We start from the raw sequence: 288,358 nt of genomic DNA, 5'->3' as shown, positions 1-288,358 counted from the left end.
TAAGTTATAGAACTTTGGTAAAAGAAATAATGAGAAGGCAATAATGACTCTATTTACTATGGAGTTCCTCCACAATATACTACTATGATTTTTCTCATTTTAATAAAACAAGAAACAAAAAGCCCACATTGCCTATAGAAGTTTCAAGAAATATAATGTATGAGCTCAAAATATATTATAAATCAAAGACCAATTTTACTAAGCAGTACAAGTTGGCTTAAAAAAAAAAAAAAGGTTTGAATTATTGAACTTGTGTCCCTAAGAGGGGTAAAGTAATTCAGAATATAATTAGACCCTTACTCCTCTGACTGATTGCAATGAATGATGAATCATCCTCTTCTAGTAGGAAAAACTTGAGGGATGTTAGCCTTACTCTGCTGAGTATCTTTTCCTTAAACGACTCATGTTAAAAGAGGTCTTTTTAACTAAGAAAGTGAGCTAGGAAAAATAAGGAGTCTAGAAATTTATTCCCACTCATGTCACTACATTTAGTAAGGTTTTGTTTAAAATGTCTTTGCAGTTTTGCAAAATTTTTCTTTATTTTAATGTAGAGTCCAACAAAATGTTTCATTAAGTTTAATTCATTTCAGTAATATCATGAATAGGATGTTGATCAAATTTTTAATTGTTTCTTCTTGGTATATAAAAATGATATTGATTTTATAAGAGGCCATGCATGAATTTACTTCTTAGGTCCAATAGATTTTCTCAGGTAGGTAACATTCTCATCAAAACAATAATGATTCATGCCAAAATCTAGACACTTTGTATCTTGTTAGCTATCTCTTCCAGGGCCAAAAGGAAAAAACAGAAACAAACAACAAAAAAAAAGTTAGTGACAGTACTTACCAACTTTTTCTACAGCACAGCACTTGCCCAGGTTGTATCAGTATAGTTTTAGTTACATGGGAAGTCAATAAAATATTATTATTATGTGGGGAAATATTCCAGAATTAAATAATTCTGGAAAAAATGTTAAGTTACATTAGGTGAGCCTCACTAGTGAAAAAAATCTTAGGACTTTTAAAGCGATGATTACTGTGGATTTCCTAAAGTCTGATATTATGGGCGGTGTATCTCCAAATTATTTGACCAATGTAAATTACTAATCATTTTAAATTCAATTTATATTGTGAGCACATTATAAACAGATACAAAGTAATGATGTTTTAAGATAATTAACTCTTCCAAAATCAAGATTTTCTCCACAGATTTGAGAAATTATTTGTAATGTAACATTTACATTTCATGTTTAATTTATTACACTTGTATTATAAAATTTTTGTGCTTGTCTTTTTCAAAGGCATTCTTTATTTATGTTTATTATGGATTTTCTGGTTTGAGTTTCTTTTAGTTAGCTTTTACATATTAATACTTTACCAGAATGCTTTAACACTCCTTCATACTTCAGCAACTCCTTTGATTTAAACTTCAGTCAAATCAAACCACCTAACTTATTTGCTATCTTACTACTAATACAATTTCATGATTGTTATTAAACATTTGCCTTTTAATGTAATTACATGTTTAATCACATTGTTTTTCAAGCATTTCCTGTAAACATGTTTTTATTTAAATATTTGACTTAAATTGCAACTACTTAATAAGTAAAATTTGTCTCATTCATATTTATTATTGTATTATTCTATTTCAGTTAATTTCTTCTAAATGGACTTTTTTCTACTTGTATATTCTCCAGTGTATTAGATTAAATATATCTTATTTTAACTTTGTTTATGAGTACTTGTAAGGTTAAACAACATTTGTAAAACATATTACTCTATTATTAGAATAAAGTGTAAATTGATATCTTTTGGAACCTGCTTTTCTGATGATAAATTTCACATATTCAGCTTTAAAATTGTTGCCTTTGTATTTAATTTTATTACCAAATGCGTGCCTCTTTTGAAATTTCAACTAGTATCTGTTCATACTATAAAATGTAATTATTATCTCATCATCTAAATATTTCTGGCTTTAAAATAAATGACTATAGCATATTATTCAATTACAGAAAAAAGTGTTGAAAGAAAATATTAGAAAATAATGAAATGTATATACCATCTTGGTTACATAATCAAATATTAAATTACTAATGTTCTAGTTTTAGAATTATTTTAGATATATTATTAATCTCAAATTTCATTGGAATTTGCATTCTTTCTATTTTTCACTCCTGCTTTCTCTTTCTTATATTCCTTTTTTCTTTCTTTTTCTCTTTTCTTCTCCTCTTCTTTCTCTTCCTAAATCTTTTACTTATCCACCTTAGCCTCACCTTATTCCCCCATATTCTCACACACAATCTGAGACCACCCACACAGATAGGCTGTTTTAAGACTTCTTAAATAAACATATACCCAGAGGCAGCTATACATTTCTATGTTAACCCTCTGACTAGTAACTTAAAAGCTTGATGCTCATCTACATAATGCAGAACAGCTGTATAAGTGGTGGGAGAGGAATGGAAAGGTTGTTGCCTCGTTCACCTTTCATCTCATGAGATACCACTGTATCTCAGAGGCTTCAAAGCAGCATGGCAGTAGTCATCAGGCTTCAGTGGTATACCTGACTTTGCCCAGAAAGCTCCACTAAAATAGGAACAAGAATTCCTCATCCTAACTGTTGAAGTTCCAACACCTATCCCAACTCTAGCACTAAGTTATAATATATTGGGATGCCTGGGTGGCTCAGTCAGTTGAGCATCTGACTCTTGATTTCAGCTCAGGTCATGATCCTGGGGTTATGGGATTAAGCCCTGCATTGGACTCTGCACTGGGTGTGGAGCTTGCTTAAGATTTTCTCTGTCCCCCCCCCTCTCTCTCTGCCACCCCCCTCAAAAAGATAATAAAATGTGTATAGTCTAAATTAGAATAACAGCCAATACCAGCACCAACATTCAACATTACTTAATGGAATATTTGTTTTTCTTAAATAAAATCAAGGTAGATATGAAACATACTGTTATGCTTTAGGCTATTTTATGTGTACCATGTAACGATTCAACTCTTCCTCCACTTTTTCTCTTCAAATTCTATGACATTATTCCCACAGAACATCATGGCCTTCATTTGATGAGGATGCATTTTTTTTTTATTCTTCTCTTATTAGCCAGTGACAACTGAACTAGTACTGTTCTGTCTTTTTGTGTCAAGTCAAATCAATGTTTCAATCTAAGGAATAACTTTAGAAACTAAATTCTTATTCAATGAAACTATCTTTCATGAACTAGGGGATTTCTGAGAAAGCCAGCAAAGTAGGAAGATCCTAAACTCACCTCCTACCATAGATACAAGTAGATAACACTGGCATCAGTATAAATACACCAGAAAATGAACCAAGGACTGGCATAATAGACTCTCCACAGCTAAATGTAGCGATGAGGCCACATGAGAGAGTGTAAAATGGTGGAGACACATCAGGAAGCCAAATGGATCCAAGGGACTGTCCACAGGAAGGACGGACAGGCTCAGAAATGGGAGAGAAACAGATACCTGGCCAGGCACTCCAGGCACAGAGTAGAGGAATTCCCATAACATTTAGCTGTGAAAACCACAGAGACCCAACAATCAGTGGGGCTTAACACCTAGAACTTTAAAAATCAGCAGACTCAACTGTGGGAGAACTAGAGGGCCACAGGAAACTGAATCCCCACTCTTAAGGAGACAGTACAACAAAGAACCCCACAGAGATGTAGCATAGAAGCAGCAGTTTGAAAACCCCCTCAGATACACAGTAAGGAGATTTATTTATTTCAGAGCATGTGCTGTAGGGTCAGATACCTTTAGGAAGACTTCTCCAAACCAAGAGAGCTGACAGGACACATTTCCCTCCCTAGCCCCCAGACTAGTTACAAAGATACTTACAAGAACCAGTTCAGCACAATACTCTCCACCTAGCTTGCTAAGAGTGTGCCCCACCCCCACCCCACGCACATCTCTGAATCCCCCTCCTCCAACTTAGATAGCCTCTGCAAGAGTTTTCCAGATGACTTTAGGTCCCATCCAAGAGGAGACAAGCACAGATCTTGCTGGCATTGCAAGCCTTGCCCCCACATTCTTTTGCAGACCTGCCTCTCCAATAGGACCTTGGCAGGAACCCATCCAAAACACTGCTACAAGCCTGGCAGTGTACCTACAGCCCTGAAAGGGGCCAGCATCACCCAAAGTGACTCTTGCATCAGGGAGAGGGGAAGATAACCACACACACCAGTTCAATTGTGACCCCAGCAGGGAGCTGGGGCAAACATCTGGTTTAACTGTAGGCCCCTCCCACCAGTGAAAGCTTCTCAGGGGGACAACACAGGGAAAGTGCCCTGCATTTCTGGCAAATGCCTAGTCTGACTCAACCCAACCCAAGGTGGCCCAGACTGGCCCACTAACACCATGGTGACCAAACTCTGCCCACCACAAGCAAGGAGAGCCAATGCAGACAACTGGACAGAAGGCAAAAGGGGCTGAGCCAAGAAAACCCCTGAAATGCCAGATTCTGTGAAGAGGGAGCACTCAGGGTACCACAGGACCTCTTCCTCATAAAGCCATTACTTTTAAGAACAGGAGATGCAACCGACTTTCCTAACAAAGAGAAACAGACACAGAAAATTAGATAAAATGAGGAGACAGAGAAATCTGTCACAAATGAAAGAATAGGAGAAAATCACAGCAAGAGAGTAAATGAAATAAAGATAAGTAATATGAGTGATAGAGAATTTAAATTAATGGTGATAAAGATACTCACTGGACTTGAGGAAAGAGTAGAGCACCTCAGTGAGAAGCTCAACAAAGAGAAAGAAAACACACACTAGAGTTGAAAAATTCAACAAGTGAAATTAAAAATACACTAAAGGGAATAAATAGTAGACTAGAGGAAGCAGAACAATGGATCAGTGACCTGGAGGACAGGGTAATGGAAAGCAATCAAGCTGAGCAGGTGACAGAAAAATAATAATAATAAATGAAAATAGACTTAGGGGACTCAAGTGACACCATCAAACATAATAACATTTGTATTACAGGGATCCCAGAAGAAAAAGAAAGAAAAAAAGGGGGCAGAAAATTTATTTCAAAAAATAAAAGCTGAAAACTTTCTGAATCCGGGAAAGGAAAGAGAAATCCAAATCCAGGAGGCACAGAGAACCCCCAACAAAATCAACCTAAAGAGGTCCACATAAAGACACACAGTAATTAAAATGGAAGGAAGTAGAAACAAAGAATTTTAAAGACAACAAGAGAAAATAAAACAGTTATGTACAAGAGAAACCCCATAAGGCTATCAACTGATTTTTTAGCAAACACACTGCCGGCCAGAAAGGAGTATCATGATATATTCAAAGTGCAGAAAGAAAAAAAAAAAAAAAAAAACAGCAACCAAGAATACTCTATCCAACAAGGCTATCAATCAGAATAGAAGGAGAAACAAAGAGTTTCCCAGACAAACAAAACTTAGAGGAATTCATCATCACCAAACCAGCCCTGTAAGAAATGTTAAAGGGGACTCCTTGAGTGGAAAGGAAAGATCATAAGTAGGAGTAAGAAAAGCAGGAAGAACAAAAGCAGTAGAATTAAGTATATCTATAAAAATCAGTCATGGATTCACAAAATAAAAGGATGTATATACCCAAAACATGAGGGGAAAGGAGTAAAGAATGGATTCAGATTTAAGTGATCATCAACTTAATACACACTGCTATATGCATATGATGTTATATGTAAACCTAATGGTAATCACATATCAAAAACCAATAATGGATATGTAAAAAATAAAGAGAGATGAATCCAAGTGTATCACTAAAGAAAGCCAGCAAATCATAAATAGAACAATCCAACAAGAAGATATAACAATTATAAATATTTATGCACCCAACATGAAACACCCAAATACATAAAGCAGCTATTAGCATACATAAAATAAATAACAACAGTAATACAGTAAGAGTAGGTGACTTCAACACCCCAGTTATATAAATAGAAAAATCAGAAGGACACAGTGGCTTTGAATGACATACTGAGCCAAATGGATCTAACATATTCAGAGCATTCCATCTTAAAACAGCAGAATACACATTATTTTCAAGTGCACATGGAACTGTCTGCAGAATATATCACATGTTAGGCCACAAAACAAGTCACCACAAATTCAAAAAGATTGAAGTGATACCATGTATCTTTTCTGACCACAATGCTATGAAACTAGAAAGTAACCACCCACACGCACACGTACATGCACACACACATGCACACACAGTCTGGAAAGAGCACATATACGTGGAAGTTAAAGAACATGCTACCAAACAATGAAATCATAAACCAAGGAATCAAAGAGGAAATAAAAAAATCCATGGAGACAAATGAAAATAAAAACCCAATGATCCCTTGGGGTGCCTGGGTGGCGCAGTCGCTTAAGCGTCCGACTTCAGCCAGGTCACGATCTCGCGGTCCGTGAGTTCAAGCCCCGCGTCAGGCTCTGGGCGGATGGCTCGGAGCCTGGAGCCTGTTTCCGATTCTGTGTCTCCCTCTCTCTCTGCCCCTCCCCCGTTCATGCTTTGTCTCTCTCTGTCCCAAAAATAAATAAAAACGTTGAAAAAAAATTAAAAAAAAAAAAAAAACCCAATGATCCCAAATCTTTGGCAAAAGCTGTTCTAAGAGGGAAGTTTATAGCAATATAGGTCTGCCTCAAGAAGCAAGAAAAATCTCATATAAACAACCTACCCTTACACCTAAAGGAGGTATAAAAAGAAGAACAAATAAAACCCACAATCAGTAGAAGGAAGGAAATAATAAAGATTCACCAGAAATAAACAAATTGGAACTAAAAAACAATAGGACAGAACCATGAATTCAGGATCCAATTCTTTGAAAAAAGCAACAAAATTGATGAAACTTTAGAGAGAGAGGATTCAAATAAAATCAGAAATGACAGAGGAGAAATAACAACCAGCACCACAGAAATACAAAGGATGATAAGAGAATATTATGAAAAATGATATGCCAATAAATTGGATAACCTAGATGAAATAGGTACAGTCCGAGAAATATATAACCTCTCAAAAGTGAATCAGGAAGAAATAGAAATTTGAACAGACTGAGTACTAGCAATAAAACTTAATCAGTAATAAAAAAATTCCCAACAAAAGAAGTCTAGGACCAGAGAGCCTCCAAGGTGAAACTTCCCAAATATTTAAAGAATTAACACTTATTCTTCTCAAACTATTTGAAAAAAAAGAGGAATGACTGCTTCCAAATACATTCTATGAGGCCAGCATGAAACTAATATCAAAACCAGATAAAGACACTATAAAATATGAACACATGTGCAAAAGTCCTCAACAAAATATCAGCAAACCAAGCCCAACAATATGCTAAAAAAATTATTCACCACAGTTAAGTGGGATTTACTCCTGGGATGCAAACGTGGTTCAATATTCACAATCAATCAATATGATACATCACTTTAACAAAAGAAAGGATAAGGATCTTATGATAATTCTACAGGTACAGAAAAAACATTTGACAAAGTACAATATCCATTCATGATAAAAACCTTCACAAAGTAAATTTAGAAGGAGCATACCTCATTATAATAAAGGCCATATATGAAAAACCCATAGCTAACATCAAACTCGATAATGAAAAACTGAGATTTTCCCTAAGATCAAGAACAAGACAAAGATATCCACTCTCACCATTTTTATTCAACACAGTACTGGAAGTCCTAGATGCAGCAAACAGACAACAAAAAGGAATAAAAGGAACCCAAATTGGAAAGGAAGAAGTAAAACTTTCACTATTTGTTGATTGACATGACACTATATAAAAAAAATCCTAAAGACTCCCCCAAAATTACTAGAACTGATCAATGAATTCAGTAAGGCTGCAGGATACAAAATGGATATACAGAAATCTGATACATTGCTATACACTAATAACGAAGTAGCAGAAAGAGAAATTAAGAAAACAATCCCATTTAAAATTGCATCAAAAATAATAAAATACCCAGGAGTAAACTTAACCAAGAGGTAAAAGACCTGACCTATGAAAACTATACAACATTGATGAAAGAAATGGATGAGTGAAAGAGATGAAGGGGATTAAGAGTACACATGATTAGGGGCGCCTGGGTGGCGCAGTCGGTTAAGCGTCTGACTTCAGCCAGGTCACGATCTCGCGGTCCGTGAGTTCGAGCCCCGCGTCAGGCTCTGGGCTGATGGCTCAGAGCCTGGAGCCTGTTTCCGATTCTGTGTCTCCCTCTCTCTCTGCCCCTCCCCCGTTCATGCTCTGTCTCTCTCTGTCCCAAAAATAAATAAATGTTGAAAAAAAAAATTTAAAAAAAAAAAAAAGAGTACACATGATTAGCACTGAATAATGTATAGAATTGTTGAATCATGATATTGTACACCGGAAACTAATAATACCATACGTTAACTGTATTAGAATTTTTTAAAAGTTACTATTTCAAAAAAGAAAATATCCTTTAATTGCAAATTTAATTGGCAAAAATGAGAAATTATGAGTTTATACCAGATTAAAAAAATTCAGCAACAATTTACATATTATTGTTCTCATTTTGACAGTAAGATATCCTATATTAATGGCAGCCATACTTATTTTACCAGCACAGTAATATTAAATAATGTCACATTAGGTGATCACTTGACATCTACGAAATCATAAATATGTATGCAACGGTAGAAATTGAAATAATAATCCAGAATGTGATTACATGAAGTATTAGATTTTTATCAAAATAAAACACACAAAATTTCTACAGAGAATTCATGGTCTATTAAATTTCATCCTCTGAGACCACCATTTGAGAAACAGTACAATATACTATAGCAATGGTTAAAGGTGTGAGAGACATAATTTTGCTGTGAGAATGAACTAGAGATAGGTAGGCTCTAGCTAAGATGTCAATGAACCAGGCATCTGCTAGAAGTCTCATTTTGCTAAAAATTTTATCTCTAAGCTAGTTGATGAAGGAATGAGGGACTATTTCTCTGGACTTAACTTTAACCAAGAAAAAAAAAAAAAAAGAACTGGTTCATGAAATTCAAGTGACAGGAACATTGGGAGAAAGTCAACTTGTCATCTTAGTGCTTGAAATAGCCAGGAAAGGAAACACTCAGTGCAGTCTGACAGGTACCTTGGACTTTAGAAAGCAGATTTAAAAAATTTCAGAGAGGAGATCTGAGTGATTCCATGACTTCAGTCTTTTAAAAGGATTGGAGATTTGAAAAATAAATTTTGATAAGAAAATTATAAACATCTACAACAAGATAGAAATAAAAGAGGACAGTATACAAAGGAAACTAACATAGCTACATACATTTTCCTGCATGCACTCTAGGAAGGAGAAAGGGAAAGGATTATAATTGTAAACATCTTTATATGAATATGAGATGCTAAATCATTCACATAAAGGTGTCTCTGTATCTATTTTACTGAGAAGGAAACCGAGAATCAAGGAGATTAAGTAGAGTCCAGAAATATATAGTACAGGATTATCAAGATAACTAAATATAATAAAAAGTTCTGTCAGCCATGTGCAAAACATTTTTAGGAAAAATAAAAATAGTTAATTCCAGTACTTGATGATAATTATTTCATATTAACCAAAAACCAAGTAGTTAACATTCACATTCTATATGGAAATGTGTCTTTATACTAGTAAGGATAAAATAAATACATACAAAAAGCACTACATGGGTTTACCTATAATAAGAAGCAAATTTAAGTGTCTATTGATAAATTATATTCTGCATAAGCAAAAACATCTGTCAATGTTTCCCCTACATTTGTCCCGTTCTCATCAGTGGGCAGATAGAACATACATACATACATATACATACACACACACACACACACACACACCAGCCAATCCACTGACAACTAGTAACTAAGTAGATTCTCTCTTTAAGACTATAAACTAAGTGAGGCACCTGGGTGGCTCAGTCAGTTAAGTGCCCAACTTTGGCTCAAGTCATGATCTCACAGTTCTTGAGTTTGAGCCATGCAGCCCAACTTAGCTTCTCTGTCCGCTCTCTCTCTGTCTCTCCCTGTCTTGTTCTCCTTCTTCTTCCTCCCTCTCTCTCTCTCTCTCAGAAATGAATAAACATTAAGAAAAAAAAAGGAATCTAAACTAAGAGACTCAGAAATAGTAACTAGTCAGATAAAGGTAAGTAGTAGAAATGAAGAGTCATTTTAAGTCCAGCCAGGATCAACACCATGGCAAGTCTGAACCATTTGCATACTTATAATGGAGATAAGCCAAAGCCATAAGTAGCCAAAGTGTACAAGTATTCTGAAAGCAGCAAGACCGTAAGACATGCATATTATAAGAGATCTGATATCCCAGGAAAGACAAGGAGTAGTCTCAGATACTGGCTTTCCAATTCTAGGCCGTATGTGTCCAGGCTGCCCTTGGTTCTGATTCTTGAATACCTAAATTACATACCATGTGTAATTTGGATACCTACTAGGTTATCTGTGTATCACCTCTAGTTCTAGAAATTCTATCCTACTTCCTGTTATTCACATACTAATAATGTAGTCACGTTCATACAATATACTTCCAACTCCTGACAACACTGATTAATCCAGACATGGAAACCTTAACCAAGAGAAATAAAAACACCTCCTACATGAAATATGGAATAAGAGATTCCAATCTAAAATAGGCTACTTATTGAAACATAGAGGGTATAAATTTGAGAGTCGTTGATAGTAGCCATTATCTACTTCTGAACTAGAAAAAAGAAAGAAGAAAGAAAGAAAGAAAGAAAGAAAGAAAGAAAGAAAGAAAGAAGAAAAGAAATGAAAAAAAAAAGGTGACATGAACAGAAAAACAGAAATAACAGATAGAGAGAACTTACTGGGTTCCCTTCAAGTAGACTAATAAGTGATCATTTATGAAATACAATCACATCCCTGCCCTTGGGTACCTCAAGACAGTCCCCATTCCCCATATAATTATAACCCAATGGATGATTATGGAGACTGGGAAAAATGCTGAAAAAAAATGATATAGAAGATGATACATAAAGATGCTAAAAATGATATATTTTACTGAATTCTATGTAAAATCAAAATATACGTACAAAAATTACACATCTTAAAGCATTTCATCAATTACCAGCAAAATTCCAAGACATATAATTAGACAGATGGCTCATGAACACCTAGAAAAGGAAGTGGTAATCACCAAGAGCCACTTTAAATTCACTAAGAATAAATTATACCAAATTAATTAAATTATATAGACATAGTGAATCTGCATTTCAATGAGGCATTTAATGCAGTGTTCTGTTGATGTCTTTTTGGACAAGATATATGTGAAGAGAATGTTTGTCAATTATGTGGATATGTGTTAGTTGAACAATTATTCTCAAACCATGACAATTACATGGCTCATTTTTGAACCTGTTGTGAGCCTTATTCACAATTTTGAGTCAAAAAAATGGATACAGACATAGAAAAGATATGTACTGATTTGGAGAAATAATCAAATATTGAATTATATAATCATGATTGAAACATCAGTATTTTTTTTCATTATATGAGTTGAAACAATGCATCAAATTTAGTAAGAAGGAATTCTAAAACATAAATAAATCTAAAACTTCTGGTTAAAAAGTCGACCTTGAAAACACATGATAGCAAAGATTATAAATAGGAAAGAAATATCCATGTCCTTTGAGGAACAGGACTATACCTTACAGGTCTATATTCACAGCTTCCAACACAATTCCTAGAACAAAACAGATGCTAGAGTTAGATAATATTTTTAATCAATGAGAGATTTAACATGAGCCAACAAATGTCATGCACACTTGTATTACATTTACACAAAGATGGAATTTAGCAAGGAAGTCCATAATATCCACGTTCCTTACACCGATAAGAACATATTTGGAGCACTGTGTCTGCTTGGGAGCCATATATATTAAGTGGGACACTGATAAACTGTGGTGGTTCCAGAAGACAATAAACAAAATGGTGAAAAGACAGTATTCTTGTGTTGGTCAGAATTCCCCAGAAAAACAAAACCACTGGGACGTATATATCTATATCTATATATAGATATCTATGTATCTAGAGAAAGAGAGATTTTAAGAAATTGGCTCATGCAATCATGCAATTGTGCAAACTCAAAATGTGCAGAGTGTGCTGGTAAGCTAGAGATCCAAGGAAGAGTTTATGTTAAAGTTTAAGTCTGAAGACAGTCTGCTGGTAGATTTCTCTCTTCCTAGGTGAGGTCAGTCTTTTTCTTAAGGTCTTCAAATGAATGGATAAACCCCCACCCACATATGGACGGTAATCTGCTTTATTCAAAGTTTACTGACTGAAATGTTAATGTCACCTAAAAATACCCTTCAGCAAACCAAATAGTTGAGTGCCATGCCCTAGCCAGTTGACACACAAAATTAATCATCTTAATCCCACTGTCATGGGATAAATAATTAAGGGAAATAGGGATAATTAACTTGGAAGAGAGAAAAGTTGGGGAGATAGATACATAGAACTTGTTTTAAAACATTTGAAATTTGGGGCGCCTGGGTGGCTCAGTCGGTTAAGCGGCCGACTTCGGCTCAGGTCATGATCTCGCGCTCCGTGAGTTCAAGCCCCGCGTCGGGCTCTGTGCTGACAGCTCAGAGCCTGGAGCCTGTTTCAGATTCTGTGTCTCCCTCTCTCTGACCCTCCCCTGTTCATGCTCTGTCTCTGTCTCAAAAATAAATAAAACGTTAAAAAAAAAAATTTAAAAAAAAAATTTGAAATTTAAAAAAGAGGGGATTAGACCCAACCATTATAATTCTAAAATGTTATTTGTTTTTATTTGTTTTTGAGAGAGAAAGAGAGAGAGAGAGAGAGAGAGAGCGAGCAAGCAACCTGGGGAAGGGCAGAAAGAGACAGCTGTCAGCACAGAGCCTGATGTGGGGCTTGAACCCACGAACTGTGATATCATGACCTGAGCCAAAATCCAGAATCCGACACTCAACCAATAGACCCCCTAGGTCCCCCAAAAGTGTTATCTTAAGATGAAGGATAAAAACCACAAACAAATCTAGAGAAGAACATTTTTAACAGCTAACTATCTAGCTTAAATGAGAAGAATACACATAAAGAAAAAAATATGTGGCAAGGTCTCAATCCTCAAAGAAATTTATAGTTTAATTATGAAGACAAAAATGTAGATATGAAATAAAACTAATCCATTCAATGAACAAATATTTATTAGTTACTTATCATGCGCCAAGTACTTTTGTATACATTAGCAATACAGTAACAAACAAGAAAATTTGCCTGCCCTCATGAAGCTCATATTCCCATGGAAAGATACACAAAATAATTAAAATATGTAACTGTAGGATATAGCATGTAAAAAGTGGTAACTTCTAGGGAGACTGAGGAGTCTGGCCCCTGCTTAAAAACCTAGGTGCGATTCTTCAGGCCTGATCACAGGCAATTATAAACGCTTTATTTGGCAGGGCTGTCAAAAGCTGTCCTCCCCACATCAGACCCAGGGTACAGCCAGTGCACTGCAGTCTGAAGGGAGTTGCAAAGTCTCAGGCCCTCTTGGCCAGCCATGCTCTTATGCATATCCACATACTTGGCCCAAGCACCTTCATTTCAAGACTTCTTTATTAGGGGATCTTCAACTGAGGCTTTCTCCAGGCTCCTCTACCTACAACTCCTTATGGGAATTAGCTATGAAAACTCAAAGACACTCTTCTCCACTCTGAATCAGTATTCAGTACTTTTCCACTCGTAATCTCTTTCTCCCTCCCATCATCTCTCAGGTCTACAAAACTGCAGGAACCTTTTGTTCAGTTATCCCTCAACTGTGAAACAACCCCCACAACTGTGTTAATCTACCTGCCCCTTGACCAGTGCGTTTTTCCATGGGAAAATGGAAGAGAAGGGAATCCATGTTTTCACCAGTTTGGCTTCTTGCTTATACTATAGCAGTTAGTGATTAAAAGTGTAGTTGTTCCTTTCATGTTGGCTTACTGTCATAATTGGCTACCCTGACCCCTGACAATTTAGCTTTCCCCGTATCAATGAGCTCCAGAGAGAAACTATCTTAGTCCCAACTGCTGTAACAGAATACTGTCGAACTGATGGCTTAAACAACAAATATTTATTTCTCATAGTTCTGGAGGCTGAAAGTCTGAGATTAGGGTGCCAGCATAGCTAGGTTCTTGGCAAAGGCCCTCTGATTTACATATGGCCATATTCTCAATGTATCTTCACAAGGCAGAAAGAGGGAGATGATCTCTCCTGTGTCTCTTCTTATAAGGGCACTAATCTCATTCATGAGAGCTCCACCATCATGATCTAACTACCTCCCAAAGGTTCCACCTCCTAATACCATCACACTGGGGGTTACGATTTCAGCATATGAATTCTGGATGGACACAATATGTAGTCCCTAAGAGAGACAAAATTAAAAAAAGGAAGATAAGCAAGGACAGCGGAGGGGATACCATAACGTAGTCAGAGACCTAAGAAGGTAATACTTGAGTAAACACCTGAAGGAGGTAAAGGAGAGAGCTTGGAGGACACCTAGGAAAGAGCATTGTAGGCAAGGTAAATAGCAAAGACAAAGACTCTGAGGAGGATACAGGCCCTGCTAGACACAGACCAGATGGTGAACATCCAACTGTAATGCACTACAAAAGGTCTTGCTTCCACAGTTCTTTCAGTCTAGTTAGGAGGGAGAGAGGGGAGAGAGAGGGGGGGAGGAGGAGGGGAGGGGGAGAGAAAGAAAGAAAAAAAGAAAGAAAAGCAAAGGAAAAGAGCAAAGAAAAGAAAGAGGGAGGGAGGGAGGAAGGGAGAGAGAGAGGGGGTGGAAAGGAAGAAAGAAAGAAAGAAAGAAAGAAAGAAAGAAAGAAAGATGACTGTGAGAAGTGCTGTGGCAGAAGAAATGCCAGTAGACCTGGAGACATAAAGCAAGGCAGCCCAACAATCATCAAGTGGTCATGATAGCCCAGAAATCAGAAAGACTAGCCAGAACACAAGAATAAGAAACAAGAAGGGTCAGAAAGGGTTCCATGATATTTAAGGGAAAAAAAAAAGTTAGTGATCAGGTAGAGAAGTCATGCTGCACAACTCTACGGGGCTGCACTCACAGAACAGTCTTGGCACCATGCAGTGCACAGATGTGAGATCTTATACGATGGCCCTGAAATCATGCTGGTTTGGGGGAACCAAAACATTCAATACAACTAGAGAGTAGAGTAACTTAGGGAATAAAACAGCAAAATCAAGAGGTAAGCAGAGATCTACACAAGTTTGTTAAGGTCACAAAAATACTTTAAATAAGATATTGATACAATAAAAACGCTGTTATCATGCAATAAGTGATTGCAGGGTAGCAAGGAAACCAGTTATGAGACTATTGTCAGAGATAAATTTTCCTGGCTTGGACTGGGGTCTTAATAATAGGGCTGAAAAATGAGGATAGAAGCAAAAAGGGCTGGGTGCTGATGGAATGTGAATGAGAGTAGGAAAAGTTAAGGATCATCCTCCAGTTTTATGTGGACTCCTGCAACAATAGTGAGAGCACTTGTGACATACAGAACAAAAGAGAACAACTATATACTCTAGACAAGATGATCTTAATTTGGACTTTATGCCCATGAATTGCCTGCAGGGGATCCAAGTAGAAAAATAAATAGGATGAAATATTAGTACATAATCCACAAAAGAAGGTTTCTTTGGTCAGATATACCTAAAAAATACTACATATTCTATCCTGCTTTTAAAAATCTATTCACTTATTTATTCATTCAACCTATATTTTGTAGTCCCTACTTTGTGCCACAAACTATGTTTCACTTTGGAATACAGAACTGAGTAAGATGAACATGGTTTCTGACTTTAAGAAACTTAGAGTCTATGGGTGATAGAAGAATCAAATAGTTAAGTTATAATTGGGATAACTCTAAAAATGAATAGTATGAAGTTCCAGCAATGTGTACAACAGGGTGCCAAATCTAGCTTGAGGAGCCCCCACGTTACTCATATCAATGTGTTTAAATCCCACCATTGTGAAACCCATCAAAATTACTTAAATAGGGATTACCCAGAGTTGTTACATTTTCTTTAAGCATATAAGTTGTTTTACTTCCCCGGCAAAATATCTATTCCATGTAAAGAGCAAACCTTGGAATGTCATTTGAAAAATTCTCAAGAAGAGAACAAGGGAAAATTTAACCGTCAAGTCTTCACTGCCAGCATGTAGTTTTCCTTTTCTTTGAAGAAAGACCAAGACCAAAGGTGTGGAGGCAGGACACACAAGGCAGTTTGGGGCACACAAAGCAAAACAGCCTTATTAGATAAATAGCAGGTAGTAAATAAATAATTAGATAAATATTTATTAGATAAATTGCTAAAGCAATTTTGACTAGTTGGGCACCAAAACAGAAACTGTAAAAGTTACTTGCACTGCATCACTTGACCACCCAAATAGCTTCCACTTCCTACTTCACACTAAAAGTGATGACATTCATTTCTCTCTTTTCCTCCCATTCCAGGGACACGGCAAGGCTGTCATAGCTGTGTTTAATGAATGAAAGAATGAATGAACTCTGATCTCTTTGGTATGTGTAATGAATAAAATATTATTGATATTAATAATGAAATACAGTTATTCAACTTTTAACTGGCACAGATTGAAATTTCATTTCTGATGTCTGGAACTGTGCTTTGAGCCATCAAAGAACTTTAAATCAGTAGAATGTTCAGGCTGAATATATTTATATATTTTTTCCTTTTTGGTAGAAGTGTGAGTCAAGGATATTGGAGCTAGAAATACGCCCTGGGAGGACCAGGATTTAGTGTGCCCTCTGAAATCCTCCCTCTCCCCCTGACGCTTTTGTCCTCCCAAATACACTCTACTAAATTCACAACGTTTTTAGAAGACAATTTACATGAGAAAAATTTTAAATACTGACCATTTGTGGATTCACTAGAATAAATCACTGTAATTAGATTAATGGTGTAGGAAGATGTTGAAAATATGTTAACCAAAAATGCAAATTCAGTGTAAGCTCCCATTTTTGTTTAAAAAAATGTGTGCAGATATATAAAGTTTTACTTTTCAATTGCACTACTAGGTATTTACCCAAAGAATACAAAAATACTAATCCAAAGAGATACATGTCCCCTGATATTTACAGCAGCATTATCCAAAGAGCCAAAATATGGCAACAGCCCAAGTGCCCATTGACTGATGAATGGATAAAGAAGAAATGGTATATATAAAATGAAATATTACTCAGCCATTAAAAGAATGAAATAGTGCCATTTGCAACGAAATGGATGGAACTGGAGAGTATACTGCTAAGCGAAATAAGTCAGAGAAAGACAAATGCCATGATTTCATTCATATGTGGAATTTAAGAAACAAAACAAATGAGCAAAGGGGGAAAAAAAGAGAGGCAAATCAAGAAAAGACTATATAAGTATAGTGAACAAGCTGAGGGTTACCAGAGGGGAGATGGGTGGGAGATGAGTTAAACAGGTAATGGGGATTAAGGAGGGCACTTGTGATGAGCACCGAGTGTTGTATGAAGTGTTGAATCACTATGAAACTAATATGACACTGTATTAACCGAAATTTAAATAAAAACTTTAAAAAAAATAAAGCTTTACTGTCTGATGACTAAAAAACAGATTTGTTCAGTTTTTTATTCATCTATATATTCAGATTTTTCTATGTCATGTCTTAAGAAAATACGTGAAGAACTAAATTAAAAGTTCCAAAGGCTTTTTGGATAAACATATTCTGAGGTGATACATATGAGGTTTTATTAGTAACGGCTCTGTTGGATTTACAGGTAGGTTTGAATCTTATTCACTTTTAGCTTTATGTTTGCAAAAGCTTTTCTCACATTTGGTAAATATTCTGTTCAATAATCTTTCTATTGTTGCCTTTCCAAATACCCTACACTCACTTTCACCACTTGCTAGCAAAGTATTAGCAGCAATGGCAACCACTCACCAAGTTTCAGAGATCTGGTAGTTAAGTTCATCAAGAAATAGCAGCTGCAGGCTCTAATTTTTTTTTTTTTTTTAGTGTTTATTTTTTGACAGAGAGAGAGCTTGTAAGCAAGTGCCAGTGGGAAAAGGGCAGCTAGAGAGGCAGATAGAGAATCCGAAACAGACTCTGTGCCGACAGCAGAGAGTTGGATGTGGGGCTCAAATCCACAAACTGTGAGATTGTGCCCGGAGCCAAAGTCAGAGTTTAACCAACTGAACCACCCAGGCGCCCCATGTACATTCTGAAAGAAATGATCTTGATGAAGTATCTAGGTTAAGAGCCCTGAGCAGTGAAGGCCAGTTTACCTGTGAATATCAAGCACTTTAGACAGCTCTTGAAAAGACAGCTGATGAACAGATCCTTTTTAATGACTGATGCTTTTTTTTTTTTTTTGCCAAACTACACTTTGTTCAATGTAAAACAATTCCTGCATGAAAAAGTGAGACACTGAAGTGCCAAACTGACTTTCATGAGTCTATGAATCTCGTAACTTCATAGTAACCCCCCAGAAATTTTTCATGAATACTCTCTGTGTACAAAAGAAAGAGTTTGTGTATTACATATGTGGTATGGGATGAAATGAAGGAAACAAGTGGGAATAAAATTATTTCTGCTCTAGAAATATTTACAAAATAGAAAGGGAGACAAAAACTATAGAAAGAGAGACAGACAACCAATCATGCAAAGTGGAATAAACTAATGTAACCCTTTGAGGAGTAACTAGTTTTCAGTGACAGGAAAGAAAGTAGGGAAAAGGTATTCCAAGTTCATAAGGACAAAGAGCATGAGGGCACAAAAGTACATGGTATACTTAGAAAATGGCTAAAAGCTAGCTTAATGGAAGAATGCATTGGAAGCTGGTCTATACAAGCAGATTTAAATCAGTTCTGGCAACCTATGAATGCCACAGTAGGAAATGTGACTATATTTTATAGGCCACAGGTGGTTATCTAAGTTCTTTATCAAGCACAAAAGGTGGAGTAGTATATTGAAGGCTAAAGACAGATACCAATTAGAAAGTTACTGGAATACTCCAGGTGTGAGATGACATCACTACCTGCAGTAGAAACAATTGAAAATAATACACTCATGAAGCACCATTCAGAACAGAACCTATTAATTTGCCAGTAGTGTGGATGAAGGCGATGAACGTGTCAAACATAAGTGAGGTTCCTTGTATCTGTGACTGGGAAGATGAAGTACCAGCCCTACTAGATAAAGTTTAATTTGGCTTTGAGACATCACGCAAATTCTTGGAAATAAGAGTTAGAATTTCAGGAAAGACATGTAAAGTTGATAGTTATTGCCCAGAAAGCAAGAAAAGGTGTTAATATATGTTGAACAATAAAAAGACCTAGACCAGAAATATAGGGAAAGATTACATACCTTTTTGAAGGTTAAGCAAAGGAAGCAGAAACAGTGATATAGACTAATAAGGAGAAAGATAATAGGTTGAAAATTACAAATCTTTAAAATTAAGAAGAAGAAAACAATCTTTCTTTGATCAGAATATAAGAAATGTGATAAAAATTAGTAAGGAACAATGTCAGGAAATCAATGGAGCAAAAAGTTTAAAGAATGAAGAGTGTCCAACAGTGGCTGAATACAGCAGAAAACTTGGGAAAGCTGAGGCCCATGTAGAATGACTAAAAATGGCAAACAGTACATTACTGATGATCTCTGAAACAGCAGTTTCAGTAAAATGTGGGAAGACATCATAAAGAAACATTTTAATGGATGGTTAAGAAATGAAGACAGCAATTTAAAACAGTCTTTCAAAAACTTTAATAAAGAAGAGATATGAGGTGTCAATTTGGCAGAGAAGGCCTGGGAATGAGTTTTTGTTATTTTGTTTACATTTGAAATACGGGAGACTTTGATATACTTGTTGCCCGAAGAAAATCTAGTGTAGAAAAAGAAATTAGTTATAAATTGGGTGATAAATTGTGGATAGCAATTATGGAACAGAGGATAGTAATGAACCCAATCAATAACAAGAATGAATTCAATCAAGGACAAAGGAACTAACCCTGGAAACGAGGAACACTTTTTCTGTAAAGCAAGGAGAAGTAATATGGAAGTCCAGGAACAAATCAGTTTATTGGAAAGGAAGGATGTCGAGCAGTATGGTGGCTTGTTTCTTTACTACTAAAGCATAGAGCAACCCTCTGGCTTAAGATAACATACAGATTTAATAATTTTATATCATATCAGTGTTTCACACAACGATTTTGAAACTTCAGAAAACTTTGGGTGGAATGTCATCTGACATAACTGGGCAGGGAGGGGTGGAACTCACAGACCCAGAAGATACGTGGACTCCATGAAAACCAATTAATTCCACTGCAATTAGGTTTCCTTAGGAATAACTTTTAATTAAGAGAATAAACTGATTCTATTTAGTCCCTGAAAAATCCAGTGGCTCCACATGACTCAGCAAAGTACACATCATACCACTACTTTTATGTAGGCCTACATTCACAAATACCAGCTGCCATAGAAAAAGATGGTGTCAGAGAGATGGGCAGGTAGGGAAAATGCCACAGTCCTTCTCATAATAGAGCACAGCTGGCTAGACTGGGGTCATAATCCAAGTGGATTCAAAATCCAACTCTACCACCTTGGGTATGACCAGAAGCACAAGCATGTCACTTAACCTCCCGGGCCTCTTTGTCGTCAATGGCACTGACCTGAGAGATTTGCTGTGAAGACAGAATAGCTGGTGCACAATAAGAACCCATAAAAATTAGTCACCAATTTATTCTTCCTCCAGCTCTTCTCCTCTCTCTCCTCCTCCTTCTACTTTCTTCTACTTCACTATAAATTTTAGTTAACTCCTTCAACATTTATTTAAAACTAACAGTATGCCAGATATTCTACTATGCCCTGGATTTACACTGATAAAATATATGTGATTCCTGAGCTCTTTAAGCCTGCAAACTAGTACATAAGGCAAATTTTGAGCAAATAAAAATATAAACAAAACTATATTTTATATTTTTAAATAACTATATTTATATATAAATAAAATCCATATATGATTACAAATGGTGATAATTTCATTGAAATGAAATAGCAGGAAGAAAACAGAATGATTCAAATAATCATTCTAATGTGGAGGTAGGAGAGGGACTCTGAAAAACTAACAGTTAAATGGAGATACAAAAATTCCAAAATTTTGAAAGCTTAAATATTACTTAATTTTCCAAAAGTTATCATCCAAAATTTATTTATTCCCAGTCAGTTCAACCAGTTAACATTTTAAGTGCTTTACCACACATTATATACTTAGAATTTCTGTAATGGAAAAAAAAAAAAAAAGAAAAATCTTGGCTTGAAGTCTAAGATTGTTTCTATAAAAAACAAATTAAATCAACTAAAATGTCAACATTTAAAGAAGTCAACAAAATATTTTAAAAGACTTTTATGTTTTTATTTATTATTATTTATTTTTTTTAGAGAGAGGGACAGAGAAAGTGAGCTGAGGACAGAGGCACAGGGAGGGAGAGAGGGAGAGGGAGAGGGAGAGGGAGAGGGAGAGGGAGAGGGGGAGGGAGGGAGGGAGAGGGAGAGGGAGAGGGAGAGGGAGAGGGAGGGAGGGAGAGAGAGAGAGAGAGAGAGAGAGAGAGAGAGAGAGAGAGAATATTAAGCAGGCTCCACGATCAGCACAAAGCCAGACATAGTGCGGGACTCAATCTCATGACCATAAGATCATGACCCTGAGATCATGACCTGAGCCAAAATCAATAGTTGGTGGCTCAACCAACGGAGCCATGCGGGTGCCACTTCAAAAGACCTTTAAATAAGTGTTACATGTTTTCACTAATTTTCATCAAACTAGTTTATGTAGAAGATAAAATCTAAAGCTAAATTAGCCAAATTTATAACCATTAAGGAAACAACACTTTATATTGAAAGGACAACTAATTCTGGTTGATTTGTATAATCTCTGTCATGTAGCTATTGCTATAACGTTGTCTGAAGTGTCAGGAAAAGGATTTTAGCTCTTCCTGCTGATATAATATGGGAAGGTTAAATATAATTGGGCTATATAAGACTGATAAAAACATCTACACTAAAACATTCAAAGAGAGGAGCTGGAAAAACTATGGTGAGATTATACAAATTTCAGAATTTGAGGTGAAGTAGAAACACTAAAAGAAAGCAAGTTCGGCTAAACTAGTGATCAAAATCAATAAAATAAAAAGAGAGATGTAAATATGATAGTTAGGTCAAGAGGGTTGATTTTCTTTTACTTTATCAGATTGCCAAAATCCAGGAGATGGGATAGCCATGGTTCAGCTTCACAGCTTAGAAAAGGAAAAGAAGGGAAACTTTAGGTCCTGACTCTAGGTCCTGCCATAGGACTTAAAATATACAAGTGAACACCAAATTCACTGGACTCACCTAAGGGCCCTGACATTCATGATTGATGAATCATGATACGATTATGTCAGTATTATTATCATGCGTAGATTAAGCAAGAAATATATTGATTGCAATATAAAAATATTCAATATACTTTGTTCCCTACTATAAAAATAAAAATAAATGCAATTTAAGTATACTTGAAGAAATAAATCAAATATATTCAAAGACAGGCACCAGTTTCTGTAATGAAGGTAGTTATTAGCTTCAAAGTAAAAGTGACTAGCTCAAACAATAAATGTATGAAGTAGATGCACTGCAGATTTGCTTCTTTTCATTAGCTTGTAACATTAGCCTGAATTCTATACTCATATGTGGTGTGTATTTTCTATATTACAACAATTATCAGTTGATGATTGCCACATAAAAGAAGTATTTTTGGTGTTTTTACCTCTACTTATCACACTTCTTTGTACTTACTGAATTTAAAATCATGACATCATTTCTTTGGGAAACCTTTAATTGTAATTCATAACTTTGAATAAGTTCTATGTACCCTATGAAAATTTCAGTATGAGAAATTAAGTTGGTGAGAGTTTACTTTGGATGTTATCATTTTTAATAATTTACAGGTAACACTTATTGATTTTGCTAAACAGTATGAGACAAAAAGCCTAAAATATTTAAAAAGCTTTAACTCTTTTCTTTTGGCCCTTATACAAACCGTATAAAATCAGGGGGCAGGAGGGGAAGGATTCTCAGGGAAGCAAAACTAAATTCAAGATTTAAACATTTCTATGTTGAAATTTAGTCCAGGGTGATATACATATACTGACTTCTCATTGAGATGAATATCAATAAATTGACTGACCTGAGAGATAAATATTGATTTTAGCAAACCCAAGGTCTGCATTTATGTCAGACAATTCTTCTTCATATTTCCTAGGATACAAAGTCAATAGATGAATTGTTATATTTATATTCTGAATAATTTTCCAAGTCTGCAGGAAAGTTAGGTTTTTCACTCTGTTATGGAGAAGTACTGACCAATTTACATCTATATTTTGTGAAATTCTTACTAGAAATATCCAAATGGAGTATCACTCATATATGTTGCTCTAATATTTCACTCACTTTAATAACACTATCATTCCAATTCAGTGCTATTGTTCCATTTAATAGATTTCTTTTTATATGTCACCATCATAGTCAGACTACTTTGACATGAAGCCAGCACATATGATCATTGAAGTTAGCCCAGAAAAAACTTAAATTTAGCTATCGGGTGAAATATTTTGTCCTGATTTTTTGGCAGTAATTAAAATAAGCATACAGATGTTTTTGTGAGTTGCTTATAAATTAAGTGAAAAAATGTTCCGGTATCCTATACAAGAGGATAACATTTCTTTCTGATAGGGGATATTGTATTGTCCTTGCTATGACTTCACTTTCATGGCTTTGGTCTAATCTAAAAGGACTTACAGCAGTACTAGGTATATACTCAAGGTTTAAAAAGGCATCAAGGCATCTGCTTTAAAACAAATTTGGAGTCCTAGTGATGATAGCCTGAATTTCTGAACCAGGAATTCATTACCACCAATTATAGAGTTAGTACAGATAATTAACCTAACACATATTTTGAACAGTACCTCAAAATATTAGAATCCTTTTGTTTCCACACTGAGTCTTGATTCGAAGGAAGTTAGTTAACAGGTATAATTCTTTCTAAGCCTCTTGGAAGAATATGGTGATATAACTGCAGATACACAAAGCTATTATAAATAAAATACAGTAAAACCTTGAACTGCAAGTAACTCATTCTGCAAGTATTCTGCACAAGCAAACATTTCTAATAAATTTTAACTTGATAAATGAGCAATGTCTTGCAAATACGACTAGTATATGATGCCAAACGCATCACATGATCACAACCAAGCCAATGGTTTTTCCCTCTCCCTCTCCCCCTCCCTCTCTCTGCAGGATTGTGGGTGACTGTCAACACATTTTTGCAAAATCTTCGAAAGGATGCAAAAGCAAGTGTCATTGGATAGGTTCCTTGTTGAAGTTAGATGAAAAAGACCAAGATTCCATTGAGCAGAAGATAGCAATGATTCCACTAGTAATAGTGAAAGTTGTCCTACACAATAACGCTCCTCTCTGTCTCCCTCACAACAGTCACGAAGGTTTTCACAGGTAAGTGCAGGTTAATTTTTTTATTTTTCTTTATATTTTGTATTTTCTTTATTATTTTGTATTATATTACAATATTGTAATCATTTTTATATGAATATTTTTGGGTTGTAGAATGAATCATCTGAGTTTCCATTATTTCTTATGGAGAAATTTGCTTTGATATACAAGTGCTTTGGATTACAAGCATGTTTCCAGAATGAATTATGCTCACAAACCAAAGATTTAATGTATATCTTTCTTGAGTATTTTTACCAGATGGTCTATATTAGTTTTCCAGGGCTGCCCTAACAAATATCACAGGCTTAAACAACAGAAATCTATTTCCTCACGATTCTGGAGGTAGAAGTCTGAGATCAAGGTATCAGCAGGATTGGTTTCTTCTAAGGTGCCTCTCTCCTTGACTTGAGAGGACCAAGATCTTTTTCCAATATCTTCCCATGCTCTTCCCTCTGTGTATCTGTCAGTATCCGAATCTCTTCTTCTTATAAGTATTATGTCATATTGGATTAGGGCCCATCTCAATGACTTCATTTAACCTTAATTACCTCTTTAAAGACTCTATCTCCAAAATACAGTCACATTCTGAAGTACTGAAGATTAGCACCTCAACATATGAATTTTGAAGAGACATAATTCAGCCTGTAAGAGGAGTTAAGGGAAATAATTGTATTTTTTAATTAACAGGGAAATATTATGGATATAATACAAAGTTTGCATAATTAGGATATACACAAGTGATTCTGGAAAACATTTGTTTGTATTGCACTTCCTTAGGCCATTTTTCTGAAACTTGGGGGTATAGTGTTCTGTGCTCTGAGGATGTTTCGATGGAAATATTAAGCAGCACTGGTAAGATAAAATAATGAGGTTTAAAATAAAACACACCTTATTCAAACACTGAGTTCACTACTTGCACATATTATATTATGGCAAATTATCTGTGATAACTAAGCCTCATTTTTTCATTCTTATAAATAAGAATATCTAGTTCACAGAAACAGTATGATTAAAGGAGACAATATATAAGAAGTAATGAATACAGCTGAGTACTCATATAAACATTGGATTTCCCTTCAAGAGTACTTCTTTGTCTTGGTTCAAAAATAAAATCTTAAAATATGACCTTGACCTAAAAGATATTGAAAGTTGTATTTGATAAGATAGTAAAAATTGTAGGCATACAGTAACAATATTTAAAGATGCTTTCTTCAAGCCTACTTTACTATAAAAATGTTAAATATTATACAAAGATGTCCAAATATGAAAATGAACACTGAGACTGATGTATGATAACCTCTGTATCATTTTAGAGAACTTCAGATATTCCTTAATTTTTCCTTTAAGTTTTTAAATTCCAGTTAGTTTACATACAGTGTAATATTAGTTTCATGCGTACAATATAATGATTCAACATTTCCATAAATCACCTGGTGCTCATCACAGCAAGTGCACACCTTTAATCCGTCCCCCACCACAACTGCCTCCCCTCTGGTAACCATCAGTTTGTTCTCTATACGTAACAGTGTCTCTTGCTTTGCCTCCTTCTGTTGTATTTTTTTCCCCTTTGCTTGTTTGTTTTGTATCTTAAATTCCACGTGTGAGTGAAATCATGTGGTATTGGTCTTTGTCTGACTTATTTCACTTAACATATACTCTCTAGCTCTATCCACGTAGTTGCAAATGGCACTATTTTATTCTTTTTTATAGCTGAGTAATATCCCATTGTATACATATACCACTCCTTCTGTATCCAGTCGTCTATTCTGGGACACTTGAGATGCTTCCATAGTTTGACTATTGTAAATAATGCAGCAATAAACATAGGGATGCATGTATCCCTTTGAACCAGTGTTTTTCATATTTTGGGGGGGCAGGGGTACTATCCAGTAGTGTGATTCCTGAATCATAGGGTAGTTTTATTTTCAATGTTCTGAGAAACCTCCATGCTATTTTCCACAGTGACTGCACCAATTTGCATTCCCAGCAACAATGCAACAGGGTTCCCCTTTCTTCACATCCTTGCCAACACTTGTTGTTTCTTGTGTTGTTGATTTTAGCCATTCTGATAGGCGTGAAGTGATAGTTCATTGTAGCGTTGATTTGCATTTCCCTGAGGATGAGTGATGTTGAGCATCTTTTCATGTGTCTGTTGGCCATCTGGATGTCTTCTTTAGAGAGATGTCTATTCATGTCTTCTGCCCACTTTTAATTGGATTGTTTGTTTTTTGGGTGTTGAGTTGTATCAGTTCTTTATATGTTTTGGATACTAACCCTTTATCGGATATGTCATTTGCAAATATCTTCTCCCATTCAGTAAGATGTCTTTTAGTTTTGGGGACTATTTCCTTTGCTGGGCAGAAGCTTTTTACTTTCTTTTGATGTAGTCCCAAGTTTATTTTTGCTTTTGTTTCTCTTGCCTCAGGAGACATATCTAGAAAAATGTTGCTATGGCTGATGTCAGAGAGATTGCTTTCTGTGCTCTCTTCAAGAATTTTTATGGACTCACATTTAGGTCTTTAACCCATTTGGAGTTTATTTTTGTGTATGGTGGAAGAAAGTGGTCCAGTTTCATTCTTTGGCATGTTGCTGTCTAGTTTTCCCAGCACCATTTGTTGAAGAGACTGTCTTTTTCCCATTAGATATTCTTTCCTTCTTTTTTGAAGATTAACTGACCATACAGTTGTGGGTTCAGATCTTCTTTACTTTTAATGTTTATTCACATATATACAGATATGTATATACATATATACATTTGATTGATATATGTATACACACACATATACAAATATACATTTAATATCTATATCAAGATGCAAGTTTAGAAGTCCTATAATAAATTATTATATATTTTATTATATGCAGCTATTTCCTAATAATAAATAGAAGCTTTAGAAGGGCTGACATTAATTAATCAATGAGTTAGTATTTGGAAAGCCCTTAGAAGAGTTACTGGCATCTAGTAATCAATGAATGTTTGTTATTAGCAGTACTATTATGTATCAGTCACCATGCTAAGCAATTTACTATTACCAATTTACTAATAGCACAAAATGCATTATTTCATTTTATTCTGTCAATATCCCTATGAGATAAGTGCTACTATTATCTGCGTTTTATAGGTGAGGATGTTGCAGCTCAGATAGGCAAACTCACTAGTAAATGAAAGAGCTATATTCAAAACAAGATATTTTCAACTTTAGAGTCCAAACTCTTAACAGCCATACTATAATTCCTCTCCCACATTTTATCATAGGTGGGGACAGTGTCAGTAAACATTCCCTTATTTGGTTTCAAGCCATTTCAACTTTTTTTCAGTTTATTTATTTATTGTGAGAGAGATAGTGCACATGAAAGGGGGAGGAACAGAGAGAGAGGCAGAGAGAATTCCAATCAGGCTCTGACACTTAACCAACTGAGCCACCAAGGCACCCCAAATAGTATCTTTTTTTAATTTTAGAGAGAGACAGAGTGAGCTAGGAAAAGGGGGAAAGGGTAAGAAATACAACCTCAAGCAGGCTCTGTACTCAGTGCAAAGCCGGACATGGGGCTCCATCCCATGACCCTGGGATCATGACCTAAACCAAAACAGACACTCAACCAACTGAGCCACCCAGGCACCCCACACCATTTCAACTTTCATTCATGCTTCCTCCCTCCTATTTCACTTACTCAGTGGTCATTTTTATTCCAAAAGGTCCAAGGTTTCCAGAATATATTAAATAGGGCCAGCATAAACCAAGGAGATCCTGTACCTGTTTCTCCTTTCCTTTCTTTCTCTTTTGTTTTAAATTTAAAAAGAATTCTGTATTTCTGGAAGGGATATCACTATATTTGCAAGTGGAACCAACAAATCTAAATGCCTTCACTTATCAAAATGGTATGACTCTGATTAAAAAGAAAGGACAAGGATCAAACAATGAAAAAGAGGGCTATGACAGAACTGCACCACTGAAGACACAATACAGATAAGTAATGACTTGTACTATTTTTCTAGTTCCCAATCCAATATGCTTTCTACAGTAATAAGATGCTTCATATATCTGAATAACTAATTGTATAGATCAAGTATGTTTTTTGATAAGCCCCATGTTTCTGAAAAATTATTTGCAAAATGTGCAATTATTGTTTGTAAACCAATATGCTGTCTGGAGTTCTGAATTCTGACTACCACTTTTCAGTCTTTGTTCCTCTCTCTTTTTTTCCTGGTTATTTATACTGCCTGCTTTATTTCATATGCACGAATCTTTTTGAATCTCAAATTTAAAGAGCACAAAATTATTCCCTGAAACTTAATGTTGAGAAGACATTAATGAAAAATAGGATGTACATTTAATATAAATTATCACTCCTCACCCTAAATCCTCCCTGGTAAATTCCCATGAGGAAGCTGTCATGCGACATTTAGACATATTTTTGTTTAATCTACTCACCTAACCTTTAGAGAACTTAATTAAGTACTTCTAAAAATAATAGCATATACTTCATAGAAATTGAATTTTCCATTAAAAGTTACCAAAACAAATGGATAAGAGCTTGCATAGTTGTAAAGAAAGACAAAGTGAAGATGTCAGCTAAAGGGAGATAAAAGATGGAAAGAAAATTACTGTGTCATCAAAAAGATAATGAAGCTTAAAAGAAATAAAGAGACATTTTGTAGGACATAAAAAACAGTTTGTCTAGAGCCAATAAAAAAAGAAACTTTGGTGAAGGAAATGTCACTAATTAGATATTGTTAAAGCTGAAATGAACATTTTATATTATGCTTTTATAGACTAACAAATTTTAAAAAAGTTACTTAAACGAGCAGTATCTGGTTTTTCCACAGATCAGGGTACAGATTGTATGACATTATCTCTACAGGAATACAACCTAATCATGTGGCGCTATGACACCATGAGGCAATGTGAAAATGCATTTTGGAAAACACCTTGAACTTGTGTGCTACATACAGAAGGAAGCAAGCATTTTGGAATCCCTGAAAAGGATGAAAAGGCAGCAGCTAGCATATATATCTTTGAAAGTATTTTATAAAGAAACAAACAAACCAAAAAGCAATTCTATCCCAACCATTATAGCCTAAGATTAGTCTCATTATTAGCAGAAGTTAAAAATTATAATTGTCACTTAGAAATAAACCTACAATTTTATGGTCAATTAATCTTCGACAAAGAAAGAATGAATATACTTTGGTAAAAGCCTCTTCAACAAATGGTGCTGGGAAAACTAGACAGCAACATGCCAAAGAATGAAACTGGACCACTTTCTTCCACCATACACAAAAATAAACTCCAAATGGGTTAAAGACCTAAATGTGAGTCCATAAAAATTCTTGAAGAGAGCACAGAAAGCAATCTCTCTGACATCAGCCATAGCAACATTTTTCTAGATATGTCTCCTGAGGCAAGAGAAACAAAAGCAAAAATAAACTTGGGACTACATCAAAAGAAAGTAAAAAGCTTCTGCCCAGCAAAGGAAATAGTCCCCAAAACTAAAAGACATCTTACTGAATGGGAGAAGATATTTGCAAATGACATATCCGATAAAGGGTTAGTATCCAAAACATATAAAGAACTGATACAACTCAACACCCAAAAAACAAACAATCCAATTAAAAGTGGGCAGAAGACATGAATAGACATCTCTCTAAAGAAGACATCCAGATGGCCAACAGACACATGAAAAGATGCTCAACATCACTCATCCTCAGGGAAATGCAAATCAACGCTACAATGAACTATCACTTCACGCCTATCAGAATGGCTAAAATCAACAACACAAGAAACAACAAGTGTTGGCAAGGATGTGAAGAAAGGGGAACCCTGTTGCATTGTTGCTGGGAATGCAAATTGGTGCAGTCACTGTGGAAAATAGCATGGAGGTTTCTCAGAACATTGAAAATAAAACTACCCTATGATTCAGGAATCACACTACTGGATAGTACCCCTGCCCCCCCAAAATATGAAAAACACTGGTTCAAAGGGATACATGCATCCCTATGTTTATTGCTGCATTATTTACAATAGTCAAACTATGGAAGCATCTCAAGTGTCCCAGAATAGACGACTGGATACAGAAGGAGTGGTATATGTATACAATGGGATATTACTCAGCTATAAAAAAGAACGAAATAGTGCCATTTGCAACGACATGCATAGAACTAAAGATTATTAGGCTAAGTGAAATAAGTCAAAGAAAGACAAATACCATATGATTTCCTTCATATGTGGAATTAAAAAAAAAGACAAACATAACAAATGACCAAAGGAAAAAAGAGACAAACCAAGAAACACACTATAGAGAACAAACTGACGGTTACCAGAAGAAGGTGAGTGGAGGGATAAGGGAAACAGGGGATGGAGATTAAAGAGTGTATTTAACATGATGAAAAATAAAATGATAAAAAAATAATTGTCATAACTATATCACTTTGTATTTTCACAATATAATCTTATATTCTTAAGACAGTGTAATGGTGAGATGTCATTTCTCGTAATAAGACTGACAAAGGTGAAAATATTACCAATACCTAATGCAGGCAAGGATGTGGGGAAACAGAGCTGCTGGTAATCCAAAACATGATATCTTTGTGGAGAAAAAAATGACAGTAGGAGTGAAATGTTAAATATATATATCCTTTGATCCAACAACCATATTCCTAGGAGTTCATTCTAAAAAGAGAATATAATAAGGCGTAAAAATATATTCATAGTAGTGCTGTTTGCAATAGCAAAAACAAAACAAAACAAAATAAAAAAAACAAAAATGAACCTAAAATGTCTCATTAGTGAAACAGAGTTCATGAAATGGGATGTCAGTATCCTTTAATAATGGAGATGCCTTACTCATTGACATGTCTCTAGGAGATATTTTTAAGAAAAAAAATGTATATATTTATCACACGATGGTATTCACATATGTATTTGCAAGTGTGTGTGAATTTTTTTCTTTCTTCTTTTATTATACCTTTTTATACTACTTGAATTTTATACCAATGAGCATATATTTACCTTTCTAAACAGATCATGTAGAAATAAAGAGAAATGAGATATTGTATTGTATACGTGGAATCAAGAAGCAGAGACAGAAAGACCTGCTCCAAGTCTCACAGTTAACAACGGAACTAGTATTAAAGCTCAGGTTACTATGCTACCTCAACCTGTATCCAAGGAATGATAGAAAGGTTTGGGTTTGTTCCCCATTAACGTGGATAATATACAAGATTACACTGAACAATAGCACTCTTGCATTTGAAAACAGCTAAGGAAAAAAGAGGCAAAAAGAGGGTAAAATAAGCATAACATAAATCCTAGAGATTGTCATTTATCCAACTTTGCATTTTTTTAAGATGATGAGTACAGAAGAGATCACTCTTTGTGCCTATTTTGCTAGCAAAACCTTATATTGCTGACAGCCAGCAAAGGAACCTGAAATAATGTAATATATAATTTTTCAATAAAAAGAACAACATAAAACACAAGAAGTTATTTATTTCTGGAAGAGATCTTAGTTTTGTCATGTCTTAACTTCTCAATTTAAAGATTAAGAAACTGAGGCTGAAGCCTGATTTGTTCAAGCTCCCAATAAAATAGAGTACCTTGTAAAATTAGAATGATAATTGAAATGGCATTCAAAGGAGTATAGAACACGTTACACTTACCAATTGTGCATCTCATTCAAAGACAAACATTTATTAAGCACCTGAAGCTGGAATTTCAGCCTGCTAATGTTTACTGGTGTTACTTTTTCTTTTGTTAGACAGTCCCTTTTTAATCTTTATACCTTCTCTGACTCCATATCAGCATCCCAAAACACAAATGATCTCTCTGCCTGCAGGAAAACCACTCTAAATTCCAAATGCAGATACTTAATTTAAAAAAAAAAAGTATATTAATGTCATATTCCCTCCAAGACTTTACCTGTGAGAATTTAGATGATTATAGCAGACAAACAAAATAATATGACAATACACACATTAACAAAGTTGAAACTTATAAGTAAATAAAACAAAATTGAATTAAACAATATTAAAGTACTAGTAATACTACCAGATATTTAGGCATAATTGGGGCAAGAGGGTGCTAAAAGTAAATTTCAATTTTGCTTTGCTGATGGCTCAGCTACCCTAATCTTGCCCAGATGTCACAGGATTTAACTCTGTGATCTAAATGGGCTCAATGAGAGGGACACCTGGGTGGCTCAGTCGGTTAACCTTCTTGGTTTCAGCTCAGTTTCTGGGTTTCAGCTCAGGTCATGACAGTTCGTGAGTTTGAGCCCTGCACCGGCTCTGTACTGACGTGCAGAGCCTGCTTGAGATGCTCTCTCTCCCTCTCTCTTTCCCTCTCTCTCTGCCCTTCCCCACTCATGCTCGCTCTCTCTCTCTCAAAATAAATATATAAACTTAAAAAAATAATAATAAATGGGCTCAACAACAGTTGGCTGCCAATACAAGAGTTTTCTCTGACAGGGTTATACCTCACTTAGACATACAGCCCAGGGAATCAGAAAGTCAAGCCAATGTTTACCTAATTAGTCACAGGATGACCTATAGGGGGAGTTGAGAAATAAAATAAATCATTCATGGCTCATCCAGTAGAGTAGAGGAGACTTAAAAGTACTTCACAGCCTACCCAGATCCATACACCAAGGAACACCTGTGACTTGATCTCCTGATTTCTCTAGAAGGGAGCACTAGGTATTCCTTAAAGTGGCTAAACATCTTGGATCATGTCCTAGCTCAGGCTGCTATAAACAAAATGTCATAGACTGAGTGGCTTAAACAACACATACTTATTTCTCACATTTCTGGAAGCTGTTAAGTCCAAGATCAAGGTGCAAGCAGATGCATTTTCTGGTGAGAGACATGTTCCTGGTTTGCAAACAGTTGTCTTTTCACTGTGTCCTCACATGGCAGAGACACAGCTCTTGTCTCTTCCTCTTCTTCTAAAGACACTAATCCCATCATGAGAGCCCTACACTCATGACTTCATCAGGATCTAATAACCTCCCAAAGACACCCCTCTCTAAATATCATCATACTGAGGACTGGGCTTCAACATGTAAATTTGGGGGCCAAGGGAAGGGCATAAACATTTAGTTTGTAATAGATCACAAGTGCACTCTAAATTGAATATTGCATACTGATCAGAATGGTCTCCTGGTCTACAAAACACTTTTGGCTTGGGGAGAGTTTGGAAAGGAAAGCAGAAGTGTTACCCCCTCAGGCCTGGGAGAACTAACAAAGCCTGTTAGAACTAACAAGGCTATCAGTGCTCACTTCCAAAGCTAATGTTACCTATGGATGACATAATCACAGTATAATTCAAGGTACAACAAGAAAGCTTTCCAACTATGTTTTCCCCACACTAATTCATGAGTAATCATTAGGTTAAAAGTAAACATTCCAGGAAAGGATAACGGGTGGTGTGTGGGTGATTATCAAACATTTCAACTTAGGTTAATTATGTTTACTCAGATTTCTTCTTGATAGTTAAACTTCATAGAAAGATTTTTGACGAAAAGGACAGAAGAAAGGAAAGGTAGTTTTGGATCGGCAGCACAGAGGAAGGAAAGCATACAGACAGGGCAATGGGCAGCTGATAACATTAAGAAAGCACGTATGTGAGGAGAGAATTGCAGGTGACCAAAAGGAAACAGAAAAGGAAGAAATAAATATATAAGGAAGAATGTGAACTTTCAGATTCTACTCATAATTAGCCTAGCCCTCTCTTTACATTAAGTGAAGCACAACACTCACTCAACACTTGTGAAGAACCCAGCACCCAGAAACCTTGAGATCCACTATGGTGAAACAAAACCAGGAGTAGAAAAACAAGGGGGAACTGAATTGGAAATCAGAAGACCTCAAGTTAATCTGGTGATTCTGGGAGGTCACATGCCTTCTCTAGGGTCTTGTTTTCAAGATGCACTCTCTCAGGAAGGGTTTCTGAATCTGGGAACTATTTACATTTTTAACCCCATAATTGTCTGTTATGGGGGGCTGTCCTGTGCATTGTAGGATATTTAGAAGCATCCCTGGACTTTCCCCACTAGATACAGTAGTATTCCTCAAGTTAGAACAACCAAAGCTGTTTCCAAATGATGCCAAATGTCCTGTAAAAAACAAAACCTCTCCCAGTTGAAAACCACTGCCCTGATACTCATAATTTTCTCATTCTATAATTGTATGTGTTTAATATGCCAAAGTAATATATAGTAAAGCAGTAAAGAGCATAGCGTCTAGAGTCAGAGTACCTGGGGTGAAATCTCTCTTTACCACTTGCAAACCACTTTTGGCAACTTATTTAACTCATTTGTAAAATGAGAATGGTAATAGCTACCTCATAGTGTTCATTAGGGGATCAATGTGTATAAAGTACCAAGAACAGCATCCTTCTCATTGCATGCAATTTTATAAGTGCAGCTATTTTAATTATCATAGCCCTAATTCTTCACCTGGAACGCTGGGCTGGTTCTTTGATGATACATAGAGGACTCTTTTGACTTGCTTCCCCAGATAAACGCCACATATCAAATCTGAGCACAAACATGTAATATGCGATGCTATCCTTTGGAGGAAATGATGGATATACTGAAAGCACCATGAGAAGAGGAACAGATTTGTGCATTCAGCTCTGTATCTGTAAGCCCCCAGCATAAGATCTGGTATATAACTGGCACTCAAGAAACAGGCACTAATAGGTAGAGCAACTGATAGAAGAATGATACAGAATACTGATAATTTCAAGTGTATTGCTTGAGATTCCAAAAAGCCAGAAGTGGGTAAAGACTTATTTATATCTGATAGTACCCTTTATGCCAAAAGATAAAGATAAAACATGTCAAAATATCATATCCATGTGCTTGAGAATTTTACAGAATAGCATTACTCATAACAGTAGTTATGAAAACAAGTAACTCTTTAACTGTATTTCTTGCAACACCAAGGAATCAATAAAAAGAATAAAAAATTAGTTTGTCTACATCTGCAGCTTGTGTCCCACTCTCCACTAAAGACACTGGATGCTTAAATTCCAGCGAAGCTGTTCAAATACACCCTCCCAAACCTGCCCTCTTCCTCTCTTGCTCTCTGTCCTTGCCAAACAGCTCTACAAAGGAAAATGGAAAAACTGAGAGAAGAAACTTGTGAAATATAATTCTCCCAGCAATAAGGATTTTTATTGTCAATCTAAAAACAGCTGACATTGCCTGAAAGTAGAACCATAAAAATAAAATACAGCACACATTCTCCATTTGCCTACACTTGAAGGAAATGAGAAGTTCTCACAATTGTTGTGGCAGCTAATGTTACCACATTTGGTAGTTTGCAACAAAGGAAAAAAGGGGTGGGAGGGAGAACTCCTGAGCCTTAGGATACCTCCTTGCTTTTCAAACTGAAACAGCTTAATTTAAGAAGCTATATATTGAAAATATAGCTTCATGATGGAAATGTAGTTCAGCTTCTTCATAGTTCTTGACGATCATTACCTGCTAGAGGACCAGAGAAGAAACTCTTGCACTAAGACTGAAGTCATTTCCTTTTCTACCTTCAAAATTAAAACTCTTCAGAGCCAAACTTTTTGACTCCCTCTCCGTTTTTTGCAAATATCCCAACCCTTCACCACTCTTACTACTGGAGAAATCCTTCTCAGGGTCTGTGATTCATTAAGTCTTCTCTTTCCTACCCAAACCTATATCCTCTCCTTCTCAATGGACTCTCTGGATTTTGTCCAGTGTTGTGGCTGTTTATAGCAGTAATCTTGCCACTAGTTATTCCACTAGTAGAGGAATCAAGCCTGTTTTTAAAAGGTAAAATTAACTTAAATGTGTGAAAATACAGTCAGATACACTGAATATAAATCCAAAACTGCTCAAATTTTTCTAATCATAGAAAACTTTTTTCCCGATTGTCCCTCCAGCTTCTCTCTGGCTATTGCTCTATTTATGCATCTCTTCAGAGTTAAAATCTTAAAACAGTAGTATGTGCTCTTTGTCAAGCCTCAACTCCAACATGGTTCTACCCATTCTAACATAGCCTCCGATCTCATTCACTAAAGCCAATTCTTGGGAAGGTCAATAACAAATCCCGTATTTCCAAAATATATATTCCTCATGTGACAAATCCGAAACAATTAACTGATGAGTATTATTAGGCTTTCCTCTCCAACCAAAGGTTTCTGGTTTTGCCTTCTGTTTCTCCTACCTTCCCTCCAAAGAAGGTTCTTTCTGGTCGATGGGTTTCTTTGTGATCTTACAATGGAGGATCAGGAATAAAGAGGTAGGAGTAAAGGAGAAGAGCTAAAGATAGTGGAGGAAATTTGGGACAACATTTTTTTAAAGGGTGCCACAAGAGCAGTTATACTTACAGAAACAGAAAGTGAGAAAGTTAAGAATTAGATTATAAATTTCCTTCATAACATTATACAAAAAAAGAAAACTATGTTGTTTTGAAATTACTTTCCATACTGTTCATGTTCTTTGTATTATGGTATTTCTCAGAAAATGGACAATTGTTACACTTACCTTACCTGACTTCTTGTCATTTCACATGGCTAATTAAACTTCTTGAAGGTATCTATCTTCTTCACTCCTACCACTTTTCTTTGACCTCATTTTATATCTCTAGAATCCTTATCAATATTATGCATGAACTTCTCTTCTTTCCTATCCAAAGAAGTCCCTGACTGGAGACTGACTTCAATTCTTTCCCCTTTCCACCAAAGCCATCCCTACCTTGCAATGAGAATATACTTGCTATGGGCTAAACTATGTCCTCACAAAAGTCATATGTTAAGGTCCTAACCCTCAGTACCTGGGGATGTAAATCTATTTGGAGATAAGGCCTTTAAAGAAATGATTAAGTTAAAATGATGTCATGGGGGGGGGGGGAGGCAAGGGGGACGGTCATAATCCAATCTTACTGGTGTCGTAAGAAATTTAGACACAGAGAAAGACACCGGTAGAAGGACCATGTTAGGACACAGCAAGAAGCAAACACAGAAGAAAGACCATGTTAGGATACAACAACAAGGGGGCCATCTGCAAGCTAAACAGATTGGTCTTAGAATGAAACCAACCCTGCCTACGCCTTGATCTTAAGCTTCTAGACCCCAAACTGTGAGAAAATAAATTTCTGCTATTTAAGCCACTCAGTTTACGGTATTTTGTTATAGCAATCCTAATGATATAATAAACATTTGTTTTGGTATTAGACCAAATAAAGATTAAGTTCCTACTGAAGTCTGATTCTGAATCTGTATTCCGAAACAGAATCACACAATATTAAAGCTGAAAACTTCTTAGAAATCATTCAGTTGAGTAGTTTTTCATTTTGGGGGTGTAGCAGTTTTTTTTTTGTTTTCTAAGGGTCACTAGTTTTCTTTGTAAAATTTATGCAGCCAGTGTCCCTTCCATGGCATAGTGAACATGAGAACATATATATAACTTTTGCATAAATTTTATTTTATTTCATTAGGAACTGATTTTATTCACATAGGCAGATTTTTTTTAATTATGAATAAATAATTTTCTTTCCTTCTAATTTTCCAGGAAAAAATCAAAAGTCTTTCTAAAGTAAAACACAAATGAATTGCATTATGGAAATAAAAAGAGCACTAATCTAATCTGGCTCAACAGCACATTTCAGTAAGAAACCTGAGTTAAAAGATTTAGTTTACTTTAACAAAGCAGTATCTTGGACATTAAACAAATTTATAACTTTTCTGTAGTTTGTGAGCAGGAGGTAGTGAAAAAACCTAGCTTGCTATATAAGATGGCACTGCCATTTTATACAGAATTAGAATAACCATTACTCTCTGCCAGTCAAGGATAGGATTATGTGAAGAAACAAAACATTCTCCAAGACCCTTTGAAGAAATTCTAGTCACATCATTTCCTCCAGTCAATAAGGTCACCTTTGGCAAGTACTGCATCACTGATCCTGTCTATTTCAGCAAGAAAATAAAATAAATCCATATTTTGATGTTAAGGTCATCGAAGCAGGGGTAACTTTCAAAGAAGTTTTTCAGTACTTTGATATATTCAAAGATTTCTGCCAATGGACAAAATGATAAGACTGTCAGTCTCAACTCCAGGCTCTAGAAGCACTTTGCCTGGAAGTGGAAAGTTTGTATATTTGCCAACTCCTGTCCACCTCTCACAGAATGAAAACTCTGCCAAAAGAGCTTCTTTCTTTTCATTATCATTCACAGGCAATGGAAGCACCTTAAATCAGAAGATTTGCCTTTCTATTGGTCCAAATTATCAGCCAGTGAGCCAATCCACAAATACATTTCTCTCTGTCAAGCTTTTCTGTGATTAGGGCTTTCTTATTCTCTCAAATAAATACAACTTTTGTTTAAATTTTAGTCAAGTGGCACCTCGGTGGCTCAATCCAGTCAGTCAAGCATCTAACTCTTGATGTCTGCTCAGGTTATGATCTCATGGTTGGTGTGGTTGAACCCCATGTGGGGCTCTGTGCTGACAGTGCAGAGCCTGCTTGGGATGGATTCTCTTTCTCCCTCTCTCTGTCCCTTTCCGCATGTGAGCACCTGGGCAATCACGTGCTCCCTCTCTCTCAAAATAAATAAATAAATGTCAAAAAAAGATAATAAAGTTCAAACACTTAAAATGGTGGCAAACTTCTTGGTACTCAAAAACTTTACATTATGCTTGAATTTGTGACAGGATTTCTTGAAAAGACAATGATGTAAAAATCTGACTTTGATATAAATAAATAAGTAAATAAATAATCAATCTGGCTTTGAAGAACCTGGTGTTATTGTTCATAACAGTAAACAGGATTCTTTTCAAGAGTGCTGGCTGGATCTTTTACACCAGTAAATCTTCATGTGAAAAGCAATGAAATGTCAAAATGATGTGCCTTCTCCAAAGGAGGAAATTTAGATGGTAGCCAAGGTTGTTGATGCTTCATTTGGGATACAATAAGCTAAGTTGTTGTTTTCTGCCCCTAGCCAAAGTCTTTCTCATTGAAGAAAACTCTCACCATTTTGAAAGTATCTATGCCATTGGCATTTCTAAAGTGACTCAAAAATTAGAACACTCTTTTTGATAGTTTTAGTATAGACATAAATCAAGAACACCAAGGTTTGGTAGCACAGAATAATAATAGTAGTGTCATCTAGTTTTATACAGAAAGGAAAATGACACAGTTGTGAATTCCTCCTACTTCATGGTATTAGAAGAAATGTCAGCAAGTTTGATGTGTGTGATGTCCTTTGTTAAGGATACTCTTTCAATTTTCTCCTGTGGTTTCAATCAGAAATGAACTCAACAATTTCCAGAGAAGACCATGCCAAGTGTCTCCAATTTTATGTGGCTTCTTGTTCTTAGCAATGTCATAAGTGAAATCTTATCCAAAGAAAACTATGTAAAGCCACAAACCTCACCTCAGTGTCAAAGAATCATCAGGAAAGAATCATCAGGAAAGAGACAGCATTGTGCTCATTAACAATCTCTTCTCAACAACCAAGCAGTATTGGCCATTTTTCTCTCTCTGGCTCCAATTCCTGCAGTGATCAGTATAACAGTGTTGATTATGTCTATCCAATTCATTATGCTATTGCCCACACTATATATGATGTCTGCCATTATGTGTCAAGGTGTCTCTTAATCTCAAGAAAATGGTATCTGCACCAGTTGGATTTTTCTCATTGCAGAAGCCTTTGGCATGGCCTGCAAGCCCCAAAAGCAATCCAGAGCAGGCTTGGGCTTTCTGCTCAGGGGAATAAATCCTTACAGCCTTGCTCTAAATTACACATATGCTCTCAATATGCTCTCAATACTGGCCAGAAACTTATTGTACTCATTATTTATTTTACTCTCATAACTCCTATTGAGGTATAATCCTACATAGAAACACAGGAACCCTATGTTCTTCTGGCTGTGATGTCAGAGCATTATTTTTCACTAAACATGACAAATAAGAGTTCTTCTATCTTGTTCTATATTTTTTTATGTTTATTTATCTATTTTGAGAGACAGAGAGAGAGAGAATGAATGAATCCCAAGCAGGCACTGCATTGTAAGGGCAGAGCCGGACACAGGGCTTGATTCCACAACCGCGGGAGCTGATATCAAGAGACAGACACTCAACCCGCTGAGGCACACAGGTGCCCCTTGCTCTATACGTTAAACTGTGCTTTAGGTTGTGCACTGGTAAATAAAACTTTGAAAACAATGTGTAACAGCAATTTTTTTTTAGCTAGCTGAACTGTAAATGAGTAGCTAGTTGAATAGCTAGAAGATAGAAGCTACACTAATAGCTAGAATCTACTACTATAAAAACCATCTATGCTCTTAGTTACTGGTATCCATTTATGTGCATTAACAAGCACAGAATATTTTTATTTTGTAGCTAGAAAAGGATGGAGAAACTTTCACTGGAATCAGGGCATTAGAACAGTGGAGGACAGAGAGGAGATGACTGGCCTACTCTCTGGGATTCTTTCAGAACTTCTACGGACAGAGAAAATGAGGCAGAATCTGACAATATCTCAGGTTCTGGCTGGGCACAAGTAGTGCTGCTTTGGACCCGGGTGTCAGGGTGGGGCACAGAGTAGGCAAAGAAACCAGTCCCCGTAAGTATTAGTCAGGGTTCTCCAGAAATACAGAAACAATAGGGAATATTAAGAAAAAAATTTATATATACACATACACTTGTGTTTACATATAAATATATATTAAATTATATATAAAATGAAATAAAATCTTACATGCACACATTTATACACATACATGTGTGTAAATATATTTTTTATTCTATATAATTATATATTGAATTATATATAGAGAATATATAATAATGAAATGTATTATAAGGAATTGATTCACAGGATTATAAAAGGCTGAGAAGTCCCATTCTGCCATCTGGCTGGAGAGCCAGGAAGGCTGGTTGTGTAGTTCAAAGGCCTCAGAGCCAGAGAGCCAGTGGTGTAGATTCCAGTCTGAGTCTGAAGACCTGAGAACCAGAAGCACCAAGAACAGGAGAAAATCCATGTCTCAGCTCAAGTAGTTAGGCATTCAAGTAGTAAACTCAACCTTTCTCTGCCTTTTTATTCTATCCAGGCCTTCAATGAATTTCATGATGTCCACTCACATTAGGGAGGGCAATCTGCTTTATTCTAAGTCCACCAGTTCAAATGCTAATCTCTTCTAGAAACACCCTCACAGATATACGCAGAAATAATGCTTAAGCAGGTATCTGAGCATCTCCTGGTCCAGTCAGGTTGACACATAAAATTAACCATCACACCATACTTCACAGGGAACTGTGAATTAGGTGTTGAGAATTAAAAGTTTGGAGTCAACTAAAACAGTAACTTTGACCTTTATACCTGTGCCCTGATGCTCTAATGGTGGGAATTGATGGCAGTGAAACCTCTATAAGTAGCTTTGTAGAAAGCAGAAAAGTGAGAACTGAGGTAGAAGAAACAGAGAATAAGGCCACTGTGTCATGATAAATTCATCTTATAGCTAATTTAGGGCCCATGAGATACTGCTCCTAAAGGAGTCTCAGAAATAAATGGAAGACATTTTGAGGACGCTCTTTGCAGGCAGTCAATACAACGGGGTTGCATCCCATTACACTTTGGGTATAAAAAGAAAGCTCTGTCTTTCCTCATAGTCACAAACTACTTGGCCTAGAATATTTGGATTATGTATATAGTACAATATGAGCTGCATAAAGAATCAGAGAGTCCTGGGCATAAACATAATTGAGGTGATTTAGAGAACAAGAAGGATAGGACAGCCATATTCTGTACTCAAAAACAATTTAAATTTGAACTTTTTTTCGATGAAGGCAAGAATGTTAACATAAACATATCATGAATCAGTGATAATGAGTAACACAATTCATTGCCCCTGAAGATGAAATAAAGAAAAATAATCAAAAGAGGACTTGAACGCTAGCTACTAGAGTAACTGGGGTGTCATCGTTTCCTTACATATTATAGAGTTATTCCTTCAAACAAACGTAAGCACTGCCTTCACGATAGGCATGACTTGCAAACAGGTATACCAAATAAAATTTATAATTATTTTAAGAACTCATGGTACAAACTTTGGACTTAAACTGAAAACAGTATACATTTTCCAAAGTATTGAAACTAAAATTTTCAGTACTATTTATTGTTTGATCCTGTTTTCTTCTATCTTTTTCTACATAACATCCTCAAAATGTGTTCTGTTTGCCCAGAAATTTTTCAGTTGCTTTGCCCCTTAAACATTATTAGTGGCAGTCTGCACATTATTTTTTGAACACTGTACTAGGTTTCAGCACATAAAGAGAGAAGTCAACAAGGGAAGACTTGAGGTTCCTCAATACACAACTTCTATCTGCTAGGTTCCAGTAAAGGCAAATTATTCCTCAATAATTCTAATCAAATTACACTGTTCTCCTACATCCTACAAAGTCTTTGCCCATACACATACACACCACCACAGCTGTCATCATTGCCTCCACATTGTCAAGTGGCACAAAATTTTCTGTAAAGGAGAAAGCTGCACAAATGCTCAGAAAAGGCACTATAGGGCTCCATGTAACTCACAGGTCACTTCAGGAGAATATTCTGGATAAGCCCCAGTAACCTAAAATGGCCCTTGGAGCAACAGCAAGTAGTTTTCAAGAGCCTGTACTTCCTGCCAGTGACTTGAGTCAACTTTTGGAACACCTCCCAAGGGCTGAGAAACCTCTAAGAAAAACCTTCACGGCATTTGCCAGCTTTGTTTATAGTGCATCGATAAGCGCCTGGGTATCAATCTGCTGTGCACTTGAATACATGTGCATTTCCCATATTGCTGGATATTAAATGTGCCTTCCTTTGGTTACAAGTTTATTGGCCTCCAAGTTACAGCCCTGAATAAATTATTAGATTTAGTAACCTATTATTTAGAACCAATATTTATATCTGTATGTCTTTGTCAAGGTTCTCATACCTGTACAACACTGATATATTTCTAAGACCTAAATATTAAAATTCATGCTCATCTATAACAAGTGTACACAGCTACTTTATAATATTATAGCATGGGGCAGGAAGAAAACTTGAGAGTTGGAATAACTTGTCCTTGTGCTGCATCAGATCTAGTATTATCAAAAAAGGTGTGGTTTCATATTGTTTTAATAAGTTTTTTGTTATTGAAATTTGAAAAAAAATTAAATGTATAGAAAAGTTGTAAGAATCACCATATATCCTTCATCTAGCAGCCCCATTCAATTTTCATCAACTGTCCCAATAATACCCTCTATGAAATTTCCAGTACGGGATCACACACTGCACCTGGCCATCATGTCTCTTAAATCTCCTTCAGTTCAGGATGGCTGATGTGGCCCCCTTCCCAATCACTCACTTTCTTCATGAGGGTTCCAACCCCTGTGTCAGGCCCTTCAGTCACCTTCTTCCTCTGGACTAGTATTTCATACCTGGCCACTTCTTTGTTCAAGCCTTGACCACTCCTCCCACAACTACAAACATTTGCATTACACGACCTTCCTTTAAAGGGTGTTGACTCCGGATCTGGCTGGCAGTTAAACTAGTGGCAGGACTTCTTGATCATAAAGAGTTTGTTTATCACTTTGTTAAAAAGGGTCTATTTTGGCTTCCTTCTTAGTTCTGGAATGTTGTCCTTGCTGTATTTTCTAATGGTTATTCCTAAAACTTGGCCTTTCGGGAGTACCAGCTAAATGGCTGAGATTTTTACCAACATCCATCTGCACTCTGCCTGGCCATGAACACAACCATCCCCAGCACTGCATGACCTCTGGTACCACCCTTCAGCTATCAGCCCTGCAGAAGGTGTTCTTGCCTAGGCAGCACAGTCTTGTCCTGCACAGGGGCAGCAATGTCCTCTTAGAGACCCCCAGGTAGACTTCTGGAGCTCCCCTCCATAAAGCTCTTCCTCGCCTAACAAATTCCAGCTACTTGAGCAGTCTCAACTCTGATCTCTACCTGTTCAGCTCAGTGACACTGTGGCTCTGCTCAGGATCCCTGTCTCTGCTCTTTAATAATGAAAGTACCTCAGACAGAAAGACACAGTAAACCTGGAGTGTACCTCATAGGTTTCCCTGTTTTCAAAGATTGGTACTGCCTGTAGTCCAATCCCAGAAAACGGACCATCAGGGATCGTGTCCAGTGTTGTAGCTGTTTATAGCAGTAATCTTGCCACTAGTTATTCCACTAGAAGAGGAATCAAGCCTGTTTTTAAAGGTAAAATTAATTTAATGTGTGAAAATACAGTTGGATACACTGAATACAAATTAAATTGAAGTGTACAAATTTAGAATTTTTAAAGGTCTTAGAAAATAAAATGGATGAGAAAATGCTTTTTAAAATATTAAGTGAGTTTGAATGACTTTACATTATAGCAATACTTTATTTAGCATACCTATATAGTTATGATTCTTCATAGCACTGATCACCAAGGATGGCAGAATTTACTCTTATGCAAATACTGCTTAGCCTCTTTACTTCACTTTATTTACACAGCACTCTCTTTTTTAAAAAATTTTATTTTATTATTATTTTTTAAAGAGAGAGAGAGAGCATGAAAGCAGGGGAGAGGGGCAGAGGAAGAGAGAGAGAAAAAGAGAGAGAATCCTAAGCAGGCTCCACACTCAGCATTGAGCCCGATGCAGGGCTCGATCTCAAGAACCATGAGATCATGACCTGAGCCAAAATCAAGTCACATGGATGCTCAATGGACTGAGCCACCTAGGCTCCCCTATTCTCATAGCACTTTCTAATCTCTTTGTTTACTCCACAAAGGTCTCTTTTAATGTTATTACATCCTATTATCTGAAGACACACTGACTATTTAGAAAAGAATAAGCATTCATAGGTTACAGCATGGGTTGTATTGAAATGCCAGTTTGACCATAAGTCTATCAGGTGAGTTCTCCAATTGAGGTACGTAATATACCAGCCCTAGAAAAATCCACCAATAGAACAACTCTAAAAAATATAGAGACATAAGATCATCAACCAATGCATCCCTAATTATGCCTTGAGTGATTTGAATAAATGATGTTGTGGATGCAATTCCATAGGGACAATGCCAAGTTGACAGTGACAGCATGGATTCATTTAGTGCCACCATTTCCTGGAATGCATTCACACTTCTTTTCTTTTTTTTTCTTTCTTTCTTTTTTTTTTTTTTTTTTTTTTTTTTTTGAGAGAAAGAGAGAAAGAGAGAGAGAGAGAGACTATGAGCTGGGGAGGAGCAGAGAGGGAGACACGATCCCAAGATGGCTCCGTGCTCTTAGGGCAGAGCCTTGATGCAGGGCTGAAATCCAAAAGTGAGATCATGACCTGAGCTGAAATCAAGAGTCAGATGCTTACCCAACTGAGCCACCCAGGATACCTGCATTCATACTTCTAAGTTTGTTATAACTGGACTATTATTAATGTGTATGTTACTGTAAAAAATATCATCATTAAAGTCTGTTAGATTTTTCAAGTGTACCTAACAAAGGTAGTACAACTCATGGAAATGAATCACAATATTAAATTGTTATATAACCTATATTCATGTATGTAGCTGGTTTTATTTTTTTAATTATTTTTTAATGTTTATTTTTGAGAGAGACAGCGCAAACAGGGGAGGCACAGAGAGAGGGAGACAGAGAATCTGAAGCAGGCTCCAGGCTCCAAGCTGTCAGCACAGAGCCCAATGTGGGACTCGATCCCTCCAACCATGAGATCATGACCTGAGCTAAAGTCAGATGCTTAACCAACTGAGCCACCCCGGGGCCCCTATACCTGGTTTTTAAACATCAATTTAATCATATGCCAAGGTTGAAATGGATGCACTTGAGGCCTACCACTAGAAGAGAATGCCAAGGACTGGATGGGTGAGGACTGAGAGATTACCCCAATTTGGCGAGTGGTAAGACATGTTATGTCTTCTTCCATATGTACCCCCTATGATTTTTTCCCAGTGCAAGAAGAAATCTACATCTACAGCTCTGATTTTTCACATGCTATGACAACAGAAAGCATTATAGCAGAAATCTCACTTTTCTCATGTAGCCATAAAGGATTCCCAAGTAATTATAAGTTTTGGTAAGATGCAAGGGACCCAAGCCATTGTTTTTTTTGTTTTGTTTTGTTTTGTTTTCCAAGAGAGACAGATATCAGTGAAAACTGAACAATTTTCACTGAGACCTAGTTTGGCACACAGTCTGTCACTCAGCAGAATAGAAGGTAAGCAACATGGAAAGCAGTCTCCTCAGAGACAATGGAGAACATCTCTAGGAATTCCAGTCAGCAGCAGTCAATGAAAATCTGACTAGGGTAAGGTACCAAAATATGGAATGATTTTTCTCACGTAACTAAGGTACATAAAAGGGTAATCCAGGATTGATTTAGCTGCTCAAAAAAGTGTTTGGTAATAATGATGTTTGTAAAAGAATTCCTATACCATGAGAAAAGTTGTTTTGTTTTTTTTTAAGTTAAGGGATGTGTTTGCAATTCTGTAATGAATTTAGAGTAGTATTTAAAAATAGGGGCACCTGGGTAGCTCAGTCAGTTAAGCATCTAACTCTTGAATTCGGCTCAGGTCATGATCTCACTGTTGTGAGATGGAGCCCCAAGTAGGGCTCTGCACTGAACTTGCTTGAGGTTCTTTCTCTCTCTTCCTCTGCCCTTCGTCCCCACTTGAGCTCTCTCTAAAACAAACGAAAACAAAAGCAAAACAAAACAAAAAACATGTAATAAAGGTGTTTATAAGAGTTGTACACGAAGAATACTTTGAGAAGTGTATTATTTCAGGGATGGATGTGATAGGTCTTCTGTAATGTATTTAGAGAAGTGCTTAAAAACACATAATAAAAATGTTCTAAAAAGTGGTAACAGCTTACTGCAAAGAGAAAAGTGCTTTTTTTAAGTGAAGGGGTGTGTGTGCTGTTCTGCAATGCATTTTGAGAGGTGTTTAAAAACACACTGCAAATTTTTCCTTAAGTGTTCATGGTCCTAGGGTCTCTTCTCAAATCAAAGGGTGGCTACTCTACCTCCAAGTATATGTGTGTTCTAGGCAGGAACAAAGCAGAAGAATAAGGGCAAAAGACAAAATAGTGTACTTCAGTACAAAAGAAGAATACTGATTATTAATGATTTAATGACATTAAAAGAATACTATAGGTTTTTAAAATTATAGCTTTTGTAGATTAGCTATAAAGTCATCTAAGCAAGATAGCCTTAAGAGAGTGGTTCAAAATTTATATATACCCATACTGAACAAAATAAAACCTTAGACATGTGAGCTAAAGTAACAATGGAAAGAATACTTTGTCTTCATAGTTCAATGTCACTATCACAGGAATTAAAGATTAATGAGACTGCTCTGAAGAAAGCATGCCCAAGACTCTAACTAGGCAAGAAGCAACCAACCTTGGCTGGATCCTCTGAGGAAGCTCTTCCGTGCTGCAGAAAATTATTTTTGGAAAGGGTTACTACAGGTGAAATAGATGAAGAATGCTGTTTCCTGAGTTTATGGAAGCCTATAACTATCAATTTAAATTGATCAATATTTGTAGACCCTATACTGTATGTCACAGACACCGGATTATTTGGTTAATCCTTTCTCTTACTCCACTGAGTGAAAAACAACTAATTCTCTTTGGTCTTTTTTCTGGGGAAACTTAAATTTTAAGTAAATAGGCAGTACATCTTAAGTAGTTAAAATGAAAAAATAACAGTTTGTAACCTGATAGCACGTTACGGCAAAAGTCTATTCTCAAAGAGAATCTAGCACATAAATCTAAGGGATGCTTAAGAATTCTTAAGAAAAACATCTAGAAATTACATAAAAAAAATATTTTTGGCCAATTAAAATAATGTTAAATCTGGACAGTCAGCACTACTTACTTGTCTAAACCACATTCTGAGAATAAATAAACAAACAAAAGCACATTCTGAGAAATTTAGATGGGACAGGTGACTAAAATTTAATATAATCTATGCTGCCTTATTTTTTTATTTAATTTTCAAGGGAGTCTGTGGTGAGGAGTATGGACCCTTGATTTATTTATTAACAAGTAATAAACGTTATAACACATTTATGGATGGAGGAAAAAAAAAGGTGAGAACTGTCTACAGAAAGATAAAACCAATGAGAATCAACTTGATTCTGATCTTTATATAAAAATCTCATTTTGATAGTTAAGTCCTTGAGGAGAGCTCATGGTTGTGAAGCACCAGATATCTCTGAAAGCCAGAATGAAGGGTGAGGCTGAAAACAAAAGGTCTGTTGGATAATCTGCTTATAAGTTCAAACTAGCTCCCCTCCTTCTTTCTGCAATTGCTTCTCCTTTACCTAGGAGGAATAATATATCGAGTTAACCTCTAAAGAATCTGAACAACACAGCTACAGACCTAGGGACATGACGCAAAATTACAGGCCAACATATGGACATACTCAAAGCAAAGGACATCCTGCATTCTGAACACAGACCCCACCCTGTGGTCCTAATCTGCTGACAGCCAGACAAACCCTCAGAAAGGAGAAGGGAGGCTTTGTTTCTAAAACAATAATCAACCCAAGCAAAAAGACATATAGATACTAACATTTAGATTCCCCAATGACAGAGACTACTTTCACCCGATAACCTTATGCTTCAGCTTACCTAGTAAGAAGTCTCAGCCATTTACCCAATTTTCAAACAGCTATTTGGTGCCTCACTATTAAAAGTATCAGCTTAGGATCATTAGATATCCAAAGAAAACCTAAAATATGAAAAACAAACAATAAAAAAGGTAAAAGGAATTTTAAGAAAAAAACAAACTTCGAAAATATGTGCAATTAATGAATCATATCATAAAACATTGACTCAAGAAAATAATATTGCGGGGATATGAGAAAAAATATAAGAGGTCAGCAAAATAAGAGCTGCTAGAAATTACCACTATCATAGCAGAAATTTTTTAAATCCAGTAGAAGAGCTAGAAGATAAAGTCAAGCTAATCACATGGATAAGGAACAAAAAGACAAAAAAAATGGAAAATTAAAAAAAATTATAAGAAAATCAGAAGATCAATTCAGGAGATCCAATCTCCCTTTCATGGGAATTCTACAGAGAAAAAACAAGTAAAACAAAATGAAAAGAATTTTTAAAGAAACAGTACAAGAAAAAGATTTAAAACTGAAAACACTAAGTTTGGGAGTTAAAACATAAACAATGAAAAAAGATGCATAAAGCACAATGATGAAAAATTTCAAAATAAAAAAATAGGAAATACTAAAAGTTTGTAGACATAACAAGGTCACATAAAAGGACTCAGCAGCAGTGATATGGATAACTGAAAACATTGAAGCAATGCTTTAAAAATTCTAAGGCAAAATTATTTCCAATCTATAATTCATTACCTAGCCAAAATACTACACCAAATGGAAAATCAAAATTATCATGTTTAGCCATGCAAGATATAAAAATAGCTACTTACGTACCTACCCATTCCTTTTTTTTTTTTTTTTTTACCTTTTCTATTCAGCTCACTACATTTTTCCATACAAAATTTGTCTGTATTTACATGGTCTCAGAAGCAAAAACTCTCCAATACTCAAGGCTTTGGGGAATACAATACCAAGAGAGATGGATTGAAATAGGTAGGGAAAGAGATAAGAGTTAATGTCAAAATTCCTGGCATTATAATTTCCCCAAACAAGAATTCTAAGATTCAGTAAAGAAATAGAAAAAGGTATAGGGTCCAGGAAAAAAGCAATCCAAACCAGAAACTGGACACAGGGAATCCCACGTATGATGGTAAATGAAAATCCCAGAATAACAGCTGTGCAGGAGGCCCAGAAAGCAACAGTTGAAATTGAAGCAAGAGGTCAGAAGGCTCCAGAAAGTATTTCTCAAAAAGGGGTAGTAGGAGGACTGATGTATTTAGCAGAGTTAGAAGTGTTGTTTTCTCTGTTGGTTTGTACGGAGCTAAATGTGTGGTAGAAAAACAATAAAACAAAGAGATCACTATATATAAGAGACTTTAAACGGCCCCCACTCCTGTTTTCTGGTATTCATATCTTTGTGTATGTAAATCCCTCCCCTTGAGTTTCAGGAGGACCTGTAACCTGCTTCTCATCAAAAGAATATGACAAAGATGATGAGATGCCACTCCTGTCATTACATTATGCTTTGTAAGACTCTGTCTTGCTAGCAGACTTGCTCTGCCTCTTGTTGGCCTTGAAGAAGTGATAGAAAAAACAGCAGGGTGCCTGGGTGCCTCAGTTGGTTGGGCATCGGACGGACTCTTAATTTCAGCTCAGGTCATGATCTTATATGGTTGTGAGATGGAGTCCCATGTAGGGGAGCCTGCTTGGGATTCTCTCTCTCTCTCTCTCTCTCTCTCTCTCTCTCTCTCCGTCCCACCCCCCTCACGCTCATTCTCTCTCTCTCAAAATAATAAAAAAACAAAAAAGAAAGAGAGAGAGAAAGAGAAAGAAATAAGAAACAGCAATATAAAACATTAATTCCAGGGGACAAAAAGTTGTGTAAGAAAATGTATAGAACACTATGTGGCTTAGCCATGAATATTTATGGTCATAATGATATAAACTCTGAATGTTGACACTATAAAATTTCTGAATTGAGACTGAGAGGGAAAGTACATATTTAGCAGAAGAAAAGTTTATAAGAAAACTAATTTCTCATCTCCATGGTAGTAGTAACAACAAAATCAATTTTTGGATTTCCATACGCTATGCAATTTTCAAGCACCAAGATACATGATTTCATATGCCGATCAGGAGCTTTATCCACCCTTCTCAACTTTCTGGGCATTCTTTCCTCTTGCCCACTTGCCTGACTTTCCATCCACCATCCCTGACACTGTCCGCCATTCCAGTTCAGTTCCTGCAACCCCTGACACCTTCCTTTACTAAAAGGCTGTGCATGAACATGCTCAGTGAAGCCCTCTGAAGAGAACTAATCTAACCTTCCTAGTGAGAATGGAAGGATTTAGACCAAGAACACCAACCCTCCTGGGCTATATGAAAGAGAAATCAAAACTGCTGCTATTTAGAGCTATAGGATAAAGCAGTGGGTTTTCCTTGAGGTGGAGACCTGCAGCATTTCACTCAGGACAGCTCAACATTGTTGAAGCTCCTGAGATTCTCCCCCAAATTTCAGCACATCCCAATTAACTCTGAGGACACCATTGAAGGGGGAGAAGAAAAGAGACCTAAAATCAAAGAAAGTCATAGAAATGTAGTGAACAGAGACACATCCTATAAATATTCATAAATTTCTGTGAAGTGTCTTATCTTCACTGAAAAATTTTATTTCATAAAATAACTTTTTACCAGTTTGATATTTTCAGAACTATATTCATAACTCATGGAATAAAATACTAAGCAACATAAATATTGAAATGCCAAGATTATCGTTGTATTTAAGTAGTACAATCAATTTATAGCAAGATACCAACAGATGCTACATAAAATTTTATAATAAATAAATAGCCATAAAAACACACTATTTTGTATGGAGGCAAATACCAGGAGGATTTGAATATCACCTCTTTATTCTACAGGATACTGATGTCACATTTCTATATAATATGGACTCTTACCATTTTTAATATGCATTTTGAAGTTATAATAATTAGAATGATTTGATAATGGCCTCAAAGTCAATAAACAGATTGATGTGCCACTATAGAAAATTAAAGATTTTCGCAAATAAAGTTTGTGATCAAGCAGACTTTTCAAAAGAACTAAGAAAGAACTGGTTACATGACTGGCATACCTGGGTAGATAATATTGGACACAATCACAGGCCTCATGTGTAAAACTAAGACAAGCTACCCTTGGTGTGGAAAACAAAATCACATGTTTTTAGTAAACATGAGTAGTGTTTTGTTGATCTTCAAATTTGCTATTACATAATTAGTGAAGAAAGTCTACTCACAGCACTAACATAAACTCACATATCCCTCACAAAGTAGTCTCTCTCTCCTTGGGGGGGGGAAAAAAAAAAAAACTTCTCTAAACTTCTAGAAGTGAGGCTTTGACTCAAAGGTCTGAGTTGAAGTCCCATCTCTGCAAACCAATTTTGGAACTTAGGGTAAACAATATAACCCTAAACCTCTGCTTCTTTCTTTTATTTTTTTTTTTTAATTTTTTTTTTCAACGTTTATTTATTTTTGGGACAGAGAGAGACAGAGCATGAACGGGGGAGGGGCAGAGAGAGAGGGAGACACAGAATCGGAAACAGGCTCCAGGCTCTGAGCCATCAGCCCAGAGCCCGACGCGGGGCTCGAACTCACGGACCGCGAGATCGTGACCTGGCTGAAGTCGGACACTTAACCGACTGCGCCACCCAGGCGCCCCACTGCTTCTTTCTTTTAAAAAATGGGGTGAATAACTGCTGATAAAAACAAGTTATCTCATTTAATTTCACGGCAACCCTATGTAGACCTGCCTTGAAGACAATAAAGCACCTAAATGAGTAACTGGTATTACAGTGATTACTGCTTAAAGGGACAAATTCACATAGAACTCTAAGTAGAAAAAAGTATATTCCCAAGATTTGGGGGGAAATATATATGTAAGTTCCTACTAAGAGTCAGTGTTCCTGATGAAAACAGATTGCATTTTTATAGTTCTATTTTAGAAATAACACATTTCAAGAATAAATTATTTTACTTCTAAGAAACACTTGAATTCAATAATAAGAAAATGAGCAACCCAATTAAAAATAGGCAAAAGATCTGAACAGACACTTCACCAAAAAAGATACACAGATGGTAAATAAGCAAATGAAAAGATGTTCAACATCATATGTCATTAGAAAACTGCAAATCAAAACAAGAATGAGAAATTACAATTTAAAAATAGGCAATTAAAAAATAGGCAAAAGATCTGAACAGACATTTCACCAAAAAAGATACACAGATGGAAAATAAGCATATGAAAAGATGCTCAACATCATATGCCATTAGTAAATTACAAATTAAAACAACAATGAGATATTACACACCTGTTAGAATGGGAAAAATCTATAAAACACAATACCAAGCGCTGGCAAGGTGTGGAGTATCAGGAACCCTCACTGCTAGTAGCAATGCAAAATGGCATAGCTACTTTGAAAGACAAATAGTTTCTTACAAAACTAAACATGCTCTTATCATATGATCAGCAATCATGTTCTTTGCTGTGTCCTAAAAAAAGTTGAAAATTTGTGTCCAAAAAAAAAAAAATGTGCACACAAATGTTTTATAGCAGTTTCATTCTTAATTGTGAAAACCTAGAAACAATTCATTCACCTTCAGGAGATGAATGAATAAATAAGCTGTGGTATATCCTGACAATGGAATTTTATTCAGTCCTAAAAAAGAAGTGAGCTATCAAGGCATGAAAAGATATAGAGGAAATTTAAATGTGTATTATTAAATTAAAGAAGCCAACTGAAAAGGCTACATACGATCCAACTATATAGCATTCTGGAAAAAGGCAAAACTATGCAGACAGTAAAAGAGATCAACAGTTGCCAAGGACTGGGGGTAAGGAGGGATAAATGGATGGAGCACAAAGGATGTTTAGAGCAATGAAACTACATGAATCGTACTATACTGGAGAATACATTTGTCCAAACCCATAGAACGTGCAACACCAAGAGTGAAGTTTAATGTAAACAATGGACTTTGGAGAATAGTGATATGTCAATGTAGGTTCTTCAATTGTAACGAATATACCATGCTGGAGCAGGATTTTGACAGTAAGGGAAGCTGGGCTTATATGGGGGCACAGAATACATGGGAAATCTCTGTACCTTCTGCTCAATTTTGCTGTGAACCCAACACTGCTTTAAACATAAAATCCATTTGTTAAAAAGCACTTATTTCCAAATAATATATTTAACTGCTAAAAGCATAGAAGCACATTTAAGTAACTAAAATTGAGGTGCAACACAGGGTAGACAGTTTGGGGTTTTCTAGAGTAGTTAAATAACATGATGTTTAGAATCCTAAATATATTTGGCTTTTAATTTACTCCTTGCAAAGTTCAATGTTATAATAAACAAACCCTTAAATAAATTCAAGAGACCACAGAAAGCATTTGACTGAAAATCATTGGTTTAAGGTATTTAGATTAGTTCAATTCCAAAAATTCTATACGGATTACCATAAAGGAGGTAAATCTGGGATACTATCAACACCATCATTTGTTTAAATTCATTTCTGAAAAGCACAGATCTTAAAGTTAGGCCAACCAGTTCACTTAGGAGTTTTAAAATTAAATGCCAAAAACTTGGAAAGTTGGTGAAACAGGACTATTTCATACCAGGAATTTTCCATACTAGGAAAAAAAGTCTTGAACAGCATATTAGCTGGGACACTTTCAATTTTAAATGACAGAGTCCCAACTCAAACTAGTCTGGATTCAGAGTCCAGAGTGCTCACCATTACACCAGAGAACTACCATAACTCAAACTAGTTTAAGGAAAATAAAAGGAGTTGGGAAATTTACTGTTTCCCCTAGGAAAGAGAGTAAACCAGATTAGGTTAGGAGTAGGTCTCCCTCTTCCTTCCTCCAGTGTCCCCAATCCTAATGCCTTCTTTCTCCTTCTCTCTCCCACTGTTTCCTTCACTCTCCCCATCTTTGTCTTTTCCCTCATTTTTTCTTATTGAAGATTTGATTCTTCCCAGTAGTGGGAGATGGACATGGCCTGCAGTTGGCACTATGCTTACAAAACCTGTAGTAGCCACTTCAGAGGAAGAAGAGAATATTTATTTCCCAGAGCCACCACATAAAATTCCAATGATATAATCTGACTGACCCAGGCTGCATCATGTGCCCATCTCTAGGTCAAAACTCATTAACTTCACTTGGCATGGAAAGGAAAATGCCCCCCAAATGAGAAGGGCAGAAATGGAAGGAAAAAAAAAGTGGGCAGGGAAATTAAGACAACAGATGGATCAATATATTTAATTTGGTTAACTTCCATTAAAATATTTGGTAGAAAAATGTGTTTTAAAATCAAAAGTCCTAGGACAAAAATTATATCTTCATTGGGAAATCCAGAAATAAGTTCTTTCTGAAGATACTCTAAAATTGGATAATGAAGATATAGAGTACATTAGCCAATCAGATGACAATGAGTACTTCAGAAAGCATTTTCTTGCAAACAAAATGTGGCTGACATTCTCCTTTAACTACACCCTCTTGTCAAGATGAATGCCTTTCTTCATTGCCTGTTCAGATTTTTTTTTAAACAATTTTTTTTTTCACCATGAAGCTATAATCAGTTTGTGGAACTCTGAATGACTGGTTTACATGACAAATGACTATGGATTAGATTTCAAAGTATTAATAGTATATTTGCATGAAAAATGTTCACAGGAGATCCTGGGAGGTTTGGTTGGTTAAGCACCCTGCTCTTCATTTCTGCTCATGTCATGATCTCATGGTTTCATGAGCTCGCGCCCCACATCAAGCTCTGTCCACTGACCTCAAGTAGGCTTCCTGGGATTCTCCCTCTCCCCCTCTCCCCCGTTCACATTGTCTCTCTCAAATAAACTTAAAAAAAAAATATGTTCTCCACATAAATAAAAAGGTTTTACCTTACTTCTGAGATGAAACCGAAATGAAATTAAATAATTACATCCATTCCACGGATAATTCAGGTTTTTTAAATTCCGTTTTCCTTGGGGCGCCTGGGTGGCTCAGTCAGTTAAGCGTCCAACTTCGGTTCAGGTCATGATCTCGGGGTTCGTGATTTTGAGCCCCACATTAGGCTCTGTGCTGACAGCTCTGGGCCTGGAGCCTACTTCAGATTCTATGTGTCCCTCTCTCTCTGCCCCTCCCCCACTCGTGCTCTGTCCCTGTCTCAAAAATAAATATAAACATTAAAAAAAAAATTTCAAATTTTGTTTTTCACAAGTGGATATCTTGGAGGTACGGAAGTTTGCCCAAATTAACATTCCTTGCCTTGTGTGACAATTCAAAACTCAACATTGGTAAATATATATTAACAAAACCCTCATCTTCTTTAGAATAGCCATTTTCATACCAAGTTCCCTGGAGTTTTTCTTTCACAGAAATGTTGATTCTAACAGGCTTATGATAGTGGCTGCTCTGTTCAATTAGATCTCACTCAATAGGACAAGATAAGTTGTAAAGTAAAATTAACCTTAAAGTCAATGATTTCCCAAAGATTTGAAGAAGTCTGCTCCTCATAAATATCTCCAAAATCCTAAATGACAACTCAAGGAAAGCAAGCTTACAGACTTTGTTCCCAGTTCTGTTTTCAACCTCAAATGAAGTGTAAACTCAGATAAGCTCAGTGGCATCTCAAGTTCCAACTACATCACCACTAACATAGCTAACAAATACCTTCCAATCTCTTTCCGTCCTGACATTCCTGCAGTGCATTATCTATTCATGTATTTACACTGTAATGAGATTTGGTAAACAGCTGGCAGTGAGACAAGATAGATTTTATAAGGCTAATTCTTCCTGTGGTGCCTAAATGGGGTGTTTCTCAATTAGAAGGGGGCTTCCAAATGTGGGGCAAAGATCCTGTGGAAGCCAGTAGCACAGAAGATGAAAGAATTCACCTGATGCAGAACAAAGGAAATAGTTTACTGAATACACCAAAAGAGTGGTGGGCAGGACAGCAGAGAGGCTGTCTGCAACAAGGCAGTGGTGGGCGGGAGAGGGGGGTGGCTGCTTTTAAGGAGGAAAACTGAGGAGGTATGGCAATGTATGGAATTTTCCCTTTTTTGGTAACTGTGCCTAGTTTTAAGTCGCCCATTGGTTACTTAGGGCCTATGGACATTTTGAGGTGGGTCATTCTAATGGGCCTGTTTGTATTCAGCCAGGTGGTTGGTCACTGTGGGCCCTTTCTATATTCCATTGTTCAAGTCTGTGTGCCTGAAAGTAGCCTCCATATTCCCCTTTGACAGATCAACAATGACAAATCTTTGGCATTTGGGTGGAGGTTTCATCTTCAGAAGCTTCTTCCTGAATGAAAGGCATAGAAATGTCCCTACTTAAATTTGTTGCTCCATCAGGGGTTCTGGGCATTTATAGACCAGAGCATGGTATTATATTAACTTGCTAATAAGTGATTTGAGTGAAATCCCTTGGCAGCCAGGACCATGGGATTTGGGGGAGGGGACCCTCCGATGGTATGGATTAGAATCCCTATTTAACCATCATTCATATACAGAATTGTTGGATTCTATAAGAGACAAATTTAACAAAGAGATTAAAGAGAGGGGGATCAATAATTAAGAGTAGAAGTATTGAGGCCAGGGGTCCTAAGAAGTGAAGCCAAGATATCCATGAACAGATTTCTTTCCAGGAAATCCATCCTTGTGTTGCACAGTCCCAGAAGGAGGAAGCCAAAAGGAGGATAACCTGGAAAAGAAAACTTAGCCCCAAAAGTGGGGAGGACTGAATTGTGAGAGTAGGACATCAAGGAGGGAACAGCTCCAGCTAAGTTATGATTTCTGACCAAGTGAATTCAGAGAGGTCATCCTGAACAAAAAGGTGGAGAATGAAGTCTTGGAATTGGGAACGAGAGCTCTTGAGAGTCTCAGGAGGAACGTATTGAGAGTGTTTTTCTAAGTTCATTATGATGCAATTGACATGGAAATTCAGTTATTTCTGTGACACAAAACACTCTAATACTCAGAACAGAGTCAGGACCTTATACCAGAAGGTAACATACCAAATAAGCCCAATTAGTCAGAGGTTTTGTTTAGAATTTTAAATCTTGGGGAAGTTTGTTAATACCTTAGAAAGTTTAAATGCAATGCCTAGGGGCACCTGGGTGGTTCAGTCAGTTAAGCCTCCAACTTCAGCTCAAGTCATGATCTTGTGGTTCGGTTCGTGGATTCGAGCCCCGTGTCGGGCTCTGTGCTGACAGCTTGGAGCCTGGAGCCTGGAGCCTGCTTTGGATTCTGTGTCTCCCTCTCTCTCTACCCCTTGCCCACTCTCTCTCTCTCTCTCAAAAATAAACATTAAAAAAAATTTTAATGCACATGCCTAAATAGAATTATGGGTCATCAAACACTTGATAAAGACAAAACATAGAAATTGGTTTTTCTAGGCAAAGAAAAAACAATTTCGTTTACATTTTCTTACCAAGAGCAGACTAACGATCTAAAAACTTTGTGTTTATAAAGGAGAAGAGCAGAATTTTGAGCTCTGAGAAACCTTAGTCTCCGGTGAAAACTAAGTAGTAACTAATTGTGAACTGTTACACCAGTATTCTTTAAATGGCAAATGTGTGAAATCTATTAAGCACAAAGTATATTTTCCAACAGGCCCAAATATCCTTAGTTTCTTCGCAATAAGTCAAAAGTAGATAAACCATATATTAGTAATCAATGCTTTAGTATTTTATCTTATTTGGAAAATGATATCCAATGAATTCAATCCCATTTATCATCTAAGCAAAACTTTAAAGTTTCAGGTTACCAAAGGCTTTGAAAGCTATCTTAACAATTACCTATAAGAACTTTGAGACAGACAAAATTAACCATCATTTATAACTCATCGTTTTGGGGACAAATTGCAACAGAGATAACACAAGCTTATTTGACCTTTAGCAACCCTTGGTAGAATGAAAGTCTCAATTAGTTAAAAGACCACATGACGTTCCACCTGGGTCCACTTAAAATCAATTTGTTTCCCACCTCAGTTTTTACCTGGGGCACAGGTGAGGAAATCTAAAGTGAGCAGTGTAAGTCCAAGAGGGTGGTCTTCACTCCTGGACAGAGAGGGTTAGGAAGTGGCCCCATGATGACACAGAACCAGTTATGCGGGCTGCACACAAGGTGGTGTAGAAATGGGAGGAAGGGAAGGCAGAAGAGGCAGAGTACTGACTACTGAGTACAGAGTACTGAGTACTCAGAGTACTGCCAGAAGGCAGAGAAAAAGGATTCCTGGTTCTTAAACTTGGCTTTGGCTTATCAGCTCCCACAGGGGAGCAGAAACCACGTTTCCCCCACCCTCCCACCCACCTAGCAAGTAAAAATATAGGCAGTTCGTGTCAAGCCTTGGAGAAGACAAGGACCTTCCCCAAAGAGAGTTTCAGCAACTGCTTGAGAATATATTCCTTAAAGACCCCATCCCAAGGTAGACTCACCAGAGACAGCTGGCTCCAAGTATCATAGTCATTAACCGGGTAAATGAGTGAGGGAGAGGCCCCCACATCTATTAGGAGTTGGAACAGTGAGAGAGTCAGCGTCCAATATGTCGGAAGGCAGCTGATTATCAGCCAAACACATTCGGCAAGAAGCTCTTACGTCAGCGTCCTGATTTAGGGCCATGAAATGAAGCAAGGCACGTAGGGGACTTCTGACCATTGGCAGGGGTTGCAGCAAAGGAGGTCAAGCTGGAAAATAGTATTAGAAGAGAGAGTTCCGTGGGAGAGCCATACCTCTGGATCTGGGCGTTTGTCCTGAGGCCAGGAAACATCAGGCTTTGGGAGCCAAATTTGTTAAAGAAGACAGCCCAAGAGCGAGGAGGTGGGAAGGACAGGCCGCCGACTCCCAAAGGGACCTCCCGCCGAAGGTAGTGCAGCTCTGACGCAGGTCTCGATTTCAGTCAGGGTGGCCTGCTGACCTGATAAAGGACTGCACCTAATAGGAGGTGGCGGACTCTTCTGGTGGCGTCCCACCCCAGACAGGAGTCACGGCAGTTTCGGGACGAAACTTTTTGGGGTGCCCGACCGAGAGGGTCCCGGCAAAAGGCATGGAACTTCCTGTTGGGGCGTCCCTTGGCAGCAGGGATAGCCGGAGACCACCGTGGCCAGACCGAATCGGAACAAGGAGAGGGAAGACTCACCCCCTCAGACGCGCGGAAACGCATTGTCCGCAGGTCAAGATGGCAGCTGGATCCCCCGGGGAACAGAGGCAGAGGGGCGGAAGGAGAAAGAAGTGAGGCGGCTGAGAGCCTGTGTCTGGAAAGGGTCCCAACAGAGTCCACATCCTGTGCGGATTCGCCCCGGGCGAACTCTTAATTGCCACAGACTTTGGGAACAGACTGCGGAGGACAGAACGAGAGAGCAACGGGAAGGGGTTCTTTACCCACACAGGTGCGAGCAGTCTGACCTGTTTGCTCTCAGACCTTCAGACCCCACCAGGGGGCTATCCTGGCCAGTGGCCTTCCATTGTTAGAGGAGTACTATAAAAGATAAGATTCTGTAGGCAGAGAGGGAAAGGTAAGGAACTGAGGTCCCCGGGAGGGGGAAAGCGCTTCTTTTGAAACGATGCTGGGAGTGTCTGACCACCGCAAACCCCTCAGGCTTAAGGTTCCTCTTAAGAATGTGACAGAAAACACCTACCCACCCCTCAGGTTTCCCTCAGGAATTTGACAAAAGACCTGACTAAACATAAGTACACCTTCAAGGATCACCCACAAGCAACTGGTATGGCCATAGACCACCCCTCATACAATAGGAGCCAACCAATCCAGTTGGTCAACCTAGGCAATAAGGGTAGAACCAGAGAAGAAAAGGGGCCAATCAAAAATTTATAAAACAAAGTCCCTTGCCTATAGTGTGGGGGGGGTGGGGGGGGGTGGGGGGGGTGGGGGTATTCACTTTCTAATGCCCCCACTCTGAAAAGAGAGCTTTGAGGCTATTCTTACTTTCTGATCTTATACTCTAATAAACTTGTGCCTGCTGCTCATTTTAGCCTGTGTCCACCTCTTCATTCTTCCAAGCTGTGAGACAAATCCTGAGGTAAAAAATCCTGCAACAGACTGCTGGTAGGAATGCAAACTGGTGCAGCCGCTCTAGCAAACAGTATGGAGTTTCCTCAAAAAATTAAAAATAGAACTACCCCACGATCCAGTAGTTCTACTACTAGGTATCTATCCAAGGGATACAAGTGTGCTGTTTCAAAGGGGCACGTGCACCCAAATGTTTATAGCAGCGCTATCAACAATAGCCAAAATACGGAAAGAGTCCAAATGTCCATCGACAGATGAGTGGGTAAAGATGTACGTATATACAATGTATACTCAACAATCAAAAAGAATGAAATCTTGCCAATTGCAACAAATGTGGATGGAACTAGAGTGTATTATGGTAAGCAAAATTAGAGAAAGACAAATATCATATGACTTCACTCGTATGTGGAATTTAAGATACAAAACAGATGAACATAGGGCCAGGAAGCAAAAATAATATAAAAACAGGGAGGGGACAAAACAAACTCTTAAATACAGAGAACAAACAGGGTTGCTGGAGGGGTTGTGGGTGGGGGGATAGGCTAAATGGGCAAAGGGCATTAAGGAGGACACTCGTTGGGATGAGCATTGGGTATGTAAAAGGCGAATCACTGGATTCTACTCCTGAAATCATTATTGCACCATATGCTAACTAACTCAGATGTAAATTTAAAAATAATTATATATATATTAACAACAACAATAAAATCCTGCAACATTACTAGGGTTAGACTACTAAAGAGCCAAAAAGAGAAAGGAGGGAGTGGAGGGTCCCTCCAGAAGGCAAAAGGTGAAATCCTTCACACTTTCAGGCAAGGGTGATCTGGCTGGTTCCCCCTTGGGACTTCAGATCCTCACCTAGAAGTAACCTCTGCTGATGCACATCATCAGTTCCCCAAGGAGTACTAGAGTTGGTCCACCAAGGAAAGTCCCAAGAGATTCCTGGAGAATCTGGGGAGAGCAAAGGCTCCTTGTGCAGAGTTCCCCCAAGTGTGGGGTGGGCCACAAAGTCCCCCCATATGGGACACCAAATGTGGTGCCTAAATGGGGTGTCTCTGGATCGGATGGGGGCCTCCAAATGTGGGGGCAAAGATCGGGTGGAAGTTGGTGGCACTGAAGGTAAAAGAATTCACCTGAGGCAGAACAAAGCAGGTAGAAATTTATTGAATACACCACTAGGGAGTGGTGGGCAGGACAGCAGAGGAGCGACTGTCCACCGGGAGGCAGTGGGTGAGGGCTGCTTTAAAGGGGGAAGATGAGGAAGCATGGCAATGTATGGAATCTTCCCTTTTTCAGTAACAGTGCCTAGTACTAAGTAGCCCATTGGTCAGTTAGTGCCATATGGATATATGCCAAATATATGTATATTTCCAGGTGGGTCACCTGATGGGCCTGTTTAAAGTCAGCCAGGTGTTGCCTGTGGGCCCTTTCTACATTACATTGTTCAAGCCTGTTTGCCTGAAAGTGGCCCCTACATTCCTCATGGTATACAGTCTTTCACAAGTGCTTTTAGTCACAATGAAATAAGAAAGAATATCAACTGCAATCAACTAGGAATGCACAGAGAGAGTGTGATTTTATACATCCTAGTTATTCATAAACTGAATTGAATTCAACATGTCTTGGGCCTGGGATTATAAATAACATCTGAAACAAGATTTTTCCAATATGGAAGAATATTTTTTTTCTGTAAGCCCTTGACCTTGAGCTTGCTATCCTAAGCCCCCAGACACTTGATTCATTTCTGGACACCTGATTGCCACTGCTAAATGCATTCTGTTCTCATCTATTGCCTGTTCAACTTCTTTGGTTACCTGGATGCAACTCCTAGATTCTAGCCTGTGCCTGTATTTCTATACTTACTCTCCTTTTTAACCTGATTTTAACCTAAAGATTTTCCTTGTATCTATGTTTATGTACTTTCATTCAGTATATTTGGGCTTCTGGCTTCTATTCCCAGACATATCCCTCCTCTGGTGGCCTCTTGACTGAAATATAATTAATATTAAAATGTGTTTGCCTTTCCTGAGTATACAACAACCAGTGGCAATAGGAAGAATATAGAGAGAAGGGCATCCTTCAGTTAAACATTCTCTGTGGAGAGTCTACAAATGATACAAACATTGCTAGACAATCAAAAGCTCGTTGTATTGAAGGCTGATTAATTTTACCTAATTATTCAATTCTTTTATTATCTGAAACATTTCCATTTCTCTTTATCTATTATCTACCTTTTTACCATTTCACTAAATTGAAATATTAACATTTCTTGAACCAATATCTAAAGTGAGATTTAGAGGAGCGCCTGGGTGGCTCAGTCGGTTAAGCATCTAACTTTGGCTCAAGTCATGATCTCATGGTTCGTGGGTTTGAGCCCCACGACAGGCTGTGTGCTGATGGCTCAGAGCCTGAAGCCTGCTTCAGATTCTGTGTCTCCTCTCTCTCTCTGTCCCTCCCCCACTCATGTTCTGTCTCTCTCTTCTTCAAAAAAAATAAACACTAAAAAAAATTTTAAGTGAGATTTAGAATTTGTGAATTTCAGTGATTTGTGCACCATTGTCAAATCAAGAGTCAACACATTCAGAAGAAATACCTAAAATCTAGATAGTTCCAAAAGATGTAAATGTTTCATCATTCTAAAACTGAGGTTTTCAGGGGTGTAGCAAGAAGAAAACGTATGCCAACTTTTTCTGAAAAGTAGCGGGGAGTCAACTTATTGATGCCAGTAGCTAAAAAATTGCTTTAAACTAATTTCCTTTTGGATAATTTGTACATTACATTTTCCACTCACCTACCTTTATCCTTATATGTGTTGTTTTGTCTGGATGTTATTATATAAAATATATGTTTCAGTCACTACTTAAAATTCAGGGGCATAATAAAAACAGTTTAATCCTTTGCCATTTTAGCATTTCGCTACACTGACAAGAATACACAGCATTGAAAAAAATGAGGATATCATTTTTTATCATGTTTTAATCTTACATCTTAAATCTATTCTTGTATCTTCAATCAGTTCTTTCTTATAGTTTTAGCTATTTGAGTATGGCTGCTTTGTTAGGCAGGATTTTTTCCAAGCTTCTTTTTTCAGTTGCTTTCCAAAGGTGCAAAAATAATCCTGTCACAACAGAGAAGAAGAGCTTATAAAGATGCTTTAAAAACCTTATCACCAGGAAACAGTGCACAGTGCATTGTATAATATAGTGTCTTAAAATACTTCTGCTTACCTCCTCATTGATGCTGCTACAATATTTACATAACACTGCTAACTAATTCTTCATTATGTAGATTATTTATCCTTTCTCTTGGAGACTGTCTTCCCAGAACATTTAATATTATCGAAGAGAGGCATTGTTTTTATTTCTACCTGTTTAGCAGCAATGTATCTCTTCTCAGTTCTGGGGCTCCATTAGTGGGTCAGGATTCATGTTTACTGCTCCTTGGGGTAAGAAATGAAAGTAGGAGGAGGTCTGTGGCAGGACAGAGTCTTGGCTAGCCATCAAGGCAAGTTGTTTATGGATGCAGGATGGGTTATTTCAAAACCTGAAAAAAATAAAAGAAAGGAGCAGTTGTGGTTCAGAGGAACAGTTGTCCTGGGAACAAAAAAGTGAAAGTGGAAACTAATATTTTTAAAAATATTTCAACAAAAAGACACTTTTAGTACAAGATACCTTAGAGGCTGGGGAAAATTATTTGAAGCATTAAATATTTTCAAGACTTTCTGCATTGAATACATTTTTAAACCCTAGGCAAGATGTTTTTTGTTAACATTTCATGTTGAAGAGTTGATTCACATCAGAAATAAACAAACAAAAAATCCTATTTCCATGTGACAGAGGAGCACTCCAAGGCAAATAGCATATAGGCATTTGGCTCTACCTAGTTTCAACCTGAAGGTCAATCCAGATGGACAAGGCCTTTGAGTTCCCTCTTTAACACTTCAACACTCTGTTAAGCCTCCTTTCCCATTAATCTTGTTGTACATGTGTCTACCATTACAGCACAGTGCCTCAGGCCGAGATCACCTAGCTTCCAACACCATTGTTGGTCCCACTCCACAAATAAGTCACCTCATCAAGCAGCAACCAACAATGTCTTGGCTTATACCCACACCCTAATCTCCTGACGCTTAAATACACTGCTTCTCAAATACATCCCTCCTCCAGAAGCTAGGGAAATGAAGCCTAGAGGTCACTTCCAAGCTAGGTTTTTCCATGATTCCTACCAATTCCCCAAGCAACACCAAAGGCAGATATTTACAGTAATAGAGTTGCTGACCTGCCTTAGATTTGCTGAGGGGAAAAAAAAAAAAAAAAAACATCCAGGTTAACGTTTTTTTTTTTCTTAGCTGAAACGATCAACATCTAAATTTTAGAGGTTCTATAAACCTGTATATTTTGATGTACTAAACCTGGCTGTGTTTACATATAGAGTGGCCATCCACCCTTTTTCTCACCAAGTCAAACGTTAAAATCAGGATCATTCTGTCAAATAAATGCAGTAGTCCTTCCAAACCAAATGACCAAATTCATATGGTCATTTAATGAGCAAATTACACCTTTTAATATGTCTAGCTAAACATTAAAGTCATGTGATACATGTGATAATTAAGGCTTGGAATACATATATATATATATATATATATATATATATATATATATATATATTTCTAGAGTATGAAACCTTCCCTATTTCTTATAAAATTAAAAAAATAAATATTTATTGACTAGTAGAAAAGTGACACTGAACTGCGGACTTTCACAAAGTTGCTCCTCAGTGATGCTATGAGTTGGATTTTAACATCCATTCAAACTGAGGAGAAAAACAGCCTCACAGAGAACAAGTGACTTCCCAAGGTTACTCAAGCCATTAAACGAGCTCTGATTCAGTTCTCCCAACTCCAGCCCCAGTGTTATTTCCACTACTTGATGCTGCAACTCTTCATTTGAAAATTTAATCATAAAGAATACTATATCATTAATCTACCAACATATTTTCATTCCACCTTGTAAAATTTGCTGAGTAAAAATGCTGTCCTCTGTTAAACTGCATAACCTTGGACAGGGCTAGGGTAGTTCTGATGTATTGAAACAGATCTGATTACAAACCTACATCAAACTATAGGATTAAGAATTTGAAAAGCAGAAGTAAACTTTAGAGCTCACAGTTCTGTTTCCAGCAAGAATGTTTTTAGATGATTTATAATGGGAATTTTTCAAATTACTTATTATAATAAAAATACTTGATTGTACTTAGTAACTGTACATAAGCATATTTTAAACCATTTTAAGAGGATGAACATGATTTAAAACTCCTTATACTAATTTCTGCCTGATGTAGAGGACTTATAACAGATGCATTAAGGAGATTTAATGAACTTCACAAGGATAAAACTTACTACAGAGCACTTTCTTTAATGCTGAATTTTAACTCTTATACAATACTAGTTTAAGAGTACATTAATGAGCTTTAAAAAATCTAAGTAGATTTAATGTGTTTGGGGTTTTAGTTTTTGTCTATCCATAATGCAGAAGGGTGTGTTGTCTCATATGAAATTTTGTTGAACTGTAGATAAGTCATTTTTATGATCCTGTAAATAGCACTACATATTATATTAAGTGTGTTCAGTAGGTATTAAATAATCATTTTGACTTAGTTCCACAATTTACATGCAATACATTACTTTAACTTCTGGACCAAAGAATGGTATGCTAAAAGTGCTATTTGACAACTGGACATAACTGAATGACTACTATTTTGTTAAAATGAAATTAATAACAGGTGCAGCCATTTCATGTGCAGTGTATTCATCTCTGGTGCTTTAGATTCTTATGCGATTTGGGTCGTAATGTAAATAAAATACCTTTTGTCCTTTCTGTATGATCCCCAGTGGGCATTTGTTGGCATTTTCTCTACACTAAGCAACCTACTACTGTTGACAAATATCAAGGTAGGAGAAAGAAAGAAAGAAAGAAATTTCTTTCAAAAGAAAGAAAGAAAGAAAGAAAGAAAGAAAGAAAGAAAGAAAGAAAGAAAATTTAAAAAGAAAACTACCTTTTATAGTTTTTTAAATATAGGATTAATCATTTTCTATAGCTATCAATTATTCTAATTAGCAGGTCTATTATTTAATCATCCCCACCTTGTTATTCTTTTCATTCTCATACTTGATTCTTGGCTACCTGAGAAAATAGAAGTTTCAGGCCTTGTGAATATACATGTGAATTCCACCTATTTTTAGTTGAAAAATCCTCTTCAATATTTTTGTATGCTAGCAACTTGGTTCAGATAGAGCTTATATTCCCTGCATAATCCAATAAAAATAGCTTATGTGTGTTTAAAGTGCTTTATACATATTAATATTCTTACCAATACATTTGATCCTCCAAGTCCAGAAACATGTTTGGAAAGTTTATGTGACTTACATAAGTGGCATCCACTTACCCACAGTCCTGACTCTAGAGCTCTGTACCTTCTAATGAGAAGAACCCTAGTAGAAACATATGTAGTAATACCTAGAGAAACATAAATAAGTAAACTAAAACCTTGGGAACTATAGAAAGACAAAAATACACATCTGTACAAATAGCTTAGAATTAAGAAATGTTCCCAAGGCTGCTGCTGACTTCTAGGAAACAAATTCCTGAAGAGTTTAAAGGTTGCCCTACTCTCGTGGACAAATTAGTCTCTAAAGTTTCTGAGCCTTGACTTCTTACCTATATAAGGGACTTAATAACTGATATATCTAAATCTTCTTCAGTCGGCCTCCATTTTATTAAATCCAGATCTTCCTGAGCAACATGGAATTCTATGTAGTCTTCCATTTAATTACCAGCATAAAGTATTGTCCTTATGCCATTTGGTATCATAATTCCATTTCACTAGAAAATTAACAAAATCGAATTCAATTTTAGAACTATAATCAAAACGTGCATTATTGAAAAACTTACATATAATATGAAAAAAACACACAAAAACTCCGTGTTTGTTTTTAAGATGCCAAAAGAAAACTGAGGTTATTTTTATAAAGAATATGATTTTTTTTTAATTTTTTTTCAACGTTTATTTATTTTTGGGACAGAGAGAGACAGAGCATGAACGGGGGAGGGGCAGAGAGAGAGGGAGACACAGAATCGGAAACAGGCTCCAGGCTCTGAGCCATCAGCCCAGAGCCCGACGCGGGGCTCGAACTCACAGACCGCAAGATCGTGACCTGGCTGAAGTCGGACGCTTAACCGACTGCGCCACCCAGGCGCCCCAAGAATATGATTTTTTTAATGAAGAAAAATTAGGATGAAGAGACATACACAGAAATAGATTCACACTATGGATTTTGATGACAAATCTCTCTCTCTCTCTCTCTCTCTCTCTTTCTCTATCTTTCTTTCTCTCCTAATTTTCCATAAGAACCAGGAGCACAGAGTTGATGATAATTCACAGCTCATGGCCACACTAATCACTGGATTGTGAAAAGGACAAAAGGTAGTTGAATTCATTTATAAAAGAGAACATGTACAAAAGAGAGAAGAAAGGGGCGTGACCAACAACAAATATGTAAGAATGGCTAAAAAGTATAAGAATGATTTTTAAAAGGCCAATAACCATAATGCAGTGAGGCTTGCCAAAAATTCTAAAGACACGCAAAATAGGGTTTTGAAGTTATGTTCAGAGAAAATGAGCATGTTGCTTCAGAGTAACATTTTTATAACACATGACAAAGAAAAGGCCATACCACTCAACTTTTATTTTATTTCCATCTTCTCTGTCAAGGATAGCAAAAATAATGTTGGTGAGAGGAAATTGAAACCCAAGAAATGTAAGATTGTAAGAAAGCAATTCTTTTTCTAAATGACTTCATATCTTTTGTCCCAGACGAATTATAACCCAGGTTAAAAAAGGAACTTTCAAATAAAATGTCGCATACCATTGAACTATTTCTTGAGGCATTGTTAATAATCAGAGATAACCAAAATACTAGAGCAGGGGAAAAATGTTATAATTTCTTTTTAAATTAAAAATCAAGGACTGAGCCATAAAAAAGAATGAAATCTTGCCATTTGCAACATGGATGTATCTAGAGGATATAATGCTAAATGAAATCAGAGAAAGAAAAATATGATATGATTTCACTCATGTGTGGAATCTAAAAACAAAACAAAACACTTAAAATAGTGAACTGGTGGTTGCCTGGGGGAGGTGAGCGGTGGGATGGGTGAAGCAATGAAAGGGATTATGAGTACTCTTATCAGGGGCACCTGGGTGGCCCAGTCAGTTAAGCATTGGACTATTGATTTCTGCTCAGGTCATGATCTCAGGATTTGTGAGATTAAGCCATGTGTCAGGCTCTGTGCTAATAGTGCTGAGCCTGCTTGGGATTCTCTCTCTGTCTCTCTCTCTCTCTCTCTCTGTCTCTCTCTCTCTCTCTCTCTGTCTCCCCATCTCCCTCTCTCTTTACCAAAAAATAAACACTTTTAAAAAGGTACAGTTATGGTAAACATTGAGTGATGTATAGAATTGTTAAATCATTATATTATGCACCTGACACTAATATAATGCTCTATGTTAATTATACTTAAATAAAAATATAAGAAGTTAAAAAAATAAAGAACACTTGAAAAAAAATCCAAGAATTCTATACTATACTGGAGAGTGAAATTAATTCCATAGAAAATCTTAGAAATTATTATTAAAATATGGTTTATTAATAATTGGAAACAAATGTTCAGTAGGAAGTGACATGAGTTCACTAAACGTAAATCATGCATGTCTTACCTCGTTTTTTTGTTGACAGATTTAGCCCATTTATGTAGCAGGTGATTTCTAGACACATATTCCAATTTGGGCAAATTATCAATTAGATACAATCTTGGATGATATATTCATCAACAAGAGAAAAAATCACTCAATTCCATTATAATTTTCTAATGGTTTCGATGGGTTGTATTAAAAATACATTATACAGCTCTTTCTGTTTCTAGCTGCTGTAGGGAAAGGGGCTGCCGCCATGTCGGCCCACCTGCAATGCATGGTCATGCAGAACCGCTCCAGCTTCCTGATCAAGGGCAACAAGCAGATGTACAACCCTTTGCCCAATAACCTGAAGGCACGCAACTCGTTCTTCTACGATGGGATGATTAACCACAAGACTGTGGGCGTGGAGCCCGCAGCCGGCCAACTGCAAAGGGGTGGTTGTGGTCATTACGCAGAGATCTGGCCAGCGAAAACCTGCCACCTCCTACATGCAGACCAACAAGAATGCCCAGGCCACTCTCAGCAGCATCCGTCACAAGAAGAACAAGAACATTGCTGCTATTCACAGAACCAGCGCCATCCTGCGCAGCCAGAAGCCTGTGATGGTGAAAAGGAGGCATGCCAGCACCACCAAAAGTTCCTGAACGCCTGCCTCCACTTCCAGAGCAATAAAGACGTCAACCACCTCCGCGGGGGGGGAAGGGGGGGTTATAATATATATAGATATATTATAGATACCTATATATTATATATAATTATATATTATATTATATATTATTATATTATATATTATATAATTATATTATATATAATATATATTATATATATATATAATCTGAAATGACATTTTTAGTGGAACAGGGTTCTGTTCTAGGTTCCATTCTCATCAAATGCATCTAAGAAAAATATTGCATAAGTCTGGATTGAGCAGAGAAAAGCAGTGGTGGCTAGAGGCCATGATAATATACCTCAATGATCAACTACAAGTCTAATTGACCAGGGTCTGAAATCCAAATATGTGTTTGTGCTGAAGGTACGTCTCCCAAGGGCTGCTCATAATTAACCATGGAACCTGGTAGGGATCCTGAAGCAAGTATGTTACTGGAAAATGTGGGACTCCCTGACAGGTGATTTTGGCTTAAGGGCTTCCCCCATGGCCTTGCTGAACCTTCCTCATAATCCAGGATTGGATCTCCAATCAGATTGAGGGGAAACTTACTCAGTTAGGCACCTAGAGCATACACATGGATCACTGGATTTCAGGTCTCAGCTACAAAAAAAAAAAAAAAAAAAAAAATCATGATTGGAACTCTAGATTCTAAGTTTGATGTAATTCCAAGATCTATTCAATGGGAAGTGATAATAATACCATAAATGTAACTTCCTCAGAATCGTAGGGCATCAGTAGATTCAAATAGGAAAAACAAAAGCTAACAAATGAGGAAGATTTCAACATCTTTGAGATTGTATTAGTCTAAGAGTAGTTTATATTTCTTTAAAAGAAATCAATTTGTAAGTAAAATAGGGTCACAGGAAATACATAAAAATAGTTTGGTAGTGCTTTTTAAAAGAAAATTTTTTAATGTTTATTTATTTTTGAGAGAGAGAGAGAGACCGACTGCAAGCAAAGGAGGGGAAGAGAGAGAGGGAGACATAGAATCCGAAGCAGGCTCCAGGCTCTGAGCTGTCAGCACAGAGTCCAACACGGGGCTAGAACTCACAAACCGAGATCATGACCTGAGCTGAAGCTGGGCACTCAACCAACTGAGCCACCTGGGTGCACCAGTTTGTAGTGCTTTTGAGACAACACATGCCCACATACATATACACTCCACTGATTTAAAGAATCTAGCCTTTCATTCTTCTATCAGGAAGCCTCAAGTTTCCCTTCCACTTCCTCTCCTGTGCTGGGTATACTGGATGGCTTCTTCTGTTGCAGGCCACCCTTCTTGATGTGTGTTAGTGTGGCTCACCACCTGGTCTGTAGAGGTCTTTATCTTAATTTTTTAACCATCCTGGTAGAATGTGACTTTCCATTATTTAAGTTTTTAGGAAAGACCAAAAGATATGCTTTATTTTCTCATTCACAGATATCCCTAGTGGGCTTGACCTGCCAGCTCTACAGATGTATATGGATAGCAGTGAATGCAGTTTAAGCTCTCAGGCTAGGAGCCAGAAAAGGTAATAAAAGAGATATTCAAAGACGAACTGATCAGCAGGCATTTGAAAATACTAGATTGGAATTCAGGAGAAACTATACCAATGGATATAGATTTAAGGATTGTCTGCATTAAAACAACAACTGAAGAATCAGAAGAGATCCATTTAATGAGGGAAGAAGTGTAGAGAGAACAAAGGGCCAAGACTGAATCTTAGAAAATGCCAATGTGACCTGGGTTTGGGGACCTATTTGAGACTCTCTACAGGTCAGCCCTTAGACCTTTCCATGGTCTCTACTAGCTCTCTGTGTACTTTATTTCTTTCTGTCTGTCTTTGCAGAAGCTCCCACAAACTCAGCCTTCTCCATTTGACAGTTTCTAGCACCGTTCCAACTTGGGATTCTGTTCATGTCAGCTACACGGTAGCATAGTCTCCCCAACTTCCCTGACTTCCTTTGAAAATGATCTAGACTCTTCTCTCCTCAGGGTCTTTCTCAGTAGCCTCTATAATAAAGCACAAACATACACAGAAATACACACAACAGAACACGTGCAAATATGCACACATGAGGGAAATCAAAAATAAAAAGAACAAGAAATACAAACCGTTAAATGTAATTTTTAATCTCTAATTGAACAAGTAGGGGTAAATGGATACCTGATTGTCTCCATTTAGCCCTATGTTTTCATTTCCCCACAGGTAAGAGCCCATTACAGTTTCCTTCTTGCCTCATTCATTGTCTTAACCCCTCTTTAGGAGACACCATTTCAGAAGTTCTCTTAGGCTTAGCACAGTAATTTTCAAACTCTCTTATCCATGACCCATAGTAAGAAATACACTTTATATCATCGCTCAGCAAACACTTAGCTGAGTGTGTGTACATGTGTTTGAAATAATAATTCCTATCCTTACTGCAACAAATGATATTTTTCTTCTACTTTTTCCCCGTTGTTGGTTATTACCTACTAAACTAATCCCATGACCATCTATTGAACCTAGAGTAGAGCCATGTTTTGAAAAATCCTGATTCAGAGACAACAATCATGCACGCAGATAAAACACATGGAGAAGTAAAAATGTTCCCTTTCTCTCAAAGGGGTCATTTGCATTTCCCTAGACCCAGCAGCCCTCATCCACAAGTCTTCTGCTCAGTTTGGCTTTTTCCTGTATTTGCTCATATTTTCAGCATTTTCCCACATTTACTCATATGGAGTCTATGGGGAAAGGGTTGAAACTCTGGCAAGAGGTATTCCTAATTACAAGGGCACAGGAGGAGGCCAGAGAGTAATAGCACTTACCTCATATCTTTTCTCAAATGTCACTTCCTCTGTGAGGTCTTATGTGGTCATTGCATCTAAAATCCAGACCTCTACTAATGCATATATCCCTATTCTCCTTCAATATTTGCTTTTCCTTAGCAGTTGACAATATCTAATATTTTATATATTTAAAATACCTATTTAATTTATTATCTGTTTCCCCACTGTCACAGTAACTCTAAAGGAACAGATGCAAAGAACCAGAGTGTTTTTTTGGAGGAAAACTTAGAAGCAGAGAAAGAAAAAATAAACATTTTTCCTGAGCTCTCATTATCCAGGAAGAATGTGCCTAGGCCAAGTGAGGCTAGACTGCATCCCCTATAGCAAGCATGCAACAGAGAGGAACCCTTATCCACATAGCACTCTACACGTTTATAGGTACAGGGAGAGAAAACAGCTTTGAATGTAACAAAGGAAAGTTCTGTTCAAGAAAACAGCCTTCTAACTTTCTCTTAAAACCTACTAAAGATTTTAAGGGAAAATTTTAAGGGAAAAGACACGATCAGACTTGCTTTTATAAAGTATACTTTATTATAGTGTGAAGTTGGTTAGACTGGCTATTAGCAGTTCCTCTTGTCACTCTCTCTACCTTCTGAAATTGGCTAAATTTTCTCCAGGTTAAGGAATTTGGCTGGTCGAGACCTCAATAAATCTTAGGTACTTCAGGGAGACACTTGGCTCCATTAGCTGTAAAGAATATGTACTTGAGGGTTGCCGATGCAGTCATTATGTGCAAGGCAGAGAGAAGAGGGATTACAATATAATTTTGTGTACTTTATTCCAATTTTTAAAATGATAGAAGATAAATCAGGAAAAACTTCTTTTCACCTTGTAACTCTAAGGAGCCTAATCAAAAATGTTTGCTATCTGGTATAATTTGCTTTTTACAAGATTTTAATAAAATATGATTCCTTTCTACAAGGACTCTGAAGTATTAAAACACAGTAAAACCTTTTTTTTTTCTCTTATACTGATTAGGAATTTTATTAGAACCTTGGATTTCTTAAATTTCGCCTCTAGAGCAGCACTATTTAGGAGGGACAGAATGTGAGGCACAAGTATGTATGTAATTTAAAACTTTTGTATACTACATTAAAAAAAGAAAATAGGTGAAATTAATTTAATATTTTATTCACATTAATGTATCTAAAATATATCTATTTCAACATGTGATAATGTAAATAATTAAATGAGACATTTCACATTCTTTTTTCTTATAATAGACTTCAAAATCTGGCATGTATGTACTTAACACATATAGCATGTCTTAAGTCAGAATAGCCACATTTTAAGTGTTCACTTTGCCTAGTGGCCTAGTGGTTACCTTATTGGACAGGCATATTTCTAGATCTTTTTTTGAGAGAAAACATTGGTAAAATGAGATCAGGAAAGGAATGTTTACTGAGTACCTACTGCCGGCCTGACTGTACAGGCAATTTTACATTGATTTAAAATTTAATACTCCCAAACGCATGTGAGGTAGTTCTTACTATACTCACATACTGCCACTCAGAGGTTTAATGAACTTATCAAAGGTCATCCAGCTAATAATTCTAGTTGGCCCCAAGATATCCTCTGTCCACCCCTCTTTTCTCCCTCAAAGGAGATATCCTTACTAAACCTTTTATTATCAATAAATGCTTAAGCTATAGTAAATATTACCCAAATCCTAAATTGTTATCTATTAAGGCAAGGAAAGAGGAAACTGTATTCATTTTTTTATTACTTCTTTATTATTATTATGCATACACTACCATGATATCACAAAAAAATGTAGATTTGGATTCATTGATTTGTATATTTCAAGACATGTTTTTCACAGAGCTCATAAATTTGGAATCTCTAGAATGATACCTAAAGCTGGTGCTTGTCAGCTTCTGTCATTATCAGATCAGTCTTTTTATAAACTGAATTTCTTGGTCTTGGTTGTGAAGGGCATGTGAATATGACAGTGTCAAGGTCTGACATGGCTGAAGCAAATATGTTTGTTCTGATTTGCTGTGCATGAAAAATATTAATCCCACAACATGTAGGCCTATATTTACAAGCCATTACAAATTGATGCTCTGCATATTTTGGTCACAGATAATTCTAACATAGTTGAATGTGAAATTGGCCATGCAGTATTAAGAAGATAAAAAAGTAATTGTTGTACATATTTTGTTGTTTGAATTTGACATATTCTACTACTTGAGAATTGCTTTATTTTGATAACCTGCCACTGATAAAAAAAATAAAAACAATTTTCAAGAGTTTATAAAATGTTCTATGCTCTATCTGATTGAAAGACAAGAAAACAATTTCTTTCAAAAGTATAAAATTCCAGATACTACTATTGTAAAAGAATAGATTACGGAAAAGAAGCTATTTTTGAAATAGAGATTGATTTAGTCCTATAGAAAAATAATGACACATGCATCAGAACAGATATGCAAAGATAATTTTATAAACTCATACTCTCAAATAAGAAAAAATGTTAAAGTTTTATCTATGATTTAAGCAAAACTGAAATACAGTACACATATATATTAGATAGAAAATTAAAAGAAATAAAAACCAAAAAGAAAGATCCCTACTTTTGATAACTTAATCACTGACTAATGTATAATTCATATACTTTTATTGGTGAACAGGAATTCACTTTTTCTTTTTTTTTTTTTTTTTTTTAACGTTTATTTATTTTTGGGACAGAGAGAGACAGAGCATGAACGGGGGAGGGGTAGAGAGAGAGAGGGAGACACAGAATCGGAAACAGGCTCCAGGCTCCGAGCCATCAGCCCAGAGCCTGACGCGGGGCTCGAACTCACGGACCGCGAGATCGTGACCTGGCTGAAGTCGGACGCTTAACCGACTGCGCCACCCAGGCGCCCCGAGGAATTCACTTTTTCTTGAAAACACTACTCATTTTCTTTGGTTTCTTTTTTTAAAATTTTGAATATTCAAATATTTTTGATGTATTGAAATAATGTTATCTGTAAATAACATGAATGTTGGCAAGGATGTGAGAAACAGGAACGCTCTGCATTGTTGGTGGGAATGCAAACTGGTGCAGCCACTCTGGAAAACAGAATGGAGGTTCCTCAAAAAATTAAAAATACAACTACCCTACCACCCAGCAATAGCACTATTAGGAACTCATCCAAAGGATAAAGGAGTGCTGATTCATAGGGCATGTGTACCCCAATGTTTATAGCAGCTCTTTCAACAATAGCCAAATTATGGAAAGAGCCCAAATATCCATGAAATATTTATTTAATTTTGAGAGGGAATGAGAGAGAGAGAAAGAGGCACAGAGAGGGAGATGCAGGCTCCAGGCTCTGAGCTATCAGCACAGGGCCCAACACAGGGCTTGAACCCACTAACCGTTATCGCGGTGAGAGCATGACCTGAGCCTACATTGGCTGCTTAACCGACTGAGCCACCCAGGTGCCCAGGTTGATTACCAGTTTTTGACATGAAAATTAGATATTACAGAATTCGACATAACTATAAATGTTTGTTTTATATGAAGTATGTGATCTTTTAAATCAAATCATAATGCAGATGAAAGTATTTAAACTTTATTTTGAAATTTTATTTGTTTTGATTTGCATTTAAAAGAAAATCATGATTCACATAGAAAATTTGGTTCTAAAAGCAACAGTTTTGAATGGCATGCCTTGCAATTTCATGACCAACTTGATCATGACTGATCCACAAATATGGAAGAGGATTCAGAGGTAATTATAGCCAAGTTGAATTATGACAAGTTATAACAATGGGTAAGAACATAATTTTTGAAGTCTGAAAGGCCTGAGACTAGAGTTCTGCCTCCCCCATGTAATTACTATTTGACCTTGACATCTTTAAACTTTTTATTGAGATGACAATTAGAAATACTAATCATATCTACCCCATAGGATATTAAGTCAGATGATATTTACCAATGGATTAAAGTATGGCACATAATTAGAGCCATGTTAATTTTGAAAGACTATGGGTAAATGGACTCAAACAAATTTAAAGTTTTGTAATGAAATATTCAGTTGTGTCATTTTTTAAAATTTGGATAACATGCTAATTTTTGTTAAATTTTCCCTCAAAATTTCAAAACAAATTTCTTCTTTCTATGGCAAGTGATTTAGAAAGTAATAAGTACCCTTCTATTCACACCACAGTAAAAAAACAAGTAAATGGGGAGCTCTGGAATATTTGTTCTCTTGTCCAATTGAATTGTAAAAATTTCATGTATGTCAGCCTATGAACTAATTAGTCAAGTAACTTGTGTGCACATTCTTGTTGTCTCTTAGCTTTATTTTCAGACAATGTGCTAATTGTATTTTCCTAGCTGCCTGCTAATCTAATCTAATTGTTGCGATATAATAGAATGTCATTTAATAAGTGCATTTTCAGCATCAGATTCAAATTATGTTTGCATACATTTTTGATAACATTAAGCTGTTCCATTTATTCTTAAAGAATTTGAAAGCTTTATTTTTATACTCACTTTGTTTTGTTTCAAATAATGTTGTAACTTGGCAGAGATTGTAGAACTCTTTTCAAAATTTCACTGCATAAACACACTAAGGATTTGAGTAATTTTTATTCCCATGAAAATTATCCCCAACAAAAATAACTTTAACTTTCTTGTCATATTTTTTCTTTAAATTTCTAGTGATTTTGTAGAAGAATTTCTGGCATAATATATAATGGCTTAACGTTTAATATAATATATGTTACTTCATCTTAAACCAGATGAATCTCATTGCTAGATTCTTTCCTTTTTTTAATTTTTACCAACAATTTTAGCTTTAATAGTAATTATATTTCATTTGAAAAAAGTTATGAAAAACTATAAAGGTTATAATAACACTATTATAAACAATCATAGAAGAATCTAAAATTTAAAGTAAGTGCTAAAACAATTTCAATACCATGTGTATTAGAGTTCTCCAAAAAATGCAATCAATAGGGTGATTTATAGACACACGAGAGAGAGGGAGAGAAAGAGATAATAAGGAATTGACTCAAGTGATTATGGAGACTGACAAGTTCCAATATCTACAGGGTAAGCTGGCAAGGTTGAGACCCAGGAGAGCGGACAGTGTAGTTCCAGGGTGAAGGCAGGCAGGCTAGGGTCCCAGGAAGAGCCTACCTTCACTTTGAGTCAGGCTTTCAACTAATTGAATGAGATCTGCTCAGATTACAGAGGGTGATCTGCTTTCCTCAGTCTGCCTATTTAAATATATTCACATCCATAAACAACCTCACAGAAACACCCAAGATGATGTTTGAGCAAATATCTGGGCACCCTGTGGCCCAGTCAAGTTGACACATAAAATTAATCATCACACCATATTATACACAGAGTTTACTATATCATTATTCCCCAGTCCACAACAAAATATGACCCTATGAGTTGAGCCTGCACTCATAGATATGCCTGATCCTCACCTGGCATTAAATTCAGTGCAAAAATATACACACACGCTATAATAGTTTTCTGCTTTCCACAGTTTACAATTCTTGGCATGCAGGGGTCTGAATCTTTTTGGTACCAGTGTAGCATTAAATTATATTGCAATGATTCGATGAAAAGTTGCAAATATATGCACAGAGATGACAGAACAAGCTTTTTCTGATACATGTAAAAAATGAGTTAACCTGGCAAAGCAAGTTAACTAATGGTCTCTGACATTTTGAATTCAGCATACAACATTCTTGATATATTGTGCTGCTTTATTTTATAGTTGAAGTTATTTTCTATTAAATTTTTTACTAACTTTCACAGGATCTGAATCCTCTTTGTATTAATTCCTAGCAGCCACTTTTTGTTCTTACTTATGGGTCACAGATCATTACTTGTAGAAGTAGCACATTGAACATCAACTCTCTAAAATTCTATCAAATCTCTAGGAGACCATCTGGAAAGGAAGAATTTTCCACTTGATAATAAGGAACAAGCATATTCTAAATTCTGCTATAGGAATTTAAATAATCCTCCATTGATAATTTGGTATTAAAAATAAGTACCTGTCTGGAGTTCTCTCCTTTTCCTTACCTATTTCCTGTTTTTCCTCCAGTAGGTGGGTTTCTGGGCATATTTGGTCAAATCATTGTGCCAAATCAGCTGTCATACAGGAGCCCTCTCTGCCCATTAACTTTCTGGCTTCATACCCTATATTGGCAAGTAGAGTGCTTCTGGACATGTGTGCGTTTTGCCATTTTAATGTCCTTCAAAAGCACATTAATAGAAGCATTCTTTGTGTCTCCCTTTAGAACACAAATTATATTCTTATTTGCCCACCATATTTTTGGCCTTCGATTCTTACCTATGTCCTGAGTGAAATTCAATGAGACCTCCAACCTAGAAGGTCTCATTGCATTTTACTTAGAAGCAAATCAGTTTGACATTTAAACCCAGAACAAGGGTTCTTATCCCTGGGCACCTTGTATATTTATGCAAAATTTTGTATGTATGTGCATGTATACACATTTTCCTGGGTAGAGAGCATACTGTTCACTGAGTCTTAACTGTGTTCTTCATCCCAAATAGGTAAAGCCACTGAACCAGTAGGAAGAACCGAGATTCACTAATTTCTTTTTGTATTATGGTTCTTCAGGGTTCTCCAGAAAAACAGAACCTGTCTCTCTCTCTATATATATATGAAAGAGTGAGTTGAAAGAGGAATTTTAAGCAATTGGCACACGTAATACAGAGGCTAGCAAGTCTGAAATTCACAGGGCAGGCTATCATGACAGAAATTCTGGCAAGAGTTGATGATGCAATCTTGAGTTCAAAGGCAGTCTGGAAGAAGAATTCCTTTTCTTTGGGGGACCTCAGTCTTTTTCTCTTAAGACCTTCAACTGATTGGATAAGGCCCACCCACATTTTGAGAGTGATCTGCTTTGCTCAAAGTCGACTGATTTAAATGTCAATCACATCTAAAACATGCCTTCATAGCAACATCTAAAAAGGTATTTGATCAAAAATTGGGAACAATGGCCTAACCAAGTTGACACACAAAATTAACCATCAAGCCTTTTATGCCCAAGGGCATCTTTCTGAGTACTCGCTTTTAATAGTAGTATTCTGATTCCCAATAAACATTCAATAAATGTTAGCTTTGTATTTGCACATTTCAGCCTGCTCTTTGGCTTCAGATCCAAGAGGGGCCACCTACCACATCTTGGCTAAGAATAGAATGGACTGCAATTCTTTATCCTAACTGTTCTCCAATAGCTTGTCTGAACCCCCTTACCTCTGTGCATGCTATAAAACCTGTTTCCTAATGGGTAAAGTCAATATGATGAACTAGTCAAGCTGAAAGATAAGTAGACAGGAAAAAAATAAACAAGTAAACAAACAAACAAAAGACAGTGCCCATAATGAAAAAACAGCAGTATAAAGAGAAAACAGAGAAACAAATTTAGAGGTAAATCTTTGCCCTTGCCCTCCAAGTTACTAATTGATTTGCTTCTTGAAATAGGACAAAGTCATGGAATCATGAAGACCCAGTTTCCTAAAAATGTATACTGACTAAATTTAAACTAGCTAATCACTGCTATTTAGCAATTGTATCTTTAGTTTACCATTTATTCCCTATGAAAATAATTCTTAAGGTCAGGAGGGAGGTTAAGAGTAGAGATTTTATTTGAAAAAATTTTTCTTAAGATGAATATATACTATCTTTGGAGGACCAGCCCTCACTGGGGAAAAAACCTAGAGTAATCACTGTTACAGATAAGGGTACATCGTATTTCTCAGGGATGATATGCTGACAAATATTTGAGACTACTGCTGTAGAATCATAGAAGTGTTTATAACTGGAAAAGGCCTCAAAGTTCATAATGCCCAATCTCATCATTTAACAATGAAATTATGATGTCTCAAAGGGATTCAGAGCCTCTCCATAATCACTCAGCTGTAAGAACTGTTTCAAACCTTTTCCATTTTTTCAAGCTTTTCCTGGCTGCTCTCCTTTCCCTGTCCTTATCTCCTGAAAGTTCACCTCAAAGTCTTAACACCTTTAGCCTTACAGTCTAAATTAAAACTATTATCTTCATTCTACCTTAGCTAAGCTCTCTCTTGATATTCATTTTTTATCTTCCCCTATGCCTCAGAAAAAACTTGCCCTTCCTTTTCGAAGCTAACCCCAGTGAATGATCTTGGTCTTTCTCATCTCCATCTCAAGACCTGAGAACTTCAACATGTGATCTGAGGATACCAACACCTGAAATATCTTTTTTCTTATTTAAAGTTCTATTTTCTGGTCTCCACTTCGATATTACTGAATCAGAATTTCTGAATGGAGGCCAATTTCAGAAGAATCATCATCTTTTAATTTTTGTAATGTTTATTTTTTTTTTATTTTTGAGAGTGGGAGAAAGAGGGAGAGAGACAGAGAAACAGTGTGAGCAAGGGAGGGGCAGAGAGAGAGAGAAACACAAAATCCAAAGGAGGCTCCAGGCTCTGAGCTGTCAGCACAGAGCCAGATGCGGGGTTCAAACCCACAAACTGCAAGATCATGACCTGAGCTGAAGTTGGATACTCAACTGACTGAGCCATCCAGGCACCCCGAAGAATCATCATCTTTACCCAAACTGTCTAGATACTTATCCATACTAAATACTTGAGAAACATTGCTATCAATAATGTCCACCAATAGTTACCTCTTTCTCTAAAACATCCAGAAGTTTCCTCTTAGCTGTCTCTCATATTTGACTTCCTTTCCTCAATATGGTCTACAAATTACACTCAGGGATTATTTATAACACCCTAAAATGGCATTAAAATGATCTTTCCCCAGTCTCTATTCTTCCTGACCTCTTAATGGCATAAAAGAATACTCACATCACAAAGCACTGAACTTCTGAAATTTCAAAGTTGGCCAAAGACAAGGGAAAGAAAATGGTAACATAAGCAGGTGACTTTTGTGTTATTCCAGACAATGAGGCCCTGCTCCAAAACAGGCATCAGATGGGATACTTCAACTCACCATCATCTCAGTAGGTCTCACATAGTGTGAACTACTTGCTCACCAAGTGTAAGTCCAGTGTTAAAAATTGTCTTTTACATGCAACATGGTCCCTACATGAAATTCAACTATGTCTTATGGAGCTGAGAGGGAAGGAAGGAAGGAAGGAAGGAAGGAAGGAAGGAAGGAAGGAAGGACCTATTCCAATTTGTGGGAAAAAAAAATTCCTTCTGTTGAATTTTTATAGAAAAACTATGTGTCAATATATAATATGGCACTTTTGTAAAGTAGTTTTGACTTTGTCATTTTCAACTTATGCCATGAGGAATCATAGATAGATATCATAGATAAGATGAAAATTCACTCCTTAACTAACTATACTGTTTATTAAACCATTTCCTTCCTTAGTCTCAACAAGGTATTCTTGTCTGGGTTTTCTTTTATCTTACTGTTCATTCTTGGATCTTCCAGATTCCTTTCCCTAAAAATGAAGGCATTTTTAATCCCTTCTTTCTTCCTTCTTCCTTTACTTTCTCTAGCTTCTTCTACCACAGGCCCAACTGTAGAACAAAACCATCATTTAGTTTCTGAATTCACTCCCGCCAAGGGTAGAAGTCTTCTAAGAGCACCAACTCTACCAATTTAAGTAGATTTGAAATAAAGTCCTGGTTCCTAGGTAATGAAACTTAGTGATCCAGTCACAAATGTCAAAATGCTGTATTGCTACCCCAGATATCCTTGTTAATTTTCAGATCAATTACTTTATTACTTGGGAATATACTGCTAATACCTAGGTCACCTGGAAGTGATAGGAAGTCTCTGTTCCCTCCTATGTTGACCTTGTCCACAGGTTTAGTTTCTGTCTTGAATCTTATTGGGTAGGCTGATTGTTGGCCTATGCTTTCTGTGAGACATTATCAGCTTCTCTAATTTTAAGTTCTATCAAATAGTGAAGCTAAAAAACGGATGAATTGGCCAGTGAGATAGACCAAAACCTAGAGACAGAGTTCCAGTGGACCCAGGTATAGACAGACACTATGGGAGCTGAAAGTAAAAGAAATGGAGGGACGGGGAAACTTATGGAAAGCTCTTATTTTGCAAGAGGTTAGCCTTTAAGGCACTTTTCATTTCATAACTACTATCCAATATTAGACTGAACTTTAATAGTAACTTTTACAATTTATGATATGTTCTCACTTCTATTCAGAAAAGCACACATTTCTATGTTTGAAAATGTCAAAGAATCACTATGAAATTAGTTCTAATCGGATCCTTGCCATTAGCGAAGTGTGAATTCAGCAGCATTCAGAGGAAATGGCTTTCTGAACATAAAAGTTAATCTATCATGCTAAAAGATCATTGAAAACACTATTTTATAAGCCAAATTGATGGCAGCTATATTAACCAAAATATATTTGCAAAGGAAATTTTTAAGAAGTATATCTTTATTTCTGTTAGATGAAAGTATATTCATGTCTCCACTCATACATAAGCAGTTAAAATTATAGAATATTTTATAGTTGTGAAGAACTTAATTATGAAGTCCAACACTTTCATCTTATAGATAAAAGTACTAAGGCCTAGAAAAGGCAGACTAAATAACATTTCTAACATCTAACTACTGGCATTACTAACTCTAGAGCTCTTCTCCAATGCTATTTAATTTATGCAACAGTTATGTATTGAATACCTTCTTTGTATATTAGGACAATGATAAATGGAAGAATCCTGTTCCCCCAAAGCCCACAGTACAAAGGAAAAATCATATAACCCAAATGTCAACTCCTTCAGCCACAGTTACCACCTTACCCTTAATATTTAAATAAATTCACTCAAGCTCCTGTCATGTGTATGTTGGAAATCATAGCCTTCTTTCCCATCTATTAGCTTCTCTGAAGGTTCATGTTTCTCCTCCCAAACGGGCAATTTCCTCCTTTTGATGAATTATCACATTTATGTTTCATCTTTTCCAAAGCACCCATAAATGCAAGACCTTAATATTTATCTTAGTTTCCTAAAAAGTTGGGTACAGTGAAAGATATTAAATAAGAACTGTACTATTAGGATCTGTTGGTTTTAATCAATTAAAAAAAACTCAAATAGTACTAAACTATTTATTCATTCAATAAACAGTGCTTTATTGGTCCAGGCATTGGGAATTAGTAGTGAAAAAATAATAAAAAAAATCCCTGTTCTTGGGGAGATGAATTTTTCTTGGGGGAAACAGATAAGCAAGCAAATAAATAAATATGTATGTACAGTGATCATACTAGAGATAAGACTAGGGGAGAGAAGGGCATAAGGTATAGTTCACCTTTTATTTATTTATTTTAGTTCATCTGTTAGTTAGGGGAGTCAAGGAAGAACTTGTTGAAAAGGTGGCATTTGAAAAGAAACTTGAAAGAATTGAGGAAGTGAGCAATGAGAACATCTGAAAGACAGGAGTTCTAGGCAGAGGAAACAGCAACAGAGCGACACTGAATTTGAAGAAAAGTAAGGAAGTCAGTGTGAGAGACCAGGAAAGTAGTATATGAGGTCTGGAAGATAACTGAGGTTCATATCAGAGAGCTTTTTAGGCCAAATGAATGTACGTGGGCTTTTACTGATAGTGGAAATTTATGACTAAAGACTGGCTTGGTTTAACTTACATTTTAGGGAATCACTATGTTTACTGAATAGAGAATAGGATGGCAAGAGTAAAAGCAGAGAGGCATTTTGGAGGCTATGGTTATAATCCAGGAGAGAGATAATGTGGGTTTAGATTAGGGTAATGATAACAGAAATAATAAAATGGTAAGATTCTGTATACATTTTGATTGAAAAGCTGACAAAATTTGCTAATGGAATACATATGGGTTATAAGAGAAAAAAGGGAACAACTGGGGGGAAAGAAGTGCCATTTAATAGAATTAGTAAAAAAAAAAAAGTAAAATCAATAGACAAATTACTAATGAAATATGTTGTTTCTATCCACAAATAGTAAACTAACACAAATTAAATTAAGAAAACAATCCCATTTACAAATGCATCAAAAAGAATAAAATATCTAGGAGTATATTTAACCAAAGAGATGAAAAGTTGTGCTCTAATAACTATAAGACACTGATGAAACAAATGAAGACAGTACAAATAATGGAAAGATATACCACACTCATGGATTGGGAGAATGAATATTATTAAAATATCAATACTACCTAACATCTATTGGTTCAATAAAATCCCTATCAAGATACCAATGATATTTTTCACAGAACTAGAACAAACAACCCCCAAATTTGCAGGACACCACAAAGAGCCTGAATAGCCAAGGCAATCTTGAGGAATATTAAAGCTACAGGTATCATGCTCCCAGATTTCAAACTGTACTACAGTGCAATAGTAATCAAATCAGTATAATAATGGCACAAAAACAGACACATAAATCAATGGAACAGAATGGAGAGCCCACGAATAAGCCAACACATATATGGTCAATACAATAAAGGAGGCAAGAATATACACTGGAGAAAAGATAGTCTCTTCAATAAATGCTGTTGGGAAAACTGGACAGCTATATGCAAAATAATGAAAGTGAACCACTTTCTTAAACCATAAACAAACAAAACCTCAAAATTATTTAAAAACTTAAATCTAAAACCCAAAGTCATGAAACTCCTAAAAGAAAATATAGGCAGTAAGCCCTCTGACATTGGTTTTACCAATATTTTTTGGATTTACCTCCTCAGGCAAAAACAACAAAAGCAAAAATAAGTAAAAGGGACTACATCAAACCAAAAAAACTTTTGCACAGTGAAGGAAACCATTACCAAAACGAAAAGGCAACCAAATAAATGGATGAATATATTCACAAATAGTATAGCCAAAAAGGAGTTAACAACGGAAATATATAAAGAACTCATAGAATATCAAAAAACAAACAATCCAACTAAAAATATGGGCAGAGAACCTGAATAAACATTTTTGCAAAGAGGAAATGCAGGTGGCCAACAGGCACATGAAGAGATGTTCAACATCACTAACCATCAGGTTAGTGCAAAGAAATAACAAGTGTTGTCAAGGCTGTGAACCAAAGGCGATCCTCAGATACTGTTGGTAGGGATGTAAATTGGCACAGCCACTATGGAAAACAATATGGAGATTCCTTAAAAAAATTAAAAATAGAACTACCATTATCTGAAGAAAATGAAAACACTAATTTGAAAAGACATATGCACTCTATGTTCATTGCAACTTTATTTACAATAGCCAAGACATGGAAGCAACCTAAATGTCCACTATATAATGAAATATTATTCATTCATAAAAGAATGAAATCTTGCCATTTGTGACAACATGGATGGACCTAGAGGCTATTATGTAAAGTGAAATAAGTCAGACAGAGGAGGACAAATACCATATTTTTTCATTTGTGGAATCTAAGGAAACCAAACAAATGAATATACAAAGGAAAACAGAAACAGACTGATACAGAAAACAAACTGATCGTTGCCAGAAAGGAGGTTAGGTAGGGGGTTGGAATAATTAGGGGAAGGGTTTTAAGAGGTACAATCCTCAGGTGTGCCTGGGTGGTTCAGTCCGGTAAGCATCAGACTCTTGATTTCAGCTCATGTAATGATCTCAGGTCAAGGTTTGTGAGTTCAAGCCCAGAGTCAGGGTCTGTGCTGAGAGCATGGAACCTGCTCTTCCTGTGCCTCTCCCTCTGCCCCATGTGCACATGCTATTTCTCTTTTTCTCTCTCTCTCTCAAACTAAATAAACTTAAGAAAAAAAGGAGCTACAATCTTCCAGTTATAAAATAAATAAGACACAAGGGTGTAGTGTACAACATAGGGAATATAGTCAATAATATTGTAACAACTTTGCATGAAAACAGTTGGTAAATAGACTTGCTGTGGTGACCATTTCATAATGTATATAAATGTTGAATTACTATGTTGTACACTTGAAACCAATATAATACTGTATATCAATTATCCAATTAAATAAAACAATAAATAAAATTTATAGCAAATGCTGTAGGAGAAGTTTTTGGAAGTGGGGGGAATCAAGAGTTTGGTTTTATTCAGTAAATGAGATTCACTGGGTCATCTAAGTAGAAATCTAGACAAGAGATTTGGAAGCCTTCAAGATCAGTTTATATAGGTCATTTGATCTTAGTGACTAAATCAAGTCATCAAAGACTCATCTTTTTCTTTCCATTATTCCATCTCTGTTATTCACAATTACAGTCTTCCTAAGGATGGGTCCCCATGTGATCAAAGGATAACTGCTGTCAGAAATTGAAACTATGTCACCACATGCAGTTGGACAGGCAAGACAATTCTCACAACCATTAGACACAAAGTCTTGAGGCTCTTCTGAATAGATCTTCCCTAAACCAACTCCTGTGCCTCAGAAAATGTCAGGAAACGTGTTGACTGGATTAAGCCTACGTTGTTTTCAAACTAATCACCGTTTAAATGGTATTATGGGATTACTTGATTATTTAGAACAATTTTCTGTCACTATTGGAGGAAGAAGAAAGGTTCATCCAAATGGTTGCTACATAGTCAGGGAAGAGTGGAAGAGATGTTTTAAAGACAGACAATGACCACTATAAATGCACAGAAGAGCAAATGACTTAATATTGAATGCTGGATGCAACCATTCTTACAAGTCCTTTGGCAATTCCCATTCTGGGGAAATCTCACTGGATGTTTTATTTTTATTTATTTACTTACTTATTTATTCATTCGTTTGTTTGTTTGTTTGTTTGTTTGATTGAGGTTCCCCAACTCAAAAAGAGTTCCATGTTGCATAACCTTTCCTTCAAAATCTTTCTCATATTTCCTCCTCATATTACTTCTCTGGCTCCCTAAACCCCTCTCCCTCATGTTACCACAAGAATATGCAAAATCCCCATCACCTGTCACTTTAGTATGCAGAGAAATTAGCTTCATGCCAGTTTTGCATATATACAAATTCATGAAGGTGGCCTGTTAAATGAAAGACCGTTCACTCTAGTTACGAACTCCTTAGCAGACGAACCTACAGAAATTTGTAGTTTGGGTCTTTTCCCTTTAAACACATGTAAGTTTTTATTCTTCCTCTATCAAGCTCTGTGGGTGAAAGGTAACTATATGGATCTTTTTTAACAGACATGAATTGCCTTTAGAAAACAAAAAGAGCAAGATAGGATTATGTGTGTTTATCTGAGAATTTATTATATTTACTGTTTTAAATAGCTTACCCCTTTTTCACAATAATTATTCAGTGAGTCAAAAACTCTAAACGAAGTATGTACAGAGTGTTATAGTAGGTAAACAGAATGGGCATCTAATTCTGCCCAGATGGTGATAAGAACAGGTATTAGGTATCGTTTAGACATTACTGAAACTACTATAGTTTCCAAGAGACACAATTGTATTCTAGAAAGATACCTCTAACAGTTACAGAGGAGCAGTTAGGAGGATGCTAAATAAAACTAAATGCCATGCAGTCAGGAAGCTGCAACAATGTCTAAGAAGCACAGAATAAGGGACTGGCCCACAAGAGTGACAGGTTGGAAAGAGGCCCCGGTTCAAAGATAATTATGAAATTGAATTATTATTATGCTGTCTCTCTAATATTTCATATAAAACTCACTATAGCAATATGGGGTGATACTTTTGGAAGCCTAAGGATTGAATAAACTATTTGTTATTTTGCCACATTCTTTTGGATTTTGTTATGTTGTCAACATCTTTTTTTCTTCCTCCATTAACAACACCTGAATTTTGCTTCAAGGGCAATGCTCTTCTCCCATTAGATACAATCTGGTTAGAGCAATCAAGAGAATCTGTCTTCTTCCATATTCTTCTCTTTTTTGGTGCAAAAAAAAAGTGATTTTATTAAAGCATGGGGATAGGACCTGTGGGCAGAAAGAGCTGCCTTCTATATTCTCCAATTGAGACCAATAAGATAGCTCTTCTCTGAAATTTGCCAGAGTGGGAGTGGGAAGGAAGAAATAAGGATGATCACAAGCAGCACCTAATGAGACAGTCTATTTGTTGTTACTCCTAGAATTCCAAAAGCTGCTCTGATTCTTATATTTTAGATTTTCCAGACCAAATTTTAAGTAATATATCCTTATATCTCCCTATAACCTCCCAAGAAATTATTTTCTGCCTATATAAGCTAGGATGGGTTTCTATTCCTTATAACAAAAGCAACCTAAATAACACAAAAGTATGCTAAAAACAAATGGGCCAAAATGTAACAGGGATAAGAACCCCAGTCTCCTAATACTTGGTCCAGTAGCTTTCACACCATGTCATGCTACCTGTAAATACCAAACAAGAGAAAACATTCTTCAGACATAAAAATATAGCATCTAATGGAAATGTCTTCTTTAACAGAATAAATAATAAGGAAGGATATAATAACCTGTTTAGATCCCATGAGGCAATGGCAAAGAACAACTTGGATATTACACATGTTTTGACTTTATGATAGCACATCCTACCTTAGCCATTTCTGGGGATTATATAAAAATGCTCAGCAAATCTGACACAGTTCTAAGGGTTTGGAAGTAACAGACCACATGCTAACTACTCAGATCTTGTCATCAAAACAATCTGGGAATTTCTGAGCTCTCATTGTTGCTACTGCTACTGCAAAATTCCATGTTGTGGTTTGTGGGTGAATTAAAGAACCTTCAATCAAGACTTTACATTGGAGGTTTTGAAAATAATAAAAAGCCTACTTGAATAAAATTTAAAATAATCTTTTTGGTTCATTGAGTGCAAGAATAAAATTTAATGGAACCAAGAAGCTCCTTTCTGCTCAGTTTGCCCTCAAGTTTAGGTGATGATCAAACTCCTATGATGGTACCTTGATCTTTCTGGCTTCTTGGGGATGAAGGAATTCTCTAATTTATCTGCTAAGTGGGGATATGGCTTCCACAATAAAAATCAAACTGAAATTTATAATACAGGAACCATTAGAAGGGGGAGGAAAGATGAATTCAAAGAGAAACAAACCAACAGGCTGAACAATCCTGAAAGCTGACACATATCAGTGCTGAAAATATTGGCAGATAGCCAGAAAGTATTTCTGCAGAAGATATTTAAGTTTAGAAGAGCTAACTTTGGAATGAGAAAAGGCAGTTAAGTGGAGAAAAATCAAAACAAAATGGATAGAGGGGAAAAATAGTTAAAATGATCAGAGTTATGTTCAAGAAGAGACACTGACAGTTCCTTTGTTTTAATAAGAAAAATACCAAGAGCAAAAAGTGAAAGTTTCCCTACTTCTTGAAGAATCTCTAAAAATGAAAATCCATTATAAGTAACCAACAACACTGATGCTTTCTCTGATTTAATAGACTGTGGTCTAATTAACAAGACAAATTACAAATACTGGTAAATAAAGTATAATTTCCTTGACCCTTGCCAAATAGATTTGAAACTATAGGCCATGACCTCCCATTGATCTATTCTCCAAAATCCCTTTGGTAAAGGTGACCTTTTTGTTTTTCCTCATGAAGCCATTTTATTTAGATTCCAAACAAACCAGAGAAGAGGTGACCACAAATTAATCTGGTCACTTGGGAGCTGGGAACCTAAAGTTTCTGGCTCCTGCCAGCAGGAGCTGCAGACAAGGCCAGGTTCTGGGTCCTTCAGGCCACCACAGTTCACTCACCGACATGCCCTGCCCACCTGGGCAGGCCCTGACCTAGGTACCCAGCACAGGTAGGAGGCATCTATGATGCTAATGAGAAGGTGCTGGGTTCCATGAGAAGGGAAGTGATGCTCAGGAGGATAGTCACGACGTTCTGGGTGGGGTTCCACCGCTCTGAAGGGAGCTCCCTGCTCCAGGGGCCAAGGACCGGGGGTGGAGGATGGAGACGCAACATCTTGCAGATGCTGGAGTGTCACATATTGGTTAGGAACTGAAAGGTCGGCAGGGAGTAAAAGCAGTCGATAGTGAACTTAAAGCATGTCCTGAATTGCCCCCCCTTGCAGTAGATATTGGGGGACCCAAAGATGGCCACCTCTCAACTGTACACTTTCATCCTAAAAGTCACCTGGGAACCCTCAATGTTCTGCGGCCCCTTGAACTTGAGCAGCTGTGCCTTCTGTGAGCTGGCCATTAGCAGTCTTAGTAGAAAATTACTTATCTACCCAATGCAAGATGGCAGGACAGAAGTTCAGTATTTCTAGATTTTTTTCTTTAATTATATTATTTGGAAATTTTTATTAATTGAAATACAGAATAAATAATTTTTTAAGGAGATTTTGAATTAATTGTGAAAAGAACTTAACAAAAGATAGTATTTATATACAATCAAGTAACAATAGTATAAAAAGCAGATGAAGGAAACTTCCTTGATGACCAAGTGGAAAACATTTTGATTTCCTATACATTGTTTCCCTTCTATAAAAGACAATTTTGTTTGCATGTTGCTTCACTGGATGGCAATCAGTGTGACAGAGGTGTAGTGGCATGTTATAAATATGTCTTCACAGTCTTTTGGCTTTCATTCCTTAAAAACATTTTATGAGCTGTGTAAAGTTACTTTAATAATTAAACTGTGTAAAAATATAATACTACATATGTAGCTTATAGGTGCATTCAGAGTACAAGTAAATATTTTGATCAGAATTGGAAAATAAAAGTAACTTCTACACGAGAAAACTTCAACAAATTATTATTTGAAAGCCTGAATTTGCGTGTGTTTCTTTCTTTATAATTAAACAACTTATGGTCTAATTCCAAAGCTTCAACAGCACATGCTTTGAATTATTGTTCTTTTAAAGCATTCTTCTATTCCCAAATAATCTTTAACATTGCTCTATCATATGTATGAATCTGAATGCAATATTTAATAACTACTGTCATCTATGTAAGCATATGTCTATCAGAAAAATATGGGGTAACTAGAATTTACCATCCCTACCAGTTATATTTCCACAAGATATCGATGACCTATGCATCAAATCTATTCACAAATAAGTAATGTTTATTTATTTTGAGAGAGAGAGAGTGTGTACATGAGTAGGGGAGGGGCAGAGAGAGAAAATTGGAAAGAGAGAATCCCAAGCTCTTTGTTGACAGTGCAGAACCCAACACGGGACTCGATCCCACGAACCGTGAGATCATGACCTGAGCTGATATCAAGGGTTGGATGCTCAACCAACTGAGCTACCCAGGCACCCCAACAATTTTTATCTATATCATTGTTTGAAGAATGGCATCTACTTATGAAAATATTGTTTTAACATTTAAGCCTATTTCTAACCTGCGTGGAAAGGGTGTGATGAAATGGAGCAAAGTTCCTAGACCTTATTGAGCTTTTCCTGTTACAAACTATTGAGAAGACTACATTATTTTAATGACTCAAAACTTAATAAAGATATGTAACACATAAAATATTTAAATAAATATCACTATCTTAATACCACAGATAACTTCATCTGTAAGCAATTAAGGTTTAGCTGAACCATGAATTTTTTGGTGAGGAGATTCATTCATGTGTTAGGAATTTCTCCTGGTCCATAATCATTCCAAACTTTGGATTTATGAAGGAAAAACCTTTCATTTACTATAGGTACTTACCAGAGAAAAGCTTTTATTGTTTTTTTTTTTCCCTCAATTTGTCTAATGAGCCCATAGTAACTCCACCAAATGACAGTTTTCCCAAGGTCATGGGAACATGACAACATCATGAACATGGCAACATGTAGAATATGTGTTTTACAAATGCTGTTTTTTTCTTCATTCAGAGAAGTATCTGAAAGCATGCTTCTATATACTTTCAATTCCATCCCAAAAGCTCTTTCAATTTTCAATTATTTAATGGTCAGTTTATTTTAGAGGGTTTCCTTTTCTAAAGTCTACAGTTGTGTCTATGGCCATACCATCCTGAACGCGCCCGATTTCCTCTGATCTAAAGTCTACAGTTGTACAACCAGATTGTCTTAAAGGTCCCTAACTAAATTGCCTATGGGTACCAACTTTTCCCTTTCAGTATATTAAAATTACTCAAGTTAGAAAGCATAGTTTGTTATACAGATATACAGAAAAATACTCCAATAATTTGGGGTCTCATTCGCTGAGCTGTTTAGGGAAGGCACCTACTTTTCAATTACTCCATGACACTGTACAAGTCACTTAACATCTCTTGTTCTCATCTTTCTTCTTTATACAGAAGTTGAACAAGATGGGTCCTTTGGTTTATTTTAAGCTATTACATCTTATTCTATTCTCAATAGCAAAATTCTTGAATGCATGAAGGTATTCCTTTCCTAACTATCATTGACTATCAACCTACTATGTGTTAGACTCTACACTAGATTCTTTTTTCAAGGTAGAGCTTATTTTTGAGAACACTCTTAGATTTATAGGGGAAAAAACTGAGATGATAATACAGAGTTTATTTACACTCTGCATGCAGTTTCCTCATTTTTATTTTTTTAAATTTTTTTTTAATGTTTATTTATTTTTGAGACAGAGAGAGACAGAGCATGAATGAGGGAGGGTCAGAGAGAGAGGGAGACACAGAATCTGAAGCAGGCTCCAGTTTCTGAGCTGTCAGCACAGAGCCCGACGCGGGGCTCGAACTCACGGACTGTGAGAGCATGACCTGAGCCGAAGTCGGCCGCTTAACCAACTGAGCCACCCAGGCGCCCCAGTTTCCTCATTTTTAACATCTGACATGAATATGGTACTTTTGTTAGAACTGATGAACCAATGTTGAACCATTATAGTTAACTAAAGTTCACACCTTATTCCAGTTTCCTTAGTTATTACCTTATATTCTTTTTCTGTTCCAAGATCCCATCCAGGATACTGCATGATGTTTAGGTGTTATATCTTTTTAGACTGTTCTTGCGTGTGACAATTTTTTTTAGATTTTTACCTGTTTTGTATGGCCCTAGCAGTTTTGAAGAATGCAAGTCAGGTATTTTGTTGAATGCTCCTCTAGTAGAATTTGCCTGTTTTTTGTTTTTTCCTTCACAGCTAGACTGGGGTTATGGGTTTTAGCAAGGAAAATAATAGTTAAACTGCCATTTTATCACATCATGTCAAGGGCACATACCATCACCTTGATTTATAACCTAATATAGATATTGATGTTGACCTTGATCACCTGGCTAAGGTAGTATTTGTCAGGTTTTCTCATTGCTCATCCTCCCCCTCCTTTCCATATTGTCTTCTTAGGAAAAAAGTCACTGCACATCTCCTACACTTAAGAAGTGGGGGTTTATACACCTCCCTTCTATGAAGGCAAAGATCTACATAACCTATTTATAATTCTGCTGCAAAGGAGATTTGTCTCTTCTTCCCTATACATTTATTCAATCATTTATATAATCATGGATTCATGGGAATTTATCTTATACTTTGGATTATAATCTAGTCCCTTATTTTATTGCTCATATTTTTCCAGCTTTGGCTATTTGCAATTCTTTCAGTTGGCTCTATTATCCCTTCAACATACCACATCAATGTAGGTTTTTGTTTTGTTAGTTTTGTTTTGAGCACTCCTTAGTTCAGGCTGCTACAATACAGTACCATACCATTAGCTAGGTGGCTTATAAACAACAGAAATTTATTACTCACAATTCTTCAAGTCTGGAAGTCTAAGATCAGGGTACCACCATGATTGGGTTCTGGTGAGGAACCTCTTCTGGGTTTAGTCTCCTGACTTACTGTATCCTCACATGACAGAGAGAGAGAGAGAGAGAGAGGGCAAGCTACTACCTTTCTTCTTCTTACAAGTGCACTAATTCCATTTATGAAGAGTTCACCCTCCTGTCTTAATAACCTCCCAAATGCCCTGTCTCTAAATACCATCACATTGAGGATTAGATTTCAATATATGAATTTTGGAGGGACACAGATATTCAGGCCATAACACTTCCTTACTTTCTAGCACTACATAATGCTCCAGATTCATCTTATATATTTCCAGATCCAGTCTTAGAATCAACCATTGATCCAAGAAGCCCTGTTTCTTCTCATGTAAACAGTAGTAGAATCCAAAATCTGGGTACTCAATACCCTTGTTGCTCCTAGGGTGTCATTGTTTCTGGATCTCTCAAATGACAGATTGAGAAAATGTAATTGTGTATATAATCTATGTATTTATAATATAGAAATATTTCTGTATGTAACTATCTGTATCTATATTAAGCTAAATATGAGTTCCTACTGGTGTTTCCAGCTCTGATCTTTTACAGCATGGATTATTCTAGTTCTTCCCTTTGCTTATCTCTAACCTCCACCTACGAGGGAGAAACCAGGCTTCCACCATCTTCCATTCATTTATTTAATTCTTCAATTTAAATATGTATATTGTGCTTTATCAGCATTGTTAGCTAATACTCCATAGGAAACAGCTTTATCAACTAAAGTGTTTTACCTTAAGTATTATAGGCTCCACTCATTTCCAGCTCTTTACATAGCACCTTTCCTCTCTATGTCCTTCTTTGAAGTTTTATTCATACGCTTATAATACAGTTGGATTCTTTCATCACAGTCTGTATTCCAACCTGGGATTCTCCAACTTTCTAGACTAGTTTTTAAATATTTGCATACATTAAGGTCACTCTTTGTGTGATAAAATTCTATAGGCTTTTGACAGATGCATACTATTACGTATTCACCATTATCACATAGAATAATTTCAGTCCCTCAATAAAAAACTATTTTTCACTTATTAGAACTTTCTCCCTCTCCTCTAGTAACCCACTAGATTTTTTTTATTGTTTGTATATTTTTAACCTTTATAAACCATTTTAAGAATGCCATATAATCGGAATTCTAATGTATATAACCTTTCAGACTATCTTCTGTGAAAGAAGATAGCAATATACATTTAAGGATACTTCATGTCTTTACCTAGGTTGATAGCTCATTTTCTTTACCACCAAGTAATATTCAGTTGTATGGATGCACCACAATTTATCATTCACCTACTGAAGGATATCTTTGTTGCTTGCAGTTTTTGATAATTATGAATAAAGCTACTAAAAACATTCACTTGAAGGTTTTTTGTAGACATGTTTTCAAATCAGTTGGGTAAATACCTAGGAATTGAACTTTTATGTGCAGCATGACTATGTTTAGCTTTGTTTAAAAAAGCCAAAAAACAAAAAACTGCCAAAATGTCTTCCAAAGTGGCTGTACCATTTTGCATTCCCACCAGCAATGAACGAGAGTTTCTGTTGCTCCATCTTCATAGTGTTTGGTGTTGTCAGTATTCTGGATTTTGGCCATTCTAATAAATGCGTACTGGTACCTTACTGTTGTTTTAATTTGTATTACTCTGATAACATATGAATGGAGCATCTTTTCATATGCTTATTTGCCACTGTATATATCCTTTGGTGAAGGATGCAAATCTTTTGTTCATTTTTCAAACGGGTTATTTGTTCTCTTTTGTTTGAGCTTGAAAAATTTGTATATTTTCTATATTTGTATATTTTGGACACCAATCTCATACCTGATATACAAGGTAAGGAAGACTGAATGGTACAGCTCATATGGATAAGACTCACAAAGCAAAGATCAAAGATAGATGTGAGTAAGGGTAGTGCTAGTAAATACAATTTCAAAAGAGAGAACAACCATCTTAGAGATTTTTTTTTCATGTAGGCATATATGATCTTTTTCATTTTAAGTTATAAGAGAATGAAGCTAATGGGGAAAAAAGGTTAAAATTTAATTTTGAAAAACTGCCTACTCACTAATTCTACTATTGTGCTATTTTTGCCAAATTGAAACTTATTTAGGGGTTGTCATTTAGGCACTGAAATTTATGTGGCATATGTAAACTTAGAAACTGAAATAATGTAAACAGCATCTAAATCTATAAACTTTATTTCAAAATCAATTTACATAATATGTAAACAAACAGGCTTTCAATCAAAATTTAATCAACTTATTATTAAATATTAATATAAAACTGACATTCCCTCTAATTTATGTAACTACTGATCAAGAAAACCCTTAATGTACTTTGTGGTTTCAAACCTCATTTGTTTTCTTCAAGTACTAGGAAAACATTCCATAGACAAAAATTATAAAGGTCAGTTTATGGAACATAATTTTAATATTAAGCTTATCTCAACTTGAGAAAGTGTATTTTCAACCAATTAAGTCTAAAGTTTTATAGATTCTTTTAAAAATTCATGTTAACTTTTTAAAAGATCTCACATTCATTTAAAGACACTGACCTGTTATTTGGCAAAAACAACAAAAACCCAGCCTTTAAAATATTTAAACATTTCTACTACTATTTTCTAAGTATGAATAGTTTTGTCTTAGATATAACCACCACTTGAGGTAAGAAAACCAGAAAATGTATTATCCAAAGTACAGTTCTGTGAATAAGAAAGAGCAATAGTAATGATAACAGTCATAATGAGACAGTGGGCATAAACTGAGTCTGTTCTGGGTAAACTTGGATAAAGGGTTAAGACCAACATTAACTTAAAAAATCTGAGTCACACATTACCAAAAATACTCAAAAGTTTACAAAATGCCTAGCGTTAGGTGGCACAAATATAATAATGTGTCATTTACAGTATATAATTTACAAGCAATTTATTTACCAAACTGGTAATACTCAGTTTAGTGTAACAATTAGAAGACTAACTTGATCTTAGCTTGTTAATAAAGGGTGGGAGACTAAATATAAGATAGCAAAATTTTTATTTATTTTATAAAAAAAATTAAAAATATATTGAGGAGCGGGGTGCCTGGGTGACTCAATCGGTTAAGTATCTGATTTCAGCTCAGGTCATGACCTCACAGTTCGTGAGTTCGAGCCCTACATCGGGCTCTGTGCTGACAGCTCAGAGCCTGGAGCCTCCTTGGGATTCTCTGTCTCCCTCTCTTTCTGCTCCGCTCATGCTCTCTCTCTCTCTCTCAAAAATAAATAAACATTAAAAAATTAAAAAAAAAAAAAGAAAAAAATAGAGAGAGAGAGGAGTGCCTAGCTGGCTCAGTCAGTGGAGCATGCAATTTTTGATCTTGGGGTCATGAGTTTGAGCCCTACCTCATGGGTAGAGTTTACTTAAAAATAAATAAATAAATAAATAAATAAATAATAAATAAATAAATAGAAAAATCTTTAAAAGGCTTTCCTTCTCCAAACTTATTCACCTAACAAGTTCCCTAAAAAGCCTTTTGTTTAAGGCCACATTTTTGAAAGTCTATTCAAAGCACATCAGACTGTCAAACCCTACTGGTTATGGCAGAACCCAAGGAATATGTCCTACTTGAGGACTAAAACCTTTTGATAAGACATTTAACATTTGCTTTTCCTTTTACGGAAAGAAAACAAGATTAATAGACCTTACCTCTAGCCTATTTTTAATAGCAGAGGTACACCAACATACCTCTTTCCAGAGATAAGATGAATTTGCAAGAAGGCAGGAGAGTTAGAAGATTTCTGCTTAAACCTCCTGTATTAAAAAATAATAATAATAATTAAAGTAATCTCTATGCTCAACATGGAGCTCAAACTCACAATCCCCAAATGGAGTCGCATGTTCTACCAGCTAAGCCAGCCAGGCTCCCCTAAATCTCCTGTATTTAGAAATCATGTCTCCTTGATTTTATAAAATTTGAGAGATATTTTCCCTTTTTATAGGAAATAAGACAAAAGAATAATGAGCTTCACAATAAATGCACAATAATCTGGGGGTACCAAGATGGGGAACATGTTACCAGTTAACAGAATCCAGAGGATGTAGCTGCAGGGAAAATTTGCCAGAGAGATGTGGCCCTCAGTAGGGAAGCACAACTTGCATGGAGACAGCTGGGGAATGTTTCAATTAACTATTGATGCATAACACAACACCCCAAAACTTAGTGGTTTAAAACAACTATTTTACTATTGTTCATATTTCCATGGTTTCACTGTGTGGTTCTTCTAATCCACATGATGCCAGGAAGTCCAACAGTCATTTAGAGTTCAACAGGGTTGGAAGGTCCAAGGTGACTCATTCACATAGTTTCCATTTGATAGTGGCTATTAGCAAGACACTCAGCTGGATTCATCCACCAGAGTATTTTCCACCTGGCCTTTCGATATAGATATAGCTTTTCACAGCATAGACTACCAGATTCTAAGGGTCAGATAGTAGAACCTATATGTCATAGGTTGGATTCTCCAGAAGAAGATTCTGAGAATTTTGGGGTGCAGAATATTTATTATTGATCAACACCTGAGAGGGGGAAATGTGGAAGAAGCAGGATTAGGCAAAGGAAGAAGTCCAACTGTGATGCAGTTGGTTAACCTGCAAATCTGTTGCATATCAGGCAAAATGTCCAGACCTTTTATAACATCCCTTTGCTTAGTCTTCAGGAAAGGCATGACCTGAGGTGAGGCGGGTCTCTTTAGCTGAGGTAGATGCTGAAGGAACCGACACTTAACGTCTCTCTGTTGTCTTCATTCCTCACTGCTGAACAAGAAGTTCTTCTCTAAAGTAGGATCTGAGTAGCTCATCTCAGATCTGCCATACCACCAATCTTCTTAAAGCCTGGGCTCTTAGGTCCCAAATCAGTAATTTCACCAATTTCATGGCCATTTGATTGATCAAAGTTAGTTACAAGGGCAGTCCATATTCAAGGAAAGGGGCAATAAACTCCACCACTTGAATTAGGAGTAACATGCATATAGAAAGGGAGGAGGAATTTGGAAAGGCACTCCAGCCTCTGCCTTCTGGCTATAACAATTCATGTACAAAGTACACTTAACACCTCCCAATTACCCTACAAATTTCCATTCCCTTATGGCATCAGCTCATATCAAAAACTCTTATCACCTATATCAGAGCCAGATATAGATGAGACAGAGTCCTCAAGCTCCTCAGGAGCACCTGTAAACTAAAAAATGAAACACTAACACAATAATTATCTGTCCCATACACACCTAACATACAATAATGAGGAAAACACATGGCAGGCACAATAGAAACCTTCACTCTAAAAGTGTAAAACTGAAATAACATAGCAGTTACTGGCCCAAAACAATTCTGAAATCTAGCAGGACATGTTACCATTTCCTCTGTCTCCAGGGATACACCATGTTTCTTGATTAGGTCTATACTCCCTGAGAATGGTTCTTCATGGCTCTGCCTGCTCTGTTATTGTTACTTTTCTATAAGAAGTAGAATGTGTTTGCTGCTGAGTAATTTTCTTAGCTTGTGTCCTATTCATAGGAAATTACTAACACCTGAGACCTTTTTCATTTTGTACTACCTCAGTCCCTTTTAGTCCATGCTCTTAAAATTTCTGTTAAAATGTTTGGACTTCCTATGTACCTATACCTTATTTTATGACAGATTTTAAAGACGCACTCCTCTCTACTTAGGGCTTAGAATCAGGACGCTGTAAGGACAATGCCTTTAAGATTCTTGAAATCCTTTTTTTTCTAGCTGAATGGGCCTACAAGGCAAAAAAACTTTACTGTCTAGCGAGAAAGAAGGTCAACAAGGCAAGCCCCTTAAGATTTTTAAAAATCCCATTGTCTAGCTGACAGGGTCTAAGGGACAAATCCTTAATCTTTATGAAGGTTAAACAGTCTTTCAACTGCACTATTGAACTGATCTTCATAATGTGGCAGCACTCTGGATTTTATCTTTGCCCCCAGGTATTAATTTACTCTGAAAATCTCATATGGGCTGGAAGAGATAAATAGGAGAATAACTTATGTTCCAACTCACCAAACCCTTATTTGAAAATGTTTTTTCTGGGTCAGAGGTTGGTCAACTATGGCCCACAGGTCAAATACAGGCTGTCACCTGCTTTTGTCAGTCAATTTTCTTTTTTTATTGGAGCACAGTCACATCGAATCACTTAAAGATGGTCTGTGTCCACTTTCATGCTACAAGTGCAGAGTTGAGTAGTTGCTACAGACAACATACAACCTGAAAAGCCTAAAATATTTACTATCTGGCCCATTTCAGAAAATGTGTTGCTGACTTGTATTCTAGATACTGCTTACAAGTTAAATGGTTTCTTCTCAAGTCATTCCACCCTATTAATGGTCATATACACCTAAAGAAACCAGTAGACTCTTAACTTTGTTTGGAAACCTCCTGAGCCAAATACACAAGGTTGTTAGATATATTTTCTATCTCTCATGTTACCACAAATTACAGCATTGTCAAACATTCTCCCTCTACATAATAAGGCAGAAACTCACCTTTGCTCCAGGTTCAACAATTTCTTCACTGTCTTACAGGCCTCCATTGATTACCTCTGTGAGATCCCTTAACCCAAAGCCAATGCCACATGTTTAAGGTTTTTGTTACAGCAGCACATTACTCTCTAGGTACCAATTTCTGTTTTGGCTATCTATTATTGCAAAACAAACCATCCCAAAGCTTGGGAAACAACCTTCATTGGGTGCCATATTGGTGACTAGCTACCACAATGACTCACTCAGATGGCTGTCAATAAGTGCCTGATATAGCTAGAGTGCTTGATTCTCATTTTTGTGATTCTTCCATCTATCTTGGGCTTCTATCTATCCTGGGCTTCTCATACCATGGTGGCTAAATTCCAGGAGGCAGCAAATAGAAGCTTCCAGTTCTCTTTGGTCTGAGTTTGGAAGTCTCAAATTGCCCTTCTGCTACATTCTATTTGTAGAAGCTAGTCAAGGGCCAGCACAGATTCAAGGAGAACAGAAATAATCTCCAACTCTTGATAGCAAGAGTGATATGTATATACAAGGAAGGAATTGTTGTGGGATACCTTTGAAGACTAGCTAATACAGGGAATGAATACCCCATCTCATTCTCTTCCTGCCCTCTAACCTATTGCAGAAGCTTCCTATTGGACTTCCATCCAGTAGTCAGAGGACAGGTCATCTCTTGAGGCAACCCCTAGATGTCAGCCTTTGGGGGTACAGAGAAGATTCTGAAGGAGTGAAACTAGAAGGGAAAATAGAAAATACCCATCAATTCTGAAATATAGGTTAGAAGTAGTCCCATGGAAATTATATTTTTCCATAAAGTTTGATTATATTAAATAAAAAGTTTTCACTATCTATAAAAGTAGCATAGCAAACAGGATGGCTTTTATAACCAGTCCTTTCCTCTTTGGTCTGGCCAATTGCAGGTACAGAAATTCTTCACTTTGAAAATTTAACCCTGTGCAATACAAAGTTGGGAATCATGTTAGTCTGGCCACAATTCAAATTTCCATTCATAGCTAAATGAAAATATAATGTTCTTAGTGTGAACCTCCTGGAATAAATAGCTATATTGTATATCTTTTATTTGTGATTATTAGCCTAACTTGTGTTCAGATTTACATTCTACCTCCCTGCTAGCAAGCCCTATTCTGCTTTTCAGCCTACTCTGTCCTCATCTGTAACTTCTCTTTGCAGAGACAGGGCCCTATTACTTTATGGCCATGTTCTAGGTACTACTACCAGAGGGCTTGCATCCATCACATCACATCCCATAGGTATGCTTTCTAAATCAGATCCTACATGATATTGTCTTGTTGCCTTAGACATTATACCTGTGGTCACCCATACTGGAGTCAGTCCTTTAACCCCAATTTCATTCATGCCTGATTCAATCTCCTCTCTTTAATGACCTGCCTTTGAAGAAAGCACTGTACTGGACCTCATACACTTCTAAAAAAAGGACAGCTGGTAATTTATCTGTGATTTTGGCAGTGACAATATTTTTTTTCATGACCGTTTGAAAAACTAATGTTGTACGGTTGGTTACCTGTCATCTTCAAGAGTTAAAACCAAAATCAGCAGCACAGCATTTTAACATTCAGCGCTAACATCCTAAGTAGGAAAGTTGCCTTTTGGTACTTTGTTGAAAACCCTCTTCCTATGGATTTGTATGTCCCTGAAAAATTTTTCTACCATGCAAAAAGCACTATTAAAGTGTTTTCATAGTTTGGTATGTGTTTAAACTTTCAGCTTTCAAAAATCTATCTAATTGCTATCATTTTTTATCTCTTCCATTAAGCTAAATGTTTCTTATCATCACTTACAACCAAGCCAGTGATGATCTAGATTGCCAATATATCCATTATTCGTCAGAGAATTTCCATTAGTCAGAAGCTAAGGTGTATTTTTAATATATTATTTTAATATAGCATATGGAACTATATTGAAGGTATAAGGTATTTTGCAAACATTAATCTTCAAATAAGCTGGTATATTACTGCTATTCTATAAATATTAAAATGGAAATGGAGCTAATAAGTGAATTTCCCAACACCTTGCAAAAGTCAAAACAGAATTAAGATATAATCAGTTCATCGTCAAGTGTCCTTGGACAACAAAATCAGACTTTTCTTAAGGAGTTATATAAGTCACTCATCAAAGTATGATTCAACCTATTTTATGGGTCCTTGTGTGTCAGGATTATTACTGAGGACTTCAAAATAGTTTTGTCTGTGAAACATAAAATACATGAAGAAGAGTATATAAAATGTATAAGTACAGGTTACAATGCAATAACAACATGAACACCCATATTTACACCCTCCCGTGTTAAGAAATAGAATATTAGGGGTACCTGGGTGGCTCAATCAATTGAGCATCCAACTTTGGCTCAGGTCATGATCTTGCACTTCGTGGGCTTGAGCTCTGCATTGGGCTCTGTGCTGACAGCTCAGAGCCTGGAGCCTGCTTCGGATTCTGTGTCTTCCTCTCTCTCTACCTTTCCCCTGTTTGCACTCTGTCTCTCTCTCTCAAAAATAAATAAACGTTAAAGAATAAAATAAAATAAAAAAGAAATAGACTATTACCAGTTAAATTCCCTCTATTGTACCTCCTTACCCTCTACCCAGAGAAAAACCAGTATCCTGAATTTTGTATTAAACATTTCATAGGTTATCTTTATATTTTTACAATCTATGCACAAGTTCTAATACAATACATAACTTCCATGAACTCTTCATGCTACATTCAACACAAATGAAATCTTACTATATCTATTCTGACTTGCTTCTTATACTAACCAATATACTTTGAGATTTATCTATGTTGATGGATTTGGCTATATGTGTTTCATTAATTTTCTCGTCTCTATAGGAGTTCACAGTATGAATATACTACAGTTTCTTCTTTTATATCTGATAGATATTCCATTTTTTCCACTTTTTTGCTACTACTGCGATGTTCTTTAAAGCACTGTTCTTTTTTTTAGGTTTATTTATTTATTTTGAGAGAGAGAGAGAGAGAGAGAGAGAGGGAGAACGTGAGTGGGGGAGGGACAGAGAGAGGGAGGGAGAGAGGGACAATCCCAAGCAGGTTTCTCACTGTCAGCGCTGGAGCTCAAATACACAAACTGTGAGATCCTGACGTGAGCCAAAACCAAGTCCAAGAGTGGACCCTTAACTGACAGAGCCACTCAAGTGCCCCTTTAAAGAATTTTTCTAAATGGCTTCTTTGTGTACAGAATCAATAGGATAAATGCCAACTATTAGAATTGCTGGCTAATAAATACAAGCATGTTCAACATTACTTGGTGATACTAGAGCAATCATAATGGACTAGTACAACCTCCAAAATCTTAGTGGCTTAAACATCAAAGTGTATGTTATTGGTGTTACATTTTCATCTTAGATGGGGGTTGAGTAAGGAAAGTCTCTTCCACATCACCTTCCTTCAGCGAAGGAAGTAGCCATGGAAGAGGGGGAAAAAACTTGATCACTCACTCACAGGTTTTAAAGCCTCCCACTTCGAAATGATACTGGTCACATAGTCACACATAACTTCAAAGGTTTGGTACAATTTTAGCATACACCCAGGAAGAGAATAAAATGCATGTATGAACAGTCTGAATGTCTATTGATGATGACTACAAATTGTTTGTTCCTTGTTATGATGAGCTCTGGGTGTTGTGTGCAAGTTAGGAATCACTGAATTCTACTCCTAAAACCAATATTGCAATATATGCTAACTAGAATTTAAATAAAAATTTAAAAAGAAAAAAAATACTGCTAGGGTAATATCTTATTAAATACTAAGATACATTCTACCCTTAAAAAAATAAAGTGACTGCTTCAATTTGCACACCTACAAGAGAGGATGAGAACTCTGTTGCTTCACATTCTGCTAAATCTGATACTGTCAGATATTAAGACTTTTAAAATCTTATGCATATGATCTATCTCAACTGTGGTTTTAATTTACATCTTTTTGATTAGTAATGAGATTTAGCATTTCACAACTTGGTAAGTGCCTTGTACTCATACAAAATTCTTCTTTTGTAAAATTACTCGTTATTTTGTCCATTTTTCTATTGAGTAGTTCAAACTTTTTCTTGTTTCTTTTTAATTCAAGTATAATTAACATACAGTGTTATATTAGATTCAAATATACAATATGATTCAACAATTCTATATATTAGTCAGTGCTTATTGCGATAAGTGTACTCTTAATCCCCTTCACTTATTTCAACCTTCTCCACACCTACCTCCACTCTGACAACCACCAATTTGTTTTCTATATTAAAGAGTGTTTTTTTTGTTTGTGCCTTTTTTACATTATATATTATATATATTTACATTTTATATATCATGTTATATTATATATTACATATAATTATATGTAAAATATATAATTACATATAAAAATATAAAATATGTTATATATATATATATGAATTCCTCACATTTTCTTTATCCATTCATCTGTCAATGGACATTTAGGTTTCTTTTATATCTTGGCTATTATAAATAATGCTACAATAAACATAAGGGTGCATATATCTTTTCATATTACTCTTTTAATATTCTTTGGGTAAATACCCAGCACGGAATTGGTGGATCATATGGTAATTCTATTTTTAATTTTTTGAGGAATCTTCATACTGTTTTCCACAATGGCTGTACCAGTTTGTATTCCCATCAATAATGCATGAGGGTTCTTTTTTCTCTACATCCTTGCCAACACTTGTTATTTCTAGTATTTTTTATTCTAGCCATTCTGACAGGTGTGAGGTGATAGCTCATTGTTTTGATTTGCATTTCTTTGAGATGTGGAATACCTGAGTGATGTTGAATATCTTTTTGTGTGTCTCTTGACCATGTGTATGTCTTCTTTGGAAAAATGTCTTTTCATGTCCTCTGCGCATTTTTTAATTGGACTATTTGGGTTTTCTTAGTGTTGAATTGTATAAATTCTTTTTTTAAAAAAATGCTTATTTATTTTTGAGAGACAGAGAGAGAGTGAGAGAGAGAGAGTGCCAGCATGAATGGGGGAGGGGCAGACAGAGGGGGGACAGAGGATTCCAAGCAGGCTCCATGGTGACAGCAGCAAGACCCACGCAGGGCTCAAACCTATGAACTGTGAGATCATGACCTAAGCTGAAGTTGGACACTCAACCAATTGAGCCACCCAGGAACCCTGAGTTGTATAAATTCTTTATATATTTTGGATATTAACACTTTACCAGACATGTTAGTTGCAAATATCTTCTACCATTCAGTGGGTTGTCTTTTTTGTTTTATTGATGATTTCCTTCATTGTGCAAAAGCTTTTTATTTTGATGTAGTCCAAATGGTTTAATTTTGCTTTTGTTTCCCTTGCCTCAGGAGACACATCTAGAAAAATTAACATAGAGAAATCTGTAGCATTTCTATACACTAATAATGAAGTAGCAAAGAGAAATTGAGAAAACAATCTGATTTACAATTCTAGCAAAAAGAATAAAATACCTAGGAATAAACTTAACCAAGGTGGTGAAAACCTGTACTCTAAAAACTATAAAATACTGGTGAGGGAAATTGAAAATGACACAAATAAATGGAAAAACATTCCATGCTCATGGATTGGGAGAACCAATATTGTTAAAATCTCCATAAAATCCAAAGCAATCTCCAGATTTATTACCATCCCTATTGACAACCAAAAGCATATTTCACAAAACTAAAATAAATAATTCTAAAATTTGTATGGAGCCACGAGAGACCTTAAATAGCCAAAGCCATCTTGAAAAAGAACAAAACTGGAGGTATCATGATCTCAGATTTCAAGCTATACTTCAAAGCTGAGTAATCAAAACAGTATAGTACTGGCACAAAAATAGACACATAGATCAAGAGAACAGAGTCCAGAAATAAACCCATGCATGTATGATTAATTAATTTATGACAAAGGAGGCAAGAATATACAATGGGAAAAAAGACAGTCTCTTCAACAAATGGTGCTGGGAAAACTGGACAGCTATATGCAAAAGAATGAAACTGAACCACTTTCTTCTACCATACACAAAAATAAACTCAAAATGGATTACAGACCTAAATATAAAATCTGAAACCATAAAATTCGTAAAAGAAAACATAAGCCATAATCTTTTGACGTCAACTGCAGAAACATTTTTCCAGTTTGTAAATAGTGGTTTGGAAGAATATATATATATATATATATATATATATATATATATATATATATTCTGAATATTAATTATTTATTGGTTTTATGTGTTGCAAATATTTTCTCAAACTCTGTGGCTGATGTTTTCACTCTTTAAGGTGTGTTTTCATGAACATTTTTAAATATAGGCAAATTTATTAATTGTTTATTTTATTACGTTTTTCATGTCTTTTTAAGGAAATTTTCTCATACCTGAAGAAATAAAGATATTTTACATATTATCTCCTGTTTAATAGCTTTGTCTCTCATCTGTATGCCTTCAATCCACTAGAATTGATTTTAGTGTATAGTGTGACATAGAGCTCCATTTTTACTTTGTTACTTCTATATGTGTAGTTGTACATGAATCAGCCAAGTGGCTCTCAGCTGGGGCGGGGAGGGAGTTTTGCCTTCTAGAAGACGTTTGACAATGTCTGGAGACCATTATGTTTGTCACAATGGGAAAGAGGGTACTTCTGGCATGAAGTGGGTAGAGATCAGGGACGCTAATAAAAAAAATCCTTCAATTCACTGGACAGCCCCCCAACATCAAAGAATTATACTATCCCATTATTAACATGGAGAATTATCAATATCATATCATATCAATAGCCCATTATTGACATTGAGAAACTCTGGATTAGATTATCCCAGTGGTTACCAACAACAACCAAATCTTTTGACAATAAAGGTTACTTCTCCCTCCCATTCATGTCAATTGAGGACTGGCTAATGTTCTATTCTTCAGCATGGATCACTGCCAATCTCATTAGCAGAGGGGAAAAGGGAATGCAGTCATAGCATATATGCAGTGGTTCTGCCAGAGGAGTCACACAGCTCTTCCTCTCAAAATTTTTTTGGACAAAATCAGTGGTCTAAGTTTCAGTCTAAGGAGCTACAAAATAGGGCAAATTAAACCCAAGCTAAACGTAAAAAAGAAGATAATAAAGATAAGAATGAAACTCAGTGAAACAGAAATTAGTCAAACAATATAAAAAATATATCAAGTGAAAAGCTATAGTTTGGAAAGATCAATAAAACTGATAAATCCGTAGATACAAAAGAAAAAATAAAGAAGCCACAAATTATTAACATAAACAATGAGAGAGGGAACACCATCATAGACCCTAAAGATATTAATAGGACAGTAAAAAAATATTATGAACAATTTCATGTCAATAAATTCAATAACAAACAGAATGGGCAAACTCCTTGAAATTCCAAACTCCTTGATATAACAACAAATTTCAAGAGTCTGAATAGCTTTAGATCTCCCCAAAAGTTAATTAACAACCTTTTACAAAGAAACTCCAGGCTTAGAGAGCTTTAGAGATGAATTCTGTCAAACACTTAGGGATGAAAGAACACCAACCATACACAAAATCTTTCAGAACACAGAAAAGTAGGTAATACTTTCCAACACATTTTATGAGGCTGGTATTACTCTGATACTGAAACCAGACAAAGATATTATAAAAACTTAAAATTAAAGGCCAATATAACTTATGAATATAAACACAAATATCCTTAATATAATATTAGCAAATAATTAGTAATAATTTCCTTCCATTCTAGTTAATACTTAGTTCACCTATAGTTGTAACTAACATAAAGGAGGTAGGGGGGAGGATTTTACTTGTGCCTTTGTGGATGTGTAGAAAAATGGGGTCAAAAAGGGTCAAGGTCAGGCTAGAGAATGTAGAGGAAGGAAGTAAAATGGGACAATGAGGTGAGTATAATAAATAATGATAAGAAGGGCCCAAACAGCACAAAGAAGAAAGCTATGGACATTTTGTTGACTCCTTCAATACGCCAAAAGAAGGAATCAGTTCACCTTTCCCTCACAGAGGAAGTGGTATTTTGGGGATATTATTGGAGATCAAAGCTTGACTCTAAAGTCCTGAAAGTTGTGTTCCTGTGTTTAGGATATTTATTATTTGGGGAATACTGGTAGATAGAGCCTTGCAGTGGTTTTATTGACTATATATTAACTAATAACAATATACACATACTAATACATGGTTACTATTTAGAAAATTCATAAAGCATATATTAGTGATTAGTTTACATAATAATCTCTTGATTTTGAGATCTCACATACATATGATAATTTAGTGCTTCTTACTATTTTGACAGTGTTAAAAATGATTAAAGACAATTTAGGTGATACAAACTATTGAACACTTGGTAAGGCAGACTAATTTCAGAGAACTGCAAAAAGGGATGGAAGGCAGAAAACTTTTACAAGAGAAGAATGACCAACAAGGAAGAGAAAAATAGAAAATATTTGATTGGCTGGGGCCATATATTCAACCTTGTTTGGGTGAGAAGATGTAGAGTTGGCTTGGCATTTAGGGATTGGTGGGCTGGATGTACTGCATTCCTGGTCAAGCAGAGCATTTATAGGGGTACAGAAGTTCAGTTTCAGTTTGCTCACATGGCACTCTAGACAGAAGCAGAAGAGGGACCATCTTGGGCCTAGAAATTTGTTTCAACAACAGCCTGCTATTTTGAAATTTGAATTGTATACTAAGTACGCTACCTAAAATTTGTTTAAAACTTCACCTTTCATCCTTTTAACTACAAAATTACAAGCATCTGTGTGAATATAGTTTCTCATACTATATGGATTATGGAACGATGTAGTGAATAGTAATAAATCTATCCATTTACCAAATGTGGAGGCTTGTGTAGATTTCGTTCTAAGATGATGACAAGCACTGATCTAAAAATGGTAAAATAAGGGCTACCCAACATAATGTAGCTGGCTTAAGTATAGCATAAACCTTGCAAATTTGACTCCTCCTCCTCCTGAGTAGCTTGCATTTGTCTTCCTTATGGTTAGTGTATACCCCAAACCTCTTGAGTTCTCACATACTACAGATGAAATCGATAAGTAATTAAATAGTAGCAGTGACTCATTTAAAAAATATTTACCAAACACATATTCTGGCCATGTAGTGTGCTAAGAAATGAAAATGCAACATGACCTAGTTAGACATAAGCCTTGGATTTCATAACCTCACAGTGCAAATTAATTAAAATGTCTAACACATATTCTGTGAAGCCTTCTGAAACAACCTGTACTGCATTTACTGGCCAGGCCAATGTAACTTTTTGATGGTATTTGAATCAGAACTAGGAAAAGGAAGCAGCCTTATAAGACACCACAGTGAAGTGATTTTCATATTTGTACATCTGGTTAGGAACATCTCAAGATGTCTTGTTATCTCCAGCATCACCACCAAATCTCAAAGCAAAATAAAACAGAACAAGTAAACAAACAATGAAACCCCCAAAAAACTAATTATCTATGCCAAGTGACCTATTCAGGAGGCTGGGAAATATTTATTATAATACCAAACAAAAGGTATTTTTACAATTTCTGGACAATGCAATTCCAAAAAGCTTGGAATATCTACCTTAAGGTCTCTATCTTCATTTTCTTCTATATAAACTTCCATGGACACAATGCATTATTTCCTATTTCTCCATTCATCTGAGATTTCTTAGCTGAAAGAGCACAAATATGGCTAAGGCATCAAGATAATTTCCTGCTTTAGCTGGTTGTAGAATTCTCTTTCAGAATTAAACATATTGTAAGAAAGGAGGAAGAAAAAGGAAAAGAAAAATGATCCTAGTTTTAAGTAAAATGCTCGCTAATCCTCTAAGTATTTTAATCTTGTGCTAATTGGTTATTGAACAATATTTTGCAAACCATATGACTCCTATTATCTTCCATAAGAGCTGAGATTCTGCATACACTTGATTTGAATATTTGAGCCTGTATATATTTTTATCATTTCAAGGTTATGTTAATTAAATGTGTCACTCACTAAATTTTAATACATCGGTGGCCAGCAATACTTGCCTTTGTGTTGTCATATTAATTTTTTTTGGACTTTGCTTGAGTAAAAAATTTTGGGGGGATTTCTCATTTTTAAATTTATAAAGCTATAAATTAATAAAATTATAGATGTGTAAAGCTGTAAGTTTATAAAATAAAGTTCCTATTATAAAAAGAATTATAAAATTAGCAGAAAAGATATATTTTAAAAAATCTATTATTACAAGTTTCAACTTGTCTTTGTGAATCAGGATTTTCTTGCTACTCTGCCACCAAATAAAGAAATAAATCAGATGCTAAACCTGTTATTAAAAACCTCTAATTTCAAATCTTTATATCAACCAATAGTTTAATTTTTCTCCATAATTTTAAAATAAATGTGGTAAATTTAATTCATATAATAAATTCATATTAATAAAAGGCTCCTTCCTTCCATTTTATAAAAGGATTATATATTTATTGGGAAAGGATTCTACTTAAAACCACAACCTATATTATATAGTGTATCTAGCTTAGCTTTTATTTTCAGTGGTTGGATACCTGAACAGCTTTCTGTCAGGGTGGAATATTTGAAGAACTATAATTATTATTTAATGTTGCTTATGAAGTTACAATGAAGATATTGTGTCTTTTTAATTGGCATACAAAATCAAATTGAAAAACTATAATAATATTTTTCTGTATTATATCTATAAAGTACATACAATGCAATTCTTGTCTATTTGGAAATTATACCAATCAAAGGTTGATATTCATTCACTTTAGAAGGCTTGAAGACGGGTGCCTGGGTGGCTCAGTTGGTTAAGCGTCCACCTTCAGCTCAGGTCACAGTCTCATGGTTTGTGACTTCAAGTTCCACGTTGGGCTCTGTGCTGACAGCTCAGAGCCTGGAATCTAGTTCAGATTCTGTGTATCCCTCTCTCTGCCCCTCTCCCACTTGCACTCTGTCTATCTGTCTCTCTTTCTCTCTCTCAAAATAAAATAAAAACATTAAAAAAACTTTTAAAAAAACTTGAAGAAATTATGTTAAATTTGGGTGACAAGAAATCCAAATTCTTTATAATAAATCCAGATTAAAAGGGTTTTTTTCTTTATTTGTTAAAGGTTTATTTATTTCGAGGGAGAGCAAGCCTGGGGGGTGGGGATGGGGGTGGGCAGAGAGACAGAGGAGAGAGAGAGGATCCCAGGCAGACATTGCACTGTGAGCACAGAGCCTGACACAGGGCTTGATCTCACAATCCTGTGAGATCATGACCTGGGCCAAAATCAAGAGTCAGACATTCAACCAACTGAGCCTCCCAGGAGCCCCTGAAAAGTTTATTTTAATTCAATATTAAGAGTCTTACCAAATGGGGGTAAACATATTGGCTGAAATCCCAGGCAGGTAACATAATGAGTGCAGTGGTCCAGTATAAGTGTAAATGATGGGAACCAAGGAGGGCCCCATGCCTATGTCCTATCTAAAGGGACAATTGCTATTTAGCTTTGGCCAATCATTGCTACATGGAAATGTGGGACCAAAGTTACCAGAATGTGATTTTTCAAAATGACACTGAAAAACCTATTTTTTCTACAACATGAAACCTATTTACTTTTAATTTTTTTTGAAGTTTGCTCATTTTTGAAAGAGAGAGCATGTGAGCAGGGGAGGGGCAAAGAAAGAGGGAGACAGACAAGCAGGCTCCAGGCTCTGAGCTGTCAGCACAGAGCCCGATTTGGGGCTTGAACCTATGAGAACCGTGAGATCATGATCTGAGCCAAAGTCAGAAGTTTACCGACTGAGCCACTCAGGCACCCCCAAGTCTATTTACTTTTAAATGTTGGCTCCCAAATGGAAATACAGTTCTGGCAAAATAAACAAGGCATTCAGTCTGTAACCTCTCAACTATATAAATCAAGCTCAATTCTTTCAAATTTCAAAATTTATTTTGCATGAATCACAGGGATTCGTGTAAGTCTCTATTACAAAAGAATACATTCACTATTTAAAACCATGTAAAGAATTTAGGCTCACAAATAAAATGTAAAGCCACTTGAAACTTTATGTATTCTTTAAAAATATGTATTTCAGTACATTTTATTCTTCTACCTTTGGCTACCAGTAATACATTAAAAGTCTATAAGGGAATATTCTCTCCAAAAGTAATAGATTTAAACTTAATTTAACTATTTAACTCCTTAGAAAATAAAGAGACATTTCCTTGACTTCTTAATCGTATTTCATAGTGTTTTCAAATTACTCTTACAGAAAGTCAGAAACATAAGGATTCTTAAAAACAATTTAATAAAATCCTTTATGTTTTGGATGAATAATATCCAGAAAGGGCAAGTGCCTGTCCAGTATTATAGATTGTTAACAGCAGAACTAAAAATCCTTTCAAAGAGCATAAAGTTAGGAGGTAACATTTAATACTCCAAATTGAGAATGTGAACAGACAGAAGTACAGAAAGCATGTGAAGAAACACAGCACATGTAGTAAATTAAAATATAATACTGGTGTACATGCACACATACCTGAGTGAAATTTACTAGGTCTAACTAAATAAGCTTAGTCTTATTTTTAGTGAACATTCACTAGTATCTTTATGGTTGGTAAAAGAGTTTCCAAGTTGTTAACTTAGGAAAGAATTCTGGATGGGTGCCATTTGTGAGCATCTGGGGGAATTTCAAAAAGACTTGTGGCAATGGACAGAGCTGGTGTCCAAACCTTCAGTAGTAATTAAACTTAGTATCTGTCATTTATCTCTGTTTTGCAAATAAGCTGGGAACTCAGAGATTTCTCATCGACAGAAAAATAGGAATTTAGTGGGCAGTTCAATATATAAAAGGTTTTAGAAACTGTAAAAGATGAGAACTCTGCTTCTAACTGTCAGAAGAGCTGACAGGATTCAGACAGATTCCAGCAGGGAATGATGACATTTTCTATCAGAACCACAGAGCTGCTGCAGAGACCAGGACTGGATATTAATGTAGCCAGTATGAATTTGCTCCACATACTAAGTAGCAAGCTTCTTTTGTCCTAAAACAAACCAAATACTCACCATATGGAGTTGTACAGAATTATATTTGTTGTATTTAATGGAAAGAGCTATCTTCCTTCCTAGGAATATCTAAGGATCTGGTGGGCATATAGTTGCTATCTGTCCAGAAGTTGGGGGCATGGGATGTGGGCTGGTCTTTATGTTGCGGCAGTCATTATCTTCTTAAGTTCCATGATAATGTTATTGCATTTCATCTTCTGCTGTATGCTGGACACTGATCCACTGACACTCTCAATAAGCTTGCATGGTTACACCACTCATTGAGCGCAGGCTCAGCTGTCGAGACCTATAGTACTGCCCTGTAGGCTGCAATGCTGAGTGGTTAGTCTTTCACAGCATCACTTAGTCATTCTCCAATAAGAGAGCTGCATGCAAGAGGACTCTGACATTTTACAACTCTCTCTGTATCTCGGATACAGTCACTTTCCCCTTCTCAACTCTCAATACCAACATTTCTCTCCTTCTTTTGAATGAGTCTCTCTTGCCTTAAAAATTCTTGGGTATTCCGGGGTGCATGGGTGGTCAAGTCAGTTGAGATCAGGCTTCACTCAGGTCATGATCCTGCAATTCGTGAGTTTGGGCCCCACGTCGGGCTCCCTGTCAGCATGGAGTCTGCTTCAAATCCTCTGTGCCCCTCTCTCTCTGCCCCTCCCCAACTTGTGTTCTCTCTCTCGAAAATAAAAAAAATATTAAAAAAAAAAAACAAAAAAAACACAAAACCTCTTGGGTGTTCTTCTCCAGTTACCTAACAAAACAATTGTTGTATTAGGGACCTGAAACAGAAACCTTTACATCGTCCCACTTAAAGCAGAAACTTCAGATTCAGAATACTAAGTCTTGGCTATCTTCTGATAGGAAAAAAATCTCTCTCATCTTTAGAGTATCCTATATTCCAAGGTGATACAAAGCAGATAATAGCCCAGTAAATTCCTAACACACAAATTCAGGTAAAGGAATTCAGTTTCATTTAAGATAGAACTAACTTTATAGCTGGTCAGTAAAAATGCTTCAGACAAACGCATGATGTTTGGGTCAGGGGTGAGGTGTAAGGTTGTGTTAATAAAATAAGCAATTACAATCTTTGAAATTAGTTAGGGAAATATGGGGCCATGTCCTGGCCCAAAGATTTGGTTGAAACATAAAAATTATAGCTTGGGACTGTGTGTGGGGTGGGGCAGAGAGCAAGAAGTAAACCTGAATATTAAACTGAAAAATTTATTACCTAGCTGTGGGGATATCTCAGATCTATCTTCAGCTAACAACACCTGGATAAACATGCCACCATGGCATATTTGAAGTAAGAAAAAGGGGAGCAAGCCCTGGTGTTCCATAAACATACACTAACTAAGCCATTTTATGGATAAAATTCAGTTGTCATGATACAGGGGACACTTCAAACTTTTATTTTTCTATGCTTTCTGTTTTTTTCTTTTCTTAAGTTTCCTACAAGTTCTATTAGAAAAATTCCAATTTTTCCTTAGTTTAGGGGGCAAAATGTCTTCTGAGACCAAAGCCTAGGCATAAAGAAAATATGAGTGTTCATGAAGTTGAAGCATGGTGGTACTACCATTCATTTTGGCTTAGCACTGTAAGAAGAACTAATGGAACAAAGAGGTGAAAATCCAGAATGAGAAAGTTCGGAACACTTGAAATATTTGTCCCTCAGCACCATATAATTTTCCCTCATGTGGGATAGTAGGGCTTCTGGAAAATGGAGGATATAGAGAGTCATTTTGTAGGCTCTGAAATATACTATGTATATGGATATTGATAATTCTGTTCAATCTAAAAGAGAATCTTGCCATCTACTTCCTTATGTTTCTCTTCCTTCTCTATCCTCCTCCTCAGGTACCAATAAACTCTCCTAAATTTTAATTAAAAAATAAATTATTGTTAATATTCAGGTCATTAGGAAGTTATAACTATGACCCTCTGGCTTCTCATGTCTTCCACAATACGTGACAAGAATAGTTAACACTGTGCTGGGACAACTGAATTTCCACAAAAGAATAAAGTTGGAAACCTACTTCATATCATACACAAAATTAACTCAAAATGAATCAGTGATGTAAATATAAGACATAAGATAAAATTCTTAGAAGAAGACATAGGAGTAAACCTTCATGACTTCAAATTTTGCAGTTGATTCTCAGATATGACACCATAAACAGAAACAAGAAAAGAAAAGATAGGTAAGTTGGACTTCATCAAAATTGAAAACTTTTGCATATCAAAGGACAGTACTAATGAACTGAAAAGACAATTTTACAAAGTGAGAAAGAATATTTGTAAATGATATATCTGGTAAGGGACTAATATGCAGAGTATATAAAGAACACTTACAACTCAACAACAAAAATAAAAATGTGCAAAGGACTAGAATAGACATTTTTTTTCAAAGATTACAAAGGCTATACCCGTGAAATGCATAATTTCTGTTAGGAAATGTAATATACTTTTTCTTAAATATTTTTATTAGGAATTAAAAGCTAAATAGAAGCATTGTATGTGAGTGGGGTGATGTATCTGTGTATATAGTATTCTTTGTTCTATCATTGTAGAATATCTACATAAATATGATAAATATGCTCTCATTCAGCATATAGGCTATATACTTTTTGTTCAATAAACAAATGCTTATTATATTTCTAGTATAATGTTTTTGAGGTTCATCCATGTTGTAGTATGATTAAGTACTTCATTTCTCTTTATGCTTAAATAATATTCTATTGTGGAATGGTATATATGTTACATGATTATACAAAATTTTGTTATTCCTTCATTAGTTGAAGATTTGGGTTGCTTCTACTTTTTGGCTATTGTGAATAATGCTCCTATTAGAACTTGTGTAAAGGTATTTGTTTGAAACCTGTTTTCTTTTGGATAAGTACATATCTAGGAGTGGAATATCTGGGTCATATGAAAATTCTATGTTTAGCTTTTTGAGGAACAACCCAACAGGGTGGCTAAAATTCACAGTGTAACAGAGTACTGAGAGAAAAGAGCCACAGAAATAGACCTTCAGAAATATGAAAGGTTCTCCTTGGGTCTTCAGTTGAATACTAACCAGCAGATGCACTGGAGGAAACTACGTAAGGAAACTAGGTAGAGGGCCTGGTGCTCACACAGAGCTGGGACTAGTTCCTGCTCCTTGTATCTGGAATGGAAAACCTCATAATTCACTGTGCATCAGCTAGAGTATTAAGAGGGTTTTGCCTAAATTGTGGGACAAGATTATCCCTAGATTAGGTGGTGATTTGGTCCCACCTCATAAAGCAAGACTCCAAAATATTGGACTGTTTCCAATAACCACATTCAAGGACAAAGCTCAAGAATATTTGTAGAAATGAAACACAAAAACACCCAGCATACAACCCAGTAAAATTAATAATGCTTGACATCTTGCAAAAATTACCAGGCATGCAGAAAAGCAGGACAGTATAATTATATTGAACAGAAAAAATAATCATATCAGGAATGATACATACTATAACCAATAAAGATATTAAAATAATAATTGTAACTGTCTTCCATATGTTCCAGAATATACAGGATTTATTCAACATATTAAGTGGATACTTGGAAGATATAAAAAAAAAATCTAACCTTAATTTCTGGAGATGGAAACTATAATGTCTGAAATGGGAGGTCTACTAAAATCTTACTTGATTCATATACGTGGAAAATTCTGTGTGTAGTGTCCTGAAATCTGACTTGAACCACCAAAATGGAGTGTCATGGCCCCTCAATCAAATTCTGGACTTGAGTCAATTTACAAATCCAAGAGGGGGAACTTGAGAAAGGACCCTGCTATATTATAATTCTTTTTACTATAAAATTTTTATCTTGTGTGACAATGAGCTCAGACTCATGGAATTCAGCTGGCTTGACAGGACTGTGGATTGCCCTTTTGAAAACTCAATCATGGTGTCAGCTAGGTGGCAATACCTTGTGAGACTGGGGCAATGTCCCCTAGGTTGTGGTCCATGCTCAAATCAGACTTAACGTATTGGTGCTCTTTCTCCCATAACCAGGATTTATAGATCTTTAAGTTGTAAATCCAAGGGCTGGAAATGGGAGTGGCTCCTCTTACAATTGCCCTTGGTCTAGAGGTCTTATTGTTATTCCTTCATTAGTTGAAGATTTGGGTTGCTTTTCCAAAGAAAAGAATGCATCCACCAGACAACAGAATAAAGAATCTATTGAACTAGAAGTTGAGGCTGCCATCTGGCCACCTTGGGCTCCTCAAGCCTCTGAATCAACAGGATGAGAAAGGAATTACTGTGCTGGCTGTGGTGACTGATCCTGTCTCTCAAGGAAAATTGGGTGCTATTATACAATGAGGGTAAAGAGGATTTTTCTTAAATACAGGAGAATCCCCTAGGAGATCCCCCTAGGGCATCTCTTTCAATTCTCATGTCCTTTGATTAAAGTCAGTGGAAAACTACAATGACTCAATTCAGGTAGGATTTCTAATAGCTCCAGAAACTTCAAGAATTAAGATTTGGGTCATCCCAGGTGGCAAAGACCCAGAACCAGGTAAGGTGCTTGCTGACAGCAAAGGGAATACTGAAAAGGTAGAGAGAAGGCTCCCACGTGGGGCTCAAACCCATGAACTACGATATCATGACCCCAGCTGAAGTTTGACGGTTACTGAGTGAGCCACCCAGGCACTCCTAAAGATTTTGTATCCTCTCCTGGGGAAAGAGGTTGGAGGGCTAGCATATTTTTAGTCTTACAGGGGATAGTTCATTCTGTTATATCATTATTTGCAATATGCTATGATTTTGCTAGTGTATTTATTTGGTGATTGAAAGTGGTTTAAGAAGCTGTGTATGGTGTCAAGGTGAAAAAGAGTTGTCTGTGATGGCTTGGTGATATGTCAACTTAGGTTGAACTACATTTCTCAGAATTCCTTGTCTAGTATGTTTCTAGTTAGGGTAGTCTACAAGGAATATTATTTGGTGACAGTTGGAGGACAGAGAGGAAGCAGCAGCCACTTTGCAGCATATACACAACTTCCTCCAGCTGTTCAATCAAGCAATAGTCTAGGGCCTGATGTGAATGGATTTTGGAGATGTGATTAGAATTCTAATTTCCAGTTAACCAAAAGGGAGATTACCATAGGTGGGCCTCATTTAATCAGGTGGTAACTATCAAAGCAACTACGTCTCTGAAAATCAGAAACTTAAAGCAGTTGGGCCTGCAATTGCTCTCCCTCCCCCCTGTATTTTCCCTTCCTGAGTGACCATCTGTGGACTTTGGGCTTGTTTAGCCAGAGCCCACAGCTGTTTGAGCCAATTCCCTTAGTATCACTATCACTATCTATCTATCTATCTGTGTGTGTATAAAATAAAAATTTTTTAAATATATATCCTAGTGGTCTGCTTCTCTGGTTGAAGCTTGACTGATAGAGAATAAAAGAGATTTAAGTAACATGAACCAGTTGTATTTATTGGGTAGAGGTTTAAACAAAATGTAAAAAAACGTTGTAAGACCATTGAAAAAAAAATTAAACACAGACCAGACACTTGATAGCATTAAGGAGTTTTTGCCAATTATTTTCAATATAATAATGGTATTTTGGATATTTACAAAGGATATAATGTTTTCAGAATAAAAATGTAATATTAGATAGTTAGAATTTGCTTCAAAATTACCCCAAGAAAGAGGTGAAATGAAATAAGATTGACCAGGAGTTTACAGTTTTGAAGGTGGGTATACAGTACATGGGATCCATTATACTCTATCATCTCCTCTTGAATAATTATGAATTTTCCATTATAAGAATGGAAGTTTAAGAAAAGTCTTAAAGCCCCCAATTTGACCTTGAGAAGAAAAGGCTAAGTAAAGGCACATTATGCATTTACTACTTTTTCTACTCCCACTACAGACATTAGATAGAACTGGTATACCAGCCTGTTCTTCTCTCTCTCTCTCTCTCTCTCTCTCTGTCTCTCTCTCTCTCTTTCACACACACACACACACACACACACACACACACACACACACACACTTCTTTCTACACCAAATGCACATAAACATCCATATATAAAACGTAGGTTTGTTAATAAGTAAGCTCTATGCATTCTCAATTACACGAAATAAACATGGATAAAATAATTTAGAATTACATGAAGTCAGTTAAACACTTCTGACCTACCATAGAAATGCTTACAGAGTGAAACCAAAAGATTAAATAGCAAGGCAGAATCTGGCAAGGTAGAGTATGGTAGTGCATTTTTTTTTAATATACAAGGAAACCAATTTCTTCTTGTACTTATAAACACATGTAACATTATTATAAGACAAATGGAACTTTCTATTACTTGACCTATAATAAACAGTGGAAATAGAAAACAACATTAGAAAGAAGCCTTGACCAGAGACATTAAAAGCTTGTCTGGAAGTCAAGAAGGACTAAGACTTATTTTAACAGTAGGAAATAAACCCAGAGAAAATGTGAATAATCCATAATGTAAGCAATTCTCTGATGCTGTTTGTGGGTCCAATGTTTATCATCTGAAGATGTATTTCGTTATATTTATAATGTCTCATTTATTATTTCTTCAATTCACTTCATCTTGCTACATACAGTACTTGCGAAGAAGACTTGTCCTATCTAAAATGATTGTTTCCATGTTAAAATGTGAAAAAGTAAAATTTAAAACTCTATCCTACTACTTTCTACCTCTGTTCTTGATCTCTGGTCTTAGCTACAGCTAAGAATAGTATAGGTAGGGAATTAAAACATCACGAAGAGTAGAGAATATGGGGATGTACAAATTTTTTATACTACAATGCAATATGAGTGAAATATGATAAACATTTATATTACACTTGGGGAAACTGACATATAAAAGAATCCGATGAATAAAAAAGATTTTATGGTTTATAATTGGCAGGCTAAAACAAAAAGTCAAAGCTCTTGAGTATTATTAAGGTGACCATATAATTTACTGTTCAAACTGGGACAATTTTGAAGGTGTTGAACATTGCTCTGGAGCATATGGCCTAAGCCAGGACCAGAGCAAATGGAGACTCAAGATCACTCCAGGCATTATAAGAATAAATGATATTGATTCTTCAGATGAAGATGTTTTATGCATATAACAGATAAGTAATTTCAACTTAGTTGATATAATATATGAATATTAATTATGGTTTCCTTAATCTTCTTTTGAAGTTCTTGTTTTTCTTAATTTTTTCTGTTTATCACTCTATTCTCTTTATCATTTACTGTTTTACCCCAGCAATTCTTCATATTCAAATGGCTTAAAAGATGAAACGGTCACATTTGAATTGTGGTGCCAGTAAAATATCTTTAACTATAGACTTCAATGAATGATTGCTTTTAAAATGCAAAAACATAGAGAATATATCAAATATACTCTTTACCGTACCAAATTGTTTTCCTTGGTATATTATTTTCCATTGTGTCTAAAGCACATCTTCAAAATGTGTATTATTAACAGATATAAAAATACATGTTAATGCACACAGTATGTACTTTGATGTTGACAATTTTCTTTGTAAGATTCTATGAATGGTCATAAACATACTGAGATAGAAATTGGTTTTAAGAGATGTAAAGAACATCTACCAACTCTCCCATTTTATAGATTAAGAAACTGAAAATCAGAGCAGGCAAATGAGTTACTCTAGGCCACAAAGTTAGTAGGTAGAAGAGTCAGAACCAGATTATCAGTTCAAGGTTCTTTTTTTTTAACTTTTTATTTTGAAATAATTCAAAAAGTTGCAAAGATAAAAATTCCCTTATAGCCCTCATGCAGATTCTCCTAACACTTATCTTTTACATAAACATGTACCAATTATCACCAGGTTCTTTTTATTGCACTGTGTAAGTGTGAGTTCAGGTTTATTGTCTTTAAGGTAAGTGCGGAAAGATGTATTTCATAATATGTAGAAAAATGCTAGAAAAATTATCCATCTATTACAGACCAAGGAAATATACTCAGTGCCAAAAAATTTAGGATTCTTTCTAACATTAACATATCTCTTTATCTACCGGGATGACATAATCGCAACTGGAATATTAAGGCTTGGGGACTTTTTGGAATAATGCTAATAACACATTTATGTTTCTATATAAATTAGGGTGAGCTTTCATATACTGTTTCATAAACATATTCACCAACTGTGAATTTATGTGATTAAATACATAAACATAAAAGCTGTTTGAATTTTTAAGAAGATAAAGTTTAATAAATCATTTTCTAAGAAGTACAATCTCAGAAAAGTATTTCTAATCAATATGTCTATTTATAGAACTTGTTATACAACCCCAAGATGTGGGATTAGGTGATAAACTCTTCAATATATACTTGCTCCTATTTTCTTTGTGGTGCATTGGATGAAAAAATAATCAGAATATGTACATTGATTCTTCATGTCTTATATCTTAAAAAATTAAAATGTATTTTTTAAAAACAGAAAAAAAGCCCAAATTATTCAATCTTATTATAATCAATGGTTACAATATTTGGATTGTGAAAATTATAAAATCTTAATTTCCTCGGTATCTTAAGCTTCCCAGATTCTTTCGTATTTATTTGATCTTTCCAAAAATGCCATGCATTAATAGTTTTCTCATTTTCCTTTTTCCTACATTTATGTTGATATTTGTAACAAACTGTTATTGCCCAACCCATATCTCCTTGCCCTACCGTTTCAGAGCACACTGGCCTGATTTTCCATAAAGGTGGGGGATGTGTCCACAGCAGGGTGTTAACTCCCTAGCATTGCCAGCCTGTGTAAAGGCAGAACAGATTCCAGCTGCCAGAGAAAGTCCTCAGAAAAAGATGCAGCTCTGGCAATTGGAAGAGTGGCCAGCAAGCATTGAATTCATAATGTACCCAAGGAAAAGACCTCCATCAATGACTGAAGGGAGTTGGTGCATATATATCTGAGTTTTCTCACATTTTGAGTGGGTTAATTCTGAAGCTACTGTTTTAAATGGTTTCTTAGGAATCCCAGTGAGATTAAGCTCTGTTTGCTCACAATGTAACTTGCTTGGGTAATTCACCCTTCATTGCCTTCCTTCCATTCCCTGTCTCACTTCCCCAAATCCCTACTGTTTCCTGAAATCACTTTCTAAAATACACTATTTGCACTTGAATCCTTAACTCAGGATCTGATTTCAGCAGAACACAAACTCAGAAAAGTTTCCTAAAGCATAGACTGAAAAGATACTCATGTAGAGGGAATATTTATGTTCTATAGTTAACAGGATTTATTGTAGGAAAGGCAGGAGGATGGGGACAAACGGGTTTAGGAATATTTGTGGACATCAACTACCTGCGTTTTCTCTACAAAGCCAATCATTATTACTGAAAATAGATTATCTTGTGTCCATATTACTCAGACTAAAACTCAGGAAGAAAAAGAACCTTACTGAAAGTCAATAAAGACTAGGAATTTTGTTCTTCAGATTAATATCATTTTCTATCAGAGTTGCTTATATTCATAACTCATCAACTAATTAAGCAATGAAAAGTATACACGTTCTCTTGTATCTTATGGTATTAGAAAATAACATTAAATTTGCAGTGCCAATTGTTTGGTTAATTAAGAAAATAAAATATTTCTTTTCAGAGAATTAAAAGGTCAAATATGTCTATTATATTTTTCAAAAAGTTCATTCAAACAGTTTATTTGTACCCTAAGAGGTACAGCATACTATAAAGTGGGAGCTGCTTTTTAAAAATTTCCTCAGGTTTATTAGCTGGTAAAAAAATGCAGGACAAGAGATCAAATGTTTATGTCTGTTTAATCAGGATGGTGGAGGTATATAGTGTGAAATGGCGAAGTATCCTTTCTTAAAAAACAAGAAAATACAAGAGAATAAAGGCTAGAATATACTCTCTGATAACCTTCATGGCCAAATCATAATCATAGCTAACTGACCCTTTGAAGTCTGAGCAGGTCTTAGGATAGTCTGTGTAATTCCTGGCATGCCATAGTTAAATAAATTATTGGTAAGCATGCTATCCAGATTTAAAATCATACCTTCTGCTCCTAGGCCCCATGGAATGGTGGGTAATATTTAAATATTAAGTCTGAAGAAGGAAATAAGAGAAGGGTCAAATAAATAACAAGAATACAGTGTCATGACTCTCAGTAAGCTTAAGTCTATAAGGCAATTTAACTTAGCTCACTTTCAATTTAACTTACACATGGCAATGACAGATATTTTCTAAGATATTTTAAACATATTTTACTTATTTTTAGAAATTTGGTAATGTCAGTTTCCAATTCTCAGTCTTTTCCAAATTCAAAACTACATGATACTGAATACTTTGTCCAAGCTTTAATACAATATAGCTTTGAACTATTTTCATTTTTGTATTATCTTTGTCTCCTGTCTTTTACTGTTTTAGAACAATATAGTAGCAAACTCCAGCCCTTTTCCAATTTTTTATTTAAAAACATCCTTGCATATTTTTGGTACACTTCACAGAACACTTTGATTACACAATGTCTGGCATCAGCTTTTTCTATCTTGACTACCACATCCTTATTCCAAACCCTGATTTTCTTTCATCACAGCTCATTTTTTTGTTGTTGTTTTAAATCCAATTCCGTGTATAAATCCTCTTTATTCTGGGCATAAAGGCTGTATCATGGTTTCCTATTACATCATATATCAGATAAAAATTCTGGACTTTTAAAGGTTCATAGACTTTTACCAGTTATATACTAACTTACCTGCTTTCCCTTTCTTTGAGGTCTCAGCATTTCTTCTTCTCTGACTTGAGGCAAAGTGTTTTTCATACTCCAGATAAACTTTTATTCCCAAACTAAATGTTATTTTTTCCCTTGTTCAGCAGACTATCATCTATCTTTCATCACTTAAAAAGCACCAGAAATCCCAATGCCTCCTAGATGTTCCTTGAAATAAAGGACGCTGTGAGGAGGGTTAGTATTCTTTTTCATTCCCTCCTCAATCAGGAATTAAATTTTATTCTATTCGCTTTGGTGATTGCCTCAGATATGCAGGTATTCTTGGTTAGAATATCATAGAATTACAGTGAAGTTCTTTATTATGCTAGCTTTTACTAAAGGCATCTTTCAGGTTGAAGTGCTGTAGTGAAAAGTACAAGGAAGGAGCATCTTTGTTCTAGAAATGTAGCGAATATGTTCATACCTTTTCACAGCTTTCAATACATTATCTCATTTGACTCATAAGACCTATGGGAAGCAGAGTTACAGCCCCTGCTTTCAGTGGAAGGAACTGAAGCTTTAGTGTCCTGCAATATTCCAAGAGGATAGACTTTGAAATCAGGAAGACCTGAGTTTGAATTATTGCAACAATGCTTATACCTGTGCGGCTTTGGATTATTCATGTCTCTAAACCTAAACTGCCTCGTAAAATAGGTACAGTAATAACTATATGATACACTGCATGTAAAGAGCATCGCACGTAAAATGATTCCTTGGCACATGGAAAGCACTTAATAAATAGCCAACATGTTAAAGGATCTGCCCAAGACACTTTTAGAACATGCCTGCAAGGAGGTGAAACCAAGATTTCGGGCTCCAGAGCCCATGTGTTTCCATTATCCCTCATTCCTAGAGCGCTGATTAATTAAACAACTAACTTGATAGATGACCTTGAGCAAAATACTTCACTGAATCAGTTTACTCATCTGTAAACTGAGTCTTTTCAGACTTTCAATCTATTGCAGCTACGATATTTTTTTTCTGTAGCCTTGTACACTTGATGTTCAGACTCCTTATATATCCAAGATCTGTATAATCATAAGCTGTGCACATTGCAATGAGTTTCATTCCTATATTCATACTTAGTTCAATAATTAGTTTTGTGTACACTCAGCTGTTGCCTGTCTTTAGTCTGCGTACCAGCGCCTCTGAGGGGAAGACCCATACCTAGTTTCATTTATATCCTGGCTTGCTCCCGAAAGGATTAAAGGCAGCGAGCGACACTAGAAGTTCCCTAACGATGTTACACAGTGCTACTAATAAATACTCTTTTTATGAAATCGCCCCGTAGAAAACCGCCGATGAGTTAAGATGATGTCTCTTACCTAACTCTTAAAAATAAAAACTAATGTACCTAGCTAGAAGTCCTGGAAGCATATAGTTAAGGTTCTTTCTTCAGCCTTGACGCTGTCTCACCCGTTGTCAACGGTCACTCGAATGCCCTTCTCAGACTAGCCAAAATTGTCGCCACTCCAGCCCCGGCTTGACCGAGATCCCACCCCGCCCCTTCATTCCCTCTCATACCCAAGTTTCCTGATTGGGAAGGGGCCTGAAGAGCCTTTCTCACATTCCCATTTTATTGGCTGGCACGGCTGTCAGTAATCTCTGCTTCCCGCCTTCTAGCCTAGCGGGTTTCTTGGACCCCTTGGTTTCTGCGACAAGCCGCTTACGTTTGCCTGAGCCGTGTTGCCGGGGACCGGCGACCTTTCACCCCTCCCTTCCCACAGGAGCGCCCCAGCCCCCGTCCCCTCCCCCGCCGCCTGCGCGCGCCCCCACGCACGCGCTTAGCCCGCGCGCACACACGCACGCGCATACACACAGCCTCCCCCCCCCCCCCCCCCGCCAGCCCCCGCCTCCGGCGGGGCCCCCTCCGCCCCCGCAGGCTGAGGCATCAGCGCTGGGAGGCGGCAGCGGCGGCGGCGCTGCTGAGAGGCAGGGACCGGAGCGCGAAGTGTGTGGGAGTCTACGAACTCAACCCCTCTCTACCCTCCCCTCGCAGCCATCCCCCTCCCTCCCCGCCAGCCCCCCCTACAAGCGGGAGAAATAATGAGCGAGACCGGGCGGCAGCAGCAGCATCGCCGAGCAGCCCAGGCAACGGCAGAACCGCTCCGGCAGCGGCGGCGGCGGCAGCACCAGCAGCGGGAGCGAGCGCAGCGCTAGCGCGGCGCGGGGACCGCCGCGCTCCTTCCCGGCTCCTGCCCTCCTCCGCCGCTCGCTCCTCTCCGCATCCACCTCCTTCCCCTCCTCCTGCTCATTCACTCTTTCCCTCACTCTCCCCTCCTCCTCGGCTTCTCCCCGCGCCCCGCCAGCCCTCGCGCTCTCCCACTCCCTCTGCCCGTCCTCCCCGCTCCCCTCCTCCCGCTCATTCACTCGCCCCTCTCCCTTCACTCTCTCCCCCTCTCTCCTTTCTTCTCCTTCTTTCACCCTCCGTCTCTCACACCCCCTCCATTCCCCTGTCTCCTTTCTGACACTGCACTGCAGCTGCTCCTCAGCCCTGCCCCCTCCCCAGTGAGAACAAACCAGCAACATTGCTTTTTTTTCCTAAAGAGATTTCTATTGATCCGATTAAAAAAAAAAAAAAAAACCTTAAGAAACCCCAAACGCAAAAAAAAAGAAAAAAAGCCAAAACAAAAGGGAGAACCTTCTCCCCGTAGCAGCGGCAGGAACTGCAAACATGATGGCGGCAGCTCCCATCCAGCAGAACGGGACCCACACTGGGGTTCCCATAGACCTGGACCCGCCGGACTCGCGGAAAAGGCCGCTGGAAGCCCCCCCTGAAGCCGGCAGCACCAAGAGGACCAATACGGGCGGTGGGTATCGCTTCCACCTCCCCGCTGGCCCCATCCCCCGCCGCCCGCCCCTGCCTCCCTCCCTCCTGCCGGCCTCCCTCCCTCCCGCGGCCCGGACACCTCCAGCCCGAACCCGGCGGCTCCCGCGCCCCTGCCCCGCGCCCCCTCCCCTGCACCTGCCCCGCACCTCGCCGTCCCGGACACATTTCCATTTCTCTGTTTATCATTCATCAAAATGGCGACCGGTTTTTCGGAATAGACCTATCTTTCCATTTAATCGGTCTAAAGACTGACCATTTAAATATCCTAGACCTGGGCAAGGGGGTCCGTTAAAGAGGAGGAGGATGACCCCGAGTGAGGTGATGGCCGCTCGAAGATGCGCGCTGCATTTAACAGTCTGATAAAATAAATAAATAAATGGCACTTGGGTAGCGGATAGCAAATGATTGGGGCATCGGAGAGTTTTTCCCTCTCCATCCCCTTGCTTTGGGCCACAAGTAGTATGCAAAATCTTGATGAGTGCATGCTCTTACCGCACTTACACTGTCGTTGCAAATATCTCATTGATTTGTCTTCAGAGGTGTGCATACGAGGGTGGGGGTGTCTGGTACTGTGACTTGTTAGTTTAACATCCTGCGCTTCCTGGGAAGATGAGTTATAACGGGACCGGTATCGCTTCTTCATTTGCACTGGAGTCATCTTAACAATGCACCCAATGCATCGAGGCAGAGGTGAATTTATCTACAGCATGTACATTAGAGACGGATGGGGGTCTTGCGAATGGCACATCCGCAAAATTTAGAACGTTTATTCACATAAGCTGGATTTACTGGGGTGTTTCCGATTTAAGACTTGATCAGTTTGTCAGAAATTAAAGTTTACGGAGTTGGCTTTATATTTTCTACAACATTTCATTTCACTCTTTCTTGGTTCATCCACTTCCTCTGTTTTTAAAGCTGTGGCTATTTTGGAGAAGTAACATAATCTGTTTGGTCACTTTTAAGTGTATTTGATATAAATGACTCCTAAGCTTTTTAGTATTGGCAGAATTCTTCTTAAGGTCCTTTAATTAATGAGCTTAAACGAGATCATGGTAGACTAAGAAGTGCTAAAGAAATACACCAGGATTAGTTAGATTTGCCAGTTCACATCACTTTGAGTTATTTCCTGGCAGTTATTGCAGACTTGGAATACACCCTACAGTTTGGGTGGATTATTTGGTAGGAGAAATGTTTGTTTTGCATACTTTAAGTAAGATATAGGCAATGGCTGATTGTAGTCCTTAGGTGTTTGCTAATGTCAAACCAATATAGCTCATCACTATTTACAGTCCTTTTACTTATTTGTATTGCAATATGGTAAGTGAAGGTTTGTCATCATATAAATCTCTGAAGTTTTGTTAAAGGGTCAGTTCATTTCATTTTACCATAGTAACCACAGATAGAATTGGAAGACTTCCATGTTTGGAATAACAACTGGAATTTAGTCATCAGTTTCTACAGTGCTGCAAAATAATAAAACATGTTTAGATTTTAATTCCAAGTTTAAAAGTATAAATCCTACAAAATGAGAAACAGTTTGTACCTATTTATTTTTCAGTGTAATTGGCTTACTTTTGTTCTTTAAAAAAAAAAAAAATTAACCCCATATTTCCTGCAGCTATATGCCCAATGTTTTAATTGCTGTTTTTCCCTCTTGAGGGTGGAGAGGGGATAGAGAGTTTAAAATTATCATGTTAACCAAATATATTTCTTTGCATTTTTCAGAAGACGGCCAGTATTTTCTAAAGGTTCTCATACCTAGTTATGCTGCTGGATCTATAATTGGGAAGGGAGGACAGACAATTGTTCAGTTGCAAAAAGAAACTGGAGCCACCATCAAGCTGTCTAAGTCCAAAGATTTTTACCCAGGTAGGTGCAATGGTGAAGAGATTGTTTGATAAATCCCCAAGGAAATAAAGAGAAGATCTACGTGTGTTGTATGTTGTATTGAAGGAAATTCTTAATAGTATAGACTTTATTTATATATTGTATTTGTGGAAAATTTTAAAGAATATTTCCACTCTTGATTATGTTTTGTTTCTATAATCGATATACTGTGTCTGTGATTTAGAACAATTACGAGATAACATCTTTTGGGTATGTCTAAATACTTCTTTCTAATTAGGAAAAAACTCTAAAATTTAAAGATAGAAACATGGACAGCTGGCATCAGGAAATAGGGTTCTTTTGAAGTTTTCAGACATCATTGTAATGACAATTAGTCTAGAGTGAATTCAGAAGAGGGGGTAGGAAGGCTTCTTAAAGAATGGACCATTTACTTCTAAATCCATTATGTACCTCTTTCTGCTTCACTGCTTTGTTTGTTGGCCCTGGAGTGAAGTAAAGAGGACAAGTGCTGCCTCTTCAGATTTTTAAAATACTGCGTTTTTAGTGTAATTGTGACAAGGAAATATATTATTATGTAAGAAGTAAAGTAATACTTCAAAATTTGTGTTATGAAGAGCTGTATTGGATTAAAATCTGGTAACAGTTGTGTGGTACTATAACCTACTGGAAAATGGCAAGTTTCCTAGGTGGCATAATTTTTTTTGTACTTTTCAGTGTGTGTTTTTTATTTCAAGTGTTATACAGTTCTCTGTGTTTTATCTTTTTCTTTTTATCATTTTGCTACTCATTATATGGATTTTAAATATAATTGGATAATCTGCATAATTGAATAGTATATCTCTTAGATAAAACATTAACTGATTTGCTTTTACTCAGGTGTAGCTTCTGCCATTTTTTTTTTGGTTATTTTGTCTTCATGGCCATAAAAAAGTATTTATTCAGTGCTGAGGAGACTGATACTGCTTCTTCCCCCCCCCCCCCATAGAAAAACAAAGCTCATTTGCTTTCAATGATCTAATTTCAGTAGAATTCTTTAGTAGAGGATTTCTTTTTCATAGCCAATTGATTGGTGGGAGAAAATGGACCATTATGCTAGATAAGAAGGTTTTAGAATGGTTGAAAATATCACTTAGTTGTATAAACTAAATGTAGTATATTTGGTAAACACTACAAACATTAAGCTAAAATGTAATCTCTTAGATATGCTGTCCTTCGAAAGTTTGTTCCTGTGAGTGTAGTTTTGTAGATGGCTTTCCTTGTCTCTGAAACTTTCCTTATGCATTAAGAAAGTTTACTAACATATTCACATTCATATGTTTGAAAGGTATATTATGATGAAAAAAATCAATGTGGAATTGTGAAAACCTTAGTACAAATAAAAGCATTCAAAAGAGCTTGATTGCAGAATTAATAACGTGATAGTTCTAGGAAAAGAGCTGCAATGGTAAATTAAATTCACTGTCAATAGATGAAAATGAAATAGCTTTTTTGCATTATACATGAGGTGGTATCAGATGTGCAGGGATGTTACAGAAAATTGGTGTTTATCAAGGATATTCCAAATAGTAAATTAAATGCCTTTTCATTTGAATATAGTTTATTTTCAGTGGGTTTGAAAGGGTGCACCGAGAATTAGATCTTTTGTTTTTAGTCCACTTAGTTATACATTTTTTTCTTATTACATTGAAATTGCTTATTTTATTTATAGTTCTGAAGCACGTTATTCATATAGAACAAGAATATCCGTTGGAAAAAATGGAAAACTGGAATGCGTTGAACAAAATTTTGTGTGTGTAGTGACGTAACCTGATCAAATGTGATTTGAAATGTCTGGATAAAAGAAGGCTTATACTCTGCCTGTAACAGGTGGAAACCAAGCACACGCTATGGAATTAATTTTAAGGATAAAGTAAAGCCTTGTAATTAATAAGAAGTTGTATTAATTCTGAACACTTTAATTTAAATATGGTATTACTGGATTATTCCCTGTTCAGACAGATACATCTCTCTTCTTCTGACAGACTTCAATTTTAATAGTCTTTCTGTTCATACTTGACCACAAGCCTGTGGAATTATCTAAGGTCCTGGTATTCTTCAACATAACAGCCTCTGAGCTACTTTCAACTTCTCGTACTCAGATATATTTAAGGGATACTTACCTGCTCATCTCAGATGAACCAAATTATAAAACTGTGATTTCTTATCGCCGAGTTCTTACAGGATTATGCAGTAATTTGGAAGCCCATTTTTGTGTTTCATATATGTATTTATGACTCCTCTATTAGAGTGAACATGCCTGATGTTTATTTCATCAAGAATCTTTCTATTTCTTGTTTGGTAAGACAGTGTATTTGGGGAAAAGTATACTTTAGTTGTATAACCTAATGGATTTTCTCAAATTACCTAAGTTTCAAACAGAATGTAATTGTGTTCGGAAGGTTTAGTTAAAATACTGATGTATTTAACACAGACTTTCTTTAGGATGTATAAGCCAGTATACAGACACACTTTGGGGATATTTTAACAAATTTCATCTCAAATGTATGTCCATTGTTTTTACTATAGCCAATATAATATACTCATATTTATCATATTTGTGAAGTTTTTTGTTTTTTGTGTTTTGCTCAGCTTGTATCTTTAAAATATCTTAAACAACCTCGCCTTTCTGAGTAATTTTTAATATTTATGGTTGAAATCAAAACATTTTTTGCGCATTAATTGGTGTGATTTAGAATTTGTAGAACTGTATATTATATTGTGTATTTCAGCATGGCATAGTAAATAAAATAATTTGGGGAGATTGAGGATTGTGAAATGAATTTTTTAAATTACTGTAATCAAAAAAGATGTATGAGTAGATATACTTTTGCTGTGTAATTCATCTTTTTAGAAATCTAAATCTTACAGGATACTAGTTATTATCTGTGGTTTATGAATATATCTTTTTTTCTTACTTGATTAAAGCAGCCTATTTATTTACATATCTTTTCTATAATTAGGTTAACTAAAGTTGTTGCCTTGTAGTAAAAAGCAGCTTTCTCATTTTTGGGGAATATATTACTGTATGCATTTTCAGAATGGCGATAGTGTTCTTTTATTCTTTTACTTGGCATCTGAAGATGTGTTTAGTTTTGTTAATAAATAGATTGATTTTATATGTTAAAATAATGCATGGTTCAGGTAGATAATCCAAAAAACTTATGGAATACATTATTGATTGGGAATAGTAAAGGATTTATAAAATATATTTTTTCATGTGTGCCTTAAATTTTAGAACATTTCATAATGCACCTATTGTTATTCCATTGTATGACACTAGAGATCTTCATTATATCCACCAAACAGAAATACTTCACTGTAATCGCAGCATATATTAGTGTGTATCTTACACTTTCTTCGTATTTATGGCTATAAAACTGGATCACATTTGATGTAAAGTATTTCCTTTTATGGTCCTTAAGTTAAAATTTGAACTTACATCCCTAGATTTATTGTATCGTAATCTTAGCATTGCACAACTTGGGTGATTTTTTTTTGTTAATCACAAGCCAGTTATGTGTTAAATTTTTAAAAGTCTTGAAAAAGAATGTAAGTGCATTTTTCTTTTAGTGAAGGAAGTACTCAACACTGCCTTAATTTTGACATGGGGAAAATTCAGTGGCCAATTTAACCTTTAGGATCGAGACTGTATAACATAAGAATGATCATTTTTTTGGAAATGAGATGAGTTAATAAAGTTTTAGAATAGATCACTTCTTTTGTTTACATTATTGAAAGAAGAGAATTATGGTGTTGGTAGTACAATGGGAATACTTTTGTCCAGCTTTTAAAAGTTGCAGTCCAAACACTTTTCTTTAATCTTAGATGCAAAGCATTTTAGAAATTTATTGGTATGTATTTTAAGGAAAAATTAGTAGATACATAAAATTGTAACAAGGAAAAATAAAAGTAGTGTAATTTCTAGTATTGTTGAGTTTAATATGATGGTTATGATTACACTGTACTATCCCTTTGATTTTAGTATGATCAAAGAGTTGCTGGCATGTAATGTGCTTTTCTTTAAATCTTCAACTTGTAATACTTATATTTATCATATTACCTGTTGTTATATTTTGTCTCTCTATACCTTAGTTGAAGGAGGAACCATAATCTTTCAGCTAGACATTAGTATCTCTCTGAAATTTGCTGTATTTTTAATATTTTCTCATTTTAAGAAACAGGAAATCTCAACATATGAAGGAATGTTACTGGCATAGCACAATCTATGTTAAAATTGTAGAGTCTGAAGATATAGTTTTGATACTTAACTCCTGTAAACAAATGTTTTATAGCATAAGATTTTTAGAAAAATTGAATTAGCACTAAAAGTCTTAGGTATTGTATTTATTTGATTTTTTTTTTCATTCTGATGTTATATCTTCTATCATTGATTTAGTAAGTTGTGGAACATCATTTAAAGTATTGACGTTTTCATGAATTATATTGTATAATGTCACTTTGATATTAGCTATTTGAAGCCTTCTGGATTTTGGAAAAATAGCTCATTTAAATTTGTGACGTTGTAAGGAAATTCAATATGTCTAACAATATTGCCTTGCAAATATCACCCCCCAAAGCTTTCAAGAAGAGTTTAAACATAGTGAATATAACCAGTGAAATAGTTCAATATTTATGTATGGAAGGTGTTTTGTATAATATGTAAGAGGAAAAAAAATCTGTGTCTTGGGAACTCTAAGGAGTATGTGGTATCACTAAAAATCTGAGCAATAAACACCCATCAAAAACTTGTCTATTTTATAGCTATTTTGTTTTGTTTTGCTCTGGCTTAAGCAAATTAATTTTTAAGCTTCTAAATAACACAGATAACATTTATTGAACATAATTATGCCACTTGTTACCTAAAATTCAGTACCTAATAAAACTGTTTTTTACCATAGAGTTTAGTCTTAGTTGTTTTCAGTTTAGCGGAGTTGTTTTAAAGCACTTTTATGAGCAAGTGCAGCTTTTCAAAATAAAATTGGGGGGACAAGGGTGGGAGATTTGTGCTTGATTGCCATCTCATTTCCATCTTTGGATACAGCTCTAGCATAAAGTTAAACAACATCTGCAGAGATCTGACTGACAAACATCTCTCTGGGACTCATCATTGCAGCCTGCAGCAGGTGCATTCAGCTTGCAGTCTTTTCCAAAAAGAGGTTAGTTTGTTCTAACATTTATCAGTAGACCAGTGGGAGCAAGTGACTAGAGAGAAGAGGTTGGTTGTCACTTGTCCAGTGCTGGAATACTACAGGTAATTGGACTGGACTGGTGGGAACCGCAGCAGCGTGTGTCTCACATTGCACTGCAGCTGCTATGGGGCTTAATTAACCTGACCCTCAGAGACTGAAGTGTCATGGTATAAAACACAACATGCAAGAAACGAAGCAGTATTTTTCAGATACTTCCTGGTGTCTGAGTTGGTGAAATTTCCATTTTCTTCGTCTCGTTCTTAAAAAGATATGGCATAGGCTTTTCCATTTTTTTATATGGAAATATTTGAAACTAAAATGATTTCTATGAATCTGATAGAATCCACACACGTAAAAAGATATTGTATAGAAATAGAAAGAAAATAATCTTAAGTCAGAAGTATTTAACTTTACATATTCCACAAGTACGTTTTCAAATCATGAACGAGCAGAAAACAAGTGGAAGTACATTGTAATTTTTTAATTATCATTATCGTAGCTTAACATTTGTTTATTTTCAAACATAACCCATGTAAAATTAAGTTATATCATTTTAGCATGTTAGAGGCTTTGGCAAGCAAGCTTTGCTGAGTGCTTTGAAGTGTTTCAACAAACAAGACAGGTATAGCATAAAAACTCAAAAAAAATTAATCTGTCATTTATTTCTATTGTTTGAAATTTCTTAATCTGTTTGAAATACTGACTTACAATATGCTTCCATGACATATATAGAAGTTTCTTACGTTTTCTAATAGTGTTCCCACTTATTGTAGGTGTCTAATCACAGTGCTGTTTATTAATTGGCCCTTGAATGGAAAATAACTTGCAAGGTAAAAACGCCTTTAAGTTAAATACGGCAAGTGCTATATTACTTTAAAATAATTCTGAATTAAAAAATATATTTGGAATCTTGTGAAGGAGTTTTATAGTTTTGATTTTTCTCTCATTTTTACTGATTTGAATTTTTTGGTCTTCGTTGAATATAACCTGTCAGTTACCAAAGAGGAATTAAGTTTTGGAGTTTGCACAGAGTTTTTTGTAACTTATATGCTTTTATTGAAGGAATTTTTACCAGTATTGCCAGTAACTATTGGATTCTGAAGTTACTGCTTATAAGAAATCTTTTAAAGTTTATTTTAATTGAATTAGGTATAGTAGTAGTTTATTGGTAGTTATAGTAATCATGGGAAATAAGATTAAAATAATCATCACTAGAAGTTAATATAATCATTTCCGTACTTTTAAGCATATGTTATTTTTCAGTCAAGACTTTCCATTTTTGAGACCTTGGATCTTTGTTTTCTTTCCAATTCTTATCAATATAGAAATGATTCTTTAAAATTCCACATATATACTGCACCATCATTTTTAATTGTTTTTAGAATTTGGTTTTTATGGATATTTATGTATGTGTATAATTTTATACTGACCGACTCAAGTTTTTTTGTTGTTGTTTTTTTTTAATTTATTTGTTTTTGAGAGGGAGAAAGAGTGCACACAGGGAACAGGCAGAGAGACAGGAAGAGAGAGAGAATCCCAAGCAGGCTCTGCACTGCCAGCGTGGAGCCTGATGTGGTGCTCGAACTCACAAACCCTGAGATCATGACTTGAGCCGAAGTTGGATGCTTAACTGACTGAGCCACCCAGGTGGCCCTTTAAATTTTTGATAAAGAAAACTGAATAAAAATAAACATTTAAGACTACAAAGTAAAAATGAAAGAATATTATATACACTGATGAGCTTTTGAGATATTTTCCGTATTCCCTGAGTTTCAAACTACTATATGGATATCCTTTCCCATAACAAAACTTGGTCATGAAAACATATAATATCTACGTTCCATCATTGATCTTTTGCTGCTTCCTGCAGGGCCTGTCATAGCATCGTTGACAGGACCAGATGAAAAATGAAATCAGTATCTTGAGTTTTTTAACAGCAAAATGATTCAGGTAAGATTATTTGGAATAGAAAATAAACCATTTTTTACCATTCCTAAACTAATTTTATTTAATAATTGATATTTAAAATTAATATATATTTTTTTTATTTCAAGACCTGTTCTATGTTCTACTGATGTTCAGTATGTTTGTAATTTGCAATTAATTTTATTCTGAACTCAGTAATTTTTAAATTTTAGACTGTAGTGTTTTTTACTTTCCTCATGAAACTAAACATACTTTTTGAAGTTTTGAGAAATAACTTTTCTCTTTCAAAGGTTTTTGAGAACAGTTTTACACTGAAGGCTCTGTAATTGTTTGGCAGGATAAATTTTCACATAATGTACTTATTAATTAAATAAGACTTCAAATCCTGCATTCCCTTTAGGATATAATATATGCTGACTCTCAGTTGATTCAATTTTTAAAAATCATTTTTATCTTAAAGAAGAAAGTTTTCATTTATATTGTTAATAATCTGCTTCTCTAGGAATTAGATTCAGTGACTTTTTATAAGATCTAGTAATTGGGGGGGAAGAATTGGAAGGGCAGAAAGGAAGGAATTGGCAGAGCATTTCATTAACACTGAATATAGTAAAGGAATGTGGTATGTATTTTTGTTTTATGTTACTAAATATTTTAGAAGAACTGTAACTTTTCCATCTGATTACATTCGTTCTTGAAATAACTTGTTTCTAAAGGAGTTAGTATTGGAGGCTATTGAGCTTATCATTCACATTTTTAGTCTTAATTATTCTTTGTATAACTGCATTTTAATTTTTCTAAGATTAATTTATGTTTTTTTTAAGTCACGGAAGTACTTTTTAATAAAACCTGGTGTGAAATCTGTCTAGAAGCTTTTCTCTTGTTTATTATGTGTATTTATCAGATGCTTCCTATGAGCCCAGGTGTAGGCAGCTCCTTGGTCATCACGACTTAGAGTTATTACAAAGCATTTTTTCTTTGTTAAAGGGTTTGGATATGTTTTACTTTTTCCTAAAAAGTTGCGCTTTAATTGTTCTTCTTAAGTTTTGTGTTAAATTTTTTTCTGTTATATGGCATCTCTGTCAAAAGACTTACTGAGGACCCTTAGAAATAGCAGAGAGGCTTTCCATTTTAAGAGACTGAAAAAATCATGGAATTGTGGGACCAGATGAAAGGAATGGATCTTAGATCTCATCTCTTCCAGAATCTCTATTTAACCATTGAGCAAACCAGGATACCAAGATAATAAGTGGTGCATGTCAATAATCATCCTTTAGCTTTTAAATATGTTTTCTGAATTTGTGGTACAAATTTTAGTAGGTACTTCTTTCTCTTCCTGTTTTGCTCCACTCTTTTTTCCCTTCCTTTTTGGATATGACTCTCTGAGAAAATAATTCTTTAATTTTTCTCTCTCCTAGTTTTAAAATGAATGTGCCTCCCCCCCCCTTATTTTAAATAAGTTGAAAGCACGTTAGTTATTTTAGAACAGTTTTTGTTGTTGATTTGCTATACTGAAGGGTCAAATACAGGTTCTCTATCACTACCACACATTAAAAAAAAAAAAGTTATGATAGGTTATATTACTTGGAATATAGCCTGGTCTCTTTTTCCGTAATTGTAGTTTGAAGATGTCAATATTTCCAGGGTGATTTGATTTCTACACTTTGTTACTTTTCTTCATTTGCAATGTTTGCTTTCTTTTTCTTTCTTTTTTTTAATGTTTATCTTAAGAGAAAGTGGGAGCGGAGGGTGGGGCAGAGAGAGAGAGAGACAGAGAGACACAGAGAGAGAGACAGAGAATCCCAAGCAGGCTCTATGCTGTCAGAGCAGAGCCCGACACAGGGCACGATCACATGAACCATGAGATCATGACCTGAGCCAAAATCAAGAGGTAGGACGCTTAACCAACTGAGCCACCCAGGCACCCCTGCTTTCCCTTCTTTCTTTTGCTTGCTTCCAGTGTTCCTTAGCTAAATTTTTTGTTCTTGGTTTAACAGAGTATTGACCTTGATTTTAAAAAAATGTGTAGACTTTCTAATTTAAAATCTGTTTTCAAGCATATATATATTTTCTATATTTTTATGTCTTCCATAAAAATTTTCTTAAGTATTAATATTTGGCTGGGTATTCATAACAGTTGGTTTAAAAAGAAAAAATATTATGGTTAAAAAATAAGCAACAGGCTAGTTGTAAGGCATTTTAAGTAAAGGTGAAGATGTATTATACAATAATTTTTAATTTTAAAACATCACTATTTTCTCTTTTTTGTCTTTTTCATTACATTGGTTTGCTTCTCCGAGTTCTGATGATGTTTGCGTTGTAAGCTTATGGACTACTTTCTAACATAAATATAAAAGTACTCAGTGTGATTTTTGAGGAATTTTTTTTCTTCACAGCTTTAAACCAAAATGAAAAATCTTTTGTGATAGCCTTTACTTATGTCATTTAAATAATTGAATTAGGCTTCATTGGTATGAAGGAATTAATGTTGTCCTTCATGCCTGTTGCTGTATGTTCAGTTTACAGCTCAGTGCTGTAAACATAGGTGGCAGTTCAAATTTAAAAGAATGTATGTATGAATGAATAAATGACTGATTTAAGGCTTCTTCTGTGAAGTGTGAGTACAATGGATAGTGGGCAGTTTATCTTTAAATTTTCATTATATATCCAATTTACCTTGAATGGGGGGTGGTGTGTATATGTAAAACCCGTATTTCAGATAAGTGAACAAATGAGTTCAAAAATTTAAACAAATGGCCATAGAAGTGTTAACACAAGTATGGGCCAGGTATTAAAAAAGAAGAGTAGAGTGAGAGAAGGGAGTTTTGCTTTGTATTTAGCATGTTGTCCTTTGTGAAGGAAACTATAAAGCCAGTATTATGGAGTACTTAAAAGCCATTTCCAAAATGTAGATAATTAATAAAAATATTCTGACTTAACCAACATGAGCATAATTAACATTTATTGATAAAAGTGATTTGAAATACCTATATTACAAGATTTTAGAGTTACGTCACATTATGGTTTTTCTGCTGCCACATGTCTACTTGTTCGCTAAGGAACATCCTGTTGATGACTTTTCTTGAGTTATCCTGAAAATCAAAGTTTATTAACCACTAAATTAAAGTTACATTATTAAAAATATGATTATTTTAATTGTATTTTAATATCTTCACCTGTAGAGGGGAAGTTAACATGTATAAATACATTATGACTTTTAGAAGCTAGACTATTTAATTTTCTCATTTGTGAAAGAAAAAAGTATACCAGTTACATAGTAGACCAGAATTTATTTGCTTAGAGTTTGACTAGAATATCAAGGTGTTAGTATGTGTTACTTTATTTGAAAATAAAATTATAGGAAAGTTATCAAATTTGGGCTTCTTTAGTCTTTTACTTTTTAAACAGTTAAAATTTAGAGAAATCCATGAAATACTAATGTTTTTATTGTATTAGTACATTGAGTTTTGCTACAATGAACCAAGAAACATCTAAGATTTAGTAGATAAATCTAGTCTTATGCTTAGTCCTCTACATTTTTATAAATTCTCTTTATTTTTTTAAAAGCTGGTGCAGAATAGTGGGCTAAAATAATTCTATTGTAGTGTTTCTTTACCTGGTGCTTCCTTTGCTACTACCATGGGATTGTACTTTGCTACTACCTCTTGGGGTTAGAACTAGGTATACAATGCTCTGAAGATCTTATTCTCAAGAAAGAGAGCAGTAAGACACAAGAAAGATAAATACCTGGTTAGAATAAATTTTAATAAATGTATAATGGTAGAATTGTGTCTACAAGTTGAAACTACCTCTGTCCGCGACCAGATCTTGCAGGGAGAAGGTGGACTTCAAAGAAAAGGGGGGTTTTGAGGGTTGAATTTTAATTTGCTTGTTGGGCAAGAGTGGAAGGTCATTTGAAGCAGAGACACAGTGTATATTTAGGTAGATATGAAAATTCCTGTCCTATTCAGGGATCCAAAAGTAGTTTGGTATTACTAGGTAAAAAGTGGATGTTGCTGGGGGGAAAGTGGGGATAGGGAGATACTATAGATATTTTTAGAGACAAGAGAGAATGAATGTATTACATGTGAAAAAGATAAGAACTTGTTTGAAAACTGCTATTATTAGCAAGAATTATTTTAAAGAAAAAATACCTCTGTTGTGTCTATAAAATGACCCACAATGGCACTGAAATTAAAATTTATGCACGTATTTGTATAAAAGTTAATAGTTGTACTTTGGAGGAGGATTGCCTTAATTATCTAAAAGTAGAGCTGAGTAGTAGACTGAGGAATGTGACTTTCTGCTTAGCAATGTAAGTAGAATTAAAGAGAAGACTACTTTGTTTACAAAGGAAAAGACTAAGGGAAAGGTGAGGTAATTAGAAATACGGAAAAAGAGATGTTAAGAAATACGATAGTTGTGTTTTATTAAGCAGTTATGTGCCAAGTGTAAAAGAAAAGCGTGGGAACCTAGTGAAGGACAAAATCCAGTGAAGAATGTTTTGCTGTACTCAGGAATAGTGTGGAGAGAAGTATGTTTTTGACATTTATTCACTTTTACATACCTTGTTGTCTGTGCAGACACATTTAAAATTAGCTACTTGGTTTCTTTTACTAGTTTGTTTTTGAATCATATATCTGATACAATTTTTCTCATTTCTTAAATTACATGAATATGTAGACCATTTTAGCTCTCTTGATATGTGATGAACAGATCTATTCATTTTTAATTTGATGAAAATTCGTGATTTACACAGCATATACATTTTTTTTAATGTGTGAATTTGATGTCGTTCCAACACTAAAGTTTTGGTATATGAGAGAGACATTGGTCAATGAAAATAAAAACTGAAACTTCTTATTCATTGTAAATGGATTTTCTGTTATGTAATTATTTTATTTGGAGTTTCACATGATTATTGAGATTCAGCAGGATTCTCCATCATTGATATTTATTTCCTAAAGGAGTCACTGTTAATCGATACTCGATCAAAATCAGATTAATTTAAAAAAGACTGAAAAATATGGCACTGTGTTTCCATTTAGAAAATGAGATTAAAAATCTATCTAGCGTTTTATACTGATTTGTGAAATCATTGGCTAGTTGTGTAGAGAAACATTAAAGAATTGAACAGCTGAAGTGACATTAAGCACCAGATGGGGATTTGAAATGAAAATATTCACTGTGTAATCTTTATTTAAGTGCTATTCATAATTCAATAATACCAGTCGTATAACTCAAAGTTGAATTCAATACAAAAAGGAAGCATAAGCAAAATCTCTGCCTTCAAATTGATACGCATATCATGGTATGATATCATGACTTGTTCTTAAAAGGGATAAATAATATAGGTAAGACAACTGCATACATTTTTTGCAGAGGCAGTACAATTCTCTTTGAGAAAAATTTTGAAGAATTTTGGGTTGTGAATTGTTTCAAAGTAACGTTTATTTAAATGGAACATCTTTTATGAATTCTGTCTTTGAAATTATATTCTATTTTGCATTTACAAACATCTTCTAAACTAGAAACTTCCAGCCATATTTTCTTTACAGTAATATTTTAAATTTCTTCTGAAGTGCATACCTATTTTGTTTAAGGAAAGGTATGTTCCTCTGAAAGCTTTATCACGTTTTTAGCTAAATTGGTATATTTGACATCTTGTTTTAGAACTAGAATGACTCTGGATATGAAAACACAAACTGTGATAATAAGAAAGATATGCCATATGTGGCAGTTTAGGTTGGCATATATCTCAAATGGCATGTTTAATGTACTGTATTACTAAAATTAGTAATTTTACAGTGGAAGGCTGCTACTCTTAGTATATAGTTTCATGCTGGTGGGCTTAGAATGCTGACAGACCCTTTACTTTGTAAATCCCTGTTTTCAGTCCTTGCAAAAATCTTTTCTCTGTTAAAATTATCTACATGGGATATGTGTTAGTAACTTATTCTCTGAAGTTTATGAAAGTATTATAAATAGTATATAGTTTGACAGATGATTATCGATGTGAATAGCAATCCTGTATGTTGTATTTTTGTCAAGGAATAATAATGCTGATATATTTATATGGCAAAAAATAGTTTAGCAAAATAAATAAGAATCGAAAACAGTATTTTTACTTTTAGGGAATGTACATATGTTGGCAGGAAAAGCTTTGAGGTTCTAGAGTCTTGGCAGTGAAGCTATTTTAAACAAACTGAAATAAATTATTGCCCTTTAAAAGAAAATACTCAACTTTGAAATCATATTGCACCTTTCTTGAACATAATTTTTTCTTTTCTCTTTTAAAAATATTGATTTTACTGAAAATTTTTCTTAAGGCCCGTCAAATAATTCAGCAGACTGCATTAAAAATAAGTAGAGAGGCGCCTGGGTGGCTCAGTTAGTCAAGTGTCCAACTCTTGATTTCTGTTCAGGTCATGATCTCAAAGTTTGTGAGTTTGAGTCCTGCTTCCAGCACAGAAGCCTTGGGATTCTCTCTCTCTTCTCTCTCTGCCCTTCTCCTGCTTGCTGTCTGTCTCTTTTTCTTTCTCAAAATAAACTTAAAAAAATAAGTAGAAACTGCAATGTGATAGGGATAATTTAGGTGATTTCAAGGGATAAATAATATAGGTAAAGGATATGAACATTTTTTGGCCACTTAAACTATGCAGGACAAATGCAGTTCTGCTTGAGGAAAATTTTGAAGGAATTTTGACTCGGAGAGATGTTTCAAGAAATAGTTATCTAAGTGCAGTATCTTTTAACGAGCCTGACTCTGAATTTATGTGAGTATTTAAACTATCTCTATTATCGTTAATGGGAAAAGTGATAGTCTTGTTTTTAAAAGTCTAAAACCAATTAACTAAAAGTTACTTAATAAAAGTAAGTGGTATATAAAAGTAGTTTATTAATCATGGCTTAGTTAGCTCTTACATTCTATCACTTATTTCAATTCTTAAAATTTCAATGTAGGCAAGAATTCTTATTTCTGTTAACAGTTCAGGAAAAGTAAGAAAGACAGTGAAAGTTGAAATGATATGTGGTATAGCAAGTTAATGATGAACCTGTTTTTTTTTTTAACTGTTATTCTGTACCTCTTTGCATTAGACTACTTACAAAGTTGATTTCAGAAATACAGTATTCAAAATTTAAGTAAGGTTCACCAAAATGCTGCATTCATTGGTCAATCACTGGGAAATAATAGATTTTTTGATGGCTTAATAATTTTTGGCCCTATTCACATAATAAGGAAATCTTACAAATTTGAATTTTGCCATCAAAAGAAAAGCTGTAATAATTAAACAAAATGGAGACATAAAAACAAGTTTTCTGTCTTGACCAGATCTCTGTAAACATTGAATTTTGATATCTTTTATGTACTTTTCCATTTTCCTATTGATATTAGAGCTCTAAGGTAGTTTGCCATTTCACCTTATCTATGAAATTATTTTTGTGAGGTTATTTACTTATTCTCAGTTTGGCACTTATGATTTTGCTTTTGCTTTTTAAGTCATACATAACCACCGTAGAGATTTGTTAAATTATACATGAAGTTAGAAAGATCTAGTCAAATAAATATGACAGTACTTCCTATAATAAAAATTTTCATGAGGAAAAAAATGTGTTGGGTGTTAGATAGTGAAGTTTATTAAGAAATTATCAAGTCAGGGGCACCTGGGTGGCTCAATCAGTTAAGCATCCAACTCTTGATTTCAGCTCAGGTCATGATCTTGTGGCTCATGAGTTCCAGCCCCTCATCGGCCTCTGCGCTGACCCTGCAGAGTCTGCTTGACTTTCTCTCTCTCTGCCCTTCCCGTACTCACTAACTGTCTCTCTCTCTCTCTCTCTCTCTCTCTCTCTCAAAATAAATAAACTTAAAAAAAGAAAGAAATTGTTAAATCAGCTCAGTGCTTTTTAATGCCTTCTGGGTATGTAGAATGGAATGCAAGACCCTCAGGGACCGTGTGGTGTCAGAGCAGAGTTTATCCGATCTCGACATTTAATAGCTGTATGATTTTTTTTGTCAGGTCCTTGGATCTATAATTTTTTCATCTGTCTAATGGAAATATTAGTACTCCTCACACAGTCATAAGTTGTTCCGGGTACCACAAAAGGGAAGATGTAAAAGTATGTCACCATAATACCTGCCATATAAGCATTTTATAACCATCTTTTTAAATTTTTTCTTTCCCATATTTGTTACATTTAATAACACTAAATATACAGCAGACATTTTAGTGTAAAATAAACTATAGAAATGTGGCTCTAAAAAGGAAAACATTGCTATAAGGAGTTTTTCTTTCAAAATTGCTTTTTTCTTTTAATAACTGATTGTTATTAAAATATAAGCAATACAGAGAAAGTTAAAGCTCACTTTTCATCCCATCCCTTTAAAATAATATAAATAATTTGGTGTATATTAATTTTGACTTTATAAACGCCTTCTTATATTTTTATATATCTTATACATTCAATTCAATTTTTAGATACAATTGTCATATATATTTGTATTTGAATAGATAATTACAAGTGATATTCATTGTTATAAATGGGATGAATTTGCAGCAAATCACCCCTGTTGGTTAATGGATTTGTAGAACTTCTAAATACTCTAAGGTGTCCTCCCAGTCACAACTATGTGGATATTTTTATGTGAACATTTTTATGTACATAGCTTAAAAATGTGTTCTGTGATACCCCTGAGGGTACACAGAGCCTTATTGTTTATTTTTTACCCATATGATTGACCTGAAAACTAGAGATAAGGATTTATAATATTGAAGCATATTATAATCTCATATGAAGCACATGGGCTTCATTGTATTTAAGACTCTTGAAAATTAACATAATTTATTAAACCCTCCTTTCTTCATCTTTGTACATTCAAATATAAAATGTTAAAAATATTTAATAAGAAATCAAATGGTATATAGAATATTTAATACTTCTTTCATGATCTTTTTCAAGATACTGAGACTTCTGAAAATCCTTTACCTGTTAGTTGAAAAGAAAGTCATAGTGTATTAAATGATGAAGCTAGATGTTTAGTAATATAGGTGATAGTTCAAGACTTATTTTTCAGCCGTTTTTAGCTTAAAACATTGTTTTAATTGCTTCTGTAAAGCAATTTAGTTCATGTTCATGCAACTTTCAGGGAAGATCCTCTAAAATTTAGTGGTATGGTTTTACTAAGAGTATGTTTTGGGGTCATGGCATATTACTTTCCATTCCTTAACAAATATTCATATTTTCCTTGACTTATCACAAAAATTCTTGATTACCATTATGGTGAAAAATTTTTTGTGATGTGTGTATATTTTGTTATCATCAGTGTGTAAACTTAATGTATTCAAGTGCCTTGCATATTAGATATATTTATATGTTAAATATTTAGGATTTGTCTAATCCCATAGCAAAAACAATTGTGTATATGATTTTTTTTGTGTGACTGTGACTTTAAGGGCAATAAATATACTTAAGATCATATCGATTCTTACTGCTTTGTGGAAAGTATAAAACCTTAGTGAATATCTGCCATAGTACAGAGTAAATTCAATTAAATATTTAGAATGTTACACCTTTGAATATGTAAGAGTACTAAATGTTTTAGGAAAAAATGAAGCGAGAAACTTTGCTAAAGGTCATTTAATTCCATAATAATTAAATTTGTGGGCCTAATCTTTGGAGTGATGGGTTTATTCTTAGATACTTAGAACACATAGAGATGTTGAGAGTGTTTGAAATCTGATTAGATTGAGTGTAATATTGAATGTTGGCAGTTTATGGAAGAGGAATCTGTATTAGTCGAGGGTAGAGGAGTCTGAGGATTATCTCTGATTATATTAGGGTATGGTTTGAGGAATTATTGAAATTTGAGATAGTCTGTGAAAGCTGAAAAGAGCCCCAACTTCCTTGTCACTTGCAGCATTTTCACTCTTTTTTAGAACCAGGGCAGCAGGCTACACCATATATGATGACTTTAAGTATTAATTCCAAAACTTTCACTGTCATCCTGATTGATGATCTTACGTCCTGTTTCACTGAGAAAATAAAAGTAATTAAAAGAAATTTCATAAGCTCCCATCACCAGATCTAGCCACCTAACTACATCAGTGCCTATGTAGTCTGTATTTTCTCTTATTCCGATAAACTGTCCCTGCCCATACCAAAGGCTAATCCTCCACTTTTATTCTAGATTTCGTTCCCTCTTAGCTACTCAGGAATGTTTTAGCAATTCTTTCGTCTTCTTATGTTATCAGTATACCAGTCAACAGCATTTGACAGTGATCACTATCTTCTCTTTAAAGCATTTCATTTTGCTTTGAGCACACCTCTGCCTCACTGATTGCAACTTCCAGTTTCCTTTGCAGGTTTCTTCTCATTTTCCTGAGCTCAGTCCTTGGACCGCTCCATACTTTTTCTTGTACATGTTTACACCCTTGGAGATCCTATTCATATTCAGTGTCATGGCTTTAAATAACCATCTGTTCTTCCATGACTACCAAATGTTTATATCCATTCTGGACCTTTCATCTGATCTCTAGACTAATGATGCAGTTACCTACTGGGTATCACTTGTATGTCTAATAAATATGTTAGAATGAAATATTCTGATCTTTCAAATCCTCAAATCTACTTCTCCCACCGTCTTCTCTGTCTTAATTGCAACCTCATCCTTACAGCTGCTAAGGCCAAAAATCTTGGAGTCATCCTTACTTTCTCTCTCTCTGTTAAAGTTTACATTGAATCCATCATAATTCCGACTTTGTTCAAGATTATTTGCCTAATGTGAAAGCCAAAAGCATACATTAAAAACAAAGTAAATATTGTAAAAATGCATTCTGTTCTGCTTACCCAGGTGCAGAATCAAGGAAAGATGTAGTTAGCTGTGAGTTCAGTGTTAAAACTCTGGAGAGTGACAGAAAGTAACCTGTCCTAGTTACTGGATTGACCAGACTGAGCCCTCGAATTGTTCATAGTTTCAAAAGATAAAGCAATGGGAAATCTAGATTCATGTTTAATTTTATGTTATAGGGAAGTCTACAGGAAATAATCTGTATTCTAAGGATTATAAGTATCAGTACAATCATAATAGTAGCATAAATGTTTTATACCTGCAGGAATTGATTTTCAGAGAATAAATATGAAGCAGTAGAATTAAGAAAATTCTAAATAATGCCAGTTCATTGGATTGTATCAAAATTGAATCTTTTGAATGTTGAGGACATAGTTTAAAATGCAAACTGTTAGTTTAAAATGTAAACAATATATACATTGTGAATGATTAAATATATACTGAACCATTTGGAATATTGTGCCAAATCAAAACTTCATCTTTTTTTCAGGATTATACCTTAAAGAAAATACACACCTAAAAAAATAAATTACCTGAGTGGTAATTGTTTTCCTATAAAATATTTTGAGATACTTTTATGCTTGTCAACTGGGAACTTCCTCATTTTTCTGTCTGTCCATGAAATATTATTCTAGTTAATGGACTTCATTTCTCTTTCTAATTTAAATCAATTAGTTTTCACTTTACTATTTTATGTTTCTCATTCTGAAGTCAGTTATTAAAGGAAATTGTATTATTTCAAACACAAGGAGAAAAAAAATAATTGAGTTTTTATAGTGCTAATATATTTTCAATAAATAATTATGTATAACAATTTTGATTTCTTTCTAATTATACATTTCATTGGTATGTCTTCCTGGCAAAAGATCTTTGATCTCTGGAAATAATCTGCCAGAATAAGATAAAATCAATCTGTATACCTGTCAATGTACAGATGATTCAGTAGAGGAAGTTTCAGTAGAGGAAGGAAAGCTGATGGATGTGGCCTCCTGGAATTCAGGGGCAAGAATGTGTGTATGCATTTGATTTCATTTTTACATGCAACATTGAAATTTGATTTTTGTGGCTCAAAATTTTAGCTTAAAATTTGTGACTTAAAACATTTTATTTTGGCATGCTTAGTAATTACATATTTCTTTCTTACATCATTCCTTAGTATTATTAGTGCTTATTTATGTGAGATGTGAGTTTGCACATCATTCTTACATACTATTTTGGAAATATCTATATGATACTATTTTCATACAGGTGATAGAGACAGACTTTATATAGGCTTTTCTGATTCCAAAGCCCATTCTCTTTTTATTATATCATATTATGGTGTCAAAAAATCCTTTCAGTGAAAGCAGTTTTCCCATATTTTACTCATTTTGAAGTTTTTTTAAATTAAAATTTATTTTAAAGTGTTATTACATCATTGGCTGGTTTCAGCATACTCAAGTCATGCTTTTAAATTTTCATCTGTGTAAAATAGCTTTAAGATTTGTCTGCATAAGCAAATAAAGCATATTTAGACTATGGTCATATTTAATAAAAGTTATATATGAGAATGAAATATAACTGGAATTGTAACCTAATTCCTGATTCATAACTTGATATTGTTTCTATAAATTTGGTATTGACTAAGTTAAAGATGTGAAGTAAAGATTTACTTATGTACTTAGCTAGCAAATATTTATTAAGTGTGAATTGCATAGTGGGCATTTTGCTATATGCAGAGATATTAAAGACCAAATATCCTCTCAGAGAGAGGATATGAAATGAAGCTGGAGTGTCTGGCTAGAGGGTCTTTTAGTTGTGTCAAATAATTTGGACTTTTATTTATTTTAAATCTAATTGCATACAATATGTTAAAACGACTTTCTAAATCTCTAGTTATTACATATTCAAACCTATATGGATGATCAAAACACCTATATGGTAGAGGGTATTTGCAGTTGTCAGAGAATTATTTAGTTAGAATTTACCTAGGATATATTTGACAATATAGTTAGCATTTTTTAATATTAAAAGCCATTATGTTTGGAGTAGCTGGCTAACTTTAAAAATGTGAAGTTATTAGGTAACTATTTTCTGATAACATTTTTTTTTCAATTTTAAGTAACCATTCATTTGTGTGGCTCTGTTTAAAGCTGGAACCAAAAGTTGTTTGCTGCAAAATATACTTTATATTAAGACTTTGTTAAAGAGAACGATGTGTATGGAAACTATCAGAATTAAATGATTTGAAATTAAATATGAGTGACATTACCAAAGTAGCAGTGAATGTGTTACACTCTACACTAACCATATCATTACTGTTTTACTTTTTCCAATTTTATGGTATCCATTTCTGTTCTTGAAAATCTTTAAAAATGTGTAATCCTTGTTTTCTTGAACTGTCATTATTTAAGATAAAAGTGTAGGGTCTGATGTTGCTCAGCCTCGTACTTTTATTGTCATCCACTTTTTGTACTTTTGCTCTGAGGTTGCTGAGCATCCCTAGATAAAAGACTAAAATTGGACCAATTGATTCTGCTATTCAGCATAGCATATTATTTCCAATTGAGCCAGCTCATGTTTGTTTTTTTTTCTTTCAGTAATCTCCATTTAGCTTTCTATCCTGTGCCTGTGCTTCAAACTTTCCATCTTTGTCAGCCTAGCAATTCACCCAACACCTTCATACTCTGTAAATGAACTTGCTTCAGTTTCTTGAGATCGTCTTCACAGACCTCCATTAACTTCTTTTATACTTTATATTACTCTGTAACTTTGCTTTTAATCTTTTCTTACATTTATCTTTTGAGATGGAATTCTCTCTTCATCTTTTGAGGCTATATTTCAGCCTGTTTCTTTTTACCTTTTTTATACTCTTGTTTTATTATCTCATTCTTTTGGATCTTTTTATTTTTTTCATTAGATCCTTCTCTTTGGCTTGGAAATCTCTTCAGTTCTTATTTATCTTAAAGTACAAACCACTACATCCTTTCTTTGATTCTGATAATTCTCTTATGGTTACGCCTCTCATCCCTCTGCAAATTTTCTTGAAAGCATAATCTGTATGCTGAATTTCCATTTTCTCAACATTCAATGCTCCTGAAGTTATTCAACTCTCTTAAAGTTTTGTTATCTCTTAGTTGTTTAACTCACTGAAATAACTTTTTCAATTATCTAGTCATCACCTTCTTAATTTTCTGGAGTATTCCATGTTGATAATCACTCTTTTGATACTTTTCTTCCTTTGACTTTGTTGACATCGTAAGATTCTGTTTCTCTTATTGTCTTTCTAACTGTATCTTCTTAAGCATTTTGAGGAGTTTCTCTGTTTTAAATCATCCCCTCAATGTAAAATTACATTAGATTTTGTCCTTGCTCCTATAGTTTTTTCTGACTTTATTACCTTTGTTCAGATCATTCTTAAGGCCATATGTTTAGCTCAAAACTGTTTTGAACTTTAATTTGTGTAGTTCTCATCATAGATTTCATGTATTTCAAAAAAAGCTGATTATTATTTATTTTTTATTTTTTTTAACATTTATTTATTATTTAGAGACAGAGACAGAGCATGAGCATGGGAGGGGCAGAGAGAGGGGGAGACAGAATCTGAAGCAGGCTCCAGGCTCTGAGCTGTCAGCACAGAGCCCGACGCAGGGTTTGAGCTCACGAATTGTGAGATCATGACCTGAGCCACCCAAGTGCCCTTAAAGCTGATTATTTAAACCTTATTTACAATCTTTCTGTTACCTTTCCCTAAAAGTACAAGTTCCTTAATATGGTTCACATGATTTGCCCTTTTACTCTTCTTTCCAGAAATAGTTGGTTTTCTTTCCATCTTAATCCTTTATTAAATGAAACACACACAACATATCCACATGCGCGTGCACACACATACACACACACACACCACTATTCCTATGTATCATTAAGGTTCCTACTTATATATGTCATCATTTATAAAGTCTTTCGTGACCGTGAAAATCTAGTTAAGGCACCCTTCTTTTATGCTCATGAAGCATTCTGTACTTAATGTTCATTGCAATTATAAATCTGATCTAGCAGAATAAACTACTAGCTCATTGATAATACAGACCATATCACCTTTACTTACAGTGTATCCCTAATATTTGACATAAGATCTTAATGAAAATGTAGTCTCTTTCTTTTGAGTACCCTCAGCATGTAGAGATCATTCCCTTGTTTGGCAACACCACAGTGGCAGGGTACTCCCAAAGAGAGACTGTCTGATCTCAGTTGTTCTCTGTTCTCTTTAGAATGTAAGATACTTATTTCCTCCTTCTTCCCTTCTTCAGATTCTAGTTTCCAAAACCGCAGGCAATATGAAAGGCATAATTATTCATTATATTACATATGTATTGAAATCTTTTTTTTTTTAATGTCTTATTTATTCTTAAGAGCGAGAGCAGGAGCAGATGAGTGGCAGAGTGAGAGAGGGACACAGAATCTGAAGTAGGCTCCAGGCTCTGAGCTATCAGCACAGAGCCTGACGCAGGGCTTGAACTCACAGACTGCGAAATCATGACCTGAGCCGAAGTCAGACACTTAACCGACTGAGCCACCCAGGCGCCCCTGTGTCAAAATCTTTTAATCCATATTGTTTAGTCTCTAATCCAAAATAACACGTCACCAGTCTTTGCTCTCTACTTCACTAGTCTGTAAGTCAGGTGTGAGTTGATATAGAGGAAGGGAGAGAACAAATTCTGTAACCCATCCACTTCCACATATATGTGGTCAGTAGACTAACCAGGAACAATACTTACGCGTATTTATAATCTGTGAAAAGAAGCATTTCACAGAATTTAGGAGGATTAAATGAGGGAGAACATGAATGATACATTGAACTTAGGCCTGTTTGGAATTATTTTAAAAAGTAAAGTGCCCACATACTATAAAACTTACGGAAGATTCTATTTCTGCATATTACAGTATCGTAACACTGCTTCCTGAAGAGGTGATTCAGGAGATGATAGTTGTGCCAGAGTGATTTACCCTTATGTGTTGTTTTGGGAACAAAATGCCACTGCAACTTTTATCTGTGGTTTTAGAATATATATGTATATGTGCATGTAAATGTGTCTGTATATTTGTATATAAGTGTACATGTATATTATATAGATAATAGCCCTCCTTAATCTGTTTTCTGAGAAGTTCACCTTGACAACTGCAGTCAAGTGATGAGATTTGCAGTGCTGAGATTTGCAGTGCTACAATCACAGTGACTGAGGGTGGATAACTTTAGTCAACTCAGTTTTTGGAAATAATAATTTATATCTTTAGTGAGGGAGAAAAGTATTTCTTCCTGTTACCTTTTTTGACATTTACTGTTGTAGATCCTTTCATATAAAGAACCAAGAATGGAAGTTGGAAAGCCATTACATAATGAAAACACTGGACTCCTGTTTCTGTATTGAATCAGAACTTCAAAATTATTTGAGTTTATTTCATTATGATACTGAAGATCACAAAGAAATAGTATACTATTGAGGAACTAAAGATTTGAAACAATCTGTGACTAATTCTTTTCAATTAGAAAATTGCCTTAGGCTACTTTCTCAAGTATTACAGTAGTTGAAATTGGGTGTGGTAATTATTCGTCATTAATAATGGGCAAGTTTTACATCTTAAATTTTGCCGCTTTGAACTTTTTGATAGTTTATATACCTAGATCTGAGTCTTATCCAGTTACTTTCCATGATAAACAGAATTTTCTAGATAAAGAAATAAGATTGCTATGCACATGTAATTTTTAGAAATTAGATTGGAAACATTCTTTAACACTCAACTATATCATCCTTATCCACTTCTTGGTCTTTGTTAATATTTTAATCATCTGTTTTGTTGTCAAGAAATATGATCTAATAAACTGCATGCAAATGCAGACTATAATTCAGGCTTTTAAATAATTCACATTTCCTGTTCATTCAATCAAAATGTTTGTGTTTTGGGGGAGGAAAATGGGGAAGAAATGAATTAAAATGTAGTATGATATTCTATATGCAAGATACTTTCCTCGGTTCTTTCATTTCAGTGATTTTTCATTTCTAGAAGTGTTGTTTGATTCTTTTTCAGATTTCTTTGCCCATATGTTTACAAGACTCTACATACTTATTTTAAATTCTCTGTGATAATTCTGCTGTTTTTTCTGCTGGTTGTAGCCATGCTTCCTTGTGCATTTTGTAAATTTTTTGTTGTTAATTTTTGTTATAGTTCATGTAGGAATTTTTGAAACCTTGGATAAATGTGGTTTCCTTCAGAGTGATGTTGCATTTACTCTTGTAAGGTGGCTGTGGTCAATCCTAATTGGAACAACTTGAAACTGAATTCTTGGCTTGAGGTCATTTGAACTACTGAGGTCTGAATTCAGGCTGAAAACCTGCTTGAAAGTGGACTTGTAGTTATGAATTCCCAGAAATTCCTCCTCCCCACTTTCCAAGTGTGTGTGCTGGGGGACTTGTCAGAATGAAAGGATGTTTCTGTTTAACTCTTACACTGTATTGGTGTCAGGATTATTGGGGACTCTTCCTAGGCTGTCCACCTTGGACATACTCTGTGCTTTTTTTTTTTTTTCCTAATCCTTATGGTCAGGAAGATAAAGAGACAGAAGCTCAGATTACCTTGGTTCATCAAATGTACTCAAAGTGAATATGCTCTCAAATGTTCTACTTACTCATCTGGGTTCCTGCATTCATTTAGGTCTTGACTTCAATATATATTACTGTCTTGCTAGCTAACTGATGCCATTGAAGAATGTGTTAGTATTTTTCCCCAGTATGTTTAGATGTTTCAGGCAGAAAAGCTGATCTGATTATCTAATGTACTATTTTGTAATATATAAAGAATGCTACATTTTTTTATACCAAATTATCTTACCTGTTTCCCCTAGGTACTCTTGTAGTCAGTACATGTATTAAAACCATTTCAGAAATGAGGTTACCTGACCTAAGTCATGCAGCTGTAACTGAAGAAGGTTGATCTTTATACAGATTGATCTATCTGACTCCAGAGTCCATGCTCTACATTGTACAACACTGCCTGCATGTGAGTTTAGATTCTTCATCTACAAATATTTGTTCTAAATAGTACTCATTTTGTTGATCATTGGTGGTATATATAAAGAAATGGAATCCTGAATTCGTATCTCCAAGGAGTCTTGAGAAAGAAGATATAATAACCATTACTATACTGTAGAGTTAGCACTATGTGTCAAAAACAGGTCATAAGTGCACTGGGATACCCTTACAAAAAAAATCTATTTTCTATTTTCCCTACATCTCTCCTGTTATCCCAATGTTATCTGCTTAGTTTTTTTTCTAACATCCCAGCAGATCCTTCCTTATAGCCATCTTTCCCTTAACTTTCTCATAGCAATCCTGTCAGTATTTTTGTTAGGATTTGTCACCTCGTAAATATCAAGAAACTCTTCAGGTGTTACAAATGCATGCAGAAATAAACATAATACAGTATTTGCCAAGCTTTTCTCAGTAAAGACACAGTAGTTCAGGAGAGCTTTATTGATTACCAAATGGAAAACTATTAAATAAGAAAAAGCATAACTGGTTCATCTTGAGCAAGAAAAAAATTGCTTAAGATGTTCAGATGTTTTTCCTTTTGAGATAGCTACTTCAGATTTAATAGATTTGAGAAAATGGAAAGTTAATGAAGCAGAAGAGTGGAAATGAAACAGGTATAAAATAACCATGTGCATAATAGAAGTGATCTTATTAACAGTTGTCCAGATTAGGTTACTCTAACCACTACCAAACTATTCAAATCAAACAAGATGTGTAAATGTTGTAGGATAATGTAAATTAGAGAAACTATAAATAAATTTTTCTAAAAGCATTCTTCATAAATTACATTTAAAATTGATTATACTGTATATTATTTTAGATTTTAACATTTAAATCAAAAGTACATAGACTTTAATACAGTTGCTGTTTAGATTATAACTTAGCATCTTTTTTGTGAAGTTTATTGGGAAAAGTGAGCTAAATTAAAGGAAAGTATTTTTATAGGAAATTAGATGGATTTTTTTCATTTTCTAGTCATTCATTGAACTCATTTTCTGTGAGAGATACTTCTGAGTACTACTGAAGAAATATATGAGGTTCTACTTTGGGGAGAGGCAAAAGAAAAATATGTTTGTCTAAAGATTGGTCTCTTAGGGAAGATTTTAAAAAGTAGCATTTAGCCCTTTAAAGTATGTATAATGGCTCTATTTGCTTTTCTGATCTCTTATTATGATCACTCCTGTTGTCTTCTAATTTTTATTGATAATGGAAATTACCAATGTCAATAAGAAATACCAAGTAAGATGGGGCGCCTGGGTGGCGCAGTCGGTTAAGCGTCCGACTTCAGCCAGGTCACGATCTCGCGGTACGGGAGTTCGAGCCCCGCGTCGGGCTCTGGGCTGATGGCTCAGAGCCTGGAGCCTGTTTCCGATTCTGTGTCTCCCTCTCTCTCTGCCCCTCCCCCGTTCATGCTCTGTCTCTCTCTGTCCCAAAAATAAATAAACGTTGAAAAAAAAATTTTTAAAAAAGAAATACCAAGTAAGAAAGAATAATTATAATGGGTCTTCTTTCTCAGTGTCTGTTATTTTACTTTTAGAACTATAGTTTTTGCTTTCATAGTCTCGGTCATATTATGGGATTAATTTTCATATTAGTTAAGAGGTAAAATAGTAGATAATAAGGGACAGAATGTAGCAAAATGATAACAATAGTGATAATAATACAGCTAACATTTATTGACCATTTACTGTTTATAAGGCTATATTCAACACACTACATATTATTCGTTCTGGCCAGTAATTTTATGAAGTAGGGTCTATTCTTTTTTTTTAATGTTTATTTTTCAGAGAGAGAGAGAGAATGGGGGAGGGGCAGAGAGAGAGGGAGACACAGAATTCAAAGCAGGCTCCAGGCTCTGAGCTGTCAGCACAGAGCCTGACACAGGGCTTGAACCCAAGAACCCTGAGATCATGACCTGAGCCGAAGTCAGATACTTAACCGACGGAGCCACCCAGGTGCCCCTGGGTCTATTCTTACATATAAAAAACTAAAGCACACACACAAAAAAAGTTAAATCACTTTCCCTAGGTACTTAGTTGTAACCACTGAAGCCAGACTAGAAAACACATGTATATAGCAGTCTGCATATAGTTGATTTTTAATGGTAATTCTTGTTCTGGTGACAATGAACTAGACCTGGAATTTGAAGCTACTGATAATATAGAATAGTTCTGTTAATAGCCTTCAAAATAGATATGATATTTTCTTAGAAGTTGCAAATCTGTTATGTGCCCTGTGTCTAACCTTAAACTCTGCTTAAATTCTTTAACCATGGCATTAAGATTTTGCTAAGCTGTTTTGTTATGTCACAACATAACATTATGACATTTTTGTTTTTTACTTTACCATGATTCTGAAACAGTATTTCATCATTCATGTAATTCATGTAGTTTTGTTCAAATTATATTTTCATCTGTGACTTTCTCCTCCATGCAGCATGTTTTCCTACCAGTTTTTCAGTTTTATTATATTTTCTTTCCTTTTGCTCATTTAAATGCTGTATAATGATCATAGATCGATTTCTGAGTTACTATGTTTTTTTTCTATATGAATGCCCATTTTATGTCTTTCTTTTTTTGTTGTTTATTTTATTGTTGAGAGAGAGGTGAGTGGGGGAGGAGCAGAGAGAGGGAAACACAGAATCTGAAGCAGGCTCCAGACTCTGAGCTGTCCGCACAGAGCCCAATGCACGGCTTGAACTCACAAGTCCTGAGATCATGACTTGAGCCGAAGTCAGACGGACACTTAACCGACTTAGACACCCAGGTGCCCCTATAATGTCTTTCTTTATTTAAGAACTTTATCTTTACTTTGTGTTCTCATGCTCCTTTTTTCTTGTGTCACATTTTCAGTACAATCAGGGATTAAAGAAGATTAAAAAGAAAATGTGGTGGTCCTGGTTTTAAGTTAGTTTCATTTGTTAGTGACTTCTTTTTATTATGTAGTTAGTCCATTTCCATCCAGTATCATTTGGTCCTTACTGTAGAACAGTGTTCAGTGCTAGATTACACAAATGAATGAGCATGGTCTGCCTTTTTTCTTTGTCTATGCAGTCTCTTAGAGTGTCTTGGCCTCATATCATACTGAACTTTTGGTCTTTTATATATGGAAGCCAAGAAGTAGTAAGACAGATCTAGAATAAGACAAGAAAGAAAAAAAGTAAGGGAAAGAGAAGAGCAGAGAGTGGTGGACTATGGGAGCAGGTGTGCAAGCACTGTTGTACTGGGACAACAGCAGATACTGTGGCACAGAAAGAAGCCCCTGGAGGACAGAATGTCTTTGTAATCTTGCAAGCGGAAAGGGTGCTTAACACACCTCAAGGGCAGCACTGTAAAATAGTGAAAGTCTTAGCCACAGGATAGTTGCCCATCATCTGTTTTGGGGTAGAGGATAAGTCAAATAGCTACCTAGATATTAAAAATGATAACATTTTGTTATTGCAGAAGTGCAAGAGTCCAGGTACAGTGCGTATAGATGAAGAGCAAAGTCAAACAGCTATTGTGGTTTTTTTCCAGACAGAAAGGCCAATGACAGAAGTGAATTTTCTCAGTATGGACTTAACAAGGTGACAGCTCCTCCTGACTTCAATAGCTCTTGCGTTTTATCTTTTGCTATTTACACTAACTACCTTGCCACACAGTATAATTACTGATGCTCACAGTGATGATCTTACTGTATCAGAAATGTTTAAGTTGCATACCTAATGTTTTATGAAGTTAGGGATATATATGATACATTTTAGAAAAATTTCCATAAATGTATTTAAAACTCAGGTATAGTACTTAAAGGTTTCACTTTAAAAAAAAAATACTATGGTGGAGAAAACCCAGTCCCTACCTGAAATCAATTTGCATATCTCATGTGTAATGCAGAGACCTTAAAGTAAATTTCATTGTGTAGGTTTTTAAATCATTTTATCAAAAAGGACTTAAAGCATTTTACATAAGTACAAATTGCAAATTAATATGATTTTTTTGTTGAGGCATAAATGACTTGTAACATTATGTATATGAAAGATTTAACATTTTTATCTCACAGAAACACTAAACCAGACATACATGTTAGACATATTTTAATAATTAAAATAGTCCTTTACCACATTGTTTATATATTACATAGTAATAGGATTATTTACTATCAGTTTTGTTGTAATTTTCACCCATTTAACTAACTTACCATATTTAGTAAGAGAAAGAACAAAGGCTTTGAAATAAGTCCAAATAGAGTATGAATTTGTCTTACCATTTCATTTGTTAACACTGTGATTTTTGGGCAAGTTGCTTGATCTCTTTTACAGTTTCCTAGTATAAATATGGATATGGGAGTACCTGTTGCAAAGAGCTATAATGAGTGATGATGTACATAAAAACTATAAAAATACAAACTGAGCCCTCAGTAACTCATGTTGTCTCAGTATAAAGCAGCATGTGGTTACAAAATTATGTAAGAATGGCTTCTTGATTTTTACCTTAATTAGCAGTGCTTGAGGTTCTCCATATGTACCAAAGAAGAATGACTCAGATCTACACAAAACTTATTAGTAAAGTTAATTGTAATTAAAATTGTTTGACATTTCTTCTTTCACTACTCTTTATTTATTAAAGTAGCCATTGTATATAATTTCTTCAGGCATGGATGTGAAATCGTGTTGTGGAAAACTTTTGTTTTTGGAAAATAATTATTACTCTGTATCACATGTATGCCAGTTCACTGCTTAAACATTTTCCATCAGAACTGAAAGTATGTTGAGAGTTTATATCCCAGGGGATTACAACAGAAAGGGTGAGAAGCAGCTGAGCAAGGAATTGAAGAATGAATGCTGACTAATTGTCCCATTTATGCTCCGTATTCACTGGCAACCAAGTAGTTCTACTTTTAATTTTAGTCTTTATTCTTATACAACCAAAGAAACAGTAGGTTCTGTTTACAGAAAATGCTCTACTTAAAAGCAGTTGCAGTTTCAGAGAAGAAAAAAGCATTAGAAGTTAACAGGTCTCAGGGAAAGGAATGAATTATGTGTAGTGATGTGACAGTACTGTAAAATATTTTAAAAGTCTCTGAAATTAGGAGCCCCTGGGTGGCTCAGTTGATTAAGTGTCTGACTTCGGCTCAGGTCATGATCTCGCCATTTGTGAGTTCGAGCCCTGCGTCAGGTTCGGTGCGGTCAGCTAGGAGCCTGGAGCCTGCTTCAGATTCTGTGTCTGTCTCTCTACCCCTTCCCTGCTCGTTCTCTGTCTCTTTTTCAAAAATAAACATTAAAAATTTTTTTTTAAATTTCTGGAGTTAAAGCATAAGAGACTGTTAAAAACTGAGAACAAACTGAGGGTTGATGGGGGGTGGGAGGGAGGGGCGGGTGGGTGATGGGTAGTGAGGAGGGCACCTTTTGGGATGAGCACTGGGTGTTGTATGGAAACCAATTTGTCAATAAACTTCATATAAAAAAAAATTTCTGGAGTTAGATTTCCTACTGAATTTGGAATTTTCTGTCTTCCATTCATTAGCTATGTAAACTCCAGCAGTTTACTTAATCTGTGTTTCAGTTTTCTTGTGTGTAAAATAGGAATAGAAATAGTACCTATGTCACAAAATTGTGAGGATTACATTAGTAAATGCGTATAAAGCAATTCATACAGAGCAGTTCATACACAGCAATTGGAATAGTGCTTGACATATTGTAATGTTAGTTACCATATTTAACTAGGTCTAAAAGTACCATTGTTTGTAAGATAAACTATTACTTTATGTACCAAGAAAGAAAAAAGTGTAGAAGAATATGTATCTTAGACTCATTGCCATATAATATTGTTTTTAGGTAAGTAAATTTAATAAGCTTTTCATATTGTGATTCTTTTAAAGGTAATGTTTTTTTTTCTCCTTCTGTGTTATATTGGTAATATTTCACTGACTTTAACCAGATACATTATTTATTTTAGGGGAAAAATAAAAATATGACAAACCATGTATGGAAGTATTTAGTTTGTACAACTCTTGTTTTGTCAATTTATAATTTTTGTGGGAGAAATTCTCATTTTAAATTTATAAAGTAAATATTATTTGGCATTCTATTAATTTTGAACACACTTTCATATATCTCTAACACATTCATAATAATAGTTTGTAGTTATGTTCTTTAGAACCTATAAGATTCTAAAGTGTTTTGCAAATAATCAATGACTATATATTGTGTTTAATAGATTTATAATGCTGAGTAGAACATAGTAGTAAAGATAACAGCCTCTGGGATGAAATTGCCTGCATTTAAATGTCAATTCATTCACTTATTAACTACTAAAGTCACTTTGCCCCTGTGTGCCTTTCTTTTCATGTCTGTAAAATGGAGACTACTTCACAGAGTTGAAATTTATGTGAAAAGTGCTTAGGACAGTGGCACTTAGAAAGTACGTTGTGCTTGCTTGCTTGCTAATTTTTTATGTTAGTTTGATTTTGCATTGTAAGTATTTTTTGAAGTTCTAATAAATTTTATTAACTAGAATTGTTAGTAAGCCAGATTATTCTAAATTTTGCATTTGTTTGTTTATTTGTTTATTTTACTCTTTTAACATTTAAAAAAAGACAGACCTGGGGCTGTTTAATGCAGGACAGAGTGTTCTGTATACTCCAGAGATCTGGTGCAAGTATGATAATTGGTATGCATAATAACACCTAATCATCGAGAAGGTAAGGAATGATACTTGATCACTCAAGATTATGTGTGGTAATTAAAAATATCTCTTTAATAACAAATTGTGAAAAAAGGAAAGTTTTGTCACTCGAAGGTGTATGTTTCAATTCATGTCCGGATTTTATGTGAAACTGTGCTGGTGCTGGATAATTTAGATTATTACTAACTTAAAATTTAGAAATTGACATCAGTCATGTATTACTTCACTTTTTAAGTAGGCAGTTTATCTAATTTACTTTCTTAGATTGATTTTAAAAGCTTAAATAATATATGCACAAAAAGCAAAAAAAAATTGAAAGAATTGAAACTAAATGACTGCATTCTCGTTTCACTGCCTGACATCTTCCACAGTCCTGCTATCTGGAGGCTGTCACTTTGCACTTTTGGAGCTGTTTCTTATAGCATTTCCATATCTTTAAATAATACATAAAATTTTTTTTAATGTTTATTTTTTGAGAAAGAGAGAGACACAGAGCACGAGTTGGGGAGGGGAAGAGAGAGAGGGAGACAAGAATCTGAAGCAGGCTCCAGGCTCCAGGCTCTGAGCTGTCAGCACAGACCCCACAAGGGGCTCAAACCCACGAATTGTGAGATCATGACCTGAGCCAAAGTCAGGTGCTTAACCAGCTGGGCCACCTAGGCGCCCCCATATTTTTAAATAATACTTTTAAACTGTTTTGTATTGATTGATCAATTTTATCTTTATTAATTTCACTTTTTATTAGTTGGAGATTTATTATTCTTGTATTTAGTTACCTTGTTCTCATGTATTTACACAGTAGTCACTCCATTTTCTCAACATACTTACCCAGTAATTTTGCATTATATCAGCACTGTTATATTATCAATATGGCTACTTTTCGAGTGAAGTAATGCACTCTAATTGTCTCCTTTGTCCTGCTTTCCCCTTTTTTCTGCAGTTAGTAATTACTTCATTTTTGTTTGCTTACTTTTTGTGTACCTACTATTTTTTTCCCTGAAGTATTTCAACATCTGTTATATGCATATCAATGATTTCTTTGAATGCTCAAATATGATTTCAAACACTGTATCAAATACAGTGTTTTTTTTTTGTCTGGAGACTTCTCTTTCCATTATGGTCTGTTCTCCATTTAGATTATTTGCTTTCTACTCCTAGTACGTAGTGAATATCTTGGGGCTTCCCTTAGCTATTCTGCAGGGCCAAATCCTTTAGTTCCTGAATCCCATGCCCCTCTCCCCTTTTTCCTTTTTTTTTTTTTAAGAAGTATATTTTATTTTTCAGGTGCTTCCTGATAAAGGAGTCATAGAAGTTTGCTTACTTGAAAATACCTTATCCCATTATCACTTTTGAATATTAGCTTATATAAATAATTGCAATTTATAAAATGAGTTTTCCTCAGAATTATCAAGGCATCACTCCCATTCTCTTTTCTCTTTTTTTTTTTAACTTTTTTTTTTTTTTTTGCTACTTATTAGGACATTGTCTAGACTTTCTATTTCATTGAATATTTCATTTTAGCTGCTTTTATTTTCTAAATGTTCTTACTGTTTCTCTTATTTTTTTTTCTTTTTTTTTTAACATAGCACATTGTTCTTATTTTGTGACTGTAGTTATCATTTCTTATGTCTAGGAGGATGGTATTTTTTTTTTTAAGTTTTCTTCTGCTCTTTGTGTTGTATTTCCTTTGAGTACTTTTCTTCTGTTTATTTATGTTGGTTTTAGTCTTTCCTGTTGGAGACTTTTCTGAAAGCCTGGACTTAATGAAGTACTACGGATTAGGTTGGAAGCTGCGTGTCTGCGGACAAGATTTGTTGCTTCGTGAGGCTTCATGAAGATGATCAAGTAGAGAGCCAGAATTTTTCTTGGAGATGCCAGATTGTGGTATCTATGTATCTATTCTCTGGAGTCTTAAAAGTTCTCCAGTGAGTTTGCAAATATTCTTTCTGAGTGGTTTACATCTACCTGCCAACTTGTAGGAACCAGTTCCGGTCTAATTGACCCTTGTTCCTTGATGTTTATCTATGTTGTGCTTGCTAATGTTAGGAACATCTCTGATCTTCTAGAAGTGACAGAAAACATGTGAAATTAGGGTAGTTTAGCCTGTGTGTAAAAATGTTCTCTGTATAGACTTTTAGAGAATCCCTCAGTATTCATTGCTAACATTACCTCTGCCTTTCTGGGGTTCCATTAAGCAAATTATCTTGATTCTATTATCCTGTTTTTTCTGCCACTTAGTTTTCAGCTTCCTCTACTGTGCTGAATCACTAGACTTCTGCCTGAGTTTTTCATTTTCTGAAACCGTGTTTAATTTCTTGTTTGCTGTTGTCTTCTGTACCATTTTCTTTGTCCTTTGGTCATTTTAGTGGAGTTTGAAAAGGTAGTGTGCTGAATCTGCCACATTTACCGTAACAGTGATATTATTAATAATAATACTAAGTAGCATTTATCCAGTGCTTTACCATGTGCTAGATTTATTCTTATTATTTTAATGCAGATTTTCATTTAATCTTCAAACAAATTTCATTAGAAAGACACTATTGTTATCCTCATTTTATAAATGAGGGAACAAAGTGAGAAGTAATTTGCCTAATGCCACATAACTAGTAAATGGCAGAAAGATTTGAATCTGGGAACTTGTAGAGCCTGAGATTGCTACTTTATCATTATAGACCAGAAGTCTACAATACCTTTATGACATTTAGAGTTACTGAAATGAACACACATCTTAAAAATCACTTTAAAACAGGCAAGTCACTAGATCATTTAGAGGAAAACCTAGTATTTTATAAATATGCTGCATATAGACACATTCACAAATGTACATACAGAAGTTACTTATTGAGTGAAGAGTAATATTTCTGGTAACACAAAATTTAATATAAACTATTAATTATCATTTACCACCATTTTTATAAGTTTTTTTTTAATGACACTTACTGTCTGAACTGGGACACAGTGGTCTACATACTAGGCATACCTAAATAAAATCAGAGGACCAATAAGTTTTAATTGATCTTATAAAAGTTTTCCCTTCATTTAAAAATTTCAGGAAAAGTGGAAATGTTTGTTTGCAAGATTTAAAGATACTGAATAAATAAAATTTTTATTTTTTAAAAAATACTATAGTCAAACACTTGAAATTTAAAATAAACTTAATTCTACATCGAGTATCACTAGCCTAAAATAAATTCTATTCAATATAGTTTGAATATATATAGTTATTCAATATCAATATCAATATAGTTATTTCCTTCATAATAATAATAAATCATTTCTATTTGTGTAATTTTTTTATCCTTTTATTTCTTCAGTATAGACAGAACCTATTGCCTTCCTGCTGAGGATATAATTTCTGAATCTAGGCAATGTACTGTCAGCACAGTGAAGCAGGAAATTATTCTCCTGTGTCAGCTGCTGCTGTTAAAGAATAAAGAAGGTTTGGGATAGGATGCAATTCTATTATCTCTACTCACAAATCTCATATGGCATGCAAATAGGTTTTAAATTCAAGACAGTTCAAAGCTTTTTGTGACAAGAGATACTCCCTGCCCTCAGTCCTTCGTCTACTCTCTCTAAAAATCCCAAGTATGTTTCAAAATTCCATGCTTTTTTCCTTTTGCAGTGGCAGTAGTCCCCAAATGTATTCAGCTTATTTAAGTGATAGAACATGTGTAAATCATTGTGTTCTTCAGAACACCGGGAGCACTGGTATAGTGCTTAAACTTAACATTAGTAGAGCAGCAGCAGTGATAATAATAATAGCTAATAATTATATAGACTTAATGTGAGCCAGGAACAGTTATAACTACATGCTTTCTATATTTTAATGGAATTAGTCCACACAGTAATCCTGTGACATAAAGGGATTTGCTCAAAGCATATATGTATGCATGGTACATATATATGTGTATGTAAGTGTGTGTGTGTGTGTGTGTGTGTGTGTGTGCGCGCGCACACACGTGCATATATACATATCCATAAGTGTATGGAGACACATTAATTATATTACTTAGAAATGTATGTATGTACATATACATATGCAAATATATGCATATTTGTTATATATGTAAATGATTTTTTACCTGTAAAATTAAAGGCAAAAATGGGATTTGCTCATAGCTTGCCCCTAAGGTCTGTTCTCATAACTACCATGTTATGCTAATAGAATATTCTAGTATAGGCAATTAGCAGGGAGCTATCAAATATTAAAACTTAGATAAAATGTCAAAATTAGGTAGTTTCATCCCTTAATCCAATTTTATATGAATTGGGCAAAGACTGATGTTACTTGAGTTTTATCTCCAAAAAGCCTCAGGAAGTTATAGATCATCACTTTGTTGATAGAGTCTACACTATGTTTTTACATGGCTTAGATAACAAATTTATATTATTCAATAAAGTTTTACTAAATTATTACAATGAATGATTTCAATATTATATTCCTATAACTCTGTGACAGGAAACTATAACACTCATTCTTTTTTATTTGATAAATTATTATTTAAGGACATGTATTATTAAATATGATAAAATACATTATAGACATTATAAGGAATTCTGAGAGATTCATGTACATTTTTAGCATCCTTAAATTAGGGGATGGTCTCAGAGTCATGAAAAAGTGGATTTTATTTTAAATGTCATTATAAAGTACATATTTGGTATATGATCTCTTGGATATCATTCATGGATATTTAGATTTGAAAATGTCGACAGCAATTGATGATAAGAGAGTCTCAAATATAAGCCTGTCTACATAATATAAAAATGGTATTAAAATTTATAGTTATCCCATTTTTTAAAAATGGGTGTTCAGTATACTTTCCAGAATTATGGGAACCAGTAGAGTATTTAATAAATGATAAGCGTAAGATTAACTCCACATTGTTGGATGCAAACCAGATTTTATCTAATTATTCTCTTTAACACAGCTACCAGGGTATTTCATATTTTCCTAAAATTGATGGTTGTCATTTTACAAAAGATGCATTAGAGTCATAAATGGTACTGAAGCATATTTAAAGATAAATCAAAAAATGATTGCACAGAGATGTACATAGATCTACAGATCTATACACTTTAGAAAAGTACATATATATAATTTTGACCTAAAAGAGTAGAAAACTATTTCCCTCTCTTGGTGAAAATTAATCTCATAGTTAATTTAAAATTTCCTGGTCCATATAAGTTTTCTGTTGCATCTGGGTAAGACCTATAATATGTAGGCAGGGAGGAAAAACTTATCCTTACATTCTTTTGATCAGGAGTTTTCTATTTCAGTTTGCTGAGACAATATCACCTAGTTCCATCCTAATATCATCAGTTAGGCAAGGGAATTTTAGAATGATTAAAGTATAGCATGAATATTTTTAAAAATATAACCTTAAATTCTTGGTACTGTTATATCCATAGCATTATCTGGGTTTCTGAAATTAAAATAGCACATTAAACCTAACAAAATCTCTTGGCCTATTTAAACCTTGTTTCCCAGATACAGCTTTTCTATATATAGATTACAGTTTTATTGAGTTTTATGGTATAAATTACCTTTATAAACATATAACTTAATGTGTACTGTGATCCTACAAACTGGAAATGTTACTTGCATGTGACGAAAGCAAGTTTGGTTAGCTGTATGTTTAAATTTATTTCTTACTTTGAACGGGAAGTGCTTATTATGCTCCTTCACTGTGTTCCATTTCAAGTGCAATAGCTTGAAAAAGAAGCTTCAGAATGAAAATATATTTTGGTAAGACTATAAAAAAATAGCTTCACAAAAGAATGTCATTGAAAAAATGTGGAACAAAAAAGTTTACCTCCATAAACTCATTTGCATATCAGCCATCATAACAGTGTTACCATTGTTTCTGTACCTGCATTGCACTCAAGTCACCGTATTTTAAAATTAGACATAATGTGTCTCTTGCATAATTTACTTTCATGACAATTGCTGAAAAAACAATATTATCATTTACATCTAGATTTCTAGACCTATTTCTATTTTTATGTAATTATTCTAAACCTTTTACTTCTTGATATCTTAATATAACAACCAGTTTTCTTTTTTTAATTAACAAACTTCAATTTGTAGAGCAGTTTTAGGCTTGTGGAAATATTTAATGGAAAGTTCAAGGAGTTGCCATTTACCCTTTTTTGCCCCTCCTTTTCCTGTACCTCCAGAACACTGTTGCCCCTTTTATTAACATCTTGCAATAATGTAGTACAATTGTTAAAGTTGATGTAACAATATTGATACATTAATAACTGAAGTCCATAGTTTATATTAAAATTTTTTAATGTTTTTATTCGTTTGTTGAGAGACAGAGAGAGACTGTGAGTAGGAGAGGGGCAGAGAGAGAAGGATACACAGAACCCGAAGCAGACTCCAGGCTCTGCTGTCAGCACAGAGCCCAATGTGGAGCTCCAACCTACGAACCTTGAGATCATGAACTGAGCCAAAGTCTGCTGCTTAACTGACTGAGCCACCCAGGCACCCCCATATTTTACATTAGAATTCACGCTTTGTGATTTTACAAACATATAGTGACATATATCCATCATTACAGAATCATGTGGAACAATTTCTAAGTATCACCCCTGTGTTCCACCTGTTCATCTCTCCTGTCCCCATGCATTTCTGTTAGTCACTCATCGTTTTACTATCTTTATGGTTTTGCCTTTTCCAGAATGTCATATATTTGGAATCATAAAGATTGGCTTTTTTCATTTCGCAATATAGGTTTAAGGTTTTTTATGTCTCTTGGTGCCATGATAGCTCATTTCTTTTTATCACTGAATGATATTCTGTAATATGGATATACCACAGTTTGTTAATTCATTCACCTGTTGAAGAACATCTTGGTTGCTTCTAAGTTTTTGCAATTATGAAGAAATCTATAAATATTTATGTGTGGACTTTTGTGTGGACCTGAGTTTTCAACCCCATTTGTGTAAATACTGAGGAGTGTGATTGCTGGATCTTGTGGTAAGAGTATATTTTGTTTGAAAGAAATTGCAAACATTTTCAAAAATAGCTGTACCACTTTTCATTCCACCAGCAATGAATAAAAGTTTCTGTTGTTCTACATCCTAGTTAGCATTTGTCGGTGTTTTGGATTTTAGCCATTGTTATCGGTGTGTAGTAGTATCTCACTGTTTTTTTAAATTTGTAATTCCCTAATGAAACACTGTTATGAACTGAATTATGTCCCCCACCCAGTTTCATATGTTGAAGTCTTGACCCCTAGTACCTCAATATGTGGTTTTATTTGGAGGTAGGGTCTTAACAGAATTAATCAAATTAAAGTAAAATTATTAGATTGGGTCCTAATCCATTATGGCTAGTGTCCTTATAAAAAAGGGGAATTTTGGACGCAGTGATATGCATACAGGAAGAATTCCATGGACACATGAAGACTGTCATCTATAGCCAAGGAGTGAGGCCTGGAATCTGAATCCTTCCTTCATAGCCCTCAGAAGGAACCAACTCTGCTAACACCTTGATTTTGGACTTCTAGCCTCGAAATTGTGAGAAATTAGTTTCTCTTGCTTAAGCTATCCAGTTTGTGGTACTTTGTTATGGCAGCCCTACCAAGCTAATAAATATATGATATTCAGCATCTTTTCATATGCTTACGTGCCATCAGCTTATCTTCTTGATGAGGTATGCATCAGATTTTTTGCCCATTTTTTGTTGTTTTCTCACTGGTAGATTTTAAGGTTCTTTGTATATTCTTTCTTTGTATATTTGGATATGTGTTTTGCACATTTTTCCCCATCTGTGGCTTGTTTTTCAATTCTTAACTGTTTTTTTTTGCAGTGCAGTTTTTAATTTTAATAAATTCTAACTTAGTTTTTTTCTTATGTAGATTATGGTTTGGTGTTGTCTTAAAAGTCACTGTCAGTCCCAAAGTCATTACGATATTCTTCTATGTTATACTTTAGAGGAATGTTGTAGCTTTGTCTTTGATTCATTTTGAACTAATTTTTGTGAAAGTTTTATCTGCATCCAGATTCTTTTTTTTTTGAATGTGTATTCTTTTTTTTCAGCATCCTTTGTTGAAAAAATTATCCTTTCTTCATTGATTTTTTTCACTGAATTTGCCTCATTGTCAAAGATCAGTTGATTACATTTTTTTGCATTTATATCTGTTCCTTTTCATTGATCGATTTGTCTGTTCTTTCACCAATACCACATTGTCTTGATTACTGTGGATTCATAGTAAGTCTTGAAGTCCTGTAGTATCAGCCTCCAACTGTGTTCTTCTCCTTTAACATTGTGTTGACAATCTGGCTAACATTTATTTTTAAATGTTCGTTAATTTTTGAGACAGATAGGGCACAAGTGAGAGAGGGAGAGGGGGAGGCACAAGTGGAGGAGGGGCACAGAGATAGGGGGACACAGAATCTGAAGCAGAGAATCTGAAGCAGGTTCCAAGCTCTGAGCTGTCGGTGCAGAGCCTGATGCAAGGCTCAAACCCTCAAACCGTGAGATCATAACCCAAGCTGAAGACAGACACTTAATCTACTGAGACACCCAGGTGCCCTTAACGTTTTTTGTTTTCTGCTTTTTTATTTTATTTTTTTTTTTAATTTTTGAGAGAGAGAGAGAGAGAGCGCGCGCGCGCAAGCATGAGCAGGAATGGTGCAGAGAGAGAGGGAGATAGAGAACCCCAAGCAGGCTCTGCGCTAACAGCAAGGAGCCTGACACAGGTCTTGATCTTATGAACTATGAGATGATGACCTGAGCTGGAATCCAGAGTCAGGACCTTAACTGACTGAACCACCCAGGTGCGCCCTCACGAACATTATTTACTAACAGTGAATTAACATGTGAGTGTGGATGACTTGAGTTTGTATGATTTTCCTTACTTTCCAATTTAATTTATAACTTACATTATTTATTCTTACAGCCTTTTAAAAAGAGGTTAGGACTGGATGGAACTGGAGAGTGTGATGCTAAGTGAAATAAGCCATACAGAGAAAGACAGATACCATATGGTTTCACTCTTATGTGGATCCTGAGAAACTTAACAGGAACCCTTGGGGGAGGGGAAGGAAAAAAAAAAAGAGGTTAGAGTGGGAGAGAGCCAAAGCATAAGAGACTGTTAAAAACTGAGAACAAACTGAGGGTTGATGGGGGGTGGGAGGGAGGGGCGGGTGGGTGATGGGTATTGAGGAGGGCATCTTTTGGGATGAGCACTGGGTTTTGTATGGAAACCAATTTGTCAATAAACTTCATATAAAATATATATATATATATATATTTCAAAAAAAAAAATAAACAGAGGTTAGGAAAAAAGGTATAATTAGAGAACTCAGTTTTGTAATTTTGACTCATATTTTCTTTTCATTATGTTGTATCTCTGAGAAGGACTGATAAAATATATGTCGAGTATGCATGGTATAATTTAGGATGATGAATGATTATAAAATGAATGGGGACTTTACATAAACTGTTGTAAAATAACATCAATGTAATAGGATCCTGAATTCTCTAAAAATGTGACATTTAAACAGAGATAAGGTTATGCATAATTTAGCCATGTAAAATACTGATACTCCTTAATTTATTTTAAAGGATATATCTGAGTTTTTAGGGAATTCCCATTAAATATTAATTTAAGTATTAAATGACTTGAAAGAGTGTGATTCAGTTTGAGGGAAATTTCTAAGTTACTAACTATGAGAGCGGAATATTCTTTAAAATTGTGTTTTAGATTACTTCATTGTGAATATTGAAAGTGTTCCTTTAGAACAATAAATATTCTAACCTGTTTTTTTTTTCTTTCTTTTTTGCTTTTTCCTTTGCTAGAGCCTTTTTGTTCTGCAGGCTTTTAAGTTTAGCATCCTATTTAGGAGATTTTACTTTTTAGCTTGTATACAAGCTATTTGTTAGTTTTTGGAATAAGACCTATATTATTTATAAATGTTCAGAATGTTTCTTTAAGTTTTATATAAGGGAGAAATCTAAGGAATTCCTGACAAAATGTCTGTAGTTATATTATTACCAGTTGTTCTTTAAGAATAAGAAGTAAGACTGATAATGCAGGCATTTAGCCTGACATTCATGTAGTATTTTAGATGGAAAGTCAGAAGCACTTAGTAGCTCTTTGGTGCTAACCATTTCATAATATGGTATGAATCAAGATGGGGAATTAAATGGAGATGCAAATGTAGAATGGCTTTTTTTTTTCTCCTGTGGCACTTTTGTTTATGATTGGTCAAGTGATTTATTTCTTTACTTATCTCAAGAAAAATAGCTTTTTGGACACTTTAGGAAAAGAGTTTAATCTGACTTTAATCTGGTAAAGTCTGTTTATCTGACTAGTTTGAATTTTTAACCTCATAGCCCAATTTAAAACTCAGCTTTTTCCCTTCTGCTCATTGCCACTTGGCTTTTCTAGGAGATTGGAGTGTGGAAGAGTTGAATCTAGTCATTCAGTCTGTTCACTCCAGTGAGTGGAGAGTGAGCTGCTTTTTCGTTTTTATTCCTATTTCTCCCCCTGGGTTCTGGTACCTAAAGGAGAGATGGAAAGATCTCCTACTTAAGTAGGAGAACTTTAGTTTTCTTTTTCTCCTCTGCTGAATACTGACTAGACCTTAATGCTTTCTGTCGGGGAAAGAGACAAAAATACTGGTTTTCTGATGCATCAATTACTGTAAAACTTGTTTTGGAGGTGAGATATTTTTGGTGTGTCAAGTTCCATCCAGTTCTGGCTTGTCTTCTACTTTTTTTCAGTTTCTACCTCTCGAGGATACTCACAGCCTCTGGCTGCTGGGATCCCCATTGTCTGGAGGCTCAAGTTCAGCTACTTTCACAGTCAAGACACTCTTTGCCATTACAGTGGTTCTCTTTACCCTGCTTTCCAACTTTGAGTCTTTTTTCCCCTCCCCTCAGATAAGTCTACCAAAGTGGAGAGAGCATGGGATGATAAGCAAGCATACATGCAAGCAGAAGTCCAACTGAAAGATAACTGTCTTCCTTCTTGCCAGTCTTTTGGACCCCCTCATACTGGGTTTAGATTCTTGGACAATAGCACTGTCCAACTACATTAAGTCATTGAAGGAAACTCTCAAGTTGGTTGACTCACTCAAAATGAGACAAGGGTGGGCAGTTTGGGATAACAAAGAATTGGGGAAGGTAAACATGTTTCAGCTATGAAGGAGTAGTTGGTTCTCACGTTTGATCTCTGACTTCTGAATGTTAAATACTTGATTGATGATTTTTTGTTCTTAGTCTTGAGTTCTAATTATCAGTCCCACCTCATATTGTTACGTAAATTTTACCATAGTCTCGCTGGTACTGTAGTATCAATGCAGAGTATATGTCTAAACCCCCCCCCCCCCCCCAGTGGATGACTGAAACCACAGACAGTAATGAACCCTATGTATAGTGTTTTTTCCTGTACATGCATAGCTATGACAAAGTTTAATTTATAAATTAGACATGGTAAGAAATTAACAACAATAACTAATAATAAGATTATATACTGTAATAAAGTTATGTGACTGTGATCTGTCTCTCAAAATATTGTACTGCGCTCAGCTGTCTGGTGATGTGAGATGATAAAATGCTTATGTGAATGAGATGAAATAAGGTTAATGACAGGCATTGTGTTGTAGCATTAGGCTAGTATTAATCTTCTGAGGATACGTTAGAAGGAGGATCATCTTCTAGACAGCATTGACCACAGGTAACTGAAACTGCAGAAAGCCAAAGTGTGGATAAGGTGATTTCCATTCTTGCTGGCTACAATCAGTTCAACCACAGCAACTAGTATGATCCTTACAAAAGATTAAACAAGTGATATTACTCCACCAGTCAAAATATTGCAGTGGTTTTCTCTAAGAGTTTTTTTAAAAAAGTCCAAAGTCCTTATTATGGTCTGCAAGTTTCTGTGTGATCTGACACCAGGTTAAAATTTTGATCACTTGCTCCTGTCACAGGACTTTGCTCTTATTGTTCTTTGTGTGTAGTGTTCTTACCCCAGATAGTCTGTGGACCTGTCATTTCATTTTTTGTTCATATACTGCTGCTTCCTTAGGTTTTCTCTGACTACTTTGTTAAAATAGTATATTTGTTAGTTTGTTCCTATAACTTGCTTTCCTTTTGTTTTATACCTGTGTCATTTCCATGCATTTTATTATAATTTAATAGTTTATTATCCGTCTCTCTCATTAGCATGAAATCTTTGAAAGGTCATTGGCTCCTTTGTTCAGTGTTTTACCTAGTGTCTTAAATGGAACCTGACTCATAGGAAACTCAATTTTTTTTGTTGAGTGAATAAATGAAGGAATGCTAGTATCTATATTCAAACTTTAGAAATAGCTTTGGCTTATCTCACAATTTTTAGTCTTCTAGTGTTTTTACATAGTAGTATACTTTTGTTTTTTATAGATTTTTTAAAATCCTAATTATATATTCCCAGTGTTCTCATCCCAGTTGAACCATCCACACCTCTAGTTGGTCTTCCATGCTGCTGCTAGAGTGATTTTTGTTAAATGCTTCTCAAGTTGCCACCCTTTGGAATAAAATATTTTAAAATTCCTGAGCCTAATTGGACCTGTGGCTGTTGTCCTTCTCACTGACCTGTGCATGTACTCTATGTTCTACTAATATCCTTTTCATTGCAGTATTCTGAATGCTTTCATATGCTTCTCTCTTACTCCTATACCTTTATGTAAAGGCTTTCCCCTTTTTATCTTACTGCTATATATTTTATTAGTGTGTGAATACATAAAACGTAACTCCTATCATGAGAAGGCTCTGGAAAAAGTTCTTTACATTTGAAGTGGTTGGGAGCCAAGTGTGTGTGTGTGTGTGTGTGTGTGTGTGTGTGTGTGTGTGTACATATATATATATAAGCAAACTCTTTCATTTTCTTCGCTGGGTACCTTTAATACATGGTGAGAGTTCATTTGTCATTTTTGATGAGTATTTAAAAAGTTGCTACAGTCTTGAAGAGCACCATAAACACTCTTTTGTAATGTTCTTTGTAATGTGGAATTTATTTCAAAGGTATGGCTAATCTACAGATGTTTTAACTCACAGATTCTTTTTAAAGGCTGTGCATGTATGAATGTATATTGAATCATTACCTTCACAAGACAAACTGAAAGGAATAGGGAAAATAATTTATGAAATTAAGAGTATTGCTTGTAGTATAACCTTTCAGAAAATATGGTCCCTTGATCGGTTCTTCAAATTTAGATTTTTTTGTTTGTATATTATTATGTGTGTGAATTAAAGGAGGGACTGACAAAGGAAATGAAATTATTTTATATAGACAATTGAAGCTCTAAATATTTTCCATATTGAGCCTGTTCAAAATAAGTACAGTGTCATAGAAGGGATCAGTGTGGTCTTTTGGGAAATGTAGATTATAGGAGTACATAGCAGTGTCTCAAAACTTGTATTTAGCAATTTTGCATCTAAAATAGTATAGAAATGTATAGTTTGCAATGTTGGTCTCTTTCAGAAGATACAGCTAAATAAAAGTAGAAGACTTAGCTAAATAAAACTAATAAGTTATGTAGCAATAAACAAAGATGAGACCCTATAAGGAAGTTCTGGTTGTTTGATATAGCTTTTTTGAACAATTATTGCTATTACTGATAATTTTAGGTCAGGTATTGTACCGTGTGTTTATGTGAATTATTTCATTTGGTTGTTGGAACATCTCTGTGTCTGTTTTTCAGTAAAAAAAAAAAAAAAAAAAAAGGAACAGCTGTTCAGAGTTAGACATTTAATTTAAGTGATTACTTCCACCTACTCAATTGGGTATCTTCAAACCACTTATCAGTAGTTCCTTAAATTTTGGAGGGGAGTCACAGAACCTTTTGAGAACCTCACAAAAGCTTACGGCCTGTTCGCCCTAGACAAATGTGCTTGTGGTCCCCTATAATAGGTCTTTATTTTTAGCATGCAATTTTGCAGAATTTCTAGATTACCTAAGTCACATACATGGACCCCGCAATGGAATCTCTGATCTGTGTCTTCTTTTAATAAAGAAACTGATAAACTCTGTATTTTTTTCTTCCTCTACTACCTCTTATCACTTTAGGAAGGTAATATTTGTTTGCACTATGCCTTATTCTAGAAAGAATTTGAAGAAGCTGAAAGGAAATTATCAACTATCTCTAACTCTACTAGGTATATACCAAAATAAATACATAAATGCTGTTATGGCAAGTGAGATTCAGAAGTTTGATGGATGGGACACTTTTTAATGGTCACATTTGTTGGACTTTGCTTCAGAGCACCCTCATTCTGTTTCATGACTGTATGTGCGTATTTTGAAGTAATGTGAACTGTTACTTCTTCAGGGTAAACAGAGTAGCTCTGCCTAGCGATAAGAAATTAGAAAAGTAGTGCCTTCCAGCTTCATGATTGATTCAGTGATATTTCTCAGAGAATAATCTTTTCTTGATCTTGTAATTCCATCAAATATAAATTACATAGAAAGGGTGTTGTAGTAAAAGTAGGATGGTAATAGTTTTCCTTATTAATGAACTAAAGTTATTGTACACTTAGTTAACTCATTGATATATGGGCTAAGGATGAAGACTGTATTTATTTATAACTCTTTGAGACTTTGGAGAAGAAAAGTTGTTATTTTACATGAGATCACTTTTAAAGGTCCATTATATGAAAAATAATTTAACCATTGCTAATTGTTGAGGACTAGTTATTTCATAACATTGGTTTTTAAATATAAAGTAATTTAGAATTTCAGAATGGGTTTCCTTACTTTTAAATATATTTTCATGTCACTGATGCTTCAATTCTGATATCTCACCTCCTTTGTTTTTTCCGCCTTGAATTGTCATCTAAAGTAAAAGCATTAAATTAGCTAAACATAATGAAGTATCTTACTGTATATATTTGCTTGGTTTTAGGTAAATTACTATAAAAGTAATGTTATAAAACTGTATACAGTGTTTGGGTTTAATTTTTCTACGTATGTGTTTTAACATTGACTTACAGTTATGTTGTATGAATAATTGTATTTCTACTTTTTCCTTCAATCATTCTTAACATCGAATTTTTAAATGAACGGTAGCCCATCTGTGTAGGGCTCTTGTGACTGAATGATGTATTTTGTTTTGCTGTGGCACAGTTTTTAGACAGCCACTTTTGTTGTTAAATATTTTCATTTTCTATAGTACTTTTCATCCCTGTATATATGTACAGGAGTCACTTCACCCACCACCGAATTGCAGCCACTTCTGAGGTGGAACGCAGCAACTGTTTAACAGCGCACTTTCCCCTAGGTGCTGACAGCTGCAGAAGAAATTGTACATGGTCCTGTACAGAAGGTATTTCTCCACTGTGCCATCTGCAGAGTGAAACTGACTAGGAGTACTACATAGACTGTAAGTTTCTTGTGTACCCGTCCTAGAATGGAAAACCCAATAAGAGAGAATAACAAATAACTGGGAAGCATCATTTAAAAATGTATTGAGGTCAGTTAAACTTAGTGCTGCTCTCCCTGGCTCTAAATTTTATTTTAACGTCATCTAATTTGTGATTGGTACTGAATTGAATAACAAACAAATAGATGCACTCCTTGGCAATTATTTTATTCTAAAAGCATATGAAACTAAAGTGCTTTCATAAATACTTCACTTTAATGAAGCTTAAAAGAATCAATTTGTTTTTAAATATTTTCAAATAACCAAACCAATATTATATAAGATCTTAGAACCAATATTATATAAGATCTTAAAGTAGCAAATCAACTTAAAATTCAACAGGAACATCCTAATTAGCTTTCCTTATAGTGTTTTATGTTTTAGTTGTAATACTTTCATTCTTGTGGTGAAAGCTTTGCAACAAAGCCAGTTTATAATGAACCTAGTTTTGATTTTTTGTTTTAGAAGCTTTGAGTTTGATTTTTTTTTTTTTTTTGTGTATTGAAACAAAGCTTGGGAGAGAAGAAACAGTAAATATTTGAAATTTCACTTAATGTATTTTAGTCTTTCTCTTCCATTTCATTATTTAATGATTTTTTTTCCTTTTGTAAAAGCTGTTTACCAGAGTGCTATCTTTAATAATAGTTTGGTATGTTTATGCCTTATAGGATAGGAAAATAACATTAGAAGCTCCTGTGTCTATTGTTAAACAATATGATATGGATTGTTATATTTCATTGTTTTGCAAAATTTCTAGTCAATAATATGACTTACTATCTATTTTTGTGTGTGTGTGCATCTGTAGACATTTCTCTGGTAAGAAATTAGGATCTCTTAGTCTTCACAGAGTCTTAATTTTATGAAATATAGTGTCATTTGTTTTAGGTAACTTTAACTTACATCATAATTTAAATGATGTTTGTATACATCTCTATGCCTATAGATTCTCAATGAAAGCAGATAAAAGCCTCTCTGGGCCACAGTTTACTTACTTGTAAAATGAGGTGGGTGGAAGAAATTATTTCTACAGACCCTTTATTTACGTGTTTTCTGTTTAACTCAGGGGTAGAATTCTATGTATATAGAATGTACCTTACATTGTGTAACCAAGATATTTTGGTGCAAGTGACTTTGTTCTAGTTAGAATATTATTTGTGTTAATTAAATGCCGAGTGATGGTATTTTAGAGTCAAAAGAAGAGGTCTGATTTCCTACAAAGATTTTTAACTGTCTCTAATTGTTAGTGGAATTACCTCGCTGTTTTGAAATAAACTTTTTTGAGAATAAATAAAATTCTCAACAACCTGTTCATCATAGAGGCATCTGGTAAATTTTTAAAAACTAAGCTTTACATTCACAGTGGAATGCAGTTAAATATTACCAAAAACTAACTTTTTAATGATATTTTCCCTCTTACTTAGACTTAATACTTCTTTCAGCAGTCAAAGCACTAAAGAAGTAAACATTAATATTTTAAAGAATATAGTTGAGACATAATATAATGTACTTATGTATCTTTAGCAAGAAGGTATTTTATCAGTATATGTAATATTTGATTTGCTAGAATTGGTTCTTTTGAATTTTCTACAAACAGTGTAATTGTAAGTATTGCTTCATCTCATTTATCTTAATAACTGAAGTTAATATATTTGACAGAATAGACCATATGCTTTATATACTGTTTTGGTGAAAAGTGCAAACTATACCTGTTGTGCATATCTGAGTATATAATTTTCAATTATACAGAGTTGTTATATATTAGACCTTCTGTGGATGATGTAAGTTTAGCAACTTAATAGATTCAGTTTTTAACCAAATGAATCTTATACTTTAAAATACTTCAACGTATGTTATTTGGAAAAGGGAATTAGATGGAAACTTTCATTTTTATTGAATATACTTATGTATTCTACGAATTTTATGAACATGTACTACTTGTATAATCAAAAATAAAGGAAAATATTGGTATTTCAGTTAAAGTGTATATTTGGAGCATTTATTTAGTTTATTTAGAAATCACCTTCATTGCGTAAAGTATCTTATAGATACTTATTATCTCTGTTTGAATGTTTGTTTCTCAAAGGGAGGGGTTTTCATATTATTCTGCAGGACCAGCATTGTGGTTGGGCTTATTATATAATTTATATTCATGTAATAGTTTTTGAATTCAGAAATAAATACTAGATCAAGATTAACTAAATCTTAAAGAAACCTGTATTTTTTCCATCTTCCCCCATTATAATCTTCTGTTTGAAATAGAAAAATGAGAGAAGTATATAGATTAAAATGAATTTTTAATACTTAATAATATGTACTTAGACTTATGGCAATAATGTTCTCTGACAACATATAGCTTTCAGTTGGAAGCTTTAAAAAGAAATACAGCACCAGCTGAAGAAATAGTGAAATTGATGAGAAAATAAAATGCAAGGAAATGTACTTTTGGTGTAGATTTTACTTAATTTAAACTAATTTTAAAGAACATTTTCTTATAGAGTTTCAATCCATATTTTAAAATTCTCATATGCTCTCCTCAGTTTTACAAAATAACATCCTCTGTCTTTTCAATTAAAGGCATATTTTTATATTCATCCCAGATGTCTAAAAAACTATTTGTCTCATCAAATTAGTCTGAGCAGAATCTTGTCATGTAATAGGAAAATGAAACACTTTCAGATGTTTCATTGTGAATAATGGGGAAATGATTTTGTAATTTCACATTAGGTGGACAATTCTTTTCATACTAAATGGTTAATATTTGAGTTTATTTAATAAACTTTGATATTCAGACATTATCTTCTGTCATCCGAAATACAATTTATATCCATTGGATAATATTTGCAGTTTGAATTTATATAGAAAGAAATGTGAGGAATTTTTTTTTCAAAGAACCTCACACCAGTTATATGAAGTTAAAATACTCATATAATTACCTCAGTCTTTGATATTCATGTGTTATGTATCAATTAAGTCCGGCCACTTTTTATGAATTTTGCAGATACTTCTCATGTACATTTAATTAGTTGAAAAATTTAAAAGTCTAAATTTGTATAAAGAACTATGCCGCAAATCTCTTTAATAGTAAGTTAACATACCTTTATTACCTAAAATTTGCTTAATCCCTGAAATTTCTATATGTCATAGGTAAAGTGTTTGTGTGTGTGTGTGTGTGTGTGTGTGTGTGTGTGTGTGTGTGTGTGTACGCATGTGATATACTTTCTGAAGCATGGCCTGGAATCCTGACTGCCACTTTGTAGCTATTTAAATAAAGTATAAATTGTTTAATAACTGTAAGTTTTTTTTTTAATCCGTTAATAGGAAATCATTACACCTACCTCACAGGGTTGTTGTGAGGAAAAACAGTAAAACATATGTGAAAGTGCTTTGCATATGCTGGATAGGCAGTATATAAAAAATGAGTGTTAGTAGAACTTCAGTGGACCTCATTTTTATCTTATGATAAAATCTATATTCTGTGCATGTGATCTGACTCCCTCTTTATGTCCTCAACCTCATTTCTTTCCTTGCAGACTGCATATATTGATTAATTGATGCCGAGTGCTTTGCAGTTCTTAGAATATGTCATGCCTTCTTTGGGTCTTTGTGTGCTTGCAACATTCTTTCCAACTACTCACACACCCCTTTTCCCCAGACCGCTATCATCTGTGTAACTCAACCTCATTCTTCAGGTCTTCCTTTACAGATTTCTCCTTAACTAAGATGTTTCCTACTCATCCTTCACCTCTTATACTCCTGTTAGATGACCCTTGTATATATATGGTCCTCTGGGCTTTGCTTGTTCCTATGCTAGCAGTTAGCTCATGTATTATTACTGCCTTTGTACTTGTCTGTTTCCTCTGTAAACTCGTTGAGAGTGGAGTCTGCCTTTAACTTCTTTAACTCAGTACTTACGAGTTTCTGCAACCCAGGAAACAGTGAGCATTTTATAAATAGATGTTAAGTTCTCCCTAAACAAATTCATAACACATGATTCATACTCCTTAAAAAAAATGTTTAATTCTGTATTTATAGGGTAGATTTTAAGCTCCATAATAACCATATCAAAATTACGGCATTTTTATAATTGACTACTTTACTCACCATTTGTCACTCTTAATGGATTTATTAAGAGGTGAACTCACCAGGGTGCAAGTGGAAAGTTACTTTATTCTTTCCTGTCATGGCACCTGAAATCCCACCTTGAATATTTTCTTTTCTGCTTCTCGATACATGCTTTTCAAGTGTCTATCTCTTCTCTGCTCTTGTTCTTCTTCCTCTTGCTCTTTTCTTTCTCTTGTTCTTTTCATTCTCTCTTCAATCCTTTCTTTGCTTACTCCCTGGCATTTGAAAATATACTAACTTTTCAGATAACTTTTTTTTTTAAAAGAAGGCTATGAAATTAAAATTCCAAATTCTCATCCAATGTGAAAATTTTAGCTTATGTCAGCTTTGTTTAAAGAAGGCTTGGGGTGCTGGGGTCAGTTGGTTTAGCTTTTGACTCTTGATTTCTGCTTGGGTCATGATCTCACAGTCATGAGATGGAGACCTGCATTGGGCTCTGTGCTGACCATGGAGCCTGCTTGGGATTCTCTCTGCCTCTCTGTCTGCCCTTCCCCCATTCACGTTCTCTTTAGCACACTCACTCTCTGTCAAAATAAATAAGCATTTAAAAGAATTTTTAAAGATTAAAAAGGAATAAAGAAGGCCCACAAACCTGAGTGGAGACATGTCAACTAGTGGAAATTTGTATTAATTTCATTTTGCCTTAGTTTTTCTCCCAGCTTCTCGTGCTGCTCCTGGTGGGTCTTCCAAAGCTTAATGTTAGAAATAGAGAAGAACTAATTGGCAATAAAGGCATGTTGGAAATTTAACTTTTTTGCTTTCCTGGATTTATCAGACTCCCACTGTTGGGGGACACCCCAGTTGTAATTCCTTGATACAGTTGAGACTTCCTTTGTTGGTCTTCTTTTGACTACTATCCTTGGTTTCTGACTTTCTAGTCTATGTTGAACCTCTTTCTTCTGGGGTTACCTTGTTCCCTTTGCAGTCCTCTGTCTAGAATTCCTTTAAAAATGACTCAATGCCAATTCCTTTCCCAGGAGTCCTTGGAAAATATCCCATTGGAAAATGTAATTCTTTACTTCAAACTCTGAAATTGGCTATTTCTAAGGTAGTAGCCCCAGACTAAGGGCATCTTAACCTCTTGCCTTTAGATGTTTTTAGGCCTAGGTCCAGTTCCTGTATCATTCGTTTAATGCCCTGTATCCTAAGGGACATAGGCCAAACTTTGAGTGGGTCGCTGTTCTATTTCTTCCTCAAACAATGTAAGCTCCTCTCCTCCAATATATACTTATAGTTTTTATATGAGCGATGGATTAAACAATGCCTGAGCGATTTTTGGCCACATTTTTCCGAATGTTGCGTAGATGAGCTGTTATCTTAGGTATAGTACTTAGAACCTTTTGTTGTCAGCTTTGGTTCCTATCTGAAACTGAGAAAACAAGAAAATGGCCATAATGGTCATCTTGCATTTCTAGAAATTTCTGTGAACATTCATCCATTTCTATATTTCTGTGCCTTGTGTTAGGTTATACTGTGAGTTTGTAATGTCCTTCCTACTTTTTCCTCCTGGTGGAATCCTTCCCAGTCTTTCATGACCAATTTAGGGGAAATCTCTGTTGGTGCCTGCAGTTAGAATAACTTCTGTCTACTGTGTTCTCACACATACTTTGTGTGAAGTGTTATTGTATTACTTATAAATTTGTCTGACTAGATTGAGAGCATTTTTTTTATAGCCACTGACTTATTGGTGAACCCCTTGCCACTTGGTCTCTATTATGTGTTCCATATATTATTTGGTAAATTAATCTCTTCTGAACACTGAGATTAAACTTTGTAAAATTATTGTTAAGTAATTAATATTTATATTCTTATTTATTTCTGTCCATATTTCAAAAAATGTTTGAGGCGGTAAGAATTATATTTTATGCCTCTGATTTTTGTCTCCCAGTGTTATTGCTCTTTATCTGTTCTTAGGCACATTCATTCTTTCAGTTCTGGTTTCCATTCAGTTTTCTCCATTTCTCCCTGCATTCCTAATATTTCTTCCTTGTTTTGTTTTTCTTCCTTGTTTTATTCCAGTTTTCCAATTGACGGATATAACTATGAGAAGTAAAGATAACCAGGTATTCCAAGCAGGTTCAGGCTGAAAGTTAAAAAAAAAAAAAGTGAATATGACAGATCTCCAGACTAGTTGAATTTCAAGCAGTATAGATGCCAGAAATTGTAATTTATGTGATTATTTGTCTGCAGTCATATTGCTTATACCAATAGATTTTTGTGTGTTTTCATAAGAAGGAACACTATAAAAGATGGCCAAGTGATTGATTTTCAATTTTAGATATCAAGAAACACTGTTTATTTCTATTCATTACCCCACTTTCTAATCACTACAGTTATTCAAACATCTACCTTACAAAATTAGTAAAATTAATTATTGAATTTTTTACTTAGTTTAAGGTGAATATTACTCTATGATGAAAGTTTGATATTAGGAAGAATAAAATTCCATTTTTCTAAGTTTTTGTGAGCATATTGACAAAGCTAAAATCCAGGAGAGTTTTTAGGAAACATCTCGTATGGACCAGTTATCAAATAGGAAAATTAATGCTAAAACATATAGTTTTTCTAACTATACCATCTGAAATGTACTTCTCTTTTAAATATTCATTATTCTGTTTTCTTTTCCTTTTAATGGCTATTTCTGTTTTTCAGGTGTGGTTTTGTATAGAACTTTAAGAAACCCTCTTTTGGTGGGTCAAGTAAAATGTTAAAAAAGTAAATATTATAAACATTAAAATTCATCAAAACCTAGTTCTTTATTTTATATGTAAGCCTATGTAATGTCCCAGGCAAAATACCTTACTTATATTATAGATATACATGCACATAATAAGGAAATTGGCCATTAATTGATATTTCTTTTTTATGCTTGTTTCTGAAATGCTAGCTCCACATTTTTCCCTTTGCTGCGGGCTATGACAGATTCAGCATGTCTGAAACCAAAGTAGATATTTAGTTCTCTATTCTCATTCTGCCTTCCAACTCAATCATTCTTGCTTATGACTTCAGTATATACCTTGTGACCGAGAGTCACAATAATACCATTCTCTCCTCTCCTTTGACTTGAATGTCATCCTATTTATTTTCACATCTTAATTATTTTGCTTTTGAGATGTATCTTGAATCAGTAAGCTCCATTCTATATCCATTGATAAACTCTAGCTCATTATTTTATCACTTGCCAAGATTTGTCTTTCTGTTTATATTACATTTTTCTTGAGGATGGGAACCACATTATATTCACCTTGGTACTTTCCATGGAGAATAGTCTCAGTAAATCCTTTCTAAGCTTACTCAGCTAATTGTGAAGTTGATTCTTTGTATTGAAGCCTTAAAAATATTGAATGGGTTGCTAAAACACAGACCAGTGCCACAGTTAAAATGAATCACGCATTATTCCAACTTGATGATACTCCTATTAGTGTTAACACTACCAAAAAAGTGCTTTAAGTGAATTCTGAATAATCTCTTAAGAACCCTTGGCTTCGTACTAATTATATTAAAACAGATTTTCTTGCCAATATGCTAGTATATATGCTGGTGTGTAGGCTCTTGCTATAACTATCCCATTAAAAAAATACATATAGTTATGTGCCATCTTGAAAATGTAGCAGAAGTCTTGGTTACTTCTCTTTTTATATTAGTCCCTTTCTAGATCTTTCAGAGATAAATAATACAAATGGGAAGCGAGCTTCTTTGGAAATCTTGGAAAAGTCTTCACCCCAACTACCAGTCCCACTGTGGATCTCGATTTATCCTAGTAAGGGGTTACAGTGGCCTCCTAAGAGGAGTAACTTTACTACAGCCTATTTTAGTGCTTCCTGTGCTAGAACTTACAGAAAACATATTTTCCCTTTTGCCTCTTCTCATTGTAATCTTTGAAAATAATCACTGGTTTCTGGTAATTTACATTATGAAACTGCTCTCATTTCAGACTTGATAAAATATGAATATGTGCTTTTCTGATCTTTTAGAGTGTTTTGTAAAATTATTTGAATGAGTGTTAGTATTATATAGAAATAAGATGACCTTTTAAATGTTTTTGAAAAATATTATTTTCAGTTTATAATTTTATTTTGATCAGTATGGTCTGATATTTTCTTTATTCCTCTCCTGTTTCTTTTAATATGTACTTAGTATGTATACATCTTTATCCAGATCTTTCATTATACACATACAAATGTGTACATAAGAACTTTTAATTTTGTAGTCATCTTTTTATATTCTCATATCTCAGTTATTTCTTTGAAATGGTAAGTTTTCAAATCAGTTTAATTTTGTTTTTGCTATATAAAAATATATTTTGAAACCTGTATAGGTTTTTTTATCTATTTTCCAGATTTATATAAACTTAACCATATGTTGCTTTTATACCCTATACATTATATGATATTTATGCTTTACATGTCACTTAGTACATTAAATATAATTAACATTCTTTTGTATAATATTTAATTATTTTTACTCTTCCATTTATTTAATAAATTTTTAGTGATACAATGTTCTACGCACTGTCTTACATGGTGGGAATGCAGAAAGTCTTGGCTCTTACGGAGCTTTTATTCTTGTTGGTAAAGAGGGAGAGAAACATATAACACTAAATAAATATGCATAATTTTTTGTTTGTTTGTTTATTTATTTATTTATTTATTTAAATGTTTGTTTATTTTAGATAGAGACAGAGAGACAGAGCACGAGTAGGGGGGAGGGGCAGAGAGAGAGGGAGATGCAGAATCCGAAGCAGGCTCCAGGCTCTGAGGTGTCAGCACATACCCTGACACAGGGCTGGAACTCATGAACCATGAGATCGTGACCTGAGCCAAAATCCGATGTTTAACTGACTGAGCCACCCAGGTGCCCCTAAAAACATGTAATTTTAGATACGCATAATTACCATGAAGGAAAGGGGTACTTGGGTGGCTCATTCAGTTAAGCATCTAACTCTTGGTTTGGCCTCAGGTCATGATTTCATGGTTTATGAGTTCAAGCCCCGCATCTGGCTCTGTGTTGACAGCATGAAGCCTGCTTGGGATTCTCTCTCTTTCTCTCTGCCCCTCCCCTGCTCACATGCACTCTCTAAATAAATAAATAAATAAATAAATAAATAAATAAATAAATAGATGAATAAATAAACCAACAAACTTAAAAAAATATTATGAAGGAAATAAATGCATGTGATAAAAAAATATTGAGGAGGAGTATACTTTAGCTAGGATATCAAAAGGAAACCTCAAAGACAGGACATTTGAGTGAGCTCTAAATGATTAGGAGGAAGAAAATCACATTCCGGTTGTCAGGAATAGCAAGGACAAAGTTTTTGGATATGAATGAGTTTGGCATGTTGAAAAACAGAAAGGAATGTTGTGTGTTGAACATTGTTAGAGGAGAGAGTGTGGCAGGAGGTGAGGTCTTTGAAATAAGGCAGGCCAGATCAAATGGGTCATAGTAAGAAATTGCAATTACAGTATAGTTACAGTGTGAAGACTTTGGGTATTTGAGTTTTATGATGATTAGCACTGAGGACATTACTCTTGCTGTGTGGAAGATAAACAGGGAAAAGGAGTGAGGGTCTACGAGAGGTAATTATTAGGAAGTTCTTGCAGTAGTTCAAGAAGTTATGGTGTCTAGGATTAGAGTTTTTGGCAGTAGAAATAATGAGAGGTGATTTATTTTAGAGGAGCACTGATAGAATTTGTGAATGGATTAGAAAGGGTATTGTCAACAGTATCAGACATAAGTAAACATGAAGTAGTTCTTGAAAATATCATTCAATGGACTTGGACTTTTCTGTGGTAAAAATGTACCATAATTTATTTAAATTACACTCTATTTTTATATTTTCCTTAGTATAAATAACATTAATCTTTCATCATTTTCTTACCTCACTGTCATTGTATATAAATAATGATTTGTGATGGCTTGCCAATTTGAATGGTAGAAAATTATATCTTTCTTACTCACTAGACTAAAGTTTTAATGTGTATATTGACAGGTTGTAGTTTTTCAATTGTGAATTATTTCTGGCCTTGTTTATTTTGAGATGTTATTTTCCTTATTGATTTGAAAGGCCACGTTAGTTATAGAGAGCTAAGCATCCCCAAATTATTTGGTCTTGAGATTTTTTTTTTATTCTTATATTAGTCTCCTCCATGCCCTTTATGTCCTAGACATTTCAGCTATTTCTAACCTCTTTCTTGCCTCATGGAATTGGCACTTGCGATTCTCCATTTTCTGGATCCCTCTTCAGCCAGTCTTCAATGGTGGACTGTGTTTCAGCTCAAATATTATCTCCTTAGAAGAGCTGTTCCCAGCTTCCTAACATGAGATTCCTTCTCATGCCTTTCACATCCTGTCGCGTTATTGCCTGTGTTCCCCCCACCCCTACCCGCACCCCGCCCCCGCCAAGCTTTTAAAGTCATCCTGGCACTTATCACAGTCTGGAATTACTCATTGCTTACTTATTACTTGTTTTTTCCAATGAGAATGAAAGAACCATGAGGGTAGGTGTCTACTCTGAATTTGTTTACTCTTGGGACCTCTCAGGCTAGAATATTGTTGGGCATTACCACACAATATATGTTATAGGGTGGATAATATAGGAATATTAGCTGTTTATGCCATATGCTTGTGTTTTTCCCCTTTTGTCAATTGCCTTCATTCTGATTCCTGTACTTTTTACATGAAGAATTTTCTGTTTTCATAGAGTCAAATCCATGAAGTGTTTTTATATATTACCTTTTGATTAATTTTAGGAGGAAAAGAAAAACTTTCTCAACTGGAGATATTCCATTTTCCTGTATTCTAATTAAAATGTTTCTGAATATAAAGTTACTTATTTTCAAGAACTAGAGAAGTTATTGAAGGTAAAAATAGCTCATAAATATGTTTCTGTGCTTTCTTCTAATCTTATTGCACATTTTTTTATAAAATAGAGATTATACTGTATATAGAGCTTCTCATCTTTTTTCACTTAATATTGTACCTTGTGCATTATTTAGATGATATATATTCTTCATTCTTCACAAGTGTAGTTCTTTTAAGGTCTTAAAAAGATTAAGGTTTGCAGAATATTCCATCTTAGGTATTTGTTATAATATATTTAGTCTCTTATTACATACTTGTTTCAGTCTTTTTTGCTATAAATAACAGTGCATAGTATTGTATTTAAGTTTTTGTGTTCACTTATGATTATTCTCTTATAAATTGCAAAGCATAGAATAATGGATTTACTGAGTCATAGGAGACATGCAGTATTATAAAATGTTTATAGATTCAGTGCCAAATTATACTTCAAAAGTTTTTTTTATATATTTCAGAAAGATTTAAGTAAGTTTACACTCCTAGTAGTAGTAGTAGTAGTGGTGTGTGTCTGTGTGTGTTTCTCATCAGATTTTCTGATTCCCAATAATTATGTGCATTTAAAATCTTGGCCCATTTCTCCCAATCTGCATCTCCTCCACCATCAAAAAATTATGTAAAACAATTATGGTGTTTTTCACCTACAAAATTAAGTATTTTTTATATACTCAGCTCTATGATATTTTCCATTTTCCTTTCATGTCTGTGCTGAAAATAACTTTCTTCGTTCTGAGGTTAAATATATGCTTACTTATGGTTTGATCTAGTTTTTTACTTTGCAGTTCTCTAATTTATGTAGAATTTATTTTAAGATATTTGAGAAGAAAAGTTCTCACTGTATTTTCTCTAAGTAGTAATCCAGTTATGCTAGATATATAATTTTTAAGTAATCACCATTTACTGTTTTCATGCTAAATTTTTATGTATTCCTGGGATTTGGGGAGAAGGGTTGTTTATTCTGGGTCTTTTGTTGTACTAATTTGATGTTATTCATTATTGTTTCATAGTATCTTTTTGTTTTGAGCTATCCACTACGGTGATAATTCCCTAATTTTATTATCCTTTATCTTAACAACTGTTCTAGTATATTATTCCATTTATTTTTCCTAATGAATTTAGAATAATTTTGCCAAATATCCTTTCCAAATAAGGTATTCCTGTTTTTTATGTTAGTGAAATTATGTTAAAACTGTTGACTTGTTTGCATAAGATATTCTTAGAGGATTTCAGATATGAGCTGAGATTACTTTTTCTTTTCTGTCTCAGGAGAGCTTTTTCTATACAGATGTCTAACACATTTCATTTAAGATCATTCTTAGTCGTTTATTTAATTTAAAGTCATTCCTATTTCCTCCTTTAAATTTTTTTTTAAATTTATGTATTGAACTGGTTTTTGTAGGTCTTTAGTGTGTTAGTTTTCTGTGGTCACTAGACAATTACCACAAATTATGTGTCTTAAAACAGCACAAGATTTGTTCTCTTCAGTTATGGTTGCCAAAAGCCCAAAATTATTGGACTAAAGTAAAGTGTTGATAGGCTGTTTCCTTTGGAGGCCACAAGGGAGAATCACTTTCCTTCCCTGTTGTGGTTTCTGGAGGCTGCCTGTTTTCCTTGACTTATGACCCTTCCTTGAATCACTACAAAGTCTTGCTTCTGTCATCACATGTACTTCCTCCTTTGACCTTCTTGTCTCCCTCTTATAAGAACCCTTTTGATTACATTCAGGGCCCATTTGGACAATCTAGAATAATCTCACCATCTGAAGATCTTTAATTGAATTACATCTGCATGTTCCCTTTTCTGTATAAGAGAACATTCACAGGTTCTAGGAATTAAGATATGGATATTTGAGAGACCGTTATTTAGCCTGTCACATATGGGAAAATGTTTAAATTTTGATACTATTTTAAATTTCTATTTTATTGAACTTTTACATTAAGTATGATTGCATTTACTTCATTTTCTAAACAGTCATGAAATCGTAAGTGATGGTAACTTTTTCTCTAGCTTACACTAGTAACTTTATGCCTTTGATTCTATTTCTGTCTTATTGCTGCTTTCAATTTTTAATGCAAATGTCCAAGATACTTTCTTCTTAATTATTATATTTACTGTTAGTTTAGGATAGGTATTTTTTTAATTACAGAAAAGTAATTTGTTCATTGTTCATTATCTTCCTGTTCCCTGCTTTTTTTTTGACATATTTGTGTTATAGTTATATACAACCAAATATTAACCCACACTTGCATTTCTGGATTAAACTGTATTTGACTATAGTATATCGGTTTTTCAGTACAGTGCTGGATTAATTTACCAGTACTTTATAAAGATTTTTTAAATGTTCATATTAATAAACGTGATTCATTTATGTGTGGTTGGCTTAATGTATGACTTGCTTTTCCATTTGGAATATCAGGGTTATGCTAATTAATAAAATGAATTTACAGGTATATTTTTCTCTATAGACTGGAATAATTTTATAGCATTAAATTGTTTGAAGTTTCAAGTTTGAAAATCATTTAGTTTGAAAGATCACATAAAACAATTTGAGCTCAGAGCTTATTTGAATATAAGTTTTTGACAGACTTTTTCATTTCTTTGGTTATTTAATTTTTGTTTGAGTAAATTTTGAAAATTTACATTGTTCCTAGTGAGTAGTCCATTCTACCAAGATTTTAAAGGAAAAAAAAAAATAAAAAAAAAATAATAAAAAAATAAATAAAAAAAAATAAAAAAAAAAAGATTTTAAAGGAACATTTGTCATTCTTACTATATGTTAAGCATCGTGCCAGGTTCTGTACGTGCAAAAATAAAGAATAAGGTATTCTTTTTTTTAAAAAAAATAATGTTTATTAGAGAGAGAGAGACAGAACATGAATGGGGGAGGAGCAGAGAGAGAGGGAGACACAGACCCTGAAGCAGGCTCCAGGCTCTGAGCTGTAAGCACAGAGCCCGACACGGGACTAGAACTCATGAACTGTGAGATCATGACCTGAGCCAAAGTTGGACGCTTAACCAACTGAGTCACCCAGGCACCCCAAGAATATCGGATTCTTAATCTCAGAAAGCATATAGTAGTGAAAAGAAATTTAATTTTGTTGGGAAAATGACATAGGAAATAGAAAAGAAAAAATTAACACTTAAACAGATCTTCTGATAAGGATTTCATTATGAATGGAGTTAGCAGGAACCAAGGCCACAAATAGTTGAATACAGGAAGGATTGAGAGAATTGCAAATAGACCATTACAACTGGAATTTAGGTCTGGCCAGGAAGGAATTGTGGATAGGAATTAGAAGCTATATATATTTTTTCTTATATATATATATTTTTTTCTATTTTCTTTTTTTTCTTTTTCCTATAGATATTGATAGTCTGTTCATAATGTTAATTCTGGGATTTTCATCAACAGATTGATATTTTTAATTTTTTTTTAACGTTTATTTACTTTTGAGACAGAGAGAGACAGAGCATGAACGGGGGAGGGTCAGAGAGAGGGAGACACAGAATCTGAAACAGGCTCCAGGCTCTGAGCTGTCAGCACAGAGCCCGATGCGGGGCTCGAACTCACGGACTGCGAGATCACAACCTGGGCTGAAGTTGGACGCTTAACTGACTGAGCCACCCAGGCGCCCCAACAGGTTGATATTTTTAAAAGATTATTCCACTGGCAACATGGAGGACTCTACTGAAGCCAGTGGGATGCAACCAGTGGGTTGCAAACAGGTTAGCCATTGCATTACCACAAAATAACCATAAGTGCCTCCTGAAATAGGAATGTAAGTAGAGATGGAAAGGAAGGAAAGAATATAAATGAAAACATGCTAATAGAATAGAATCACCAAAGACTTTTTACTGATTGCATACAGTAGATGAGAGTTAAGACAGCATCCAGCTTTGTTCAAATGTATTTGGGGTTGAACAAAATATTTGCCGCATCTTTATTTCAGAAACTGTGGTTCTGATTTCATTTGAAAGGCTTCTTATATTGTTGATAGGCTATCTAAAGTGTGAAAAGTTGGAGTAGGAAAATCAATATCTGAATCATACATATTTTCTTAGAAACCAAGGTTATCTACTTAAACAGTAGTTTGTATATAATAGCCAGCATAAAAGAAATAGACATCCTAATAAGATTTCTGAACCGTATGGCATGAAAGGTGATCTAAAAAAAAAATCATGTTTTATTTAGTAATATTTTTGTAAGTATTTATCTAGAAAATTGAAATAATTCTATAATGAGTGAGTTTGAACCTAATATTAAAATCTGTTTGAAGTAATTTCTCAGCAAATGTATGTAGATACATGATATATGGATATCAAAAAGAAATACCTGCTACCTCAAAGGGTATGAAAGCCTTAAAAACATGTTGTATGAGGATGATTTCAAAGTCTCTGCGTATGTGCCTTATATATATAACATGGGTCCATGTAACTACCACCCCAGTCATGATGGAAATGGTATATTTCCACCATGCCAAAAATTTCATTGTGCCCTTTGCCAGACCATCCTCCTCTTCCCAAGTCGCCTAAGCCTGTCTCACACCTACGTCCCTTCCTGCCAGCGACAATCACTTATCTGTTTTCTCTCACTATAGATTTATTTGACGTTTCTAGAGTGTTAATGTAAATGGAATCTTATATTATGTAGCCTTGTGCCTGCTTTTGTTTTGCATAATGTTTTTGAAGTTCATCCCTCTTGTTGCATGTGTAAATAATGTATTCCTGTTTCTTGTTGAGGAGTAGTCACTGTTTGAATATGTAGTTGTTTTTTTTTTTCCATTCACCTATTGACAGACATTTAAGTTGCTTTCATTTTTTGACTATTAGGAATGAAATGGCTATGAACATTTGAGTTCACATCTTTGTGCACACTAATGTTTTCATTTATCTTGAGTAAATACTTAGGAATAGAATAACTAGATCGTATGGAATATTAAACTTCATAAGAAATTGCCAGTATTCTAAAGAGGTTATGCTATTTTACATTCCTGCCACCAGTCAATATATGAGCATTTCAGTTGGTTCATATGCTCACCAGTACTTGGTAGTGTTAGTCTTTTAAAATGTTCGCAATTATAAATTGTATCTATCTGTATCACATTGTGGTTTTAATTTGCACTTCCCAAATAGGTTTTCTTGTGCTCATTGACTTGCTATATTTTCTTTTGTCAACTATCTCTTCAATTCTTTTGCCCATATTTATTGGATTGGATTACTTTCTTCTTATTAAGTTACAGGAGTTCTTTACATATTCTGGATACAAGTTCTTTGTCAAATATATGTGTTGTGAATATTCTTTTCCACGTTATAGGTTGCCTTTTCATTTACTTATTTGTGCCCTTCAAGGAGCAGAAACTTAATTTTCATGAAGCTCAGTTTATAAATGTCTTTTATATTTCTTTTTGTATCTTAAGAATCTTTTGCAAACAGCAAGTTTTTTCCTGTGTTTTCTCCTTGAAGTCTTGTCGTTTAACTTAAAATGAGCGATTTTGAGTTAATAGTTGACTATGGTATGAAATAAATTTGATTAATAAGTATATTTAATTAAGAGAAATCTGAAAGGGTTATCTCCACACATTTGAATATAGAAAAATAAGTAGAAAGATTTTCTTTTGAAGTTAAAGATAGATGTGGGATTGGTTTGTGTAAGAAATACTCTTCTAGCTTCTGTATCCTTCCAGCAAAGGCAGATGCTTCTGTCTTGGAGAATTTGTACATATAAATGCCTAATCTTGGTTCTTATCAGGTATAAAATATTCAGTAAAGGTTTTTGGGTTTTGTTATTACTAATGTTGCTATTGTTATGATATTCAGACTTGAAGTTGAGAGAAGTGATTTAGATGAGGTAGGTCTGGATTCTAATATTTATTTACTTACACATAGTGCTCATATTTTTTTTGTTTTATGTTTATCCACTTCCCCCCCCTCAACAGAGAGTTTAATTATTAATGGGTACCAATAAATATATACTCGGAATCATTTTAATCATCTCTTTTGATTGCATGGGTAATTCATGAATACTTTGAAAAGTTCAAATAATATTGATGTAGAATAAATAGTGCAAGTGCCTTATTACCTACTCCTTTGGTCTTCTCCCAGAGGTAACTGTTAAATATTTGATGTATATCTGTTCTGATTATTTTAAATGTATTTTTACTAACAAATTTCTATGTATACATAGGTATACCCATTTGTAGGTTTTTTTTTATATAAGCTTGAGATAAACATGTTATACTTGCTTTTTTTTCTCTTAACAGCATGACAGGTAAATCTTTCCATGTTGATACCTTCACTCATTTATACTGTTTCATAGTATTTAACAGAATGAATATACCATAGTTATATTTCTTTCAAGCATGCAGTAGGCAGATAAGGGCAACGCCAACACCAGACTACAAAATTGGCTGTAAACATAAAACAGCTGCTTTTAGATTCAGTTTATTACTAACATAGACAACAAAGGGAGGAGAAGCCAAAGATACTACATTCCCAGGTCCTTGTCTCATACAATGAAAGGACAACATGAAAACAAAAGATTTTGGATGACTGCAGTATGAGTAATGGAATATCCCATTACTGAGGAGCCAGTTCTAGACTGCAGCTAAATACTTTTTAGTCTGTAGCTATACCCTAAGGGGTTGAGAGTCGGGCAGGGTGAGGTAGGAGACCTTATAGCTAGCTTATCAGGAGCTGTGAGGCTATGAGAAACTGTCTCCTGATAGCCTCCTTGAGAGATAGGGAGGTGAGTTGGGGGTGGCCTCATAGCAGCTCCTCACAAGCCTCCCATTTTCTCATGTTCCAAAAAGATCACAAAGCATTCTGGCAAGATGCACATTAGCTGCATTTAAAGACATTGCCTGTGTGGCCTGTAAGTATACATTCATAGATTCCAGGCCATTGTGATGGAACCATTCCCATACAACTCCTGCCCCCAGCCTTTACCTATTCAGATAACAAATCTCAAGAGCATTAACCACTTCATCAGACACTTCACTTCATTGTCCTTATAGGGGCTTAGATAAAATATAACTCCCACTTGGGTAATCAGCACTTTTTGGAGGATAGACCTCAGCCAGGCTCCTTATCCATAGGCAAGCCAGTTAAATATGTCATTAATCCAAGTGTAGCAAGAGATGTTGGCAGTCACACATACCCCACTTTGGCCAGCAGGGAGTCCAGGGCAATGCAGTTTTTCATCACCAATCACCTAGAGAGTTAGAATAATCAGCTATAATCTGAGAAACATGCAAAAGAGTTTCTCTTCTCTTAAGTAGCAGAGGGAGACCACAAGTTACACAGTAAGATTAGACTAAATGGAATCATAATAGCATCCAGAAAATTAATCTTATTCTACTGCCTATTCACTCCTAAAGTCAGTAGCTTCTAGGAAGTTTCTAAAAGTTCATAGGTTTAGATTCTTCAGTGGTCAAGTTGAAAGTGATGGCTGCATTCTGGGCTGGATGCTGTGTGGATAAGAGCTGAGAGAAATTATTTCGTCTCTCTACCTCTAGCCCACTTACGCCTAAGTTGTTCACTTTTGCACAGGGTTGTTGCTTTCTTTCAGCAGCCTTGTGATTCATTGTCTGCAGCATGATCAATCCCTTTAGTAATCACTGCCCTTTTTCTGATTTTCCCTATATCTTACCCACACTATAAGATCCAGACTCAACCCTAGGTGGCTTGTCACAGTGGTACCTAATACAGTCAGTGCTCAGCAGTATCCTGAAGAGGAGAGAAGGGATGTAGATAGTTTATCTAGCAGGATTAGACTGATACGTTACACCTGTCTGTATGCATTAGAATTCCCTTTTTGCTTGACTGTGAACCTGTCTTTCTGGACAGATTTTCAGGCTTACTTGACCTTGTGTGCTAGAATCACTAGGCTTTGTTTTTTCGGCCCTGTTCTGAATTGTAGATGAATAACCATGTTCTGGACAATGCTGTATCCAGGTGGCTGTGGTTCCTACCTAGACAATGGATGTCTGATCAGCTTGTTGATTTTATTAATGTTCATCCTCAAAGGGTTCTTTCCCATGGGCATACAGATAGATCATGAAGTATGGGTGTTGTGCAGTCTGCAGCCATAGTATTGAACTCCACACAGACTGGGTTTGATTATCTAATTGTCCCACTGCCAGGCCCCAGAGTCATTGAAAATGTGACAAGCATTGGGGGCTATTTTCCAGGGTAAGCATCATACCTCATGACTTAACCCAGTGAATAGAATTCCCCTTTTCTATGCAGAGTTTTAAACAGTTTTCTTTAGGATGGCACAGCTGTTAACACTCCATGCCCTCTATCAGATTTTAACATACCTGATTCCTATGTGAACCAGGAACTTCAAATAAATGAAGCCCTCCCAAGATGTCCCAGGTTCTAGTACAGACTCTGCATCTGGGATAGCCACATTCTGGGTATGACTAGCCACTTTTTAATGTAGCTGATATGTTTGCAGATTTCTTTTTCTTTTTTTATTTTTAAGGAAAATAAAAAATTTATTTTATTTTAATTCCATTATGGTTAACATACAATGTTATATTAGTTTCAGGTGTACATATAGTGATTCAACAATTCCATAAATCACTGGGTGCTCATCACAAGTACACTCCCTAATCCCCATCACCTGTTTAACCAGTCTCCCCACCAACCTTCCCTCTGGTAACCATCAGTTTGTTCTCTACAGTTAAGGGTCTCTTGGGGCTCAGGGTGGTTCAGTCAATTGAATGTGCCACTCTTGATTTTGGCTCAGGTCATGATTCCAGGGTCATGGGATAGAGCCCCATATTGGGCTCTGTGCTGAGCATGGAGTCTGCTTAAGATTTTCTCTCTCAGCCCCCTCCCTGCTCACTCTCTCTCAAATGATTTTTAAAAAAGGTTCTTGTTTTGTCTGTCTCTGTCTCTCTTTCTTTCTTATTTTTCCCTTTGCTCATTTGTTTTGTTTTGTTTTGTTTTTTAATTCCATATAGGAATGAAATCATATGTTAATTGTCCAATATTCTTCGGTAATATAAAATCTATGTTATGCATTTGCAAGGGCCCTATCTTAAAAGTAGATTTTCCTGTAAATTATTTTAGGTCTTTTGAAGATAGCAGGTATTGTTGAAAAATAAAGACAAATTGCTTTTAGTTCTGTGCCTCTAGATTCTGAATTTAGGGCAAACCTTACACATACAATTTTCACCATCCAATATTAGTGTTAGGTTCAGGTTGTAGATACAGTGTAACTAATTACAGAGGAATATGAGTAACTATATGTAGTTCATTTGCTAATAAACTAAGCATGTATTTTTTTCTAATATTAAAAATGCACCAGTTTCTTTTTTCCCTTGTCAGTAAGAGAGGGACAGACACAGGTTAACTTTGTAGAGTTATCACAAGGGTTAAAGGAATTCTATGACTAAAGTACTTAGTATGGTGTCCACAGTAAATGCTCAGTAAGTGTTGACTGGGAAAAATAACAAATTTTTAAATAAGGAAAATATTTTTTCATTTAGAATTTTGTAAATAGTACTAGAACTTTGAAATAAATATATGTGTTTTTGGTTTTATAGTTATCTCGGCTTAAAAATTATGCCAAGAATTTTTTATTTTCTCCTTTGAAAAGACATGAAATGTTTATATAGGTTTCTAAGCAACACCAGCTTAGAAACTGTAAGAAGAATGACTGAATACAAAGGCAGCCGATCCAAATTTGTTATACTTTTGGTATTTAGTAATTGATGAAAAACAGAACCACGTTAGTCATCAATAAACCCCACCTAGTTTGCAGAGTTAAAAATCTATTCTCATGTTGAACACTTCACAAACTTGAAATGTTTATTGAGCAATATTAGGGTTGATTTCTCCATACTGTCAGTTTACTCTCTCATTTATTAGCATATTGAGAGGGTTTCCATTGAGTACATCACAAATCAGTCAGCATGTGTTATTTTTCTAACTGAACTTTAACTTAAAAAACAAACAATTGAAAAAGAAAGAATAATCTCCAGTATGTATTATAATGTACACATAAACTACCAAGTGGAAAGAATGTTGTCTTATAATTTAAACTTCTTTAATAACACTTTGGATTTTAGAATTGCAAGTTAAAGAATGTGTATTGTCCATAATACGATCATTTTCAAATGAATCCTGAGTCTCCCCAAAACAAATAAATTCACAGTCTTCTTTATGGAATACAAAGCAGAAAAAGACTGCAGACAAAAATACTGCAGAAACAAAGAGGGAAGATTTAAGAGAGGAGGCTGTAAGGGGGATATGTTGTAATATGTTGAGAGAGAGCTTTAGACCACTTGAATACTAGAAGTTGGTTACTGCATGTGAATCCAGTAATAAAAAATATGGAAGCCCATGGACCTGTGTTTTTTTAACAAAAAAACCTCCTGATTGTTTTACATATATATTCCCATTAATGATTCTGTCATTGTTTATGAAATGCACAGTTTTATGAATTAGCTATCATACTTGGATCCCAGGTGATTGTTAATGAGATATGCATTTACTGATGGATGCAAATCATTAAGGTAGTAAGAGAAGGAAGGAGAAAATGAGGCCTTATAATAATAAGCAGAAATGATACTATGATGGGAAATGTGATTTCATTTTCTAATTATTTCACAAATAACTTTCAAGTATGTAACTGTAATATGAAGTGTGTCATAGTCATTTAGTAAATGTGTGATAAGACAGAAGTGCTTTTACAAAGATTGTCACAGGCCCTTTCCTAAATCTCATTTGCTTTTTTTCTTCATTATAAATATAGTAGTAGGGCATTTAAGTTCTAAGAAATTTCCTTTTTATATGAGAAATGGAGGAGAAGTTAGCAAAGTTATTTGTCGACTATAGGAAAAAGCTCTTGTAGGAATTGGCTACATCTGTTTTAATGTTAGCAGCTGAGACATCCAATACAAAGTAAGTTGGCTGATAATAAAAGTACAATAATTACTAATGTAAAACAGACAGATGTTTTTCTCATTACATGGCCCTGGATAGATGTATTTTGGTAAAAGAGTTGAAATTTTTAACAAAATTAAACTACTCATGAATGTATTTCTTTGAAATCAAGTATGTGTTAACTCTTGTAAATATTTTATCTTTCCAAAAATTATGTGAAATGATTTTTTTGTTGTTTTACTTCTGCATTATACTTTGAAGTACAAATGGCAATAATTGCAGCTTATTGCATTTTGTAAGTACAGTAATATTTCTGATAACAAAATAATTACTAATGTACTACTAAGGTTGTATAACACCTTCTGCACTGTAAATATTGATGCATTTCTCTGTTTTATGTTTTTTTGTGCTACTTTGTCTCATTTCAAATTTTCACTTTTTATTCAATGATTACTTGAGTTATGCCGTTGGATGTCTTCTTGGCTTCCCCATTTGTATGTAAAACCACATTTAAAAAGACATTTCACTTCATTGATTCCTTCACATTTTGCATGGGAAAAGGTATTCTAAATACACCCTGAAGAACTTATTGGATACTCTGAGATATTCTTTATTATTGTTCCAGAAGATGACCTATGACTACTAGGTCATGTTGGCTGCTTTAGTAAATTGACCAAAGAAGGCCCTCTGCATCTTTCTGTGATTTGACAGATGTAAAATATGTGATGTCATTTTAGTGACATTTTAATGATTAATATTATTAATATTAAGTTTGAGTGAAATTGTAGTGGCACATGTTCTTTGAGTCATGTTTATGATGGACTTATGTTAGTCCATTTGAACTCTAAACCGCTTTAACAACACCAGTGAATACAGGTGAAGGTCTTTCTGCAATGTGACTTAACAGTCCCCAGTCAAGAAACAGTCTTGTCTTATTCTCTAACGGTATTTGATCCTGTAGGCACCAGATCCAGACTGCTTTTACACCATGTTCAGACTAATTAAACTGTGATCAGTAGGTTTTAGAGAGCCTTTTTTGGAGACATGTTTTATTTGTACCAGGGTTTGGTAGATTTTAATCTGTGAGTCAAATCTGGCCCACTCCCTTATTTTCCCCAGCCTCTAAGCTAAGAATGGTTTTAAAATTTTAAGTGGTTAAATTTTTTTTTTAAAGAATGATATTTCAGAAACTTGAAAATTATATGAAATTCAAATTTCACTGTTTTAAATACAAATTTATTAGAACATAACCACACCGCACTGTCTGTGGCTATTTTTGCACTACACTGGCAGTTGAGTAGTTGCAGCAGAAATCACATGTGGAGCTCTCATCACTGCTCACTGCTTCTCTGTGCACTGCAAATCAGAGTTACACTGTAATAACTCAGCATTGTTTGCTATACCCCAGCAATTACTTGTTTTTCCCAAAGCATATCCATAATGTCAAAGCAAGAAGAAAAGAGAAATGTGAACTTCAAGTGTTTGACTATTAAGGCACCATGGGTTTGGATTATTTTGTTACAAATTAGGTCACACAGTATTGTGTTATTTATGCAATAACATAGTGGCTGTGCTAAAAGAATAAATGTTAACATTAACAGATTATGTACTCATCACAACATTCCCAATATACAAAAAGGCAACAGAATTTAAATGGAATCTTATTCACAAAAATTAAAAATGAGGTTGCAACCAAAGTAAGTTTATGAGTAGCTAATTTTTAGCCAGGCAAAGGATGCATTTCCAATGGTAAACAAGTTAAAACCTGTCCAGAGAAAATAAACTTTATTCAAGGAGTTAATGGCAATTTTTATTCAAGGAATTACTGGGATTGATGTATAAACTTCTGTTAATAGTCTGTGAGACTGTTTTCAAAGAAGTTGAGAAAACATCAGTTCATGGCAACATTAAGTAGAATGTGGTAAGATGTGTTATTACTGATGGTAGTAAAAATATGTATACAAGTATACAAAGTATACATACAAAAATATGTATACAAGTATATGGAGATGTGTTGAAAACCTGTGTTTATTCACTATATTATTAAATCAGCAAACACCTTGTAGAATATATTGGAATCTATTGTGTGTATAAAGAAATCTATTGTGTGTATAAAGAAATCTATTGTGTGTATAAAACCAGTAGTTTCAGTGGTCAGTTTCCTTCACTTCCATAAGACTTCATCATTGTCTATGAATTTTTGTCAGAAATAAAAGATGAATTTGTCCTACTACTTAAGCAGTTTGATAACTTAGCAGTGATAAAGTGTGTTGAGGTTTATTGAGCTCAGACGAATGTGGAAGTTTTTCTGAATGAGAAAAATGACTCTGACCCTCAACCACTGTTACTGACATTATTAAGTAGCTTTGAGAATTAGCTCTTGATACGGAGTTGATAATGTTTATAAGGAATTCAATCCAAGATTATATGGCAGAACAACACAATGTGCAAAAAATAAATTGCAATAAAGTCATTCCTACAATAACTAAACTTTTGGATCACAGGTGTGTTTCTTCTGTGCTATCATGAATTAAAATAAGAAGTGATAATTCCATTCTCACACAAATTTGCAGCAGTTGTGTTTTCAGAGTTCAAACCAGAGTTCCTGCAGCGTTTTTCAGACCTCAGTGCAATGCAGAGGAGATTTCCATATTTCAAAATCTGTTTAGCTGTGCAGTTGAGATTCCACTTAATCTTGAATTGGCAATGATTAATCTGTAATGTAATGACATGCTAAAAGCAAATTTTAAGAGAAAAATCTATTAGAATTCTATAAATGCCTCCTAAGTAATGGATATGCCCCCCAAATATCATATGCTCTTGGATTGATATCAGTATTTGGCAGTACCTATCCGAATGAAAAGACATTTCATTTTCAAAAATGAAACATGTAAAATCTCATTCTGGATTGACACTGGCAGATGACCATATGCATGTGATTTGATAGGAATACTGACTTTCAACCCTGATTAAGAAAAAGGTTATTCCCCTCCCTCCCCAAAAATAATTTTATTATTTTTCTGTTGTTCTCCACTGTTGTTCTCCACTGCTGTTGCTGTTGTTAGTAATAGCAATACTGTTATAAATTGAATACAGAATTGTGGACATGTTTTCTGTCTTGTTATATAGCACCTACCTAATATCCTTGATTTTACTTTTTGGCCTACAAAGCCTGAAATATTTACTTTTTCTAACCCATTGTGGAAGAAGTTTGCCAGTCCCTGCTCTAACATGCCTACTTTTGCTTACTAGGTGTTTAAATAAATATTTCCATACTATATCTTTGATTACTTACCTTTTAAGAGAAAAATAAAGAGTAAATTAAAAAGAAAAGTCATGGGTTACCTGGGTGGCTCAGTCAGTTAAGCATCAGACTCTTGATTTCGGCTCAGGTCATGATCTTAGGGTTGTGGGACCTAGCCCTGTGCTGAGCATGGAAGCCTGATTAAGATTCTCTCTCTCTCTCTCGGGGCGCCTGGGTGGCGCAGTCGGTTAAGCGTCCGACTTCAGCCAGGTCACGATCTCGCGGTCCGTGAGTTCGAGCCCCGCGTCGGGCTCTGGGCTGATGGCTCAGAGCCTGGAGCCTGTTTCCGATTCTGTGTCTCCCTCTCTCTCTGCCCCTCCCCTGTTCATGCTCTGTCTCTCTCTGTCCCAAAAATAAATTAAAAAACGTTGAAAAAAAAATTAAAAAAAAAGATATTCTCTCTCTCTCTCTCTCTCTCTCTCTCTCTCTCTCTTTCTCTCTGCCCCTCCCCCACTTACACACACATGTGCTCTCTCTCTCTCAAAAAAACCCAAATAAATAGAAAGTCATGATTTATAAGGAATGGAATATTTATGCAAATACTGACTACTTGAAAACAAAAGACAAATCTGATACACAGGAAAAAGCAACAACCTAATTATATTCTCATACCACTTAATGCCAGCCAACAAAACCAAATGTACATTCCAAGCGAAAGGAGAACAGTTTTTGAAATGTAGACCATGAGTCTGTTTCATTTCTTTATGTTCCATGAAAACAATTGGTTAAATAAATTATTAAATCCTTACATCATTTTTTTCTTTTATATTGATATTAATTTTGCTAACATTACTATGTATATGTATGTTAGTGTATGTGTATGTAAATATAGTAAATATAGTATATGTAAAACTATAACATTGAGTTTATAGATAACTTAGGGTTTATATGTTAGAATGATAAGTCCAGTAAGCTGATCGTAAGACAAGCAATATACAATCTTGGCGGTTTTGAACTGAAATTCTACCCTTAGGAAATTTAGAAGGCCTATGGCTTTTTCTACATATTTTTCATCTTGTGACCTGAAATGCTGAACTATCTCAAATGGACATTGAATTTCAAGTCCTATTCTCTGGAAAATTAGTATTTTTGACTACTTTTCTCAGAACTGCTTCGGGTTCACACTTTCTTCAATTTGTTTATTTTTTGATATGCATAATATTTACCAAATCTAATGTTAGATTTTAGGGTTCTGTACCAGACAGCTCTATCCTTAATGTTTTCTGAGCTTGTTTGAAAATTTCATTAGAGGGGAGTGTAAGTTGCGCGTCAGAGTTATTCAGTGTTTGAGGTGGAAGAGTCTAAAGATAAATTTCAAGGGGCTTCCAGTTTTTTAGATGAGAAAATGTGTTTCCTATTCCTGGTTATGTATCTATTTTAAGAATAGGAATTAAGTTCAAGTCATACAACTCTCATTCCATTAAATACAGCCAGTGCTCATTATTCCTGGATTCCATATTTACAGATTTGTCCACCTGCTAAATTTATTTGTAAACCCAACATTAATACGCACAGGACTTTCAGTATCTTTTGCAGACTTGCATGCAATGCTGAAAAATTTAGGTCACCTGGCGCACACATTCACAGCTTAGGTCAAACAAGGCAATGCTTTGCCTTCTTATTTCAACTCTCATACTCTAAACAAGTATACTTTTTACAGTTTAATGCCACGTTTTTCACATTTTTGTGCTTTTTACTGGTGATTACACTGTTTAAAATGGCCTCAAGTGTAGCTCTGAGTGCTGTCTAAACGGTCTAGTGTTTCTCAGTGCAAGAAGGCTGTGATGTACTCTGCAGAGAAAATACATGTGATGGATGATCTTTATTCAGGCATGACTTACAAGGGTGTTGGCCCTGAGTTCAATGTTTATGAATCAACAATATATACTAAATAAGGTTTCCTAAGTAGAAACGGTGTTAAAACAAGGTTATATATTGAAGGTTGATAAAAATGTGTGACCGGAAGCTCACAGAAACCTAAGCCCTATATTTGCCTGAAGAATTCTAGTTCATTGTTCACTATCTTCCTATTTGTGGTGACTGTATGGATAACTACAGCAAATAATGAGAATGTATTGATACGTATATCAAGAGAAATTTCACCCATTCATTAATTCATGCAGTTTACCATAATTTTTTTCTTTCTAAGATCATGCTGATGGGAATGTAAATTAAGAAACACATTTCCCCTTCTGTTACCTGTTTTAGAAAATATGTTTTCCTGTGTTATTTTCCAGATATTTATTTGTTCCTCTGAAGGTCATATAGCTTTCGTTTTTCTTCATCATAGGATGATTTTCTAAGACTGGTTGTGGTTTTACCAGTCTCCATTATTGAGATCCAAGAGGAGAGAAACTGAGTCCTGCAAATCTGTTACCATCACTAGAAAAGCAATCCAAAGTACCTATCAGGAAGATGTATTTTATCTTAGTTTTTCATTTTAGGAGTTTGTTACCATTCCTTATCCTCCTTTAGTTATTTGACTTTGGTTTCCCTAATTTTTTGCATATATGTTAACAGACTAATTTTTCTAAAACAAACTTGAAAGGCATCAGTCATCTAAAAACTCATAGATCAAATCCAAAATCTTTTGTTTCTATTTCAGAACCTCTTATAAATTAGCCCTATTTTACCTATCCTTAATCTGTCCTATTTTTTTCTCTAATGCACATCATTTGCTACTACATTTATGATCTTCTCACTGTTTATCCTCACTTGCTCTCTACATACTCATATGTGCCTTAGCTTATGCTGTCTGTTCTTATCCTTCAGAAGGTTCACAAATTGTGGAATGATTGCTTCATACTTCAGGAAACCACAAATCTCCCATAATTCCAACACAAATACTGGTAAAGTTTTAACTGCTTTCTCCTGTCACAAACTTTATCTTTTTATCCTTCGCTCTATACTTAATTGTGATTCTCACAGGAAATTACTATTTTTTATTCATGTATCACTAGCTGCATAATATCCTATCTAACATAATATTTCAACTATTGATCTATTGTTGAAAATTAAAGTTGTTCAGAGCTTTTTTGTTACCTTGTTTATGAACTTCACCCATAAATATTTGTATTTCTGAATATTTCTTTGTAGAGATTCCTATAAGAAGGATTAGAGAGCCAAATAATATGAAAATAAATCTCCTAAATTGTATTGCCAGATCACTTTCTAAAAAGGTAAACCTTTAACTCTTTAATATACCTATGATGTAAGATGTTCTGTGGTATAAATTGTAAATCCACCTTTTTTTTCTTCCTAAACCAGCTTTTTCAATTTCATTTTTACAGGAATAATCTGGGTTCCCATTTGTTTATGACATCTTATCATATACATATTTTATTTTCCAGAATATTTTTTTTCTCCTGACCCATTTTTTTTATGGTGATGGTGGCAGATAAATGCCAAAATATTCTAATTATTATAGATATAGACTTGATAGGATAATACACATTCCCATCTATGTCCTTTTTCAAACATATGAAATTATGCCTAATTTTCTAATGAGCATTAAAATCACCTTTTCAGTTTCCAAGATCAACTACAGTAGGATTTATTTTTAAATTTCTAGGTTTGATGTAATTGGGAATGAGTTTAGTCTTTCCATCAAAGATAACAATGCAGTTTTATAGTGTATTTTTTTCTGTGGAATATACATTGTATTTCTTGTCTAATTTTTGTTTATTGAAAATTATTTGTGGAGAGTTATGATTTTTACCAGACTCACTTATTTTTAAATTTTATTTTCAATTAATACTTGTGGATTTGGATATTAGGTGTCTATGTTTTAGAACTTTTAGACTATATTTTGCATTTAGAATTTGAAATTGCAAAGAAAACTCACTTAATTTTTAATCATAAAAATAAAGAAATCACTAATTACCTTGTTTTGCAAAGTATTATGAATGATTCTTAATATTTGTTATCAATTACGTTAATTGTTATTTGGAAAAATTATAATTTTATTGATGATACTACTATTAAGATTTTGTGAATGCCCAAATTTAGTTAAATAAGTAGTATAGAGTTTTAAAAAATTCTTTTTCTATTCATTACAACTAAAGTGATCCACTAAATGAAAATTTTTATCAGAGATATAGCATCTTTATATAAAATTTTTCTTCAATTTGGAATAAGTGTGTTTAAGAATATTTGATTATTGGGGGGGGCCTGGGTGGCTCACTCAGTTAGGTGTCTGACTTTGGCTCAGGTCATGGTCTCACAGTTTGTGAGTTCAAGCCCCACATTGGGCTCTCTGCTTTCAACGTGGAGCCCACTTCAGATCTTCTGTCCCTCTTTCTGCCCCTCCCCCGCTCATGCTCTCTCAAAAATAAACATTAGAAATTTTTTTAAAAAGAACATTACAAAATAACATTATGATTTATTATACCTTTGAAATAAGCTATTTGATGTAAATTACTGTATTGGATTTATGCCATGTTTTTGATAGAGATTAAAACTTGGGAGTGTAATTAACTAGATAGTCTCTTTTATAAGTGGTATTTAACTACAATAGTTGGTGTTTTCCAATCTGTGTTCAGCCCAGATTTTGCATACTTGTTTCAACAAGTATTTCCTGAGAATTAATAAAAAATACATATTTATTCTGAAATTGAGGAAGAGAAAACTGAACTACTTTGAGTTCAAAGGATGTCTCTGTTGAAATGGAGTTGTGATTTACATACAATTATGCCATTAAACAATACATAAATTTTCAGACCTGTATTATTAATAGTGAAAGTAGCATTTCAGTTTTGAAAGTGACAAGTAGTAAATTTGATATTTATACCAAACTAATACAACTGTTAAATTCTTAATTAGCAATCTGGGTACATATTCCATTTTAGTCTACTTGACTTTTATAATTTTGTTTTCTTTTAACCATAGTATACGGCTTCATATTAAACAAATATTTAATGAGCACTTATATACCTAGGTACTTGAAATAAAACAATAAAACAGGACCTGTAAAAATCCCTGTTCCTATGAAGCTTATATTCTACTGACCAAGAAAACCAATAAACACCCAAATTACTAATATTATTTGAGAAGGAGAAGGAAGCCTTGTAGGTAAACTGGATAGCAAAGATCTGTCTCAGGAGTGGTGTTTATCAAGAAATAAAACATACAATGATGGTGATGTTTGGGAAAGGGGCATTCTAGCAAAAAGAGCTAGAGTGTTGCAAGAAGGCCAATGTAGCTGCAACATAGAGAACAAAGGGTGGAGGAAGTGGGGCAGTGGACAGGAGGGGAGGTTAAATCAGAGAAGTAGGCAGTGGTCAGAACATGAATGGCATTGTAAGCCCTCGAAAGGAGTTTGGATTTTATTCTAAATATGCAAGGACTCAGACCAGGAAAATGATGTGGGCTTCACTTTTTCAAAACATAATAAAGACAAACACAGCTAAATGACTACATGGCCAGATACCCAGACCCATTGAGACAGTGTGGTATTGCTGCAAGGGTAGATGTAGCCCAATAAAATAGAAAAATCTGTTCAATAAAGAGACCAGGTACAAAAACTATATAGTTCATTTATGACAAAGGCAACCCTGTAGTATGGTTGTGAAAATATAGTCTAGGTTGAGTAGCCAAATGGGGGAAAAATATGTATCTTGGCTCCCACCTCACACCATTGTCAAAAATCAATTGCAGATTGTTAATATAAACGTCAGTGATAAGAAAATAAAAGTGTTAGGAAACAACACAATGTCTTTATGACCTTAAAGTAAGTAAATGTTTCTAAAGTAGGACATAAGCTGTAACCATAATGGAAAAATGATAAATTTGGAACATTACCAAAATTAAGAGTTTCTGTTCTTCAGTGGACATCAACAGAGTACACAGACAAGCCCAAAAATGAGGATATATATTTGCAATACAAGTATCTGATGAGGACTTATATTTCCAGTATGTACAGAATATTTCAAATCAGTAAGAAAAAGCTATAACCTAGTAAAAAAAATGGGCCAAATAACTGAATAGGAATTTCACAAAAGAGAATATCCTAATGGTCACTAAACTCCTTAAAAGAGGACAAATCCATTAGGAAGATATCACTGTACATCTACCAGAATGACTAAAGTGAAAAAGACTGACATAAGACGTGTTGGCAAGCATATGGATTAACTGTAACTCATACACTGCTAGAAGTAGTGTCTCTTGGTACTACACACTGTGAAAACATTTGAGAGCACGTAAAGCTGAACGTACACTTAACCACATAGTTTAGCTATTCTGTTGCTACAACGTACCAACAGAAACATAACACCTGTATTCACCAAAAGATACACAAAACTCTCCACAATGACACTATTAGCAATAGCCCTGAACTGGAAACTAAGTACACAAATACTCATCAACAGCAGAATGTAAAAATATCTTAAGCTCACACAGTGGGATACTATACAGCAATAAGAATGAGTTAACTACAAATAAAATGTGACTGAGTCTCACAAATGTGATATTGAGATAAAGAAACCAGACATAACACCGTTAATGCTGTATAATTCTATTTATATATAACTCAGAATCAAACAACTAATCTCTGGTATTGGCAGTCAGGTTAGTGGTTAGTCTTGGGCAAAGCAGGTAGTGCTGCAGTGGGGTGCAGTGGGACCGTTTTGAATGCTCTATTTCTGGATTTGGATGTTGGTTACATGGATGTATTTTTGAAAATTTAAGATACACATCGATGACTTTTCACTTTATGTACACATGTATACATACATCAATAAGCTAAAACAGCAAGTAACATAATTTGTAGAAATTTATAAATGTAAGAGGGGAAATGTATAGACTTTGTAAAGTGTTCCAAGGAACAAACATAATGTTTTTCTTTACAGATAAAACATTGCAGTAATCGTCATGGAAAAGTAAATGACAATTTAATCGGTACTTGTTTTCTCTTATTATCATTTCATTCTTTATCATGCTTTTAATAGAAAGATGATGGATGTTCATGATCATATATTATTATAAAAATGTAAACCATGTTAAAAGTACCAATACATACTGATACCTGTATAGATTAGTAACATAAAAGTTTGCATCTAATCTTTGAGCCCATTCATCTGTTAGACAACAACTTAGACTTTCTTTTTACATATTTGATGACTATATTGTAAAGAATAATTGTGCCTGGCAATTGACCTCATCTAATCAACATAAAGAAAGTAAAGTTGATAATGTACAATTATTATCAGTTTTGAGTAATGCACATATAACAATGAAATACTGTCCGTAGTCAGTGTTTCAGGAAATTTCTTGAGGAGCACCACCTGATTTTAGGAACTTTTAGAGTTGGACAGTTTTCCTTTAAATAAATATAAACTCAGACCTTATAATGCACAGTTCCAGGTAACACATCATACATAGTCTGTGTGGAGATTCTATGAACCAGCCAGTTTTCAAAGGTAATACCTAAGAACAGCATGAGGAATAAAATGAGAGTTTCTCTCGACATTGTTTTCATAGCTTAAAGACAATAAATATTGTCCATTTTTAGTCTTTATTGACCCCTTGAGGAGTACTGTTTAAAAGTTTGTAGAGATATTGGAAAGAAGAATAAGTAGTTAGTTGGTTAAGATAAGGGGGGGGGAGTTATTAGACATACGTAAAAGATTAGTAACATAAAAATAATGAAATAGTATATTTCCTAGGGTAAAATGATGTATGAAAAAATAGGATGTGGGTTTGCTTTTGAAGATAAGGGCAAGATACAATAAAGGATTGATAATTAAGGGAAATTGGTATAGCTTACAGTGTTCTTTCCCAATTCACATTTTTTTTAATGTTTCTTAATGTTTGTTTTTGAGAGAGACACACACAGAGCACGAGCAGGGGAGGGGCAGAGAGACAGGGAGACACAATCTGAAGCAGGCTCCAGGCTCTGAGAGCCACCCAGGTGCACCCATATTTATTTTTAATTAATAGAATAAATTTTCTTCAACAAAACTCATTTGAAATACTTGACTTAAACTGGTAAAAGAGTAAGAAATAAATTGAAGCAACTTTTATGTAAACTAGTGTAAAACCTGTTTATTTCTGGGGAAGCTTTGATTTTGAGTTGATACTTTTAAGTTTTTATTTAAATTCCTGTTAGTTGACATCCAGTGTTATTTTAGTTTCAAGTGTACGATATAGTGATTCAGCTATTCCATACCTGGAATTGCTCATGATTTGATACTCTTGAGAGAAAAAGGCAAGGTACTGCTTAATCAACTGTCACAAGAACACACATGTTCCTTTACTCAGAATGAAGGAATGAATCTTAAACGTCATCTGTTTATAAATCTCTAATATAATTTTAAGCATTTTAACTCCTTAATATTATAGTAACAAGTTAATGCTTGTCTCTTGGAGAATTACAGTCTTTTATTTAACCTAAACATTTGTTGTTATACAAAATATTAACCTCTGAGAATGCATGTATGTATATCTGTAAACATGTATATCAGTTTTCCCTCACGGATATCATGCATGAAAAACTGTGTTTAATAGAGTTGGTATATGAAACTTTATTTTAATATTGCAAAATTCAGATAATGCAAGAGTCAGATATATACATTGTTTAAACTGATGATATAAACTTTTAGCTATATGATTTTGGTATAATATAATATGGTTAGGTATTTAATGTTAACCTGATCCTGATTCCATGAGTTTTTAAATTTAAAGCTCTTTTGCTTAGAATTTTACAAATAAGTGATTGGCATTACTACTAATTTAGATCCTTTTAAACATTTTAGTTCTTTATTTAATATTATATTAATAAATTATTAGAATATTTTGGCTAAAAGCAATGCAATAATATCATATTGTGCCATTTTAATAATGGCATTAACTCTTCCAAAAAAATTTGCTACTGGCAAATGCTATCTATTATGTCTATAGTAAGTATAACTTAAGTATAATTTATTTCATAACAATTTTATGAATCTAATAGTTTTGGATTTGAATTTGCCAAATATAAGAACTGGTAAATTTGTAGTTTCTTTTAATAATAGTTTCCTTTCCAGTACTGTAATTAATGTTTGAGAATACTTTTCATTTGTTTCAATACTAGTATATATCAGTGTTTTTACTTGTTGTTAACTTCAGATTTCTTATTAACAAGTAAAGTTTATGGAAGGGAAATGAAAATTTTAAAATATCTTAACATTGTAGTTTTCTTCCATTGTGGTGGTTTATTTTACAAGCAGCATTTTGTGTTCATTCATTGTTCAGAAGCACTTGACATTTTCTTCTGGATTTATTGCCATTTACACTTGCTCATTCCATGACAACAGCTTTTCTCATGCATGCTCCCAGATGATTTTAAAAATCAGATTATTTATCTTAATATTTTAGTAATTTTTTTGAAGTTTTGCCAAATAGTTAAGCATATTCCTGCTTGGTTTCCAAGAATTTAATGCCAATTGTAGCACTTAACGACCTTTTTATATTATCTTATTTCTAGAAAATTACTCACTTTAAGTTCTCTAACAAATTCCTTAAATAAAATCTTTAAATTGAATATCTTTCATTAGACTTCACCAGGAGCAATATGAATCTGTTATGTTTTAAAACATGAAAGTAAAATGTCCTTCTTAATTAAATGCTAAATTGCTCTTGTAAGAACATGTAGGATCAGTTAGTTGCTAAAATACAGAAGGCAAAGTGCAACAAAACATTATATAATCTTCCCAGTCTTTTTTGGTCTTACATATGGAAAGTTTAGACCAATCTGTTATATTTAGGCTTTGTATATACTTTTCTGGAAAGGGAAAGCTGTAGACATTACTGATCAGCAGACATTAAACACAGACATTTTATAAGTATTTTTTATGCACTTGAAAATTAGTTCTAGGTAAAATCAGCTTGGAAGGAGAAAATATAAATCATTTAGTATTTAAAATTTTAGGGGCATCTGGGGGGCTCAGTTGGTTAAGCATCCAACTTTGTCTCAGGTCATGATCCTTGCGGTTTGTAAGTTCGAGCCTCGCGTTGGGCTCTGTGCTGACAGCTCAGAGCCCGGAGCCTGTTTTGGATTCTGTGTCTCCGTCTCTTTCTCCCCCCCCCCACCCCGGTTGTGTTCTTTCTCTCTCTCTCTCTCTCAAAAACAAATAGACATTGGAAAAAATAGTTAAAATTTGAAGTCTTCTTATAGTATGTGAATTGGAAGTAGTGTGTCTGATGCTTCTTCAAATAAAATCTGCTGATAAGAACTATACACGTGTGTATTTTTGCTTTGTAAATCATAACATATCTAGAGAGAATAAAATCACAATTTTAAGAACTTTGCTATTGGATAAATGCATTTATCATTATGTCATATTAATTGTTTTAAAACATAAAAGTTAAATGCCCTTTAATTTTGTGTTCATACTATAACACCTTATAATGCCTAAGGCCTTATTATGGACATTTAATTGAGCAATATGATGAAATTTGACTGTAATACCATTTTATGTAATTAATATCACATAATTTAAAACACTGATTATTTAATAATTTCTTAATACATGCTATTTATTTTCACTTTAAAAAAAGTGACATTTAAAATATGTCATTATCTATGTAATTTATCCCCTGTATAAACATTCATAACACTTATGTATCAATGTATACTAATTGCCTATATTTTGGTTGTCTGATAGTAGTTATGGTGGGTAAGATATCTTGACAAGCAAAATATTCATTTCCTCATGCGAATTTTTTTGACTACTAGGCACAAATCAGTCATTTGCTATAGGAGTAATAAATTGTTGCACACAAAATATTAGCTTTAGCTTTATTTAAATTTAAGGAAATATTGCAGAGTGAGTAATCTTAGAACTTGCACTAATGGCTATGCATTATTTCATAAATTTTGTGCAAAATATTTGATTTTAAATCTTTTTTTAATTTTAGTTTTTAATTTATTTAAAAATTTTAGTCATGTTTTACTTAGTTGCTTTACATTTTTCTTACTGTTTCTGATATCCTATTTAAAAGTGTCAGATATCTTTTCACAGTATTCTAAAACAAATGTTTTTAACCTGGTCTGTAAAAAATTGCATGTTTATTTTCATTAACCTCTATCTGAAATTTAGGATTTCTGTCAATTATAAATATAGGCCACAAGCCACAGTATTATTAGTGGTATCTGTGATATCAGTACCAATAGAAATACAGATATTTTAATATCCTATTACAGTTGTTGATGATAACTAGAAATGAGTGTAATCCTATCTCAGTAAAACTGTATTCAAAACAACAACAAAACCAAAAACAGACAGTGAGCTGTATTTGGCCTGTAGGCTGTAGTCTGCTGATCTCTGCTTTAGACTCCTTTTCCTCAGAATCACTTTCTCCCTCAGTGTCCCAATTTTTACTTTTTGCTCCTTTATAGTTAGAAGTACTTCTGTGAAAAAGTGTGAAAACCATTCCTAAATAATTCAAATCATAGAACTGAATCTGCTTATTAGCTCATGAACTTGACCTTAAAAGAATTCTTAACTAAGTATTTTGTGTAATTTTGGAATAAGTAACTTCCCAGGAATATGAAGTAAAGTATGTTTTCATATTTAAACTTCAGTGTATTCTTTTTTAAAGGGTCTTTATGTTACACAGCCAAGACTATAGCCTGTGGAACAGTAATTGAAACAGAATGAGAGCTCCCATGAAAAGGTGTTCTACAGTCTAGCAAGTTTGAAAAGTGCTGGTACTATATTTATCCTAAGAATTCATGATGTGCATCGAGTTAAATGTACAGAGAGCCAATAAGCGATTTTGTTTAATGATGTTTGCACCTGTCCCATATTTACTACATTGCTAGACTATGAAAGCCTCTGTCAGTCAAATCTCAGTCTTTATCTTCATCCTTCCCTTCCTTTCCTCTCCAACACACACTTTAAAAACCTATCAGTAGAATTTGGGAAGCTCCTCTTTAAATTAATACCCTATCTATAAACTCAGTATGATTGAATCAAAATATAAGATGTACTTGAAGATGTAATCAGAATAGATGTATTATGTTTTAGTTATTGATTGATTTTTATGTGGCCAAGAAAGTATACAAATATATGTGAGGTTTTTTTCCTAAGTATATTTTCTACTACATCATGAAATAATGTAAAATACTTCATTTTTTTAAATATTAAGGATATGAGTTTGCCATACTTTCAGTACATCTGGAAACCTTAGCTGTACATGTTGCACAGAATTATAGGTATTAGAGACCATTCTTTTAGATAAAAATAAATCCTAGTGAGAAATTTCTTTGATTTAATAGTACTTATTGAACATTTGAAATGTGCCAGATACCATGCTGGATGCTAGTTTCTTGAAACTTTTTTCTTAAGGAGGACATTATCAAGTTAATTAAAAGTAAATTTCCAACATAGTATGATGTTTTCTTTTAGATTTTCTATTTCTTTATATAATAGGCTTATTGAATCACTGAACCAATGGTAATCAGTCTGGTTTGTCCTTTTTATAATTACACATCAATAAGAAATGCTATTTGAAATTACATTTATTTAAAAAAATACTACACTTATATTGGTGAGCATTGAGTAATATATGGATTGTTGAATCATTATGTTGTTTATCTGAAAGTAATATAACATTGTATGTCAATTATACTTCAATATCAAGTAGTGAGAAGAACAATTAAAAATGTAATTTTGTCGGGGCGCCTGGGTGGCGCAGTCGGTTAAGCGTCCGACTTCAGCCAGGTCACGACCTCACGGTCCGTGAGTTCGAGCCCCGCGTCAGGCTCTGGGCTGATGGCTCTGGGCTGATGGCTCGGAGCCTGGAGCCTGTTTCCGATTCTGTGTCTCCCTCTCTCTCTGCCCCTCCCCCGTTCATGCTCTGTCTCTCTCTGTCCCAAAAATAAATAAAAAACGTTGAAAAAAAAATTTTAAAAAAAATGTAATTTTGTCAAAATGGGTTACAATCTCATTAATGACAATGTAAAATAAGTCTATAACTGACAAGTAGTCTTTTAAGTTTGAGTGAGCAGCAAGAAACAAAAGACTTTTAGTGAAATGTATTTCAAACCTTTATGTCCACAAGTTCATATTGCCATTAGTTTGTTTGTGTTCAGATAGATAAAGCAGAAGACTTTTCTTCATGCTGACTCTTGTTTTAGGTGTTTTCACTTTATACTTAATTCATTTTTTTTCTTTTAAATACTACTCACACTCTCCTCCAATATTCATTTTCTTTCTGCCAAGTATATGAAAGCTTTTTAAAAGAAAATAGGTGTCTTTGACCTCTGTAATTTTAACCTCTTTTTATTATTATATCACTTTACTCTTTTTTATTCACATACATATATAATTTTATATTATTAGCTGAGATCCTTCAGAAATGTCCTTGTATCCAGGAAATAAACGTTCACAATGATGTGAAAAGGTGTGTGGTTAGAAAGGTTCTAATTGTTGGTTTGATCTAAGAATGTAATAATCCTATATCCTACTTGTGTTTGTGAGCACCAAGATTCAACAACAGAAATTTTTATAACATATACACCATTTGTAAATACTTAGGAAAGGTATATAATATGCCCTAAAGACCATTTCACTTATGTTCAGTAAAAAAAAAAAGCAAAATATTATTTTTAGAAGGAAGAATGCTACATTCATCTATGTAAGAGAAACCAAGAAACAACTTTATTTCTTGCCAGTCAGTACCCTGTTAGTTATTAATTTATTATTACATTAATATGAACAAATCACTATGTGGTCTTGTTTCAGATAGAATGTTATTCATTTCACTAACTTCATTTCTTCCATCAAAGGAATGGATTTTCATCACAGATGTTTTGTGTGGTATTGCTAAGATAGTACATTTATGGTGGTAGACATTTGTATGTTGGTTTTGTTTGTGGGTCTTCTGGTGTAGAGGTTAGTATGATGCACATGTGGCTGTAGTATAATGGAAAAACATCAGGAAACATTCTTGCTGAATGTGTTGCATGATTATTTAGAAAATGAGTTTGGGGGCGCCTGGGTGGCGCAGTCGGTTAAGCCTCCGACTTCAGCCAGGTCACGATCTCGCGGTCCGTGGGTTCGAGCCCCGCGTCGGGCTCTGGGCTGATGGCTCAGAGCCTGGAGCCTGTTTCCGATTTCTGTGTCTCCCTCTCTCTCTGCCCCTCCCCCGTTCATGCTCTGTCTCTCTCTGTCCCAAAAATAAATAAACGTTGAAAAAAAAAAAAAAGAAAATGAGTTTGACCTAAAAAAAAAAAAAGAATATTAGTTTGTCCTGACAAAGCAAAGAACATAGTATGATTTTAATATGATATGAACCAAAGCTATTTAAAAATGTATGTTTCCAAAAGATAGAATTCATGAAAGAATAATGAAGTATGATGGTTATGGAAGATTTTATAGCAACTGTTATTTTATTAGTACTTTCAATATTTATTTTGGATCACATCCTTAAGAAATGCGCTTTAAAAATTTGAATCAAGCTAGGATGACTTTCTTTACCTACAGTACTATAAAGAGTAGCAGCCTAACATGAACAAAAGGGGGCACAGCAAGAAGTACTTCAGTTATCAATTCAGATCCCTTAGCCACTGTGACAAAATTTGCAGAAATCATCAGACAGGGGCCCCTGAGTGGCTCAGTCAAACATTGACTCTTGATTTCGGCTCAGGTCATGATCTCATGGTTCCTGGGTTCAAGCCCTGAGTCAGCCTCTGCGCTGACAGTGTAGAGCCTACTCGCGATTGTTTCTCTCCTTCTCTCTCTCTGCCCCTTCCCCATTCACTCTCTCTCCCATTCTCTTTCTCCCAAAATAAATAAATAAACTTAAAAAAAAATCCTCACACATGCCTTTTAGAGCCTTGTTTTGACATTAATCTATTTTTTTCAAGTTGATAAGTATATTCCGCTGAGGTTTTCTTTCTCAATCATCCCGGTTAAGTAGGTGTGCCCTTTATCTGAGTGTTAAATGTGTGCTAAGCCCTTGTTTATTATAATATTAAGACAGACATAACTTATTATAAATCAATACTTAAGGGATTTTACATATTTAATGCTCTTCACTTTAGCACAAGGCAACCAGGATTCAGTTAAAACATCGTGAACTACTCGTTCGGATGTTCACCACAACACTAAGTGGGAACTCTAAGGCATCTCAAATCACTGATATATACAAATAACCTATTGCAACATGTCAAGTAGTCTTTTTATATGAATAATCTAGCCTGTTTGGATTAGTACAAAAATGAAATTCAGGAAATTTCAGATAACTACCAACTGATTAAATTATTTTGGATTTTTATTTTATTTGGTATTTCTCTAATACCAAATATGATATGTTGACAGTCCCTAAAGGACAGTCATTTATGTTTCTGTCTGCAGAGACCATTCAGGTTCAAGGTCAGCAACAGGTCAAGATTTTCTCTATCAGTAAGGACTAGAGGACTCATGAGAGATGAAGAGGACTATGATTTAAATCCAGCAATGTAGCGAGCCTTACTTGGTTAAGCATGAAAAGTTTTTGGATTTCTTGAAGGAAATTTCTTCCCCAAGTCTGTCTTACTGATGTTGAATTTACTTCCCTGTATGAACTCCAGATCCAAATTTTTCTTCTAAGACCTAGTGAAGTAGTTTTATGCTCTGAAAGATTACCTAGCCTAATTCAAACATGCCATAAATCCTAACCTGGAAACATGTTTAGCTAAAGAAAGAGTAGAGTTTATTCAGGTATTACTAATATAGCACTGGCCTGAGAATGAGATTTCTAAGAGTGTTGTTTTTCTCGAATATGTAGTGATGTCTAGATTTACATATGAACTTGCCTGTTAGCCTCTCTGGATAGGGTTTACTATAGACCTTCCTTCAGTATGCCTGTAGTCCTCTGTTTTACTTGAGTATGTCTAGTCAAGCACTCTCTGCCTCTCAAGCCAGAGTGTCTGTAGTCACTGCTGCCACCTGGGATCACAAGCCCATTTCTCTATTTAGCACAAGGAGAGGAAGGGAAGATGCAAGGGATTAATTCTACCCTTTCCCTTCCTACACATGTTTCAAAGAACTACGCTAGCTCTTGCTCTAGCGACCCTCCCTTCTGTTTGCTACCTAAGAGATTGAATAGCTTCTGTTTGCTGTGGGTTTGCGGCTGTGCTTTACTTTTTCTATTCCATTCATTGTCATTTGTTCATTTAACAGTTATTTGTTGGACACTGTGTATTGGGCGCACTTCAGAGCACTGGAGATAGAGCAGGAAAAAGTCGTACAAGATCATTGTCCTTAAGGGACAAGAAAGAATTGAACAAATGATGAATAGCATAAGTAATATTTAACAAAAGTGTAATGTAGTACTAGAGTAAAAGAGGGTGCATGTGATAAAAGGGAGCCTACTTTAGTAAGAATGGCCATCGTCCTTACTCGGGAATTCTTCAGAAAACCTGGTCCAGGAAGATAGCCATCTGTGATTTTGAAACAAGGGAGGACAGGATGTTGAAGTGTCTCTCCTTAAACTACATTTACCCTTGTTTAATATGTAAAACATCACTGGAAAAATTTGGAAATATGTTACTTGTTAACTTGGGTTTCCGCATGTGTATATAAATAATGTGTATAAAAAATGTAAGCAGTCCCACTACCACTAAAATAGATACCTATTTAATGGAAATAAAACCTTTGAATATTTTTGTAATGTCCACATGTAAGCTGCATTGTATAGTTAAAGGCTTTGTTGTGGACCATGAGGTAGCTAGTTGACATTCACCTGACATTAGAAAATTCAACTGACATTCTACAAGTGAGTTATGCATAGTATGTAAGTAATGAGTTGTTGATAGTAATGAGTAACTTACACATTTATCTAGATTTTAAATGGCTAGTCTGCCTTCAAGAAAGTTCTGGTACACAATATTTCATGTTATATAATCCCTTAATTTCGATATAAAGATCACTCTCATTAAGCCTTGAAACAATTGTTTAAAACATGTTATTAAATAAGTGCCAAACATGCCCAGGGCGCTCCATGTTTTGGTTGTCCCTGCTATTCTGTTGTCTGATTTTTTTTCCATTTAATTAATCGTGAACCTCTTTCCATGCCAGTAAATAAAGGTCTTCATTATAAATTTAATTATAATTTATCATGAGTAATCTAATTTACTTAACCAAACTCCTGTTGTTAAAATTATTCTATCATGAACAGCAATGCATTTGCATCTATGTACTTTTCCAATTGTTTCATGTGAATTTAATAAATTTTTAAAGACATTACTAGGTCATAATACTCTTGATACTTGTTGCTAAATTCCCTTCCACAAACCATAAGAGACTCTTAAATACAGAGAACAAACTGAGGGTGGCTAGGGGGGGTGGGGGAGAGGGGAAAATAGGTGATGGGCATTGAGAAGGGCACTTGTTGGGGTGAGCACTAGGTGTTGTGCGTAAGCGATGAACCACAGGAATCTACCCCAAAAACCAAGAGCACACTTTACACACTGTATATTAGCCTATATGACAATAAATTATATTTAAAAAATAAATTGCCCTCCAGAAAGTGTGTGCCAACCTGTAATTCCAATAGGATTATTTATACTAGAGTACCCATTTCTACATATCCATAGCAAGCCTTTACAATTATTTGCCAATTAGAGCTATATAGTAGACTGTGATTATTTGATTTGCTGTTTTGAATACAGTGAATGGAATATCTTTTCATTTGATTAGCAAATCAGTCTTTCCTCACTCATTCCTTTGGCTTCCCTTTCAGCATAATCTTAATGTCAGGATATGTTTACGTGTATGTGTGTGTGTGTGTGTGTGTGTGTGTGTGTGTGTGTGTTATAAGACAGTGAATGAAATGGCCATTCATATACTTTGTTCATTTTTTTTTGGTGATGTTTATCTTTTTTTGAAGGATTTTCAAAGCACTTCATACATTAGGGAATAAGTAGTAGATATCAATCTAGCATTTATCACATGTTGCAGATGCCCCGTTAAATCTTAGCTTTCTAACTTTGATATCTACAGATGTAATAAATTATATGTTAAACTGTTTTGGAGAGCCTGTATGGAAACAGACTTTTATACATTGTTGAATGAAGACTAAGGGAAACTAAGTACACATGGCAAGAAATATGATTTATAAATCTGTGATTGCTCTTCAGTTAAGGGGAAAATTAGGAAGAACATTGTTTAACATCACACTTTATTTATATAGAACTAAATGGTGTATCTTTAATTCTAGAATGATAGCACAAAACCTGACGACAGTATTTTCATTGTATGTATCATATTTCAAGTAAGGTGAAATGATGGGATTTTTAGAGTTTGCTAGAAGTGTTATAGTTGTCAGAACCATTTAATTTAAAAAATGTTATTGTTTATATTTGAACTTTGCTGCATAGGAAAATTTGAAATGAGCTAGTACATTCTTAACTCTCCAGTTTCTGCAGTGTAGTTAACTGTACATGCTATTTTTTTTTTAATTTCTAGAAACATTACCTTCACGGCCAATTATGTGCATAACTTGTAATAAAGTTTACATTTTTGGGTAAATGATATTCTAAATTACTGTCATTTGAAAATATGGTCTTATAAAGTAAAAAAAAATCTATATAATGCTGACTGTTGTGCACTGAAATACAATGACGATGGTATAAAATGAATTTTTTTTATTATTTATTTATTTATTTATTTATTTATTTATTTTGCTTTACTCTGACTTCTTTCATAGCGGGGATGATTACTTGCAAATGAACAGCTGCATCTGTAGTGCCACAGGCTTAAGTTAAGGCCCCAAGGCCCCATAGGTTTTACATCCTGTGACATGTTAGCAACAAACTTGGGAATATAGAAGGCTCTTGTTCTAAGATGGAACACAGTTAATATAATATCCATAATTAGCAAAGCAAACAAAATTCAGTCAAATAGCAGGCTCTATGACAGAAATAGGAAATGATAAAAAGAGAAGAAAAAGGAGGGAGGAACTGGTTGGTTTCTGTTAAAGTTGAATAACAGTAAACACAAACCATTTTCATCATATTAGTAGTATTGAAGAAATTGATGTAGTTGATACTATTTCTCTGAGCTGTTAATATTATAATTATCTTAAATTTCTCATTTTGTTTTCATCTAAAATATTTTCACATAGCTCTTGTAATACTTAGTGATATAAACTTCCAGGCCATGTGAGTTTGTCCCTTATTTTTACTTTTATAAATGAGACACATGAGAAAAGAATGACTGAATACTTTGAATTCATAATAAGCACTTCAAGTTAAGATTTGATTACTTTAATAGCTGAAAAGTTTTATAACAGCCTATTGAATGTTTTGTTCTGCTCTTTAAACTTTAAAATCTGCTATATCAAATATAGTTTCAATTTTGCTGGAAGCTTACTGAAACTGAGAATGAAGAACTCTCAATACTAAAAAGGATAGTACCACGATTCTTTACCGTTAATGCCAGTGTCTTTTTCTTAATAATATAATAACTTAAAAATGAACTTTCTGGCTGTGTTAATAGGAAGCCAGAGTAATCTGGCCACTCTTTCCTTATCCTTAAAATTACTTATAGTCAGAATTCAAAAGAAATGTATTGATCGCTTCAGTTAAGCATACTTCAATAAAGTTTTCATTAAAACAATCATAACAGGGGGGCCCAGGCAGCTGTCAGGCCTCTGACTTTGGCTTAGATCATGATCTCACAGTTCATGGGTTCAAGCCCCACAGAGCCCCTTCTGTCAACACAGAGCCCTATTGTGTTGACAGCTTGGAGCCTGGAGCCTGCTTTGGATTCTGTGTCTCCCTCTCTCTCCGCCCCTCCCCTGCTCACGCTCCGTCTCTCTCTCTCAAAAATAAACATTAAAAAAAGTTTTAAAAAAAACCAATCATAACAGTTGGCATACATCAGCCCTTAATATTGTGTTGTATACATATATGTATTTGCATATAGGATTTGTATACCTGTTCATACGCAATTAAACCAACATCTAGCCCCTCTTTCCTAGAATTGTACAACTAGATGTCATTTTATGGCCTCTTTATTTTCTCTGGCCCTAGATATACTAGCAAAGTAAGAATATTATCTTAGCAATATCTAGATGATGATAATGGAGATTATTTCCATTAAGATGATATTATATCTTCCTTTTTTAACATCTTGGCCTTACGTTTTACAAATAATAGTGGATTGTCACTTTTTTTAAGTTACAAGGTGAGCACTTCAAATATCAATTGATTTGTGACATTTTAGTTTTGGAGAGCATGTTCTTTAAAATATTGCTTGCTTGGGCAGGATGTTAACAGGCATACACATAAACAGTTGTCATAGATAAATAAATTTATTTATAAAAAGTTAAATGGGTTTGGGGTGCCTGGGTGGCTCAGTGGGTTAAGCCTCCAACTTTGGCTCAGGTCATGATCTAACGACTCGTGGGTTCAAACACTGTGTTGGGCTCAGTGCTGAAAGCTCAGAGCCTGGAGCTTGCTTCAGATTCTGTGTCTCCCTCTCTCCTCGGCTCGTTCTCTCTCTCTCTCCCTCTAAAATAAATAAACATTAAAAAAATTTTAATGGGTATTTAATTGTAGGGCTTAATATTTTTAATAGGCTAGTATGTATTATGAATCATTCAGAGAAGAGGTTATTATATGCAGTTTTTCCCCTCAAAAGTATTGGACCAGAAATTCCTTTTCTTTCATGGAGCATATTGTAGGGCAAGTGTTATGTAAAATTTAGTTAGAGAAGTGCTAGACTAGCATTTGGGGGTTTTAATGCTTTTCAAAATCTTGTATCTTTTCTTTCAACTTATCTTTAAAAAAGGTGATTGTATAACACAATTCTGTTGTTTTTTTTCTTTTAAAAAATGCTTCTTCCAATCCTGAACTTTCTTGAGGTGGCAACTTCAAAACTTTTTACCAATATAGTCATATTATTCAACTCATAATAATATCTGTTTTTCTTATAAATATATGATTCAGCTTCTTTCTTTCTTTCCTTCTTCATCTCTTTTCATATTCCACTTGAGCTTTTCTCCCAACTCTGTAGAGCTACTAACATGGACATCATAGTTCTGAGAAACCTTTTGTTCTCAAACTTCCTTACCTTAAAACATGTAGTTCTTTCTTCCTGGAATAGTCCTTTCTTACTTTGCATCTGCTTATGAACTCTTCCTTCATATGATTTAGAATTCAGATTAACTGAGACCCAAGCAGTAAAGCTTTACTGAGCTAATACCTACCATCTATTTATATCTCCATTGAGTCACTTCTTGAATCATGAATATTTATTAAGTATTTGACACACATATGTTTATGCCAGGATGCTGTGGGTATAAAGATGAACAATACAAATGTATTAACAACTCACATTCTTGTGAGTGGGACAGACTAGTGAAACGGCATCTGTAATTGGATCATTGCTATTATGGGGAAGTACAGAGTGCTGTGGATGCACACACATAAAAGCATTTAACCTAGACTATGGAAACACAGTAACACTTTGGGAAACATAATTGCCCAGAGATTTAAGAGAGAAACGGGGACTTACTGAGGTAAAAGGATGACTACAAGCAGAACATCTAAGGAAAGAGTTAAAAACAGAGATGGACTTAACTGAAACAGTCAAGCAGACATTGATGATTATGTGGTATAACAGTTACATAGTATTAGCATAGTACTATAGAATTGCCAAATCTGTGACTTTGAGAATTCTAGGTCTGAACTTTGACGTCATGTTGGAATTGACTGTGATGTTCTTCTATGTTTGTAACACTTTATAAGCCACACATACCAATTTTTTTCTGCATAACACGCACATATGACTATACAATAGAAAGGAAGCCCTAACTGGATTTTCATAAAAGAACAAATTTTCAACAAGCTTGGAATAGATTTGTTGTATACACTTCTGCTAACATGGTGCCTAAGGAACACAGGAGTGCATAAAGTCATGTGTATTTTCTCCAGACTAAGAGCAGTCACAGTCCTTGTAAATTTTTTTTTTTTACAGGCTACACACTACTGTTACCCACAAAGTTTCTATATGACTTTATTATATTCCTTTTTCGAGTTACAGGTAAAAAATAGTATCTATAGCTTAAAAGTTGCCTATAAGTAGGGACTTTCTCTACTGCATTATTAGAAATTGGACACAGAAGAAAAACCAACTGGTTAAATCTTACACATTCACATTGTTTTATGTATAGTTCTAGATTGTTGGTCTCTAATTTTAAATATGCTCGAGCAATTTATAAGATGACTGGATAAATTTTCAAAATGTTTATTCCTTTTAAATCAGTTCACAGAAAATTTCTTGAAATATCCCCAGGATTAATCCATCAGGGTTCTTTTATAGGTCTTATTCAGAAATAAGACTCTTTATAATATAAAGTCTTCAGACAGTTTTACTCCTAATATCAAATTTGTGTTATGTTCATTTGTGTTTCTGTGATATTTCAGCTTGGTAATACACTGTATCTGGTCCTGTTGATAGTTCATCTGTTTAATACTTATCTCTGGGGGCGCCTGGGTGGCGCAGTCGGTTAAGCGTCCGACTTCAGCCAGGTCACGATCTCGCGGTCCGTGAGTTCGAGCCCCGCATCAGGCTCTGGGCTGATGGCTCAGAGCCTGGAGCCTGTTTCCAATTCTGTGTCTCCCTCTCTCTCTGCCCCTCCCCCGTTCATGCTCTGTCTCTCTCTGTCCCAAAAATAAATAAACGTTGAAAAAAAAAATTAAAAAAAAAAAATACTTATCTCTGTATATATTTTCTCTCTTCTTTTGATATTTATATCTTATATCTTCTTTTGAAGATATCTTGTATTTTCTGTTGATATTTATAAATATAATATAATATATAATATAATATAATATAATATAATATAATATAATATAATATGATATAATCTTACTGTAGGGGTATCTGGGTGGCTCAGTTGGTTAAGTGTCTGACTTCTGCTCAGGGCATGATCTCATGGTTCATGAGTCTGAGCCCCGCGTTGGGCTCTGCGCTTACAGCTCAGAGCCTGGAGCCTGCTTCAGATTTTTTCTCTCTCTCTCTTTCTCTCTCACTCTCTCTCTCTCTTTCTCTCTCAACAATAAATAAATAAACATGTTAAAATTTTTGCTGTAATGTGATTATCCAAGGCCATAATTTTAATTAATTAAATGAATAATTATTAATAGTCTGCTAAGTTTTGGGTTGGGGATATAGCTGAGAACAAAACAGTCAGGGTTTCTTCCCTCTTCATCCTTTTGTTCTAATCAGAAGAGGCAGACAGTGAAGTAAATTATAAGAAACAAGAATTTCAGAAAGTGGTAAGAATAATGGAGAAAGTAAAGAAGCCTAAAGTGATAGAGACTGAGAGTAGGCTATTTTATGCTTGTTAACAGTGAGATCTCTCTGATGAGCTATCACAGAATCATGGTCTTAAGGTGAGAAAGGGGCCTCTATAGGAAAAGACAGAGGAAAAGTGTACCTAGGGTAAAAGTCAGTAGGAAAAAAAGACCTAAGTGAGAACAAGCCTTGGCATGTTCCAGTGACTAAAAAAGACCCAACTCCCTGGAGTGAAGAAAAAGAGAGGGAGAGTAATATGAGATGAGGAATGAGAGGCCAAATCATGATGGGGTTTGAAAGCCAGAGTGAAAGATTTGGATTTAACTCTGAGAGTACACTTAGTTTAAACTGGTAAACTACATATCATTTGCGTATCCAATAAATTACTTTCAGCAAGGAGTGGATTGATAGAGGTGCGAGAAGTGAAGCAGCCTGTCCTGTTTAGAGACCGTGATGGCTTGAACTCCGGAAGTGTCAGTACAGAGAGAGTAAATTCATAATATATATTTATGATATTTACAACCATGGAACTAAGTTAGTTAACGTAGGCAGAATATAGCAACCAGGAAGCCAAAATAAGAAAGTGTTTCCATAGGCAGAAATGGTTAACTAAGGCTACTGTATGGAGAAGAAAGGTAAAATAACACTATACCATTTACTATTTGTCTCCATTGCTATAATTTACCAACATCCCTATCATTCTGCTTGTTGACTGAAAACTTAAACATCTGATTTGCGGTCTACCTCTGTACCTGGTACTCCTCCTGTTCAGCCTTTGTTTCCAAAACCGTTGAAAGAAACTGTAATGGCAAAGACAGCAAGGGAGTGACAAAGTGGAGCAAGGAAAATATCTAAATAGTTTGTGGCCCCAAGTAACCTGGGATTTGACAGAATAAAAACTGCCCCAGTTGAGAGTGCTCCGTGGGACATAAAGAACTAAAGGAACAGCCAAATATAATCAAGGGGTGAAACTAAAAGGAACATTCATAAAAGACGTTTTGGATATGGAACATATGTTGAAACTGAGGTAAGAGAGGACACCATGAAGAGGTTTAGAAGGACAGAGTAAGGTAGGGAATTGGGTCAGACTGGAGACATAGAGAAAACTATGAGCATGAGAATCGAAATGATGACTAGAGAGATTTAGACTTCTGGTAACTTAGATATATAGGAACATGAGGAACAGAAATCTCTTATAGGAAGATGAGCAGTTAAAGTTTAGTCCAGCTTATTATTTGAAAGGTCTGATACCACTGACCTTTGTTTCCTGCTCCTTAAAATGATGCGGTGATCTTTCATGGGAGAGGAGCAAGAGTAGTGAGATACTGAGGTGTCGTAGCCACTGGACAGGGGAACAGTTGACTCAAATGAACTAACTGAAGGAAACACAAGGACTTATTTATAGGGGTAGGTTAATGAGTAAGGGCAGGAGGCCAGAAACTACATAGTGGATGGGAAACTAAAGATCTGAATCCCTTCGAAACGAAAGGAGGCCAGAGGAAAGAAAGCCAGTCTTCTGTCTTCACATGGATCAGAGACCTGTGGGTGACCAGGAGTCCAAAGATCTGTCTTCAAGTGGATTAGAAGTCAAAAGGGCTATCCAAAGGATCAGGAGGTTTAAGTCTACGGAGAGTTATGTATTCCTATGATAGTGCATGAATATATGTGACATGGAATTACTCTGTTACGGGCAGGTAACATCTAGCCTGAGATTTCTTCAGTTGACAGACCTTATTCATAACCTTTAAGTAATTCAGAGTAACAGAGACAAAGATAGGAGACAGGCTTATATGAAACAGGAATTAGAATTATAGAAAATTATTCTTATGGAAATACAGTTTTACCATTTTCTGGGACACATGAAATTAAGAGTATAATGGGCAAGTCAGTTAATTTTAGTTCATGATACCACAGAAACTCATCTGAATAATACCTCCCTGTTTTGAGCTATAGTCAAACAGGTGTTAGATGTATTATCTATTTCGTATCTCACCATTAGCCTTTATAACTCTAATATATCCCAATGTTCTTTAGCTTATAATTCTTTAATACTCTATCATGAAAAAATGAATTGGCACCTTATTCCATTGTTTGTTCACATCAAAGAATACAAAAAAATTAGCAATTGAGTTGAAGAACTTTGAAAAACTTCTGAGCCTCACCTTCAGCCTCAAGGCCACGTTTTTCTCCAAATATGTTGTGGCATGCTGCAGCTATTTACATAAGATGTTTTGCTACTTACTCTCAGCATCATGGTCATAGTAAAACTACTATGCATACAGGGAGAGTACATATTAGCAGCATGTTTTAGTGGAAGATTTGTACTTTCTTTCTTGATAAAATATTGTCATTTTTTTCAGCATAATAAAAGATATTTATGGAATGCACTGATAATATCACAGTAATGAAACTCAGAAAGCTTTAGCCCTAAGATCAAGAACAAGACCGGGATACCTGCTTTCAACACTGTTATTCAACACTGTACTGGTAGTCCTAGCCAGATGATTGAACAAGGAAAGTTTTTAACAGGTATCCAAATTAAAAAGGAGGAAGTAAAACTATCTCTCTTCGCAGATGACATGATCTCATGTGTATAGAAAACCCTAAAGAATCTACAAAAAGCTACTAGAGCTAATAAATTCAGCAAGTTGTAGGGTATAAAAATCAACACACAAAAATCAGTGTATTTTTATACACCAGTAATGAACAATCCCAAGAGGAAATTAAGAAAGCAACTTCATGTGCAACAGCATCTAAAGGAATAAAATACCTAGGAATAAATTTAAGGAGATGAAAAGACCAAAGACCTAAATAAGTGGAAAAACATCCAATGTTCATTGGTAGGAAGACTTAATATTTTTAAGATGCTAATACTATTGATCTGAGTGTCTGTTCTTGTGCTAGTACTATAGTGTCTTGATGATTACAGCTTTGTAGTATTGCTTGAAGTCTGGGATTGTGATGCTTCCTGCTTTGGTTTTGTTTTTCAAGATTGCTTTGGCTATTCAGGGTCTTTTCTGGTTCCATACAAATTTTAGGATTATTTGTTCTAGCTCTGTGAAGAATGCTGGTGTCATTTTGATAGGGATTGCATTGAATATGTAGGTTGCTTTGGGTAGTATTGACATTTTAACAATGGAACAGAATAGACAACCTAGAAATGGACCCACAAACGTATGGCCAACTCATCTTTGACAAAGCAGGAAAGAATATCCAATGGAATAAAGACAGTCTCTTCAGCAAGTGGTGCTGGGGAAACTGGACAGCGACATGCAGAAGAATCAACCTGGACCACTTTCTTACACCAGACACAAAAATAAACTCAAAATGGATGAAAGACCTCAATGTAAGACAGGAAGACTTCAAAATCCTTGAGGTGAAAGTAGGCAAAAACCTCTTTGATCTTGGCCACAGCAACTTCTTATCAACACGTCTCCAGAGGCAAGGGAAACAAAAGCCAAAATGAACTACTGAGACCTCATCAAAATAAAAAGCTTCTGCACAACGAAGGAAACATTTATCAGCAAAACTAAAAGGCAACCGACAGAATGGGAGAAGATATTTGTAAATGATCTATCAGATAAAGTGTTAGTATCCAAAATCTATAAAGAACTTATCAAACTCAACACCCAAAAGCAAATAATCCAGTGAAGAAATGGGCAAAAGACATGAATAGATACTTCTGCAAAGAAGACATCCAGATGGCCAACCAGCACATGAAAAAATGCTCGACATCATTCATCATTAGGGAAATACAAATCAAAACCACAATGAGATACCACCTTACACCTTTCAGAATGGCTAACATTAACAACTCAGGCAACAACAGATGTTGGCGAGGATGCGGAGAGAGAGGATCTCTTTTGCACTGCTGGTGGGAATGCAAACTGGTGCATCTACTCTAGAAAACAGTATGGAGGTTCCTCAAAAAATTAAAAATTAAAAAAAAATTAAAAACTACCCTATGACCCAGCAATTGGACTACTAGGTATTTATCCAAGGCATACTGGTGTTCTGTTCTGAAGGGACATATGCACCCCAATGCACTATCAACAATAGCCAAAGCATGGAAAGAGCCCAAATGTCCATCGATAGATGAATGGATAAAGAAGTGGTATATATATACAATGGAGTATTACTTGGCAATCAAAAAGAATGAAATCTTGCCATTTGCAACTATGTGGATGGAACTAGGGGGTATTATGCCAAGCGAAATTAGGGAAAGACATATGATTTCACTCATATGAGGACTTCAAGAGACAAAACAGATGAACATAAGGGAAGGGAAGCAAAAATAATATAAAAACAGGGAGGGGAACAAAACACAAGAGACTCTTAAATATCGAGAACAAACAAGAGGGTTACTAGAGGGGTTGTGGGAGGGGGGATGGGCTAAATGGGTAAGGAGCATTAAGGAATCTACTCCTGAAATCATTGTTGCACTATATGCTAACTAATACGGATGTAAATTAAAAAAAATAAAATTAAAAAAAAATAACAGCTAACATAAAAAATAAAAAAGGTATAAAAAAAGAAAAAGGTATAAAAAAAGAAAAAAGGTATCAATAAAAAAAAAAGATGCCAATACTACCCAGAGTAATCTACAAATTCAATTAAATCTCTATTAAAATTCTAACAGCCTTTTTTAAACAAATGGAAAACCTAGTCTTCAAATTCATATGGAATTTCAATAGGACTAGAATATATAAAACAATCTTGAAAAAGTGTGGGGATTCACTCTTCCCTATTTCAAACATTACTGCAAAGTTACAGTAATCAGAACATTGTGATGCTTACATAGGGATAGACATACAGAACAATGGCATGTATTTGACAGTCCCGAAGTAAACATATATATCTGGTGTTTGTAAATCATATAAATGATAAGGCTTTATTATCTAGAATATGTAAACTAAAAGTCTACAACAAAAAGACAAAAACAAAATTATGGGAAAAGGGGGTGAGTAGGCCTTTCTCCACAGAGAATATACAAATGGTCAATAAGCAATGAAAATATAATCAACATCATTAGTGATTAGGGGAATGCAAATCAATATTACAGTGATAGCTATTTATTTTTAAAAAATAAAATAGTTGTTAGTGAGGAAATGGGGAAACCGGAGTCCTCATACATTGATGCTGGGAATGTAAAATGGTTCAGCCCTGTGAAAAACAGGTTAGCTCCTCCTTAAAAAGCTAGAATAGAATTTCCATATTGCCCAGCAATTCCACTCCTAGATATATATCCAGACGAGGTGAAAACAGATACCTATGTAGATACTTGTACATTAATGTTAATTGAAGCATTATTCACAATAGCCAAAAGGTGGAAACAACTCAGTGTCCATTGATAGAAGAATGAATGAACAAATGTAATATATAGACACAATGGAAAATTATTTAGCCATAGAAAGGGATGAAGTTCTTTTTTTTTCAACGTTTATTTATTTTTGGGACAGAGAGAGACAGAGCATGAACGGGGGAGGGGCAGAGAGAGAGGGAGACACAGAATCGGAAACAGGCTGCAGGCTCTGAGCCATCAGTCCAGAGCCTGACACGGGGCTCGAACTCACGGACTGGGAGATCGTGACCTGGCTGAAGTCGGACGCTTAACTGACTGCGCCACCCAGGCGCCCCAGGTTTTGAAGTTCTGATACATACTACAACATAACTGATAAAAGTACTATGCCAAGTGAAATAAGCCAGCTATAAAAGGGAAAATACTGTATGATTCTACTTACATGAAATATTTAGAATTGGCAAATTAATAAAAACATAAAGTAGATTAGAGGTTACTAAAGGGTTGTGGGGAAGAAAAATTGGGGATTTATTTCTTAAGAGTTACACACTTTCTCTTTGAGATGATAAGAAAATTTGGAAATAGTGGTGATATTTGTACAAGCTTCTGACTATAATTAATGCCAATGAATTGTGCAATTAAAAGTGGTTTAAATGGGGGGGTACCTGGGTGGTTCCAACTTCAGCTCAGGTCATGATCTCGTGTTTCTTGAGTTCAAGCCCCATGTTGGGCTCTGGGCTGACAGCTCAGAGCCTAGAGCAGCCTCAGATTTTGTGTCTTTCTCTCTCTCTGCCCCTAGCCTGCTCCCTGCTCGCACTCTGTGTGTGTGTCTCTCTCTCAAAAATAAATATCAAAAGTGGCTTAATGGCAATTTTATGTTATATGTAATTTACCACAATTATAAAATATTTTGCCATTTTATATCATCTCAGCACAATTTAAAACTGTGCCCTAAATTAATAACTTTTTATTAAAATAATTCTCTTTATTAAAGGATTACATGTACCCTTGAAATTTTTAACATTTTTCCAAACTTTACAAATTTACCTTCCCATATTCCTTCCCCCAGCAAGTTAATGGGTCACAATTCTTCATTCTTCCTGTATATTCATTTGATATAGTGTATGTGATCAACAGTAGGACATTTGTTATCATTCACTAACTTGAATAATTCACTCTTAAAACCTATGCAAATGTGGGTCTTGTCTTTGTATTTGATTTATAGGCTGGCTCCTAATAAAAATGGAGTCATTTTCAAAATAACTATTTTTAAAGCAAATGTGGAATAAAGTCACTGCGTAGACTTGGGTAAAACATTAATCTATATTGGATCTCAAAGTGATAATTTCTATGTTAGGAACAGGACTATCTAGGGATGTTCATCATTTTACTCTCAGCTTACAGATTTTTTTACAGTGCTTCATGTCCAGTGGTATGTTTCTCTCCTTACCTTCAGATGACTTTGATTAGCTATGCATGCTAACCACTGGTCATGCTTCTGAGTTTGTGAGCTTAATTTGATAGCACGTGTTTGTTGCAAGCTGTTTTCCAGCTTCCAAGCATGGTCCACAGAATTCTGCAAATTAATCCCTGTTAGTATATAAGGAGTAGCTAGGAAAATTAATTCTAAGTGCAGTTTTTCTTCTGGCAGAAATCTAAGAGTACAAATCAATGTCAAAAATGGTGACAGGGTTTGGTAGTGAAAAGAAAATCAGGAAGTCTATTTTATATATACATATAAAAACATAATTAAAACTTCTAATAAAATTTAGTCATGGCAGTTTTATATTCCTGTAATGCATGATGGAAGTTAAAAGGTGATAATACTGACCAAACTAGAATTGCCGTGTCTGAATTTAAAATCATAAACCTATGTATGCTAAGGATGGATGAATAACTAGTCAGTCATAATTATAACTGTTGGTAGAAATTTTTGCATGACCTCAAAATTTAAAAACTGGAAAGGAGTTACAATATATATGAGAACAATTGCAATTGTTACTTAGAATTTTCAGATATGTCTGCTTTCAAACCTCAGGGTTCTTCAGAAGTTAATGTCTCCTATGATCTTGTTGCTGCCTTGTGAGAATAGTTATTGAAAACTAAATGACCATGCCATTTGCATGCTTGGGAAGAGAATGAGTAAATTAGAAGCTGGACATCCACTCTGATTCCCATTCATTCATTCTCTCATCTTAAGTTCTTTGAAGACTCTGTACTTTTAGATTTTTCTGAAAAGTAGACTAATTCTTTGGCTTGACTGAGTATATATCAATGGTGAAGCATGTTCTGTAAACAGATTATCAAGCCTTTGCTACATTGGTTTGGGACTAACGCATGTTATAATGGCCCTTTTCAGATTTTTACAGTTTAGAAGTAGAGACATGATTATGTGGAGAGTTAATTACCTGGAGAAGAAAAGCAATTATTACTTCGTATCATAAGATGTCAATTCCTATGATTTCCTTTTTTAAAAATGCCTCTTCTTGAAATAGTATATTTTTTTCCTTAGAAATTGTAGGGTAGGAGGAAGCATTATCAAATGTGCATAACTGTACAATGGTATAAAAGCTGCAATTACAAATTGGACAAACTTTTTATGGCAATTTTCCTAAGTGCTTTTGTTGATCTGAAAACTTGTTTTCAAAAATCTGCTAAATAGTCCACACAATTATTAACTATCTCCTGTGGTGGTAAGTTCTCTGCAAGAAGGGTCAATCATTTCTTTCATTTTATGCCAGTTTTGGAATAAATCTGTGAAGTGATATTAATGGTGTGACTCAGTGTACGTAAAAAATTGTCAGATTTGGGTGAAAATTACTTTTCCAAGCTGAAACATGTGACTTTCTTAAATGGATGTAATTTGGGACCTGGCCTTTCATTACATTTTCAGAAGGTATATGTTATAATGGATATAAGGTATAACATATAAAGTATATGTTATAATACGGTATTTGGCAAAACCTTACATCTCTGCATTTGTTAGTTGTGTGTCCTTGGGCTAGCTGCTTCAAGATAAGATTATCTGCCCTAGTTATTGTGAGCATTAAATGAGGTAGTATATAATATATAATATACAATACACTAATATATTAAATACATGTATTATGACATATATATTTTTATATAAATCATAAGATGGTTTATAAATTTACATATAATCCATGTTTAAAGCACTTATCTTCCAGTAATATTCTGAGATACATATTGTAAAATTGATTGTTAAATTAGCTCTTCCCAATAAGTATAGGAACATGGAAAAGAAAGTAAGCCAAAAGGAAAAGATGTATGGCTGTGAATTTCAGAGGAAACCTTTGAATGGCTTTATTTCTTGAAATTGGTAAAGTATATGTTTTTCCCTGAAAGAAGGTAATACTCTATTTCTATACCTACGAAACCCTTAAATACCCTTAAGTGGGGCTTTTGCTGATGTAATTACAGCAATAAATACGGAATGCATATAAATCAACTATTTATAAAGGCATTAGTAGGAATAGATGTTTCTTATATAGAGATTATTGTAGAAGATACATATTAAAGAAATGGTAACATTATCTGTTGAAAGGTAATGTATTAAAGGCATGTATTTTCAGGTATCTTTCAATAGTTTTAATCTGTTAAATTTATGATTACTATTACTGTTTTTTAATTCTTTAAAATAATTTACATTTTGTTGTCTAACCTAAAATTTATAATACATGTTGTTACTAGTGATAAATATTCTATAGGTTATTTTTAATATCTAATCTAAGGAAACCTAATGAGCTAATGCTCCTGCTTTTTTTTCAAACCACAAAAACTTGCAGCTAATTAAATTACCATGTGTAGACTGAGACTAATGAAATAATCCTTGAAAATTGCTTTATTCATTTAAAAAATTATACTCTCTGTTTTAGTTTTTCATTACTGAAATACAGTTGACATAAAATGCTATATTAGTTTCAGGTGTACAACATAGTGATTCAGCAATTCTATACAATACCTAATGCTCATCACAACAAATGTAGTCACTGTGTGTCACCATACAGTGTTAATACAATATCATCGGCTACATTCCCTAGTCTGTACATTTCATCTCTATGACATATTTAGAAATAAATAACTGGAAGTTTGTACCTTTTAATCCCCTTCACCTATTTTTCCGATCCTTTTACCTCTCTCTCGTCTGGCAACTATCAGTTTGTTTTTTGTATTTAAGTCCGTTTCTGCTTTTTTTTTTATTTGCTTTGTTTTTTAGGATAAATTGACTTACATACCCAAAGAAATCTTGAGATTACCACTTTACTATTGCCCAGAATTATATAGTTGACTCCCAAGTTATTATGGAAACATTAAATATATTTGAAATACACAATAAATTGGGAGATATTTCTTAAAATAATAGAAATTAAATTTTATAATGAAAGAAATCTTTTTTTTTAAGGTTTATTTATTTTAGAGAGAGAGAGAGTGTGAGCAGGGGAGGAGCAGAGAGAGAGGGAGACACAGAATCTGAAGTAGGCTCCAGGCTCTGAGCTGTCAGCACAGAGCCTGACGCGGGGCTAGAACCCACAAACTGTAGGATCATGACCTGTGCCTAAGTCAGACACTTAACCAACTGAGCCACCCAGCCACCCCGAAGGAAATAAACCTTTATTCAGAATATATTCTGTCTAAAATAAGTAATTTCTCAATGATATAAGTAGCTGTTGTCTTACTGTAAAAATTATGTTATATTTTGTTTTAAATCTCAATTTTTGCCTATTGCAAGGCTAATTGGCACCTGCATTTTCTTAGTCCTTTTCAAGGCCAAAATCATTGTCAGTAAATTGTCCTAGAATTATTAGTAATCTACTAGATTTTTTATATTAATTTTTCATTTTGAGATGTTTCACTGACATTCATCCAACCAATTTCTTATTTTAGATTGATACTGATATTTTCTAAAGAAGTATATACTTGCATTTTCATTATAAGACACTAGTTATATCCTTAGTAGGAGTATTTTCTTACATCCAAACAAAATGTTCACTAATTTTCATTATAGTTGGCAATTGGAAATAATGTGGATCAAATCATTAGTATGTGCCCATTATTCTAGACTAGACCTATTCTAATGGACATGATAATTTATAATTTACTATATTTTTAAATAATTTTCTCAAATTATCTAGTTTTATGCACATTTACTGATCTTCTAAATCCAAAGAGGGTAACTGCTTTAATGTAGACATTTTATTAATAAAAAGTTATTAAAATCAATCACATATGTTTTCAATATACAGATGAGAAGATTTAGACTAAGGTTTTCATTTATTCAAAAAAGACTTCTTAAGCACCTACAGTATACTGTGCACTATTCTAGACACTTGAGGATATAGTAGTGACCATGACAGACAAGGTCCCTTTCATACTTTAATTTTTATCTTTGCTCATGTTATTATTGTTTCCAAATTTTCTTCATAGCACAAGTTCATTTTGTATTCTGTATATATATTTTATTTGTTTTATGTATAGTGTCTACATGAACTGGAATATGAACTCCTTGAAAGCAGGAGTATTCGTCTGTCACTCAGCTTCTAGGATAGTACCTCACATTTAGTAGGGAGTTAATAGACTTTTGTCAAATGAATGAATGAACTGAAAAAAATAAAGACCCAGGAGTGTGTGATAATCTGAAAGCTAAGTGAAATGTTTTCAGAATGGATTGGTTAACTGCGTCAAATTCTGCTGATGGGTCAAACAACATAAAGACATGAAGATTGGACTTACCCAGGTACAGCTGTGATGTATGGTTTGAATGGAGTGAGGGACAAAAGCCATACTGGAATAGATTCAAGTAAAAAGAAAGCGGTGAAGAAGTAGAAAGGGGATCATTCAAGGAATTTTGAGGGATAAGAAAATTGAGCTATAACTGGAGAGAGGAGTATGAATGACGTCAAGGAAGCCTTTGAAATGTTTTTCTTTTATTTTGAAAATTCCAAACATATAGAAAAGAATAGTACAGTGAGCCCCTTTACACTCTTCACATATATCAGCAATATCAAAATTTTTGTAGACTTATTTTATTTACTCATTTTTTGTTACTGTTTAATATTTAAAAGTGAATCCCAATCATTTTATCTGTATATGCTTCGGTATGCATCTAAAAAAAAAGAAAAAAGAAAGGAAAAATGGCAGTTTTTTTTACACAACCTGATGTCATAATCATACCTGTTAAAATTAATAGTAATTCCTAGATACTATCTAATACCTAGATCTTATATTGTCACAATTGTTTAAAATAAAAGTTGTTTGAATCTAGATTAGTCAAATTCTAATTTACATTTGATCATTATATCTCGTAAGGCACTTTTAGTCTAGAGGGAAGTCCCTCTTTTATTGATGGGGCAAGAACAATTGACCTGTTGAGTGTCCTACATTCTTGATTTGTATCTTTGATTCCTCATGGTGTCATTTTTTTTCTGCTTTCAATATTATTTGTAAACTCTAATGTAGTGTGTTTGATTGGATTTAGGTTCATCTACTTTGGGAAACGTACTTCATCATTAGTGCCCTGTGTGTCAGTGGTATTGCTTCACATCAAGAGGTGCATGGTTCACTTTCACATTCTTCTTGGTTTTATTTTTGTTTTTTTGAGAGACAGAGAGCATGAGTGAGCTGGGGAGAGTGGTAGAGGGACAGAGAGAGAGAGAGAGGAAGGAAGACAGAATCTTAAACAGGCTCCATGCTCAGTGCGGAACCTGATGCAGGGCTTGATCCCATGACCCTGGGATCATGACCTGAACAGAAATCAAGATTTGGGTGCTTAGTCAATTGAGCCACGCTGGCACCCCCACTTTCTCATTCTTAGTCATGCAAATGGCGATCAGGGAGGTCAGTTGGTGACTGCCTTAACATTTCCACTGAAAATTACCCATTAACCTTACATCATATGATTTGATGATCTTTGCCTAAATTAGTTACTTTATTTACTTTGTCAAATAATTTTTAGTTCTGTCATAAAGGAGGAGTCTTTAAAAATTGAAGAAATTATAACATGTTTTTCTGCTGATAGAAATGATTTAATAGCAAAGGAAAAATTATGATGTAAGAAAGAACTCTAATACCTGAAGAAATCGTAAACTTGGTAGGTAAGAAGGAATAGGGCCCACTGCATAAGTGATAGAATGCTGTAGGTAGGAGCAGGAACAGTTTAAGTGACTTACTTATTCAAGGTTACAGCACAGAATGAATATATTTTATTAAAATTCTATCAAAATTTTGCTATAGAATCTGTTTGAAAATTGTACCTAATTTTAGAAGCATGCATTTTCAATATATGATATTGTATGTGAAATCAAAACTGAAACCACTTTAAATTTCACTGCCTGTATTTGACATTGACCCTACTTATTAATTTTTCTAACTTGTCCCTTGAAAGTGCATTTTTAAATTAGTGTGTCTTATACTTCTGTATCTTTACATCATAAGAAATGTGGGCATGTACTTTTATGTGATTGTTTTTCAGCTTCTGTTGCTAGTCTATTGCAAAGAGTAGTAAATGCTACTGCTAAACAAATAAAATGATAAATAACTAGCAGTTTAGTTTAGACACTAATGGAGCCTGAAAGCCTTTAAAGTGACAAAAACAGCAACTTTAATGATTTATAGGTGCATTTTTGTTACACAGTTTGGTCATATACCTGACAGTTTTCTCTCTTTGTGACTTTTTCCTAAAAATTATAGTTTTGTGTTATCTGAGTAAAAAGGCCATTAGGGTTCAGGAGAAGAATTTGACAGCATGTCTTCTGAGGATTGCAGCAATTCCCATTGGTGGATATACAATCTCCTTTTTTTCCTTCTTTTTTTTTCTTTTTTTTCTTTTGTAGTACTAATGGTAGTGATATAATTTAATTCTCAAAGATTATGTACTGCAAATTTGAACCAATGAACTATTTCCAAATTGTCTCCTATATGCTATATGAAATTCAGTTTTAGACAATCATATTTCTTTATGGCTCAGTGATTTCCATTTACTACCTGATAGTCTGTACACTCTAAAGAGTGTTGTTACTCTGTTGGGGTTACTGTATTGTCTGACATGATATGTAGTGTATTAAATTAGAATTTTAAAGGCAACATGGATTATATAATGTCTTCAGTTATTTAGTGCCATGTTGTTTTTTAGAATTCCTATTGAGGTTGAGCTGATTTCCTTTCCTATCTGGCATCCCCAAAGGAGCACTCTGTATTTGTCTCCAAAAGCAGGAATATAATCTGATCTATTTTGTTTTGTCTCCTGACTTAGATGAGAACACTTTGCATGAACTACATTGATCAGTTATTATTATCCTTTCTAGTTATTTATTAGACAGTTAATACAATCTTGTCAAGACTTCCCTAGAGTATCCCTGTAAACTAGATCATTTTACCCAAGAACCACCACAGAGATACATCTAGGTTGACAGGATGAGAAAAGCTGATCAGGAGAAAAAAATATTAAGCCTTCAAACTCACATTATGTTTTTCAGATTTTCTTCATCCTTACAAATGAGAGGCACACTTGCTCTCTACTGAAATATTTTGTACAACTTAAGAAACTTAGTTTTTCATAGACTTGAATCTTCATTGTTTAAAATAAGAAGTTGTAATTTAGGTGTATTCTTGTAATATTATTCTTTAAACTCTTGTGATCTGAGTCTTTTTACTAGAAGTAAGAATGATAAGCTTTTTTACTATTCTTTTAAAAATTCAAAACTACTAGAAACATAGAAAAATGGTTTATGAGGCAGTTAATCCTTAAAGCAACATAATCTCCCTGTGATTTTTTTTTTAATGTTTGTAGCTTCACAACTTTGTCCTTCCAAATGTACTTTAAAAATGTTTTATAGAGTGGCTTAGAATTTTTAAACTGTAACACCAAAAAGAAGTGTGTCAGGTACTTGGAAGTTTTCATGTTTATTTAAAACCCAATATTTTAGAAACTTAAAAATAATCATTCTTTTGATATTTTTTGTTAACTGTTTAATAAATGTTTCTGAGAAGTAACTTTATGTGTTGTGTTGGGATGCTGAGAAGATTACAATTTAATACCAAGCTGCTATAATGAGGCTCACTTTTATAGTCTGAAAATGAATTTTTTTTGCCTTAAGGTTTATCTGTAAAGTATAGAGTTGTAAGATCTATATTGGACCCAACCAAATTTATTCACTAGCAGTGGAAAGAACACTATTAATTATATCTGTATCAATTATTCATCAATTTCAAATTTCATGAACTATTTTAAAATTTTGGTCTTAATTCTGATATTCTGTCTTATTAAAATTACATAATAATGACAGTGCTGATTCATTCATCTAATAAATATTTATTGTGCACCTGTAATATACAGGCAGTGTTAAAGGCTATGGGGAAACTACAGCATAAAACAAAACAAGCTAATCCATTGTCCTCTGAGGGCTTGCATTCTAGTGAAAAAGTTAAAAATTAACAAATATAAAGTATCAGGTAATGTTGATGTTATAATTAAAGGAAGAGCAGGGTAAGTGAATAAAGAATGGTAGAAATGAAGAAATATACCTGCCATGTAAACCTTCCAAGACCTCCTCTCCCCACCAGTTTAAATGCTGTTTGCATTGTAGACCATCTGTTTGTGCCATCCATGTAGATACATCCATTATTTTTCATATCATACCATCGTATAATTGTTGACCTGATGCTAGCTTTTTATCCTTAAGATATCTTCTTCGAAAGCTGGGTCCATAGATCTTCATCTATGTGTTACTAGCATTTACACGAGGTCTTTTTATAAACGCTCTGCAAGTATTTTTTTTATGTCAATGAAGGAATGATAGGCTCATAATTTCTTAGGATCTCTGGCTCTACTGGAATCCAAAGGCCGTTTTTGAGACTATTAGAAAAGAATGAGTGTAAAAATGATAAAAAGGAGTATATATGTATGTATTCATTCTGTTTGGTTCAGTTGAACATTTCTTTTTAATTGAGAGTTTTACGTTTTACATTATATCATCCTTTTTCATGGCTTTTTTTTAAAAAATACAAAATAAGAAAGAAAGTTTTCTGAAAATTAATCTTTTATCCACAGGTACTACTGAACGAGTATGTTTGATCCAGGGAACAGTTGAAGCACTGAATGCAGTTCATGGATTCATTGCAGAAAAAATTCGTGAAATGCCCCAAAATGTGGCCAAGACAGAACCAGTCAGCATTCTACAACCCCAGACCACCGTTAATCCAGATCGCATCAAACAAGTGAGTGTTTAGTTGGGAAATCAAAGAGAAATATCCACAGCATAGTATGAATTCCTTATAAAAGAAGCTTAAAGTCTTAGCAGATGAAGTTTTGTTTTTTTCCTAAGCATACTTAATACATAACAAAGTTGTCATTTTGTTTACTTAAAGACTGTCAGTCAGAGCCTCTTCCATAGATTGACTAGTTGATTTATTGATTGATTGAATAAGTCACTTTTTAGTGTTATACTGAGGAGCAATTATATGGCTCATTACTTTTGTGATTACCTTTTAAAAATTTATAGACATAAATTTGTTTAGTTTATAGGGATTAAATCTATTTAAAATTATATCACTTTTTAAATAAAGTATAAAAATTGAAGTGAGAGTATATCCTCAAGATTTCAAATACCATATTTTTAGTAATATTTGTAGTTTTCAGTATACTTATAAACTCCTATTTTGTTAACTTGTTATATATAACAGTTTTTATAAACAAATATGTATAAGTAAATTTTTGTACTTAGCAAATAGTCTTTTGTTACAAATCAGCTATTATGTTCTGTATAACATGTAGTCTTTATATATGTCATAAAAGGCCAATGTTTACTTTTAATGTGTGAGATTTTTCTGTAACAAAAATTTTATTTGATAAAAGACAATGTGAGTTGTTAAGGTTGAATAATGGCTGACATGCTGTAGGGGAAAAATGACATTCTTTAATGTTAAAATAGATGAATCCTTCCCCATAAACTCTTAAATTCTCAAATTTATTTGTTACCTTATGATTATAATTATTGTTTCTGCATTTGCCCCTTTATAATTAGCTGCTTAATTTGTGATCATACAATCAGTAGACTCTGCCTTCAAAAGAAATGTATTAACTTCATTAATTTACAGAATACTTAATTTACAGCATTTTATGTTCATTGTAATAAATTTGAAATGTAGCTCAAAATCTTATTAATTTCATGTTTCTGGATTGAAAAAAAATTATGCCAAACACTGTTATTGACATATTATAATTTTAACAATGTATAGATAAAAGTAAGGCTGACTAATCATACACAAACATAGGAATTAATAATTAGGTAATATATTTTCAAATTATAGGCTAACATTAAACTTTCTGTTGATTACTGTTCAAATTTTTGCCATGTTTACATCAGATAGCTGCTATTCCATATAAAATTTCATTTTATACTCTGTCACTTTGATTTCTCTACCCTTTTTAAGGAAGTATCTTTTAATGTATGCATGGCAGAATGTAAATATTTTAGAGTTCTACGCATCAGTTGATGTTTTTTTTCTTCTTCCCAGCCATATAGAGTTTAGAAATTTAGCTTATCTATGCCAGGGGAATACAAGGAATATTTTTAAAACTGATACCTTGAAAGAGATACAAGGACTCTGTATCCAGATTCTAAAACTATGAGTTTAGTTAAAGACTTCTGGGTTAAAATCACCTGGGGCTAAGAATTTACAGAATTGTCACTAAAGTGTAGTAGGGTTTATTGACTTTCTGCCTTACTCCAGCCTATTTCTACTCTCTTTTATACTTTCTGTGAGAAAAGTGCAAACATTTATAGATAAGAGTGAGCATCTTGATTTTTTAAAAAATAAAATATACAATGTAGTTTGAGTAGTATGATATTACTGGCGGTATATTTAGGACAATGATATGAATGAATATTTATTATTTTTATAATAATAGCTAGTATCAAATAATGGAATATGAATCATTAAAATTCCAATTTTCTCTATGCAATATGAAATTTAAAGGCTCCCGTATATCCAGTACCAGTATAGATTGATGAAAACCAGAATTTGAAAATGTTTGCTTTTTTTATTTACTTGCCTTGGTCAGATAATGTTATTTAAAATCATGATAAGTGTTAAAAACAATAGTGATTGATTGATTTTTGTGTATTTGCATTCATTTGTAAGCCTGGTAGATATTAATGGAATTAAAATTATTGTTGATTTTAATATTTTTATGTAATAAGTGATGTACATGAAATAGAGTATCATTTAAAAAAATAACCAAACAAGTACACTAAATCTATTAGGGCAATATATTTAATCCTTAAACACTTTCTTTGTAAGTGTAAAAATTAAAAAATTTACTTGAAAAATCTGGAGAAGCGATCAAACATATTTCCAAGATAGTATAGATCAACAGAGTTTTTTATGTTTCAAGTTTTCCTATTTTAGCAATGTAAGATTTTTTTGTTGGGGTATTCGCTAAATAGTAAGTCAAGTATATAAATTTAAATGACCACAGTTTTGTTTCTGAAGAAATTATGCTGGTTATCCATTATCAAATAATATGTCCAAAATAAATTGCTCTAGAATATATAAAAACATTTCATATATCATATTTCATATGATATTTTTATATGATAGTTTTATATATGCATACATAATACATAGAATCACAGTAAGATTTCTTTTAAAATGGTGGTCTTTCCTTTGACATTTATCTCTTCTTTGGGCTTTATTCGGTCCTGAAGTTAATTTTTTAAAAAATTTCTTTAAAACGTCTTTTAGAATTTTCTTTTAGTTAAATTGGGCAAAGAATAAAATTAAGAGTTTTAAAAAATGAGAGAGCTAGAAAATACAACTTCTGCACAGAAATGAGTTCATGCTGAATATAAAATTATAGGTTTCTGAATGTTTATTACTACATGACTGTTGTTTTTTATGATTGATAACTTTAAGGTTTGCTTCCTAAAAGAGTATAATTTATATGTAACTTGGATTTAAAAATAGTAAATCACAGTTAGTTCTAAACAAACATTTTAAAAGTTACAATTTCAAACCATATATATGGACTTTTAACAGAATATTGTGTTCTGAATTATGTAATCTAGATATAGTTGGTAACTGAATAAATTGCATGAACCAGAATATTCTGCCCAAATGAAACCTACATTTACTGACTGAATGAATGCTCAGACAAATATAGTTTTGTAAGAAAATAATGCAAACTGGTCTTGCAGGCCTTTGTTATAGTGGAATGATGAAATCTAGGATAACAGCCTTACATCCAACTTCAGATATTAAGGTGTTGTTCCCTCTCAAATGTTTGTTGTTGTTGTTTTATTTTAAAAATATTTATTTGCCAATAGAGAGGGACTCCAATACTTTATATATTCAAATGGTAATAGTAATAATGATTAACGTGCATTGAATAATTAAAATATTGTAACCTCTGTTCTATCACCTTAATTAGGATACTTTTATGAAGCACCTAATAACCACTGTGCTAATTTTACAAGTCAGTATACAAAGAAACAGAAACACAGAAAGAGCCAGTAAACCAAAATTAAACATATATTACAACATAGAACATACTATTGCTTATTTTCAGGACACGCAAATAGCAGAGACATTCAACGATCTTCAAATAATTTAGACCTTGTTTGCCTAGAAGCTTTGAACTCATTCCTGGAGCATGTCTTTAGTCCAGAGTAGTTGGTACACATTTTTCCATTTCCACCTTTTTTATGTTTTGAGCTTTATACTCTATACCTTTTCCCCTCATAGGATTATTGCAACTTTTCTTTTTTTTAAGCCCCTCAAATCCCTCTCCAAGTATGGTTGCTTATACATAACAAGTCAATATAAGAAACCCTAAAACAAGGTAGAAACCACAAATCAGTAATACAGTTAGCATTTGTTAAGTCCTTTTGTCTGTTACAAATTTTCAGCAATTCTTTTCCATTTTGGCTCAAATGTATTTTTAAGAAAAGCTACATTAAGAACAAAGTGGTTATAGGCATTTAGAGAATTTTCTTGTATTTAAAAAAAATCAAGTGAAGATATCAAGAATCTCACTTAGAGTTTTACCTCTATCGTGAAAAATTGGCAAAAATAGCACATAATTGTATTCACTATTCATCCATTCAGTCATGAATTTATTAAATGCCTTCTTACTGAGTTGCAAGATATATTAAATTGTAGCCCTTGCTCTCTAAAACTAGTTTGTGAGAGATCAGAAATGATTAAAATGATTTATAAAAATGTCAAACTGTATATACCAAAACCGCAGCATAAACAGTGTACTGTAAAATATATAAAAGTTCAGAGGTGTGTGGAAGAAATATAGGGTGGAATGACATTTGGTCTTATAATACAGGTGAGGGTTTGAACCAGACCTTGAAGATTCTATAGGAATTTCCTAATTAGAGGAGAAGAAAGAAAAAAAAGCTTATTTTAGGCATGTGAAACAATATGGATTTGAGAAGAAAGCTATAATGGTTGAATAGTAAGGTGACTCTCTTGACAGAAATGGAACATTTGTGTTGGAGTTTAGAGGAAATTAATGTTAGGATGGGATCAGATAATGGAGAGCCTTGGATGTCTGGCCGAGGGACATTCTATAGATTTCTTCATAGTATTTCCCAAAGGAGCTTTTTTAATTTCTCTGAAAAGTTAGAACAAAAGGAAGCACATCTGCATTTTTTTCTCTTCTGTTCTGAAAATCCAGACAGACCCTTAAAAAGGGGTGCCTGTATGTATAACTTGGTAGAAGAGAACTATGACAATTAGCTGAGTGATCTACTATGCAGATCTTTAGGTCTGAAGGTTTATAAGAAAGTATTTTTTAAGCTTCTTTCATGTAACACTCAAAAATTCAAGGAATGTTAAGCTTTGTCAGGCAAAATAAATAAATAAAGGTTTGGTGGTCAAGAATGAAGGATCAGCAATGTAATAGTGACATATACGGTGTTTACTCTGTTTCTCTGCCAGCCATTGTGTTATGCGCTTTACATGTATTATCATATTTTATCCATCTTCACAAAAACCTATCAGGCAGGTAAGGAGTACAGAATCCATGTTATACTTAAGGAAGCTGATGAGTAAAGAAATTTAATAACTTACCCAAGGAAATGTAATTGATAATTGATCTTGACACTGAACTATATGGCCTCCAATTTTGAGTAATGATGATAAAATGAAATTTAGTAGATTTCTCTCTTTGGGGACATTTCATTATCTTGAATAAGTTTATCCAAGAAGAGATCCTCATTTAAAGTAGAGTGTCTTGTGTCAGGGTGAAGTTAAGAGACTAGGCAATATTTTAAGAAGATGAACACCTACTCTGGTTTGGTAGTGAAGCTGAGGCAAATGCATGATGTTAAAAGAAATGTCAAAGTAAAATCTGTGAGCCTCTGAGAATGATTTGTTCTAGTTCCAAAATGGTAAGAAAAGAATAAAAAATGATTATATATGGTTTTGGCCTAGCAGAATAGTGAAGCCTAAAAAGCAATTAATGAATTGTAGGCAACTGTTTGAAATAATATTTTTGTTTGTTGCAGGCAAATTCAATAAGTTGTAAGTTGTATGCTTTTCTCTTGAAGTAGTCTTTTATAGAAACACAGGTGAGAATGTAAAACTGAAAATATAGATCCTTAATTGCATCATAGGTGATAATTTCACTTACCATCTTTATTGTAGTAGAGAAAAAAAGGAGCAAAAAATGAGATAAAGAAACAAGAGAAAAAGTAAGTCAGAGGCATTGTAACGTAGTAGTTAAGCCCATAGGAGCCGGAGCAGGTGTGCCCAGGTTCAATTCCTGGCTCTTTAATTTACCAGCTATTGTACCTTTGGGTGAGTTGTTTTGCTTCTCTGTACCTCAACTTCTTTACTCATAACATGGGGTTAGTAATAGTAGTCTATTTCATAGGGGTATTGTATTAACTGAGTAGAACTATACCTGGTTCCTAGTAAGTGCTCTATTAATCATCAAGATAAAAGGGAGATCAGTAATATTCCCTACGATAAAATAAGGAGGGAAAGTATAAGGAAAGATGCTCAAAATGATCCAATACCCAGAGAAAAATAAAAAAAAAAAAGATTTCAATAGGAGATTATTGGAGATTTAAAGGTTAGTTTTAATCACATGGTGAGAACAAAGTCATTATTTCCTACTAATATTATTTCCTAAAAGTATAGTGGCTGGGTAGGTAAAGAGAAAAAATGGTGTGGAGGTTAGAAATGCTGATTTGAAATTTTGGATATACAAAGGAGTAAAATACAAGTTAGATAAGGGAGACTCACGTAACCCCTCTCTACTCAAGAGGCTGATGTTAAAGAAAATAAACAAGAGCTTGAAAAGGCAGAGAAATTGGAGATGAGATTATTGAGGGGACAAGATGACTCAGCAATAGGGGAAAGTTAACATTTAGGGTATTCAGGGGAGGAGGTCTGAGTAGGAGGTCACAATTTTGTCTATAATGAAAAGAAGAGGAAGATGTAAAAAAAAAAAAAAAAGGTGGTTTGGAAAATGGAAAAAGTTCAGACATAGTCAATTGTAGTAAATAAGGAGTTCATTCTGGAAAATCATGATTTTTTTTCAAATAACAAAGACCATAAGTTGAAAGATAAGTAAAATACATGGTATTGAATGATTGAAGAGAAGGATAATGGTGTGGAATAACAAATTATGAGGAAAATAAGCAATGGAATAGGAATAAATTCTGAAAGACCTGTGTAACTTTGACAATATGAATTTATATTAGAGCTGAGGGGCTCCAGATTGTTCAGACATTGGAAGAAGGGAGGAAAGAAACTTGTCATGATGAAAAGCCAGAGATGACAATTACATATTCACATACTTTATCCATTTTTTATAGAGCACTGTACAGATTTATTTAACAGAACTGGAAACACAGGTGGAAGGTGACTACTTGAGTAATACTACTCAGCTAGTAATAGGTTTTGAATTACAATTGAGACTTCTTGTTCATTGCTGTTCTCAATTTACCTATAACTATCAGAGGTTCTTGACAGTCTGTTACTGTAGATTTGCTTGGAGGTAAGCTGCATATATTACAGAGTTCATTTATAGTAATATTTTCTGATCCAGCAAAACTGTCACTTGTTAACAAGAATGCATTTTACAATTTGTAGTCACTTTTTTAGTTCTTATTCCCAGAAACCTAGTTATATCTACACTTAACTAAATGTCTGTTGTTAAATCATGAATATTTGAAAACTGTTTCAAAGGATCCACTGTTTTGAAATTGTCAAATACTTTAAAATTTTCTGCAATACGTAATTCAGCCTCCAATCTTTAAAGCAGACTTCTTAAACGGCTACTCAATTCATGTAAATAAAAATGTTATATTTTCCCATTTGAAAGATAAAATTGTGCTAAAAAATGACTGTCCCTCACAATCACTATTTGACAAATGTAAAAAAAAATTAGAGAAAGAAGTGTCCTTTGTAAGTGTTATTTATAACAAATATTTTAACATACTTGGCTTATATGGATATACAGTTAGTTACATCTTCATGATGTGTGACAGGAATTTTACTAAATGATTTTTAACTCTGAAACCATGAAACTTTAAATCTGTGTAGTAAGTAGGAGTGAACACTTTGTTTACAAAACAATAGGGAAACAAACATATTGTACATTTATGTTGAAATTGAAATATTTCTTATGGATTCTTCGGTTCTATTTTTGTTGAGAAAACTATTAAAGCTGTTTCATTAATCTAATTAATAAACATTTTAAATGAGAGGTATTATTTTAATACATTTATCTGTTTGTTAGAACAATTTTTTTGTAGCTAAAAAATCTACCAAAAATGCAAACTTCCTGGAATCTTTTTATTGTTATAAGTTAAATTTGTAAAGGGAGGAGACTTTTTGTGTTTAAAGTATCTTTATGAATAATAGCTACAAAACTCATCATGTGTTTATTTCATTATGTAACATTATTTTAGAAATTTAAGTGAAGAAAATCTATTTAGAGATGATTTATTGTGACATTTTGACAATCTTATCCCTTCAAGCTCAAACTTATATAATTTTCACCTGTTTATTTAAAATACTAAACTTTAACTTCTTATCAGATGATGATGTTTAATAACCAAACTTTTAATGATTTAAACACATTAATATTTTTCCCAAAGTTTAAAGTTACTGTTTTTGTTTCTATGAGAAAGAAATAGCATCAGAATTATTAAGGACAATGTTGATGACTATGAATTGTATCAGTTACTAATAATATATGTCTAATATTTCATATATATGCCAAGCAACAAAAAAGGTATTGAATAAGTTGATGGAAGACAATATTAATTGAAGTGACTACAAATTCTGAGCCACTTGCTATTACTACTTTTTCCACATTGTTCTTTACAGTGTTTCAGTACCTTATTGAGACTTCATAGCCAGGGTAAGGTGGATGTCATAGTGAACCTCTGGTACTTCAGGTTGATTTTACCCTGATGGAAGTAGAAGAACCCAATACATACTTAGTGCTTCTGTATGTTAATGAACTTAAATTCTAACCTGTTTTGACAGAATTGGCCTCTAGATTTATTTCACATCTATTTCATCAGCAACCTCAGAATTAATCTGAGATAAGTACAGAACAGATTTTTAAGTATGTTAATTACTCCCAAGAATTCTCTGTAATAACACTTGTAACCAGAGATGGGAAAATAAAATTTTCACTGTTTAACATATAGTAGCATCATGTCAATAATATATGTTCCAGGATAGTATTGCATGAAAAGAAAATAGTAGAGCAATTTTTAATAACTGAAAATGAAAGTCTCTCTGGAGAAATGACAGGAATTTATTACAAGGAATGAAAACAGAAAACCAAGGTTTTGAAGATGTATTTTCTTCTTTTATGAGGTTTCATTTCTGAATGTAGTTCCTGTCCCCTTTTTAAATATGATTTAACAAAAAAAAAAAAAAACCTTGGTATAACTCAATATTAAGTCTGGTTTTCCTCAAAGTATCTTAGGTTTTAACTTAGAAGAACCAGGAATCACTTGAAGAGTGGACTATTTAAAACATGATTTGATGTTAGAACCAATCTTTACTTTGTTACTGGAGAATAGTAGTTAAGCAGAAGCCTGTGAATCTCCTATTTTTTCTTTTTATGATCAACTGCTTTGTTCTACCCAAATTAGAATTTTCGAAATCTTAAATGAAGAAATATGATTTTGTTAAGTAATTTTATCTGTTTTTTCTGACACTGCTGAACCTTTAAAGTTATGCTTTTGCTCATATCTGAGTAATTGTGATGCATATGTATTAATATAAAACATAATGTCCACAAAGAATTATGTCTATACTATAAAACTACCCCATTTCACCTATTAGGAAATATTATCTATTGAGGATGCTTCTTAAGCAATGCTGTTCACTAAAAAAGTGAAAATACATTTTTTTAAAAAGAAAAAGGCTTGACATCTTACACTTTAAGGTTATTCCATTAGACTTGAAGTTTTTAAAAAATGTTAATGTATTGTTCAACAAGTATTTTATGGTCTCATACTATATATTTTATATATAGTATGTATAAGTGTTTAGGAATGAAGTGGACAATAAATATGATTCCTAATATTTTTGTGCTTATTTTCACCACAGGCTGATGATGCTACAATACATCTATATTAAGTTTTTAGTCTTGAACATAAATAATAAAGATATTATAGCAATTTGTTAAAATGCTATTAGTTACTTGTTTATTAATATGAGGTTGATGTTTACATTTTCAGACGGGCTCTAAATTTATTAAAAATTAATATTTTAGAAGATAATCTGATATTAAGAACTCAGAAGTACAAATTTAGTTGCTTTTAAGTATGGATCCCTAAATTCATATGGAATCAACTTGTTGGTGATGTTCAACATATTAAGTAGGTAGATGCTTTTATGCCAAAGTAAACTTCATTTCACCACTTCTTCCAATCCCCGACTGTATTCATTGATAGGAAAGTAACTCTTTCGGTTTTACTCATTGACTTTCTTGAATTTTTGTTTGACATCTCTTTTCCCCCAAGCAAACAAGAGGGAAAGAAAAGAGACTACTATTCATGAATATGGTCAGGATACCTTTAATACTCATGTGAATTTTTATCAGCCACCATCATGATTTCAAGTCATGAATTTATTTTTACATGCTTATGCATGCATATTTACATGCATTAGTTACTTAATTGATCTTAAATTCCATTAAATTTGATGAATAGGAGAAAAATTTGTTCATAGGATTTTGTTCTCGTTATATTACATTTTATTTTATTTTGTTTTATTTAAATAATCAGTTTAAGGCTTTTAAAGGTTGATTTGCTCCTGAACTGCTTTGTTCCCAGACATTGCCATCTTCCCCAACTACCACCAAGTCCTCTCCATCTGATCCCATGACCACCTCCAGAGCTAATCAGGTACAGTATCATCCTGTCATCTACACCATACTTTTCACGGGTGATTGCCTGCACACTGGAGAAAAAGATAATGGTGGGTTAAGGATGTGTTCGTTCATTCACATATGTGCACCATGATCAGATTCCAAGTAACCTGAGAAAGAAATATCCATTATTCCTGAACCTTTATATGCATTTTTTACTTTAGATAACAAAAATATATTCACATGGTAGACTACAAGAATTTTGGATTTTTCCCTTAAAATTATGACTTAATGGAGCTCTGTGGGTTTTTTATTGAGTCACTGTTTATAATCTTCATTATTGTTTCTTCCTAGGATTATTGGTATATATATTAAGAATGTCATATATGTAAAAAATAAATGTATAAATATGACTTATTGAGCAAAGGTATATCTTTAAAAGTGAATGCATTTTCATTTGTTTTTTATTTTAGACATGCCTTACTATGTAAACGATTTTCAACTTTCAATGAAAAACATTTCTAGCAATCTGAAAGTAACTGAAAATTGGTGTTTGTGATAATTTTAATGCTGTTTAACAACTCAGGAAATGGTATTTTCTTCTAATTTAATTATAGTGTTTTCTTTGGTGGAGTGGCACACTTTGCAATTAGAAATATGAAACTTATGTTTTTGATGATTGTTTTGCTACTGAATATTTGTAGGTCATTTTTCAAAAATGTAGTTATTTTTGGCACATTTAAGTAAATCATCTAAAATATTTATATGTAATCCAGAGCCTAATGTACTTGACAAATGTTGAAAAATATATTCATTAAAATGATTAAACACATTTTCATTTTGTCTGAGTTGAGCTTCATTTAGGTGAGAGATGTTATTTTTTTAATATTTCCACTTTTTTACTAATACAAGGCCTTATGGGATTATTCAAATATTAAATGAAAGCTTATCTTTTTAATATATTTTTCATATAGTTGACTAATAAATTAACTTTGAACTATATTTGCTAACTATATTAAGTGTGCCCTTTGCATGTAATCTAACCTAAGTCTATCAGAATAATTTTGCTCATTTGCTAATTCTAATACTTTGGCAACCTCAGGAAAAATTTTAAAACAATAACTGGAAGCAAAACTAACGTAGAGTGCTATTTTATTCTATAGTAGGAGCTTGATTTTCATTTTATACAGTAGCATTCCCTTTAGAAAAAAAAACTACTTTATAATACTCACATTTTAGCCCCAATAAATTGGTTAAAATAATACACATCTCTAGTGATGAAACCCAGCACTTCCCTTTGAAGGAAATGATATGAAATAAATGTGAGAACAAAGCTTGTAATATTGATGCATGAAGTTAAAAAGGTGTTTATACATTTGCACTCTCTATGCCTTATTTCTTACATGAACTTTATGTGATATAGAAAACTATTGGAACAACTGACTTTTTTTTTCTAGTGTTTCTCTTGTATTTTATCATTCTTTATTTTTCGAACAAAAGACAAATGAGAACAACAGCAATACAAACAAAACTAACGGTTTTTCTCAGTGTATAAAGTAAAAAATCCTGGATCTGGAAAGAAAAACTATCTCAATAGTTTTGTCTTTGATGTTAGATTTATACTTTCTTTTTTTTTATATGAACATGTGAATTTTTATTAATTGATTTCTTTAAAGGCTCATTTATATATTGAAGTTTACTAATATTTTTACCCTCCAGATATATTACTATATCCACCTCTACCAATTCTAATATTTTCCTAATTTGAAATAATAATTCATTGTGGTTTTGTACTTTGTCTACTATACTCTGTTAAATATATTTTATTTATATTCTGGTTTCTTCTGTTTTTATACAAACAAGCATAGTATCTCCTGGATAACATAAGGCAAGATATAAAAGAAGAACAAAACAGAATTCTTAAATATTGGAATTTTAGTCATCGTCCATTCTTATGTTATTAGTAGTTTGTACTCATTGTGCTCCCTCGGTATTTCCCAATAGTTTCAACTCCACTAGATTAGCTTAGATCTTTAAGGGTATATAGATAGAAAAATGGGTTCTAGTATGATAATCTTAAAATCTTCATAATTAAAGTGAACTTTTAAACCTATAAGTAATTTTTTTATGTGTTGCAGCTAATAGGATACCCTCTGCTGTTAAAAGCAACCAACTATAAACTTTTTCCTTGTAAATTTTTATAAACCAATGTAAAATACATCCAGTCAACTATTTGTGTTAATTTCATCTGTAATAGCTAAGTGAGTTATAATTGAGTCTATTTTCAGAATAAATAGTTTGTCTATGTTACAAACTAATGTGATAAAAAGATCTAAGGGACTATTAATATTCAGAAAATCCAAAAGTAAAAAGCACAGAAAATACACCAAAGAGTAAGTTTTATTGCAATTTCAACATTTAAAAATATTTTCTTTTAATAATGATTACGTGTTTCAGTACCTACTAAATTTTAATTTTCTACCCTCATGTTTCTACAGATCAGACTATTTCCACAGGTGAGACTGGCAGACTGTAACCACAGTGTTGTGGGTCTATAATAATTTCCCCCCTGAAAATTGAGAAGTCTTACAGAATGGTGGTTAAAAGTCAAGACTAGCACCAAATTGTGTATGATCAAATCCTTGTTCTGCCACTTACTTGCTGAGTAAATTAGGCTTCAGTTTCCCCTTTTGTGCAATTCAGATAATTATAGCACCTCAAAGGGTTGAAGAAAGAAAGAAATTCATTGTTAATAAATAGTACAGTATCTAGAATGTAATAGTCACCTTAAATGTTAGGTTATGTTTATTTTTTTATGAAATATCTTTCAAGTGATATGAAAGAGTGTTCTTTAAGATGGTGAATAACAGCATACAGCTTATTAAAACTGAGTTTTATCTTTAAAAAAGGATTCAAAGATACTAGTGTTCCTGCTTTTTTAACTCCAAAATATTTCTGTAATCAGTCTCTGTGTGGTTTTTAAGATAGTTTAAACTACACTACAGTTATTTTTTCCTCTAGTGAGAATACTAAGTCATGCATTCTCCAGTGATAAATCATCTTGCTATTATTTCCCTATTGAGAAAGAAAAGTTATAAGGGCTAATAGTTTTATAACTTACACTTTTTTGTGTGTGTGTTGCATATTGCAAAGTGCAACTTTGAAATTTCCAACAGGTGAAATTTTAAATATGAAGCAAATATAAAGATATAATAAATAGAAGTAGATTCTTTAAGCAATGTGTTTTTTAAAAACTTAACAAAATAAAAAAATAGAGGTTTGATCAGTTCTGAGTTATTGATAATAAATTTTTTATTCACTTCAAAATTCAACAAAATGGTTTTGTTAATCAGTCATTGGTGCCAAAAATTAAATTCCAGCCTTAATTTTAGATTCCTGGTGGTTAGCTCACCTAGGATTCTTCTTAAATTTCATGAAAAGAAAAAGGAAAAATAACAATTGCAGAAACATCTGCTTTATGGACACTCGTTTACTGATGAATTTGAAATCATATCTCAAAATATAATAAAACAAATGAAAACAGATAGCTCATGTATAGCACCTTTGCTATGGTTACAGGAGAACAGAGATGAAACCCACTGGTCTTTCTTTAAATTCATGACTGTAGATCTCAAATGAATCCTTAATTCTCAAATAGTCATAAGCCCATTTACTTTTTTACTCTCTAGATGGCTATTTCATATGTTCTCTTCTTTCAACCTCTGTATTAGCTTTCTGTTGCTGTGTAACAAGTTACACAGTGGCTCAGACAGCACCCATTTATTATCTTGTAGTTTCCATAGGTCAAGAGTCTAGGCACTGCTTCGCCGAGTTCTCTGCTCCTGGTCTCACAAAACTGCAATCAAAATATCGGATGGAGTGCATTCTCATCTAGAAGCTTGACTGAAGTCTAATCTGCTTTTAAGTTGATACAGGTTGATGGCAGCATCCAGTTCCTTGAAGTTGTATGACTTAGGGGCCCTGACTTCTTACTGTCTGTCGACAAGAGGCTGCCCAAGTTCCCTGCAGTATGACCCTCAGTACAGTAGGCACTTTCCACTATGGCTATGTACATCTTGCAAAGCCAGCAGGAAAATCTTTCTCCCATGTGTGCTAGCAAGATGAAATCTTACATATTGAACTGAATCACATGTGTGACTTCTCACCTCCTTTACTATACAATATATAATCACAGTAGTGACATTCCATCATTTTGCCACATTCTGTTGATTAGAATCAAATCACAGTTTCCACCCACATTCCAATGGAGAGAATTACACAAAATGTAGCACCAAGGAGGCAGATCCTGGGGCTTTCTAAGAATTCCCCTATCAAACCTTCCAATATCTCTTGCTCCATCCTCACTCCCAACAGATGATCTGAGTTCCTGCTTCACTGAGAAAACTGAAGCAAAGGAAAACTTGCACAAACTCACACTAAACATAAACGTAATACCCACATATTCTACATTCTCTTACCTTCTCCTATCTAAAGCCAGTAATTTCACTTATACATTAAACCTCATCCTTTTTCCTTTACTCGAAGACATCTCTTCAGCAATTCTGCCTTCCCTCTCCTTTATTATCTTTCACTTTTTTGTCTCTATGGAATCATTCCCATCAGCATGCTAATATCTGTTTTCTCCCCCATCTTAAAAGACTAAACAAAAACTTTTAATGCCACTCTCCCGACCAGCTAATACCCCACTTCTTATACTCCTTTGTAGCAAAATTCACAAATTGTTTTCTCTGTTCTCTGTTTTCCAATATGTCTCTTCCTTCCCATTCTTTCTTAGGTCCATTCCAGCAAGATTTTTGCCTCTACCATTTCACCAAAACTGTGTTTGCCAAGGACATCAGTGATGACCACACTGCTAATTCCAGTTGTCTATTCTCAGTACACATGTTACTTGGCCTATTAGCGGTATTTGTCATAATTCGTCACTTCCACTGCCTTGCTAAACTTTTGTTACTTGCCTTCCAGGATACTACACACTGGGGTTTTACCCCTGCATCATATCATGTGCTTTGTCTCAGAATTCTTTGCTAGTTTTCCTCATCCCACTTAATGTTGGAAATCTCCATGTCTTACGACTTCTTTAGGGTTTATACTTTGTTTCTCCTTATCTAATACCATGGCTTTCATATGTTAACAATCTGCAAAATTTATGTCGTCAGTGAGAGGCAGCTTTACTATGAACTAATGAAGCTTAAGCCTTAAGATTTCTCACCTCTACAAGCTTATTACAAGGCACCGTACCTAATTTTAAGTTCATTACTTTGAGTATATTTCCCAAAGATGTCCCCTAAAATTGTATGATACCGGTCCCACATAACTTGGGTTCGTATTTATCTCTTAATTCCGCTCTAAGAAACTATAGACTGTATCCAGATTCCCATCCAGCAATTTCCGCTTGCATATCTAATGGACATTTTAAATTCATCAGTCCAAAAAACTACCCTAACCTTGCTCCATCTTTACCAACCTTTACTATCTCAGTAGAGGCAATGCCATACATCTACTTGCTCCAACCAGAAATCTTAGATTCACCCTCACCTGTTTTCTTCCATAACCCAAATCCAGTTTCTATAAGATATAATAGTGACTCTGCCTTTAAAATAGAGGTAGAATCTTAATCACTTCTCGTTACATCTACTGCTATCCTAGTCCATGCCTGTATTATTGCAATAGACTCCATACAGGATTTCCTACCTTTTCTACCCTTGCTATCCAAAAGTTTGTTCTATACCAAGTCTGTATTCCTTTTAAAAATGTGTCAGGTTTTGGTGGGTTTTTTCCCCCTTTGCCTATATCTGTGATAGTTTCCCATTTCACTCAGTAAAAGCCGAAATCCCAAAAATGATACCCATTAACTTACAAGATCTGGTCCTTGTCACATTACCTCTTTCATTTCATTTCCTACCTCACCTGCTTACTACTCTGCCTCAGCCAAATTTACCTGCTTGTTTTTCCTTGCAGACAATAGGTGTGCTCTCTCCTCAGTATTTTGTTCTTGCTTTTCTCTCTGCTTTAAATTCTTTTATCTCAGAGATTTACTTGGCTAACACCTTCAGAGCCCTCAAGTCTTACTTCAAAATTCGCCTTCTCAATAAGGCCTACTGACCGTCCTATGTAATATTGCAGACTGGCCTCCTTCTAGTACTCCTAATTCCCTTTGTCTTGCTGTATTTTTCCATCCCTTCATAGAATACCACATATTTGTTTATTGTCATACTCACTGTGCATTGTCTCTCTCACTTTCGTAGAAAGTAAGATGAATGACAACAGGGATCTTTGTTTTATTCTCTCATGTATCAGAAGCACTAATCTGCAACATAATAGGTTCTCAGTTAATATTTGTTGAAAGACTAGTCTTAGGAGGAAAAATAGGCTTACGGCCTGTATGTTTAAAAATCAGTTTATTTTTAGGAGTACCTGGGTGGTTCAGTTGGTTAAGCATTCAACTTCGGCTCAGGTCATGATCTCACAGTTTGTGGGTTCGAGCCCCGTATCAGGCTCTCTGCTGACAGGTCAGAGCCTGGATCCTGCTTCGGATTCTGTGTCTCCTTCTCTCTCTGCCCTTTCCCCACTCACAAACACTCTCTCTCTCTCAAAAATAAACATTACAAAATTTTGAAAAAATGAGTTTATTTTTGAAAATCCCTTCAAATGAAATTTTGAACATCAGTTCTCTAAAGATCTAAACCACCTGAATAAGGATGCTTTTAAATTTTTTATTGCAATTTAGTTAATTTAATAATATTTGTTTTTTAATAAATTTATTAAAATATATTTTAAATATAGTTGATGTACAATGTTATATTAGTTTAAGGTACACAACATTGATGATTTGACAATTCTCTACATTACACAGTGCCATGAAAAGTGTAGTCACCATCTGTCACCACACAATATTATTACAGTATTATCGATCCTATTCCCTATGCTGTACTTTGCATCTCTGTGACTTAATTATTTTATAATTTGAAGTCTGTAACTCTTAATTCTCTTCACCTATTCCATCTATCTGCCCACTCCCTCCTTTCTGGCAACCACCAGTTTGTTCTATTTATGTGTTTCTTTATTGAATAAATAAATTGAATATTAAATTAACGGGACATAGCTTTCTTCATTAGACTTCTGTTTTACTCAGAACACAGTTTGAAAGCTAGTCAGGCTCTTGTCTCAGGTATTGTCATAATTCTCCAACAAAAAATTTTCATTTCCTTCAGCGTATGTGTGTGAGTTGGTGTGTGTGTGCACGTGTGTGTTATATCAGGGTAGTGTTCATTAGAAGTGTATTTAAGAAAGTTCCAGAAAAACAATGAAATACAAATGTTCGTTTTAAGAGAAGTGATTTTATTATTTTTATTTTAAGGGAATTGTATTTATTACACATTAGAGTTTATGTATTGTGCTTACTACTAGGATGAGCTTTATAAAATTGCTGATATTAAAAAATTGCTACTATATGAGTGAAGTTTATTAGTGTATATCATATACATATCAAAATCTGTAAAACTTTCCAAGAATAAATTGAACCAAAAAAGGATAGAATCCATATTAAGAGAATGTAAAATTTTCATATAAGTACATAAAATGCTTCCTTAATGAATAGACTTAAAATAATTTTGGAAGAGAAAATTTAATATAGAAATAGCAATGTTTTTAAATTAAAATGTAAATGTGTTGTAATTTTCATTTTCTCCCCAATTTTTTTGGTATTGTGGGAGCTAGAAACAAAGGCAAAATGATTTTAATATTCATATGAAAAAGAAATGCCTAAGAATTACCAGGAAACTATTAATAAAAGGATTATCAAAAAATAATATATGTGTGGGACGGCTTACTTGGCTCAGTATTAAAATTTACTATAAAGCTATCATAATAAAAGGAGTGTGATATTAACACAAACAGGTATAATTTATCAGTGAAATTCCAGAAATCCAAGTACATATGAGAATTTACTGTGTTTTATTATATATTAAGAAAGGTAGTATAACTTAGGGATTAAGAGAACTGGGATCTCGAATCATAATCTTTGGCTTCAAATCAAATCTTTCCTGCTTTCTTATTTTCTGATTTGAAGAAACATTTTTAACTTTGCCATATGTGTTTCTCATCATTAAAATGTGACTAACAACGGAGCCCTAGCTCATAGGTTTGTTATGATTCTTAAATGAATGAATACATGAGAAGCACTTAGAACACTGCCTGGTCCAGAGTAATATTTAAGTGTCATTTTAATCCATTTTAGAAAAGGATGTTAGGCATCAGGGAAAGATGAATCAACATCATAAAATTATACTTTTTTTTTAACCAACAGATAAAATTCTCTGTGTTAATAATGCACATGGATCAGGAACAAATAATCTGTGTGTATGTGCACTTATAAATTTAAAGTGCTGGCATGGATATAGGAAATAATCATTCTTATACAATATTGATGTAAGTGCTATAATATTGCGGCTTTTGAGAATCTATCCAGTAAAACTTAATGCACCAATATTTAGGAATATAGAGACAAGGATGTATATCATAGTATTATTTGCAGTGGCAAAAGTTGGGAAACAACCTGACCTCTAACAGGAGAATGACTGAATAAATAATGGTATTACAGAATATTATGGGGTGATGGTATTAAAAATAATAAGTTGGAGCCACATAAATTGGCTAAGAATAGTGTTCATAATATACTATCTAAAGAATACTAAGTTGCTAAGAAACATATGGCCCTATGTTTAATAGAAAACATCTTGTGTGCATGTATCATAGTGTGATGATGAGGAATATGAACATGATTAACTTTTTCTGTTTATATCTCTACTTTGTTTTTAAAATGTTAACTGAGAATGTAAAACAAGATGGAGAAAATGACTTCAGTTGTGGTATATACTGTGTTTTGAAGAATATAAAGTGGGAATTTTCCAAGAGAAAGACTGGACCATCTTTATCATTATATATCTGTTTGAGCTACCTATCTCTTCCTTTTTCTAGTCATGGAATGCTTTATTGAGTTTCCAGAAGGGTTACATAGAGAGGGTTCAGGCCTAAAGGAGACATTTATAAATGACAAAGGAAATGACATTTTTTTCATATTTTGAAGTTATATCAAGTTATGTACTATATGTAATATTTTTCTTAATGCATCAAAGGTTCTCAATCCTACTTTTACATCAGAAATACCTGTGGAGATACTTACTTAATAGATCTTGCATGAGATTGGGTGTCTATATTTAAAGAGTTAGAGAAATGTTTTCTGAAGCTGTTTATTATATGAAAAATGCATATTAGTTGACTAAAATGATTGTGTACTATACTTACACTGTCTCTTCTCTCAGACTTTATTAAGACTTTTTTCATTAAATAACACACTTTATTTGAAAAATTATAAATTAAAGAAAAAATATTTGATTTGTGCCAAAGTTGAAGGGTAGGTGTTAGGTTTAGCATTGAAAACAATAAGAGTTATTAACTATAACTAGTACAACTTAAATCTATGAAGAGTTATTATGCAAAGGGTGATTATCTTTTCACATAGCATTAATAGTCCTTGACGATTACCAGGAATGATTAGGAGTTCTCTTACGTTGTATATCTTTATATACAGATTACAAAAATTATGGAAAGGGGTTAAATGAATGCTTCTAACCATAGTCATTCCATTACAAGCTTCTAAGTTAGTTTGCTATGCTGTAGATAGTGTGTTCTTCACACCCAATGGTGGGAATCAGAGGATCTGCCTGAGAGCAAGTTAAGAATTGCTACTGAAAGCACCTAATTTATGTTTGCATAATACACCTTATGGTAAATACCAGCCTATTTGACCTTCCGAAGTCCCTTTTGAAGGTACAATTTCAAATTAAGATATATTCCTGTTTATGGAAAATCTAGTGCTTTACAGTTACTCAGATTGAAAAAAAAGTGGTATACTTCAGGGAAAAAGAATGAAATAGTCACTCTGTAATGTCGTTTATTTTACATCCCATACATGACTCGGGCATTGGCTCATGAGTAGGCAGATTTGCAATTATCTGTCTTTCTGGACTACCTACTAGGTAAAGGTGTTTTATTTATTTCATCAACGTTTTTCTTACAGTCATAGCTGTAGTAATTCTTACACCACAGCGTGTTCTCAAGACAGCACATTATACATGCATTTATATAACCAAAGCATTTAATGCTCTGTACTCTGGAATGTGTATTAGTCTTCTTGCTCTGTGTGTGTGTGTGCGCACGCGCACACGCACACGCACGTACAGTTCAATAGAATTTTTTGTAATCTTTCAAATAAAGCCATATAAAAGGGGTAGTTATCAAGTTTATTTTCAATATTTTACTTTTTAAAATGCTTAGAAATTGGAAGCATGTGAATGTCTTTGCATGTTCTTTCAGATAAGAGTAGTTTTGCCAGATTAGACAGTTTGACTCCTATTCACTATAGAATAAATAATTATTTCTCATTTTTGACTTTTCTAATTTATCTTTGATTAAGGAATATCCTAGGAGATAATAAGTTGATCATTTTCATCTTTTCTTCTAAACCTAATACCTTTATAATTCATTTTATTAAGTGTTTGGTTCAGCTATTGTTTTTTTCTTGTATTAGATGATACTATTTTTTTAAGATACTCTTTAAAAATATTTTGGAAAAGGAAATGCTCTATTTTATTAACTAACTGCAATTTGTTTTGAGCCAAGTAATAGAAGTTACAAAATTAATGTTTTTATTTATGATTTATTAAATATTAGAAGTGAACTACTTCAATCCATATTTAGGGAAAGAGCTTAGTTTTGTGACTAATAATACAGTTTGTTAAATTACAGGCATTCTTCTGTAGCCTTTTATGTTAATATTTGTTTATCTCCAGTGTTAATTAAGAATAATTTGTGAAATATTCATATTCTTAACGATAGTCACTTGTGATAGTAAATTATCAAACTTTACTAGTATGTTACTGAAATGAAAACACATATTATCTTTAAAAAAAAAAGTACTGGCTTCAGAAAAATTGTTGGTAAAATCAAATATAAGCAGTGTTGTATTAGGATGATTGGTAAATATAAAATACCTGTAAGCACCTGTATTTGACTTCAAAGTAGCTTAAATCAGGTAAAAAATATTGCACATCAAGCTTTTAAACTAAATAATAACATTTAATTTTAATGGTAAAAATGGCTTAATCAAAAATTTGAAAAAACAAAATTAAAAGTCCAAATTATGCAAGTTTTTAAAATTCATCTATTTACAGAAGTTTAAGTGGAGACTGATTTTTCAAACATAGTTCAGATGTTTACTTCTGAAAATATCTAATTAGTTTGGTTATATCATAGCATATTAAATCAATCCATGAATAAACTCAGAATTTAAAAAATTTTTAAATTCTAACATTAACATTCTGGTTTTCCTAGATAGGTATTTATTTTAATTACATGATTCTTATTTAAAACTATGACTTTAAGTTTCCTTATTTTAAAATTTAAAAGTATTTTCTAAGTCTCCTTTCTATCATTTCTCAACTACTTGTATAATATAAATTTAAATATTTAGTAGTCTTTATGATAGATGCTACCTGACTGTAAGCTTCATAAGAGGGAGATCTAATTCTTTTTATTGACTTCTATAAAATCCCCAACATCTGCACCAGTACCTGGCACACCATAGGCACTGAATAAATAACTGTGCAGTGAGTACCAAGAAATATATTAAAACTATTTTAAACATGTTGTTTATTCTACTTTTACATAATTTGTTTATTCAGCAGTTTAATTTGGAAGTAACTTTTTTATTTCCTTTTATTACACTGCTTTTAAAATATTAAAATAAGACAAAGTTTACCTGGTAGGGGGAAAAAATGTCACCTGAAATTCAGTCTCTGTTATTCCCTTCATTTCAGTTTTACCTGCATATAATTTTACACTACTTAATCCAAACTCCACATACACATTTACATATATTTTAGAATTTTGTGTTGTTTTCCACATCATTTTATAATACCATGTAGTGCCTGTACACTGTTCTTTGTATATGATATTTTCCGTGTTCTGGGTTATTTTCCAGAAGGATCACAAAAGGAAAGATAGACACTAAGGCAAAGCTTATGTTCATTTTATAACTTAATGTATTCTCCATAGTGATTTCCAAGAGGTAATATATACTACTACACATTTTTTAAAGGAAAGAGATTAAGGGGTGCCTGAATGGCTCAGTCGGTTGAGCATCCAACTTCAGCTCAGGTCATGAACTCACGGTTTGTGAGTTCAAGCTCCATGTCAGGCTCTATGTTGACCTCTCAGAGCCTGGAGTCTGCTTTAGATTCTGTGACTCCCTATCTCTCTGCCCCTCCCCGACTCGCTTGCACTCTCTCTCAAAAGTAAATAAACATTAAAATTAAAAAAAAAAAGATTAATAGTTAGACCATTACCTCATGTACATTTGGTTCACTTTTTTTTAAGTGATTAATTTTGCTGCTCTATTTTAAATATCTGATTGATTTTAGCAGTTTTTATTTTCTTATCAAAGTTCTTTACTGTTCACTATTTAATGAGTTTTTTCACTTTTACCTTCCCGTAAATTACCTTATCCATTTCTATTGCTTTAAATAACCTCAAATTTCCTATGATCACCAGACCTATAGCCAATCACCTACTTGCTGTCATCACTTAGATGTCTCATGAGGATTTCAAACTTAAAATTTCCAAAGTAGAATTCTTGATTCCCTCTATCCTTATCTTTCATACCTTTTCATCATCCACGTCTGTGAACACAACCCCTCCTTTAATGTTCATAGCTATTTTTCACTTTTTAAATTGACATTACAGCTTTTAAAATATTAAATTAAAAGCATTAGTTTTCATATTAAAAGCCCAAATATTTCAAGTACATTTTTTCACTAATTGGAATTAAGAATTCTGAACATATATCTTATTATGTAAACTCTAAAACAGTTTGTCTAAGAAGATATGTTTTAAAATAATAATAGTAATAATAATAATGATTTCTAAGAGGTTTTTGATAATTTGACATGTAGATGATGTTGACAAATGGGAGTTCAAGAAATTTAACCTCATTTTAGTAAAATATGGTTTAGTAAGCATTAAGAAGACAATACTGCAAGTTATTTTCATTTGTAAATAATAGGCTGCCCTAAAATAGTTTATTATTTACAACTTTTATGGTTTCTTTATAGTTGTTTGACTTCTGGAATTTTTCTTTTTTGACGTAATTATGTCTAGACCATTTAGCATCTCAATAGGAATCATTTAAAGTGCTTTTCTTTTCCTATAAAAAATGATTTTTCCTATTTTTCTTATACCTAAGTGTATCCCTGTCTGGAATGTGATGTGATGTGTCTTTAACATAGGCAGCAGTCATCAAAAGGAAAAGAAAAAAAAAACCAAACAAGCTAACTTTGAATAATGCTTCAAGGGGCAAAGTGAAAAAAATGTATGAAGTAAAAATATAGTGAAGTTAAACTTTATTTGCCTTTAGAAATTTCATGGGGATTATCATTCAGTTTTTGTCTTCTTCCAAGGGTACACACAAGAAAAGAGGTGTATTGTCTGTCATTCTCTCTCATATCTTACATCCGCAAGGGGAAATAGAGTATGGCTCTTTGAAAGAAGATATAAAATGAAGTATAAACTTTTAATTATTCTGAGGTAAAAATGTAATTACTTGAACCAAGGCAAAGAGGTAGGAGGTAATTGCACCAGTTATGAATTGTGATTATGACTCAGTAGAAACTGTCATTTGAGTCATGTTGTTAATTGATCCAGTTCATCACATAATCAAGGAAATGCTAATATATTTGTATTCTGGACTTTTAGAACCAATCTGACTATATTTTGATAGCTAAGGAAGCCTAGCCACAAAACCTTAGTGGGTAAGGGGTAACAAACTATGAAGTATCATAGGAAAAACATAATATATATCAATGAACATTTAAGAAAAGGCATGTAGTGCATATTTAATCATTTAGTTCTTAAAATGTTAGTGATTTTTTTCTCAAGTTTTTATTTAAATTTCAGTTGTTAACATACAGTGTAATATTAGTTTTAGGTATACAATATGGTGATTCATCACTTCCATACAGGTTGCTTATTACAGCAAGTACATGCCTTAATCCTCATCACCTGTTTCACCCAACGTCCCCTCTGGTAACCATCAGTTTGTTCTCTATAGTTAAGAGTCTGTTTCTTGGTTTGCCTCCCTATCTCTTTTTTTTTCCCCTTTGCTTGTTTGTTTTATTTCTTAAATTCTGTATATGAGTGAAATCATATGGTATTTGTCCTTCTGACTTATTTTGCTTAGTGTAATACTCACTAGCTCCATCCGTGTCATTGCAAATGGCAAGATTTCATTCTTTTTGATGGCTGAATACCTATACTACATCTTCCTTATCCATTCTTCAGTTGATGGACACTTGGGCTGTTTCCATAATTTGGCTATTGTAGATAATGTTGTTATGAACATAGAGGTGCATGTATCCCTTTGAATTAGTATTTTCGTATTCTTTGGGTAAATAGTAGTGCAATTGCTGGATTGTAGGGTAGTTCTATTTTTAACTTCTTGAGGAACCTCCATACTGTTTTCTACAGTGGCTGCACAAGTTTTCATTACCACCAACAGTGCAAAAGGATTCCCCTTTCTTCTCTTTCTCGCCAACATCTATTGTTTCTTGTGTTGTTGATTTTAACCACTCTGACCAGGTGTGAGGTTATCTTTCTTTTTTCTTAAGTTTATTCATTTATTTTGAGAGAGAGAGAAAGAGAGAGAGAGAGAGAGAGAGAGAGAGAGAGAGAGAGAGAGATCATGAGCGGGAGAGGGGCAGAGAGAGAGGGAGAGAGAGAATCCCAAGCAGACTGCACTGTCAGCGAAGAGCCTGACACAGGGCTCGATCTCAGGAACCTGAGATCATCACCTGAGCCAAAATCAAGAGTCAGATGCTTGACCAACTGAGCTACCCAGGAACCCTGAGGTGATATTTCATTGTAGTTTTGATTTGTATTTCCCTGATGATCAAAGATGTTGAGCATCTTTTCAGGTGTCTGTTGACCATCTGTGTTTTTTCTTTGGAAAATTGTCTGTTCATGTCTTCTGTCCATTTTTTTAAATTGGAATTTGTTTTTCAGGGTTGAGTTTTATGAGTTATTTATATATTTTGGATACTAACCTTTTATCAGGTTAGTATAACCAGGTTAGTATATTTGCCATTTGCAAATACCTTCTCCCATTCTGTAGTTTGCCTTACAGTTTTGTCAATTGTTCTCCCTACCATGCAGAAGCTTTTTATTTTGATGAGGTCCCAGTAGTTTATTTTGGTTTTGTTTCCCTTGCCTCCAGAGACATACCTAGAAAGAAAGTACTACAGCCAATGTCAGAGAACACAGTGCCTGTGTTCTTCTGTATGATTTACATGGTTTCTTACCTCACATTTAGGTCATTAATCCATTTTTAACACAAAATGTAAAAAAGTGGTTTTTTACTTAACTGCAAAAAGTGGTCCAGTTTTTTTTGCATGTTGATGTCCACTTTTTGCAACACCATTTGTATAAAGTACCAAAACTGAAACAGGAAGAAATAGAAAACTTGAATAGACCAATAACCAGCAAAGAAATTGAATAAGTATAATAAAAAAATAAATAAACAAGAACCTCCCAACAAACAGAAATCCAAGGCCAGATGGCTTCACAGGCATAGTCTACCAAGCATTTATTTTTTTTTTGAGGTTTGTGTAGTTCTTTTTTTTTATATATATATATATGAAATTTATTGACAAATTGGTTTCCATACAACACCCAGTGCTCATCCCAAAAGGTGCCCTCCTCAATACCCATCACCCACCATCCCCTCCCTCCCACCCCCCATCAACCCTCAGTTTGTTCTCAGTTTTTAACAGTCTCTTATGCTTTGGCTCTGTCCCACTCTAACCTCTTTTTTTTTTTTTCCTTCCCCTCCCCCATGGGTTCCTGTTAAGTTTCTCAGGATCCACATAAGAGTGAAACCATATGGTATCTGTCTTTCTCTGTATGGCTTATTTCACTTAGCATCACACTCTCCAGTTCCATCCACGTTGCTACAAAAGGCCATATTTCATTTTTTCTCATTGCCACATAGTATTCCATTGTGTATATATAGCACAATTTCTTTATCCATTCATCAGTTGATGGACATTTAGGCTCTTTCCATAATTTGGCTATTGTTGAGAGTGCTGCTATTTAAAGAAGAGTTAATACCTGTTCTTAAACTATTCTAAAAATAGAAAAGGAAGAAAAACTTCCACATTCATTCTATGAAGCCAGCATTACTCTGATACCAAAACCAGATAAAAACTCCACTAAAAAAGAAAACTACAATCCCATATCTCTGATGAACATAGATGAAAAATCCTCCACAAAATACTAGCAAACCAAATCCAACAATACATTAAAAAATCATTTAACTGCAATCAAGTGAGATTTATTCCTGGGATGTAAGTGTGGTTCAATATTTGCAAATCAATCAATGTGATACACCACATTAATAAAAGAAAGGGTAAGAACCATATGATCATTTCCTCAGATGCAGAAAAAGCATTTGACACAGTACAACATCCATTCATAATGTTAGTAACCATAAATCTATGAGAGTTACTGATTTCAGTAATTTTGTAAGATTAAAACATCTATGCATTTATCTTTTTGTGTATTTTAGTATGTTTGCCATATAATCTTTGAATATTTTTTTAGTCTTGAGGTATTTTTTTTTACACATATCATCCCATGAATTGACAGGGAATGGGTTCCAGCAGCTCAGGCTCCTTTCCATTGGTTCTCAAAAAGTGTGATTCTCTGGGTGAGACAGGCTGGCACTTCAGGTGAACCCAAGTACCTTTCTCTTTGACTACCTTCTTTTTCTTACCATTTTTCTTAACACACTTCAGGAAGCTATCTCAGCTCTTTGAGTGGTTTATATGCTCAATATGTACATTAATTCTCTTGGCAAGGATCTTGCCCTTGTTTGTGCACAACAGTGCCAACAGTACTGTTGTAACATTGTAGACTCTTCCAGTTTTGCCATGGTAACATTTGTGGGGAATTCCTTTTAGAACAGTGCCCATTCCCTTGATGTCCATAATGTCACCTTTCTTGTAGATTCACATGTATGTGGCCAAAGGAACAATTCCATGTTTTCTAAAAGTTCTAGAGAACACATAACAGGCACTTCTCCTCTTTCCCTTTGTGTTGATCATTTTGGTGAATTACTAATATATGATGGTTCCAGTTGAAAGGATCATCTTTGAATTTTGGATTTTAGAGGTGGTAAAGTTATTCTTGTTTTAAGAACCGGATGTCTTATTTTTACACACACACATACACACATACACACAATTGCATGGCCATGATGGAATCTTTTAAATAGTTTATTATTTGGTTCTTATTAATCTATATTTTACTTTTTGGTTTTATCTTTTAAACAGTTATCCAACTGATCATGTCAATTAAGTGCAAATAATAAATCCAAAACTAAATAAGATAATGGCTTTCTGAAAATATAATTTTGTGAGAGAGATAAATATCTGTTGCATGCTAATATAAGCCAGCATAGAATAAGTAACATAATAAGAAATACAGAGAAGTATTTGACACTTCTTTAGAGAACCAGGATTGAGTTTACAAGCGCTATTGCATTTGAACTGCTCTTACAGGACATATAAGATTTAAGGAGGCAAAAATATGCATTCTCAAGTAAAGAACAGTGTGGGAATATAGGTATATAACATTTCAGTCAGTTGGGACAAATGAATAAACAATAAGCAAAGACATGGAAAAACAATGAATATAGAGTATATCCAAGAATTAGAAGGTAAAGTTTGGATTCAGCATAGCATACCAGTCTTAAAAGAAGCATTTCAGAGAGAAAAAAAATCAATAGTACATAACAGGATGTAGACATCTAGGGAGCAAGAAAAGGCACAGATGGCTCCTGGGTTTCAAACCTGGTGTTGGTAGTGGTGGGGAAAAAGAGGGTGAAGATATCTAAGAAAAGACAGCATGGCATTTACAGTGATACTATGCATGTTTATGAAAACTGTATTGCCTTTGATTTGATTATCAAAAGTGGGAAGATAAAACAGACTACTAGAAAGTTAGAAGAGTTGCTTTTTTTTATTTCAATATTTTGTATTCATGTAGCAGTCCTGTACATATTTTGTCAAATCCACACTTTTCAGAAGGCAGTTATTAATCAGTATAAAATCTATAATCAAAGGAAAAGATGTTTTCAATTTACTTTAGTCAGCAATTCAAGATAGATCCCCAAATAACACATGCATCTTCATTGAACACTACTAAATGCTGCCTCAGCAGCCAAAGGTGTACATTACGGAAATGAAAGAGATTTATTCTTTTAGATCATGTAGGGTATATCTTGGTAATGTCTTGATTTTTAAAGCATCAAGACATACAACAAAATGTACTATTTCTTTTAGATAGGCAAATAATATATGATATAGTAAGAGTGTAAAAGTTTCTAATATACCAGTTGGCTTGTTCTAAATTATAGAAATCCCACTCAAAGTGGCTTAAAAAAGGGAATTACATTGATCTGGGCAGGCTTTAGACATGGTTAGATTCAGATGCCAGAATGCTGTCAGAAATTTTCTCTCTCCATTTCTGGAGTTTCCTTTTATCTCGGTTAACTTTATTTTTCAGTCAGGTTTTTTCTCTTTCCATATGGTGGCAAGATACTACTGTCAGGCTTATGCTCTGCTATATTAGAAATACAACTATCTCTGTCCCATCAGTTTTACCAGATTCTCAGGTTAACTCTTACTGGGCCATCCTGGATCATGTTCTTAATCCCAAATCAGTACCTGCCAGGGGTGTGGGAATTTTGATGTGTCAGGCTTTGTTGTGTTTCCACTGCTAGAGCATTGGAAAGTTGTCAGCCTTACCTGAAGCACATGTGCTAAGAATGAGAAAGGGTGCCTCCAAAAGAAAACTGGGGTCTGTTGCCAGAAGAAGGAAGATCAGATGTTGGATGGATGAGTGAGCGAATGAACGAATGAATGAATGAAAAGTATCCACTATTGATAGTCATTGCTTTACCAATGTAAGTCCATGCATATGTGCTATATAATATGGCAGCCCTAAATAAAATAGTACATACTATTCATTGAGATATCTTAAATTATAATGGACCTTGTTTTGCATGTATATTAAGGTATGGCTTTATGAAATAGGTAATTTTCCTGCCGTGATGATGAAATGTGACTACAGACACTCTCATTGTTTTATAAAACCATGATGAGTTACAGGTCTTATTTAGCAAAGGGGTAAATTTGTTTAATACTTATTTTTAATCAGAAACATATCAACATTAAAACCTACCTATTTAGTGGTTTTGATACTGGATTCCAATAGAGGTTCTTCTTTGGCTGCACATAGAGAAATAGTCACTTAATTACTTTTTTTTTCCCCTGAAAAGCAGTTGATGCTAGTAAAATTAGTATAATTATATTGTTAATCTTATCTCATGTTTATTTGATAATACATAATTATAAGTCTAGGAATAGGGAAAATTTAAGTAAAGATTTTTTTCTTTAAAAACAATACTTAAGCACACGATTACTATTCACATAGGTTTAGGTTCGAATGGGAGCTCTCCAACACAGAGATAACAGAGAGCAACCTTATGGGAATGTCTGATAATAGAGAATAGGATTCTTTTTTTTTAATATGAAATTTATTGTCAAATTGGTTCCCATACAACACCCAGTGCTCATCCCAACAGATGCCCTCCTCAATACCCATCACCCACCATCCCCTCCCTCCCACCCCCCATCAACCCTCAGTTTGTTCTCAGTTTTTAAGTCTCTTATGTTTTGGCTCCCTCCCTCTCTAACCTTTTTTTTTTTTTCCTTCGCCTCCCCCATGGTCTTCTGTTAAGTTTCTCAGGATCCACATAAGAGTGAAAACATATGGTATCTGTCTTTCTCTGTATGACTTATTTCACTTGGCATAACACTCTCCCGTTCCATCCACATTGCTACAAAAGGCCATATTTCATTCTTTCTCATTGCCATGTAGTATTCCATTGTATATATAAACCACAATGTCTTTATCCATTAATCAGTTGATGGACATTTAGGCTCTTTCCATAATTTGGCTATTGTTGAAAGTGCTGCTATAAACATTAGGGTACAAGGGCCCCTATGCATCAGCACTCCTGTATCCCTTGGGTAAATTCCTAGCAGTGCAATTTCTGGGTCATAGGGTAGATCTGAGAATAGGATTCTTATAGTACAAAAAATGTGAAAGACATTTAGATAAATATAATCACTGTCTCTCAGAGGTTTTCTTACTTACTCCTTCTCCTTCCAGTTAGGCTTTGTGTCTACTTTGTACTCTTCATGCCCTTATATACCAGCACTTTTAAGACTTCACTGCACTGTTGCATTTACACATCTTTTTTCTACAACTAATCTATAATTTCCTTACAGGTAGGAGCACTGTCATATATATCCTTTATCTCTAACTCCCAACACAGGACCTGGGCCACTCAGTATTCCATAAAAGATTGAATTGATGGTAGCAAGTCTAGAGTATAGTTCTGAAAACTGATTTATAACTGTCAACATTATGTCTGATTTAGTTGGTATATGTTACACCAAATGACTTGTGTGCTGTCTAGGACCCAGTTTTATTATTATTATTGTTATTCTCAATTCTTTAGAAATAAGTATAGAGGGCCATCTCGGTGGCTCAGTAGGTTCAGCATTCGACCTTGGCTCAGGTCGTGATCTCGCAGTTCGTGAGTTTGAGCCACCATCAGGCTCTGTGCTGACAGCTCAGAGCCTGGATCCTGCTTTGGATTCTGTGTCTCCCTCTCTCTCTGCTCCTCTCCCACTCGTGCCCTATCTCTCTCTCTCTCTAAAAAGTAAACATTAAAAAAAAAAGATTTAGAGATAAGTATGCATATACATATGTGAGTCAGTATTGCAAATGCTATCAATGCACAGACTTTTTCATTGGTAAATGCTATATTCCTATATCTAAGAAATAAACAAGTAGACCATCTTACATAATTTTCCACCCTCCTTTTCTCTTCCCTACCCTACCAAGTATTCAGTAGCCTGCTATCTCCAGGCTTCCACATTAATGCCTCACTTCTTGGCTCTGGCCTGACACATAAAATGGCACTAGAACATTACTTTTCTGAGACACTATGCAAATGGATTCATTTTTCTTTTTGTCTCAACTTCTCATTTTCAGAGTGTGTTTCTTGTTAGTGTCCATATTAAGTGTGCAAATAGATACATACATATTTTTTAATTCTTCAAGAAAAAAAGTATAAATCTGAGAGGTTTTTTTTTTAAAGGTTCCACATCTTTTAAAAATTTTATGTATGTATGTATGTATGTATGTATTTTATTTATTTATTTTGAGAGAAAGAGAGAGCATATAGGGGAGGGGCAGAGGGAGACAGGGACAGAGAGAGAAAGAATCCCAAGCAGACTCTGCACTGTCAGCGCAGAGCCCCAGGTGGGGCTCAAACTCATGAACCATGAGATCATGATCTGAGCCAAAACCAAGAGTCAGACGTTTAACTGACTGAGTCACTCAGGAGCCCCATGAGAGCTTTTTCATTTTCTTGGGTCAAAAACAAAAGTTGGGTGACATGTTCCTTTGGCTAGGCTATTCAGTATTTATATTTTTTTATTTGGAATTTAATAATTTTTTATATTTATATTTTCCTTAATTTTTTAATTTAATTTCTAAGATCAGTAATCTTATGTAGAATTATTACTATCTAAAATTAAGGACTGCTACTACTAATATTAATATGCAATCATTAATACTTTCTCTTAAATCATAACACACCCTTATTAAGTTATATGTGGACAGATGTAAGTTCTACCAACAAAATTTGGGGACCACATCACTATTTGATAAAATAGCAATTATGGCTGACAGTATTTTATATAAGATAATTTCAAATAGTTAAAACTAAAATCCAGGGAATAGTACTTATTACATAAAGATGACTTTATTTGTGTGTGTGTGTGTGTGTGTGTGTGTGTGTGTGTGTGTGTGTCTAATTTGTATTGGAAGGATATCTTTAATATAAAGATAGATGGGATGGTGTCATTTTTCAGTTTACAAAGAGACAGATATTTTGCAAGATGTTTACTTTTATGAAAGGTTTACACACCATTTCTGAACTATGCGTTATTTCAGCATCTTTGAATATTGAAAAGAAAGAAAAATGACTAATGGGACAAATAAAAGAAAGGACAGACTAATGTGCAATAATGAAAGTACTTTGCACACATCTGCAAGTTCTTTTGGAAGAATAGAACAGTAAATATAGTAGAAGACTGGTGGACTGGTGTGCAGTGTAGTAGAAATTAGTATTACCTTTCCACATCTCATAGAAGCGTAAGGTGATTTTAAGATATTTTAAATTTATATATTTCATTACTTTATATTGACAGTGTGTAGAACAGTTCCCATAGTTAAACTTTCATGTGCTCGTCTCTTCTTGGGTTATAATCATGCAGGTAATTACTATGCTGGGCAAAACAAAAGTGATATTAGAATTTAAACTAATTGAAGAACAGCTCTTTTGAAAGTTTTGGTTAATTAATATATTTTTCTTTGCAAAAATTGTGTTAAAACATAAAAATTATGTTAAAACACTACATTTTGCCAGTATATAAATGTTTTCAACTGTATAAAAAATGTTCTGATTTTGAAAAGAAGTACTTATTTGTAAAATATCATATTTAACATTCACATATTTAAACCCTTAAAAGTACATTTTCTCAATACTTCATGTGCACAGTAAAATAGAAGGATGATTCTAATTCATCTTTATAATTAATATAAGGGGTAATCATGGTTTAACTTTCTAATTATAATACTAACATACTATATAGCATTTCAAACATATGTTTCTATAAAAAAGGTCTGTGAACAAAATTAACAAATTAACATGTTTTAAAAAATTATTTCTCTGTCTACCTCTTGAAATCCGATGCACTTAATCGGGGATATGAAGGATATATTTGATATTTCTAAAAAATGTTTCTAGACAGTTTAGGTTGTTTCCATTTAAAATGAAATTATTTTATACACAAAGTGGAATGAAACAACATCCTGTTCCTATCAATTATAGGTGTGGAAAAGAAAAGTGCGTGAATGTACATGCGTGTTAATACATGTAAACATATTTATGAGATGACCCAGTCTGGAATTCGAATTTATACTTTCACTGCCTGCTACCTTCAAGAGCAAAATTGCATGGCTGTTATTTCTTTAAAATATTTGTCTTAAAGAGAGCATGGCAATACTTGCTAAAAACTAGCTGGTGAAATATTTCATAGAATATCTCAACTAATTCCTGTTCATTTTTCAATAAATTATTTCAACCTGCCCATTTTAATATCTAGAACGGGGAAGGTGGTTCCTTTAGCGCTTTGTCAGCGACACAGCACTCACAGTCTCTGACCTACCCAAGGAGTCATAAAACAACACCATGGGGATCTTTGTGCCACCAAAATAAAAATTTTAATATTTATATTTTAATTTCAGGTGTTATGGTAACTACCCTACTGATTTTATACTTTCTATAATAGTATTTGATTGTACTTAAATAAATCAAACTAGGCTGGGTTTCGTGGGTGGATGTTTCAATACAAATTAGCTAAAATGCCTATACTTCATATGGTCACATTGGATCATTGTAGGTATTCATGTGACTCCAGTAATTTTTCAGTCACCTTTGATAATATGGTTGTAAGCCCTATTTTTTTAAAATGTAGCTATTACTGCCAGAAAGAAAAGTATCTAACTAAAATAGTCATTTTACAAATTTAAGTAGAACAGCCAGGGAATATTCTCAAATAGCCTTCAAGACCTACCTCAAAGTGACTGAAATTTTTCATATTAATTATTTAGAAATATTTGTTATTTTTGTAGTTATATGTTGTGTGTCAGTTTAGACGAAAAATCAAAATACTACTAGTAATTATTGATTTCAGAAAATATTAGTCACGAAACAAGTAAATTTTGAATAACACAAAAATTACTAGGTGATAAGGAACATGAAATTAATTTTTTAATGGACTCAAGCTAGAACTTTACTACTTTTATCTTTACTAACTTTGCATCATAATCCTGCACTCTTTGTTTTTATATGTTTTAGACCAAAGGTATTCTTAAAGCTACAATAGGTGAAGAATATCCACATTATTTTTATTTTGAAGCTATATAAAAATGTTGCCATTGATGTATAGTTATGATACCCTCTTTTTAAAGCATACTAATGTCTTATAAGTTGTACTGCAAAATGCAACAAATCTCAAGGAAAATTCTGTTTAATAATTTTAAACTGAGCATTGCATTTTCTTTTAAAAATTCTGATTTTACAAGATAAGTGTATTAAAATGTGATAAAAGTCACTTTAGAAGTTGTGCTATTTCTGTCTTTCATAAATTATGTTTAAATTAATTTTCACTTATTTTACTTTTGCTAGGATAGCAAAGTAATATAATGTATATGCGCAAAACAGAAGTATTATTTATACGTATTTTTTTTAATTACAGGTAAAGATTATAGTTCCCAACAGCACAGCAGGTCTGATAATAGGGAAGGGAGGTGCTACTGTGAAGGCTATAATGGAGCAGTCAGGGGCTTGGGTGCAGCTTTCCCAGAAACCTGATGGGATCAACTTGCAAGAGAGGGTTGTCACTGTGAGTGGAGAACCTGAACAAAACCGAAAAGCTGTTGAACTTATCATCCAGAAGATACAAGAGGATCCACAGAGTGGCAGCTGTCTCAATATCAGTTATGCCAATGTTACAGGTCCAGTGGCAAATTCCAATCCAACCGGATCTCCTTATGCAAACACTGCTGAAGTGTTACCAACCGCTGCAGCAGCCGCAGGGCTATTAGGACATGCTAACCTTGCTGGCGTTGCAGCCTTTCCAGCAGTTTTATCTGGCTTCACAGGCAATGACCTGGTGGCCATCACCTCTGCACTTAATACTTTAGCCAGCTACGGATATAATCTCAACACATTAGGTTTAGGTCTCAGTCAAGCGGCAGCAACAGGGGCCTTGGCTGCAGCAGCTGCCAGTGCCAACCCAGCAGCAGCAGCAGCCAATTTGTTGGCCACCTATGCCAGTGAAGCCTCAGCCAGTGGCAGCACAGCTGGTGGTACGGCGGGGACATTTGCATTAGGTAGCCTGGCTGCTGCTACTGCTGCAACCAATGGATATTTTGGAGCTGCTTCTCCCCTAGCTGCCAGTGCCATTCTAGGAACAGAAAAATCCACAGATGGATCAAAGGATGTAGTTGAAATAGCAGTGCCAGAAAACTTAGTTGGTGCAATACTTGGCAAAGGAGGGAAAACATTAGTGGAATACCAGGAGTTGACTGGTGCAAGGATACAGATCTCCAAAAAAGGAGAATTCGTACCTGGCACAAGGAATCGGAAGGTAACCATTACTGGAACACCAGCTGCAACACAGGCTGCTCAGTATTTAATTACACAAAGGATCACATATGAGCAAGGAGTTCGGGCTGCCAATCCTCAGAAAGTGGGTTGAGTGCCCCGATTGTACATCAGATTGTTTTAACCCCTCCTTTACCCCATTTTCAAGAAGGATGTACTGTACTTTGCAGAAGTGAAGTTTTTCTGTTATTAATATATAATTATGCAAATGAATGCGACTATGTTGACAATGTGTATATGTAAATAATATGTGTTTTACCAGATGTTTCATAGAAAGAATTTTTTCTTGATCTGTTTTGTTCTCTATACTTTGCTTGTGTATATTTGTCAGAGGTGTTTCTAGTGTAAGATTTAAGCCTGCCATTTTACCAGCATTATTGTAGTTTAATGATTGAATGTAGACAGGGATATGCGTATAGTTTTCAGTATTAGTTCTAGATAACACTAAATTAACTACTGTTAGGTTGAGTATGGTGGGGTCAGTGACCTAAAATGGAGTGAGGCCAAAGCACTGTCATGTAAGTCTTACTTCCTGCTTAGGGCACAGTGAAGTAGGAAACAATATTTTGAAAATAAGTTTTAAATTTAAAATGATCAAAAAGCAATATAGTTGCATAAAAGCACTGTAAAATATTTAAAAGGTTAAAACTGTGGAAAATTATATTGGTAAGTTTACAGATCAATAAAAGCACCTGTTCTCCATCTGAACTAGACAATGGAAATAATGCTGCATGCTGGCCATGGCCCATTCTTCATCATTTGTAAGTTCAACAAAAGTTCTCACATGGAGTCCCACCTCTTCAGAGGTTTGTACATTTGTTTTTAAGCACTGAATTCACTACTGATCCCATCGCCTGGCCAGTAGAACAGTCATTACTCCATTAACATCCTCACTGTTTAGACACATAACTGTGGTACAGTGTATTGGAAATTTTATAAACAAAAGTGAAAGTGCCAACAAATTATTGATAGCTGATAATGTTTCATTATCTGCAACTGCTTGATAAGTATGTTGCATTTTAAGAGCTTATAATTGTGTATAATTTGTTAACACTAGAAACCTATTAGTATTGTGAATGTAGATTTTACTGTGAAGCTATCTGTGATTTAGCTGTTTGCTCCCATGATGGAGTCTTTGCAGCATGGCGCTAGCAGCCAATGCAGTTTCTAATACTCGGTAATTTGCATGTTTTGTGGAGCATTTTTATGTCACCAACCAGACAGTATTTCCTGCATGCTTATTTAGAAGAGGCAGTTTATCTTGAGAGGTAGTGTGATCTACCTTTGTCAGGCTTTTTGACAGGTCATTTCAAAGTAAGCCTTTGTTCCCAAGACCCAACAACTGTCACCCTCTTCTGTACCTCTCCTGAGTGCCAACTGTCCAGGCCATTTGACACACCATCTGTTAACCTCTGAGTTTGCCCACTCAAGGCCACTCATAGGGGCATCCATCCCCAAGCACCTCCTCATGCTGTGCATGCAGTCTTAAATTCAATGGACAAAAATAAAATGCTGGCTACCTCTGGATCATCTGGCTGAGCAACTGAATTACAAAAGAGAATTACTTCCATCTCAACTTCAACCCATTGATTACGTCCATCCTAGCAAGCTAAATGGCATCCCAGCTGCTCCTTTCTGTGCAACCAATTAAAGAACAATGAGTGTGATGCTCCATGTCTGAATTTCGTCCAGCCTCTCTCTGAACTGTGATCTTTGTCCTCATGAACTTTCCCTTTTGTTCATTGAACTATATGGACTCTTCATTTCATATTGATTTACTGTGCAATTTACTTTTGGACATTGAGAACTTGAAATTATTTCCTGATCCCTTCCCCTTCCACTATTAATAATTCATTTCTGTCAAACTGTAAGAGTAGATTCATTTTTTTTTTAGTTTTTAACATTGGACTGTTATTTCATTTTAGAGTTCTCTATCTCTAAATATTTATTTAGAGAATGATTTTAAAAGGGAATGATATGCTTGTTTAAATGAAAGAGAAAAGCTGTAGTAAACTGTGTTAATTGGTAATGACTATTTATCGTCGATACTCTGTAGCTGTGTAAGTTTTGACAAATAGTGTATCTCGTGGAATCAGTGGTTAGCATTGCCGCTATTATATTTACTCATTTTATCATTATAAATGTGCTTAGTTCATCATGTAGCATCACTTGTCTCCCGTCTCATTTTTTCCTTGCATGTCACAAGTCTCAGATCATTTATAATACATTAACAGTAAATAATATCTATGTAAATTTCTTTCACCATGCTGTCTCAGAGTCAGCAGTGAACAAAGGCGAAGATTGGGGCCCCACTTAGTTGAAAAAGAAAGGAAGTGATCTAGGATGTGTATTAGAAGCATTTCAAATGTTGGGTCTTTAAAATGTTTTGTTCAGTCTTAGCAAATCTTCAACCTTTTATTTCAAAATTCCAGTAGTCCACTGTGGAGCCCATGCATTTCATCTGGAATTAATGTTACTTTGAAGCCAAACCATTTAAACAATTATGTGTATTTTATTAGCTAGTATTGCTGAAAATGCACTCAGTTCAATTTCAATTGTAAATGGGAATTATAAACTTTTGCTAGTTGGCATGGTTATATGTTAGTTAAAACTGAAAGCTAAATTGAAGATATTTACATTTTAATTTTTGGTAACAGATAAGGGTTTGTGTGCATTATGTGTAAATCAGCTTCATGCTGTCTAAAAAGTTATTCTCTGAAATTTATAGACCATGTAGAATTGATTTGTGATGTGATGCTTTAATTTACTGCAAGAAAATTAGTATGGCTTCAAACTGCCACAGGTAGGCATGTAACAATGGCTGTTCAGCTATACTGATCCAAAATGGAGAAAACTGATGATACAAGGGCCAAACATCTTATGAAATGCAACTATTTATAGACTTGTTTTGCTATAGGGAGGCTGGTGAACATGCTGAATACGAATTACCTCAGTTCTGCAGCTTTCTATGTCTTTTTAATGCATTCTGTTTCAGGGTCACTTTCAATCAATATTTCATTTACTTACTGAGATTGAATGGGCGCTCTGAGACACAGTGTGCTGTTTATCATACAGATTGGACACCTCATTCTAGATCCAAGATCTTTTCCTCAACACTGGGAGCTGTCCTTTCAGCACCACAAAATTACTGCTTGAAGTTGCATTGCAGTTTTTATTTTTTTTCCTTTATCACTGGGAGCTTTTCTTTCAGCACCACAACATTGCACCTAGACTTTTTAAACGGCTGCCTTCCTCTTTGCACTGAAGACCAATTTCGTCTGCACTTCCAGTTATTGCTATTACCTGTAGGACTTTCAATCCTACTTCACCTCACCCACCCCACTCCTGAAACAGTTAAATGTATCTATTTCTGTGGAAGTCATTTTCTCATTGAATGATCAGAAACAAAGATAAATTCTAACCTGTAACGGCTCATTTCGACTCATTGCTTACAATAGATCTAAGCTCTTTTTTTCTGCTTATTCGACTCCTTCCAGCTTCCCATCACATCTGTAACAAACTTTTAAAATTATATTGCCACACCACCATGCACAGCCTACCTGCACAGTAGAGATAGATTATTCCATCGTATTCAGATGGTTAACAGAGGTTAGCAAGTCCTGTATTATATATTTATATCGCTTTCTAAGAAAGTGCATATTAATGTTTACTTTAAGAATGTGTAAATGGTGCTATCAAGAATCTGATAAATTTTATCCCAGTTTTTTGTGTACCACTTCTAATGTATGAGATTTATTTTTCTATTGGAAAAAAATAAACAGTATGAAAGCATTAAATTGGTAGATTTTAGTAATTTAACAATGAATGGAATCCCTATGTTACAGGCCCTATCTTTCCTTGGAAATTTTAATGGTGGTAATAGGTTTCAACAAAGGTACTGATAATCACATTTTTTTAATCCATTCTTATATTGCATTCTTAATTCACATGCTGATTCCTCACTGAGTCCTTAAGTAAATTTTACTTACTGTAAGTCTTCTCCAAGAAGGGAATTTTTGCTTTCCAAGGCAGCAATTGAAAGAAATGAAAATATAATTTAATACTATTTACATCACAGACACGATTTGAGACCAGTTACTCTGTTAGTAGGAGAAATTCATCACTCATTAAATACAGGGCAAGCATGGCTATCCATAATAATTTTGGGTGCAATGCAGTCTTAGAAATTTAATGTACACACTTTATTTAAATGATGCAAACAGCCATATGAAATTGCACATGATTAGAAAGCAGAATGAACTCATTTTGCCTCCTGCTTGGTTTCTCATAAACATGAATACATAATATTGTTATGCACTGTTGTTCATAGATGTCTTATTACATAAAGGGTAAGTATCATATTACTTTAACAGATTATTTTTGGAATTCTGCATGTTATTTTTTGTTTCATCAGATATGTGCCCCAATAAAATAACATTTTTTTCCAAAAAAAAATGAAAGTATTAGAAAACTTGTCATGTTAATTTTGAAAAAAATGAAGTGTAGTACATATTACTAGATATCATTCCACTGGTCTATATATTAAAAAAAAACTGTTCTTGAAAATTGAAGCATTACCTTGTGTAATTAATAAAGTAATCAAATCAGATTTGTAAATAAAATATTGTTTAAATCTAAAGTATTCAATATTTTGATTAGATTATTTTTTTAAGGAAAAATATTTAACGTGTATGTGCCGAATTTTTTTTTAAATAGTTTTTTATAATTGCAATGGAAGGGCAATTGTCTCATTACAAGTGGTACAGAAGCCAATACTTGGGTTACCATAGATATATAAACAAGTAAAAACTGTGGAACAAGTTTTAAGCTCATTTTGGAAAAAAAACCAGTTCTGTAGAAATGCATATTTGTATTTGTTTCTCTAATAAATCTGCAAATAGCTTTAAACACAAATTAGTTTTAATTATTTAAATTATGAGTTCTTTTAAGTAATTTAACATCTGTTTTGCCTTACATTTGTGAAAACATTGTTTCATGGAAATTAATAGAGGCTTACTGTGAAAATCAAGGTAGGTCTGCATTTATTTGAAAAGGCCAGGTATTTAGCATTCAGGTATGTTTACCTCCATGAAATAATTAAAGAATTTTTACAAAAAAACTACACTTCTCTACCCCTCCGCAATCACATCAGTTTGGCCACTGCCCCAAACAATTAAAGGCCAATTTGTATCAGCTTTAATTCAGTATCAAAGAAAAGCGCAAAAAAATAAGTGAAATCACACTTTCAAATGGTTGATAATAAAAAGATTATTTGATATAGATAACTGACTTCTTTATATATAGCAATGAAGAAATTTGGACTCTTCTGAACCACAGTGCCTCAATCTTCTTTAATGTGATTTACACATTATGATTGAAATTGCTGTATAAAATATACATATTTCCCTTGAATTGTGACCTTATAATAATTTATGTTGAAAATGTTTTAGGGTAAAATAGTCTCTATTTCTGTTACTAAATAATGTACAGTCCCCATTTTATAGAAACTGCCTTGTAGATGAAAAATATACTAAGTACACACACACACACACACACACACACACACATATATGTATATATTTTAATTGTCCTTCTGCTAGAGCAGAAATGCTAAGCTTTTGATTAAGGACTCAACTGAGTATTCCAATCCTATTGAACTACAAAGAGCATTCAAATTATAATGAAGTCTTTGACTTTACCAATCTGATTTTATTAGGAAAATGTTTTGGGAGATCTGGCTTACAAAAAGTTAAAGCATTTTCTAAGATATTCATTGGCTTAAACAATTTTATAGCTTTTGATCAATAACAAAAATAGTGTTTCTGCCAATATTAAGATGGTGAGTAATTATCTTATTTTTTTCTTGAAAGGAATTATTGTAACCTAAATTTCAAACGAATGACTTCTCAAAATTTCCACACTTTTAGTGTAATATCATTTTTAAAAAATATTACTATATATCAAGTCTTTAGTAGATAAAAAGTAATGTATTAATAATATTTTGATATATTTACCAAAACATCTTGGATAGATTTTATTATTTTAGGTTATTTACATATTTTACATTGCCTATATTAGGATATAAATGCTGAAAATGGCTCGGTTTATGGGAAGACCATATACTTGTAGTGAGACCAATCCATGCTGAAATTGTATTGTAAAATAAACCATTACTTTTGGATTTAAAGCATAGGCAAGAATCTAATTATAATTTTAAAAAATCTTAGCAGGGTACAAATTAACATCTCATTTTAAAACAGAAAAGAAAACAATTTTGAATCTAATAAATTGAAGCCTAATCATATTTTCTAAAAATATCTTAGGATAAAAGGTAATAACTTTCCCCAGTCAATTCTGTACAGAATTTTTGTGGGGTTCAAGTCCTTAGTAAAAAGTATTAATAAATTCACCACTTAGGTAACACAACCCTTAGAAGTATTTAACATTTGTATCTTAACATCAAGATTGTATGTAGTGGTTTTCTTGTGGGGTGGCGGGGGAATGTTTATGAACAATCAAATAGAGGATAGAGGCAATTATCAGGACTATTTGCATTCAAGTTACTTGTTCTATAAAAAACTATTTGGAAGGCTAAATTCTCAACTAGTTTCAATGAGATTTTCCCATTGCTTTGCCAGTAGAAAAAAAACCTTTGAGGTTGAACTTCCTCTGAAGTTTGACTTCATAAATTCTAGAAAATGTTACTTCTATATACACTACAAAGGCTTAATCTAAATTAGAGAACTTTATAAAATTCATTTTTATATTCAGACTCATGAAACATTTTACACATTCTAGCAGATAGCAAAATACAACTATTGTTCATTGTCTTAAGAACACGCTTATAATTTCAAAGCTTTAAATAATCACTGTAGTTATTTCTGAAAATAAGAATTCAGTGAAAATTTAATACCTTTTCTTAGGACTTTTTAAAAAAGTTTTCTTGTAGTTTGTCCTATTTAGGAACTGCTTCATTTAAGATTAGTTAATTGAATAGCTTTAAAAACTATACTTATCATTTATTTCGCATCTCGATTTAATTTTATGCATTAACTTTTACTGGTTAGAATAGTTTTCTCTAGATATTAAAGATAATTAAAAGTTGGATAGGTGATTATAATGATGCCCTTTTTTTAACTTTCTGGAAAGAATAATGGGTACCGATGGATCCAGTCATCATCAGCATGCTAAAATAAATATCTTCTGCACAGCCATTGAATCTGTTAGGTATTAGTTTTCTTGTGGATTTTTTCATTGTGAACGAAGTCAGGTATTCTAAATACATAGCTCAGACAAAAATAGGGGGAAATAGTGAAAGAAGGCAAAGCACTGGAGAACCAGTCTTTTGAAGAGTGGCAGAATAATCAAATCAGAGACCTGAGCCAACCAAGGACACCTCATTCTGAAGCCTTGACATTGCTGAGGCATACAGAGGTTGGTGACAATATAAGATCATCTCTGTTGTGCATTTTCACATTTTGTGGGCTTGTTATATCTTTGGTATTATTTTCAAATTAATACTATATTGATAGGTCTCCTATAAGTGAAAAGCAAAGATAAACACTAATTAAATTACCAATGAAGTGGCATGTGAAATGTAATGATATTGAAAAAACATGTTATTATATTGGTAGTACTGCCCCTATATCTTTATTATATCAAATATTTACAGATTCACACCCACTTTTTGATTATTTTCTTTATTTTTTCATTCATACTTGCATCATGTTTTATACTGACATGAAGAAATCATGGAGAAGTACCTACACCAATTTTTAAACTTTAAGCACAGTATTATATTCAAGAGCACAAAGTTGATAATAAAAAATACAGATACAAAATCCCCATTTTTCTGAATACTAAGTTATAATTCTCAATTGTGATTATATATTCTCTGCATATACTGTATATATACTGATTGTGATTTTGAATTGAGAGTACATTATTTTCACTAACAATATGAATGCCATTACTTGTCTGTCGTAAAATAGTAAGACTGGTGTAATTAATTAGCTTATCATGCCTCTATATCATTTCAAATGTTTAAGAAAAAGAAAGTTACAGTTAAAACATTCATTATGGTATTTTCCTTATTAACACAAGCTCTATTGCCATTAATGATTAAGTATATTTAAAAGGTTGAGCTGCTAAAATTAAATACCAAAGGTATCTACATTTTTTCTCTCAAATATTATTAGAAGTATTTTAATAAATGATTTCCCAATATGTGGTGAGATTATAATAACTGATGTTTATATTATCTTCTGTAATATACATAATATACTTTTATTCTTTAATTCTCACAATATTGGAAGGTATAGGTATTAATTTTATCCCTGTATCCTGGAAAATTGAAGTATATAAACTGTTGAGTCTCGCTCCACTAAGATAAAATTAGTAAATTGAGGATTTATCCCATTATACTGAGAACATAAAGATTTCAAATTTATAAATTAAAATTATAAAGAAAGTTTATTATAATATATTAAATAGTAAGTAACTTTAACACAAGTTGTGTTTTTGTTTCCAAAATGTTTAAATGGTTTGAAACTCAGAACCATAACTTTAATATAAAGCAAAACACACTAGTGAGCATGTTTCCATTTACATTGTATTTTTAGGGCTGTCACAGCACATGTTGTCTCTTTGGGATACTTTGAAAAGTGGAGAAATAAAGCCATAAGCTTTTTGAGAACTAAAGCATTTTTATGGGAATAACACACTTAAGCAGTTGGAATGACATGGCAGAGATATATGGAATTACTTGGGATAAATGTGTATCTCTTTATCTGTCCAATGCATGATTACTTTTGTGGGCCTAGAGAAAATTCATATTATTTCATTTTGAGTGCTCACAAGATGAGATTTACTAAAGGTTCAAAGTTATTTCTAAGTGCTATTGCTGGTCAGCTTTGTTCTTAGAAGTTGAAAATGTTTTCTCACTTGGTGTATTTTTCAATTGAAAGATACAAGTTTTTTCAAACTATTGAAGAATGCACATGATATGCACATGCAAATGCAAATGACGGAAAGTTAAATAATATTGACATGGGTAGTTTATCTTGTAAACCTGTGGGGAAGAAAGTAAATTAATAGTGTATATTCAGAATGTTTTTAAAATTTATTTAGAAAGTGTACATTTTAAAACCAAAAGAAAATTAATTCACATTAATATTAACTTGAATAAATAGTACCTATCTGGAAAAATAAATGACCTCATATGGAATTTATATCTCAATTTCTTTCAAGATTCATGAGAGTACTAATACTTTGTTTCTTGACAGTTCTGTTGGTGATCTAAATTTTCAAGTATTTATTTATAAGAAGCATTTTGTCATATTTTTAAAATTTATTATACTACATTTATTTATTGTACTAAATTATAAAGATTATTGTTTAAAAATAATTATTAATATGTTCTTATAAATAAAAAGTTATGTGTTATAAAAAATTTAGAAATGACATTTATGAGTAAGATCTAAAGGAAATTTTTAAAAATTCTGCAATAATAATTCTCAGTCTGTCATTTGTTGTCCTTTATCTTTCTGAGATGCAGGAAAGTTAAAAATATATGGCAATATCCATATCTGGTATAACTTATCATTAATAGTTTATCATTTTTTTCCAGTCTCCTCGACAGTCAAATAATTCTTTATATACTTCATCTTTCCTTATTTATTTATCTTTTTTTTTTAATTTTTTTTTTCAACGTTTATTTATTTTTGGGACAGAGAGAGACAGAGCATGAACGGGGGAGGGGCAGAGAGAGAGGGAGACACAGAATCGGAAACAGGCTCCAGGCTCTGAGCCATCAGCCCAGAGCCCGACGCGGGGCTCGAACTCACGGACCGCGAGATCGTGACCTGGCTGAAGTCGGACGCTTAACCGACTGCGCCACCCAGGCGCCCCTTCTTATTTATTTATCAAAACAGTTGTGAGAATCCAATTAACTCTGTCATAGCCAACTTGATCATCACATTTAACAAATCCAGAGATACTTATTTCTTTGTAGGATAATTGCAACACTTAAAATTCTAAGTCCTAGAAATGCTGAACTATTTGAAAAGGATTATTTTGATATCACATTCCTTATACCAAGTGGGTTTTTTTTTTAATTTCTAAAAATTAGAATTAATGTTTCCTAACTTTTTCATCAAATGGTGCTGTTTTCCTGTTAGGAAGTAACCTTTGTATATTCACTATTAATAATATATTTATTTTCTTAGGTCTTCAGGAAGAGCAAAAGTATATAATCACTGAAAATGCTTCTTATAAACATTCTGTTTGCCTTACACTTTAAAGTGATAGCCAAAATTTTAGGATTAGTGTGGCCATTCAGTCATAGGATAATTTTTCTGTTCTCTCAAAATAATAATTATCAATCAATAGCATGTCCTACTAGGAAAATTACAACTATTTAAATCTCAAAACAATTACTGCCTGCACCTTGCTCTCCAAATGAAAAGACACATAAATCATTTTATTAGATCCTCCAATTTTTATTCTTCCCTAAAGCAGAATGTAGGCTGTAGGCAAAAAGTATAGTTTGTGTATCCTAATATGGATTGAAATCCATTCTCCAGAATAAATGATATCTAAAATGAAACATGGTTAAGAATTTAAGAATTATAGATATGATTCTATAATCTCAAAATAAAAGCAATAAATGTCAGGGGTGCCTGGGTGGCTCACTTAAGCTTCCGACTTCAGCCCAGGTCATGACCTCATGGTTCGTGGGTTAGAACCCCTGTCTGGTTCTGTGCTGACAGCTCAGAGCCTAAAGCCTGTTCAGATTCTGTGTCTCCCTCTCTCTCTCTCTCTGCCTCTTCCCCACTTGTGTTCTCTCTCTCTCTCTCTCTCTCTCTCTCAAAAATAAATAAATAAACCTTTGGGAAAAAGACAAAAAGCAGTAGATGTCAGTGTGCTTATTTTCATTATTAGGAAAAATGTTTGTGACTCTTCTTAAGAAGTTAAGTTTTATTATCAGAAGTTTTAACTAAAGAACATCAACTAGACACTATAAATCCAAACAATGCATGATACAGAGGAAAAGGGCCTTAGAGTAGACAAATAGAGATTTAAATCTTAGTTGCACTTCTACTCTTACTGAACATTTTGTAGATGTCGATTACATATGTACAACATGGAGATCACAATTACCTCAGGATATAAAAATTAAATGAGATGTTTGTTTTAAATACCTAACTCTCAGTATGTAAATTAAACCTCAAGGAGACGAGATTTTCAATAAATATCAATTGCCTCTAAAAATAAAGGGAAATCAAAGGCTAGTAAATTTTGTGACTACACTTTATAAAATACATGAACATGAAGGATCCTAAGATAAAGACCTAAATTTGAAAACTTAGATCAAATGCCTACATACAATACAAACAAAAAGAGACATTA

At 34.4% G+C, this 288,358-nt stretch overlaps 1 protein-coding gene and 1 pseudogene across 5 annotated transcripts; both read left to right on the top strand.

Annotated features, from left to right (window-relative positions):
* Nucleotides 1-70,288: 70,288 nt before the first annotated feature.
* On the top strand, nt 70,289-70,700 carry LOC124508210 (60S ribosomal protein L28-like; annotated as a pseudogene).
* A 57,438-nt stretch (nt 70,701-128,138) lies between these two features.
* On the top strand, nt 128,139-277,043 carry NOVA1 (NOVA alternative splicing regulator 1). Of its 5 annotated transcripts, none has more exons than XM_047074628.1 (5): nt 128,139-128,305; nt 130,054-130,194; nt 241,135-241,301; nt 251,411-251,482; nt 276,039-277,043. In XM_047074628.1, the coding sequence occupies exons 1-5, from the start codon at nt 128,170-128,172 to the stop codon at nt 277,041-277,043; spliced, it is 1,521 nt and encodes a 506-aa protein (XP_046930584.1). In that variant the 5' UTR covers nt 128,139-128,169. The 5 variants fall into 5 exon arrangements, with proteins under 5 accessions (XP_046930584.1, XP_046930583.1, XP_046930585.1 ...); XM_047074627.1 differs by having other exon boundaries at nt 130,051-130,194; XM_047074630.1 differs by lacking the exon at nt 128,139-128,305 and adding an exon at nt 128,991-129,015 and having other exon boundaries at nt 130,051-130,194.
* The last annotated feature ends 11,315 nt before the right edge of the window (nt 277,044-288,358 follow it).

The sequence above is a fragment of the Lynx rufus genome, unplaced genomic scaffold (genome assembly GCF_022079265.1).
Source record: "Lynx rufus isolate CCGP_SWC_20201006 ecotype Redwood Valley unplaced genomic scaffold, mLynRuf1.p SCAF_13, whole genome shotgun sequence".
NCBI lineage: Eukaryota > Metazoa > Chordata > Mammalia > Carnivora > Felidae > Lynx > Lynx rufus.
This window is presented reverse-complemented; position numbering and strand designations above follow the sequence as displayed.

Coding starts and splice junctions, on each gene's coding strand:
- NOVA1 (XM_047074627.1), top strand. CDS start 128,170: ATGATGGCGGCAGCTCCCATCCAGCAGAACGGGACCCACACTGGGGTT. Junction 128,306..130,050: donor CAAGAGGACCAATACGGGCG/GTGGGTATCGCT, acceptor TGCATTTTTCAG/AAGACGGCCAGTATTTTCTA. Junction 251,483..276,038: donor CCACCTCCAGAGCTAATCAG/GTACAGTATCAT, acceptor TTTTAATTACAG/GTAAAGATTATAGTTCCCAA.